Here is a 288,358-nt window from a genome sequence, read left to right as displayed (position 1 = left end):
GTAAATGTATTGATCTGACATATTGTATCTCATCAAGACTTATTTTGTAATTGATTTAAATATAATATCTTTAGTGAGCCAACCTAATGTTGAGGTCTTAGGTATTGTATAAATGATTGTAAGATCTTATTAAAGATCAGAAATTATGAGTGTGTGCAAATATTGAAGATCATTGAAGAGCGAAAATAAGAAGATCCTTGTGCAAATCATGTAGATATTATCTGAAGGTTGAAGGAAAGGTTATGAAGGTGTTTGGCACTCATGGTCAGAGCTTAAACTGGTACTGAATCCAATATTGCATATGCTATATTGAAGTAGTATATTGTTATTGGATTTAACCATCCAATTGTAGCTAGTGTGACTCCTATTTTGTGATTGAGCAATGAGCTCTAGGCGATTGGTCTTTTTGCGTGTGTAGAACCCATTTGTATACACTTACTATCTATAGTAGTATCATCTGATTGTGGGTAAGGTTTCCCACCATGGTTTTTCCCCTTACAGGGTTTCCATGTCAAAATCTTTATGTCATGTGTTGTGGATGTTGTTTCTCTTTTTGTTTCATACATTAATTTATACTGGTATTGCTATAACTATTAACCTGTTTTACCGACATTAAGTTTGTTTTACAGACACTAAGTTTTAAGTTGGAATAATTTGTTTTGGGTTATAATTTATTGACAAATGATTCAGCCCCCCCCTCTCAGTTGTCCTTCCCAGTTCCTAACAATTGGTATCAGAGCTAAGTCCTCTTTTTGCAGAAGCCTAGTAGCTTGAGGAGATCCTACGACAACAAATATTTTCAAGAAAGACAGTCCTAAACTTGATGGAACTAACTATGGTATATGGAAGATCAGAATGGAAATGCATTTGAACTACTTGGAAGATATATATGTGATGTTACAAAGAATGGCTATGCTGGTCCTACTCCGAATATCCCTCATCCATCGACATTGGCTAAAGACTTGGAGAATGATTGCAAACCAAGAGAAGAACTTCTAAGCACATTATTAGATCAGCAAATCATGAGATTATCAGATAGATCTACTACTAAACTATATGGGATAAACTAGAAACATTGAATGAAGGAGATACCATTGTCAAAATTGCAAAACTGGAATGTTACCGGGTTAGGTATGAAAATTTAAAAATGGAAGAAGATGAAAGAATTTATGCATTTATGGAAAGAGTTAATGAAATTATTTTAGGAATACAATGTTGTGGAGGATCTTTAAGTGAAGATGAAATTGTGTCTAAAGTTTTAAGAGCTTTGGCACGGGCTTACAAAATGAAATTAACTGCTATTAATGAGTTGAGAACAATACCTAATACATTAGTATCTAGAGATACCTTGGTTGGAAAACTTTGAGCATTTGATTTTGAAGAATTTGGTCATGTTGCTATTGTAGATAGGAATTTGGAAACCATCAAAGCAAATCAAAATTAAACTAGCTCAATCACGAAAACTAAATTGCAATGATAAGAAATCCTAAAAACATTCAATAGAGACATGAAAACAAGACATTCAAATGAAATGCAAACTATCACAAATGCGAATATCTCCTCCATAATTCTCCATTGTCCTTCTTTCTCCTTCAAATTGCTTTGTTTGTGGATCTCACCTACAAATGCCAAGGCATAGTATGAAAGCAAGATTGTTAAGATGGAATGGCAGCGTAAGGATACTAGAAGCATGATTGATTGATCAGATCCTTTGATTGAAGAAACTCATCCAATTTATAGACAAATTGGAGAGATGACAAGATTAGCATGAAGAGATTTGAAAGGAAATTTCAAATCAAGAATCACAAATATGACAAATTATGACAAAATTGACACTTTCTATGCAAGATTGAATGATTGACAAATTATGACAAAATTGACAAGGTTGCTATGCAAAATTGATTGATTGACAAATTATGACAAATTATGACAAGATTGACATGTCATTCCCATGAAATTAGGGGAAATATTAGAAAAATAGGAGAAAATAGAAAATTAGATGAATTGGAAATTAGGAAATTAGAAATTGATGAAAATTAGGTAAATTAATTAATAATTTTTCATTCATTAATTAATTTACAAAAAGAGAGAGGAATTAATTAGCCAATTAAATAAATATTTAATTGTGACAAGAAGACTTAGGATAAATAAATAAATTATTTAACCTAGAGGGAAAATGATAATCAAGATTAAATGAATAAATCATAAAATCCTAGAAGATGAATTAGAAATGCAAGCATGACAATTAGGTCTTGACAAAAGATAATTGATGTAGGGTCGATTTGATCATGATTTTGACCGACAAAGGACCAATGCTGATAAATGATTTGATTGATAAATTGACCAAGTTGATAGGCACCAATTGACGAGGAACAATGACTAATTGAACCAAATTGACATGATTGAAAAGGACAACGATTGATGACAAATCGATCGCAAAATGACAAGATTGACAAGTTGATAAGGATCAATGACAAATCGATTGCAAAATGACAAGATTGACAAGGACGAGGATCGACCAAAATCATGACTGGAGATTGTTATCGACAAGACCAAATTCGAAAGCGAGACAAATGAAGAATGTAGAAGAAGGACTCAATGCTTGCAAATGATAAAGACCAAGTGCACAACATAGAAGAAATGTTAATGTGATGTAAAAACCCTAAAATAAGGCAATACGCAAATGTTAAAGTATGACTCCGCAAGCATTGACCATTTTTAGATGTCTACATTTTGCCCCTCTTTGAGACAATGCGATTTTAAGCATTGTTTCAAAGAACAATAATGAAAATGCCCCAGAGAATGACAATGACATATACATGCCCCCTCGAGGAATTGGCCAGAAAAATCCAAAAAAGAGGCCAATTGATAGATAAGAATGACAGAAGACGATAGATTTGAATGGAGAACTAGACCGAATGGACTGCCAAGACTGATGGAAGAAATGTTAATAAGAAGAAATTAGATAGAGGATAGTGAGAGATGAAGGAAAACTTGCTTTCACAAATGCACATAAGTAGGTGAGAACCTTTATTTATTGTAGCAAAGTAGATGCAGAGCATCATGGCATTGAAGGCCAGAGCTGGAATGCAACCCCTTTTGCAAAAGATAGACACATCGCACACAAGGAATGAGTGAAGCATCCTAGGGTGCATACATCAAGGGTCAAGGTATTTGTGGTGTTCACAAAGCGAACATACTTATCACAGACACCCAATGATATAGTTGCCCCAATTTTTGACAAACATTCCACAAATAGCAAACACAACAAAAAATAAAAGGGACCATGAACCATCTCGGTCACTCTAACTCACTCAGTGACATCCTCGAGCAACATAGGAACATGATTGAAGCCAAAGATAAATCAATAAAAAGATAAGATGCACAAATTCAACCAAGTCAAACAAACATTGTGATCGTCATTGTCAAAAGTGAAAAATAGGAATGATCATGTTGTCTGCTTTCAGGGAATGCGGTACCCCGTCTAAGATAGGACACAGTCTGGTTTCGAGTATACCACACCCTGTATAAGACCCATGATAGTAGTGGCAAGGACAAATGATATTGATTGATTGTTATGACAATTTTGATCAATTTGAATGTCTGGTTTGATTGAAAAGTTCATCTGTGAATGCATGATTTGCAGTAAAGCACAGTGTGTGATTGAGAGTCATTGGATGTATGCTCAGCGATCTGTCTATGCACAAAGGGGATATTTTTTGTTTTGTTTTTTCTAGTTTTTACAAAAAAAAAAATTCATTTTTTCAGGACTTTATTTGACTTTTTAGGGATTATTTCAGGACATTTTTTTATTTTTTTGGATTATTCGAGGACTTTATTTGATTTTTTTGGATTTTTTCAGGACAGTTTTCAATTTTTTTAGATTTTTTTTTTGGGACATTATTTGAATACTTATGACTTTTATACTTGGCATCCAAATTGCTTAGAGGGGGAAAGGAATGCATGGATGGATATGAATGAATTGGAGTTCTTTTGGATGGATGAAATTTACTCAAGGATTTGTGCCTTTGCTGACCTTGCATAGAGGATGAAGGGATATAAGGACCTAAGATGGATGGAAAGTATGATGGGGAAGGTGTATGTTTTGATTTTGAAGGGATGTTGGATTTAGTAGGGTTACCCATGTCTTGAGGAATTTCACTGAAGCCATGACCCTTAATAATTTCTTTAACATGAAGGGATTCTTGCTTATGGAGATCTACTCCTTTGCCTTTATGAATATCTTGACTTGTAGGATACTCTTTTCTTTGGTAAGAAGACGCGAGTCCATTATGAGGTGGATATGATATGAGAGAAATAATGAGATCTTGAAGTGGATCGGATTGCACCAAAGTGGAAGAACCCATTATGCATGTCGAGGGTTTATGAACATCTTGCACTAACATGTTATAATCATGAACGAGATTAGGATCATGAGGGGGATTGGGATTGTGTAGTGGACATGGTTCAATGACAGGCTCTTCAAGAGATGGAATGGGAGAAATAATGGGATCATCAAAAGAAATGCAATATTGGAGTGTATATGGAACATTAAAACAAGGAGATGGAGGAACAAAAAGATCTTGTGGAGGATTTAAAGGAATAATTTGATCTTGACAAGGAGGAAGATCATTGGAATCCTCTTCAAAGGTGCTTTGCTCTTGTCTTTTAATGGGATCATCAGAAAGGATGGAAGGGATATCTTGATCTTTCTTAGGAAGTGGAATGTCAATGGGATTTGAAAGGAAATTGTGTTCTTGGATAGAATTGACAGGAATAAGTGAATCATTGCGAGTGTATGGGGAAATGGGATCTTGGTCAACAATTGGATGGGATGATAAGGTTTTGGGATCTTGATCTTTATTTTTTTTAAGACATGTTTCTTCATGCTCTAAATTATCCTCTTGACATGGGGTTGGACTTTGGATATGTATGGAGGATTCTGACAAAGGATCAATGATTTGGCACGAAGGGGATGGAATTTGAATGGGACTCTCTAAAAGAGAAGCATTTGACGGCATTAAATCTTGCATTTCCAAATGGTACAAGGGATTTGTATAAAGTTCTTGATACAGCTCTTGTTGTTGTGGTTGTGTCATGCCTTGACATTGACCCTATTGTTGTGCTTCTTGTGGTGAAATCATCGTTTGTAGCCTAGGTTGATATTGCAATTGAGGGTCTTGTTGATATTGCACAGACATCAATTGTGGTTGTGAAGTATGATAACTTGTTTTGCCTGGCACATATGGAGGCACATGTTGTTGTTGATGCTGATGAATCAAAATTTGCTAACTTTGTGCCAATTGTTGTTGTCTTGATGTAAATCCCATCATTTGCAAAAAACTTTGTTTGGGAGGTTTTTGTTGTTTCTCCTTGAGATGGGGTATGGCACTCACATTTACTTGTTGTGTTGTTTGTCCAATCCATTGTGGTGGTTGCAAGTTTGAATTGACTTGTAATGGTGCAAAAGACACTGCAACATGTTGTTGAATGTGATATTGTTGTTGTTGTGCATTACTTGTTTGCGCATTCAATTGTGCCTTTTGTGTATTTCTCAATTGTTGCAACACTTGTTGTTGGTGCCCACCACTATTTGTGGCTCTTTGTGTTGCCACTATCGAAGGATCTATCAAAATATTGTGCATAATGGGTACTTGAGTATTTGGCAAATATATTGAACTTAATGGGACATAGGAACTTTGCTGCATTGTGGAATTGTTTTGGACATTGGTAAGATCGGGCATTCCAGTCATAAAGCTTTCTTGCATCTTAGATTTTGATCCAATTTTATGCATGCGAGGAACCACTTCTTGTTGAGGGACAACTGTCAATATTTGGGTGGCCATCATTTGATCTTGTGTTACAGGTGTTGTATTAAATAATGGATTGTTTATTGTGTCGAATGGTGACTTTTGAGGAATAGTCACTGTCAACATTTTTGAAACACGTTTACTCATCAAGGTGTGTTGAGTTTCTTGTTGCACATTTTCTTCATTTGGATGTGGAGAGAAACTTAACAACTCACCACCTTGTTGTTTTTGCACATTGATTTTCTCACTTGAGGAGGTCACATTACTCATCATGTCAAGATATTTTTGTGGGAACATCTTAAAGACCTTGTTCATGAATTTATCCATCTTTTTTGTCAACTTCAGATCTTTAAGGAACATATCAACATCATCAGAAGCATCGGAATCTGATGAAGAATCTGGTAAAATATTTGGATTTGCTTCTTGTTGAATGCCTTGATCTGAACCAAATCCTTGTGAAAGAGTTTGTTCCTTATGTAACGTTTGAATTTCATGTTGCAGGTTTGGTTGATTCCAATCAAAAGGTGCATTTCCTCTTGGTGTTGGTGGAACACTCCCATATCCCAGTTTCATGGTTACAAACATTGGCTCATATAATGGAGGTGGTCCAAGTTGAACCATTCCATATGGTGATAATGATGTGTTTGACAAACCTTCAATTTGTAATGATTGACTAGGTTGCAACTATGAGTTTGATATGTCATCAATGGGTTGATATGTTGGTGTAGCTAGGAAATCGAAAATCATCACAAGCAATTCAATATTAGTCATAGCTCAATCACAAAAGCTCAAATGCAATGATCAATCCTAATTACATCCAATAGAGACATGAAAGCAAAACATTCAAGATTAAAAACTACGCAAACCAAATGCATATCTGAATATCTCCTTCATGCGGCTCCATTGTCCTTCTTTCTCCTTCAAATAGCTTTGTTGTGGATCTCACCTACTAGTGCATGATCATGATATGAAAGCAAGTAGACAAGATGATTGCTCAAGAATACTCGAAGTGTGGTTGATTCGACAAAGTGGTTATTAGATCGATAATGTGATTATTAGATTGAGATTGAAGAAATTCATCCAATTTATAGACAAATTGGAGAGATGATCAAATTAGCATGAAGAGATTCAAATGGAAATTGCAAATCAAGAATGTCAATTATGACAAATTATGACAAATTTGCACTTTCTATGCAAAATTGATTGATTGATAATTTATGACAAAATTATGACAAATTTCTATGTCAAAATTGATTGATTGTCAATTATGACAACTTATGACAAATTGAAATGTCATTCCCATGAAATTAGGAGGAAAATAGGAGGAAATTGAATTATAAATTACAAAAATTAGAAAAATGGAAATTAGGAATTTAGTGAATTAGAAAATGAGGAAATAGGAACTAGGAAATTAGAAAATGAGGAAATAGGAATTAGGAAATTAGAAAATGAGGAAATTAGGAAATTAGAAATGATGTGGAATTAGGTAAATCAATTAATAATTTGTCATTTATTAATTAATTCACAGAAAGAGGAATAATTAGTTAGCCAATTAAAATAAACATTTAATTGTGACACGAAGACCTAGGATAAATAAATAAATTATTTAACCTAGAGGGATAAATGACAAACAAGGTTAAATGAATAAAATCATGAAACCCTAAAAGATGAATTAGAAATTCAAGGATGACAATTAGGTCTTGATGTAAGATAATTGATGTCGATTCGATTATGATCATGATTCTGACTTGATAAATGATTTGATTAATAAATGCGCCAATTGATGAGGAACAATGACTAATTGATCCAAATTGACATGATTGAGAAGGATGACGATCGATGACAAATCGATTGCAAAATGACAAAATTGACAAGAGGACAAGGATCGATGACAAAATAGATTAGAAGATGACAAGATTAATGACAAATTGATCAAAAGACAAGAATCATTGACAATTATCGATCACATGATGACAAGATTGATAAGAGGACAAAACCCTAATTAGGATTGACGATGTCCAAAATGATGACAAATGAATACACACATAGATGCGATAGGATAAGATTGACCAAAATCATGACAAATATTGTTATCGACAAGACCAAATTTGAAAATGAGACAAATGAAGAATGCAGAAGAAGGACTTGATGCTCGCAAATGATAAAGACCAAGTGCGAATCATAGGAGAAATGTTAATGCGATGCAAAAACCTTAAAATAAGGCAATGCGCAAATGTTAAAGTATGATTCTGCAAGCATTGACCATTTTTAGACGTCTACATTTTGCCCCTCTTTGAGACAATGTGATTTTAAGTGTTGTTTCAAAGAACAATAATGAAAATGCCCTAGACAATGACAATGACATATGCATGCCCCCTTGAGGAATTGGCCGGAAAAATCCAGAAAAGAGGCCAAGTGATCGATAAGAATGACAGAAGACGATAGGTTCAAACGGACTGCCAAGACTGACGGAAGAAATGTTAGTAAGAAGAAATTAGACAGAGGACAGTTAGAGATGAAGGAAAACTTGCTTTCACATATGCACATAAGTAGGTGAGAACCTTTATTTGATATGGAAAAATGGATGCAGTGCAACATGGCAATGAAGGCCAGAGTGATAATGCAATCCCTTTGCGTAAGACAGACATGTTCATAGACAAGGAATAGGTCAAAAATCCTAAGACAAACTTGCCCCAAAATGTTATGAAACACTCCACAAATAGTAGAAAAAATAATAATAAAGGACTGTGAGCCATCTCGACCACTCTAAATCACTTAGTGACATCATCGAGCAACATAGGAACATGGTCGAAGCCAAAAATAAATCAATAAAAAGATAAGACTCGCAAATTCAAACAAGTCAAACAAACATTCTGATCATCATTGTCAAAAGTGGAAAACAAGAATGATCATGCTGTCTGGTTCCAGGGAATGCAGTACCCCATCTAAGATAGGACATAGTCTGGTTTGGAGTATACCACACCCTGTATAAGACCCATTACAATAGTGACAAGGACAAATGATATTGATGTTGAGTGATTGACATGACAATTTTGATCAGTTTGAATGCCTGGTTTGATTCAAAAGTTCATCTGTTAATGCGTGATTTCATTAAAGCACAATGTTGTGATTAATTGTTGTTAGATGCATACTCAGTGATCTGTCTATGCACAGAGGGATCATTTATTGCAAAATGCTTGTTTTTGGATTTTAATGTTTCGAATTTTTTTGTTCATTTTTTTTCAGGACTTTATTTGACTTTTTAGGGATTTTTTTAGGACATTATTTGATTTTTAGAGATTTTTTTTCAGGACATTTTTAAATTTTTTTGGATTATTTCAGGACATTTTTCAATTTTTTTGGATTTTTTTCAAGATATTATTTGATTTTTTTTTGGATTTTTTTCAAGACATTATTTGATTTTATTTATGATTTTGCCTCCAGTGTCTAGCGAGGCAAGGAATATGATAGGTGAATAAATAGGCTTTCTGAAATGTTGGTGGATAGATGGAAAACAAAGGCCTTTTATTATGGAGACAATATGGATGCAATTTTCAAGGGCTATTGCGTGATAGGACAAAAGACTGGATATGACAATGCAAAGCAGTGACATGGCATGAGGGACATGTCAAGAGGTTTTTGAAACCATGTTTAAATTTTGTGTCCTTATGTCAGATCAAGATCAAGGAATGAAAAAGAGTGTATGGATAGTGATAAGATATGGATAGGATAAGAAAGACCAAGAATGGATAAGGGACATGGACTGAAGGTCGGGATAGGATACGGGATAGTGGCAGAAAGTTGCAATAGGCTAGGGAATATGGATGAAAGGTTGTAATAAGAAAATGGATAAAGACCAAAAGCTATGATGGACTAAAAGTTGCAAACAAGATGCATGATGCTCATGAAGATCGTCAGCCTTGTCAAGATCAAAGGTGGAAAGAGGAAATGGACATGAGGGACAATAGGATAATGGATGAGTATGACATGGTATGATAGGATAATAGAACAATGAAGGAAAAAAGGATGTGGAGGAAACCTACCCCCAAGTGTGGTGTGCAAGAAGTTCATAAATTACGCATGATGCCTGTTTACTAGGTTTTCATCACGGTACTTGCCCAAGGCACCTGTTTGCCAGGTTTTCACCAGTGGATGAATTATTTTTTGCGTTACGTTTTTTTTCTTTTTTTTTTTATTTTCTCACTTTTTTTTTTTTTTTTGTATTTTTTACTTTTTCAATAGAAGATGGACAAATGATAGGGGATGGAAGAAGGACTCAAGCGTCTTTTTTTCTTTTTTTTTTTTTTTGTATTTTGACTTTTTCAATAGAAGATGGACAAATGATAGGGGATGGAAGAAGGACTCAAGCGTCTTTTTTTTTTTTATAGTAGCCTTGAAAAAAATGGACCATGACCTTTAAAAGGATGCTCAAAGACGTTGGTAGGATAAGGACATGGAAAATGAGATGAAACTAAGGCAAGGATTTATGCAAAGGATTGGATCAAAAGGATCGAAGGATGAAAAATATGCATTGGATAATGGATAGGGTATTGGAAGAACTGTGCTTGAGTGGATAGAAATGTTGGCAAGATTGACATTGGCACACACCTTGATGGGTGGTGGATTGATGGAGGAAAAATGGATCTCAGATTGTGAGATTTGGATGGAGGAATAGCTTGGGATTTTGGGACATAAAGGCCCAAAATGGATGAAGAAGGTGATGGAGGAACAAATTTGAGAGGTTTGGATGGAGGAATAGTAATCTTGGATGCCAAGTTGGATTTTTCTTTTTGTGATTCAAGAAGCTTCGTAGGGATCCACATGGTTTTTGATATTTCATGCTTTTTTGCTTCCTTGGAGTGCATTGCTTGCACAAGGGATTTAGGAACCCATATATATTTTGAATTTTGTTTTTGATTTTGCTCAGTGGGCCTTTGTGGCCTTTTGGATTTTTCCTTATAGATCATATTGTTCTTTGTTTTGACATGTCGATTATATTGGACATGTTGATCCTTGAATACATGTGGATTGCAAGACTTATGAATTTTATGCTTGGCATTCAAATTGCTTGGAGGGGGAAAGGAATGCATGGATGGATATGAATGAAATGGACTTCTTTTGGATTGGTGAAATTTACTCAAGGATGTGTGCCTTTCTTGACCTTGCATAGAGAATGAAGGAATATAAGGACCTAAGATGGATGGAAGGTATGATGGGGAAGGTGTATGTTTTGATTTTGATGGAGGGATACCAACGTCTTGACAGTGAGTTGTGTAGACATAACCCTTAAGATCTTCTTTAACATGAAGGGATTCTTGCTTATGGAGATCTACTCCTGTACCTTTATGAATATCTTGACTTGTAGGATACTCTTTTCTTTGGGAAGAAGACGCGAGTCCATTATGAGGTGGATATGATATGAGAGAAATAATGAGATCTTGAAGTGGATCGGATTGCACCAAAGTGGAAGAATCCATTATGCATGTCGAGGGTTCATGAACATCTTGCACTAACATGTTAGAATCATGAAGGGGATTAGGATCATGAAAGGGGCTAGGATTGTGTAGTGGACATGGTTCAATGACAGGCTCTTCAAGAGATGGAATGGGAGAAATAATGGGATCATCAAAAGAAATGCGCTCTTGGAGTGGATATTCTGGATTAGGACATGGAGATGGAGGAACAAGTGAATCTTGTGGAGGATTGAAAGGAATAATTTGATCTTGACAAGGAGGAAGATCATTGGAATCTTCTTTAAAGGTGCTTTGCTCTTGACTTTTAATGGGATCATCTGAAAAGATGGAAGGAATATCTTGATCTTTCTCAGGAAGTGGAATGCCAATGGGATTTGAAAAGACATTTTTTTTCATGAAATGGAAGGGGATCATTTGGGATTGGATGGACTGGGATATCTTGATCTTGCTCGAGGAATGGAGTGTCAATAGGGCTTTGGATAGGATGGACAAGAATAGGGGAATCATCGTGAGCATCTGGGAACATGGGGTCCTGGTCAACAATTGGATGGGATGATAAGGTTTCAGGATCTTGATCTTGATTTTCTTTAGGACTCATTTCTTCATGCTCTAAATTATCCTCTTGACATGGGGTTGGACTTTGGATATGCATGGAGGATTCTGACAAGGAATCAATGTTTTGGCATGGAGGAAATGCACTTTGAACATTTGTGATGGATTCTGGTAGGGAATCAATGCTTGAACATGAGGAAGAGGGACTTTGAATGGGGTCCTCTAAAACAAGTAATGACAATAAAGTGCATGGTGGCATTGGGTCTTGTATTTCTAAAACATGACAAGGATGTGCATCATGAATTGGATTATCTTGGCAATCAATTATGGATAGCCCTTGGGTAATTTCATCCTTGGGTGTATTGTTTGATGAGGACAATATAGAAGGTTCTTGTGAAACTTCTAGAGGTGTGGGGATAGATGCCACTGGAGAGTCAATTTTTTTATGGGGGGATGAGGCATTGCTAGACACAAGTGTATTATTTTGATCTTCTTCAAAGAACTCACTTGGTAGGTTCCTTAAGAGCCTTGCAATAAATCTACCTTTATTTCGAGGTTTTGACATAGTTGTATTTGGAATTTCAACTTTTTTGGCAAGGAGTTGGTTCTGATCTAATGTCATGTTTTGATATTGGACTTGGTTCAATTGTTCTGACATGTTTGAAACTTGGGTTGGTGTGTGCTGCAACCTTTGTTTTTGAATGTTTGGCTGTGGTTGTTGACATTGATATTCCACCATTGGTTGAACCATTTGTGGACATTGTATAGTTGGTTGGACATATTGTTGAAATTGGACCATTGGTTGTATTGGTTGTATATGTTGAACAATCGGTTGAACCATTGGTTGTATTCATTGAAAATATGATTGATAGTAAACACCTTCTTGTTCTTGTTGTGGAGGCACATAATGTTGAAATTGATGTTGTCTCTTTTCTTGAAATTGTTTCATCATCTCTATTTGGGAGAGGAGAGCTGGTATGTCTGATCGTTCAAGAAGAGATCTTACATCAATTGGCTCAATCTTTGGATTTTGACCTGGAAATTTTTGAAACATTTTGGACATTTGTGATCTATTCTTCTCAATGTTTTTCACTGTTTGTTCCAATATCTCCTCTTCTTGAGCTAGTTTCTCCTCTATTTTTTATATTTGGACATTTACATCATCATGATAAGTTTGATCAATATTGCCTTATTGTTGGGTTGGATATAATTGTGATTGCCTTGGCGGTTGATATGTCAAACTTTGTTGCATCATTGGTTCTTGGAACCTTGTTTCAATAGACATGTCACTATGCAAATGCAATATTTTTGGAATTTTTCAAGGATAATGTATGATATGCAACTAAATGCAAACTAAATAGATGAAAATGCAATCTATGGCAAGAGTGCAATCTATGTTTTTGGTTGTTTTTCAAAATTTTGACAAACTTTTTGGAATGCAAATCTAAGAAAGAGACCCTTAGGAAATTGAAATGATGTCTAGACCTCAAAGGACAAAAGGACAAAATGACAATGTTTCCCCTATATGCTTGGATACTAAGCTAGGTTTGACCAAATGATATTGATGACAAAAAGGCAAAAGTTTGACAAGGTCTAGACTTCCTAACAATGACTTAGGGTTGTATCAAAGATTTGCATTACTCAAGTATGACAAAACCTAGTTTTGGCACTGTCTGCAAAGGGACAATTACTATGCAAATGACCCTAATATGATATGATAATGACCTAAGCTTAATGAAGAAACCTAGGGTATGCAAATGCAAATGTATAACAATGTCAACCTAAGTTTGAATTATGAAATTGTATTACTCTAATGCAAGAGGACATATGCAAATGGATGACCCTTATTGATATGCAAAGGAGTATGACCTAAGTGAAACTTAACCTTGGTAATTGACAATGAATTTGCAAAATGCAAACTTAGGATGAACCTAAATCTAAGTGACATGAATGTTGAGACAAGATTTTGAAAAATGTTTGAAAACCATGTTTGAAGGTGTTTTGAACTTTGTTGAATGAAATACTCTTGTGTTTAACCTTGTTTTGAATCAATTTGTCCTGTTTTTGAAATGAGACACAACTCAACTTTTGACAAGCAAAGAAGACAAGATATTTCAACTTAGACTCAAGAAAATCATGCTCATTCACACATTTCTTATGGTAGGCAAGGACATTAGGTACTTGAGAGGTAGACTCATTATGGGATTCAAGGAGAATACATAGATGCTTGACCCCACGGGCTCCCCTCCATGACACTCACTTCTCAGGGCAGCCAAGCATTAGTCCCCATGGAAATCTCCCCATGGCGAACTTAGTATCTCTTCCAAGTATCTGAACTTGTCCTTCTTAAGCAACTAGAAGTATTTTTGGCCTCTAAATACAAGGTGTTTAGTAAGGATTTATGTTAAGCGTTACTCCTTGGTGTCATGCAAGTGTGATTGAGACATTAAGCCCACCAGGATACCAAACAAATGTAGTCGCGCAAGCATGATTTAGACCATGAGGCCCTACTTAGATGTTGATATGAGAAATAGTTCAAGGGTCATCACTTCCCAAGTAACTACAATTCCCACGTAACCCTTCCTTCAAAGCTTTCGCCCATTAGGTATTTGTTTATAGTGAGTTAGAATGCCAAGGTAGTCTAGCCATACTCACTTTGGGTCATTCCCTTCTCATGATTGTCACTTGCTTGCAAAAGCAAATGGTTAGGAAGGCAGACCCTCTAAAGGTGACACACAATCAAAAACATGAGCATGGTATCGAAGGTCTGGATTTCTGATCACCCTAAGAAGGATGAGAGCATACTCTCCTACTCCAATGTCAAACTCAACAATCAAAGAAAACATACATTCATTCCATCCTATTTAGAAATCATACTAGGTGCCTAAATATTAATTACAAACACAAAGTTTAGTTGTAATCCAAGGCAACTTGCAAAACCCAAGTTAGAAGTTTGATATGTTTAGTCTTTGACTATCGAACCTACATAAAATGTGTTAGTAGTTTCATTCGTTGTCTTTTCCATGCGTATGCCAAGATGCTACACAAAGAATTAGTACCATAAAACCAAAAAACAGAAATGGAATGCAAAACAAATCAATTTGCAAGTAAAAACACTACTTTTTTTACCTCTGTTTCTAGCATTACACAGGCGCAGAATGCATGACACAAGAGTAGAATGCATTACACAAGCGTAGAATGCATTACACAAGCACAGGATTGCCTACACAGGTGCAGGATGCATTACACAGGCGCGGGATTGCCTACACAGGCACAGAAGTACTCACACAGGTGCAAGATGCATTACACAGGCATAGGATTGCCTACATAGGTGTAGAAGTACTCACACAGGCGCAGGATGCATTACACAGGCGCAGGATTGCCTACATAGGTGCAGAATGCTTGACACAGGTGCAGAATTACTCACATAGGCACAGAAGTGTCCAGAAAGCTCTGGGTCACCCTGTTTCTTGAGTTTTTCACCTGCAAATCAACTCAAAACCACTTGAAAGCATGGTTAGGGGGTTAGTTCACATCGGTTTCACCAATTAATGTAGCTAGGAAATCGGAAATCATCACAAGCAATTCAATATTAGTCATAGCTCAATCACAAAAACTCAAATGCAATGATCAATCCTAATTACATCCAATAGAGACATGAAAGCAAAACATTCAAGATTAAAAACTAAGAAAACCAAATGCAGATCTGAATATCTCCTTCATGCGGCTCCATTGTCCTTCTTTCTCCTTCAAATAGCTTTGTTGTGGATCTCACCTACTAGTGCATGATCACGATATGAAAGCAAGTAGACAAGATGATTGCTCAAGAATACTCGAAGCGTGGTTGATTCGACAAAGTGGTTATTAGATCGATAATGTGATTATTAGATTGAGATTGAAGAAATTCATCCAATTTATAGACTAATTAGAGAGATGATCAAATTAGCATGAAGAGATTCAAATGGAAATTGCAAATCAAGAATGTCAATTATGACAAATTATGACAAATTTGCACTTTCTATGCAAAATTGATTGATTGATAATTTATGACAAAATTATGACAAATTTCTATGTCAAAATTGATTGATTGTCAATTATGACAACTTATGACAAATTGAAATGTCATTCCCATGAAATTAGGAGGAAAATAGGAGGAAATTGAATTAGAAATTAGGAAAATTAGAAAAATGGAAATTAGGAATTTAGTGAATTAGAAAATGAGGAAATAGGAATTAGGAAATTAGAAAATGAGGAAATTAGGAAATTAGAAATGATGTGGAATTAGGTAAATCAATTAATAATTTGTCATTTATTAATTAATTCACAGAAAGAGGAATAATTAGTTAGCCAATTAAATTAAACATTTAATCATGACACGAAGACCTAGGATAAATAAATAAATAATTTAACCTAGAGGGAGAAATGACAAACAGGGTTAAATGAATAAAATCATGAAACCCTAAGAGATGAATTAGAAATGCAAGGATGACAATTAGGTCTTGATGTAAGATAATTGATGTCGATTCGATTATGATCATGATTCTAACTTGGTAAATGATTTGATTAATAAATGTGCCAATTGAAGAGGAACAATGACTAATTGATCCAAATTGGCATGATTGAGAAGGACAATGATCGATGACAAATCGATCGCAAAATGACAAAATTGACAAGAGGACAAGGATCGATGACAAAATAGATCACAAGATGACAAGATTAATGACAAATTGATCAAAAGACAAGAATCATTGACAATTATCGATCGCATGATGACAAGATTGATAAGAGGACAAAACCCTAATTGGGATTGATGATGTCCAAAATGATGACAAATGAATACGCACATAGATGCGATAGGATAAGATTGACCAAAATCATGACAAATATTGTTATCGACAAGACCAAATTTGAAAATGAGACAAATGAAGAATGCAGAAGAAGGACTTGATGCTCGCAAATGATAAAGACCAAGTGCGAATCATAGGAGAAATGTTAATGCGACGTAAAAACCCTAAAATAAGGCAATGCACAAATGTTAAAGTATGATTCTGCAAGCATTGACCATTTTTAGACGTCTACAGTTGGTTCACCCATCTTCTTAGATTTTGACCTTGTTTCAACAGGCATGTCACTATGCAAATGAAATTTTTAAAGGATGATGTATGATATGCAACTAAATGCAAACTAAATAGATGAAAATGCAATCTATGGCAAGAATGCAACCTATGTTTTTGTTGTTTTTCAAGATTTTGGACAATGTTTTTGGAATGCAAACCTAAAAAAGAGACCCTTAGGAAATTGAAATGATGTCTAGACCTCAAAGGACAAAAGGACCAAGTGACAAAAGGACAAAATGACAATGTCTCCCCTATATGCTTGGATACTAAGCTAGGTTTGATGAAATGACATTGATGACAAAAGACAAAAGTTTGATAAGGTCTAGACTTCCTAACAATGACTTAGAGTTTATTCAAAGATTTGGATTACTCAAGTATGACAAAACCTAGTTTTTGAGACTACACACAAGAAAGCAATGATTATGACAATGACTTAGGATATGATATGAAAATGATCTAAGGATATGATATGACAATGCAATGATAAGGATATGCGAAGACCAATGACTTGGAATATGCGAAATGCAACCTATGCAACCTAAATGGAAATCTGTCTTGGATATGACAATGAAATGCAAACTTAGGGAAATGATCTTGGACCTAAGTGCAAAATGAGGACGCTTGCAATGAAAAGGACTAAAATGAAAGGAGATGACAATATGCCCTATGACCTAAATGGGACTATGCAAAACCTAGCCTAAAGTGACATGAATTTTGAAACAAAGACATTTAATGTGTTGATGACCATGTTCAAATGTTGGATGAATACTTAGAAAAACTTGGACCTTTGTTTGGATTGTGTTTTGAGTTGAATGTTGTTGATTTCAAAAATCCAAGTTGATTATGAGAACTTTTGAAAGTTTGTTTTTAATTTAACCTTTGACAATCATAGAAGACAAAATGTTTGTTTGACTTTGACTCAAAACAATCAAGCACATTTACAACAAATCCTATGGTTGGCAAGGGAAATATCTATTGAATCCCCTACTCAAAATACAACACTTAGCCAGATAGCTAGATGCTTGGTAGCACTGGCTCCCCCTTATAGTGCACTCACTTCTCGGGCATACCAAGCTTCGAGTTCAAGGGGCATCACTTCCCAAGAACTTGCTATCTCTAACTAGGGAGTACATGAGAGGTGTCTTCGACATGCATGTATCACAACACCTGAGCCAATAGATAGAAGGTTTTTGGAATCTAAACAAGAGCTTCTAGTAAGGGCATCTGTTCGGGTGGGTATTGATCCGGCGAATAAATCATCACAATACCATTCCAGCACCTATTGTCTACAACTTTTGTTGCATCCACAATTATTTAGAGTGGTTTGGAAGAGCTTGGTTTTAGCCCGTCACCACTTAGGGTCATTCCCTCTCACCAATGCCTATGCGAAGTGCCAGGCAAATCGGGAGGCAGACATAATTCTAAGGGTTAAAACATGCAATCAAACTAAAAGCAATCAAAGCATGCATGGTGTTCATTAATCTTTAGGAAACTAAATGTGCAACTACTTTAAAAATCACATGCAAGGTGTTTTAATAGAAGTCTTTGACTGTGTCCTGCATAAGATTTGTTAGTAGTTTCATTCTTAGTCTTCGTCACACGTAATTCCAAGGCGCTGCATAGAGAATCGGTACCAAAGAAAACTAGAATATAAGAACAGAATGCAAAACAAAGTAATTTGCAAGTAAACACAATTTATCAATCAAATCATTTATCAGCATTGGTCCTTTGTCAGTCAGAATCATGATCAAATCGACCCTACATCAATTATCTTTTGTCAAGACCTAATTGTCATCCTTGCATTTCTAATTCATCTTCTAGGATTTTATGATTTATTCATTTAATCTTGATTGTCATTTTCCCTCTAGGTTAAATAATTTATTTATTTATCCTAAGTCTTCTTGTCACAATTAAATATTTATTTAATTGGCTAATTAATCCCTCTCTCTTTTTGTAAATTAATTAATGAATGAAAAATTATTAATTAATTTACCTAATTTTCATCAATTTCTAATTTCCTAATTTCCAATTCATCTAATTTTCTATTTTCTCCTATTTTTCTAATATTTCCCCTAATTTCATGGGAATGACATGTCAATCTTGTTGTCATGCCCAAAATTTAGGGCAAAAACGGAATGATTTTTTTTTTTTTATAATACTAATTAATTAACAAGTTCGCTAACATGACATGCACTAATGTATTTGCCATATCTATATTCAAGCTAATTCTGATACAAACCAAGTATCAAAATTAATTAAATTTTATTTGCGGAAAACTAAATGATTTAATTTTATTTTCACAAGATACCTAGTCAATAGATTAATTAAATCAAACTCATTAAAAATAGAAGATGAAGATAAATTTAATCTCCAATAAGGCTATATAGTCTAAAAATCCATTTTTAAATCAATAATTATAATAATCGTCTAAAGTGTCATTTAATTTAGATAATTTAATTTACACGGGCAAAATTAATTATGAGTAGCTATTAATCGACTTTAGATAGCTAATTAAAAAATATTTTTCTAGCATCCATTCTAACCTCAAATGAAAGGTACTTAAATTATTCCCTTTTAAATCCAAAATTTAAAATTTAATGCTCTAATTAAATTAACTAGGGCATGATTAAGTATCTATCACACTAAATACATTTAAAAATACAAGATTAGGCTTTATTCTTTAAATTTTTTTTTTTTCAACTTCCTATTTGTATATCATATAGGGGTATTTAAACACTTGTATCTACATATAAAGACTTACCAAAATATATATATATATATATATATATATATATATATATATATATATATATATATATATATATATATATATATATATATATATATATATATATATATATATATATATATATATATATATATATATATATATTAGCCTTTTAAAAGGTTTTCCAACTTAATAGCAAATAAGCCCTTCAAACCCTAATTAGGGATTATTTTATTATAAAATGGCCCTAAGTTACTCTTTTATTTGATTTATTTATTACCCTAGCCCTACCCGAGTTAGGGTTTAATATATATATTTTTTATTAGCATTTTAATGCAAGGCCAAAACCCATCGGCGGCGGCCATGAAATTTTTGTAGGGTTTAAGGGAGTGATGGAGGCGCCGAGGGTGCCACTGTGTGTCCACACAGTGGCGGCACGGCACCACTGTGTGTCCACACAGTGGCGGCGCGGCACCACTGTGTGTCCACACAGTAGGAGCCGCTACAGCCCACACCACTATGTGTCCACACAGTAAGAGCCGTAGCGGCCCACACTGTGTGACCACATAGTGGAAGCCGCGGCCCACACTGTGTGTTCACATAGTGGAAGTTGCGATGCTGACCACTATGTGTACACACAGTGGGGTTCACGGCCATACAAAAAAAAACCTTTTTTTTTTTAAGTTAAAAAAATATTTATATATATATATATATATTGATATACATCCTCTTTTTTTTTATATATATATTTATATTTATTTATATTTATTTATATATATATATATATATATATTGATATACATCCTCTCTTTTTTTTATATATATTTAGATATATTTATATTTATTTATTTATATATATATATATATAAAAATAAATACAACACATTTTATTTCATATTTTTTATAAAAAAACAAACCTAGTTAAAATGAAATACATGTAAACTGCCTTAAAACTATATTTGTATGAACTTATAAATTACATGCGGCATTCATTTAAAATAAATAGGCTCTAGTATTTTAATTTAAATGAAGAGGATATAGATGGGAAAATGATTTGTTTTTTTAAAACTTCATTCTACTATATTGTTTTTATAGAAAACAGAAATAATTAGTTTAATCTTTTTTTGTTATAATTTATGCATGCAAATCCAACTTATGCCTTTTCTATTTAAATTTCATTTTGAATGCCTAAGAATAAAATAATTTTCCTACTAATCTATTCGTCATAGCACATCGAATAAACTTTATTTCTGAACTTAGGGAATCCTAATTTAGGAATACATTATTCTGTTCTACAAAAATACATTTACTGATTTTGAAATTTCTACTGTAACTAAATAGATTCTTTTTTTTTTTAAAATATAACAACATCTACCACTCAACTTTCTACAATTAAAATGAATACAATTTCACAGCTAAAGCAAAACACAGAATTAAATAAAATTGATTTTTCATATTACAATGACTATTGTGTGAAATTCAAAAGTAATTCTTTTCAAACAGAAAATAGAAATATATTTGGCTTTTTAGAACACTAAAGATATTCTGCAAAATTTACAAGATGTTTCTTTATTTAAACACAATAATAAATCTCATGTCTATATTTCAAATTTACAACTTGCCTCTCATTTCAACAAATGAGGGTATATTTCTCCTTTTTAAAACTAATAATTACAACTGCACATAAATTTCTGTAACAATAATTTCTGCAACCTTCACTTGTCCTATTCTTTACTCCCGACATCATGCATAATAATTCACAAATATGACCATGGAGTGCTCACCTCCTAGCCTAGGCTAACTGGTAGCCACCCCCGAGCTCGGAGAACCAAGCCCTAGATGGGTAACAAACATGCAAACACATAGAAGACAGAAACACACAGATTTCAAACATACTCCCAACTTGGCTACACTGCACCACACTTTGGTGATGACCTTTTCAAGGGTGGTAGTGGACCAATACCCTGAGGAGAACTGCAAGTATGGAAAACATGTAGCCACCTCATGGCACAACAAATACATCAAGAATTTCAACCTCTTATTCCTTATGCCCCCCAAGACATTCTAGCCTTATATCCCTCCTTATGACCCCCATTGCACAAACAGGCCATGCAGCAAGGGTCACACAAAAATCCCTTGTGATCATTCTCAAAACAAGAGTCTTTCACTCGAGGGTTGTCACTGCTACCACCCACAAGATCCTCCTCTCTCCCAAGAGTAAGAGGTCTTGAGAGAACTCCTAAAAACACAGACAAAACATAATGCAAAATACCAAATGAAATTCCTAAAAAGGACATACAAGAAAACAAATTTCTTACACCAACATTATTTCAAACACATGCAAATAAAAGAAGTCATTTTAAATAATAATGAAACCAACCTTAATCTGCCCAAAGGTACGATAATATTTGAGGAAGAGCTGCCCAAATCTACAGATCTTCTTTTTCTACCCTTAGCCAAATTTTCTATTCAAATCTATTCTATTCTTTTCAAAAACATTCTCTTGTCTCCAAAAATGGAGAGTGGGTGATTACCCTCAAATTTTCAAATTCTTGCTTAAGAAGCTCATTCTCTCAGTTCTCACAAGTTTCTAAAAACTAAAGAGGAAAGTAAGATAGAATGGGAAAGAGAACTCTCATTCGAATAGGAAAGTTTACAACTAGGTTCAAACTTCTAATTTCAATTTTCGCACAACTCAGAAAAGCCAAATTTTAGAATGTCAAAAAGGTCACTTAGGAGTAGAAACTTGCCTAAAATTACCCCTAACCCTTAGGTATACCTTATGGGCTTTAGGAAACCCTATTAAACTACCCCTAGGTGTTCATTTAACCCATTTTAAACCCCTCTGAAGTTTATTTTCGGGTCAAACATATGTTGACCTCTCCAAAGATTCTTTTCCGAAGGTATTTATGACATCACGTTACATTAATTGAAAAAGCTATAGTTGAACACTTTCCCACCAAGAGACAAAAATAAAACATTTAAACTTAAATCCACACATGTGTTAAGTGACACAAATAAAACACTTTTACAATTTAAAACATGAAATCGTCTCTTGTGGATTTTACACAATAACTTTAAATAACACTTAACACACATGCAGCATATACTGTTACAAATAAAATACAACACAAATGGGGTGTTGTCTCTCCAAATAGACAACCCCTGGCTGACGAACATACATAAGTCTAGGTTTGGTTGTCCGTAATTTTCCATGGTCACATGGTCAACTTCCTACGCATCTCAATTTACACATTAGTACTCTCAAATGTCCACATATAATATAATTTCAAAAGAATAACAATACACATCATTAGTTGCTTACAATTTACATCTGCATAGATTAAATACATCTCTTATCAAGCAATATCACATAAGCAATTTCATCCTAATTCACATAAACTTAACCATACATCATAGTTCTATTATCATAGTAAAGTCCTGCAAATTCAATAACAACATCTATCATCGCAATATCATCTTATCTAATAATCATGTAGTGTTCTATCTCATAAAGCATATAAGTAAATAATCAAAATATAGCAATGTTATCCAACTCCTGAAACCATATCAGTACTAAGTTTCAATGTGAATCAAAGTAAAGTATCCATGATAGTCAATATATAAAAATCACTGAAATGTCAGACTGAGTCGAGGTGAGGCCTCACACCCTCCCCCTCTAGGCATGAGCTTCCTCCTGGAGTTCATCAAAGAGGTGGGGGTACTCTGATCTCATACGTTCTACGTCCTCCCATGAAGTCATGACCTCATCATAACAATCCCACTTGAACCTAACTTGGTCCAACTCTCGACCTCGAAGGGCCAGTGTCCGACATGCCAAAATGCAAATGGGCTCCAAAGCTAGCTGCCCGTCCGACTCCACCTGCAAGGCATCCCAATCTAAAATGTGAGACTCATCGTAGAGATATTTTTTCAAAACTGATACATGAAACACTTCGTGGATGCGTGATAGGCTAGGTGGCAATGCTAAATGGTAGGCAACTGGGCCTATCCTCTCAAGAATCTCAAAAGGTCCTACAAAGCAAGGTGCGAGCTTAGAACCCTTTTCATAATGGATTGGAATCTTATGTGGTCACACTCTCAAGAAGACTCTGTCTCCAACCAAGTAGCTACGATCTATCCTCTTTGCATCAGCATATTTCTTTTGTCTATCCTGAGCCTCTCTAAGATGCTGCCTAATCAAATCCACCTGTTGTTCCATATCCCAAACTATCTCAAGACCAATAGCAACTCTGTCCTCTATACGATCCCAACTCAAGGGCATCCTGCAAGGCCTGCCGTATAATGCCTGATAGGGTGGCATCCCCAAAGAAATGTGATGCCCATTGTTATAGGCAAACTCCACTAAGGGAAGATACTCCTCCCACTGGGTCTGATGATCCATGACGTACATGCAAAGCATATCCTCTAACACCTGAATGACCCTCTCTGTCTGACCATCTATTTTCGAGTGATAGGCTGTACTGAAATTGAGCTTAGTGCCCATAGCTGCCTGTAATGACTTCCAAAAGGAAGAAGTGAAAAGAGAATCCCTGTCAAAAATAATCTTCCGGGGCATGCCATGAAGTCTAACAATGTCTCGCAAGAACACCTATGCTACTGCTGGAGCTGTGAAAGTAGTATGGATTGGTGAAAAGTGAGCTACTTTGGTCAACTTGTCAATTGTCACCAAGATAGCATCATGGCGACAAGAAGACATAGGAAGACCAATGATGAAATCCATGGATATAGTATCCCACTTCCACTCTGGTATAGCATGAGACTGGAGCAACCCACCTAGATGGCAGTGCTCCGCCTTTACTCTCTAACACTCGAGGCATCAAGCTACTATCTCAACAATGAGCTGCTGCATTCCTGGCCAATGATATAACTACCTCAAGTCAGCATGCAACTTTTTAACCCCAGGATGCCCTGCATAAGGAGCTCTATGAGCCTCCATGACAATGAACTCTCGCAACCCTCTGGAGGAAGGTACATAAATGCGCCCTCTCTGGCGTAACAGTCCATTGGACTCCAAAGAATAATCCACATATTTCCCTTCTAGAGTAACCTGAGATCGTATTACCTGACCAACCTCTGCATACCATCCATCCTCTAGCAAGTGTTGTAGTATACGGTCTCTCAAATCTATGCCCATAGATATGGTGTAAACCTTGTGACGTCTCCTACTCAAAGCATCTGCAACTATGTTTTCCTTTCCTTTGATGTAGTGAATGTCAAAATCATATTTGCACAAGAACTCCATCCATCTCCTCTGACATGCATTAAGGTTTGGCTGAGTGAAGATGTACTGAAGACTCTGATGATCTCAATGCAACTCGAAGTGATGACCTAAAAGGAAGGATCTCCACCTCACAAGTGCATGCACTATTGCTGTGAGCTCAAGGTCGTGAGTGGGATAATTAAGTTCATGAGTCTTAAGTTTCCTAGACTTGAAAGCTATGGCCCTACCATCCTGCATAAGTGTAGCATAGGAAATAGGAAATCATCACAAACATTATAAACATTAATCAATAGCTCAATCACAAAAACTCATTGCAATGATCTATCCTAAACAACACTCAATAGAGACATGAAACAAAAACATTCAAAAGCAAAGATTATGCAAACCATAGGCACGATTTGAATGCTCCTTCATGCAGCTCCATTGTTCTTCTTTCCTCTCCAAATGGTTTGGTTGTGGATCTCACCTACAAGCACACACACACAATTGAAAGCAAGTAGACGGGATTTTTTATCAAGAGTACTAGAAGCGTAAATTCGATAGTCTGATTACCAATTATTAATTAAGGGTTCAGGGATTTGATTGAAGAAAATTCATCCAATTTATAGAAGAATTGGAGAGACGACAAGATTAGCATGATTCAATTCAAATGGAAATTGCAAATCAATTATGTCAATTATGACAAATTATGACAAATTATGCACTTTCTATGCAAAATTTGTTGATTGATAATTTATGACAAATTATGACAACTTCTATGTCAAAATTGATTGATTGTTAATTATGACAAATTTATGACAAATTGACATGTCATTTCCATGAATTTTGGGAGAGAAATAGGAGGAAATTGAAATTAGGAATTAGAAAATTAAGAAATTAGGAAATTGATGGAAATTAGAAATTAGGTAAATTAATTAATAATTTGTCATTTATTAATTAATTCACAAAGAGGAATAATTAGCCAATTAAATGAACATTTAATTGCAACAAGAAGACTTAGGATAAATTATTAATCCTAGAGAGAGAAATGACACACAAGGTTAAATGATTAGCAATGCGAGAATGACAATTAGGTCTTGACAAAGGATAGTTGATATCGATTCGATCATGATTTTGAATTGATAAATGACCAGTGTGATAAATGATTTGATTGAGATTGGTTGACAAAAATCAATGACAAATTGACCAAATTGACATGATTGAAAAGGACAAGGATCGATGATGAATCGATCACAATATGACAAGATTGACAAGGACAAAGATCGACCAAAATCATGACTGAAGATTGTTGTCGACAAGACCAAATTTGAGAGCGAGATGAATGAAGAATGTAGAAGAATAAATCGATGCTCGCAAATGATAAAGACCAAATGCGTGACATAGGAGAAATGTTAATGCGATGCAAAAACCCTAAAATAAGGCAATTCGCAAATGTTAAAGTATGATCCAGCAAGCGTTGACCATTTTTAGGTGTCTACATTTTGCCCCTCTTTGAGACAATGCGATTCTAAGTGTTGTTTCAAAGAATAGTAATGAAAATGCCCCAGACAATGACAATGACATATGCATGCCCCCTCGAGGAATTGGCCGGAAATGTCGAGAAAAGAGGCCAATTGATCGATAAAAATGATAGGATCGAACAGACTGACAATCGGATACCGGATGCATGAAGGACAAGAAATTGAAGATGCAAAAGACCATGACCAACAGAAGATGGAGAGGGTGCACATCCATCTATGTACTGACAAAGAGCTATAAATGAGGCCAAGAGAGTGAAAATTGTTCATTTGCACTAGCCTAAGAAGAGGATTTGTTGCTCTGGAAAAGGACACTTGCAGAGAGATGGTGAACATTCAAATGGTAGATCACCTCGGAGAACGTGTATGCATGTACAAACGACCGGATGATGTGGGAGCAGCAATATGTATCTCAAAAACCCATGTTTTCAATTTCATGAATTTGACTTGCTTGCGGGACATTGCGGGGCCCACAGGGGATACAGAAACTAACTTCTGCACTTGGGTCAGAATAGATGAAAAACACCCTGAGGTGGACATGAAAATGAGGAAATGCAACCCGTAGGAGCAAACCCTAAAACTGACAAAATGTGCCCCAATTGTGATGCAGAGTCGACAGTATTTGTTGATCACGCGGGAGAACCGACCTGACTGCTTCATGTTACGACATAGACTCAGAAGCACGGACAGAGATATATTAGCAAGACTTGAGACATGGTAGGGATGAGGAGGATAGAGGGAGAACCCAATGACAGAGGCATGTGCTCCTTATGATAGACAGTGGACATTATGTAGTTTGACATTATATAGTCAGCTTGTGGGCCATACTTAGGACAAATAGTCCAATTTTGTACTCCGATATTATTTTGACATATGATATGATATGCATCGATATGATGGGATGCAATGTGTGATGACTAATGTTATTTTCCATGTATGGATGACTTATGCACTGTTGATGTATGAATTGTGGAACATGTATGGATATATTTTTTTTATGTGTTTTTGATGCATTGATAATATGAAATGGATAAAATGCTTGATGTAATGCAAATGTACTAACCAATGAATGCAGGATGCAGCATATGTATGGAGAAATCAGAGCACTAGACCAAACTGACTATCCGAACTGACGGAAGAAGTGTTAGTAAGAAGAAATGAGACAGAGGGAAATTAGTGAGGAAGAAAAACTTGCTTTCAGTAATGCACTTTGTAGGTGAGAACCTTTATTTTAATATAGCAAAATGGATGCGTAGCATCATGGCATTGAAGGCCAGAGCTGAAATGCAACCCCTTTTTGCAAATAGACAGACACATCACAGACAAATGACAATCACAATAAAAAAAAAAAGGACCATGAGCCATCCCGGTCACTCTAAATCACTCAGTGACATCATCGAGCAACATAGGAACATGATCGAAGATAAATCAATAAATGATAAGACTCACGAATTTCAACAAGTCAAACAAACATCTTGATCTTTATTGTCAAAAGTTGAAAGTGCTGATAGGACGATCATGCTGTCTGGTTTCAGGATATGTGATACCCTGTCTAAGACAGGACACAGTCTAGTTTCGAGTATACCACACCCTGTATAAGACCCATGATAGTGTGCCAAGGACGAATGATTTCGAGGTTGATTGATATGACAATCTGGATTAGCTTGAATGTTTGGTTTGATTGAAAGAGTTCATCTATTTACGCATGATTTCATTAAAGCACAGTGTTGGATTGCATGTTGTTGGATGGATGCTCAGTGATCTGTCTATGTACAAAAAGAGATCCTGTATTGCCAAATGCGTGTTTTTGGATTTTAAAATTTTTGAAATGTTTTTGTTCATTTTTTTCAGGACTTTTTTATGATTTTTATGGATTTTCATTTTTCAATTTTTAGATATTTTTTTCAGGACTTTTTTCAATTTTTTTGAAGATTTTTTTCAGGACATTTTGAAATGTTTTTGAGATTTTTTTTTTTTCAGGACATTTTTAAATGTTTTGGAGATTTTTTTTCAGGACATTTTTAAATGTTTTTGAGATTTTTTGAGGACATTTTTCAATTTTTTTGAATTTATTTCAAGACATTATTTGATTTTTAGAGATTTTTTTAGGACATTTTCAATTTTTTTAATTTTTTCCAGACATTATTTGATTTTTAAGATTTTGCCCCCAGTGTCTAGCAAGGCAAGGAATATGATAGGTGAATAAATAGGCTTGCTGAAATGATGGTGGATAGATGGAAGACAAAGGCCTTTTATCATGGAGACAATACGGATGCAATTTCCAAGGGCTATGGCGTGATGAGACAAGAGACTAGATATGGCAATGTAAAGCAGGAACATGGCATGAGGGACATGTCAAGAGGTTTTCGAAACCATGTTTAAATTTTGCGTCCTTATGTCAGATCAAGATCAGGGAATGAAACAGAGTGTATGGATAGTGATAAGATATGGATAGGATAACCAAGACTAAGAATGGATAAGGGACATGGACTGAAGGTTGGGATTGGCTAAGGGATAGTGGCAGAAAGTTGCAATAAGCTAGGGAATATGGATGAAAAGTTATAATAAGCAAATGGATAAAGACCGAAAGCTATGATGGACTAAAAGCTACAAACAAGATGCGTGATGCTCATGACGATCTTTAGCCCTGTCAAGATCAAAGGTGGAAAGGGAAACTGGACATGAGGAATGATAGGACAAGGAAGGGTAATGATAGGGGTTCGATAGGATAATGGAAGGGTAATAGGATATGAAGGAGTATGACATGGGTTCAATAGGATAATGGAACAATGAAGGACAAAAGGATATGATAGGATAAAACCTGCCCCCAAGTGTGGTGTGCAAGAAGTTCATAGATTACGCATGATTCCTGTTTGCCAGGTTTTCATCATGCTACTTGCCCAAGGCACCTGTTTGCCAGGTTTTCACCAGTGGACGAATTATTTTTTTGCTTTACTTTTTTTGTCTTTTTTTTTTTCACTTTTTATGACTTTTTGTATTTTGACTTTTTCAATAGAAGATGGACACATGATAGGGGATGGAAGAAGGACTCAAGTGTCTTTTTTTTTGGATAGTATCCTTGAAAAAAAATGGACCATGACCTTTAAAAGTATGCTCGCAGACGTTGGTAGGATAAGGACATTGAAAATGAGATGAAACTAAGGCAAGGATTTATGCAAAGGATTGGATCAAAGGGATCGAAGGATGGAAAATGTGCATTGGATAATGGATAGGGTATTGGAAGAACTGTGCTTGAGTGGATGGAAATGAGGGCAAGATCGACAGTGGCACACACCTTGAGGGGTGATGGACTGATGGAGGAAAGACGTATTTTGGATATTGAGCTTTTGATGGAGGAATAGCTATGGATTTTGGGACATAAGGGCCCAAAATGGATAAGGGAGGTGATGGAGGAATAGACTTGGAATATTTGGATGGAGGAATAGCAATTTTAGATGCCAAGTTAGATTTTTCTTTTTGTGCTTCAAGAAGCTACTTAGGGATCCACATGGTTTTTGATTTTTCATGCTTTTGTGGTTCCTTGGAGTGCATTGCTTGCACAAGGGATTTAGGAACCCATATATATTTTGACTTTTGTTTTTGATTTTGCTTAGTGGGCCTTTGTGGCCTTTTGGATATTTCTTTTTCTTTATAGATCATATTTTTCTTTGTTTTGACATGTCGATTATATTGGACATGTTGATCCTTGAATACATGTGGATTTCTAGACTTATGACTTTTATACTTGGCATCCAAATTGCTTGGAGGGGGAAAGGAATGCATGGTTGGATATGAATGAAATGGAGTTCTTTTGGATGGATGGAATTTACTCAAGGATGTGTGCCTTTGCTGACCTTGCATAGAGGACGAAGGGATATAAGGACCTAGGATGGATGGAAGGGATGATGGGGAAGGTGTATGTTTTTATTGTGATGGAGGGACACCAACGTCTTGAGAGTGAGTTGTGTAGACATGACCCTTAAGATATTCTTTAATATGGAGGGGTTCTTTCTCATGAAGGTCTACTCCTTTGCCTTTATGAATATCTTGACTTTTAGGATACTCTTTTCTTTGGGAAGAAGATGCGAGTCCATTATGAGGTGGATATGATATGAGAGAAATAATGAGATCTTGAAGTGGACCGGATTGCACCAAATTGGAAGAACCCATTATGCATGTCGAGGGTTCATGAACATCTTGCACTGACATGTTATAATCATGAGGGGGATTAGGATCATGAGGGGGACTAGGATTGTGAGGGGGACTAGGATTGTGTAGTGGACATGGTTCAATGACAGGCTCTTCGAGAGATGGAATGGGAGGAATAATGGGATCATCAAAAGAAATGTGATCTTGGAGTGTATATGGGGGATTAGGACAAGGAGATGGAGGAACAAAAGGATCTTGTGGAGGATTTAAAGGAATAATTTGATCTTGACATGGAGGAAGATCATTGGAATCCTCTTTAAAGGTTCTTTGCTCTTGACTTTCAATGGGATCATCCGAAAGGATGGAAGGAATATCTTGATCTTGTTTAGGAAGTGGAATGTCAATGGGATTTGAAAGGACATTGTGTTCATGAAATGGAAGGGGATCGTTTGGGATTGGATGAACTGGGATATCTTGATCTTGCTCGGGGAATGGAGTGTCAATAGGGCTTTGGATAGGATGGACAAGAATAGGGGAATCATCGTGAGTGTCTGGGAACGTGGGGTCCTGGTCAACAATTGGATGGGATGATAAGGTTTCAGGATCTTGATCTTGATTTTCTTGAGGACTCATTTCTTCGTGCTCTAAATTATCCTCTTGACATGGGGTTTGACTTTGGATATGCATGGAGGATTTTGGTGAGGTATCAATGCTTTGGTATGAAGGGGATGCACTTTGAACATTTGTGATGGATTTTGGCAAGGAATCACTACTTGAACATGAGGAAGAGGGACTTCGAATAGGGTCCTCTAAAACAGGTAATGGCAATAAAGTGCATGGTGGCATTGGATCTTGTATTTCTGAAACATGACAAGGATGTGCATCATGAATTGGATTATCTTGGCAATCAATTATGGATAGCCCTTGGGTAATTTCATCCTTGGGTGTATTGTTTGATGAGGACAATATAGAAGGTTCTTGCGAAACTTCTAAAGGTGTAGGGATAGATGCCACTGGAGAGTCAATTTGCTTGTGAGGGGATGAGGCATTGCTAGATATAAGTGTATTATTTTGATCTTCCTCAAAGAACTCACTTGGTAATTTCCTTAAGATCATCACAATAAAGCCACCTTTCTTTCGAGGTTTTGACATAGTTGTATCTAGAATTTGAACTTGTTTGGAAAGAATTTGGTTTGATGTCATGTTTTGATATTGGACTTGGTTCAATTGTTCTGACATGTTTGAAACTTGGGTTGGTGTGTGCTGCAACCTTTGTTTTTGAATGTTTGGTTGTTGTTGTTGACATTGATATGTTGATTGAACTTGTTGATATTCCACCATTGGTTGAACCATTTGTTGACATTGTATAGTTGGTTGGACATATTGTTGAAATTGGACCATTGGTTGCATTGGTTGAATATGTTGGACCATTGGTTGTATTGGTTGAAAATCAGATTGATAGTAAACACCTTCTTGTTCTTGTTGTGGAGGCACATAATGTTGAAATTGATGTTGTCTCCTTTCTTGAAATTGTTTCATCATCTCTATTTGGGAGAGGAGAGTTGGTATGTCTGATTGTTCAAGAAGAGATCTTACATCAATTGGCTCAACCTTTGGATTTTGACCTGGAAATTTTTGAAACACTTTGGACATTTGTGATCTATTCTTCTCAATGTTTTTCACCCTTTGTTCCAATATCTCTTCTTCTTGAGCTAGTTTCTCCTCTAGTTTTTGTATTTGGAGATTTGTTTCATCATACAAAGTTTGATCGATATTGCCTTGTTGTTGGGTTGGATATAATTGTGATTGCATTGTTGGTTGATATGTCAAACTTTGTTGCATCATTGGTGCTTAGAACCTTGTTTCCATAGACATGTCACTATGCAAATGCAATATTTTTGGAATTTTTCAAGGATAATGTATGATATGCAACTAAATGCAAACTAATTAGATGAAAATGCAATCTATGTTTTTGGTTTTTTTCCAAGATTTTGACAAAATTTTTGTAATGCAGATCTAAAAGAGACCCTTAGGAAATTGAAATGATGTCTAGACCTCAAAGGACAAAAGGATCAAGTGACAAAAGGACAAAATGACAATGTCTCCCCTACTATGCTTGGATACTAAGCTAGGTTTGACCAAATGATATTGATGACAAAAAGACAAAAGTTTGATAAGGTCTAGACTTCTTAACAATGACTTAGGGTTTATCAAAGATTTGCAATTACTCAAGTATGACAAAACCTAGCTTTTGAGACTATATGCAAAGGAACAATTACTATGCAAGTGACCCTAATATGATATGATAATGACCTAAGCTTAATGAAGAGACCTAGGGTATGCAAAAATGAATGTATGACAATGGTATTATTCTAATGCAAGAGGACACATGCAAATGGATGACCCTTATTGATATGCAAAGGAGTATGACTTAGGTGAAACCTAACCTTGGTACTTGACAATGAATTTTTGCAAAATGCAACCCTAGGATGAACCTAAATGTAAGTGACATGAATGTTGGGACAAGATTTTGAACAATGTTTGACAACCATGTTTGAAGGTGTTTTGAAGTTTGTTGGATGAAATGCTCTTGTGTTTAAACTTATGTTGGATCAATTTGTTTTGCTTTTGAAATGGGATGCAATTCAACTTTTGACAAGCAAAGAATACAAGATATTGCAACTTAGACTCAAGACAATCATGCTCATTCCCACATTTCTTATGGTAGGCAAAGACATTAGGTACTTGAGAGGTAGACTCATTATGGGATTCAAGGAGAATACATAGATGCTTGACCCCACGGGCTCCCCTCCATAGCACTCACTTCTTAGGGCAGCCAAGCATCAGTCCCCATGGAAATCTCCCCATGGCAAACTTAGTATCTCTTCCAAGTATCCGAATTTGTCCTTCTCAAGCAACTAGAAGGGTTTTTTTGGCCTCTAAAAACAAGGTGTTTAGTAAGGATTTCTGTTAAGCGTTACTCCTTGATGTCACGCAAGCGTGATTGAGACATTAAGCCCATCAAGATACCAAACAAATGTAGTCACGCAAGCATGATTTAGACCAAGAGGCCCTACTTAGATGTTGATATGAGAAAGAGTCCAAGGGTCATCACTTCCCAAGTAACTGCAATTCCCACGTAGCACTTCCTTCAAAGCTTTCGCTCATCGGGTATTTTTTTATAGTGAGTTAGAATGCCAAGGAATTGTAGCCATACTCACTTTGGGTCATTCCCTTTTCATAATTATCACTTGCTTGCAAAAGCAAAGTGGTCAGGAAGGCAGGCCCTCTAAAGGAGACAAACAATCAAAGACATGAGCATGGTATCGAAGATCTGGATTTCTGATCACCCTAAGAAGGATGAGAGCATACTCTCCTACTCCAATATCACACTCAACAATCAAAGCACAAACACGTTTATTCCAACCTATTTAGAAATCACTAAGTGCCTAATTAAAAATCACAAACACAAAGTTTGGTTGTTTCTCCAAGGCAACCTGCAAAACCCAAGTTAGAAGTTTGATTTGTTGTCTTTGACTATCGATTCTGCATAACACATGTTAGTAGTTTGATTTTTTGTCTTTGCCATGCATATGCCAAGATGCTGCACAGATAATTAGTACCAAAAACCAAAACACAGAAAATAGAATGCAAAAACAAGACAATTTTCAAGTAAAACACTGCATTTTTTACCTCTGTTCTGGACTTTACACAGGCACAGAAGTCATGACACAAGCGCAGAACCCATGACACAAGCACAAAATGTCTCTAACACAAGTGCAGAATGCATAACACAAGCGCAAGTTGTCTGACACAAGCGCAGAAGTCTCCAGAAAGCCTTGCACTGCCCTATTTTTGGGTTTTTTGGCCTGCAAATCAACTCAAAAGCACTCAAAGACACAATAAAGAGGTTAGATGGTTAGTGTTCACATCAAGTTCACCAATTAATGTAGCATAGGAAATAGGAAATCATCACAAACATTATAAACATTAATCAATAGCTCAATCACAAAAACTCATTGCAATGATCTATCCTAAACAACACTCAATAGAGACATGAAACAAAAACATTCAAAAGCAAAGACTATGCAAACCATAGGCACGATTTGAATGCTCCTTCATGTGGCTCCATTGTTCTTCTTTCCTCTCCAAATGGTTTGGTTGTGGATCAAACCTACAAGCACACACACACAATTGAAAGCAAGTAGACGGGATTTTTGATCAAGAGTACTAGAAGCGTAAATTCGATAGTCTGATTACCAATTATTAATTAAGGGTTCAGGGATTTGATTGAAGAAAATTCATCCAATTTATAGAAGAATTGGAGAGATGACAAGATTAGCATGATTCAATTCAAATGGAAATTTCAAATCAATTATGTCAATTATGACAAATTATGACAAATTATGCACTTTCTATGCAAAATTTGTTGATTGATAATTTATGACAAATTATGACAACTTCTATGTCAAAATTGATTGATTGTTAATTATGACAAATTTATGACAAATTGACATGTCATTTCCATGAATTTTGGGAGAGAAATAGGAGGAAATTGAAATTAGGAATTAGAAAATTAAGAAATTAGGAAATTGATGGAAATTAGAAATTAGGTAAATTAATTAATAATTTGTCATTTATTAATTAATTCACAACGAGGAATAATTAGCCAATTAAATGAACATTTAATTGCAACAAGAAGACTTAGGATAAATTATTAATCCTAGAGAGAGAAATGACACACAAGGTTAAATGATTAGCAATGCAAGAATGACAATTAGGTCTTGACAAAGGATAGTTGATATCGATTAGATCATGATTTTGAATTGATAAATGACCAGTGTGATAAATGATTTGATTGAGATTGGTTGACAAAAATCAATGACAAATTGACCAAATTGACATGATTGAAAAGGACAAGGATCGATGATGAATCGATCGCAATATGACAAGATTGACAAGGACAAAGATCGACCAAAATCATGACTGAAGATTGTTGTCGACAAGACCAAATTTGAGAGCGAGATGAATGAAGAATGTAGAAGAATAAATCGATGCTCGCAAATGATAAAGACCAAATGTGTGACATAGGAGAAATGTTAATGTGACGCAAAAACCCTAAAATAAGGCAATGCGCAAATGTTAAAGTATGATCCCGCAAGCGTTGACCATTTTTAGGTGTCTACAATAAGAACTGCTCCTAAACCCTCTAGTGAAGCATCTGTACAAACCATGAAGTCAGCTGTAGGATCTCATACAACAAGGATAGGAGTGCTAGTAAGTGCCTTCTTGAGTTTCTGAAAGGCCTTCTCGCACTTCTCTGTCCACTCAAATTTCTTCCCTTTACGCTGAAGAGAAGTAATAGGGTGTGTGACTCTGGAGAATCCCTTGACAAAATGTCAGTAATACCCTGCTAAGCCCATGAAAATCCTGACCTCTATCACACTGGTTGGTGCTAGCCAATCCATAATAGCCCTAATCTTTGATGGGTCAACTAAGATCCCATCATCGAAAATAACGTGCCCAAGGTACTTGACCTCTGACCGAAAGAAAGCACACTTCGACAAGCTGCCAAACAACTGGTTATCCCGCAAACACTACAATACTTGTTTCAGGTGCTCCTCATGCTCCTTCTCATTCCAAGAATATATCAGTATATCATCGAGAAACACAATAACAAAATGGTCCAGAAATGTATGGAACACCCCATTCATGAGGCTCATAAAAATTGTTGGGGCATTCGTAAGTCCGAATGGGACTACGGTGAACTCATAGTGACCATATCTAGTGCGAAATGCAGTCTTGTGGATATCACTCTCCACTATTCTCAGTTGACGGTATCCTGACTTCAGATCTATTTTGAAAAAGACTTTGGCATCCTGAAGCTAGTTGAATAAATCATCAATTCTGGGCAAAGTATATCGGTTCGTGATGGTTACTTTATTTAGCTGCTGATAATCCATACATAATCGGAGAGATCTGTCCTTCTTCTTAACGAAGATGACTGGTGCACCCCAAGGAGATATGCTAGGATGAATATGACCCTTCTCAAGGAGTTCCTCAAGCTGTATTTTGAGTTCATTTAGCTCATTTGTGGTCATCCTATAAGGTGCTCTGGAAACTGGCTCGGCTCCTAGTACTAGATCCATATGAAAATCAATCTCTCTATGGGGTGGCATTCCAGGTAACTCTGAAGGAAATACATCTGAATATCCCTTAAGGATAGGATGGTCATCAAGTGATGTTTCTTTTTCTTCCTCTTCTCCTCTGTCACTGATAGCGATAGCAAAAAGCTAACATCCCTTTTGCATGCTCTGCTTAAGCTGCATTGTGGAGATCATATGAAGAGACACGGGCCTCTGAATCCCGGTGATAACTATGGGCGAACCATGATCATCCTCACACTCAATCTTTTTCAAGCGGCAATCCATCTTGGCTCTGTGGGCATAAAGCCAATCCATGCCAAGTACGATTCCATAAGATCCTAGTGGGGTCACTCTAAGGTCTACTAAAGTGGTGGTCTTGCCAATCTGCAGCTGACATGCCCTAACCTCTGATTCCACTAACACCCTGTCTAGTTGCCACTAGCCCGCAATGCTCCACAACCAATGGAGATATAAAGGAGTCAGTAGCTCTTGAATCAAAAAAAATAGATACATTGTTACCTTTGATCATACCTATAGATTTGATAACCATGGCCTGATGCTCAGCCTGGCAGTTGTCAACCGCTACGAATACTCTATGGGACCTGCCCATATCACCAACTATCAACTCTGAAGCAACCATCTACTGATTCCCTACCACCTGACCCTGAGGGAAATCCCTCGCCATATGCCCCATGGCTCCACACGTAAAGCAAGCACCCCGTGCCTAGAACTAGGCGCCCTGAGGCCTAGAGAAAGCCTGACCTCCTGTCCTACTAGATCCACTATACCCATCCCTGGAGGACTGCTGAGTCCTCACCGGCTGTGTGTACTACCCCTATGCTCTCTAATCACATCTTTGTCCCTGAGTCAGCCACTGTTTGGGCTTGGAGTCATGCTGATACTATGGAGGCTTCTGCCTCTGGTTCTATGGTGTCTGTTGCAGATGAGGGGATTTGGAGAACCCCTGAGAATTTCAGTTGTTTCCTTTCCAATGTGGTTTCTGGAATCCATAAGTCTGAGGTACGGGATTTTGGTTCTAAAACCGATCCCTATTGTCCTATGGTTTGACCTAAATTTCCTTGGCAATCAGTGCCTTCTCCACAGCAACCCGAAGGCTCTCTAGAGCAGACATCCTAATAGGCCCAGCTATACTGGCATTTAACCCTTTGATGAAGTGGTTTACAAGAATTTTCTCATCCTTTAGATAATCTACATAGGGCAATAGATCAAAGAATTTGCTTTCATACTAGGTCACTAACAAGCCTTTTTGTTGGAGATTATGAAATTCATCTATAAGACACTGCCTGAAGTGCTCTAATAAGTACCTCTCACAGAACCTCTCTGTGAATATTTCCCAAGTGAGAGTATCAGGAACTAATCTGCATTTGTACTCTTCTTGTCTCCACCAAGTGGAGGTCGACCCTCTTAGTAGATGAACTACGACACGTGCTTTTAGGTTGCTCTCATAAGAATGCAACGCAAAGCACCTCTCAAGACTCAAAAGCCATGCCTTAGCCTCTACCCCATCGGTAGAACCTCCGAAGGATGGTGGCTGGAGGCGCATGACCTCCCTAATAAGATCCCCTAGATCTCGACGAGCTCTCTCAAAATAAACTGGTTCCACTGCCGGAGGTGGTTCTAGCATATGCATAGACTCTGGCTCATTTCCACCCTGACTCTCTACAGGAATAGGAGTTGGGCTCCTACTTCATTCTCTATCAACAGATCTATGACTCCCAGAGTCATGACTTCTAACCTGAGGGTTCTCTGCTGGGATCCTTTCTTGAACTATACCAATAAGATTCTGTATTGCTGCTAAGAGGTCTCGGTTAGGTTCATTTGGCTATTCAGGAGGTGCTCGTGGGTTCTCCTCTGGAACTAATGCCTCCCTCACTACTTCTTCGCATGCTATGCGCACATGTCTAGGACCCCATCTGCGCTTGTGAGCTTGTCGCGTTGTCGGAGGCATCCTAAGAGGAAAATAAGGAAAAATAATTAATTAATTTCTTTTAGAATAATATTAATTCAATTAAATTTAAATGTCTTATAAAATCAATTTAACATGAATAATTAAATAATCCAAGGTGAAATGTAAGTGGAGTAAGGTTCCTAGTGTGGAAACCTTGCTCTGATACCAAAATGTCATATTTAAGAAAAAAAAAAAAAAACCTAGTTAAAATGAAATACATGTAAACTACCTTAAAACTATATTTGTATGAACTTATAAATTACATGCAACATTCATTTAAAATAAATAGGCTCCAGTATTTTAATTTAAATGAAAAGGATATAGATGGGAAAATGATTTTTTTTTTAAAACTTCATTCTACTATATTGTTTTTATAGAAAACAGAAATAATTAGTTTAATCTTTTTTTGTTATAATTTATGCATGCAAATCTAACTTATGCCTTTTCTATTTAAATTTCATTTTCAATGCCTAAGAATAAAATAATTTTCCTACTAATCTATTCATCATAGCACATCGAATAAACTTTATTTCTAAACTTAGGGAATCCTAATTTAGGAATACATTATTTTGTTTTGCAAAAATACATTTACTGATTTTGAAATTTCTACTGTAACTAAATAGATTTTTTTATTTATTTAAAATCTAACATCTACCACTCAACTTTCTGCAATTAAAATGAATACAATTTCACACCTAAAGCAAAATACAGAATTAAATAAAATTGATTTTTCATATGACAATGACTATTGCATGAAATTCAAAAGTAATTCTTTTCAAACGAAAAATAGAAATATATCTGGCTTTTTACAACACTAAAGATATTCTGCAAAATTTATACGATGTTTCTTTATTTAAACACAATAACAAATCTCATGTCTATATTTCAAATTTACAACTTCCCTCTCATTTCAACAAATGAGGGTATATTTCTCCTTTTTAAAACTAATAATTACAACTGCACATAAATTTATGTAACAATAATTTCTGCATCCTTCACTTGTCCTATTCTTTACTACCGACATCCTGCATAATAATTCACAAATATGACCATGGAGTGCTCACCTCCCAACCTAGGCTAACTGGTAGCCACCCCTGAGCTCAGAGAACCAAGCCCTAGATGGGTAACAAACATGCAAACACATAGAAGATAGAAACACACAGATTTCAAACATACTCCCAACTTGGCTACACTGCACCACACTTTGGTGATGACCTTTTCAAGGGTGGTAGTGGACCAATACCCTGAGGAGAACTGCAAGTATGGAAAACATGTAGCCACCTCATGGCACAACAAATACATCAAGAATTTCAACCCCTTATTCCTTATGCCCCCCAAGGCATTCTAGCCTTATATCCCTCCTTATGACCCCCATTGTACAAATAGGCCATGCAGCAAGGGTCACACAAAAATCCCTTGTGATCGCTCTCAAAATGAGAGTCTCTCACTCGAGGGTTGTCACTGCTACCACCCACAAGACCCTCCTCTCTCCCAAGAGTAAGAGGTCTTGAGAAAAATCCCGAAAACATAGACAAAACATAATGCAAAATACCAAATGAAATTCCTACAAAGGACATACAAGAAAACAGATTTCTTACACCAACATACTTTCAAACACACGCAAAGAAAAGAAGTCATTTTAAAGAATAATGAAACCAACCTTAATCTGCCCAAAGGTAGGATAATATTTGAGGAAGAACTGTCCAAATCCACGGATCTTCTTTTTCTACCCTTAGCGAAATTTTCTATTCAAATCTATTCTATTCTTTTGTAAAAAATTCTCTTGTCTCCAAAAATGGAGAGTGGGTGATTACCCTCAAATTTTCAAATTCTTGCTTAAGAAGGTCATTCTCTCAGTTCTCACAAGTTTTTAAAAACAAAAGAGGAAAGTAAGATAGAATGGGAAAGAGAACTCTCATTCGAATAGGAAAGTTGACAACTAGGTTCAAACTTCTAATTTCAATTTTCGCACAACTCAAAAAAGTCAAATTTTAGAATGTCAAAAAGGTCACTTAGGAGTAGAAACTTGCCTAAAATTACCCCTAACCCTTAGGTATACCTTATGGGCTTTAGGAAACCCTATTAAACTACCCCTAGGTGTTCATTTAACCCATTTTAAACCCCTCTGAAGTTTATTTTCGGGTCAAACATATGTTGACCTCTCCAAAGATTCTTTTCCCAAGGTATTTATGACATCACATTACATTAATTGAAAAAGCTATAGTTGAACACTTTCCCACCAAGAGACAAAAATAAAACATTTAAGCTTAAATCCACACATGTGTCAAGTGACACAAATAAAACACTTTTACAATTTAAAACATGAAATCGTCTCTTGTGGATTTTACACAATAACTTTAAATAACACTTAACACACATGTAGCATATACTATTACAAATAAAATACAACACAAACGGGGTGTTGTCTCTCCAAATAGACAACCCCTAGCTTACGAACATACATAAGTCTAGGTTTGGTTGTTTGTAATTTTCCATGGTCACATGGTCAACTTCCTACGCATCTCAATTTACACATTAGTACTTTCAAATATCTACATATAATATAATTTCAAAAGAATAACAATACACATCATTACTTGCATACAATTTACATCTGCATAGATTAAATACATCTCTTATCAAGCAATATCACATAAGCAATTTCATCCTAATACACATAAATTTAACCATACATCATAGTTCTATTATCATAGTAAAGTCCTGCAAATTCAATAATGACATCTATCATCACAATATCATCTTATCTAATAATCATGTAGTGTTCTATCTCATAAAGCATATAAGTAAATCATCAAAATATAGCAATGTTATCCAAATCCTAAAACCATATCAGTACTAAGTTTCAATATGCATCAAAATAAAGTATCCATGATAGTCAATATATAAAAATCACTGAAATGTCAGACTGAGTCAAGGTGAGGCCTCACACTTGTCATAATTTGTCATAATTTGTCAATCAATCAATTTTGCATAGCAACCTTGTCAACTTTGTCATAATTTGTCAATCAATCAATCTCGCATAGAAAGTGTCAATTTTGTCATAATTTGTCATATTTGTGATTCTTGATTTGAAATTTCCTTTCAAATCTCTTCATGCTAATCTTGTCATTTCTCCAATTTGTTTATAAACTGGATGAGTTTCTTCAATCAAAGGATCCGATCAATCAATCATGCTTCTAGTATCCTTACGTTGCCATTCCATCTTAACAATCTTGCTTTCATACCATGCCTTGGTATTTGTAGTTGAGATCCACAAACAAAGCAATTTGAAGGAGAAAGAAGGACAATGGAGAATTATGGAGGAGATATTCGCATTTGTGATGGTTTGCATTTGATTTGAATGTCTTGTTTTCGTGTCTCTATTGAATGTTTTAGGATTGTTATCATTGCAATTTAGTTTTCGTGATTGTTATCATTGCATAAAGGTGTCACTTTTAAATAGACTGAGCAATGTCAATCAACATTTCAAACTCTCAAGGATTATCTGCTATCGCCACCTATTCTAATGCCTCCTATAGAAGGGAAGCCATTCATATTGTATATTTCTGCAACTGAAACAGCACTGGGAGTTCTCTTAGCCCAACAGGATGAGAAAGGCAAAGAACGGGCTATTTATTATATCAGTTGGACACTAGTGGGCTATGAGCTGAATTATTCAACAATTGAACGGGCATGTTTAGCAGTGGTCTTTGCAACACAGAAGCTTCGACACTATATGTTAAATCATCAGACATTGCTAGTTGCAAAAATTGATCCCTTGAAATACTTGCTTAGTAGGGCAGCTTTGACAGGTCGCCTAGCAAAGTGGGTTATGATCCTCAGTGAGTTTGATATTGAGTACATTGAGCGAAAGGCAATAAAAGAACAAATCATAGCGGATCAACTTGCCAAGGCTCCTATTTGTGATGATCATCCCATGTTGACAGATTTTCTAGATGAATCAGTCTTTGCTCTCACATCTTCTAATGAATGGAAGTTATATTTTGATGGATCCCATACCAAATTCGAGTCTGGCGCAGGTATATTGTTTGTCACCCCTCAAGGTGATGCTATTCCCAAATCCTATAGAATAACTTTCCATTGTACCAATAACGTCAATTGTAGAATATGAAGCTCTGGTCATAGGACTCTGAGTAGCGATCCATTGGAACATCACACATTTACAAGTCTATGGAGATTCCCAGTTAGTCATCCGTCAAGTGAATGATGACTACGAAACAAAAGATGAAAAGCTTATTCCTTACAAGCATATGGTGGATTTCTTCAAGACAAAATTTATGGCTATCCATTTCAGTCAAGTTCCAAGAATTCAAAACAAATCGGCAGATGCTATGGCAATGATTGCTTCCATGTTAAATATGCCCCACAATATGGACAGATGTGAATTTTTGGTCGAACAGTTGCTTGTCCCTTCTTTTGAAATTTTGACAGCAGATGTGATGTGTGTTCTTGTTGGTCCTAATTCCCTATGGTACAATGACATCTATCAATATTTGAAATCCCAAACCTTACCACCTAACCTTTCCTCTAACCAACGCCAAGCCTTCATCCACCAGACAGCCAAATATGTCATCATCGTAGACACCCTTTACCATCATTCCTTTGACCTCACCCTCCTCAAGTGTTTGGATTTTGACAAAGCACAAACGACTTTACGTGAGGTTCATGATGGTATATGTGGGGGCCATTTCAATGGTCTGAGCTTACCCAAAAAGTTGGTTCGTGCTGGGTATTATTGGCCCACTATGGAAAAGGATGTTCATAATTTTGTCAAGAAGTGATACAAATGCCAAATCCATGGAAATTACATTCATGTGCTAGCCTAAGAGCTTCATTCTATCATATCTTCATGGCCCTTTTCTCAATGGGGATTGGATCTTATTGGCAAGATTCACCCAACATCTGCAAATGGACACAAGTTTATCATTATAGCCACAGAGTACTTTACAAAATGGATCGAGGCTATTCCTATGACCTATATCACCGGTGTGCAAATTTCAAAATTCCTACTAAATTATATCATATGTAGATATGGGGTTCCCCTTGCAATAGTCACAGATAATGGCCAACCATTCAAGAACAAAGATGTCAAGGAACTCTGTGAAAAGTTTCACATCCAACACCGTTTCTCTAGTCCTTACTATCGATAGGGTAATGGTCAAGTTGAAGCATCAAATAAAACCATTATTAAGATCCTGAAAAAGGTTGTTAATGATGTTGGTCATGATTGGCATGTATAGTTGAATCTAGCACTGTGGGCTTATCACACTTCTATCCGCACACCTACTGGCGCAACACCTTATTCCTTGGTGTATGGTGTGGAAGCCATTTTACCCTTGGAAGTGGAGATTCCCTCTTTGCGTGTTTCCTTGCAACATTTGATTGATGATGAGATGCATAGAGTCTCTTGGTTGCATCAAATTGAGATGTTAGATGAGAAACATCAAACAACCCTGACACATTTGCAAGCATATCAAAACCGTCTCCGTCGCTCTTATAATAAGAAGGTCAAAGGGTGACACTTCGAAGTGGGAGATTTGGTTTTAAAGGCAAACCCAAAGAATACACAATCTACTGACATCATCAAAGGCAAGTTTGAACCTAATTGGGTTGGGCCTTTCATAGTTACTGCAGCCTATGGCTCAAGGGCATATCAACTTGCAACCCCAGATGGTGAACCTCTGTCTGATCCTGTAAATAGCATGCACCTTCACAAGTATTGGGCATACTTCTTTTGTCAGTAGTTCTTTAATATGATCCTAAAAAAATACAAAAAAATCAAATAATCAAATAAATCAAATAAAAAGTGAAAAAAAAAAAAAAAAAAGTAAAGAAAAATGATTCGCCCTCTAGTGAAAACCTGGCAAACAGGCGCTTTGGGCAAGTACCATGGTGAAAACCTGGCAAACAGGCGCCATGTGTAAAATATTATTGGTCCGTCATCTATCATGACCCCTAGCTATACTTTCTCTCTGCCGCTTTATCATGCTTATCCTTGTCCTGACCCAATGTTCTGTTCCAGGCCTGTGATTGGTCAACGTCATTGTCTTGCATACTCAGGTTTCCAGTCCTTGTGCATATGTTTTGGTCCAGGTCACTATATATGTCTTTCAAATGTTCATTGGGTGCATGCACCCCCCTTGTCATGATCAATTACTGGAGCTTTCAAGTTGAAAATGTCCTGAAATCATCATTAAAAATTGAAAAATGTCCTGAAATAATCATAAAAAATTGAAAAATGTCTTGAAATAATCCAAAAAAATCATATAATTTCCTAAAAAAAATACCTAAAAATCAAATAGTCTTGAAAAAAACCTTAAAAATAAAAAAAAATGTCCTAAAAAACTCCCTAAAAAGTCAAATAAAGTCCTGAAAAAACGAAAAAAAAAAATTGTAAAAACTTGAAAAAACAAAACAAAAAATATCCCCTTTGTGCATAGATAGATCGCTGAGCATACATCCAATGACTCTCAATTACACATTGTGCTTTACTGCAAATCATGCATTGACAGATGAACTTTTCAATCAAACCAGACATTCAAATTGATCAAAATTGTCATAACAATCAATCAATATCATTTGTCCTTGCCACTACTATCATGGGTCTTATATAGGGTGTGGTATACTTGAAACCAAACTATGTCCTGTCTTAGACGGGGTACCGCATTCCCTGAAACCAGACAGCATGATCATTCTTGTTTTTCACTTTTGACAATGACGATCACAATGTTTGTTTGACTTGGTTGAATTTGTGTGTCTTATCTTTTTATTGATTTATCTTTGGCTTAGATTGATTGACAAATTATGACAAATTATGACAAGATTGACATGTCATTCCAATGAAATAAGGGGAAATATTAGAAAAATAGGAGAAAATAAAAAATTAGATGAATTGGAAATTAGGAAATTAGAAATTGATGAAAATTAGGTAAATTAATTAATAATTTTTCATTCATTAATTAATTTACAAAAAGAGAGAGGAATTAATTAGCCAATTAAATAAATATTTAATTGTGACAAGAAGACTTAGGATAAATAAAAAAATTATTTAACCTAGAGGGAAAATGACAATCAAGATTAAATGAATAAATCATAAAATCCTAGAAGATGAATTAGAAATGCAAGGATGACAATTAGGTCTTGACAAAAGATAATTGATGTAGGGTCGATTTGATCATGATTCTGACTGACAAAGGACCAATGCTGATAAATGATTTGATTGATAAATTGACCAAGTTGATAGGCGCCAATTGACGAGGAACAATGACTAATTGATCCAAATTGACACAATTGAAAAGGACAACGATTGATGACAAGATTGACAAGTTGATAAGGATCAATGACAAATCGATTACAAAATGACGAGATTGACAAGGATGAGGATTGACCAAAATCATGACTTGAGATTGTTATCGACAAGACCAAATTCGAAAGTGAGACAAATGAAGAATGCAGAAGAAGGACTCGATGCTCGCAAATGATAAAGACCAAGTGTGCAACATAGAAGAAATGTTAATGCGACACAAAAACCCTAAAATAAGGCAATGCGCAAATGTTAAAGTATGACTCCGCAAGCATTGACCATTTTTAGATGTCTACAGCTACAATCAAAACTGATATAGCTTTCAAAGCATCATCATCATCATTTGACAAATCTAATTGGAAAGCACTTTATGCAAAAGAACTTGAAGATATGAGAAGGGAAAATGAAGAACTTGAAGCAATATTTGCAATGAAGATGCCTAAAGGTCCAACATGAAGTAAGTATGAGGGTAAAGAACCTTTCAAATATTTTAATTGCAATAAAGCTGGTCATATGGATTCTAGGTATCCTGATAGACATGCAAGACTAAGGGAGGAAGCAAAAAGAACATATAATCCTAACCCTGAATATCACAGATACAGATTTAAGAAAAACAGAGATAAGTCATGTTACTATGCAGATGAAGGTGTTACAGATGATTCAGATGAAGATCCAATAGATAGTGGATGGGCATGTGTTGCAATAAAAGAAGATCAACTGACACCTATTGTCAAAATGATGAATGGATCATAAATAGTGGATGCTCACATCATATGATAGGTGATAAAAGAAAATTCTTATCATTACTAGAAATTCATGGAGGTCTAGTAAGATTTGGAGATGACAAAGCTTGTTTAATCAAAGGAAGAGGCACTATATCTTTGGATAGTAAGCACAATACTGGCAATGTTTATTATGTGGAAGGTTTAAAGCATAATCTTTTGAGTGTTGGTCAGTTAGTGGAAAAAGGATTTCAATTACAATTCAAGAATGGAAAATGCAAAATCATGAACAAAACTAGATTGGAGATTGCAACCCGTAATCAGACTAAAGGTAATATCTTTCATTTGAATACCAGTTATAATATATGCTTGATTGCACACATTGATGAAAGTTGGTTATGGCATAAAAGAATCTGTCATGTGAATTTTGATTGCATTATAAAGATCAATTCAACTAAGGTAGTAAGGGATTTACCTAAGATTGTGAAACCTCATAATCTGGTATGTAAGGAATGTCAAATGGGAAAACAAGTTAGAACAATATTTAAGAGCATTTCTGAGAAATATAATAATATTCTTGATTTAATTCATACTAATTTATGTGGTCCAACAAGAACAAGAAGTCTTCAGGGTGATAGAGACTTTATGCTAATAATTGGTGATTATTCTAGAATGTATTGGGTTACTTTTCTCAGGGAGAAATTAAAAACTTTTGGAAGATTCAAGATATACAAGGCAATGGTAGAGAATAAAACCAACAAGAAAATCAAATGTCTAAGATCAGATCAAGGAGGAGAATTTATATTTAGGGAATTCAATTCATTATGTGAGGAGAATGGAATCAAAAGACAACTATCAGCACCCCGGACACCCCAGCAGAATGGATTTGTGGAAAGGAAGAACATAACTATACTAGATGCAACAAGAACCATGATGATGGAAGAATATCTACCTCATGTGTAGTGGAGAGAAGCAGTGAATACAACAGTTTAAACTTTCAATAGAGTTCACATCAAAAGTGAAACCGATAAGACCCCCTTATGAACTATGGTTTGGTCATACTCCTACTCTTAAATATTTTAGAATATTTGGAAGCAAATTCTATATTAGGAGAGATGAGTATATTGGAAAATTGATCCTAGAAGTGATGAAAGAATATTTCTTGGTTATTCAAGTAGAAGCAAGGCATATAGATGTTATAATAAAAGATTGCAAAAAATCATTGAGAGTACTAATTTGAAGATAGATGAACATTTTAGAGGAGGTTCAAGATCTGTAGAACCGGTAGTTGAAATGATTATAAATTAACTGACACTATAGATAGGATATTGGAAATCATCAAAGCAATATAAACATTAGCTTAGCTCAATCACGGAAACTAAAATGCAATGATAAGAATCCTAAAAACACTCAATAGAGATACTGAAAATAAGACATTTAAAACAAATGCAAACCATTGCGAACATGAATGTCTTCTCCAGAATTCTCCATTGTCCTTCTTTCTCCTTCAAATAGCTTTGTTTGTGGATCTCACCTACTAGTGCATAAGCATGATGTGAAAGCAAGATTGTCAAGACAATAGCTCAAGAATACTAGAAGCGTGATTGATTCAACCAGGGGCTTTGATTGAAGAAATTCATCCAATTTATAGACAAATTGGAGAAAAGACAAGATTAGCATGAGGAGATTTGAAAGGAAATTTCAAATCAAGAATGACAATTATGACAAATTATGACAAATTGACCCTTTCTATGCAAGATTGATTGATTGTCAATTATGACAAATTACTATGTCAAAATTGATTGATTGTCAATTATGACAAATTATGATAAATTTGCTATGTCATTCCCACGAAATTAGGAGAAATATAGGAGAAAATTAAAATTTAGATGAATTGGAAATTAGGAAATTAGAAATTGATGAAAATTAGAAAACTAGGAATTAGGAGAAATTAGTAAATTGGAAAATTAGGTAAATTAATTAATAATTTTTCATTCATTAATTAATTCACAAAGAGGGAGGAATTAGTTAGCCAATTAAATAAACATTTAATTGTGAAAAGAAGACTTAGGATAAATAAACTATTTAACCTAGAGGGAGAAATGATAAACAAGGTTAAATGAATAAATCATGAAACCCTAGAAGATGAATTAGAAATGCAAGGATGACAATTAGGTCTTGACAAAAGATAATTGATGTGAATTCGATCATGATTCCGACTTGATAAAAGTCCAATGCTGATAAATAATTTGATTGCTAAATGCACCAATTGATGAGGAACAATGACTAATTGATCCAAATTGACATGATTGAGAAGGACGACGATCGATGACAAATTGATCGCAAAATGACAAGATTGAAAATGACAATGATCGATGACAAATCGATTACAAAATGATGAGATTGAAAATGACAAGGATCGATGACAAATCGATCGCCAGATGACAAGATTGAAACTGACAAGGATCAATGACAAATCGATCGCCAGATGACAAGATTGAAAATGACAAGGATCGATGACAAAATGATCATCGGATGACAAGATTGAAAAGAGGACAAAACCTTAATTAGGATTGACGATGTCCAAAATGATGACAAATGAACACGTACATTGATGCGACAGGATAAGATCGACCAAAATCATGACTGAAGATTGTTATCAACAAGACCAAATTTGAAAGTGAGACAAATGAAGAATGCAGAAGAAGGACTCGATGCTCGCAAATGATAAAGACCAAGTGCGTAACATAGAAGAAATGTTAATGTGATGCAAAAACCCTAAAATAAGGCAATGCACTAATGTTAAAGTAAGACTATGCAAGTGTTGACCATTTTAGATGTCTACATTTTGCCCCTCTTTGAGACAATGCAATTCTAAGCATTGTTTCAAAGAACAATAATGAAAACGCCCCAGACAATAACAATGACATATGCATGCCCCCTTGAGGAATTGGCCGGAAACATCCAGAAAAGAGGCCAATTGATCGATAATAATGATAGAAAATGATAGGTTTGAACGGACTGCCAAGACTGATGGAAGAAATGTTAGTAAGAAGAAATTAGACAGAGGACAGTTAGAGATGAAGAAAAACTTGCTTTCACAAATGCACATAAGTAGGTGAGAACCTTTATTTAATGTAGCAAAATGGATGTAAAGCATCATGGCATTGAAGGCCAGAGCTAAAACGCAACCCTTTTTGCAAAAGATAGACACATCACACACAAGGAATGAGTGAAGCATCCTAGGGTGCATACATCAAGGGTCGAGGTATGTGTTGCGTTCACAAAGTGAATGTACTTATCACAGACACCCAATGATATAGCTGCCCTAGGTTGTAACAAACATTCCACAAACAACAATCACAACAAAAAAGAAAGCGGACCATGAACCATCCCGGTCACTCTAAATCACTCAGTGACATCATAGAGCAACATAGGAACATGATCAAAGCCAAAGATAAATCAATTAAAATATAAGACTCGCTAATTCCAACAAGTCAAACAAACATCTTGATCTTCATTGTCAAAAGTTGAAAGTGTTGATAGGACAATCATGTTGTCTAGTTGCAGGACATGCACTACCCCGTCTAAGACAAGACATAGTCTAGTTTCGAGTATACCACACCCTGTATAAGACTCATGATAATGGTGACAAGGTCAAATGATATTGTTGATGCTGATGTTTGATTGATAAGACAATTTTAATCAGTTTGAATGTCTGGTTTGATTGAAAAAGTTCATCTGTGAATACGTGATTTCATTAAAGTGTAGTGTTGTGATTGAGAGTCGTTGGAGGTATGCTCAGCGATCTGTCTATGCACAAAGGGGATTTTTTTGGCAAAATGCTTGTTTTTGGATTTTAATGTTTTTACAATTTTGTTTGTTCATTTTTTTCAGGACTGTATTTGACTTTGTTTCGGATTTTCTCAAGACATTTTTCGATTTTTATGATTTTTTCAGGACATTTTTCAATTTTTTTGGATTATTTCGGGACATTTTTCAATTTTTTTGGATTATTTCAGGACATTTTTCAATTTTTTTGGATTATTTTAGGATGTTATTTGATTTTTTAGGGATTTTGCCTCTAGTGTCTAGCAAGGCAAGGAATATGATAGGTGAATAAATAGGCTTTCTGAAATGATGGTGGATAGAGGGAAGACAAAGGCCTTTTATTATGGAGACAATGTAGATGCAATTTTCAAGGGCTATTGCATGATGTGACAAGAGACTGGATATGACAATGTAAAGCAAGAACATGGCATGAGGGACATGTCAAGAGGTTTTTGAAACCATGTTTAAATTTTGCGTCCTTATGTCAGATCAAGATCAAGGGATAGAAAGAGTGTATGGATAGTGATAAGATAAGCAAGACCAAGAATAGGCTAAGGGACATGGACTGAAGGTCGGGGTTGGCTAAGGGATAGTGGCAGAAAGTTGCAATAAAACATGGAATATGGATGAAAGGTTATAATAAGCAAATGGATAAAGACCAAAAGCTATGATGGACTAAAAGCTACAAACAAGATGCATGATGCTCATGAATATCCTCAGCCTTGTCAAGATCAAAGGTGGAAAGAGGAAATGGACATGAGGCATAATAGGATATGAAGGGTAATGACAGGGGTTTGATAGGATAGTGAAGGGCAATAAGATATGAAGGAGGAAACCTGCCCCCAAGTGTGGTGTGCAAGAAGTTCATAGATTACGCATGACGCCTGTTTGCCAGGTTTTCATCACGGTACTTTCCCAAGGCGCTTATTTGCCAGGTTTTCACCAGTGGACGATTTATTTTTGCTTTACTTTTTTTTTTCTTTTTTCAATTTTTTTCTCACTTTTTTTTTTTACTTTTTTTTGGATTTTGACTTTTTCAATAGAAGATGGACACATGATAGGGGATGGAAGAAGGACTCAAGCGTCTTATTGTTTGGGTAGTAGCCTTGAAAAAAAATGGACCATGACCTTTAAAAGTATGCTCAAAGACGTTGGTAGGATAAGGACATGGAAAATAATATGAAACTAAGGCAAGGATTTATGTAAAGGATTGGACCAGAGGGATGGAAGGATGGAAAATATGCATTGGATAATGGATAGGGTATTGGAAGAATTAGGCTTCAATGGATGGAAATGAAGGTAATATTGACATTGGCACACACCTTGAGGGGTGATGGACTGATGGAGGAAAGATGTATTTTGGATATTGAGATTTTGAGGAAGGAAAGGCTATGGATTTTGGGACATAAGGGCCCAAAACAGATGAAGAAGGTGGTGGAGGAATAGACTTGGAAGGTTTGGATGGAGGCATAACAATTTTGGATGCCAAGTTGGATGTTTCTTTAGGCTTTTGTGCTTCAAGGAGCCACTTAGGGATCCACATGGTTTTTGATTTTTCATGCTTTTGTCGTTCCTTGGAGTGCATTGCTTGCACAAGGGATTTAGGAACCCATATATATTTTGACTTTGCTTGATTTTTCTCAGTGGACCTTTGTGGCCTTTTGGATATATTTTTTTCTTTATAGATCATATTGTTCTTTGTTTTGACAGGTTGATTATATTGGACATGTTGATCCTTGAATACATGTGGATTGCTAGACTTATGACTTTTATACTTGGCATCCAAATTGCTTGGAGGGGAAAGGAATGCATGGATGGATATGAATGAAATGGACTTCTTTTGGATTGATGAAATTTACTCAGGGATGTGTGCCTTTGCTAACCTTGCATAGAGAATGAAGGAATATAAGGACCTAAGATGGATGGAAAGTATGATGGGGAAGGTGAATATTTTGATTTTGATGGAGGGATACCAACGTCTTGAGGAATTTCACTGAGGCCATGACCCTTAACATTTTCTTTAACATGAAGGGATTCTTGCTTATGGAGATCTACCCCTTTGCCTTTATGAATATCTTGACTTGTAGGATACTCTTTTCTTTGGGAAGAAGACACGAGTCCATTATGAGGTGGATATGATATGAGAGAAATAATGAGATCCTGAAGTGGATTGAATTGCACCAAAGTGGAAGAACCCATTATGCATGTCAAGGGTTCATGAACATCTTGCACTGACATGTTAGAATCATGAAGGGGATTAGGATCATGTAGTGGACATGGTTCAATGATTGGCTCTTCAAGAGATGGAATGGGAGAAATAATGGGATCATCAAAAGGAATGAGATCTTGGAGTGTATATGGAGCATTAAGACAAGGAGATGGAGGAACAAAAGGAATAATTTGATCTTGACAAGGAGGAAGATCATTGGAATCCTCTTTAAAGGTACTTTACTCTTGACTTTTAATTAGATCATCGGAAAGGATGGAAGGGATATCTTGATCTTTCTTTAGAAGTGGAATGTCAATGGGATTTGAAAGGAAATTGTGTTCATGAAATGGAAGGGGATCGTTTGGGATTGGATGGACTGGGATATCTTGATCTTGATTTTCTTTAGGACTCATTTCTTCATGCTCTAAATTATCCTCTTGACATGAGGTTGGACTTTGGATATGTATGGGGGATTTTGACAAGGGATCAATGTTTTGGCATGAAGGAAATGCAATTTGAACATTTGTAAGGTCAGACATTCTAGTCATAAAGCTTTCTTGCATCTTAGATTTGGATCCACTTTTAGGTATTTGAGGAATCACTTCTTGTTGAGGGACACCTGTCATCAACATTTGTGTGGCCATCATTTGATCTAGTGTTAAAGGTGTTGCATTAAACAATGGATTGTTTATTGTTTCGAATGTTGACTTTTGTGGAATAGTCACTGTCAATGCCTTTGAAGCACATTTACTCATCAAGGTAGGTTGAGTTTCTTGTTGCACATGTTCTTCATTTGGATGCAGAGAGAAACTTAATAGCTCACCGCCTTGTTGTTTTTGCACATTGATTTGCTCACTTGAGGAGGTCACATTACTCATCATGTCAAGATATTTTTGTGGGAACATCTTAAAGACCTTGTTCAAGAATTTATCCATCTTTTTTGTCAACTTTGGATCTTGAAGGAACATATCAACATCATCAGAAGCATCAGAATCTAATGAACAATCTAGTAAAATGTTTTGATTTGTTTCTTGTTGAATGCCTTGATCTGAACCAAATCCTTGTGAAAGAGTTTGTTCCTCATATAATGTTTGAGTTTGAATGTCATGTTGCAAGTTTGGTTGATTCCAATCGAAAGGTGCATTTCCTCTTGGTGTTGGTGGAACACTCCCATGTCCTAGTTTCATGGGTACAAACACTGGTTCATATAATGGAGGTGGTCCAAGTTGAACCATTCCATATGGTGGTAATGATGTGTTTGATAAACCTTCAATTTATACTATTTGACTAGTTTGAAACTGTGAATTTGATATGTTGTCAATGGGTTGATACGTTGGTTCGCCCATCTTTTTATATTTTGACCTTGTCTCAACAGGCATGTCACTATGTGAATGCAATATTTTTGGAATTTTTCAAGGATAATGTATGATATGCAACTAAATGCAAACTAGATAGATGAAAATGCAATCTATGGCAAGAATGCAACCTATGTTTTTGTTTGTTTTTCAAGATCTTGACAAACTTTTTGGAATGCAAATCTAAAAATAGACCCTTAGGAAATTGAAATGATGTCTAGACTTCAAACGACAAAAGGATTGAGTAACAAAAGGACAAAATGACAATGTCTCCCCTATATGCTTGGATACTAAGCTAGGTTTGACCAAATGACAATAATGACAAAAAAAGAAAAGGTTTGATAAGGTCTAGACTTCCTAATAATGATTTAGGGTTTATCAAAGATTTGGATTACTCAAGTATGACAAAACCTAGTTTTGACACTATATGCTAAGGGAAAATTACTATGCAAGTGATCCTAGTATGATATGATAATAACCTAAGCTTAATGAAGAAACCTAGGGTATGTGAATGTGACCTAATGTTATGAGGACAAGGATGCAAATGCAAATGGATGACCCTTATTGATATGTGAAAGGAGTATGACTCAGGTGAAAATCTAACCTTGGTACTTGACAATGAATTTGCAAAATGCAGACCTAGGATGAACCTAAATCTAAGTGACATGAATGTTGAGACAAGATTTTGAAAAATGTTTGACAACCATGTTTGAAGGTGTTTGAGCTTTGAAATATTCTTGTGTTTAACCTTGTTTTGAATCAATTTTGTCTTGGTTTTGAAATGAGAGACAACTCAACTTTTGACAAGTAAAGAAGACAAGATATTTTAACTTAGACTCAAGACAATCATGCTCATTCACACATTTCTTATGGTAGGCAAGGACAGTAGGTACTTGAGAGGTAGACTCATTATGAGATTCAAGGAGAATACATAGATACTTGACCCGACGGGCTCCCCTCCATGGCACTCACTTCTCAGGGAAGCCAAGCATCAGTCCCCATGGAAATCTTCCCATGGTGAACTTAGTATATCTTCCAAGTATTCGAGCTTTTCCTTCTCAAGAAACTAGAAGGATTTTTGGCCTCTAAATACAAAGTGTTCAGTAAGGATTTCTGTTAAGCGTTACTCCTTGGTGTCACGCAAGCGTGATTGAGACATTAAGCCCACCAAAATAACAAACAAATGTAGTCACACAAGCATGATTTAGACTGTGAGGTCCTACTTAGATGTTGATATGAGAAAGACTTCAAGGGTCATCACTTCCCAAGTAACTACAATTCCCACATAACCCTTCCTTCAAAGCTTTCATCCATCAGGTATTTATTTATAGTGAGTTAGAATGCCAGGGTACTCTGGCTATGCTCACTTTGGGTGTGTTGTCTTCAAAATCTAATTCCCTTTAACATCCTCAAATTAATATGGTTTAAACCTTGGTGTAGAAGAGATATCAAAGATAAGGAAATTCTCAAGACAACATATGACAAGGTTTGGATAGACCTTCTACACTTCGGGCTTCCTTGGAGCCAAGGTGGGTATACCTTTGTGAATTAAATTCACACTTTCAAACATAAACCCATAGCAAACCAGTCCAGAAAACCAGTGGATTTATTCACCTTGAAATCAACTAAAAATAAAGGATATAAATTGCACTTAATTTCAGTATTTTGATCAACAAAGCATGCAATAAACAACTTCCATTAATACCAGTGCCTTATCCAAGGTCACAGAGTCATCTAAACTCAAATAAAACTCCTTAAACAACACATCTTTATATTTCGCGTCGGTTTGGTTTCTATTAATCCTTATATATGCCTGACACATACAAGAATTCAAGCATTCCAAACTAAGCTATGGTCCTCAGAATTCGAAGTTCCTCCCAAAGAAATTACTGGTATGAGTGATCTCACATATTTAATTTCCCTCCTAAAGAGAAAAGCTAACAAGCACTTATACTAAAATTGCTTTGCAATTCCATTCAAACGGAACAACCCTGGATTATTCAGAATGAAAATAGTAAATAAAGTTAGGAACGAACTTGAAGACAACACAAAGCTTTACTCAAAACCGATGGCCTGTATATTGATATTCAGTTCAAGAAATATTAAAATAAATTATGATTCTCCATTAAACTTAGAAAAGCTGAGATAAATTTCTACAGTGTTTTCTTACAAAATTTTGTGATCCCTTTTCCTCTAGTCCTGGTATCCATTTATAACCACATGGATGCAGAAAGCTTCGGACCTTTTGAGGAGAGTTTGTTACAATCATTTCTTTTCAAAAGTTAAGAGGTTACAAGTTTTCCACAAAAAACAGTTACAAGCTCTTTTCAGCCTCTGCAGTCTGTTCAATAGGCTATTCGGTTGCAACCTCTTCTATCTTCTCAAGGGCGCTTTCCAACTGTTCCGGATCATGGGGGGCATACTTAATTTCCCACTCACTATATATCTCTTCTGTCAGCCATGAAAAATTAATCACATCATCTTTAATCTTAGTCAACCTTTTCCAAGAATTTCTCAGTTTATTGACTTCTGAATTAACAAAACCATAATGTGATTTAATTTTCTCTATTTCCTGTATTTTCACTACAAAGAAAGAAGTATCATCAAGATTAATGATGCCTTTAACCCTTTCTGACAATTTAGCTTCTATTTCCTTAAGCCATATTTGCTTATCTTTTAACTGATTCGGATTTACAAATATTCCTGGGAGCAACTCAAAAACTTGATCAGTGTATTCCTTCTTACACAAATTAACCTTTCTATCCACATTATCCACTTCTGCTGCCAATTTTAATAAGACTTTAGCGACATCAGAAGTGGATTTGATAATAGGATTGGCTCTTGCTTCATCACAGGATACACACATGAATTCTAGATCTTGCTCCCTAGGCCTCCATCTGTCAAAAATGGGTGTCAAAATGGCCTTATCTCTCCTCAGCTCATTCCGTATTTCCATAATTTTTCCCACATTTTTGTAAAGCAATGAGGCATTTATCCTATCTTCAAAACTGGAGATTGTGGCCCTTACCTTTTCCTCATATTTCCCTGCATAAAAAGCCTGAGCCTGTTTCAGGTTTTCTAGTTCTTGAGGAGTAATCTCAATCATTTGAGAGCTGGAAGGTGCTGGAGATGGTGGAAATTCAATGATAGGGCTAGTAGGCCAAGGTCTTGCAGGAGAAGAGGAAATCATCAGTGTTGAAGACTCACCTTGTTGGTGTTGTCCCATCAACTGGCTTTGCAGTTTAGCAATAATGCTATCTTTACCTCTCACCTCCTCCTTAGCACTGTTATAGGCCTTCAAAACTATTTCCAACTTAATTCGGAGGGCCTCGTTTTCTTTGGCTTCCTTCTCAGCCACTGCAACATTGAATTTTGCAGTTTCTAGCACGGTGCTAGCAGCCTCTACTACCCCTGTACTCTGTACTCTTTTCACCATCATTCCACCAAGGTAACTTGACCCTGAGGTGTCTTTGCCTTTCTTGCTCTCATTTCTCTTGAGAGACCACATAACTAGTGCAGCATTATCCTTATTGAAGGTAACTCCTTCCATGGGTTTGGTCTCTTTTCTTACTGCATCTAACACTAGGGCATCTGCAATATCCCACTTTGGTAAGATTAGCACTCCAGCTTGTGCTACCATATCCCTTCCCTGCTCAGGGGTGATGGCTTTGAATTCCTCCATCATCTCTTGTTTTATTTCTTCCTCCACTGAGGCTAGATCTTTATTGGGCTGCTCAGCCTTTCTTGTCTTACATCTAGCATTATATCTATCTATATGTTGTTTCCAAATGAATTGCATAAATGCTTCCGATGTGACAAAGTTGTCATCAGCTAAAAAGGCACTACTTGCCTTTTTTATGTCTGGATCCCACTCTTGTCCTTTGAGTTCAGTGGAGGTAATATCCATTTCAGCATCAATGGGCTCTTCTGGCATCCCTTCCTCCACTTCATCATAGGTATATGAAATTTACCCTAAGCTACCCAACTGCAAGAGGTGTTCAGCTGCTGCTTGTTCATCTCCTATATGGATAGGGGATTGGTATGGGGAATATAAGGGTGTATCTGATTGCACTTCCTTCCCCACGCTTTGCTTCTTTGGGTTGTCCTGGATGTCGATGACATCTTGTATCTTCCTCTTTCCTTTGGATGTAGAGGGCTCTCCTGTTGTAGGCACCAACACACTGTAACCTGATTTCTTATTCAATGTGTAATCTCCAGGAGGAATTGCTTTGCTAGAAGTTGACCTGCTTAGGATCAGTCTGGCCTTTTTAGGGTTGCTCTTAATCACAACTTCCCTCTTCTCCTTTAGTGTTTGCATCACATCTTCAAAGCAAACAATCAAAAATTTTATTTTTTCTTCCAACGAGAAGAAGCTAGACAATGGGTCATAGCTAGCATCAAACTAATGCACAAAATCCAAGTCTTTCTTATAAGCCACCCACTTTTCTTTCCTTAGTTCCTACTCATCTAGATCAAATTCATTTCTGATGAGGTCTTCAGGAAATTGGAATTGATGAGGCTTACCTCTGCATGCTACCTTCTTCCTAAACACACTGTTGAAGAAGTCCTCTGGATCAACACACCTGGAAACTGCAGTGGATAAATGATAAGGTTTGAGGAAATCCTCAAAGCAATTCTAGCCTCCTTTTGTTATTACGAATTCGTGGGCTACTGTAGCTGGAGGGAAAATAGTCCCTTTACCTCTACCTGTTAACTCCGCCTCTTGTAGGCCACCAATTTGCCTAAGGATCTCCGCTATTTGAGAGGGACCTGGTAAGGTAACAAAAATGGAGTACCCCTAAAACCAAAAACTCTAAAAACTATGGAGACTGGATATAAATAGATGTCGCCCCAGTTATGAACAATTTTGATGTTCTCTACGAATTCTTTTGGCCTTAAAAATTCCAGAAGAACCTTGGGGACTCTTGGGTTATTAGGGAAAAGGAGAGTCCTTATTTTGGATGCAAAATATTTATCAAACTTTAAGAAACTAGCATCCTCTCTGTCCCATGACAACACAATACTCCATAATTGTACTAGAATTTTTTCTCCTTCCTTCTCCTTGACTAGGTCTAGTCCACTGGTGAAGTAATCACCACCTTTGAAGAGAAAAAGGTGCATTAAGAGTGAATACCATCTGAAAGGTCTGTCCACCTTTCCATTCTTTATTCCTATCAACCCTCCATGGATAGCATCGGCAATGAAAGAGGCATAATCAAATGTGATGGCAAGAGAAGGATTCAAAATCTGGGCAATCATTAGCAAGTAATGATTGGGCATGTTTGCTTCAGCATCCTCTCCTAGAACTTGACAAAGTGCCCAATACATCCCTTTAGCCCTCAAGGTAAACATACTTAATGAGAAGGGCTCTTGCGTGTTAGGTCCCACAATTGTTAACCCTCCTATTTTCACAAAAAGTTCCTTGAGAGGCCCATTCCTAAGATGACTCCTTTGTGCACTGTAAACTTGGGCTAATGCTGTGAAATTTATAGGTTCCAGGAAATTTGTGAACTCGTTAAGTCCAAATGTTGTCCTAAATTCTTCAGCATTAATTTCCACAAGGGTTTTCCCATTTACATCCCAAATGCATCATGTGACTGGATCATAATTTAATGCCATTTGGGTTAACAGGTCTATATCCATGAATACCCCTGGGACTACTAACGTCCCAACATCTAGTTCCCAGATACTGTTTTGAGGAGCAAGAGAATTTCTCATTCCAAATCCAACTTTAAACAACCCCAACCCGGACAGCCCAACCTGTGGGTCTCTCAGCCAATTACCTTTGTCATACAATCCTTCTCCTATCTTCAGACAGGGAGCCCTGGGCACTAACTCTTTGGCTTTTGATGCCTGATTGGTTGATAACATCAACTGTTCTAAAAAATCATCACATACACTTCTTTCTAAATAATTAACCTTGCCGAAAAATTCCCTTTTAAGAGCCATTTTGAAAATGCAATGAAATGAATATCACTATTAAACAATTCCTGCAACAAAAGAATCATCTTACTTAGAACACCACACAAGAATTACTACAAAAATATGAGAGAACCTGATCTTTGCTTGAAGGAATTTTCTCTACAACTGAACCATCTCGCTCTGAATATGAAGAAGATAACTCTGCGTCTACTCCTTTGCAAAATCTTTTAAAAGATATCTTCACTTGGTAGTTAGGAAATCAAATATTTGTACTCAGGGCCTTAACTATAATATTGATTCCACGTGCTCCGGCCGTCCCTTCGAAATTGAATTTATACGAGAATTCATATTTTTCGCTCCAACGGGACACAACATTCCTGCAAGTGTTCCATTTTGCTATTTTGCAACTTCGCGAGGCATAACCATCAGGTAGCTTAGTCCTGCGAAATAGCGCCAACTATTCGATCAAAAGAAACTTGATCGAACATTAGATTAATTGACAGTTTTGGCCCTTTTCTGGGTCCCGCTTTTTATTGGCTACATAATACCACGTGGCATCAAATCATTGGCCTTGAAATTCTCTTTGCATTCTACTTGATACTGGCTGTGTGTCTCTTTTTTATACCGACGTTTCCACCTTGGTGGGCCCACACTTTCTTCTCTAGTCCAGGTCTTCTCTAGTCCAGGTCATCATCATGACACGTGGACGATTCTTGTTCATTCTCGCTATTTCTTGGGCATAAAGAGTGAGCACTTTACCCTTGCAAAATAGTGCGGACCGTTGGATCATCTCTGAAGTTGATCGACACTTAATCCTTTGAAAAGGCTCTCAGGAATGGTGGGCCCGCTGACTTGTCATGAATACCTAGCACCCAGTCACTGTCGGAGCTGACTTGTCACTCTGTCATTCGCCAGAAGGAAACCACGGGGGCCCCACTTTCATCTCAACAGCCCTATAGTCTAGGTCATCATCATGACACGTGGATGGTTCTTGTTCATTCTCGCTATTTCACGGGCATAAAGAGTGAGCACTTTACCCTTGCGAAATAGCGCAGACCATTGGATCATCTCTGAAGTTGATCGACACTTAATCCTTTGAAAAGGCTCTCAAGAATGGTGGGCCCGCTGACTTGTCACGAGCACCTGGAACCCAGTCACTGTCAGAGGTGACTTGTCACTCTGTCATTCGCTAGAAGGAAACCACGGGGGCCCCACTTTCATCTCAACAGCCCTATAGTCCAGGTCATCATCATGACACATGGACGGTTCTTGTTCATTCTCGCTATTTCATGGGCATAAAGAGTGAGCACTTTACCCTTGCGAAATAGCATGGACCATTGGATCATCTTTGAAGTTGATCGGCACTTAATCCTTTGAAAAGGCTCTCAGGAATGGTGGGCCCACTGATTTGTCACGAACACCTGGCACCCAGTCACTCTCTGAGCTGACTTGTCACTCTGTCATTCACCAGAAGGAAACCATGGGGGCCCCACTTTCGTCTCAATAGCCCTATAGTCTAGGTCATCATCATGACACATGGATGGTTCTTGTTCATTCTCGCTATTTCGTGGGCATAAAGAGTGAGCACTTTATCCTTGCAAAATAGCACGGATCGTTGGATCATCTCTGAAGTTGATTGGCACTTAATCCACTGAAAAGGCTCTCAGGAATGGTGGGCCCTCTGACTTGTCACAAACACCTGGCACCCAGTCACTGTCGGAGCTGACTTGTCACTCTATCATTCACTAGAAGGAAACCATGGGGGCCCCACTTTCGTCTCAACAGCCTTATAGTCTAGGTCATCATCATGACATGTGGACGGTTCTTGTTCATTCTCCCTATTTCACAGGCATAAAGAGTGAGCACTTTACCCTTGCGAAATAGCATGGACCGTTGGATCATCTCTGAAGTTGATCGGCACTTAATCCTTTGAAAAGGCTCTCAGGAATGGTGGGCCCGCTGACTTGTCACAAACACCTAGCACCCAGTCACTGTCAGAGCTGATTTGTCACCACGTCATTTGTCAATAGGAAAACACAGGGCTTTAATAAATTGTTAATAGTTGTACCTGCCAGGTCATCTCCATCTGCAACCTGACTCACCTCTGGGGCCCACCTTTCAGCTTTTAATCCTGACCCACTGACTGTTGTGGCCTGTGCCATGTGCCGCCATTTTACTCGCTTTCAACAACCAGCTAGACTATCTATGTGGCATGCCATGTGGTTTTTGCAACTTCGCGGGTTTTAAACTATGTGCAACTTCACCTAGCGAAATAGCGCGAGCCGTGAATTAATCCGCGAGATGCACACTGGTTACCGGGCTCGACAACTTTAGAAGAAAAATACACAAGGCATAAATTTTTCGATTTAATCAACATAATCTGCCTAGGAAAACAACAAGGGGGAACACATCCTACGACCCCGCGACCCATTACTTAAGTGAATAAAGTAATGACAGATTAGAAACCAGAGGGTTTAAAGAAAATAAGATAAGATCTAAAATCAAAAACCCTTAAACCCTTAAGGTCTAAAACAAAACTGAAGCACTTGGAACTACACCCTATTCGAAAATTTCAACAAACTATAGCCAATTATGGGAAAAGAAAAACCCAATTTTAATCAGTGATAACAGCGGCTCTGATTGGGGATGGTTGATTGCGAGATCAACACAAGAAAAATCAGACACTCTAGAGAAACAGACCAAACATAGACTAAAACTAGAAAAGCAGGAAAGAAAACAAAATATGTACAAACAAAGGACCTACCATGCATGGACATTAAGAGAAATAATGCTTCAGGAATTGTCCATGCACTGGAAATTCCTGCATCTCATCATCCATATTTTTTAAGAAATATGAATCCTTACCATTTAAGTCATAGACCACAAAAGGGCCAATCCATAGTGATTCAAATTTTTTATGCTTTCCTTTATCCTGTCCTTTTGTATTCCACTGAAGAACCATGTCATCAATTTGAAACTTCCTTAGTGATGTCCTTTTATCAAAAGATACCTTGACTGCAACTGGATCTTCTGATTTTTCTTATGGACAGAAGTCCTAAGCTCCTCCATTTCTACAGTTTGGATCATTCGGTTTTCCATTGGTGCAGATACCTCCATGTCCTCATTCTGCAAAAACTTATACACTAGAAGTAGGTTATTTACCGGCAGCCTGGCTTGGGTACCATAAACCAACTCAAAAGGTGACATTCCAATGAATTTTTTAACTGTTATTCTATCTGCCCACAGAGCTAACTTCAACTTTTGATCCCAAGATCTTTTATTCTCCTCTAGGATTTTCTTGATGATATTCAACATGATTTTGTTGCTAGATTCTGCTTGTCCATTCCCCTAAGGGTGATAAGGTGATGAGTATGACATAAGTATACCGTGACTACTGCAAAAACCTACAAATTCTTCTGATCTGAAACACATAGCATTATCCATTACCAATTTTGCAGGTGTTCCAAATCTAGTCACAATATTATCCATCAAGAAATCAATGACAATTTTACTAGTAGCTATCCATTTGGTGAAATAATCAGTGGCCACTATGATCCATCCATGGCCTCTCCCTGACTTCTCAACAATTTCTCCAATAAATTCAATGCCCCACTGGACAAAAGGAGCTTCTACTGAGACTGGATTTAGGGGTAAGGCTCCTTCATACTTAAGCTTGGAGGAGAATCTTTGACATGGATCACATCTTTGAACATATGCATGGGTATCTTTACATAAAGTGGGCCAATAATACCCAACCTGTATTATCTTACCAGCAGTAGTCTTAGCAGAATAGTGACCTCCACACACTCCATCATGCATTTCTATCAACACCTGTTTAGCTTGAAATTCATCCAAACACATTAGTAACTCTCCATCTCTTTTTCTCCAAAAAAGATCACCTTGAATGAGCACATATTTTTGAGACCTGAGTTTCAAAGTTCTTTTCTAATTGTATGTCATTTCTTCTAGGAATATGTCACCTCTCAATACTTGGATTATCTCTGTGTACCAGGGTTGCCTCTCAATACTAGTGACCAAAATATCTCTAACCTCAACATTGTGTATTTCTACATTCATGAGATTTGACTCAGTCATGAGCTTACCCAAGCCTAAACCTCTCACCAATTTAGTGATCTTTATCTCCAAGTTGAACTCCTGAATTCTATTAATCCATCTACATCTCTTCCCAGTAACCTCAGACTGAGACAAAATATCTTTAACTGCAGCGTGTGGGACATAGGCAATAATGTTTGCATTAACTAAATATGGCCTAAAAGCCTTAACAGCCTTAACTAGGGCATAAGCTTGTTTCTCCATGGTTTCATATTTTAGTTCTGCTGCTTGCAAAGATTTACTGTAGAAGGCTATAGGATGTTCATATCCTTCATTATCCTTTTGTAATAGTACTGCAGCCACCGTGTGATATGAAGCAAAAGAAAACAAAGAAAAAGGCTTACTATAATCAGGGGATTTCAACACTGGTGCCTCTTGGATTGCCTTCTTAATCTCATCAAAAGCTTTTGAAGCTTCTTGATCCCAATGAAACTTTGTGTCCTTCTTAAGCAATTTGACAATAGGCTTCACTATCTCTGCGAAGTTTGCAATGAATCTCCTAACAAAATTTACTTTTCCTAAAAAGGATTGGATACCTTTCACATTTTTAGGTTCAGACACCTTATTGATTGCTTCAATTCTCTCAAGGTCTATTCTTACCCATTCCTTGGAAACTATGTGTCCCAATAACTTTCCTTCAGTGACCCCAAAATGACATTTCTTGGGATTCAATGACACACCAAACTCCAGGGCTTTATCAAACACCTTCTCTAGATGTCCACAATGATCATCAACTTTCTTTGAGAAACAAGTTAGATCATCTTGGTAAACCACCATAATAATATTTATGAATTCTTTAAAAGCCACATCCATAGCTCTCTGAAATGTAGCTCCTACATTTTTTAATCCGAATGGCATTCTCACATATACATAGGTTCCCCATGGAGTAGTGAAAGCTATTTTAAACTATTCAGACTCCTTTACCAACACTTGATTGTATCCTGAGAAACCATCCATCATGGATAAAAGATCACAACCTATCACTCTTTGTAGCATTGCTTCCATATTTGGAGATGAGTAATTATCCTTTAGGGAAGCAACATTCAGATTCCTAAAATCTACACACAATCTGATGACTCCATTCTTCTTCCTTACTAGGACCAAATTGGAGACCCATGAAGAATGCCTTATTGGTTTGATAATCCCCCCTTCTCTCAATTTGGTCAATTCTTGTTGCATTTTAGTTTCTAATAAGGGGTTGATAGGTCTCTGTTTCTGTCTGAAAGGCTTAGCATCTAGAAGTAAAGGAACTTCATGCTGAAAAAGATCTTGTCTATACGCCTTTAGGTCTTTGTAAGACCAAGCAAAGACATGCTTATACCTTTTCAATAAAATGATAAGGTTAGTCCTAACATGAGGGGGTAATTTCTTTCCGATATATACCAGCTTAGGAAATGATTCTGTCCCCAGGTTTACCTCCTCCAACTCTTCTAACTTGGTGGTAGATTGCTGGTGTAAATGACTATCATTATAACTAAACATGCCCTCCAGCTCCACCAACCCTTTAGGTATCTCATTGGTCTCCAACTGGACAACATCATTTCCAAACACTGTCTCTCTATTATCTACCACTTCCACCAATGCATTGCAATCAATCTTTTGTCCATCATAATCATCAACACATTGGATAAACCTAAGAATGTAATCATCATCAGCAAAAACTTGCCAATTGTACACATTATCAGGGATAGCAGGCCTGGATTTTATTTCCACAGTGGAAATACCGATTAGTGTTGCATCATCATTTTTCAGAGCAACATTAGCTAGGAAATCTGCCATAATATTTTTGGTTCACTCTATCCAATTAATAGAAAATGCATCAAAATGCTCAATGACATCCCAAACAGCATGCTTATATTGCTTCAATCTATCATTCTTGGATGCATATTTAGATCTCACCTGAGAGACAACTAGCTCTGAATCCCCCATTACTTTCAACAGTTGAATCCCATGCTTTTTTGCAACCTCAAGTCCTAATAACAGGGCTTCATACTCTGCAGTATTATTTGTGCACTAGAATGCCAATAAGAATGAGTATTTAAAAGTTATACCTGACGGGGACACAAAAAGAACACCTGCTCCAGATCCTTCTTTGGAGCAAGCTCCATCAAAATACATCTGCCATAACCCATACTGCTGTGCTTGTAACTCGACTACAATTGGGTCAGTATTCTTCAATTGAGGTGAGATTGGTTGAAGTCTGAAGTTACCTAAATCTACATCAATCATACAATTAAGCATACTAGGGTCCACATTTTCAATTACTTTAGGAGCTCGCGGCTCTTTGTATAGTTTGACTTGGTTGCCACTAATAGGGATAGTAGCATAAGATAAGTCTAGTTGGACATTTACCCCTACTGCTGCAGCCCACTGTCTAGACAGTAACATACCATAATGGGATTTAGTATCAGTAACAATAACATCCATTTTGTAAGTGGCTTCAGGAAATGCTGCTATTTTTACTTCTACATCTCTCATTGTACCTATCACAGGAACTTCTCTATTATCCATGGCATAACATTTCCCATACACAGTGGTTACTGATAACCCTAATTCTTTCATAACACCATAGGGCATTACATTAGCAGCAGCCCCTGAGTCTATCATGCAGTTTTTAATCAACCGGTTATTGACTGACAAAGTAACATAAAAGGGATCTACCTGAGAAGGCTCCTGAGTGATGGTGGTTCCAACATAGACTTCTGGGGTTTGGAGCTCTTGATCCTTTCCGACTTTAGCCAAACCAATGGGTAATACTGTGTCACTATCAGATATACTAGAGAATAAAGACAAAGCTGCATCCTTATGTTCTTTAATCTTTAGCAATTCTATTAATGGAATAGTGACTTTCATTTGAGTTAAAGCTTGAGCCATATCAAATGTAGAATTATTACATTTTTCAGTATTAGCCTTAACTTTTTCTATTTTGAATTGGCTTACCTTTTTCACTGTCTCTGCTCTTGGTGCATCACCAACATTTTTGTCATCTATGCCTTTAGGTAAATCTTTAACTGGTTCATCTTTTCCTTGACTGATCTTGGGAATAGTAGAAGCATTGCTTGATCCCCCCTTTTTTATGACTTCTTTTACAAACATAGACCTTGGCTCACCCTGATCAGTATCTCTCTTGGTGCTTCTCAGATTATAGTTGTGTTTTGCTTTGGCAATTGCAGCCTTAGTGAGATTTCTAACTTCTTCCTCACTAGGCCTCCTAAGATGAACTTCTTCATCTTCAATTGTTACCACATTCAATGTAGAATGCCAACCTAAGGCTAACTGTCCTTGCACTAACCTTTCACTATCCAACACATCACTGTATTCACTTTGCATAGATTCCTCATCACTTTCTACAACAATTTCAAACATATTAATGTCAGGCTCTGCTTCTGGTCTCATAGATTCTTCCAAAGCTTGAGCCACTGCACACTGATGAGGAGAATGTGGTCCATCACAAGCAATACACCAAGGAGTATTTTCTATATTGTGAATAGTTTTCCCCTTCAAAGGATCCGGTGTGTCTTGACTTTGGGAAATTTTGGGCTTCTCAATCTGGGGTTTACCATCCTTCCAATTTGTATTATATGGCATATTATGTAATCTAGGAGGTCTATCTTGCCAGTTATAATGGGGCTTATCATTTTTGCTAATCTTGGCAGTCAAATCTTTCATAGCAGTAACCAATTTCTCCATTTTATCATCCTCTTTAGCAACTTTGCTAGGTTGCTATTTGGTTTCATGCCATAATCTACCATTTGTCCTTCTTCCTAATTTTCTAGATGCTTTTCTATTGCTTTCTACATTTATAGCAATTCTAAAAGCATCCCTCAAGTTATGAGGATTTTTATCTCTCAAAATATAAGCCATTTTTGAATCAAATGCATTGTAGTATGTGTTAAGACACATGTTATCATCTAGCTTCATCACTTGATACAACCTGTGCATAGCTTTCTAGAATCTGGCATTGAAATCAGTGACTATTTCATTTTCAGATTTTCTAATATTATTGAACTCATTCAGCATGAAACTTACATTAGTCTTGTCGCCATATTGTTCTTGAAAACAATTTTTAAAATCATCCCATGAACCTATGCTATTTACTGGAAGACCTCTATACCAATCTCTTGCATCATCAACCAAAGATTGAACAAACAACTTCATAATAACATCTTCATCTGCTATCTTATAATCATTTATTAAATCCCCAAAAGATTTCAGATGTTCCTTAGCACTAATTGCATTGTTCCTAGCAAACTTATGGAGTCTGTCTCTCAGCTCAGTAGGAACATGATTTGGATATCCTGGGATCCCATCAAAAAATAATTGCCTATATTGTTCTAGATTAATTGGCCTTCTTTGAAAAGGGGCAATAGCACTATTACTTCCCATGGTCATTTTAGCTTTTGGGATTGGAGATTGAGGTACTTGGGTGTACTGTTTATTCGAGGGTATTTGACTTACTGAGGTAGTATTAGCATGCACTGTAGGTTGAGTATTGACCTGAGGAATGGAAATGTGTTGGGGATTAGGCTTGCTAAGATCTTCCGATGGGAATGTAATAGGGGGAGCCTTTAAATAATTAATCTTTCTTTTAACTTCCTGATTCGCTGCTTCCAACTCAGCCTTTTCCAGTTCCAATTGGAGGTCTTCCTTTTCTTTCCTCATCCTTTCCATCTCTCTCTCATGTGCTAGAATCCTATGAGAAATCCCTTCTGCAGTTTTAGATTCTACTTCATCCTCTACCCATTTCTATTTTCCTTTGTCTAAATTAGCTTTAGGAAGCTGGGAGTCATTAAACACTTCTCTAATTGGCTGGGCTACTGACTTACAAGCTTGTCTAGTTTTAGGGATTAGGATTTCTCTAATCACAGGGCCTTCCTCATCGCTTTTTTCTTTTTCCTTAGCAAGCATTTCAAGATCAGCTATTTGTCTAAGAAGCTTGTCTCTTTCCATCAATTTGGCTTTTACTTCCTTCTCCTTATTTGCCTCCTTTTGGGCTCTTAAGGAGATTAAATGATGGACTCTTTTATTCAAATCCTCGATCTCTTGAGACATCTTATCTTCATCAGGGAAGTTTTCTTCAGAGTCAGATGCATTAATTTGATCTATGTCAATTAGACTAATGTTCCCATCTATTGTCCTAGGAACTGAGTGCCTAATTGCATTTGAACTAGTTCTATCTTTTGCAGAAACACTAGCATGAGATAGATCTTGATTTAAAATAGGTGCATCATCAATATTTCCAAATAATCCAGAATGAAAACCTAAGATATCATGCTCTGAATCTCTAAAAGATGAATTAGAATTTGCATAGAAAGGTTGATTAGGTATCTTACCAGTATTATTGCTTTTCTGCACCCACGCAGCATTTGATGGCTCATGCAACACAGATCTCTTCTGGCCTCTTCGTGACTATTCTGGCAAACCTTCTTGCAAGGTTTCACGAGGATGTTTCTTCATGAATGATCTCATGTTCTTGTTTCCTTGCATCTCGCTTGTCTTCTTTTTAAAAAAAAAAAATTTGTATCTCACAAGGACTGGTTCAATAGTAATAGAGTTGCCACCCACAAAATTATGGGAAAAATGAAAACAAACAGTCTTACCCACGAACACAACAAATTTCCTTACAAATCTTGACACAGATCAGTATTTATATCTTTATTATAACTCTCCCCAACAGAGTCGCCACTTTTGTTGTCTTCAAAATCTGATTCCCTTTAACATCCTCAAATTAATATGGTTTAAAGCTTGGTGCAGAAGAGATATCAAAGATAAGGAAATTCTCAAGACAACATATGACAAGGTTTGGATAGACCTTCTACACTTCGGGCTTCCTCGGAGCCCAGGTGGGTATACCTTTGTGAATTGAATTCACACTGTCAAACATAAACCCACAGCAAACCAGTCCAGAAAACTAGTGGATTTATTCACCTTGAAATCAATTGAAAACAAAGGATAGAAATTGTACTTAATTTCAGCATTTCGATCAACAAAGCATGCAATAAACAACTTCCATTAATACCAGTGCCTTATCCAAGGTCACAGAGTCATCTAAACTCAAATAAAACTCCTTAAACAACACATCTTTATATTTCTCGTCGGTTTGGTTTCTATTAATCCTTATATATGCCTGACACATACAAGAATTCAAGCATTCCAAACTAAGCTATGGTCCTCAAAATTCGAAGTTCCTCCCAAAGAAATTATTGGTATGAGTGATCTCGCATATTTAATTTCCCTCTTAAAGAGAAAAGCTAACAAGCACTTATACTAAAATTACTTTGCAATTCCATTCAAACGGAACAAGCCTAGATTATTCAGAATGAAAACAGTAAATAAAGTTATGAACGAACTTGAAGACAACACAAAGCTTTACTCAAAACCGATGGCTTGTATATTGATATTCAGTTCAAGAAATATTACAATAAATTCTGATTCTCCATTAAACTTAGAAAAGCTCAGATAAATTTCTGCAGCGTTTTCTTACAAAATTTTGTGATCCCTTTTCCTCTAGTCCTGGTATCCATTTATAACCACATGGATGCACAAAGCTTCGGACCTTTCGAGGGGAGTTTGTTACAATCATTTCTTTTCAAAAATTAAGAGGTTAAAAGTTTTCCGCAAAAAATAGTTACAAGCTCTTTTCAGCCTCTGCAGTCTGCTCAATAGGCTGTTCGGTTTCAACCTCTTCTGTCTTCTCAAGGGTGCTTTCCAACTATTCCGGATCATGGGGGGCATACTTAATTTCCCACTCACTATATATCTCTTCTGTCGGCAATGAAAAATTAATCACATCATCTTAAATCTTAGTCAACTTTTTCCAAGAATTTCTCAGTTTGTTGACTTCTGAAGTAAGAAAACCATAATGTGATTTAATTTTCTCTATTTCTTATATTGTCACAACAAAGAAAGAAGTATCATCAAGATTAATGATGCCTTTAACCCTTGCTGACAATTTAGCTTCTATTTCCTTAAGCCATATTTGCTTATCTTTTAACTGATCCAGATTTACAAAAATTCCTGGGAGCAACTCAAAAACTTGATGAGTGTATTCCTTCTTACACAAATTAACCTTTCTATCCACATTATCCACTTCTACTGCCAATTTTAATAAGACTTTAGCGACATTAAAAGTGGATTTGATAATAGGATTGGATCTTGCTTCATCACAGGATACACACATGAATTCTAGATCTTGCTCCCTAGGCCTCCATCTGTCAAAAATGGGTGTCAAAATGGCCTTATCTCTCCTCAGCTCATTCCATATTTCCATAATTTTTCCCACATTGTTGTAAAGCAATGAGGCATTTATCAGATCTGCAAAACTAGAGATTGTGGCCCTTACCTTTTCCTCATATTTCCTTGCATATAAAGCATGAGCCTGTTTCAGGTTTTCTAGTTCTTGAGGAGTAATATCAATCATTTGAGAGCTGGAAGGTGCTGGAGATGGTGGAAATTCAATGATAGGGCTAGTAGGCAGAGGTCTTGCAGGAGAAGAGGAAATCATCAGTGTTGAAGACTCACCTTGTTGGTGCTGTCCTATCAACTTGCTTTGTAGTTTAGCAATAATGCTATCTTTACCTCTCACCTCCTCCTTAGCACTGTTATAGGCCTTCAAAACTATTTCCAACTTAATTTGGAGGGCCTCCTTTTCTTTGGCTTCCTTCTCAGCCACTGCAACACTGAATTTTGCAGTTTCTAGCACAGTGCTAGCAGCCTCTACTACCCCTGTACTCTGTACTCTTTTTACCATCATTCCACCAAGGTAACTTGACCCTGAGGTGTCTTTGCCTTTCTTGCTCTCATTTCTCTTGAGAGACCACATAACTAGTGCAACATTATCCTTATTGAAGGTAACTCCTTCCATGGGTTTGGTCTCTTTTCTTACTGCATCTAACACTAGGGCATCTGCAATATCCCACTTTGGTAAGATTAGCACTCCAGCTTGTGCTACAATATCCCTTCCCTGCTCAGGGGTGATGGTTTTGAATTCCTCCATCATCTCTTGTTTTATTTCTTCCTCCACAGAGGCTGGATCTTTATTGGGCTGCTCAGCCTTTCTTGTCTTACATCTAGCATTATATCTATCTATATGTTGTTTCCAAATGAATTGCATAAATGCTTCCGATGTGACAAAGTTGTCATCAGCTAAAAAGGCACTACTTGCCTTTTTTATCTCTGGATCCCACTCTTTTCCTTTGAGTTCAGTGGAGGTAATATCCATTTCAGCATCAATGGGCTCTTCTGGCATCCCTTCCTCCACTTCATCATAGGTATATGAAATTTACCCTAAGCTACCCAACTACAAGAGGTGTTCAGCTGCTGCTTGTTCATCTCCTATATGGATAGGGGATTGGTATGGGGAATATAAGGGTGTATCTAATTGCACTTCCTTCCCCACCCTTTGCTTCTTTGGGTTGTCCTGGATGTCGATGACATCTTGTATCTTCCTCTTTCCTTTGGATGTAGAGGGCTCTCCTGTTGTAGGCACCAACACACTGTAACCTGATTTCTTATTCAATGTGTAATCTCCAGGAGGAATTGCTTTGCTAGAAGTTGACTTGCTTAGGATCAGTCTGGCCTTTTTAGGGTTGCTCTTAATCACAACTTCCCTCTTCTCCTTTAGTGTTTGCATCACATCTTCAAAGCAAACAATCAAAAAAAAAAAAATTTCTTCCAATGGGAAGAAGCTAGACAATGGGTCATAGCTAGCATCAAACTAATGCACAAAATCCAAGGCTTTCTTACAAGCCACCCACTTTTCTTTCCTTAGTTCCTACTCATCTAGATCAAATTCATTTCTGATGAGGTCTTCAGGAAATTGGAATTGATGAGGCTTACCTCTGCATGCTACCTTCTTCCTAAACACACCAGTGAAGAAGTCCTCTGGATCAACACACCTGGACACTGCAGTGGATAAATGATAAGGTTTGAGGAAATCCTCAACGCAATTCCAGCCTCCTTTTATTATTACGAACTCGTGGGCTACTATAGCTGCAGGGAAAATAGTCCCTTTACCTATGTCTGTTAACTCCGCCTCTTGTAGGCCACCAATTTGCCTAAGGATCTCCGCTATTCCCACTTTGAGAGGGACCTGGTAAGGTAACAAAAATGGAGTACCCCTGAAACCAAAAACTCTAAAAACTATGGAGACTGGATATAAATAGATGTCGCCCCAGTTATGAACAATTTTGATGTTCTCTACGAATTCTTTTGGCCTTAAAAATTCCAGAAGAACCTTGGGGACTCTTGGGTTATTAGGGAAAAGGAGAGTCCTTATTTTGGATGCAAAATATTTATCAAACTTTAAGAAACTAGCATCCTCTCTGTCCCATGACAACACAATACTCCATAACTGTACTAGCATTTTTTCTCCTTCCTTCTCATTGACCAGGTCTAGTCCACTGGCGAAGTAATCACCACCTTTGAAGAGAAAAAGCTGCATTAAGAGTGAATACCATCCGAAAGGTCTGTCCACCTTTCCATTCTTTATTCCTATCAACCCTCCATGGATAGCATCAGCAATGAAAGAGGCATAATCAAATGTGATGGCAAGAGAAGGATTCAAAATCTGGGCAATCATTAGGTAGTAATGATTGGGCATATTTGCTTCAGCATCCTCTCCTAGAACTTGACAAAGTGCCCAATACATCCCTTTAGCCCTCAGGGTAAACATACTTAATGAGAAGGGCTCTTGCGTGTTAGGTCCCACTACTGTTAACCCTCCTATTTTCACAAAAAGTTCCTTGAGAGGCCCATTCCTAAGATGACTCCTCTATGCACTGTAAACTTGGGCTAATGCTGTGAAATTTATAGGTTCCAGGAAATTTGTGAACTCATTAAGTCCAAATGCTGTCCTAAATTCTTTAGCATGAATTTCCACAAGGGTTTTCCCATTTACATCCCGGATGCATCTTGTGACTGGATCATAATTTAATGCCATTTGGGTTAACAGGTCTGTATCCATGAATACCCCTGGGACTAACTTCCCAACGTCTAGTTCCTAGATACTGTTTTGAGGAGCAGGAGAATTTCTCATTCCAAATCCAACTTTAAACAACCCCAACCCAGACAACCCAACCTGTGGGTCTCTCAGCCAATTCCCTTTGTCATACAATCCTTCTCCTATCTTCAGACGAGGAGCCCTGGACACTAACTCTTTGGCTTTTGATGTCTGATTGGTTGATAAAGTTAACTATTCTAAAAAATCATTACATACACTTCTTTCTAAATAATTAACCTTGCCAGAAAATTCCCTTTTAGGAGCCATTTTGAAAATGCAATGAAATGAATATCACTCTTAAACAATTCCTGCAACAAAAGAATTATCTTACTTAGAACACCACATAAGAATTGCTACAAAAATATGAGAGAACCTGATCTTTTCTTGAAGGAATTTTCTCTGCAACTGAACCGTCTTGCTCTGAATATGAAAAAGATAACACTGCATCTACTCCTCTGCAAAATCTTTTAAAAGATATCTTCACTTGGTAGTTAGGAAATCAAATATTTGTACTCAGGGCCTTAACTATAACATTGATTCCGCATGCTCCAACCGTCCCTTCAAAATTGAATTCATACGAGAATTCGTATTTTTCACTCCAACGGGTCACAAAATTCCTGCAAGTGTTCCATTTTGCTCTTTCGCAACTTCGCGAGGCATAACCATCGGGTAGCTTAGTCCTGCGAAATAGCGCCAACTATTCGATCAAAAGAAACTTGATCGAACATTAGATTAACTAACAGTTTTGGCCTTTTTCTGGGTCCCACTTTTTAATGGCTGCATAATACCACGTGGCGTCGAATCATTGACTTTGAAATTCTCTTTGCATTCTACTTGATACTGGTTGTGTGTCTCTTTTTTATACCGATGTTTCCACCTTGGCGGGCCCACACTTTCTTCTCTAGTCCAGGTCATCATCATGACACGTGGACGGTTCTTGTTCATTCTCACTATTTCGCAGGCATAAAGAGTGAGCACTTTACCCTTGTGAAATAGCGCAGACCGTTGGATCATCTCTGAAGTTGATCGGCACTTAATTCTTTGAAAAGGCTCTCAGGAATGGTGGGCCCGCTGACTTGTCACGAACACCTGGCACCCAGTCACTGTTAGAGCTGACTTGTCACTCTGTCATTCGCTAGAAGGAAACCATGAGGGCCCCACTTTCATCTCAACAGCCCTATAGTCCAGGTCATCATCATGACACGTGGACGGTTCTTGTTCATTCTCGCTATTTCATGGGCATAAAGAGTGAGCACTTTACCCTTGCGAAATAGCGCGGACCGTTGGATCATCTTTGAAGTTGATTGACACTTAATCCTTTGAAAAGGCTCTCAGGAATGGTGGGCCTGCTGACTTGTCATGAACACCTGGCACCCAGTCACTGTCAGAGCTGACTTGTCACTCTGTCATTCGCCAGAAGGAAACCACGAGGGTTCCACTTTCGTCTCAACAGCCCTATAGTCCAGGTCATCATCATGACACGTGGACGGTTCTTGTTCATTCTTGCTATTTCGCGGGCATAAAGAGTGAGCACTTTACCCTTGCGAAATAGCGCGGACCATTGGATCATCTCTAAAGTTGATCGGCACTTAATCCTTTGAAAAGGCTCTCAGGAATGGTGGGCCCGCTGACTTGTCACGAACACCTGGCACCCAGTCACTGTCGGAGCTGACTTGTCACTCTGTCATTCGCCAGAAGGAAACCACGGGGGCCCCACTTTCATCTCAATAGCCCTATAGTCCAGGTCATCATCATGACACATGGACGGTTCTTGTTCATTCTCGCTATTTCATGGGCATAAAGAGTGAGCACTTTACCCTTGCAAAATAGCGCAGACCGTTGGATCATCTCTGAAGTTGATCAGCACTTAATCCTTTGAAAAAGCTCTCAGGAATGGTGGGCCCGCTAACTTGTCACGAACACCTGGCACCCAGTCACTGTCAGAGCTGATTTGTCACCACGCCATTTGTCAATAGGAAAACACTGGGCTTCAATAAATTGTTAACAGCTGTACCTGCCAGGTCATCTCCATCTGCGACCTGACTCACCTCCGGGGCCCACCTTTCAGCTTTTAATCCTAACCCACTGACTGTTGTGACTTGTGCCATGTGCCGCCATTTTACTCGCTGTCAACAACCAGCTGGACTATCTATGTGTCATGCCATGTGGTTTTCGCAACTTCGCGGGTTTTAAACTACGCGCAACTTCACCTAGCGAAATAGCGCAAGCCATGGATTAATCCGCGAAATGCGCATTGGTTCCTGGGCCCGACAACTTTAGAAGAAAAATACGCAAGGCATAATTTTTTTGATTTAATCAACATAATCCACCTAGGGAAACAACAAGGGGGAACACATCCTACGACCCCGCGACCCATTACTTAAGTGAATAAAGTAACGACAGATTAGAAACCAGAGGGTTTAAAGCAAATAAGATAAGATCTAAAATCAAAAACCCTTAAACCCTTAAGGTCTAAAACAAAACTGAAGCACTTGGAAGTACACCCTATTCAAAAATTTCAACAAACTATAGCCAATTATGGGAAAAGAAAAACCCAATTTTAATCAGTGATAACAGGGTGATTCCCTTCTCACGATTGTCACTTGCTTGCAAAAGAAAGCAAATGGTCGGGAAGGCAGGCCCTCTAAAGGTAACAAACAATCTGAGCCATGAGAATGGTATGGAAGATCTGGATTTCTGATCACCCTAAGAAGGATGAGAGCATACTCTCCTACTCCAATGCCGAACTTAACAATCAAAGCAAACACATGTTCATTGCATCCTATTTAGCAATCACATTAGGTGCCTAGTTATGAATTACAAACACAAAGTTTAGTTGGAGTATAAGGCAACCTGCAAAATCACCAAGTCAAAAGTTTAATTTGTTTAGTCTTTGACTAGCGAACCTGCATAAAATGTGTTAGTAGTTTTATTTTTTGTCTTTGTCATGCGTAATGCCAAGGTGATGCATAGAGAATCAGTACCAAAGAAAAACCAAAAAGCAGAAACAGAATGCAAAACAAAGCAATTTGCAAGTAAAAACACTGCTTTTTTTACCTCTGTTTCTGGCCTTACACAGGCCCAAAATGTCTCACACAGGTGCATAATGTAGTAACATAGACACATAATGCAGTAAAATAGGTGCAGATCCCTTTGACATAGGTGCAGAAGTCCTTGACACAGGCATAGATTGCTTGACACAGGTGCATATTGCTCCTACATAGGCACAGAAGTTCTCAGAAAGCCCTGCATTACCCCGTTTCTTGGGTTTTTTACCTGCAAATCATCTCAAAAGCACTCAAAAGCATGGTTAGGAGGTTAGTTCATGTCAGGCTCACCAATTAATGTAGATAGGATATTGTAAATCATCAAAGCAATATAAACATTAGCTTAGCTCAATCACGGAAACTAAAATGCAATGATAAGAATCCTAAAAACACTCAATAGAGATACTGAAAATAAGACATTTAAAACAAATGCAAACCATTGCAAACATGCATGTCTTCTCCATAATTCTCCATTGTCCTTCTTTCTCCTTCAAATAGCTTTGTTTTTGGATCTCACCTACTAGTGCATAAGCATGATGTGAAAGCAAGATTGTCAAGACAATAGCTCAAGAATACTAGAAGCGTGATTGATTCAACCAGGGGCTTTGATTGAAGAAATTCATCCAATTTATAGACAAATTGGAGAAAAGACAAGATTAGCATGAGGATATTTGAAAGGAAATTTCAAATCAAGAATGACAATTATGACAAATTATGACAAATTGACCCTTTCTATGCAAGATTGATTGATTGTCAATTATGACAAATTACTATGTCAAAATTGATTGATTGTCAATTATGACAAATTATGACAAATTTGCTATGTCATTCCCATGAAATTAGGAGAAATATAGGAGAAAATTGAAATTTAAAAGAATTAGAAATTAGGAAATTAGAAATTGATGAAAATTAGAAAACTAGGAATTAGGAGAAATTAGTAAATTGGAAAATTAGGTAAATTAATTAATAATTTTTCATTCATTAATTAATTCACAAAGAGGGAGGAATTAGTTAGCCAATTAAATAAACATTTAATTGTGACAAGAAGACTTAGGATAAATAAACTATTTAACCTAGAGGGAGAAATGATAAATAAGGTTAAATGAATAAATCATGAAACCCTAGAAGATGAATTAGAAATGCAAGGATGACAATTAGGTCTTGACAAAAGATAATTGATGTCGATTCGATCATGATTCTGACTTGATAAAAGACCAATGCTGATAAATAATTTGATTGCTAAATGTGCCAATTGACGAGGAACAATGACTAATTGATCCAAATTGACGTGATTGAGAAGGACGATGATCGATGACAAATTGATCGCAAAATGACAAGATTGAAAATGACAACGATCGATGACAAATCGATCGCAAAATGATGAGATTGAAAATGACAATGATCGATGACAAATCGATTGCCAGATGACAAGATTGAAAATGACAAGGATCGATGACAAATTGATCGCCAAATGACAAGATTGAAAATGACAAGGATTGATGACAAATCGATCGCCAGATGACAAGATTGAAAAGAGGACAAAACCCTAATTAGGATTGACGATGTCCAAAATGATGACAAATGAACACGTACATTGATGCGACAGGATAAGATCGACCAAAATCATGACTAAATATTGTTATCAACAAGACCAAATTTGAAAGCGAGACAAATGAAGAATGCAGAAGAAGGACTCAATGCTCGCAAATGATAAAGACCAAGTGTGTAACATAGAAGAAATGTTAATGCGACACAAAAACCCTAAAATAAGGCAATGCACCAATGTTAAAGTATGACTCTGCAAGCGTTGACCATTTTTAGATGTCTATAGACACACATTGCACCGGTACAGAGTGAAGAACCAGTCTCACCAACATCATTAGAAAACTCAACTGTGATTGAAGAACAACAACCTGTAAGTGGAAATCAGAATAAACCCAAGTATGTAAGATTGAATCATTCAAAGAATCAGATAATTGGAAATATGAATCAAGGTGTTATGACTAGAGGAAGATTGACAAATGAAGATTTATGTTTAATTTCTCAAGTTGAGCCAGCATCAATTGTTGAAGCATGTCAAGATAAACTTTGGATAAAAGCAATGCAAGAAGAATTAGAACAGATTGAAAAGAATAATACTTGGACATTAGTTCCCTGACCTAAAGACAAAAATGTAATTGGAACTAAATGGGTATATAGAAATAAACTTAATGAGGATGGTGAAGTAATCATAAACAAAGAAAGATTAGTTTGTAAAGGTTATTCACAGAAAGAAGGAATTTATTATAATGAAACCTTTGCATCGGTAGCCAGAATTGAGGCAGTAAGACTATTTCTTGCATTTTCAGCTCACAAGAACTATAAATTTTATCAGATGGATGTAAAATGTGCATTTTTGAATGGAGATCTAGAAGAAGAAGTTTACATTGAACATCCTGATGGGTTTTCATTGATAGATGATAAGGATATGGTTTGTAGGTTAACAGAAGCTTTATATGGATTGAAGAAAGCTCCCAGAGCTTGGTATACTAGATTGGATAAATATCTTCTAAAGCTTGGATACACAAAAGGTAATGCTTACAGTAATTTGTATTACAAAGTTACCAATGATGACATTTTGGTTATTGAATTATTTGTGGATGATATCATTTTTGGAGGTGAAGAAGTGTTATGTAACGACTTTGCTAATAAGATGCAGGAAGAGTTTGAAATGTCTATGATTAGAGAGATAAAAAAATTTCTAGGTTTGCAGATTTCTCAAATAGATAAAGGTATATTCATATGTCAAACAAAATACTTGAAGGAACTCTTGAAGAAATCTGGTATGGAAAAATCCAAACTAGTAAGCACTCCTATGACTACAATAGATAAATTGACATTAAAGGATGATTCAACTCCTATAAATCTAACAAGATACAAATCTATGATTGGAGGATTACTACATTTGACACAAACCAGACCTGATATAATGAATACAGTATGTATTGTGTCTAGATTTTAAACAAATCCTAAATAAAATCATGAATCAACAGTAAAAAGGATTTTCCAGTACCTACAAGGCATAAAAAATATTGGTTTATGGTATCCTAAGGATGATAATTTTGATTTATGTGCATATGCAGATGCAAATTGGGCAAGAGATGTAGATGACAGAAAGAGTACCACTGGCAGTGCATTTTTTCTTGGCAAAAGATTAATTTCGTGGATCAATAAGAAGAAGACTTGCACATCATTGTCTACAGTAGAATTAGAATATGTTGCAGCAACAACTAATTATATTTAGGTGGGGATGACCCTTTGCTGAAATGGTGGGGCTTCTTGCCTGTAGTGCCTACAACCTAGGTTCAAACCCCATGGGTTTGTCTCTACTGTGTTAACAATGGAACATGATTTTCCATGGGGAGAACCTTGGAGAAATGGTGGGGCTTCTTGCTTGTAGAGCCTACATCCCTGGTTCAAACCATAAAAGTTTTTTTCCTTGTCATATTTCAAAATGACCTAATAAACTAACTTATATACCCTTTACAATGGAGCTGGGAGGAGTAGGAAGCAGCAATGGGAGAACTCAAAATTCAAATTCTTTGAAAGGTGGGAACTCTAGTTCCAATGGTGGGAGTGGCCAGAATGATGAAGTTATTGATCCTATGAGAGGGAAGGACAAGCCTCTGTATATTCTAAAGGTTGTTGACATTCTACAGACTGGTGGTACTCTACTAGAGAAGAAAGTGGGTTTTGGGTTTTCGGGGGAGAGGTCCAGCCCACGTGAAGAGACCTTGGAGAATGGAAAAGAATCTAGAAAATGGTCATCCCTTTTTGGAACAAAACCATCTAGTAAATCCTCTTTACCTCCTATCAAGAATATTTCTGATCCAACTAGCAGAAAGTTTTCTATCTCTATCCCTGATCTAGTTCTAGACCATAATTTAAACAACATGTTGAACTTCCTAGTAGGCAAATTTATGGGTTCACGTCCAAACATCAAAGTTGTTAGGGCTTACGTCAAACAAAAATGGGCTTTGAAGGGTAACGTTGAAATCTTAGCATTGCCTAAAGGTCTCCTTTCTTTTACTTTCTCATGTGAAGAAGATAAATTAAGGATACTTTGTGGTAGTCCTTGGATGGTAGGAAGGACAACCTTGGTCCTTCAGAAATGGCATCCAAATCTGAACATGAATGACTCTCTTTTGGCACAAGTTCCAGTTTGGGTAAAGTTACCAGGTCTACCTCTTGAATATTGGGCATAAAGCATCTTCTCAAGAATAGAAAGCTCCTTTGGTGAACTCCTCTCTATAGACCCAGTAATAGCATGAAAAAGGAGACTCACTCATGCTAGGTTTTGTGTAGGGATAGCACATGATGCAGATATGCCGAAATAGATAGATATAGTTTCAAAGTTGGGGACATGGAAACAACAAATAAAATATGAATCTATCCCCTTTGCCTGCTTCCATTGTAAGAAAGTAGGTGACTGGGAAAAATCATGTCCTATCAAGCCTAAAGGAGAGCTCAAGCAGACTAAACCCCCGGGTGAAAGTAAAAAGGTTCTAGAAAAAAAGGTATGGCAAGTTAAAAAATCAAAAAATAAGGAAGCTGACTTTGTTGACAACAACTATTTTGAACCCTTGGGGGAAAATAAGGAAGTGGTCTCCTCAACTTCCATCTCCAACCTTCCAATCCAAGAAGTATTGAGGAATGAGTCAACAAAAGTTAACAACCCCATGATAGAGCAGATCCAAATAAATGAATTGAAAGAGCAGACTGTATCTTCAAAAGACACAGCTGAAGTGGTAACTGATGATACTTTTGCTGGTAAAGAAATGCAAAATAAAGAGGAACAACCTAAGGAAGGGGAGATCACTGGCTCCCAAGAAGAAAATACTTACTCTTCCCCGCTTATGATCAATACTGAAATGCAAGAAGCCCAAAAATGTTCTATACTGGGTATGAACCTTTTAGATTCAGATCAAAATTTAAAAATAGTAAATAGTGCATCACATGATTCTAGATTCCCTAATTGGGGCAATGAAGATGAAATATCTAGACTCCTCAGTAATCCTGAAGTGGTTCTCGAGAAAGAAGCTGACTGGAAAATACCAAAATATAGGAACAAGAAAGGATCCACTCCCTCGGCTTCTCAATTAAGGAAATCCAACAGAATAGCTCAAGTCGATGTTGGGTACATTTTCTCTTCCCCAGGTCAACCTTCAAACCGCAAAGTCAGAGACAAGGAGGCCAGTAAGAACATTGCAGATGGGACTCAGAAGACTCTTAAGGAGTTAGGAATCGGTAAGTAACTATGAAGATTATCTCTTGGAATATTAGGGGACTTAATAATCCTCATAAACATGATATTATTAGGAATATGATAAGGGATAGTAAACCTAACGTTTTTCCAATTCAAGAGACCAAAATGAGTAGAGAAAAAGTTGAAACTCTAAAGTTTTAAAAAAATGGGAGTATCAGTGGTGGAAGCTCGGAAGGTGCTTCAGGAGGCATAACTACTATGTGGAATCTCAATAGTGTCAAAGGTCATGTTCTTATTCAAGAAAAAATTTTCTCTTGCATTAGATTTTAGAATTTAAAAGATGGAACTTCATGGGTCCTCACCAACATATATGCACCCAACACCTTGAAAGCTAGAAACTCCTTCTGGAAAAAACTTATAGAAACTAGGGACGGCTTCAAGAATTTTAGATGGTTGGTCATGGGAGACTTTAATACTCCTTTGAGAGAGGAGGAAAAATTTGGTGGAAGCCCCTCTTAGTTGGAAAGTAGGTTGGCCCTTATGGATTTCATAAATACGCAGGCTTTCAACGATGTGGAGATACAGGGATACAATTACACATGGACTAGAACTGGCAATGATCTTATCCAAGTTCGCCTTGACAGGGCTCTTATTTCTGATGACTAGTTTAGACATTATTTCTGCTCCCTGTCTGCCCACATCTAGGTTGGATATGATCATTTTCCCATCACTCTCTTTTCTGGTGCAATTAATAGAAGAAGACATTTTCTATGGACTCATCACCCTGATATTACTTGTAATATTCAAAATTCGTGGAATATCCAAGTTGAGGGCACTGCTATGTATAGAGTTGTGAAGAAACTCAAAAGTGTTAAGGACAATATAAGACTCTGGAATAAATCTAGCTTCGGGAACATTTTTGAGGCCAAAGGTAAAGTCCAGCATGACCTTAATAAAATACAGGTCCAAATTCAGAAGGATGGTTTCTCTACTGTGTCTATTGCTAAAGAGAATGAAACCCTTTAAAAATACCATGAAATCATTGCTAAAGAGGAAACTTTTTGGAAGCAGAGATCAAGATGCACTTGGCTAAAGGAAGGGGATGGGAATACAAGATTCTTTCATATGTCGACTATCAAACATAAAGCAACAAACAGGATTACTAAACTGGTAGTGGACAATGGGGAGCTGGTTAAGGAGGAAGAGATAAGGAATGAGGCCAAAAGGTACTTTTCGAATCTTCTAAGGAGGGATCACAAGTTGGATGCTGATGCTCATTCTTCTTTTCTTAAAAATATTTCTTGCCTCATTGATGAGCTGAATGAATGCCTCCCTTTCTTCCGTACCTTCGAACTTGGAAATCAAAAATGCTATTTTTTCTTTTGATGGTAACAAAATCTCCTGGTCCAGATGGCTTCCCCATGTTCTTCTTCCAAGATTTCTGGGACATTGTAGGGAAAGATGTTTCCAACAGGGTCAAGGAATTTTTTGGGGCTAGAAGACTTTTAAAAGAAATTAATGGCACTTTCATTACACTAATTCCCAAAATTCAATGTGTTGACTCCATGGACAAGTTCAGACCAATCAGCTTATGTAACTCTTTTTATAAGATTATCTCCAAGGTTCTTACCACCAGAATCCTGACTGTCCTTCCCTCTTTGATTAATCATTAGCAAAATGGTTTTGTCCCAGGAAGACAAATTCTTGATTCCATTATTACTATCCATGAGAATATTCATTCTCTTGTAAGGGGCAAGAAACAGGGTCTCATCCTCAAGCTTGATCTCTCTAAGGCATATGACCGAGTTGATTGGTCTTTTCTTGTGAATGTTCTTGTGGCTTATGGTTTCTCCACCAAATGTGTTGACCTTTTTAGTTAGCTTATTACCTCAGTCTCTTTTGTTGTTCTTGTCAATGGATCTCCATCCCCTTCTTCCAAGCATCTATAGGATTGAGGCAAGGGGATCCCATTTCCCCTATCCTCTTCATTATTATGGCTGAATGTTTTGGTAGGTCTATGGAAAGCATGGTGATGCAAGGATCTTTTAAGGGACTTCAACCTTCTTCAGCTAATCATTCTTGTTCTCACCAACAGTTTGTGGATGATACCATTGTCATGGGGGAATCAAGTATTTCAGAAGCTAGAACCCTAAAGGACACTCTTTGTAAGTTTTCCTCCACATCTGGCCAGCTCATTAATTGGGTCAAAAGAGAAGTTTTTTTCATTAATACACTAGAGAGAAGACAAAATAGAATCAACAAAATCTTGGAATGTTGGATTGTTGATCTTCTTGCCACTTATCTTGGCCTCCCTTGGGCATTGTACCTCCTGATTCTTTTTGGAGCTCACTGGTGGACAAATTTCATAAAAAGCTAGTAGGATGGAAAGGAGCCCTTTTAAGTCAAGCTGGAAAGCTTCAACTTCTAAAAGCTTCTCTTCAAAGCATACCTATCTATGCCCTTAGCCCTTTCAGAATTCCAGTAAAGTATGTTGATGCAATTGAGAAAATTCAAAGAAAATTTCTCTAGTCAGGGGTTGAGGAAAAGAAAAGAATGTCTCTTGTGGCTTGGGATCAGGTATACAGACTGAAAAGTAAAGGAGATTTGGGCCCGAGAAGAATCTGGACCCTAAATGGAGCTCTCTTGTCTAAATAGGTTTGGAGAATGTTCCACTCAGATAGTGAATGGTGTAAAACCTAGAGAAGTAAGTATTATCTTATGTCCTCTTCTCTTTCCTCTTTTATCAATTCTGACATTAGTATGAACGAGTCCCATATCTGGAATCATGCCTCTAAGTGTAGAGACAACATTGCTAAAGGGGTTATATGGAAAGTAGGCAATGGTAGGAAAATTAAATTCTGGGATGATCCCTGGCTTTTTGATAAATCTTTGATTGAAATCCTAGAATGGGCACCTTATGCCTCCTCCTGTATTAGAACGTTTGGTCCTTTAGTTGAAGGGTATTGGATAGGTAATAAATGGTAGAACATTGAAAGTATCTACCCAAACCTTATTAAGCTTTAAAACCATTTGTCATCGGTCTGGCTGATTAAAGAGGAAGACTCCCTCATTTGTAAATATGAACCTAAAGGTAATATTACTGTCTCTTTAATGTATGATGTTCTCTCCCCTACCCCTTCTGAAAATCCTTTCTGGTCTAAAGCTTGGATAAAGGGACTGATCCCTAAAATCAAATTTTTCTTTTGGACTATTCTTCAAAATAAAATCTTGACCCTAGATAATCTCAAGAGCAGAGGTTTTGCTTTCCCTAATAGATGTGCTCTGTGTCTTGAGGAGGAAGAGTCTGTGGACCATCTGGCCATCCACTGTTCCTATTCTTCTTCAATCTGGGAAAGATTTCTTAGGATTTTTTGCATTGATTAGGTGTTTCCTAACACTATCACTGATTTGTTCTACTCTTGGAATTATCATTGGTCTAACAACTTTTTGAGAACTCTGTGGCAGCTATCACTCCCTCACATTTTGTGGGGGTTATGGAAAGAAAGAAACAATCGTATTTTCAGGGACACTTCTCTTACTCAGGATATTGTTTTCTAGAAAATAAAATGGGCTATAGTGGAGAACATTAGGATCATTGGGGGTCCCTACTTTTCGTTCAACCCATTGGAATCTCACATTTTAAGTTCCTGGAGCTTGAAGAATGCTGACAATTCTGACCCCAAACAAAACAAAATATTAGAAGCAAGATGGCAAACTCCTCCTCATGGTTGGTTCAAAGTCAATTTCAATGGTGCTGCATGTTATCAGTGTTTAAGAAATGGGTTTTCTTTCCCCATGATTGGCTATTTTTGAAATTTTAAGTCAGGTATGCTTTTAACTTCTTGAAAGATGTGTTAGGTTTTTAAGGGTTAAGGGTTTTAGTTTTAAATTGCTCAAATGTCTAATCAAAACCCTCTGGTTTCTATTCCTGTGTTACTTTATTCATTTAAGTAATGGGTCTTGGGGTCATGTGAAGTGTCCCCCATTTGTTATCTACCTAGGCGGTCGTTAAATAATTGTAAAAAATCCATGCCTTATGTCTTTTTCCTTCTAATGTTGTCGGGTCCAGTAAGTGTCGTGCAACTTCCAGATGAATCTATGACTTTCACCATTTTGTTAGGTGAAGTTGCAAGTGTGTTAAGCTATGTGAAATAGTGAAAGGAAAAGCATGTTCAACTGTGTGCATTTGATTTGGTTTAACAAGACTCCATCTTGCTCAAGATCTAATGGCTGGCGTTGATTCACAGTCGAAACGAGTGAGTAAATTACCTTTCGCGAAATGGCGAAAGGGTTTGGTGGGACCCAGTAGTGAAGACTTTTCCACGGCTAAAAGGTGATCAAGTTCAAGAGAAATTAGTGGTTCGTGTTGTTTCGTGGCTAATAGATGCTCACGTGTTATGCCCTGCCAAACAACGAAAGGTTTTTGGCCCGGGCAAAAGAGGTTCATAAGAGACATAACAGATGTGCAGGTTCTCGAAGATCCAATGGTCTGCGTGTGTTCGCGGGAGAAAGATGCTTGAAAGATAGCTTTCGCAAAACAACAAAATGACATGGTGTTCCAAGCAAGCAGTCTAGCTGGTTGAGATGGCAAGTAAGATAATGACACATGGGCGAAAATAAAAATGGTCAATGAATCGGATTTAAGGATTAAAGGGTGGGTCCAAGAAGATGAGTCATGCTGCAGGATAAGAAGTGACCTGGCAGATACAGGTGGCAGGAAAAGGTGGATCCTGATGTTTTCTCTCAGCGAGTAAAAAGTTGACATGTTAGTTCAGGAATGACTAGACACCAGGTGGATAATGTCAAGTCAGATAACCTACGTCTATTGGATTCAAGTAGGTTGTTAAGCATCAAATAAATTTGATATAATCTAATGGTCTACATGTGTTCGCGAGGGTAAGATGCTTATGTTTTAAAGCCTACGAAATGGCGAAAGAAAAAGGTGGGCCCGAAGAACATGTAAAGCATAAAGGTAGAAGGGGATCAACTCTATTTTGATCCAAGGGTTCTCATCATTTCTATTGGGACTAATTAAATTGAGTCAAGTTTAGAGGCCCATTTCAAAAATTTTGCTCTGCATGTCAGAAAAGCACCTAAATGAGTCAGTTTGAATGGCCTAGTTTGCGAGAGGGCAAAGTGGAGCCAGTTGATTTTCAGAGGGTAAGGCTCGGGATTCATGTCCCACACCTTTCATTTGGTCTATTCAGTGATGTGAAACTTTCAGAATTCAATTTGGATAAGTTTATGAGTTACCCAGTTTAAGGGGTGAGCTAGAAGTGCATTTTAGGCACAAATACATATTTTATTGAGTAGCCTAGTTTGAGCGATTACATCTTTTCCTTGTTGATCATCATGGATAAATTCAAATTGGATTCAATTCTATGCATAAATGTGAGTCAGTCTGCAAAATTTCAAGTCTTGACGAATCTATTTGCTCAGTTTTCATAGCCAAATCCGTTTGCAGTTTGTGTGTTTTGGCAAGTCTCTATTTCGATAGCTAGTCAGAGCCATGTTTCGCATAAATGTAAAAGTTTCCTCAATAAGCATCATGCCATAATGTTTGTTCCGAGATAATGTCATTATAAATGATGAGCTACGTTTCAAATTTCAAGCCTTTATCAATTCGTTTGATCGGTTTTCAAAAGGGTTCATTTAGCTATCATTTTCAATTATCTGCACTTCCATTGTTATATCAATTAATGTAGCCATTTTTGTGAGCATGCCGTTTGCATCCTATTAGTCTGGTGATCAAACTGAGAATTCTAAGTTTTAATATGTACTTCAAGGTAGCTGTTTTTCAAATTTGAGGGCCTATAGATGTCGTTTGATATTTTTGAGAAAGGCATCATGTGTTGCCAAGACATTGACTTCATCAGGTCCGCAGTATTGACAAAGTCAGTTGGGCATTTTCAAAAATTATTATCTCTTTGGTCAGGACTCATCTTGAGAAACCGTATGGTAGATTTCATTCTTGCATATCAGAGTACACGCCTATCAGATGGAAAGATCCAGAAAGGTGTTTTGACTGACTTGAAAATTACGTCTTCGCGATTAAATGCGAAAATTGTGGCATAATTGTCTGAAGGTTGCAAAATGCAATTTTATGATCCGAAAATGATGCCCATCGTTTCTAGAGGTATGTTTGAGGTCCATGAAGCATTCTAGAGGCTAGTAGCTTGAAAATGAAATTTTTTTTAGTCAGACCCACTTTGGGGCTTGACCTGGCTCATGCTCGTGGATTGATTTTGTTGGTGACTTTGTTTAATAAAAGATTTTTCAGAGTATCTAAATGCGGGTTTTGATTATGAGGCATGTTATAAGATGTGATGATAAATGGTTTCTGAAGTGAATGGTTGTGTTATTCCTTTCTTGAGAAAGGGAGGCATGAAACTTCAGCAAATGAAACCCAAGCAAATGTAATTCTGCTGGTGGATGATAATTAAAATGAGGTTCCAAACAAATGCACTGTGGAAAGCGTTTTTTTTTTTTTTTTTTAAAACCTTCATGCAAATACATATGGAAATATCATCCCCTCTGTGAGGTGTATTGTGTGGCAGATTGGAGTGGAGTTAAAATTTTCTACAAGAAGATTCCAAGACAGCCATGGATGCCTATGATAGTAATGCATCAAAAGAAGCTTTAAAACATTGACAGCCATAAGATCTCAGTCCACATATCAATACATTGCTATGAACAGAGAGCAGCATGTTGAAAACAAACAATTGACAAAGGGCAACTTGCTCACGTTGTTAATGAAGGACTGTAGAAGATGCAAAGTAAATTCCAAACTTCACCTGCTATCCTCTCCTTCCTCACGTGCCCCCCATCTCCCTTAATGCTGGATGTGCAAGTGTGTTGGAAAGTCTATAGAGCATGCTAGACATGGTGATTAAGAAGAAAATGCAGCAAATTAAAATCAAAAAAGCCTTCAAACATATCAAGTTCCTCTCCCTGCTGGTGGCCTCCTCTCTACAACGATGCCCACATCCCTCCCTACTGTGCATAATTTGGGCAAGGGTAAAGTTGAAAGTTTTTTTCAAGCCAATGCAAACAACAAATGAAATTGGTCTTTCCTCCCCTGCTGCGTTGAAGTGGCAAATAATGGTTTTAAAACTAAAGCAAGGTAAATACTAGGAGCTTGTGTGGTGGTCTTCAAACTCCACACTATCATCTCCTCTTGCATGGTGTTTAGAATAGGCTGCAGAAACTCCCAAGCAAACACAAATACCAGATCTAGAGCAAATCTCCTCCTGTGTGGTAGTTGAAAAGCTCATGAAAAAATTTAAGGAAAATGCATTTGGCATATGTAAATTGCCATTCTTCCCCCTTGCATGGCCAAGTGAATGGAGTGGCAGTGTAGAAGACTGAGGAGAGGCATTGGAAGTTTTATACAAATGCATTGGCCGCCATTAAAACCTAGGGGAAATCCTTCAAGATGCTGCTATAGGCAAAAGCCTTTATCCCACATTGGCTGGGAAGTGGTTCTTTTTTGTATTTAAATGCAAAACCTTACTAATGTAATATGTCTAAGCCATAAAGGCTTTTGACGGATGGTGTCGTTGGGCACCCAAGGTGGGCCCATGCGTGTCTCGAGGTGATGGAGGAGGTGACTGAGCGCTGACCAGGTGGACCCCACATAGGCACGCTTCTCAAAGAACGTGATTTTGCAGGCCGGAGATGCACGTGAGTTACACCCTGTGAAGTTGCGAAAAAGGTAAAGGTCGAGCAAGTTCGATGGAGATCAATGACTCTCACTGTTTCGTGAAGGGAAGATGCACGCGAGTTACACCCTGCGAAGTTGTGCAAGCCAGGTGGCGCACAGGTGGCGGGTACAGTCAGATGTCCAGCAGGTGGGTCCCGGTGAGGTGGCGATGACGTGGACGACAAGTAAGCGGACACGTGGCAGAGTGATGAGGTGTCATCCCAGGTGGCAACTAGTGGACCCCATCAACCAATCAGAGGCCACCACGTGGCAAGGCGTCAAAGCACATTCAGAGCAAAAAATTAAAATTAAAATTAGTTTATGATATAGTTCTAACTATATGAATAATTCAAAAATTTAAATGGTGGTGCACATTGGGGAATTAATTCACCCAGGGCTCAATTTTTGGCCAAAGTATGAAGTGTTATATATTTTCGGAAAGCTCTCAGAATGAGGAATCTAATTATGAAGTTAATTTTGGAAAAGATCATATATTTTGAAAGAAGTTTGGTCGAGATTGAAATTCAGTTAGAGAGGAGACACTTCGCAATTCAATTGCAGATTTGATTTGGTTCTCTCTCCTTCTTATTCCCAATTCTTCTCAGTTGTAATGGTTCCAGAAATTTGGAAAATGCTCCAGATTTGATGGCTTCCACTTTCCGAATGTCATGACCCAAATTTGTAAATGATTTTGGTTTGTTTCAGGGTACAGAGAATTACAGTGTAGTGTTGTAAATGTGGTTTTAGTTGCAAGTCTTGCTTGTGTAAAACATGAGTAAATTCCTCACAGTATTGTCTCTAGGTATGTATTTCATTATCATGAATTGAATCCTCAAGGAGGATAAGATTTGTCAATTTCAAGGAAATTGTGTGATTGTTTATAGGTATCCTTCAAGGAAGGTTTTAAACTCTATAGTCTGTCATAAATGATGAAATATGTTTCCAGATCTGATAAAATTGTGAATGAATGAAATGATGCATTAATATAAGGTATTGATGCATGAATATCTTGTTTAAGGAAAATAAGCTTGCATCTATGATTCATATTTGTAGTTCTGTCTATGACTCTGTTGCCCAATGAACAAGGCACTGGTCTTGCAAGTTTGGGGATGTTTTTAGATATACATTTTAAAAGATAAATCTAATTTCCCTTCATGTTTAGGGGTGTTTGTGTTCCATTCCTTCCAAGCTCTGTTTCATCCTATTGTTTTTATAGATCTAGCCAATTTGTAATGTTTCCTAACCTGTTGAGCTTGTGAAATGATCTATCTACTTAGTGTTGATGCAGTTATGTGTCTGTAATTGTTGTATTTAGTGCATAAAAAGGGTGTCCCCCCCTAGGTCTAGCAGAACCTAAAGTGCAGGAGGATCAATTAGGGTCTTATGTTATGTTGTCCAAGCCCTGATGTGTTTTGTAGACTGAAATTGGCCATTTCATAGAAAGATTTGTAGGTGTTCTTGGGTTAACACTTTTGGTGAACAACAAAAATGGCGACTCTACTGAGGAAGTGTTGTAATAACTCATGTTGAATCGAATCCCAGAGTTGTGTCATATCCATTTGAGGAAAGAGTCATAAAACTACTATAAATTTGAAAGCATTTTTAGATCTGTAGTTATGTGCCTGGTAGTATTCTATGCCAAGTGTGGAAAACTTGTTGTCCTTTTATCTTTGTGTGAGTTCAGATCTGTTCATGTTCTACAAATGATTTTATAATTTCTCACAGTACTTAGTGGGGACTCTGAAAGATCTCTACACCAATGTTCATTGTGGTAAGAGTTTTAAAATATTTGGTGAACTTGCATCAAAGATTTAGTAGCTGCTTGGGGTTTTATGATTGTAGATCCCAAAGAATCTATTGAAGATATTTTCCTCTATGAAGGAGGTGGTGACTCTGTATGAAGATCAGTGTATAATGTTAGAAGATCTCAAAGAGATCTTACCGAATATCAGAGCAGCAATAGCAGCAACAAATTTACTCCAGGTATTCCTCAAAGTATTAATGAGACAATTCATGTTCCTTATGAGGTGAAAAAGTCACCGTTAAAAGGAAAAGAAATTTACAATTTACATACTTCATTGAAATAAGTTTTTAGTCAGAAATATGGTGAGAAGTGTGTATGATCTCAAAAATTAGTGACTACATATGTTTTGGAATGAATTTATGACACAATAAGATGCATGGTCAAAAAATAATGGTTCAGTGACTATTATAAAACCTGATGGATCCAGATGTAGTTCCTAGATCCATTAATCCTTTGTCAAATTTGAAAGAGATCAATATAGAAATTGAAAAATGTCTTCAAATGATCCAAGAGAGATTTGTCTGGTTGTTAAAAGGGAAAGTAGGGCTAAGAAGTAAAGGAGAATCATCATATGTCTTCTATGAAAGATTTTTAGCTGCATTGAATGAGCTTTCAACTGATAATAGACCCCCTGAGTTTGTTTTAATTGAGATATTCTTAGAGCTTTATGAGCCTAACTCAGTTAATTGGTCTACCGCCTTCAGAGAAGAATGTGTTGAATCTATTAAAAAATGGATAGATATGATTGAAGGTAAACAATCTGAAAATATACACAAGATTAAAAATAATGAAGGAGATGAGCCCTTGAGTGGATGTACCTCCTATGATGCTGAATGTGATTATTCTCAGCATGAAAGTTTAGATGTGTATTCAGAGCGAGAAGAAATTTGTGAGAACAATGATCATTCAATTAATCATGAGCCCATTGAGGTTTCAGATGCTAATGATGTAGATCACCTTGTTGTTGATTTCAATCCACAAGATGTTTGCAACCCCAGTTATGAAACTATGTTGCAACATGTAGCAACACATTATGAGCAGCGTGATAAAGGATATGATGCAGATGCAAGTTGTTGTGATGATGAAATAAATGTGCATAGAGACATGAGCACTACAGATCCAATACCTTTATCAGATTGGGACAATGTTTATAGCTCAGAGGATGAAGCCAAGGAAAATGAAAATGGAGGTTCACTAAGTAGTGAACAAATTTCAGAACTCTTAGCTGCTGATTTTCAGAGACATGGATTCAAAAATGTGCCTAATCTTTCTTACCCACTCGGTATATGTTTTGATTATGATGGTGTTTTTGAGGATGTAAAAAATGATACATATGATGTTGATTTTCTTCCTATGTTTGATAGACAAAATGATAATGCATATATGGTTGATAGGTATGATAATGAAGGTTCATATGTTGATATGAATTCTGGCTTTGATATGCATTATGAGGATCTTGCTGTTAAAAAGAATGACAGATTTGAAGTAGTTTTCTCAGATTTACAAGTGGGAAATGAACCATTAACAAGTGACAATCATGTATTTTCATGTGTGCAAAGTGCTGATAGAAATTGTGATCAGCAAGATGAATTGCAGTCATGTTATGAGGAAGTTTTCCTCTCTAGTTTGCAAGCCATCATTGTGGAAGAGTGTTTATCATTTGAGCAAACTAGCAATAGAGATGTGCCTGATGTTTTCAACTTTCAGAATAAGTTAGGCCACTTTTCATTTCAGTTGGGAAAGAGTGGTAAAGAGTATGGCACTCTTATGTCACCTGGTGATCAGCACGTTCAACATTCGTTTGGTTTTCAAGGATTTTATGATTATGAACATGTTGCTGATTATGTTTTGTGTGATCAGCTGATTAGAAATGGAAGTGTGATTGATCAGGAAGATAATAATGAAACTTTCAGCTTACCTCCAGTTTGTGGAAATCAAAATCATGTGTTTGACAGAGGTAAGAATTGATTTCAGTTTTGATGGCCCGGGGCCATTTATAAGTTGTATATTTTGTACAGTCGCTTTTCTTTCAGTTGTGTGGTTTTCAATAAAGTGCCTTGCTATTTGGGTAGAATAAGGAAGCCCTGTTTTTGAAATGAGAAGAATGATCCATTTTTGAGTGGTCTGCTTAACCAAAGATATCTGGATTCTTGTGTTCATCTTTCAATCAACCATCCCGAGTCAGAGCCACTATTGGAACTAATTAAATTGAGTCAAGTTTAGAGGCCCATTTCAAAAATTTTGCTCTGCATGTCAGAAAAGCACCTAAATGAGTCAGTTTGAATGGCCTAGTTTGCGAGAGGGCAAAGTGGAGCCAGTTGATTTTCAGAGGGTAAGGCTCAGAATTCATGTCCCACACCTTTCATTTGGCCTATTCAGTGATGTGCAACTTTCAGAATTCAATTTGGATAAGTTTATTAGGTACCCAGTTTGAGGGGTGAGCTGGAAGTGCATTTTAGGCACAAATGCAGATTTTATTGAGTAGCCTACTTTGAGCAATTACATATTTTGCCCTATTGTTCATCATGGATAAATTAAAAGTGGATTAAATTCTATGCATAAATGTGAGTCAGTCTGCAAAATTTCAAGTCTTGAAGAATCCATTTGCTCAGTTTTTATAGCCAAATCCATTTGCAGTTTGTGTGTTTTGGCAAGTCCCTATTTCGGTAGCTAGTCAGAGCCCTATTTCGCATAAGTGTAAAAGTTTCCTCAGTAAGCGTCATGCCATAATGTTTGTTTCGGGCTAATTTTAGTATAAATGATGAGCTACGTTTCAAATTTCAAGCCTTTATCAATTAGTTTGCTCGGTTTTCAAAAGGGTTCATTTAGCTATCATTTTCAGTTATCCACACTTCCATTGTTATATCAGTTAATGTAGCCATTTTTGTGAGCACGCCGTTTGCATCCTATCAGTCTGGTGATCGAACTAAGAATTCTAAGTTTTAATATGTACTTCAAGGTACTTGTGTTTCAAATTTGAGGGCCTATAGATGTCTGCTCCAATTATAATGGCATGCGAGGAGAAATCTAGCTAACATGTAAGGAAATTTAGTTTGCCAGGACATTGACTTCATCAGGTCCGCAGTGCTGACAAAGCTAGTTGGGCATTTTTGAAAATTAATATCTCTTTGCTCAGGACTTGTCTTGAGAAACCGTTTGGTAGATTTCATGCTTGCATATCATATTACACACCTGTCAGATGGCAAGATCCAGAAAGGTGTTTTGACCGACTTGAAAATTACGTCTTCGTGATTAAATGCGAAAATTGTGGCGTAATTGCCTGAAGGTTGCAAAATACAATTTTATGATCCGAAAATGATGCCCATCATTTCTAGAGGTATGTTTGAGGTCCATGAAGCATTCCAGAGGCCAATAGCTTGAAAATGAAAATTTTTTTAGTTAGACCCACTTTGGGGCCCGACCTGGCTCATGCTCGCGGATTGATTTTGTTGGCAACTTTGTTTAATAAAAGATTTTCAGAGTATCTAAATGTGGGTTTTGATTATGAGGCATGTTATAAGATGTGATGATGAATGGTGTGTGAAGTGAATGGTTGTGTTATTCCTTTCTTGAGAAAGGGACGCACGAAACTTCAGCATTAAACTTCAGCAAATGAAACCCAAGCAAATGTAATTCTGCTGGTGGAAGATAATTAAAATGAGGTTCCAAACAAATGCACTGTGGAAAGCGTTTTTTTTTTTTTTAAAAACACCTTCATGCAAATACATATGGAAATATCATCCCCTCTGTGAGGTGTATTGTCTGGTAGATTGGAGTGGAGTTAAAATTTTATACAAGAAGATTCCAAGATAGCCATAGATGCCTATGATAGTAATGCATCAAAAGAAGCTTTAAAACATTGACAACGATAAGACCTCAGTCCACATATCAATACATCACTATGAACAAAGAGCAGCATGTTGAAAACAAACAATTGACAAAGGGCAAATTGCTCATGTGGTTAATGAAGGACTGCAGAAGATGCAAAGTAAATTCCAAACTTCAGCTGCTATCCTCTCCTCCCTCATGTGCCCCCCATCTCCCTTAATGCTGGATGTGCAGGTATGTTGGAAATTTTGCAGAGCATGCTAGACATGGTGATTAAGAAGAAAATGCAGCAAATTAAAATAAAAAAAGCATTGAAACATATCAAGTTCCTCTCCCTGCTGGTGGCCTCCTCTCTGCAACGATGCCCACATCCCTCCCTACTGTGCATAATTTGGGCAAGGGTAAAGTTGAAATTTTTTTTCAAGCCAATGCAAACAGCAAATGAAATTGGTCTTTCCTCCCCTACTGCGTTGAAGTGGCAAATAATGGTTTTAAAACTAAAGCAAGGTAAATGCCAGCAGCTTGTGTGGTGGTCTTCAAACTCCACACTATCATCTCCTCTTGAGTGGTGTTTAGAATAGTTTGCAGAAACTCCCAAGCAAACACAATTACCAGATCCAGAGCAAATCTCCTCCTACATGGTAGTTGAAAAGCTCATGAAAAACTTTAAGGAAAATGCATTTGGCATATGTAAATTGCCATTCTTCCCCCTTGCATTGCAAAGTGAATGAAGTGGCAGTGTAGAAGACTGAGAGGCATTGGAAGTTTTATACAAATGTATTGGCTGCCATTAAAACCCAGGGGAAAACCTTCAAGATGCAGCTACAGGCAAAAGTCTTTATCCCACATTGGCTGGGAAGTGGTTCTTTTTTGTATTTAAATGCAAAACTTTACTAATGTAATATGTCTAAGCCATAAAGGCTTTTGACGGACGGTGCCATTGGGCACCCAAGGTGGGCCCACGCGCGAGCGTGGATCCTGAGGTAACGGAAGAGGTGACTGAGCGACAACCAGGTGGACCCCACGTAGGCACGCTTCTCGATGCAAATAGATGAAATTTTGCAGGAAAGGCTGGCTTAACCGGTGAGCAAGTTGCAGAGGATCCAATGAAGCATGTGATTTCGCAGGTCGGAGATGCACGTGAGTTACACCTTGCAAAGTTGCAAAAAAGGTAAAGGTCGAGCAAGTTCGATGGAGATCAACGGCTCGCGCTATTTCGCGAAGGGAAGATGTACATGAGTTACACCCTACGAAGTTGTGAAAGCCAGGTGGTGCACAGGTGGTGGGTACAGTCAGATGTCCAGCAGGCAGGTCCTGGTGAGGTTGTGATGACATGGCACAGAGGTGGCGATGACGTGGATGACAAGTAAGTGGACATGTGTTGGAGTGATGAGGTGTCATCCCAGGTGGCACCCAGTGGACCCCATCGACCAATTAGAGGCCACCATGTGGCAAGGCATCAGAGCACATTCAGAGCAAAAAATTAAAATTAAAATTAGTTTATGATATAGTTCTAACTATATGAATAATTCAAAAATTTAAATGATGGTGCACACTGGGGAATTAATTCGCCCATGGGTCAATTTTTGGCCAAAGTATGAAGTGTTATATATTTTTAGAAAGCTCTCAAAATGAGGAATCTGATTATGAAGTTAATTTTGGTGAAGATCAGATATTTTGGAAGAAGTTTGGTCGAGATTGAAATTCAATTAGAGAGGAGACACTTGGCAATTCAGTTGCAGATTTGATTTGGTTCCCTCTCCTTCTTATTCCCAATTCTTCTCAGTTGCAATGGTTCTAGAAATTTGGAAAATGCTCTAGATTTGATGGCTTCCACTTTCTAAATGTCATGACCTAAATTTGTAAATGCTTTTGGTTTGTTTCAGGGTACAGAGGATTGCAGTGCAGTGTTGTAAATGTGGTTTTAGTTGCAGGTCTTTCTTGTGTCAGGCATGAGTAAATTCCTCATAGTATTGTCTCTAGGTATGTATTTCATTATCATGAATTGAATCCTCAAGGAGGATAAGATTTGTCAATTTCAAGGAAATTGTGTGATTATTTATAGGTATCCTTCAAGGAAGGTTTTAAACTCTGTAGTCTGTCATAAATGATGAAATATGTTTCTAGATCTGATAAAATTGTGAATGAATCAAATAGTGCATTAATATAAGGTATTGATGCATGAATATCTTGTTTAAGGAAAATAAGCTTGCATCTATGATTCATATTTGTAGTTCTGTCTATGACTCTGTTGCCCGATGAACAAGGCACTGGTCTTGCAAGTTTGGGGATTTTTTCAGATATACATTTTAAAAGATAAATCTAATTTCCCTTCATGTTTAGGGGTGTTTGTGTTCCATTCTTTCCAAGCTCTGTTTCATCCTATTGTTTATATAGATCTAGCCAATCTGTAATGTTTTCTAACCTATTGAGCTTGTGAAATGATCTATCTACTTAGTGTTGATGCAGTTATGTGTCTATAATTGTTGTATTTAGTGCATAAAAAGGGTGTCCCCCCTAGGTCTAGTAGAACCTAAAGTGCAGGAGGATCAATTAGGGTCCTATGTTATGTTGTCCAAGCCCTGATGTGTTTTGTAGACTGAAATTGGCCATTTCATAGAAATATTTGTAGGTGTTCTTGGGTTATCAATGTATATGGTGAAAATGGATAACAATAATAACGAGATTGAAAGACTAAATGAATTCAATCACAAAACCCTAGCCTAACAACAACAAAGATCCACGATAACATATGAAGATTACCTAAGATAATGCAAATCAAACGAAATCACAAAGATTATACCATCACATGTCTAATAGGGTTTGGATCTCCATTCTTCCTATCTCCATTGATCTTGCTTGATATATTTGCTCTCAGATTTTATGTGCACAAGAGCTCAACAAAGAACGGAATGTGGTTGCAAGTAGGATTGTAGTGTAGTCAAGTCATTAAGATGATTCATTAGAATGCATAGAACCATTAGGGTTGATAATGAAGGAAGCATCCTCTTATATAGAAGACACTATATGAAATGGAGGGATAAGATTGAGAGGTGTAAAAGGAGGTCGGCTATGATTAGAGGGTAGGTAAAAGAAATAATAAAATAATGAAAGGGGTAGGTAGTGTATGAATTAAGAGATGAATGACATGTGTCATAAGTAGAAAAAGCTAATGAATTAATTAAATAAATAAAAATTTATTTAATTAATAGAAGAAGTGGGATCAATTTAATAAATAAGATATTTATTTAATTTAAAAAGTATTTATTTAAATGAGAACTAAGGCTAGAAGAGGATAAATGAATTAATTAAATAAATAAAGATTTATTTAATTAATAGAAGAATTAAGTCTAGATAATTAAATAAATAAAATATTTATTTAATTAGAATGAACAATTTTGGGTGTCTACATTTTGCCCCTGTTTGAGACAATGCGGCTTGTTGCGTTGTTTCAAAGAAGATAAGATGAACTAATACAGAGTTGCCCCAAGATGGGAATGATATGCCCCCTTGAGAGATTGGATGAAAATGTCTAAAAAGATCACAGACAATCTCTCGATAAGAAAGACGGGATAGAATGGATTGACCGGATAAAGTGACAGAGTCACGGGATAATGAAGGCTGACTCGGGAAATGGGGGCTAGGGCTAGGGTAGTCTATAAGATAGACCACGAGGGAAATACATCCTCATTGTCATCTACACCTCCAAGAGATCAGAGTGTAGAGCAAGAATAGAGCAGCAGCAGTCAACAGTGATGGCCTTTGTTCACAGATTCGATCGCGTTCACCGATTCTAGAGGCCAGCAGAGGCAAGAAAGCCAGTAAGTACCACAAAACCTCCTTGTACTTTGATGCATTTATTGTTGTCATTAATGCATGCTAGATAGGGCAATAAATACGCTTTAGGTTAGGGTCCAAAAAATGTCAAAAAACATCCAGGCACGTCTATGTTTGTGCCAGGCGTGTCTATGATGGAAAACACATCTCTGCAAAATGCGGCTACGTTTGTGATGTGTAGGCGCATCTATGCCAAAAAGGCACGTCTGTGTAGAGCTTAGGCACATCTGTGTCTTTCAGGCGCGTCTATGTAAAATAAGCGTGTTTATGCAGTCTTTAAGCGTGTTTGTGTCAGGAAAGTGCGTTTGTGTCCAAAAATGTGAATTTGTGTCTTCTAGGTCAAATCGGCAGTTCTGTGATGAACATATGTTGTTGATTGGATAAGCTGCTGAGAGGATACACTTAAGCAAATCCTCTAGGGAAGACTAGGATTGCAAATAGGGCTAGGATTGACAATTCTATGATAGAACATACGTTGCCAATTAGGAAACTACTCAAGAGGATTCACTCAAGCAGAGGCCCTAGGATAAGATAGATCAAGACACTTTGTGATGAATAGTGAGTACCAAGATATAGTACTTTGTGATGAACATGGAGTACTAAAATATGAGCAGCACTTTGTGATGAACAGGGAGTGCAAATGTGAGCAGCACTTTGTGATGAATAGGGAGTGCCAAACACGTAGTACTTTGTGATGAATAGGGAGTACCACTAGGATAGAAGCAACACTTTGTGATGAATAGTGAGTGTCACTATGATAGATAGAAACACTTTGTGATGAATAGTGAGTGTCACTAGGATAGATAGCAACACTATGTGATGAACAGTGAGTGTCACTAGGACTGACATGATTGATTTACTTGACTGTAGGAGTATTTGCCTATGTTGGAGTCACGGGAGAGATTCTCGTCGACGTAGAGATTGCAACCTGAGCTGACCTTCGAGGACCGAGCGGCTATTGAGGCTATGGGTCTGAGACATATTTTGTATGTGCCTGAGTTTCGAGCGAACATGGGACTACTGACTGCACTGGCAGAGAGATGGCACTCCGAGACTTGTACGTTTCATTTGCCGATGGGTGAGATGACAGTCACTCTAGAGGATGTATATAGGATCCTGAGGATACCGATCGATGGGGAGCTGATTCCCTATGATCAAGATGGAGATAGGGAGGCCTTGAGATGAGTGTTCCAAGACCCAGGACTGGAGATGAGGGCAAGGCATGTGGCTTGGGACACCATGACAGCTACAGGATTAGCGCTACTAGCAGTGATAGGAGGAGTGATCAGTGGGTTCTTGTGTCCTGATAGAGCAACATGAGGGTTGGCTGTGGGTTGGGGAGGTGCATTGGAGACACTGGTGACACAGCACACCAGATATGCCTAGGGACCATGTGTGCTAGCGCACCTGTATTATGAGCTACATTAGTTTGTGTACCATGGGTCAGTGGGATTGGGTTGCGGGGTCACATTGTTACAGGTGTGGGCCTATGAGCATCTGCTAGTGACGAGACCGATACATTTCAGGGGCAGAGGTCACAGACGCAGTTTTGTACACTTGTATGACATGATCTGTAGTTTTGTACACTTGTACGACATGTACACTTATGTTGTAGCACTGCAGAGGGAGGATGGAGAGGACAGGCAGGCTTGGGTGGTGAGGGGTCGTGGTGGATTACCGCTACAGGTGCCAGTAGCATAGGGTCCTAGATAGGTGCAGGTACAAGGATAGGGATAGATATAGGGATAGGCACCAGTACAAGCACAGGCACAGGGGCAGGCACCCATACAGGAGGAGCCATAGGTAGAGCCACAAGGGCTGAGGCAGAGGAGGATGAGCTAACGGAGCTGAGGGAGATCTGCCAGGGATAGGCAGATGAGATCCAGGAGCTTGAGAGAGAGAGAGGGATAGGCTTAGGAGGCAGCTCAAAGATACTAAGCGGGAGTGGGATCAGGCCATTCAGTGCTACATAGAGGCTGAGATAGCATTGAGGGCTAGGAGACAGGCGACAGAGGACACAGGGGCTAGATATGCCTATGTTTTGCGGGCAGGGGAGGAGATCGGTTACTAGTGGGATCTCTATTATGGTGCAGTGCCAGCTGATCAGCAGGTGAGGAGCTTCCATAGACCATCGTGGACAGCGACAGCTACGGGAGGGAGCTGGAGGAGATAGGCATCTAGTGGTGGGGTTATGGGTCCTCCACCACCACCAGATAGAGGAGACAGGAGGGATGATCCTGGGGCAGGTCCTTCGGGGGCTCAGATTCCATCGAGGCTAGGCAGCTTCAAGGGAGGGAGTTCATCATAGCCATAGAGGGCTCCCTATGTATCAGTATTGTACCATTTTGTATGATGATGTAGACACCTTCAGGTGATTGTAGCCATATGATTTTGACATCATTGAATCATGACACTTTATATATATATGAGATGATTCATCTTTGCGGCAGCTATATGCATGTGTACCTATGTGATGAGATATTCTTATGTGATGCTTATGATATGGACGCAAATATGTACATAATGAAATGCAATATTTTTGTTCTTTTATATTTTTATATGTGTATGCATGATGCAAATGTGAATGTATGTAATGCAGATGAATATGATAATGCAAATAACTATTTACATGATGAGAATATAAAATGTGCTAACATGTGTTGTGTGCAGGATGTGATGCAGTTGTGATATCTATATGTGTGTATGAAATGCTTATATGTGGTAATGCAGGTGCAACTAAATGAAATGCAAATGTTTTTGGCGTGTCATTATACTTAGTCATGTGATAGCAGGCTACGTGGACTCGAGAAGGATGATGGAAGTCAATCAAGAAAGGGGGATGAAAGATAGAAGATATGAAAGTGAAAGAGCTTCTTGTGCATTATCATCATTGAGCTTTATTATAGCAAGTTGGTTATGACAATCGAGGCATATGTTCGACCCAGAAAGTCATTGTACCTATTTGCATGGAGATAAGATAGTCACAAACAAGGAATGCCCCAGTTCACACTAGACTCACAGTGTCCTCATATCGTTGGACAAGTCATAGCATTACTAAGAGACAATCCACAGACAACAAATACAAATAGGTGACGATACCCCATTCTTGCCTTTCTAGTCAAAGACATCCTGGAGATAAAATCTCTAGTCAGAGACATCCCGGAAAAGCTAAAAGACATGTCACCAAAAAATAAAATAAAAATAACACCAAGACTCAACACCAACATCCACTATAGTCCTCAAGTTTAGTGTCTCTTGTCACTTGTATAAGTCTTATTTGATTATGGTCACAATGTTTACTTTCACAAAAAGGATAGATAGCACGGAACCATATGTTGTCTGAGTCTGTTGAAAGATTTGATTTTATTGAAGCCCATTGTTGCTGCTGTCTCATCTGAAACTGACTGAATCCATGAAACTGATACTTTATTGTGGATTGGCGATGCAAGATGCTGCTTTATTGTGGATTGTGCACGGATAGATTGAAGGAAGTTGGAAGAAACTATACTCCTCGAAACATGTGATGTTCTTAGTTCCACACCCATCACTAGACGTAGGATTTGCCTTAGCCATAGATAGGAGCTGATTTATTATGGATGGAAAGGGAAGTGAAAAGGGAGGTTTATTATGAATGGCTAACCAATCTTGGGTAGATCAATAACAAGCCATGATGGGAATGGGTAAGTTTATTATGAATGAATAGGTTGTGAGTGTGTGCAAAGTGAAGGGATCAAAGAGAATCCTGAAGGAGGGAGGAGCAATGTCTCTACACATGGCGCTAGTAACCCAGTTTTCACCATGGTTCTTGCCCAGGGTGCCATCAAAGTGGTTTTCACCGTTGGACGAAATGTTTTTCTTTACTTTTTTCGATTTTTCAATGTTTTTGTGTCACAAGGTGCTTGTTTGCCAGGTTTTCACCAAGTAACGATTTTTTTTGTTTTATAATTTTTTTGTTGTATTTTTTATATTTTTTGAATTTTTTTTGTATTTTTGAAATTTTTAATTTTTTTTGTATTTTTTGAATTAGGATATTCCAAAGAGCTATGTGTAGAACCTGTGAAGGTGCATGCTGTTGATAGGATCCTCCAAAGGTTCACCTTCTATAGTTGAGAGCTGATATGCCCTAGATCCATATGCTGCTGTAATGATGTAAGGACCAAGCCAATTTGGTTCGAACTTGCCCTTTTTCTCTCTATCTTGCTAAGTTTTGGGATTTTGTCTGAGAACTAAGTCCCCTACCTCAAATGTGTGAGGCTTAACCTTATGATTGTAATTGCAACATTCCTTGACTGAATGATGTGTATCTTGAGTGACTGTCTTCCTTGATGAAAAAACTGAGATAGAATTACTAGTGTGTGGACTACACAGGCCCGTATGCATGTCACCTAAAGAATTTTGGGCATCCCTGATAACAAAGTCCCTTGAGGAAGCTCCATTAAAGGTCCATGATGTATCGCCAGAAGGGAAAGGATGTGTGAAACAAGTGGATGATTGATGAAGGCTTATGATTGTGAAAAGAAATGAAAGTAGGATAGCATGATGGAGACTTAGGATCAACAAGTATGCTTTTTGGCTTGAAATTTTCAAACTTTTGCCCCTAGTTATTTTGATATTAGGGGAGATCATCTCTTGCTCTTTTTCTTCATAGAATTTTTAACATTGACTTTGATTTTTGCAGAGTCCAATAGCTTTTGATTTTGATTTGGACTGAAGGATTTTTCTTTATTTTTGACTTTTAGATTTTTCTTTTCAAATCTTAATTTTTTATCCCCAATGAGTAAGGGCTTTTGTAATTCTTGTTGATCCAAGTCTGGGAGAGGTCTGGAAATGGAATGAGTGGATGATATGGTAAAGCTATGTGAGTTCTCAAGAGGTTTGGTGATATGCTCAATAATTCTTCACAGGAACCACTGTTAGGACTATTGATATCAAGAGATGCTTGCACCACTAGAGGAGATTTGCATTTAGACTTAGTAGCCACAACACTAAGTGGTTCACACCCAATTCCTTGGTCTTGCATATTGCTTGTAGATTGTTCTTGTTGACAAAATGTGTTAGGAGATAGTGGGAGTTGATCAACATGAAAGATATACTCACCACATCCTAGGTCTTTAATCTTGAACTTTTCTTTTACCTCTGCTTGTTTTGATGTAAAAGCTTTCAAGGATTCTGGATCCACATATGCTAATGAAGGAATAGCCTCTCGATTGGTTGGAATTGTTATTTCTGATCTAGGTTGCAGATTGTTGCAATATATGAATGGATTAGGGTCAGCTTTGACGGTCACTTCAACTCCATTGTGTGGAAACTTGATACATCGATGATATGTAGATGGTACTACGCTCATCTCATGAATCCATGGACATCCTAGCAATATGTTGTATGTGAGATCAAGGTCTAGGACTTGACAAACCACATCCTTTGTAACTGGCCCAACTCTGAGAAGTAAAATGACTATACCCTTGGATGAACGCTCTTCATCATCATATGCTTTGATAGTAATTTTGTTTGTAGAATTCACAGCTTTGTCAGAATATCCCAATTGTTTAATAGTGCTCAAAGTACGAATGTTTAGACCTGCTCCTCCATCTATCAGGACTCGTTTTATTCAATGTTTGTGTATGAAGGCTTCAATGTGTAGTGGTGCATTATGTGGTTGGCTTACAGAGGCATCATCGGCTTTTGTGAATGTAAGGGAGTGTGGAATGGAAAGGTATCCCACCATGGTTTGAAACTGGTCCACGTTCAGATCAGTAGGGATAGGAGTGTCTCTCAAAATTTTGTCAAGAATAGCTTTATGTGCAGGGGATATGCGTAAGAGCTCAAGGATGGAGATGAGCGCGGGTGTCTTCCCTAACTGTTCTACAAGGTCATACTCAGGTTTGGTTGATTAAGAAGCGGTGTTTTTAGTTGGAGCACCTTGCAAAGTGATTTTACCTTGACGAGTTGTGACATGACATTCAGAGGTAGGTTCAAAAGAAGATCCAACACCTTTTAGGACAATCTTGGATCTTTGGGTAGAATTCTCAAGTGTTTTGTCCTTGATGATAATGGTAGAGACATAATTGTCCATCAAGATGTGATTGATAGTTGAATCATAGCTATAGGATGCTCTGGTATAGTTGGGTTGATCATCTATGGATTTAGCTTTTCCCTTGTCATGCTTTGGGAATGGTTCCTTAAACATCTCATGTTCTTGATTGGAGGAATGTCCTTCAATCTCAATGTCACCTCTATAATGAGATCTTGTATGATGTTCTTCAGTCGATGAAAATTTCCTGTCTTATGACCCTTTCTCTTATGAAATTCACAATATTCATCATCATTCCACCAATTTGGTTTGACCTTTGGCTCATATGGAGGAAAATCTGGAATAGTGATTACCTTGTTTGCCACTAGCTTTTTGAAAACTGAATCAAGTGGTTCTCCCAATGGGGTATACTTCCTTCGTGATTTAGAAGTTGTTTGAGTATTCACCTGATTTGATCTAGAAAAAACAAATTTGGGTTGCACTGTATTGGCATCAACAACACCATCATTGACTGTGTTCTTGTTTTTATTCCAAAATCTTGGCTTGTCTTTTCCTTTAAAGTCATCTTTGTTTTCCTTGAATATCTTAATAACTCCTTGTTAAATTAGGACCTTCTCTGTTGCTAAGCCTTTTTCAATGACATCCTTGAAGGTGGACAAACAAGCTTTCCTTAGATCATAGCCAATGTCTTTGTTAACATTTTGTGTGAACATCTCTACCATTTGTTTTTGTGGAATTTCACAAGAGCATCTGCTAGCTAGATTTCTCCATCTTTGTAAAAATGATGCAAAAGACTCTCCCTCTTTTTGCTTGGTGTTGCACAAAGTAGTGACTGATATGTCTGTCTCTATGTTGTAGGAGAAATGTTGAATAAATGCCTCTGCTAAGTCACCCCATGACTTAATTCTAGGTGGAAGTTGGGAGAACCATTCCATAGCTTGATCGCCTAGGCTCTATGGGAATAATCTCATCAAATATGTCTCTTCTGCTGCTACCTCAATGCAAGCTGTGAAAAATTGTCTTATGTGTGCCTTAGGATCCCCTTTTCCTCTATAGTTATCAAATTTAGGTGTCACAAAGTGTGTAGGAAATGGAGGCATTGGAATACTCTTGTCAAATGGATAAGGACATATGTCTCTCATTGTGTATGTTGGCTTTGGTGTATTTATGTCCTCCATTTTCTTTTGTAAGTCCATGATTTGTTGCTCCAAATTTCTCTTAGGTGGAGATCGACTTCTTAGACCATACCCTATGCTTGAGGTGCCAATTGTAGGAGGAGCATGTTGCATATATGGATGATATTGATCATACACATGTTCATATGGAGGAGGTATATAATGATACTGCGTATATGGACCACTTGGTATAGATTCATGTTGAGGAATGCCATATCTATTTTGTCCATGTATACCATACTCTACAGGCATGTCATGTTCTAATCTGTTGCCCCCAAATTTGACATGGGGTTTCCTTGTGTCCAAATTTTGAGCATGCCTTTGAATATCCAATTGCTTTGGTGGTTGATCCTTAGCGTTGATATGTGATTGAGCATATTTCTCTACATAAGACTTCCATAATGGTCTGCGAAGGTGAGTATCATATGCTTGACCATGTGTGTATGGGACCTCTGGTTTTTTAAACAAAGATGATGGTGATTCAGGCACCATATGTGGTCTTCTATTGCCTCCACTATTAGGCCTCCTTTGATCCATGTTGAGGTGAGTTTGTTGCAAAGGTCGATTTTCCATTATTTGAGACATGTCAAAATCATGAGGTATCTTGGCTCCACTTTGTGCCATCATTTGTAAGAAGTATTTTCTATCCCTCCTCATTATTTCCTCAACCAATCGTTTGAAATGGGGATTCATAATGGATTCTTCCACATCTATTGAATGTACTGAAAAGTTGTCCATATCATCATTGTGTGTATCATTGTTGTTTGTAGTGTCCATGTTCTCAACATTTGGAATGTTTCTATAGGCATCCATGTCAGGTAATGTAGTATGATCAGTATTGAAAAAGACATCATTGTCATACTCATAGACACTCATGTTTGCGGACTCTTGAGCCTCTTTAGTTTCTCTCCTAGATTTTTGAAGACGGGTTTCAACCATGATAGGTATTGATCGAGATGTGTGAGACTAGATGAAAATGGAAAAAGTATGGAAGACTAAGAGTTGGATGGAATGTAAATGAATCTGAGGTGTACTTGCAATGTCCAAAGTGTAAGACCAAGTATGTATGTAGTAGAGTAGGTGTGACTTCCAAAGAGAGGATAGTTTCTCTTGATGAGGTAAGTTGGCCTTGACTCTAAGTAAGACCAAATGAGACCCAAAGGTGAGAGACCTTGATGAGGGGCCACTTAGCAAAGTGTTGTTGTATGTAGTGTGCTGACAAAGTATAGTGGGGACAAGCAAGTGACCTTTTGACTCAAGTTTAGACAAATGTGAATGTAATGTAAGGTGTAAAGCAATGATGGATTTTGTGAGACCCAAAGACAGGTTGAATGCTAAATGAAACCCTAGAGAAATGACCTAGGAAGCTCAAGAATTCTGAAACTGATTGCTCTTGTTTGCTGGACTGTAAAATTTTTCCAATTCTAAACGCAGATGCACCTGTATACTTCACAGATGCGATTTCCTGACACAGACGTGGTTCTGTTTAACATAGACACACTTATGATATTTTTGTAAAATGCACTGTTGATTCTAGAAACACAGACACGTTTCTGCTCTTCACGGATGCGGTTACACAACACAGATGCTATTATGTCAGACACAGACGCGTTTCTATAAAATTTGTGCAATTTTTTCCAATCTGTGAAGTCATTTTTGTTGTGACCAAATCTGACTATTTGACTATTTTTCGTGACAAGAGGACACAATGTTGATGAAGACCCAATGTTTGCAAGTGGCTAGACTCAAAATGACTCCAAGAAAAGTGTGTTGTTTGATGTAAAAATGTTTTGCATACACTTGAAGACACAAAAGACACAATGTTTTGCTGTTTGGTCTTGAATGTTTTGAATATTTAAAATAAGTCAAGCATAATTCTTATGGCTGGCCAAGACAATAGTTGTTGATCCCACATGGGGTTTTACCCCCGAGGCTACACTATTTAGAGTGGATACTTAGATGCTTGACCTCACTAGCTCCACCCTCGACACTCACTTCTTGGGTCAGCCAAGCATCAGTCCCCACGAAAACTCCCCATGGTGAACTTTGTATCTCTACTAAGAACCGTATGTGTGTGGGCTGCTACCAGAGGTCCGACCTCCTGCCCCAACAACTAGAAGGATTTGGGCCTATAAAACAAAAAGGTGCTAGTAAGGGCATCCGCTCATGTGGCCATACATGCGACACTTTCAGTTCTATAAATATAGAAAGCTCCCAGCCAGTAGGGGTTACGCCCTACAACTGATCAAATAAATTTGATCAAATGAGTTAATGGGGAGACATAGTGTCGGTATGAACTAATCAGCACACATTATCCATAGTTTTCACCATGAATACAGTTGTTTATAGTGGTTCGAAAGAGGTGGGTTTTCCTCGCTACCACTTGGGTCGTTCTCTTCTCACTAGTAGTCCTATTGACCACACGGGAAGATAGGCCCTCTAAAGATTAAACAAAAAGAGCCTATTGCTCAAGACACAAAAGACAATTATTTAATTTTAAAGCACCAATTGAAGTGTTTTCTAGTCTATGAAAACAAGGCACACAATAAAAATCCAAAAACCCTTGCCAAGGACCTGCAATAAAGATTTATTAGTAGTTTTGATTGTTTGAAAAGATTTATTAGTACTTTGGATTGTTTGAAATAATAACCCCTTCTTGCAAACACACAAGTTACATAAATTTTAGATCCAAAAAACTTCGTGAAATAGGGGCCTTCAACTAAATGATTTTGCTTTCAAGACAAGCTGCACCAATTTTGTTAGCTAGATCTGAAAATGTTAGCTCAAAATAAACCAAATCCGAAACCTTAAATGCAAAACCAAAAACTAAATCAATAACTCAAAATTGGAAACCAGTGCACACAGACATGATTACCTTAGACACAGATGTGACTTTGTGATGCAGATGCGGTTTTGTGAGACACAGACGCAGCTACAGAACCCAAACGCAACTTCTGGACACAGACGCGTCTAAAAACACCACAGACGTGACTTATGAACACAAACGCAGTTTCCAAAATCTACAAAATAAAATTTTGTTGATAACATAGACACGATTATAGATGTCACAGACACGCCAGAAAATCAAAAATGCGATCCGAAAGTACGTAGATGCGAAAATATAAAAATGCTATCAAAAATGTCAGATCTGCAACTTCAAAACACAAAATCTGCAATAAGGATGTTAAATACAAAAAAGGACAAGAGTCCCATCGGGCGTGCCAAAATGAATATGGTGAAAATGGATAACAATAATAACGATATTGAAAGACTAAATGAATTCAACCACAAAACCCTAGCCTAACAACAACAAAGATCCACCATAACATATGAAGATTACCTAAGACAATGCAAATCAAATGAAATCACAAAGATTATACCATCACATGTCCAATAGGGTTTGGATCTCCATTCTTCCTATCTCCATTGATCTTTCTTGATATATTTGCTCTCAGATTTTATGTGCACAAGAGCTCAACAAAGAACGGAATGTGGTTGCAAGTAGGATCGTAGTGTAGTCAAGTCATTAAGATGATTCATTAGAATGCATAGAACCATTAGGGTTGATAATGAAGGAAGCATCCTCTTATATAGAAGACACTATATGAAATGGAGGGATAAGATTGAGAGGTGTAAAAGGAGGTCAGCTATGATTAGAGGGTAGGTAAAAGAAATAATAAAATAATGAAAGGGGTAGTTAGTGTATGAATTAAGAGATGAATGACATGTGTCATAAGTAGAAAAAGCTAATGAATTAATTAAATAAATAAAGATTTATTTAATTAATAGAAGAAGTGGGATCAATTAAATAAATAAGATATTTATTTAATTTAAAAAGTATTTATTTAAATGAGAACTAAGGCTAGAAGAGGATAAATGAATTAATTAAATAAATAAAGATTTATTTAATTAATAGAAGAATTAAGATTAGATAATTAAATAAATAAAATATTTATTTAATTAGACTAGACAATTTTGGGTGTCTACAATCACTTTTGGTGAACAACAATTTTGTGGCTACAAATCAGATGAATATTAAGGCCTGCAAAATGGCGAAAGAGAAAAAGAGGTTCTTCTCGGCATGACATGGAGTGATAGCTGTTACTTCTTGTAAAGTTAATGGTGATGTGTCGATTGACACATAGTTTCAAAAGGTGATTAAGGGCCCACCAAGGTGTAACCGACAATTATGCAGGAAATAAGACACGTGGTTGACTCTGAACTAAACCCGAAGAGTTTCCCAGAGGTAATGGTCTAGTGCCATGTGGCATTTGTTAACCAGTAAATAAGTGGGGTAAGTAATGAAGGTCTCACTTAAAAGATTTTCATCTCAAGACTAATCCAATGCTTCTCATTTTTTCATGGCCCAAAGGTGTAAGTGGATTAGCCTCTGCAAAATAGTGAAAAACCATTAGCTGTCAAGATGAGGCGTGGTTAGTGAAAAAGTTGACAGCCTTGGTAAGGGTTAAAGGCTGGGCGGTTAGAGTTCCATCTAATGCTTGGCGTAGTTTCGCAAAAGAAAAGTGCTTGGGGGATAAAGCTTGCGAAATGGCGAAAAGGAGGTAGGGACCGATGCAAAAGCAGAGAGGATAAAATAGTGTAAAGACCGATCAAGTTTCATTTGATCGGATGGCCGGTGTGATTTCATTTAGCAAAATTGCTAGAATGTTATGCTCTGCGAAATGGTGAAAGAGCGAAAAGGAAAATACACAGGCATGTTATGACCCATTGGAGCGAAATTTTTGAATTCTTCTATGAATTCAATTATGAAGGGATGACCGAAGCATGCGGTATCAATGTCGCAGTTAAGAGCCCGACTACCATATATGATTTTGCATCAATTGAATGAAGGTATCATTTTGAAGAGTAGTTGTAGAGAAGCACTTGCAGAGAAAATTTGTTCGGTTGCAGAGCAGATTTCTTCAAGCAAAAAATAGGTTCTCTTATACTCTTGTTTGGCAATTACTTAATAGTGTGTTTTAATTGGGGTCTTGATTTATCACAGAACAATTGGGGTTAGTAATTAAATTTCTTGCATAGTTTTTTAAGATGTCACCTAAAAGAGAATACTCAGGATAGGTTAATTACCAGGAAAGGGCTATCTATGATGATTTCCTTGAATAGTTGACATTGTCAACTAATGTGGTAGAAAAGCTAAAAGAACTAGTGCCAAGAGCTCCTCACCTGAAATTAGGAGAGGGATTATATGATAATGGTAACTGGCTAAGAGACCCTCAAATTGGGTTTTCTGTGTTGGGATTACTTAAGGTTGGATTTGGCATGAGAAACTCCCCAACCCAAATGAACAGTATCTAGGAGTTGGATGTAGGCCAATTGGTGGTCCTCAGAGTGTTCATGGATGTGGATCTCCTAACTCAAATTGCACACAACTATGACCCAATCACAAGAAGTGTTAAGGATATAAGTGGGAAAACCCTCATTGAAATAAATAATGAGGAGTTCAGAAATGCTTTTGGGCTTTGAGTTTACCAATTTTCTAGAGCCTATTAATTTTAAATCACTAGCTCAAGTTTACAGTGTGCAGAGGAATCACCTTAGAAATGGGCCTCTTAAAGAATTCTTTGTGAAGATAGGCGGGTTAAAAGTTGTAGGACCCAACACCGAGGAGCCTTTTTCTTTAAATTTGTTTACCCTTAGGGCCAAAGGATTATATTGGTCACTCTGCTAAATTCTAGGAGAAGATGCTAAGGCACATATGCCAACTCATTACATGCTAATGATTGCTCAAATTTTGAACCCCTCTTTGGCAGTGACCTTTGATTATGCTTCCTTTATCACTGATGCTATCCATGAAGGACTCATAGGAATAAAGAATAGGAAAGTGGATAGACCTTTTGGATGGTACTCCCTCCTCATGCATTTATTTTTATTCAAAGGTGGTGACTATTTTGTAGGTGGAATGGATATTGTGAAAGAGAAGAATGGAGAGAAGATGCCAGTGCAGTTATGGAGTACAGTGTTGTCATGGGATAGAGAAGATGCAAGCTTCTTGAAGTTTGATAAATATTTTGCATCTAAGATTAGGACTCTTATCTATGTAGAAAATCCAAGAGTTCCTAAGGTTCTTTTGGAATTTATCAGGCCAAAAGAATTTGCTGAGAATGTTAAAATTGTCCACAATTGGGGTGATATCTACTTATACCCTGTCTCCATAGTTTTCAGAGTATATGGCTTCAATAGCACTCCATTTTTGTTGCCCTATCAGGTCCCTCTTAAAGTGGGAATTGCAGAGATCCTTAGGCAGATTGGTGGTGTGCAAGAGGCGGAGTTAACAGGCAGAGGTAAAGGGACCATTTTCCCTATAGTTACCATAGCACACCAATTTGTGATAATTAAAGGAGGTTGGAAGTGTTTTGAAGATTTCCTTCAACCATATCATTTGTCAACTGCAACATCTCGATGTGGTGACCCTAAAGATTTCTTCAACGACATGTTCAGAAAGAGAGCAATATGCAGAGGTAGACCCCACCAATTCCAGTTTCCTAAAGACCTCATTAGGAATGAGTTTGATTTAGATGAGCAAGAGTTGAGGAAGAAAAAGTGGGTGGCCTACAAAAAGGCTTTAGACTTTGTACACCAATTCGACACTAGCTATGACCCTTTGTCTAGCTTTCACCCTTTTGAAGAGAAGATAAAGCTCCTAATTCTTTGTTTTGAGGATGTGATGCAAACATTGAAAGAAAAGAGGGAGGTTGTAATTTAGAACAACCCTGAGAAAGAAAGACTGGTTCTAAATAGGTTTGCATCTACCAGAGCAATCCCTCCTAGTGATTACTATTGGTATTTTGGTATGGTTTTGTCATTGATGTCAACACCTACTGAAAACTAGCACTTTGGAGATCCAACAACATTCACCCGCAAGCAAGTAACTATTGCACAGTTACTAGTATATGGTTCACCGATAGGATATAATGAACACCGGCACTTGGAATGATATGGAAGACACTTCACAATGTCAAAGACATCATGTGGATACTTTGTTTTGAAGAATTAATCATTGGTATATTCATATTTACATATTTGCTTTTACCGGCAAATAGGTCCAAGGTTATCTAGGGTTACACTAGCAAGTTTATCTTTTCCAGATCAGCATGACACACTATGGAGATGATTTACTATTGATATAAATGGATTAAGCTGACATGTTTAATTGGTTATTGCATCGGATATTATATTGTTTGTAAAATAATTTTATTGTAATATCTTGTAGAGCCGAACTACTAAAATTGGTCTTAGGTTATGGTATAAATGTAAGATCTTATTTGTAAGATCAAGTGTGGAATGCGAAGAAGAGTTGTGTGAAGGTATATGCGAAATTAAGCAGAGGTATACACAAAGACATTAGTTGAAGATGAAGCTAGGTTTTTGTAGAAGCATATCAGCATTACACTGGTACTGAATCTAGCATATAAAGATGCTATTTTGTGCAGTGCATTCTTATTGGATTTAGCCATCCAATTGTAGTCAGTGTGACTCCCATTTTATGATTGAGCAGTGAGCTCTAAGCTGTTGGCCATTTTGCATGTGCAGACTCCATTTATGTGCACTTACTATCTATAGTAGTATCATCTGATTGTGGGTAAGGTTTCCCACCATGGTTTTTCCCCTTATAGGGTTTCCACGTACAAATATTGGTGTTATGTTTTGTGGATGACTTTATGTTTATGTTTCATGCATTAATCCTTACCAGTATAGCAATTTACTATTAACACTATCTACCAGCATACTTAACTGGTTTACTGGTATTAAGCATTAAGTTGGTTAAGCAGTTTTTCGTTTGAATTTATTAGACACCTGATTCACCCTCCCCCCTCTCAGTTGTCTCTAGGACCTAACTGTAGCATCGGAATTAGGAATCATCACAAACAAGATAAACATAATAGCTCAATCACACATTCATTGCAATGATCTAATCCTAAGCACACTCAATAGAGATATGAAAACAAAGCATTCAAAATGAAAGATTATGCAAACCAAATGTAGAATTGAATGCTCCTTCCATGCGGCTCCATTGTTCTTCTTTCCTCTTCAATGGATTTGTGGATCTCACCTACAAGTGCACATACAATTGAAAGCAAGATGGATATTAATGAAAAGCTCAAGAGTACTAGAAGCATAAGTTCGATAGTTTGATTAAGGATTCCGATTCAAGATTAGCTTTGATTGAAAATCATCCAATTTATAGAAGAATTGGATAATTGACAAGATTAGCATGATGCAATTCAAATGGAAATTGCAAATCAATATGACAAATTATGACAAATTATGCACTTTCCATGCACAATTTGATTGATTGATAATTGATGACAAATTATGACACATTCTATGTCAAGATTGATTGATTATCAATTATGACAATTTATGACAAATTGAAATGTCATTCCCATGGAATTAGGAGATGAAATAGGAGGGAAAAGAAATTAGAAAATAAGAAAATTAGAAAATATTGAAATTGATGACAATTAGGAATTAGAAATTGAGGGAAAAATAGGAAATTAGGAACTAGAAGAAATTAGGTAAATTAAGTAATAATTTGTCATTTATTAATTAATTTACAAGAGGAAGAATAATTAGCCAATTAAATAAAGATTTAATTGTAACTTAGGATTAATAAATAATTTAGTAACCCTAGAAGAAGAAATGACAAATTAGGTTAAATGAATAAATCATAAAACCCTAGAAGACGAATTAGGTCTTGAAAGATAATTGACTTGATTTGATTTGATTTTGGATTGATAAATGACCAATGTGATAAACGATTTGACTGAAAAATGCGCCAATTGACGAGGAACAATGACAAATTGATCCAAATTGACATAATTGAGATAGACAACGATCGATAGCAAAATTAATCACAAAATGACAAGATCGACAAGAGGACAAGAATTGACGACAAAATAGATTGCAAGACGACAAGATTGAAAATGACCACGATCAACGACAAATTGATCGCAAAATGATAAGATCGAACAATGACAACGATCGATGACAAATCGATCGTTAAAATGACAAGATTGAAGGATTGATGATAAATCGACAAGATTAATAAGAGGACAACGATCAATGACAAATTGATCGCAAGATTGATAGGATTGAAAAGAGGACAAAACCCTAATTAGGATTGATGATGTCCAAAATGATGACAAATAAGCATGCACATTGATGCAATAGGATACGATTGATCAAAATCATGATTGAAGATTGTTGTCAACAAGACCAAATTCAAGAGTGAGATAAAGGAAGAATGTAGAAGAATGACTCGATGCTCGCAAATGATAAAAACCAAGTGCGTGAAATAGGAGAAATGTTAATGCGACGCAAAAACCTAAAATGAGGCAATGCACAAATGTTAAAGTATGATCCCGCAAGCGTTGACCATTTTTAGGTGTCTACATTTTGCCCCTCTTTGAGACAATGCGATTCTGAGCGTTGTTTCAAAGAACAATAATGAAAATGCCCCGGACGCTGACAATGACATATGAAAATGCCCCAGACAATAACAATGACATATGCATGCCCCCTCGAGGAATTGGCCAGAAATGTCGAGAAAAGAGGCCAATTGATCGATAAAAATGATAGAAAATGATAGGAGCAAACAGACTGACAATAATGATAGAAGAAATGTTAGTAAGCAGAAATCAAACAGAGGATAGATAGAGATGAAGGAAAAACTTGCTTTCAGTAATGCACTTTGTAGGTGAGAACCTTTATTTTTATGTAGCAAAATGGATGCGTAGCATCATGGCATTGAAGGCCACAGCTGAAATGCAACCCTTTTTGCAAAAGACAGACACATCACAGACAAACGACAATCACAATCAAAAAAGAAAAAGACCATGAGCCATCTCGATCACTCTAAATCACTCAGTGACATCATCGAGCAACATAGGAACATGACCGAAGCCAAAGATAAATCAATAAAAAGATAAGATGCACAAATTCAAGCAAATCAGACAAACATCTTGATCTTCATTGTCAAAAGTTGAAAGCGCTGATAGGACAATCATGCTGTCTGGTTTTAGGACATGCGGTATCCCGTCTAAGACAGGACATAGTCTGGTTTCGAGTATACCACACCGTATATAAGACCCATGATATTAGGAACAAGGAAAATGATTTTGATACTGATATTCGATTGAGATGACAATTCTGATCAGTTTGAATGTTTGGTTTTGATTGAAAAAGTTCATCTGTTCATGCATGATTTTATTAAAGCACAGTGTTTGATTGCGAGTCGTTGGAGGAATGCTCAGTGATCTGTCTAATGCACAAAAGGAATAATGTTATTGCAAAATGTTTGTTTTTTGTTTTTATTGTTTTGAAATGTTTTTGTGTTCATTTTTTTCAGGACTTTATTTGATTTTTAGGGATTTTCATTTTTTCAATTTTTTAGATAGTTTTTAGGACTTTATTTGATTTTTTTGAAATTTTTTTTAGGACATTATTCGATTTTTTTTTTGATTATTTCAGGACATTTTTAAATTTTTTGAGACTTTTTTCAGGACATTTTTCAATTTTTATGAATTTTTTCAGGACATTTTTCAATTTTTTATGAATTTTTTTTAGGACATTTTTCAATTTTTTATGAGATTTTGTCCCCAATGTCTAGCAAGGAAAGGAATATGACAGGTGAATAAATAGGCTTACTGAAATGATGGTGGATAGAGGGAAGACAAAGGCCTTTTATCATGGAGACAATACAGATGCAATTTCCAAGGGCTATGGCGTGATGGGACAAGAGACTGGAGATGACAATGTATAGCAGTGACATGGCATGAGGGACATGTCAAGAGGTTTTTTGAAAAATATGTTTTGCATTTCACGTCCTTATGTCAGACCAAGATCAAGGGACAAAAAGAGTGTATGGATAGCGATAAGATGTGGATAGGATAAGCAAGACCAAGAATGGATACGGGATAGTGGCAGAAAGTTGCAATAAGCTAGGGAATGTGGATGAAGAGTTGTAATAAGCAAATGGATAAATGACCAAAAGTTATGATGGACTAAAAGCAGCAAATAAGATGCATTATGCTCATGAAGATCTTTAGCCTTGTCAAGATCAAAGGTGGAAAGAGGAAATGGACATGAGGGACAATAGGATATGAAGGGTAATGATAGAGGTTCGATAGGATAACGAAGGGAAATACGATATGAAGGAGGAAATCTGCCCCCCAAGTTTGGTGTGCAAGAAGTTCATTGATTACGCATGACGCCTGTTTGCCAGGTTTTCATCATGGTACTTGCCCAAGGCACCTGTTTGCCAGGTTTTCACCAGTGGACGAATTATTTTTCTTTATTTTTCTTTTTTCTTTTGAGCTTTTTCAATAGAAGATGGACATATGATAGGGGATGGAAGAAGGACTCAAGCGTCTTTTTTTTTGGATAGTAGCCTTGAAAAAAAAATGGACCATGACCTTTAAAAGTATGCTCAAAGACGTTGGTAGGATAAGGACATGGAAAATGAGATGAAACTAAGGCAAGGATTTATGCAAAGGATTGGACCAGAGGGATAGAAGGATGGAAAATATGCATTGGATAATGGATAGGGTATTGGAAGAATTGGCCGTGAGTGGATGGAAATGTTGGCAAGATCGACATTGGCACACACCTTGAGGGGTGATGGACTGAAGGAGGACAAATGTATTTTGGATATTGAGATTTTGATGAAGGAAAGGCTATGAATTTTGGGACATAAGGGCCCAAAATGGATAAAGAAGGTGATGGAGGAATAGACTTGGAAGGTTTGGATGGAGGAATAGCAATTTTGGATGCCAAGTTGGATGTTTCTTTTTGTGCTTCAAGGAGCCGCTTGGGGATCCACATAGTTTTTGATTTTTCATGCTTTTGTGGTTCCTTAGAGTGAATTGCTTGCACAAGGGATTTAGGAACCCATATAGATTTTGACTTTGCTTTATTTTTCTCAGTGGGCCTTTATGGCCATTTGGATTTTTCCTTTTCTTTATAGATCAAATTTTTCTTTGTTTTGACATGTTGATTAGATTGGACATGTTGATCCTTGAATACATGTGGATTGCTAGACTTATGACTTTTATACTTGGCATCCAAATTTCTTGGAAGAGGGAATGAATGTCGGTGTGGATGGGAATGATATGGAGGCATGTGGGATGGATGGAAGATTCTCCAAGATGTGTGCCTTTGCTGATGTTGCATAAGAGATGGAGGGATATAGGGACCTAGAATGGATGGAAGCGATGATGGGGAAGGTGGACATTTGGATTTTGACTTTGAAGGGATACCAATGCCTTGAGTGTGAGCTTTGTAGCCATGACCATTAGTATATTCATTGATATAAAGGGGTTCTTTCTCATGAAGGTCTACTCCTTTGCCTTTATGAATATCTTGACTTGTAGGATACTCTTTTCTTTGGGAAGAAGATGTGAGTCCATTATGAGGTGGATATGATATGAGAGAAATAATGAGATCTTGAAGTGGGTCGGATTGCACCAAAGTGGAAGAACCCATTATGCATGTCGAGGGTTCATGAACATCTTGCATTGACACGTTAGAATCATGAGGTGGATTAGGATCATGAGGGGGACTAGGATTGTGTAGTGGACATGGTTCAATGACAGGCTCTTCAAGAGATGGAATGGGAGAAATAATGGGATCATCAAAAGAAATGCGCTCTTGGAGTGTATATGGAGCATTAGGACAAGGAAATGGAGGAACAAAAGGATCTTGTGGAGGATCTGAAGGAATAATTTGATCTTGACAAGGAGGAATATCATTGGAATCCTCTTTAAAGGTGTTTTGCTCTTGACTTTCAATGGGATCATCATAAAGGATGGAAAGGATATCTGGAATGTCAATGGGATTTGAAAGGACATTGTGTTCATGAAATGGAAGGGGATCGTTTGGGATGGGATGGACTGGGATATCTTGATCTTGCTCGGGGAATGGAGTGTCAATAGGACTTTGGATAGGATGGACAAGAATAGGGTAATCATCGTGAGTGTCTGGGAAGATGAGATCCTAGTCAACAATTGGATGGGATGATAAGGTTTCAGGATCTTGATCTTGATCTATTTCAAGACATGTTTCTTCATGCTCTAAATTATCCTCTTGACATGGGGTTGGACTTTGGATATGCATGGAGGATTCTGGCAAGGGCTCAATATTTTGGCATGAAGGAAATGCACTTTGAACATTTGTGATGGATTTTGGCAAGGAATCAATGCTTGAACATGAGGAAGAGGGACTTCGGATGGGGTCCTCTAAAACAGGTAATGGCAATAAAGTGCATGGTGGCATTGGGTCTTGTATTTCTGAAACATGACAAGGATGTGCATCATGAATTGGATTATCTTGGCAATCAATTATGGATAACTCTTGGATAATTGCATCCTTGGATGTATTGTTTGATGAGGACAATATGGAAGGTTCTTGTGAAACTTCTAGAGGTGTAGGGATAGATGCCACTGGAGAGTCAATTTGTTTGTAAGGGGATGAGGCATTGCTAGACATGGTTGTATTATCTTGATCTTCCTCAATAAACTCACTTGGTAATTTCCTTAAGAGCATTGCAATAAAGCCACCTTTCTTTCGAGGTTTTGACATAGTTGTATTTGGAATTTGAACTTGTTTGGCAAGGAGTTGGTTCTGGTCTGATGTCATGTTTTGATATTGGACTTGGTTCAATTGTTCTGACATGTTTGAAACTTGGGTTTGTGTGTGCTGCAACCTTTGTTTTTGAATGTTTGGTTGTTGTTGTTGACATTGATATGTTGATTGAACTTGTTGATATTCCACCATTGGTTGAACTATTTGTGGACATTGTATAGTTGGTCGGACATATTGTTGAAATTGAACCATTGGTTGTATTGGTTGCATATGTTGGACAATTGGTTGAGCCATTGGTTGTATTGGTTGAAAATTGGATTGATAGTAAACACCTTCTTGTTCTTGTTGTGGAGGCACATAATGTTGTTGTTGATGTTGTCTCCTTTCTTGAAATTGTTTCATCATCTCTATTTGGGAGAGGAGAGCTGGTATGTCTGAGCGTTCAAGAAGAGATCTTACATCAATTGGCTCAATATTTGGATTTCGACCTGGAAGTTTTCGAAACATTTTGGACATTTGTGATCTATTCTTCACAATGTTTTTCACTTTTTGTTCCAAAATCTCATTTTCTTGAGCTAGTTTCTCCTCTAGTTTTTGTATTTGGAGACTTGTTTGATCATAAAAAGTTTGATCGATATTGCCTTGTTGTTGGGTTGGATAGAATTGTGATTGCATTGTCGGTTGATATGTCAAACTTTGTTGCATCATTGGCACTTGGAACCTTGTTTCAATAGACATGTCACTATGCAAATGCAATATTTTTGGAATTTTTCAAGGACAATATATGATATGCAACTAAATGCAAACTAAATGAATGAAAATGTAATCTATGGCAAGAATGCAATCTATGTTTTTGGTTGTTTTTCAAGATTTTGACAAACTTTTTGGAATGCAATTCTAAGAAATGAGACCCTTAGGAAATTGAAATGATGTCTAGACCTCAAAGGACAAAAGGACAAAATGACAATGTCTCCCCTATATGCTTGGATACTAAGCTAGGTTTGACCAAATGACATTGATGACAAAAAGAGAAAAGGTTTGATAAGGTCTAGACCTCCTAACAATGACTTAGGGTTTATCAAAGATTTGGATTACTCAAGTATGACAAAACCTAATTTTTGGGACTATATGCGAAGGGACAATTAATATGCAAATGACCCTAATATGATATGATAAGGACCTAAGCTTAATGAAGAGACCTAGGGTAAGCAATGTATGACAATGATATGACTTTAATGCAAGAGGACATATGCAAATGGATGACTTTTATTGATATGCAAAAGAAGTATGACTTAGGTGAAACCTAACCTTGGTAATTGACAATGACTTTTGCAAAATGCAACCTAGGATGAACCTAAATGTAAGTGACATGCTTCTTGAGACAAGATCTTGAAAAATATTTGACAACCATGTTTGAAGCTGTTCTGAACTTTGTTGAACCTTTGTTGGATGAATGTCTCTTGTGTTTAATCTTATGTTGGATCAATTTGTTTTGCTCTTTGAAATGGGATGCAATTCAACTTTTGACAAGCAAAGAATACAAGATATTGCAACTTAGACTCAAGACAATCATGCTCATTTCCACATTTCTTATGGTAGGCAAAGACATTAGGTACTTGAGAGGTAGACTCATTATGAGATTCAAGGAGAATACATAGATGCTTGACCCCACGGGCTCCCCTCCACGGCACTCACTTCTCAGGGCAGCCAAGCATCAGTCCCCATGGAAATCTCCCCATGGCGAACTTAGTATCTCTTCCAAGTATCCGAATTTGTCCTTCTCAAGAAACTAGAAGGGTTTTTAGCCTCTAAAAACAAGGTGTTTAGTAAGGATTTCTGTTAAGCGTTACTCCTTGATGTCATGCAAGCATGATTGAGACATTAAGCCCATCAAGATACCAAACAAATGTAGTCGTGCAAGCACGATTTAGACCAAGGGGCCCTACTTAGATGTTGATATGAGAAAGAGTTCAAGGGTCATCACTTCCCAAGTAACTGCAATTCCCACGTAACACTTCCTTCAAAGCTTTCGCTCATCGGGTATTTTTTTATAGTGAGTTAGAATGCCAAGGTATTCTAGTCGTACTCACTTTGGGTCGTTCCCTTCTCATGATTATCACTTGCTTGTAAAAGCAAAGTGGTTGGGAAGGCAGGCCCTCTAAGGGTGACAAACAATCAACAACACAAGCATGGTATCGAAGATTTGGATTTCTGATCACCCTATGAAGGATGAGAGCATACTCTCCTACTCCAATGTCACACTTAACAGTCAAAGCAAACAAATGTTCATTCCCACCTATTTATAAATCACTAAGTGCCTAATTAAAAATCTCACACACATAGTTTGGTTGTTTCTCCAAGGCAACCTGCAAAAACCCAAGTTAGGAGTTTCATTGGTTGTCTTTGACCATCGATTCTACATAACACATGTTAGTAGTTTGATTTGTAGTCTTTTCCATGCGTATGCCAAGATTCTGCACAAATAATTAGTACCAAAATCCAAAGCACAGAAAACAGAATGCAAAAACACCAAAAATTTCAAGTCGGGTTCACCAATTAATGTAGCATCGGAATTAGGAATCATCACAAACAAGATAAACATAATAGCTCAATCACACATTCATTGCAGTGATCTAATCCTAAGCACACTCAATAGAGATATGAAAACAAAGCATTCAAACTGAAAGATTATGCAAACCAAATGCAGAATTGAATGCTCCTTCCATGCGGCTCCATTGTTCTTCTTTCCTCTTCAATGGATTTGTGGATCTCACCTACAAGTGCACATACAATTGAAAGAAAGATGGATATTGATGAAAAGCTCAAGAGTACTAGAAGCATAAGTTCGATAGTTTGATTAAGGATTCAGATTCAAGATTAGCTTTGATTGAAAATCATCCAATTTATAGAAGAATTGGATAAATGACAAGATTAGCATGATGCAATTCAAATGGAAATTGCAAATCAATATGACAAATTATGACAAATTATGCACTTTCCATGCACAATTTGATTGATTTATAATTGATGACAAATTATGACACATTCTATGTCAAGATTGATTGATTATCAATTATGACAATTTATGACAAATTGAAATGTCATTCCCATGGAATTAGGAGATGAAATAGGAGGGAAAAGAAATTAGAAAATAAGAAACTTAGAAAATATTGAAATTGACGACAATTAGGAATTAGAAATTGATGGAAAAATAGGAAATTAGGAACTAGAAGAAATTAGGTAAATTAAGTAATAATTTGTCATTTATTAATTAATTTACAAGAGGAAGAATAATTAGCCAATTAAATAAAGCTTTAATTGTAACTTAGCATTAATAAATAATTTAGTAACCCTAGAAGAAGAAATGACAAATTAGGTTAAATGAATAAATCATAAAACCCTAGAAGACGAATTAGGTCTTGAAAGATAATTGACTCGATTTGATTTGATTTTGGATTGATAAATGACCAATGTGATAAACGATTTGACTAAAAAATGTGCCAATTGACGAGGAACAATGACAAATTGATCCGAATTGACATAATTGAGACAGACAATGATCGATAGCAAAATTAATCACAAAATGACAAGATCGACAAGAGGACAAGAATCGACGACAAAATAGATTGCAAGATGACAAGATTGAAAATGACCACGATCAACGACAAATTGATCGCAAAATGACAAGATCGAACAATGACAACGATCGATGACAAATTGATCGTTAAAATGACAAGATTGAAGGATTGATGATAAATCGACAAGATTAATAAGAGGACAACGATCAATGACAAATTGATCGCAAGATTGACAGGATTGAAAAGAGGACAAAACCCTAATTAGGATTGATGATGTCCAAAATGATGACAAATAAGCATGCACATTGATGCAATAGGATACGATTGATCAAAATCATGATTGAAGATTGTTGTCGACAAGACCAAATTCAAGAGTGAGATAAAGGAAGAATGTAGAAGAATGACTCGATGCTCGCAAATGATAAAAACCAAGTGCGTGAAATAGGAGAAATGTTAATGCGACACAAAAACCTAAAATGAGGCAATGCGCAAATGTTAAAGTATGATCCCGCAAGCGTTGACCATTTTTAGGTGTCTACATTTTGCCCCTCTTTGAGACAATGCGATTCTGAGCGTTGTTTCAAAGAACAATAATGAAAATGCCCCGGACACTGACAATGACATATGAAAATGCCCCAGACAATAACAATGACATATGCATGCCCCCTCGAGGAATTGGCCGGAAATGTCGAGAAAAGAGGCCAATTGATCGATAAAAATGATAGAAAATGATAGGAGCAAACAGACTGACAATAATGACAGAAGAAATGTTAGTAAGCAGAAATCAGACAGAGGATAGATAGAGATGAAGGATGTATTTTTATGTATTTTTGATGTATTTATGAAATGAAATGGATAACTATTTGACATAATATGTGATGCTTGATGCAATGCAAATGTACTAACCAATGGATGCAGGACGCAATATGTATGTTTGGAGATCGGAGCACTAGACCGAACTGACTATCCGACCGGACGGAAGAAGTGTTAGTAAGAAGAAATGAATGAGACAAAGGACAGTTGAGGAAAAACTTGCTTTCAGTAATGCACTTTGTAGGTGAGAACCTTTATTTTTATGTAGCAAAATGGATGCGTAGCATCATGGCATGGAAGGCCAGAGCTGAAATGCAACCCTTTTTGCAAAAGACAGACACATCACAGACAAACGACAATCACAATCAAAAAAGAAAGAGACCATGAGCCATCCCGGTCACTCTAAATCACTTAGGGACATCATCGAGCAACATAGGAACATGATCGAAGATAAATCAAGAAAAAGATAAGATGCGCAAATTCAAACAAATCAAACAAACATCTTGATCTTCATTGTCAAAAGTTGAAAGTGCTGATAGGACGATCATGCTGTCTGGTTTCAGGAAATGCGGTACCCCGTCTAAGACAAGACATAGTCTGGTTTCGAGTATACCACACCCTGTATAAGACCCATGATAATAGGAACAAGGACAAATGATTTGGATACTGATATTCGATTGAGATGACAATTGTGATCAGGTTGAATGTTTGGTTTTAATTTAAAAAGTTCATCTGGTTAAGCATGATTTCATTAAAGCGCAGTGTTGAATTGATTGTCGTTGGATGTATGCTCGGTGATCTGTCTTATGCACAGGGGGGTTATTTATGTTTTTTTTGCTTTTCAGGACATTATTTGATTTTTAGAATTATTTCAGGACATTTTTCAATTTTTTTTTTGAATTTTTTTTTTTCAGGACATTTTTAAATGTTTTTGGAAGATTTTTTTTGGGACATTTTTCAATTTTTATGATTTGTTCAGGACATTTTTCAATTTTTTTGTTTTATTTCAGGACATTTTTTGATTTTTAAGACTTTTTTCAGGACATTTTTCGATTTTTAAGACTTTTTTAAGGACATTGTTGGATTTAAATGCTCCAGTGATTGATCATGACGAGGGGAAGGCACCCAATGCGCACTTGAAAGACACATAGACTGGGACCAAAACATATGTGCAAGAAACTAGAGTAGGCAAGACAGTGATGTTGACCAATAACAGGCCTAGAATAGAACATTTGGTCGAGACGAAGATAAGCATGATAAACCAGCCGAGAAAGAACATAGCTAGAAGTCATGATAGATGGCGAAGCAATAATCTCATTACTCATGGTGCCTGATTGCCAGGTTTTCACCATGGTACTTGCCCAAAGCGCCTGTTTGTCAGGTTTTCACTAGAGGGTGAATCATTTTTTTTTTACTCTTTGCTTTTTTTCTCTTTTTTTCTTTTTTTTTTTTTTTTGCGTTTTTTTGATTTTTTGCATTTTTTTTGTATTTTTTTCAGGATCATATTTGAAGAAGTGCTGATAAAAAATTATGCCCAGTACTTGCAAAGATGCATGCTATTGATAGGATCAGACAGGGGTTCACCTTCTAGAGTCGCAAGCTGATATGCCCCCGAGCCATAGGCTGCAGTTACTATGAAAGGCCCAACCCAATTAGGTTCAAACTTGCCCTTGATGATGTCAGTAGACTGTGCATTCTTGGGATTTTCCTTTAAAACTAGATCTCCCACTTTGAAGTGTCACCCTTTGACCTTCTTATTATAAGAGCGATGAAGACAGTTTTGATATGCTTGCAAATGTGTCAAAGCTATTTGACGCTTTTCATCTAACATTTCAAGCTGATGCAACCGAGAGACTCTGTGTGTCTCATCATCAATCAGGTGTTGCAAGGAGACTCGCAAGGAAGGAATCTCGACTTCCAAAGGTAAAATGGCTTCCACACCATACACCAAGGAATAAGGTGTTGCGCCAGTAGGTGTGCGGATAGAAGTGCGATAGGCCCATAGTGCTGGATTTAACTGTACATGCCAATCTTGACCAGCATCATTGACAACCTTCTTTAGGATCTTGATAATGGTCTTATTTGATGCTTCAGCTTGACCATTCCCCTATGGATAGTATGGACTGGAAAAACGGTGTTGAATATGAAACTTGTCACAGAGTTCTTTAACATCTTTATTCTTAAAAGGTCGACCATTATCTGTGACTATGGCAAGGGGAACCCCATATCTGCATATGATATAGTTCAACAAGAATTTTGAAATTTGGACACCAGCGATATAAGTCATGGGGATAGCCTCGATCCATTTGGTAAAATATTCTGTAGCTGTAATAATGAACTTGTGTCCATTTGCAGATGTTGGGTGAATCTTGCCGATAAGATCCAATCCCCACTGAGAAAAGGGCCATGGAGATATGACAGAATGAAGCTCTTGGGCTGGTGCATGAATATAATTTCCATGGATCTGGCACTTGTAGCACTTTTTAACAAAATCATGAACATCTTTTTCCAAAGTGGGCCAATAATACCCAGCACGAATCAACTTTTTGGCTAAGCTTAGACCATTGAAATGGCCCCCACATATACCATCATGAACCTCGTGTAAAGCCGTTTGTGCTTTGTCAGAATCCAAACACCTGAGGAGGGTATGGTCAAAGGAATGGTGGTAAAGGGTGTCAGCGATGATGACATATTTGGCTGCTTGTCGGATAAAGGCTCGGCATTGGTTAGCGGAAAGGTTAGGTGGTACGGTTTGGGATTTCAAATACTGATATACGTCATTGTACCATGGGGAGTTGGGACCAACAAGAACACACATCACATCAGCTGTCGGAATGTCAAAAGAGGGAACCAGCAATTGTTCGACCAAGAATTCACAGTTGTCCATATTATGAGGCATATTCAACATGGAAGCGATTGTAGCCATCGCATCTGCCGACTTGTTTTGCATTCGTGGCACTTGACTAAAATGGATAGCTGTGAATTTTGTCTTGAAGAAATCTACCATGTGCTTATAAGGAATAAGTTTCTCATCTTTTGTTTCATAGTCATCATTCACTTGTCGGATGACTCATTGAGAATCTCCATAGACTTGCAAATGTGTGATGTTCCAATGGACTGCGACTCAAAGTCCTGTGACCAGTGCTTCATACTCTGCAATGTTATTGGTACAGTGGAAAGTTATTCTATAGGACTTGGGAATAGCGTCACCTTGAGGGGTGACAAATAGGATACCTGCTCCAGACCCGAACTTAGTATGGGACCCATCAAAGTATAACTTCCATTCATTAGAGGATGTGAAAGCAAAGACTGATTCATCTGGGAAATCGGTCAACATGGGATGATCGTCAGAAATAGGAGCATCTGCAAGTTGATCTGCTATAATTTGTCCTTTTATCGCCTTTCGCTCCATATACTCAATGTCAAATTCATTGAGAATCATGACCCATTTTGCTAGGCGACCTGTCAAAGCTGCTCGGCTAAGCAAATATTTTAAGGGATCAATTTTTGCAACCAACAATGTTTGGTGGCTTAGCATATAATGTCGGAGCTTTTCTGTTGCAAATACCACTGCTAAGCATGCCCTTTCAATAGTTGAGTAATTTAGCTCATAGCCTACCAGTGTCTGGCTGATATAATAAATAGCTCTTTCTTTTCCATTCCCATCTTGTTGAGCCAAGAGAACTCCTAATGCTATTTCAGTTGCAGAGATATATAGTAAAAATGGCTTGCCATCGATAGGAGGCATTAGAATAGGCGGTGACAGCAAATAGTCTTTGAGAGCTTGAAAGGCTGATTGGCATTGCTCAGTCCATTTAAAAGCGACACCTTTGTGCAATAGATGCTAGAATGGATGACATTTGTCGACCAACTGAGCTATGAAGCGACGAATTGATTGGAGCTTTCCTTGTAGACTTCTTAATTGCCGGAGGTTTGAAGGTGGAGGCATATCCATTATTGCTTTGACCTTGGCGGGGTCGACCTCAATGCCTCGGTGAGAAACAATATATCTGAGTAATTTGCCAGTTGTAACACCAAAGACACACTTCTTTGGATTGAGTCTGAGTTTGTAGGTCTCCATTCTATCAAAGATTGGGCCCAGGATGGCTAGATGACTATTTCAAAGTATGCATGAAATCATGAAAAATTGTCGTCATTGCTCTTTGATATGTTGCACCTGCATTTTTGAGACCGAAGGGCATCACATTCCAGCAATAGGTGCCCCAAGCACATGTGAATGCGGTCTTATGTTGATCTTCAGGTGCAATGCGGATTTGGTTGTAGCCGGAGAAACCATCCATTAGTGAAAGCATCTCATATCCAGCCGTCATATCCACTATGATGTCTATGTTGGGCAATGGAAAATCATCCTTAGGGCATGCTTTATTCAGGTCCCTAAAATCTGTGCAGATTCTGATGCCCCCAGTTACTTTGCTAACTGGTACTAAATTTGAAATCCAATCTGCATAATCAATGGGTCTGATGGAGCCCACATCTAGCAATTTTTTTAGCTCCACTTTAACCAAAAGAGCCACTTGAGGATGCATCTTTCTAAGTTTTTTTTTGACAGGCTTCACACCTGCTTTCAATGGCAAATGATGAAGAACTAACTTAGGATCGAGGCCAGGCATATCTGCATAGGACCACGCAAAACTGATCTTCTTCTCCAGAAAGAAATTGACAAAATCTATTTTTTCTTGTTTTGATAGAGAAGCAACAAAATGAATGACCTTAGGGTTGTCAGGTGTTCCCAGATTGATTTCCTCGGTCATCTCCACAAGCAGTGTTGATTTATCCTGAATTGATAGGGGTACGTCCACTCTTCCACCTTTGGGTGCCTTAGAAAGGTTTTCACCCGCAGGTACGTCTTTTATTTTTACTTTTGTATGATCAGAGAGTGCCTTACGGTTTTCACCCAAAGATCTATTCTTTTGATTTTTTTCTTTTTCTTGTTCTTTTTCATGACTGGAAGAGGGAGTTGACTCCCCAAAATATGCTGTTGAATCCAGGTCAATAACAAATCCTGCCTTATGATCGCCCTGTGGTATGCCTTCCCGTAGTCCCAGGAATTCGGCAATTGCCTCATCATTTTGAAAATAGTCCAATGTGAGCGGTTCTTGTTGGTCATATTGGATAAGTTGGGGATATATGAGGGGCATGTCATCATCAGTTGTAAGGATAGAGAGGGCTGACATGGTAAAAATGTGAACATCTATGGTGTCACTATCCGAACTGCTTGTGTCAGATTCGGAGCTTGGATCCCACCATGGTTTTTCCCCTTATAGGGTTTCCACGTACAAATATTGGTGTTATGTTTTGTGGATGACTTTATGTTTATGTTTCATGCATTAATCCTTACCAGTATAGCAATTTACTATTAACACTATCTACCAGCATACTTAACTGGTTTACTGGTATTAAGCATTAAGTTGGTTAAGCAGTTTTTGGTTTGAATTTATTAGACACCTGATTCACCCTCCCCCCTCTCAGTTGTCTCTAGGACCTAACAATTGGTATCAGAGCATAGTCCTCTTTTGTAGAAGTTTACCAACTTGAGGAGATCCAATGTCTACTAATTATTTCAGGAAGGACAGTCCTAAACTTGATGGAACCAACTATGGAATATGGAAGATCGGGATGGAGACACATCTGAATTGCACTGGTAAAGACATCTGGGAAGTAACTAAGAATGGTTATACTACTACTGTAGCTGGTTAGACTGCTCCAACTACCTTAGTTAAAGATGAAGAGAATGATTGCAAAACCCTTTGTCTAGCTTTCACCCTTTTGAAGAGAAGATAAAGTTCCTAATTCTTTATTTTGAGGATGTGATGCAAACATTGAAAGAAAAGAGGGAGGTTGTAATTAAGAACAACCCTGAGAAAGAAAGATTGGTTCTAAATAGGTTTGCATCTGCCAGAGCAATCCCTCCTAGTGATTACTGTTGGTATTTTGGTATGGTTTTGTCATTGATGTCAACACCTACTGAAAACTAGCACTTTAGAGATCTAGCAACATTCACTGGCAAGCAAGTAACTATTGCACAGTTACTGGTATATGGTTCATCAGTAGGATATAATGATCACTAAAACTTGGAATGATATGGAAGACACTTGGCAATTTTGAAGACATCGTGTGGACACTTTGTTTTGAATAATTAATCATTGCTATATTCATATTTACATATTTGCTTTTACCAGGAAATAGGTCTAGGGTTATCTACAGTTATACCGACAGATTTATCTTTTCCAGATCAGCATGGCACGCTATGGAGATGATTTATTATTGATATAAATGCATTAAGCTAACATGTTTAATCAGTTATTGCATTAGATATTATATTGTTTGTAAAATAATTTTATTGTATTATCTTGTAGAGCTGAACTACTAAAATTGGTCTTAGGTTATGGTATAAATGTACGATCTTATTTGTAAGATCAAGTGTGGAGTGCGAAGAAGAGTTGTGTGAAGGTATATGTGAGATTAAGCAAAGGTATACATGAAGACATCATTTGAAGGTGAAGCTAGGTTTTTGTAAAAGCATATTAGTATTACACTGGTATTGAATCTAGCATATAAAGATGCTATTTTGTGCAGTACATTCTTATTGGATTTAGCCATTCAACTATAGTCAGTGTGACTCCCATTTTGTGATTGAGCAGTGAGCTCTAGGTTGTTGGCCTTTCTACATGTGCAAACCCTATTTCTGTACACTTACTATCTGCAGTAGTATCATCTAATTGTGGGTAAGGTTTCCCACCATGGCTTTTCCCCTTACAGGGTTTCCACATACAAATATTGGTGTTATGTGTTGTGGATGACTTTATGTTTATGTTTCATGCATTAATCCTTACCGGTATAGCAATTTATTGTTAACACTGTCTACCAACATACTTAACTGGTTTACCGGTATTAACCATTAAGTTGGTTAAGCAATTTTTGGTTTGAATTTATTAGACAACTGATTCACCCCCCCCTCGTAGTTGTCTCTGGGACCTAACAATTGGTATCAAAGCATAGTCCTCTTTTGTAGAAGTTTAACAACTTGAGGAGATCCAATGTCTACTAATTATTTCAAGAAGGATAGTCCTAAACTTGATGGAACCAACTATGGGATATGGAAGATCAGGATGGAGACACATCTGAATTGCATTGGTAAAGACATCTAGGAAGTAACTAAGAATGGTTATACTGCTGCTGTACCTAGTCAGACTACTCCAAATACCTTAGCTAAAGATGAAGAGAATGATTGCAAAACCCTTTGTCTAGCTTTCACCCTTTTCAAGAGAAGATAAAGTTCCTAATTCTTTATTTTGAGGATGTGATGCAAATATTGAAAGAAAAGAGGGAGGTTGTAATTAAGAACAACCCTAAGAAAGAAAGACTGGTTCTAAATAGGTCTGCATCTGCCAGAGCAATCCCTCTTGGTGATTACTATTGGTATTTTGGTATGGTTTTGTCATTGATGTCAACACCTACTGAAAACTAGCACAGTTACTGGTATATGGTTCACCGATAGGATATAATGATCACCGACACTTGGAATGATATGGAAGACACGTGGCAATGTTGAAGACATCGTGTGGACACTTTGTTTTGAAGAATTAATTATTGGTATATTCATATTTACATTTTTTTTTTACCGGTAAATAGGTCCAGGGTTATCTAGGGTTACACAGATAGGTTTATCTTTTCCAAATTAGCATGGCATGCTATGGAGATGATTTATTATTGATATAAATGCATTAAGCCAACATGTTTAATCAGTTATTGCATCGGATATTATATTGTTTGTGTAGATAAGGAAATTGAAAATCATGAAAACAATAGCGATTAGGACAACCACAAAACCTAAAGCTGCTATGAAAGCAATCCTAATCCAATCCATGAAGACATAAAGACAAGATATTCAAATCAAATGAAATCAAAGCAAAATGACGTAGATATCTCCTTCATGTGGCTCCATTGTTCTTCTTTCACCTTCAAATCTGATGTGGATCTCACCTACAAGTGCAAAATGCAAGTGGAAAGCAAGTTGTTGAGAGATGAAATTCGCAGCATAAGGTTACTCGAAAATGTGATTGATTCCTCTTTCATTGAAGAAAATCATCCAATTTATAGACAAATTGGAGAGAGGACAAGATTAGCATGAAGAGATTTGAAAGGAAATTCAAATCAAGAATGGCAAAATTATGACAAATGTGTGACACTTTCTATGCAAGGTGTATGACAAATTATGCACAAATTATGACAAGTTGCTATGCAAGATGTATGACAAATTATGAAAAGATTGAAACACCATTCCCATGAAAAAAGGGAAGAGAGAAAATAGCCTCCATGATTGCAACAAATGGAAGCATAAACATAGGAGAAAATGAGGGAATGAAATTAGGGGAAATATTAGAAAAATTAAAGAAAGTAGGAGAAATAGAAATTTGGAATTAGGAGAAATTAGCAAATTAGAAAATTGAGGAAAAAGATGAAATAGAAATTAGGTGAATTAATTAATAGGTTTTCATCCATTAATTAATTCATGAAAGAGACCTAGGACTAAATAAATAGATTTATTTAACCCACAAAGAAGAAGAAAAGGATTAAATGAACAAATCATAAAACCCTAGAAATAAGAGGACAAGGAATTAGGTCAAGACAACAAGAAATTAATGTAGGTTCAATCATGATTCTAATTGACAAAGGAGAAATGTTGATAAATGATTGAGATTGGTTGACAAAAATCAATGACAAATTCACCAAGATTGACAAGAAGATCAAATTGATAGGCACCAATTGATGAGGAACAATGACTAATTGATCCAAATTGACATGATTGAAAAGGACAAGGATCGATGATGAATCGATCACAAAATGACAAGATTGACAAGGACAAGGATCGATGACGAATCGATCGCAAAATGACAAGGCTGACAAGGACAAGGATCAATGATGAATCGATCGCAAAATGACGAGATTGACAATTTGATAATCGCAAATGATTACTAACAAGCTAAAGATGATTGAAAGATTGACAAGAGGAAAAAACCCTAATTCTATCATTGATTAGGATTGACGATGTCCAAAATGATGATAAATGAGCACGCACCATGATGCGACAGGATAATATTGACCAAAATCATGACTGAAGATTGCTATCGACAAGACCTAATTCGAAAGCGATAAAAATGACGAATGTAGAAGGACTCGATTCTCGCAAATAATAAAGACCAAGTGCGCAACATAGAAGAAATGTTTATGCGATGCAAGAACCCTAAAATAAGGCAATGTGCAAATGTTAAAGTATGACTCCACAAGCGTTGACCATTTTCAGACGTCTACATTTTTCCCCTCTTTGAGACAATGCAATTCTAAGCGTTGTTTCAAAGAACAATAATGAAAATTCCCTAGACAATAACAATGACATATGCATGCCCTCTCGAGGAATTAGCCGGAAAAATCCAGAAAAGAGGCCAAGTGATCGATAAGAATGATAGAAGATGATAGGTTCAAACGGATCAAAAATTGAAGGTCGGATGCACAAAGGACAAGCACTGGAAGGTGCAAAAGACCATGACCATCATAAGATGGAGAGCATGCACATCCATCTAGGTGCTAACAAAGATCTATATAGGAGACAAGGAAAAGGATAAGAGTTCATTTGCACTGGCCAAAGTGGAGTTGTTGCTCAGGAAAAAGGACCTTTGCAGAGAGATGGCGAACATTCTAATGGTAGATCACCTTGGGGAATGTGTATGCATCTACAGACGACTGGACGACATGGGAGCAACGGTATGTAGCTCAAAAACCCATATGTTCAATTTCATGAATTTTCCTTGATTGCGGGACATTGCGGGGCCCACAGGGGAGGGAAAAATGAAGATCTGCATCTATGTGGGCACATTTTGTGCCTGTGTAGGGATGTTATGTGATGATGACATATTTGGTAGTTTGGTGTATGAAGGCTCAGTGTTGGTTAGAGGAAAGGTTAGGTGGTAAGGTTTGGGATTTCCAATACCGATAGATGTCATTGTACCACGGGGAATTAGGACCAACAAGAACACACATCACATCTGCTATCAAAATTTCAAAAGAAGGCATCAGCAACTGTTCAACCAAAAATTCACATCTGTCCATATTGTGGGGCATATTTAACATGGAAGCAATAGTTGCCATAGCATCTGCGGACTTGTTTTGAATTCTTGGAACTTGACTAAAATGGATATCAATAAATTTTGTCTTGAAGAAATCCACCATATGCTTGTAGGGAAGAAGCTTTTCATCTTTTGTTTCATAGTGATCATTCACTTGACAGATGACTAACTGGGAATCTCCATAGACTTGCAAATGTGTAATGTTCCATTGGATTGCTATTCTAAGTCCTGTGACCAAAGCTTTGTATTCTGCAATATTTTTGGTGCAATGGAAAGTGATCCTATATGACTTTGGGATAGCATCTCCTTGAGGAGTGACAAACAATATACCTACTCTTGAGCCATACTTTGTGTGAGATCCATCAAAGTATAATTGCCATTCCTTAGAAGAAGTAAGATCAAATACTGATTCATCAGGGAAATCTGTCAACATTGGATGATCATCATGAATAGGTGCCTCTGCAAGTTGATCTGCTATGATTTGTCCTTTTATTGCCTTTCTCTCAATGTACTCAATATCAAACTCACTTAAGATCATAACCCACTTTGCCAGGTGACCTGTCAAAGCTACCCTGCTAGGCAAGTATTTCAAGGGATCAATTTTTGTAACTAGCAATGTCTGATGATTTAACATATAGTGTCAAAGCTTCTGTGTTGCAAATACCACTGCTAAACATGCCCATTCAATAGTTGAATAATTTAGTTCATAGCCCACTAGTGTCTGACTGATATAATAAATAGCCCGTTCTTTGCCTTTCTTATCTTGTTGGGCTAAGAGAGCTCCCAGTGTCATTTTAGTTGCAAAGATATACAATATGAATAGCTTCCCTGCTATAGGAGGCATTAGAATAGGTGGCGACGTCAGATAATCCTTGAGAGTTTTAAATACTGATTGACATTGCTCAATCCATTTAAAAGTGACACCTTTATGCAATAAATGTTGGAAGGGATGACATTTGTCTACCAAGTGAGCTATAAACTGGCGGATTGACTGTAACTTCCCTTGTAGACTTCTTAGTTGACAGAGATTGGAAGGAGGAGGCATATCCATTATTGCTTTAACTTTTTCTGGGTCTACTTCTATGCCTCTATGAGAAACAATGTACCCTAATAATTTTTCGGCTGTGACACCGAAGACACATTTCTTTGGGTTGAGTTTGAGCTTGTAGGTTTCCATTCGATCAAAGATTGGGCCAAGGATGGCGAGGTGACTATCTCTTGTGACGGATTTGCATAATAGGTCATCAACATAGTCTTCCACCAAAGTATGCATAAAATCATGGAAAATTGTTGTCATAGCTCTTTGATATGTTGCTCCAGCATTTTTAAGGCCAAAGGGCATCACATTCCAGTAGTAGGTACCCCAAGCACATGTGAATGCAATCTTATGTTGATCTTTTGGAGCAATGTGAATTTGATTATATCTGGAAAAACCATCCATCAATGATAGCATCTCATATCCGGTAGTCATGTCAACTATGATGTCTATATTCGACAATGGAAAGTCATCTTTAGGGCATTCTTTATTGAGATCCCTAAAATCCGTATAGATTATGATGCCCCCAGTTACTTTTCTAACTGGTACCAAATTTGAAATCCAATCTGCATAATCAATTGGTCTGATAAAGCCCACATCTAATAATTTTTTGAGTTCTACTTTGACTAAGAGAGTCACCTGGGGATGCATCTTTTGAGTTTTTGTTTGATGGGCTTGGCATCTGGTTTAAATGGCAAGTGATGAAGGACTAATTCTGGATCAAGGTTGGGCATATCTGCATAAGACCATGCAAAACTGATCTTCTTCTCGAGAAAGAAATTGACAAAATCTATCTTTTCTTATTTTGATAGAGAAGTAGTGAAATGAATGACCTTAGGGTTGTTAGGTGTACCCAAATTTATCTCTTCGGTCATTTCCACAAGCAATGTTGATTTATCTTGACTTGATGAGGGTATGTCCAATCTTCCACCTTTGGGCACCTCAGAGAGGTTTTCACCCGCAGGTACGTCTTTTATTTTTACTTTTCCATGATTAGAGAGTGCCTTACAATTTTCACTCAAAGACCCATTCTTTTGATTTTTTACTTTTTCTTTTTCTTTTTCATTTTTATGACTAGAAGATGGAGTTGACTCCCCAAAATATGTTGTGGAATCTAAATCAATAGAAAACCCTGCCTTATGATCACCTTGTGGTATGCCTTCCCATAGTCCAAGGAATTCTGCAATTGCTTCATCATTTTGAAAACAATCCAATTTGAGTGGTTCTTGTTGGTCATGTTGGATAAGCTGTGGATAGACAAGGGGCATGTCATCATTGGTTTCAGGGAGAGTTATGGCTGAGATGGTTAGGATAAAAATGTTCGTGGTATCACTGTCTGAACTGCTTGTATCTGATTTGGAGCTTGGGTCCCAGAATGACTCTATCCAAGCATTAGGACACATTTTGGGAGGGGGAGTTATTTCATGTTTGTCTTCCATGGGCAAATCATCAGGGTCAAGGAAAACATTTTCAAGGGCATAGTAGCTAGAAGAAAAGGAACTCCACTCCCATTCATTGGAATCAATTTTAGGTTGGATATCCTCAGGTGTTGTTTCATCATTAGAGTCATGCCCCTTTCCACATGTGGTCACTTTGGTAGATGAGGTTTCAATTTGCAATGGTACAAAACCTAACCCTAAAGTTGGATGTCGCATCTTAGGTATAATAGGTTCTAGTCTTCCTTTCTTGTCAGGGCCCAAACCACTATAGCCATCATATCCCTTTTTCTGCATTATAGTAAACCCTTTTCCATACTACTCCACTGGCAATTTGACAGGTGGTGTATCAGTTTGATCCTTATAAAGCCAATCTATTACATCATCATCCAAAGTTTCCTTGTTAAGTTCACCCCATTTTGTAAATATAGTGGGGGGCTGATATTGAATGACTGTCTTAGGTTCCTTTTGCAACAAATGTGGTTTGCCATGTGATTTTGGAGATATTGGTAAATTCCCAATGAGGAATGTTTGAGCCATTGAATACTCTCCACATCCTTGGTCATGTATCTTCAATTTTCCTTTGACAACATCTAACAACTTATTAGGATCCATAGAATTATGTGAGTGGGCCTCTCTATTGACTAGGACTTGTTGCTGCAGGGAATCCTTTAGATTAGCACAAAATTGAAATGGATTACGATCTCCTGGAGTTGTTATCTCAGTCCCATTGTAAGGATATTTTAAACACTGATGATAAGTAGATGGAACTGCTTTCATTGCATGGATCCACGGACGGCTAAGAATCATATTGTAAGGGAGATCGAGGTCTAGGACCTACAGGAAAGTGTTTTCTATCACTGGACCTACTGTAATAGGCAATGAAATTACCCCTTTAGATGGGCACTTAGCATCATCATATGCTTTGATTGTTATTCTTCTAGAAGAATTAATGTCATTTTCTATATAACCAAGACCAATGACTACTCTCAAGGTATAGATGTTAAGACCTGCTCCGCCATCTATCAAGACTCATCGGATCTTGCAATTATGGACAAAGACTTCAAGATGTAAAGGATCATTATGAGGGAGCTTATCAGGGGAAATATCGTTATCAGAAAAGGCAATGTGTTTTGAAACAATGAGATGTCCAATTCAAGCTTGAAACTGGTCAACATCAATGTCTATCGGGATGGTGGACTCAGTTAAAGCTTTATCTAGGACTGCGTGATGCATAGGGGACATTTTCAACAACAAAAGAATTGTTATTTGTGCAGGTGTCTTTCCCAGATGATCTAGGAGATTATATTGACTCGTAGGAGTTGATTTGGGAGGAATTGCAGGAGCTCCTTTCAAGACTATTTTGGACCGACAAATGGTGACTGCACAAGAAGGACCTTGTCCCTTTATTCTTATGGTGGAAACATACTCATTTGATGCTCGAAAATAATTGATGACATTGTTATAACCAGTATTTGCATAATTAAGATTCACTTTTTGGGTAGAGTTTGAAGAAGATGCTTTGCCCTTGTCATGATCAAGCAAAGGAGTTTTGAAAATTATATGATCAGTGTTAGAGGTTGCGTTGGGTGGGTCTACCTCAATTACTCCTTGATCTAACAAGTCTTGAATCATATGTTTCAATTGAAAACATGATGCAGTTTTATATCCTTTTGACCGATGGTATTCACAATATGCATTATCATTCCACCAATGTGGCTTGACCAATGGTTCTTCCTTGACCTCTGGTAACTTGATTAAATTTGCTTGTATCAATTGTTTCATTACTGATTCAATAGGCTCTCCCAATGGCATAAACTGTCGAGGAGGCCCATCCCTTGATTTGAAAGGTTTTCATTGTTGGTTTTGTTGCTGACCTTGTTGTTGATTATACTGTTGGTATTGTGGCTGTTGAATAACATTGCTTGCTTGTGTCTGATTTTGTTGCATAGCTGACATATTTGGAGCACTCAATTTCTTTATCATGAACTTGGGTTGATTTGCATTCACTGCTCTTGTGTCGACAACTCCATCATTAGTGACATTCTTGTTTTTGTACCAAAATCTATTTTTGTCCCCTGAATTGTTTGTGTTGTCATTGTCTTTGTTGAGTTTAATGAGTCCCTTAGCTACAAGAGCATTTTCAATGTTCATCCCTTCCTTAATGAGCTTCTCAATGGTACTAGGACTTTTTTGTTTGAGCTCATACATCATTTCTGGGACCAAATTTTGAATAAATAAGTTCACTTGTTGTTCTTCAGGTATATCTAGGGAAGAATGACTATACAAGCTTTTCCATCTTTGTAAGAAAGTCACTAATGGTTCACCTTGCTTTTTCTTTGTGTTGCATAAATCTAACATGGTCACTTCATTGTCAATGTTGAATGCGAAGTGAGATATAAACTTTTGAGCCAATTCTGGCCATGTCTTTATGTTCCCTAGAAAATGTGAATACCAATCCATGGCTTGTCCTGTGAGACTTCATGTGAATAAGCACATCAAATATGTTTCCTCATAGCTCACTTCAGTACATGCTATGAAAAATGCTTGAATATGGTCTTTTGGATTGCCTTTCCCTTTATATTTCTCAAAATTAGGTGCCTCAAAATGCTTAGGAAAGGGAGGCATGTACAAGCTCTTGTCAAATGGATTAGGACATAAATCTTGATCTGTGTATAATTTCTTTGTCCCTTTGGTTTGCAATGTGTCGATTTGTCGTTGCAACTTCTCAAGCTATTGTGCAATTGTGTCAGATAGCAAAGATTTTGGAAGTTCATCATTCATTCTTGGGTGTACTCTTTGTCGATACATTATGCTCTCCATTGGCTGTTGATGCTCTAAAATTGTTGTCTTTGGTATCTCTAGCATATAAAGTTCTTGATACAGCTCTTGTTGCTATGGTTGTGCCATGCCTTGACATTGACCCTTTTACTGTGCTTCTTGTGATGGGATCATCATTTGTATCCTGGTTGATATTGCAATTGAGGGTGTTGTTGATATTACATGGACATTAGTTGTGGTTTTGATGTATGATAACTTGTTTTTCCTGGCACATATTGAGGCACATGTTGTTGTTGATGCCGATGAATCAGAATTTTCTGACTTTGTGCCAATTGTTGTTGTCCTGATGTAAATCCCATCATTTGCAAAAAACTTTGTTTGGGAGGTTTTTGTTGTTTCTCCTTTAGATGGGGTATGGCACTTGCATTGACTTGTTGTGTTTTTTGTCCAATCCATTGTCATGGTTGCAAGTTTGAATTGACTTGTAATGGTGCAGAAGACACTGCAACTTGTTGTTGAATGCAATATTGTTGTTGTTGTGCATTGCTTGTTTGCACATTTGATTGTGCCTTTTGTGCATTCCTCAATTGTTGCAACACTTGTTGTTGGTGCACACCACTATTTGTGGCTCTTTGTGTTGCCACTATCGAAGGATCTATCACAATATTTTGCATAATGGGTACTTGAGTATTTGGTAACCATATTGAACTTGATGGGACATATGAACTTTGTTGCATTGTAGGATTGTTTTGAACATTTGTAAGATTAGGCATTCCAGTCGTAAAGCTTTTTTGCATCTTAGATTTGGATCCACTTTTAGGTATTCAAGGAATCACTTCTTGTTGAGGGACACCTGTCAACATTTGTGTGGCCATCATTTGATCTTGTGTTAAAGGTGTTGCATTAAACAATGGATTGTTTATTATTTCGAATGTTGACTTTTGTGGAATAGTCACTGTCAAAGTTTTTGAAGCACGCTTACTCAACAACATGTGTTGAGGTTCTTGTTGCACATTTTCTTCATTTGGATGTGGAGAGAAACTTAACAGATCACCGCCTTTTTGTTTTTGCACATTAGTTTGCTCATTTGAGGAGGTCACATTACTCATCATATCAAGATAGTTTTGTGGAAACATCTTAAAGACCTTGTTCAAGAGTTTATCCATCCTTTTTGTCACCTTCGGATCTTTAAGGAGCATATCAACATCATCAGAAGCATCGAAATCTGATGAAGAATTTGGTAATACATTTGGATTTATTTCTTGTTGAATGCCTTGATATGAACCAAATCCTTGTGAAAGATTTTGTTCCTCATGTATTGTTTGAGTTTGAATTTCATGTTGCAGGTTCAGTTGATTCCAGTCAAAAGGTGCATTTTCCCTTGGCATTGGTGGAACACTCCCATATCCCAGTTTCATGGGTACAAACACTGGCTCATATAATGTAGGTGGTCCAAGTTGAACCATTCCATATTGTGGTAATGATGTGTTTGACGAACCTTCAATTTGTAATGTTTTACTAGGTTGAAACTATGAGTTTGATATGTTGTCAATGGGTTGATATGTTGGTTCGCCCATCTTCTTAGATTTTGACCTTGTTTCAATAGGCATGTCACTATGCAAATGCAATATTTTTGGGATTATTTTTATTTTAAAAGGATGATGTATGATATGCAACGAAATGCAACCTAAATAGATGAAAATGCAATCTATGGCAAGAATGCAACCTATGTTTTTGTTGTTTGTCAAGATTTGGACAAACTTTTTGGAATGCAAACCTAAAGACTCAACCTTGGGAAGTTGAAATGAAGCCAAGACCTTAAAGGACAAAGGACCAAATGACAATAGGACAAATTGACAATGTCTCACCTATATGCTTGGATACTAAGCTAGGTTTGACAAAAATGATATTAATGAAAGGACAAATTTTAGACAAGGTCAAGACTCCCTAACAACAACTTAGGGTATCATCCAAAGTTTTGATTTTTCAAGTTTGACAAACCAAATTTTCTAGACTAAATGAAAGAAGGCAATGATTATGACAATGACTTGGGATATGACATGAAAATTATCTAAGGATATGATATGACAAGATTAAGCCAAGACAAGATGACAATACAATGATAAGGATATGTGAAGCCTAATGACTTGGAATATGCAAAATGCAACCTAGGCAAGACCTAATTTTGGCATGACAAGGATAATGCATGAATGTCACCTAAATGGAAATCTAGCTTGGATATGACAATGAAATGCAAACTTGGGGAAGTGATTTTGAACCTAAGTGCAAAATGAGGATGCCTGCAATGAAAAGGACTAAAATGAAGGGAGATGACAATATGCCCTAGGACCTAAGTTGGACTATGCAAAACCTAGCCTAAAGTGACATGAATTTTGAAACAAAGATATTCAATGTTTTGACAAGCCATGTTCAAATGTTGGATGAATACTTGGACAAATTTGGACTTTTGTTTGGATTTTGTTTTGAATTGAAGTTTGTTGATTTTGAAAACCCAAGTTGATTATGAGCACTTTTGAAAGTTTATTTTTGATTTAACCTTTGACAATCACAGAAGACAAAATGTTTGTTTGACTTTGACTCAAGACTATCAAGCACATTCACAACAAATCCTATGGCTGGCAAGGGAAATATCTGTTGAATCCTCTAACCATTAAATACAACACTCAGCCAGATAGCTAGACGCTTGGTAGCACTAGCTCCCCCTTACAGTGCACTCACTTCTCAGGCATACCAAGCTTCGAGTTCAAGGGGCATCACTTCCCTAGAACTTTCTATCTCTAACTAAGGAGTACATGAGAGGTGTCTTTAGCATGCGCATATCACAATGCCTGAGCCAACAGATAGAAGGATTTGGCATCTAAAAACAAGAGATTCTAGTAAGGGCATTCGTTCGGGTGGGTATTGATCTGGTGAATAAATCATCGCAATACCATTCCAGCACCCGTTGTCTACAACTTTTGTTGCATCCACAGTTATTTAGAGTGGTTCAAAAGAGCTTGGCTTTAGCCCGTCACCACTTTGGGTTGTTCCCTCTCACCAATGCCTGTGTGAAGTGCCAGGCAAATTGGGAGGTAGGCCCAGTTCTAAGGGTTAAAACATGCAATCAAATTAAAAATAGACAAAGCATGCATGGTGTTCATTAACCTTTAAGAAATGAAATGTGTAACTACTTTAAAAATCACAAGCAAGATGTTTTAATGAGAGCCTTTGACAATGTCCTGCATAAGATTCATTAGTAGTTGCATTTTTAGTCTTCGTCACAAGTAACACCAAGATGCTGCACAGAGAATTAGTACCAAAGAAAAACTAGAATGCAAGAAATAGAATGAAAACAAACAAATTTGCAAGTAAAAATAACTAATTTCACCTCTGTTTCTAGCCTTGCACAGGCGCAAAATGCCTCAACACAGGTGCATAAAACTTCAACACAAGCGTAGAATTATTAACACAAGCACATAAGTGTCTAGAGAGCTTTGAGTCACCCTGTTTCTTGAGTTTTTCACCTACAAATAGCTCAAAAGCACTCAAAACATGGTTAAGGGGTTAGTTCACGTCAGGTTCACCAGAAAATGTAGATCAGGAAATTGAAAATCATCAAAACAATAGCAATTAGGACAACCACAAAACCTAAAGCTGCTATAAAAGCAATCCTAATCTAATCAATGAAGACATAAAGACAAGATATTCAAATCAAATGAAATTGAAGCAAACCGACGTAGATATCTCCTTCATGTGGCTCCATTGTTCTTCTTTCACCTTCAAATTTGATGTGGATCTCACCTACAAGTGCAAAATGCAAATGGAAAGCAAGTTGTTGAGAGATGAAATTCGCAGCATAAGGCTACTCAAAAATATGATTGATTCCTCTTTCATTGAAGAAAATCATCCAATTTATAGACAAGTTGGAGAGAGGACAAGATTAGCATGAAGAGATATAAATGAAAATTCAAATCAAGAACGGCAAAATTATGACAAATGTGTGACACTTTCTATGCAAGGTGTATGACATATTATGCACAAATTACAACAAGTTTCTATGCAAGATGTATGACAAATTATGACAAGATTGAAATGTCATTCCCATGACAAAAGGGAAGAGAGAAAATAGCCTCCATGATTGCAACAAATGAAAGCATAAACATAGGAGAAAATGAGGGAATGAAATTAGGGGAAATATTAGAAAAATTAAAGAAAATAGGAGAAATAGAAATTAGCAAATTAGAAAATTGAGGAAAAAGATGAAAATAGAAATTAGGTGAATTAATTAATAGGTTTTCATCCATTAATTAATTCATGAAAGAGACCTAGGACTAAATAAATAGATTTATTTAACCCACAAAGAAGAAGAAAAGGATTAAATGAACAAATCATAAAACCCTAGAAATAAGAGGACAAGGAATTAGGTCAAGACAACAAGAAATTAATGTAGGTTTGATCATGATTCTAATTGACAAAGGACCAATGTTGATAAATGATTGAGATTGGTTGACAAAAATCAATGACAAACTGACCAGGATTGACAAGGAGATCAAATTGATGGGCGCTAATTGATGAGGAACAATGACTAATCGATGCAAATCGACATGATTGAAAAGGACAAGGATCGATGACGAATCGATCACAAAATGACAAGATTGACAAGGACAAGGATCAATGACGAATCGATCGAAAAATGACAAGGCTGACAAGGACAAGGATCAATGACGAATCGATCACAAAATGACCAAATTGACAAGTTGATAATCGCAAATGATTACTAACAAGCTAAAGATGATTGAAAGATTGACAAGAGGACAAAACCCTAATTCTATCATCGATTAGGATTGACGATGTCGAAAATGATGATAAATGAGCACGCACCATGATGCGATAGGATAAGATCGACCAAAATCATGACTGAAGATTGCTATCGACAAGACCTAATTCGAAAATGATAAAAATGAGGAATGCAAAAGAAAGACTTGATGCTCACAAATGATAAAGACCAAGTGCACAACATAGAAGAAATGTTAATGCGACGCAAGAACCCTAAAATAAGGCAATGTGCAAATGTTAAAGTATGATTCCACAAGCGTTGACCATTTTTAGACGTCTACAGTTTGTAAAATAGTTTTATTGTAATATATTGTAGAGCCGACCTACTAAAATTGGTCTTAGGTTATGGTATAAATGTAAGATCAAGTGTGGAATGCGAAGAAGAGTTGTGTGAAGGTATATGCGAGATTAAGCAGAGGTATACATGAAGACATCATTTGAAGGTGAAGCTAGGTTTTTGTAGAAGCATATCAGCATTACACTAGTACTGAATCCATCATATAAAGATGCTATTTTGTGTAGTACATTCTTATTGGATTTAGCCATCCAACTGTAGTCAGTGTGACTCCCAATTTGTGATTGAGTAGTGAGCTCTAGGCTGTTGGTCTTTCTGCATGTGCAAACCCTATTTATGTACACTTACTATCTGCAGTAGTATCATCTGATTGTGGGTAAGGTTTCCCACCATGGTTTTTCCTCTTACAGGGTTTCCACATACAAATATTGGTGTTATGTGTTGTGGATGAATTTATGTCTATGTTTCATGCATTAATCCTTACTGGTGTAGCAATTTACTGTTAACACTGTCTACCAGCATACTTCACTGGTTTACCGGTATTAAGCATTAAGTTGGTTAAGCAGTTTTTGGTTTGAGTTTATTAGACAAATAATTCACCCCCACCCCTCACCCCTCTCAGTTGTCTCCAGGACCTAACAATTGATATCAGAGCATAGTCCTCTTTTGCAGAAGTTTAACAACTTGAGGAGATCCAATGTCTACTAATTATTTCAGGAAGGGCAGTCCTAAACTTGATGGAACCAACTATGGGATATGGAAGATGAGGATGGAGACACATCTGAATTGCATTGGTAAAGACATCTAGGAAGTAACTAAGAATGGTTATACTGCTGTTGTAGCTGGTCAGACTACTCCAACTACCCTAGCTAAAGATGAAGAGAATGATTGCAAAGCAAGAGAAGCACTTTTGAGCGCATTATCAGATCAACAAATCATGGGATTATCAGATAGGTCTACTGCTAAAGCTATTTGGGATCATTTGGAAACACTAAATGAAGGAGATTCCATAGTCAATATTGCAAAACTTGGAAGCTTCTGAGTCAGGTATGAACATCTAAAAATGGAAGAAGATGAAAGGATTTCTTCTTTTATGGAAAGAGTATATGAAATTGTTTTGGGTATTAAATGTTGTGGAGGAACTTTGAGTGAGGATGAAATTGTTTGAAAAATCTTAAGAGGTTTTCCACCGACATATAAAATGAAGGTTAATACTATAAATGAGTTGAGAACAATGCCTAATACATCAGTAACTAGGGATACATTGATTGGAAAACTTTCAGCCTTTGAAATTGAGGAATTTGGTCATGTTGCTACTATAAAGAAAGATTTGGCCTTGAAAGAATCAACATCATCTGCTCCATCATTTGACAAATTAGAATAGAAATCCTTTTATGCAAGAGAACTTGAAGAAACTAGGAAGGAGAATGAAGAGTTTCAAGAACTTGAAGCACTATTTGCAAAGAAAATGCTAAAAGGTCCAGTTGGAAGTAAGTATGAAGGTAAAGCACCCTTTAAATATTTCAACTGTAATAAGATTGGTCATATGGCTTCAAGATGCCCTGATAGACATGCTAGACTAAGAGAAGAAGCTAGAAGAAAATACAAGCCTAATCCTGAATATCAGAGATATAGATTTAAGAAGAACAAAGAAAAACCTTGTTACATTGCTGATGAAGGTGTGACTGATGATTCTTATGAGGATCCAACAAATAATGGATGGGTTTTTGTTGCTATAACAGAAGATCAACGAGCACCTACTGCTCAACCAGTAGAACAAGCCCTAGCAGCCAAAGTTGAAGTAAAGGATGAATGGATCATTGACTCAGGATGCTCACATCATATGATAGGAGAAAAAGGTAAATTCTTGAACTTTCAAGAATACAATGGAGGTTTAGTAAGATTTGGAGATGACAAAGCCTAATCAATCAAAGGTAAGGGTTCAATATCTCTTGATGGTAAGAATAACACTGACAATGTCTACTATGTTGAAGGATTAAAGCATAATCTTTTAAGTGTTGGTCAATTAGTTGAGAAGGGATTTTAGTTACAATTTAAAAATGGAAAATGCAAAATCATGAATAGAACTGGTTTGGAAATTGCAACCGGTAATCAGACTAGAGGTAATATCTTTCATTTCAATAATAGTGAAAAGACATGCTTGATTTTACATATAGATAAAAGTTGGTTATGGAATAAGAGACTATGTCATGTAAACTTTGATTGCATGGTAAAAATCAGTACTTCTAAGGCAGTTAGAGATCTACCTAAAATTGTGAAACCTTAGAATACAATTTGTAAGGAATGTCAATTTGGAAAACAAGTTAGAGATAGTTTCAAAAGTATTCCAGAAAAATCCAATAATGCTCTTGATTTGATTCACACTGATTTATGTGGTCTAGATAGAACTAAAATCTTACAAGGTGATAGATATTTCATGCTAATTATTGATGATTATTCTAGAATGTGTTGGGTTACTTTTCTTAGAGAAAAATCAGAAGCACTTGGAAAGTTCAAACTATTCAAAGCAATGGTTGAGAATGAAATTGGTAAGAAAATCAAATGTCTAAGATCAAATCAAGGAGGAGAATTCACATCTAAGGACTTTAATACATTCTGTGAAGTGAATGGAATCAAAAGACAATTATCAACACCTCGGACACCACAGCAAAATGGAGTTGTTGAAAGGAAAAACATAACTATCTTGGATGCAGCAAGAAGTATGTTATCAAAAGCAAATCTACAACATGTGTATTGGAGAGAAGTAGTTAGCATTGCTGTCTATACATTCAACAAAGTTCACATCAAAGGTGAAACCGATAAGACCCCTCATGAACTATGGTTTGGTAATACTCCTACTCTTAAGTATTTCAAAATTTTTGGGAGTAAATGCTATATTAGAAGAGATGAGTATATTGGCAAATTTGATCCTAGAAGTGATGAAGGAATATTTCTTGGTTATTCATCTAAGAGAAAGGCATATAGTTGTTTTAATAAGAGATTGTAGAAAATTGTTGAGAGTACAAATGTAAAGATTGATGAACAATTTAGAGGAACTTCAAGGTATATAGACTCTGAACCGGCAACAAAAATTGTGACAAATGAACCTACACTAAATCCACTAGTATAGAATGAAGATCCAGTTACCCCGGTATCATTAGAGGATTCCATAGTAATTGAAGAACAACAACAAACTAAGACACCCTGATATGTAAGATTAAATCACTCTGAAGATCAGATAATTAGAAACAAATTTAAAGGAGTTATGACAAGAGGAAGACTGGAAAATGAAGAGGTATGTCTTATTTTTGAAATTGAACCATCATCTATCAATGAGGCATGTGAAGATAAATTTTGGATTAAAGCTATGGAAGAAGAATTAGGACAAATTGAGAAAAATAATACTTGGACATTAGTTCCCCGGCCTAAAGATAAAAATGTAATTGGAAACAAATGGGTATTTAGAAACAAACTTAATGAAGATGGTAAGGTTGTTAGAAATAAAGCAAGACTAGTGTGTAAGGGATATTCTCAGAAAGAAGGAGTTGATTACAATGAAACCTTTGCACCGGTAGCCAGAATTGAGGCAGTCAGATTATTCTTGGCTTTTGCAGCTCACAAGGACTACAAAGTTTATCAAATGGATATTAAATGTGCATTTTTAAATGGAGATCTTGAAGAGGAAGTCCATATTGAACAGCCTGATGGATTTTCTTTGACAGATGACAATGATATGGTTTGCAGATTAAGAAAATCTCTGTATGGATTGAAACAAGCCCCAAGAGCTTGGTATGCAAGGTTGGATAAGTATCTTTTGAAGATTGGTTTTACTAAAGGAAATGTAGATAGTAATTTATATTACAAAATAACTAATGATGACATCTTGATTATTGAAGTATTTTTTGATGATATAATCTTTGGAGGAGAAGATGGATTATGTAAGGAATTTTCTATTAAAATGCAGCAGGAATTTGAAATGTCTATGTTTGGAGAAATAAAATTCTTTTTAGGATTGCAGATTTCATAGACTGATAAAGGTATATTTTTGAGTCAATCCAGGTACTTGAAAGAATTACTAAAGAAATTTGGGATGGAGAACTCTAAACCAGTAAGCACACCTATGACTACAAATGACAAATTATCTCAAAGGGATGAATCTACACCTATTAATCCAACTAGATACAAATCTATGATAGGAGGTTTACTGTATTTGACACAAACTAGGCTTGACATTATGAATGCAGTATGTATTGTTTCTAGTTTTCAAAGTAATCCTAGGGAAAATCATGAATCAGCAGTAAAAAGGATTTTCCGGTACCTACAAGTGCTGCAAATCTTGGATTAGGGTATCCTAGAGATAAAATTTTTGACCTATGTACATACACAGATGCAAATTGGGCAAGAGACATGGATGATAGAAAAAGCACCACTGGAGGAGCATTCTTTCTTAGAAAAAGATTAGTTTCTTGGTTGAGTAAGAGATAGAGTTGTACATCTTTATCAATAGTAGAATTAGAATATGTTGCAACAACAACTAACTATACACAGGTACTATGGCTTAAGCAAATGTTGAAAGACATAAAGGTAAAATGCAAGGAACCTATTATTATATATTGTGATAACATTGCAGCAATTGATATATCTAAGAATCCGGTATTACATTCTAAAACAAAACATGTTTCTATCAAACTGAATTTTCTAAGAGAAAAAGTTGAAGAAAAGGAGATAAAACTGGTTTATGTGAATACTAAAGAACAACTTGCAGATATTTTCACAAAACCTTTGCCTAAGGAAACTTTTGAATATCTTAGAGATTAGTTTGGAGTCATACCACCACCATTAGAGACATAGATAGTTGATTATTGTCATCAATCGGTAGAATTGAAAGACAAATCTTTTACTCCGGTCTTTGATGAGGAAGCTACTTCTCAAGGGGAGTAGTTGGTATATTGAATTGATTGGTATTTTGTATGAACTTGAATTTTGTAGCTTTGGCATTTGATGTAAAAGGGGGAGAGATATCTATGGAAAAACACATTATCTTTTGAAGGAAGTTTGGTATTAAAAATTAATCTTTGGATAAACACATGTTGCTCCCAGGGGGAGAAATTGTTGTTTAAAGGAGATTGTTGGTTTTTGGTATTTGGCATTTTTGTTTTGGCACTTTGATGGTTTTTCCATCTTGTGTTGCCATCAATGCCAAAGGGGGAGATTGTTGGTATTTTGGTATGGTTTTGTCATTGATGTCAACACCTACTGAAAACTAGCACTTTGGAGATCCAGCAACATTCACTGGCAAGCAAGTAACTATTGCACAGTTACTGGTATATGGTTCACCGGTAGGATATAATGATCACCATGTCGTGCCCAAACTTTAGGGCACAAAAACGGAACAACAAATTTTTTTTGATGTCATGAACTTGCTATAAATCCTAATATTAAAGTTTTGTCTTATCTATGATGTAACTATATTTACTTCCAAGGTTGGAGAAATTAACCAACTCGAGCGAGCGACTTGTTGGGAGGGGATTAATTAGCCTCAAGGATTTAGTCAGCTAGCTCAATTACCTAAGGCAAGCTGTCGCTAATTAAATCAAGGGATATTTGATTATCTTAAGGTATTATATCGTCCCCAATCCATATAAGGATATTGCTACTAATTAATTGATGCACATGCGAAATCATTATATACATCCAACTGATGAGGGTTCGAATTTCTACAATGTCATTTGCCCACTAAAATTCCGACAATAAACTAGGGCCAATTCTAATCTTCCCTAAATCCCCTGATTTGGTCGATTAATTTTCAATCCGACCAAAAGTCGGTCTCAAGGGCTTAAGGTTCATAAATTTACAAATTCCTCCTTTTTAAATTTTTCCTTACGTCCAATTACATGGGGGGGGGTAAGTCCATTGATTAATTAAATATATTGCTGGATTAAACGTGTAGTTTTTCCAACTATAATAGTCCTTTATTATTAACCCCCTTGAATTAATTGAAATTTAAATTTCTAAGGAATTGGGAACTTATAATCGTTCAATTATTAAATTAACCCCATATTTATATATATTAAAATCAGAAGTCTAAAATCCCATAATAATTCAATTATTAAAATCAGGGTTTAAATTTCCATGATATTTCCATTATAAACTTAACCCCAAATTATATACTAAAATCTAACTTTAAAATTTCAATTTATATTCCTTATATATATATAAAATCACAGTATAAATTCTTATTTACTAACCCTCATTATAAATTAAAAAATCAAATTATAATACACCAATCTAAATCTCCCAAAATATATATATATATATATATATATATATATATTATTATTATTATTATTATTAAGATGCTAACCCTAACCCGAAATTGGGTTAGGGTTGCATTTTTTATATATATTACTCTTATTTTATTTTATTCATCATTTCATACCCTAACCCGAAATGGGTTAGGGTTTATTAAACCCCTTTATTTTATTGTTTGTCCCCCCCTTTGTTGTTTTTGGTTTGGAGATCGCAGGTACGGCGGAGCTAGGGCACGGCGGAGGGTTTCGTAGAGGGGGAAATGAGGGGAGGAGGCGGCGCGGGGCTCTCCCGGTCGCCACTGTGTTTATACACAGTGACGGCAGTGCCGTCCACTGTGTATAAGCACAGTGGCGGCCGCAGACCGTCCACTGTGCTTACACACAGTGGCGGCACCCTCTGTGCCGTCCACTGTGGGTAAGCACAGTGGCGCGGCCCGAGCGCCGCCCACTGTGTTTACACACAGTGGCTCGGCCTTGCCGTGCCATCCACTGTGGGTAAACACAGTGGCGCGGCCCGAGAGCCGTCCACTGTGTTTACACACAGTGGTTCGGCCAACAATGTTATTACAAGATTTTTTTTTTGTTATTCATTTAAATATATTCGTGGGTTGATAAAAACATGTTATAAGATGTGATTTTTTTGAATATATCAATTATATATATATATATATATATATATATTTGTATATATATGTTTAAATACACATATATCCATTGTTATGATCAGATCATAACATAAATGTCTTTGTTGGTTTTGTTCTACAGACATCTACAGGGTATGTTTTTCAGATGCAGATATATATATATATATATATATACAAAGTTTATTCTGCAATTCTTTTGTATGTTTGAAACAGAGATGCACAAGTCCAAAATGCATCCTTTATTTTGTTGTTACAGGGGTATGCACATACAGGGAGCTTATACATATATATATTCTATATCTATATAGGTATATATTTTCAATATATATACCTATATACATATAGAGATATATATGACTAAATGTTGAAGTAATAGGGTTAAAAACCCTTATATTGATCTGAGGTTTTTAACCATCTACATTCCGTTTTTAGTCTTCTAACAGCATTTAGAATAGATCTATTTATTTCTTTCTTTTATTTAAACTTTCTACAGCAATAAAGCAATACTGGTTCTCCTTTCTTTCTAATAGACATAAAATAACAGAATATAAAACTAAGCAAGTAAATAATAACCCTACTGCATTTCTTCTTTTTTTCTTTCTTTAACATTTGCAGTAAATAAAACTAGTAAATATTGAATAAGAACTCCTAATGCATCCTTTTTTTTTTTGTTTTCTCTTCTTTAATATTGCAGTAAATAACATGTTACAAACCAGATTTAAATGTAGACTACAACAAACACAATAGTCATCAAATATAATAAAAGTCACATTTACATTGTTTTTCCAGAATGATAGTTACAATAACCCAAATATGAAAATGGGTAAATAGTCTAACAGTCCCCTTTTTTCTCTAATCTTTTACACAGAAAATATTAATTACATTTATTTAAACAGAAACATAATCATTTTAAGTCCTATATTTACATCTGCACTTTCTCTTCTTTTTTTTTTTTTTGCTACAAATCATAAGGTTACATTTCTTTCTTCTTTTCTGCATTTAGATAAAAATCAGAAATCTGAAATAGAAGTCTGCAACACAAAATCTGCAACTCCTAGTCTTTTTCCCCAAGCCACCTGCAAGTAAAGTTTTAGGACTGTGACCATGGGATGCTCACCTCCCAGCCTAGGCTTACCAGAAGCCACCCCCGAGCTAGGAGAATCAAGACCTAGACGGGTTACAACCAAGCAATACAACATAACAATAGGGCAAACACACAACACATACACTTTCCCATCCCAAGCTACACTATCACCACATTTGTGGAGATCAATCTATGGGTGGAAGTGGACCAAGTACCGTTGGGGAGACTGCAGCCAAAAATATAACACAAGCCACCTCATGGCAACACAAAATACTCAACAGAATTCATCCCAACCACCTTATGCCCCCCAAAGGATCAAAGCCATTTCTCTCCCCTTATGACCCCCAAATGCATACACAAGGCTATGCAGCAAGGGTCACAAAGGACACCCTTGAGATCACTCTCCTTAAGGAGAGCCTCTCACCCAAGGCTGTCATGCTTCTTCCACCCCAAGATCATCCTACTCTCCCAAGAGTAGAAGATCTTGGACACTCCCAAAACAAGAACACAAAACAGAAAAACATAGAAATGAAACTACACATTATTTTCTTCAACAACAATTTACATACATACTTTCTTTACAAGCATTTCTTTCCTTGACAAAACAACATAACTAACATAAACAACAAAACCAAGAGGAGATTACAACCAACCTTATTCTGCCAATAGGTATGCTAAACTTAGTTGGAGATGAGCTGCCCAATCCACACAACTTTCTGCAATCCTTGGCCCCCAAATTCCTCTAATTCCTAAAACTGGTTTTCTCTTTTATTTTCCCAAGTTTTTCCAAAAATCTCCAAGAATGGAGAGTGGGTCATTAGCTCACTAAGCTTCCATTCTTAGCCTAAGAAGGCCTCTCTCACTCCTTCCAACCTCTTGGATAGAGTGAGTGATCTCCCATTGGGTTGGTCTTCCCTAGGTCTTACACACTCCCTAACCTAGGTGCCTAGAGAAGGGAAATGGAATGGGGAAGAGGGATTACTATCTCCAAGAAGGTTCTCCTTCCAAGGATGGCACTCCTATAGATGGAATTCGTCCATCTTGGGAAAACCACTTTTTTGGGTGGTTAAACAAGTCCTAAGGGAAAGACACATGGCCAATTTTGGCCTTCACCCATAGGTACCCCATGAGGCCCAATAGAAAAGCTCTAAAATTGACTCTAGGAGTTGATTTGACCTTCAGAAAGTCCACCTGAAGTTAACCTACGGGTCAACTCTGAGTTGACCTTCCTTGTGGCTCTCTAACCTAGGTTTCTTGGTTCCTTCAAGGATAATTAGGGGATATAACCATTAACAAAAATAAAACTTTCAAAAAGGTGACATGACAATTGCCAACACAACATACTACATAGGTGTCAAGTGACACTACAAAATAATTCCACATCACAATAACCACATGGCAATTGTCCCTTAAACAATTTAATCAATCCAATAAATACAAATTACACTCATGCAACATTTTACATTTACGAATAAAATACAGTACATACGGGGTGTTGTCTCTCCAAATAGACAACCCCTGGTTTTACTAACGCACATTGGCCTAGGCTTGATTCTCCCTAATATTTCCATGGTCACATGGATATTTTCCTGCACATCTCAATTTAAACATTAGTACTTCCCAAATAGCCTCATATAATATATAAAATCACATAATCAGAATACAATACATTCATTCTACAAAGACTTGACATTATGAAATATAATTTGTCACAATTCAAAGCAATTTCCTCATAATCCTCAAAATTTGATCCATCTACAATATATGCAAACATTTTCCAAACAGTATATCAAATCCTGAAATTCAGATAATAACCTGCATCATCACAACATTACCCTAATCTAGAATCATATAATATTCTATAATCCACAAGGCATAGAAATGAAGCATCCACATATATCAATGTTACCAAAATCGCGGAATCATGAAAAGTTCTATATCCATAGTGTGTCCAAACTAGTATCCCAAAATAGTTCCAAAATGAAAATAACTGAAGAGATAGGATGGGTTGGGGTAGGGCCTTACACACCAGCACTTGGAATGATATGGCATACACTTGAAAATGTCGAAGACATCATGTGGACACTTTGTTTTGAAGAATTAATCATTGGTATATTCATATTTACATATTTTCTTTTACCAGCAAATAGGTCCAGGGTTATCTAGGGTTACACCGGCAGGTTTATCTTTTCCAGATTAGCATGGCACGCTGTGGAGATGATTTATTATTGATATAAATGCATTAAGCCGACATGTTTAATCGATTATTGCATCAGATATTATATTGTTTGTAAAATAATTTTATTGTAATATCTTGTAGAGCTGACCTACTAAAATTGGTCTTAGGTTATGGTATAAATGTAAGATCTTATTTGTAATATGAAGTGTGGAGTGCAAAGAAGAGTTGTGTGAAGGTATATGCAAGATTAAGCAGAGGTATACATGAAGACATCATTTGAAGGTGAATCTAGGTTTTTGTAGAAGCATATCAGCATTACACCAGTACTGAATCCAGCATATAAAGATGCTATTTTGTGCAGTACATTCTTATTGGATTTAGCCATCCAACTGTAGTCACTGTGACTCCCATTTTGTGATTGAGCAGTGAGCTCTAGGCTGTTGGCCTTTTTGCATGTGCAAACCCCATTTGTGTACACTTACTATCTGTAGTAGTATCATCTGATTGTGGGTAAGGTTTCCCACCGTGGTTTTTCCTCTTATAGGGTTTCCACGTACAAATATTGGTGTTATGTGTTGTGGATGACTTTATGTTTATGTTTCATGCATTAATCCTTACCGGTATAGAAATTTACTGTTAACACTGTCTACCGGCATACTTAACTGGTTTACCGGTATTAAGCATTAAGTTGGTTAAGCAATTTTTGGTTTGAATTTATTAGACAACTGATTCAAACCCCCCCCCTTCTCAGTTGTCTCTGGGAACTAACAATTACATGTTCCATAAGAAGTCCAACTACAGTGTGTTGATGCCTACAATAGGGGAGCCCTCTACCTCAAAAGGGAAGAGGAAGATACAGGATGTCATTGACATTCAAGATAGCCCAAAGAAACAAAGAGTGGAAAAGAAGTACAATCTGATGAACCTTTGTACTCTCCATCTCAATCCCCTATTCATATAGGAGATGAACAAGTAGTAGCTGAGCAACTATTATAGTTAGGCAGCCTTGGAGAGATAGCATACACATATGATGAAGTGGAAGAGGGAATGCCAGAAGAGCCCCTTACTGCTGAAATGAACATCACTACTAATGAGTTCAAAGGCCAGAGTGGGATCCTGAGATCAAGCAAGCCAGTGAAGATTTCTTGGCTGATAAAAATTTTGTCACATCAGGAGCTTTCATGCAATTTGTGTGGAAGCTGAACATTGATAAATTTAATGCTAGGTGTGAAAAGAGGAAAGTTGAGCAGGTCCACAGGGATCCAGCTGTGGTGGAGGAAGAGATAAAGCAAGAAATGGTTGATGAGTTTAAGACCATCACTCTTGAGTAGGGAAGAGACATGGTAGCACAGGTTGGGGTACTCATTCTCCCCGAATGGGACATAGCAGATGCCTTGGTTTTAGAGGGAGTCACTTTCAACAAAGATAATGTTGCACTGATCATGTGGTCTATTAAAAGAGATAAAAATAAGAGGAATAAGGACACCCCAGGGTCAAGTTACCTTGGAGGAATGATAGTGAAAAGAGTGCAGAGCATAGGGGTAGTGGAAGCTGCTAGCATTATGCTAGAGACTGCAAAGTTTAGTGTTATAGTAGCAGAAAGGGAGGCTAAGGAAAAGGTAGATCTCCAAGTTAAGTTGGAGACAGTTCTAAAAGCTCACAACAATGCCAAGGAAGAGGTAAGAGGTAAAGATAGCATCATCGCCAAGCTACAAAGCTAGTTGGCAGGACAATACCATCAAGGTGAGTCCTCAACACTGATGATCTCCTCTTCTCTTGCAAGACCTCCACCTACTAGCCCCATTATTGAGTTCCCACCATCTCCAGCACCTTCTAGCTCTTAGTTGATCGAGATCACTCCCCATGAGTTGGAGAATTTAAAACAGGCTCAAGCCTTATATGCAAAGAAATATGAAGAGAGGGTAAAGGCTACAATTTTAAGTTTTGCTGACACTATAGGGTCTTCATTAATGAATAACAATATGAGTAATATTTTGGAAATGTGGAATGAATTAAATGGGGACAAGGCTATATTAATGCCTATTTTTGATAAATGGAGACCCAGAGAGCAGGATATAGAACTGATTTGTGTATCCTATGATGAGGCAGGGGCTAACCCTATTATTAAATCTACAAATGATATGACAAAGGATTTAGTAAAATTGGCAGAAGGAGTAGATAATGTAGATAGAAAGATCAACTTGTACAAGAAAGAGTACACTGATCAAGTTTTTGAATTACTCCCAGGAGGTTTTGTCAGCCCAAACCAATTAAAGGACAAACAAATATGGCTTAAGGAGTTGGAAGCCAAATTGTCACTGAGAATAAAAGGAATTTTTAAATTAGAGGATGCCTCCATATTTGTTAAAACAATTGAAGAGATTGAGAATATCAAATCTCATTATGGTTTCCTGAATTCAGACGTCAATAAAATGAGGAATTCTTGGAAAAGATTAGCCAAGACAAAAGCAAAAGTAATTAACTTCTCATGGCCTGCTGAGGAGGTGTATCAAGAATGGACAAGAAAATATGTCGTGCTTGATGTGGAGTAGTTAGAAAATGTTGCAACAGAACAACAAGAGGAAGAAGCCGCGGATGTTGAAAGAGACTTGTAACCGCATTTGTAAAAGGTTTTGTAACTTCTTCTTGAGAAGTAATGATTGTAACAAACTCACCTAGGAAATTTTGAAGCTATGTGTGCATCCATATTGTTATAAATGTATACTAGGACTAGTAGAAAAGATGATCGCAAGGAATTGTAAGAAAACGCTGCAAAAATTTATCTGAGCTTTTCCAAGTTCTAAAGGAGAATATTCGAAGGTTTTTTGTAATCCTTTTTTGAAGAAAATATCAATATACAAACCATTGGTTTTGAGTTTAAACTTTGTGTTGTCTTCAAATATGTTTGCAAGTGTTTATTGTTTCATTCAGAGTAATCTAGGGTTATTTCGTTTGAATAGGGGTTGTAAGGCAACTTTTAGTAGATATGTTTCTTAGCTTTTCTCTTCAGGAGGGGAATTAAATACGCAAGAATCATTTCTACCAGTAAATTCTTTGCAGGACACTTTGAATTTTGATGAACATAGTTTAGTTTGATATGAATAAATTCTTATGTGTGTCAGGCATGTATAAGGATCTGCAAAAGCCAAACTGATGGAATATGTAGAGATATTTGATTGTGGAAGTATTGTTTGAACTTAGATGACTCTATGACCTTGGATAAGGCACTGGTGTAGATCAAGGTTGTCTATTACATATCTTGTAGGTAAATACTGAACATGAGTACAATTTCATTCCTTTGTTTCAGTTAATTTTAGGTGATTAGATCCACTTTTTTTTTCTGGACTGGTTTGCTGTGGATTTATCTTTTAAAAATGTGAATTTAGTTCACAAAGGTATACCCACCTAAACTTTTAATAAGTTCAAAGTGTAGAAGGTTAATCAAACCTTGTCATATGTTGTCCTGAAGGTTTCCTTCTCTTTAATATCTCTTTTGCATAGAGAGTTATCATACCATCATAAGGATTTTAAAGTGAATCAGATTTTGAGAACAACAATGCAAAAGGTAATTCGGGCCCTACGGGATGTGGAGTTATTCTTAGAGATGATAAAGGTATATGCAAGGAAATGATTGCTATTCCAATAGGAAGCCAAACAAACCACAAGGCAGAAGCAATGGTAGCACTCCAAGGTATTCTCCTTGCAAAAAGATGGAATTGCCCCTACCTATGGATTGAAGAGGATTCTAACAACATCATCAAATTCCTCAAGGGGACCTCTAATCCCTCATTGTCTATCAATAACATTATAAAGGCTGCTAGAGACCTCATTAACACTTTTGAGAAAAGTTTCATATCTTATAACTACAGTGAAGCTAATGGTTTTGCTGACTGGGCAACCAATTGTTAGGACCAATATAGAAAGCTAATGTACTAAGAGGGGAGGGGTGAATCAGTACTCCAAAACTTTTCTTGAATAATAACTTTACTATTATGCACCCACAACTTCACTACTGCAATAATAAAGAGTGCTCGGTTAGAGCTACATATTAGCTATTTCTGATAGCTTACCCTGTTAGGAGTAACAAGATCTATTAGATCTACCTTGCTAAAGGATTTTACAACACTTCATCTAAATGTTGCACCTGGTTAGAGGCTTTACAATTTATAGACTTGATTAGAGTCTTTTACCTTGTTAAAGGTTTCTCTTACAACTTCACAATATTACAATGAAATCATTACAAATATCTGCAACTTTAAATCTGAAATGTTATAGCAGATTCTATGTGCTCAGAATAGATTACCTTTCTTGTAGCATACCTCGGTAACCCATATAGTAACTTGGTAAACCCTTCTGTTTACTCTGTTCTTTGACTGTTCTCTGAAAACTTTCTCGGTGACCTCTCTGTCTCTGTAACAGTCTTCTTACACTCATGCACACACCTTTAACTCATGCTGTATAAATAGATCTCTTAAGACAGTGATCTAATTCATTTCTTCGATCTTACAAACATGATTCCTCGAATGAATAACTATACAAAATATTTCATTGGTTAGGTTGATCTCAAAATCATACACAATCTTCTAGTGCAATTTCCAATGTGATAACCGTTAGATGTGCCTCAATCTTGTAACACATTTTCATATGCATGTCCAGGTTCAATGTATCTGGTAACACGTTTCACTCGATGTATATCAACTCGGTGTGTCATCTTTGCTGCTCGGTAGACATAAAAAGATACTCGGTAGACAGCTCGGCATATACTGCGTTCTGTGATTGCTTTCTTCTATAACCGACTAGACTGTGCATACTGAATTCTCTGTGTATACCGATTACATGATTCGGTAGTGTTAACCGTCTAGAGTATATAGTATGACTTTGAATATAAAAACTAATGGCAACTTGATAAGTAGTAACAATCTCCCCTTTTAACATTAGTTGATATGTTTGACAAAAACTACTTTCAAAGTCATAACTCAAAAATCTATATACTTTGTAAAATGACTATACTTGGCAGTATATATAATAGTCAATGAAATAGTATATTCAGATATACTCCCCTTATCATTATATTGTACATAACTCTAATTTTGCATGCTTGGTTCTGTGCTTGTGTGCTTTGCTTACTATCCTTGGATACTCTGCATACTCTGCTCAGTATACTCCCCCTGTATACAATACTCTGAATACTATATCAAAACTATATCACCAAAACTATATCACTCCCCAGATATATCGTATCACACTCAAGACTATCATATTACTCCCCCTTTTTGACAAACATCAAAAACTTAATTTCCATTTGGGGGTGGTAACTATTCAAAAATAGATTTATACTTTGTCTTGGCTTCGGTGAGTGTGATAGAGAGTGCATCCTTGGCACTTTCCATTAAATAATTTTGTGCTTGAATATCAGCCAATAGTGATACTAAGCCATCTAAAGTGCTTCCCTCTTGTGTAGTGGATAGGCGTGTGGCTCGGTTAATCTGTTCTTGGACGGATGAAAGATGAGGAAGGAATAATGTCTAGAGTGTCATTATATCCATCCCGATCTTGTGTTCTTCATTTCTTAGTTCCAATTGTTGAGCCATGAGCTGTTGAAGCTTGGTATAAAAATTTTGAACTGAATTGGCCTCTGGGGTCAACTTATTTGAGAGATCGGTGATCTCTTTCTCAATTGCATTAGTTTTATTCTTAATGTCTTTAATGAAGATAGAAAATGTACAGAGTTTCTGAAATAAATAAAGAATGTGCTTGAGTTGAGGGGACAACTCAGCAATGAATTTGACAAGTTTGACTTTGCCAATAGCTAAAGCTTTCTGTACCTCTTCTATCATTTTTGCAGTAAGCTCCTTGTCTTTGAGCTTGCTGAAATACTCAAATGCATCAACTCCAGATGTTTCTATTTGATTAAGGAGTTCATCCAATTGAATGTGGATGGCTGAATCGGTTGACACTGTAGCTATAGGTAGCATATCTGATAGCAGTGTCTTCACCTTCTAAAGTACTTTATTCTTCTTTTGTATGGCCATCTGTTTTTCTTGTTCAGCCTTTGCTTTGCATAGTTCACCGAAATCAATGAGTGCTTGCCCCTTTAATTTTGATATATCGACATTGGGCAACACTATCGGTTTAGATAAATCAACTTTGAAACTATGCTTTTTCACCTTCATCTCTTTACCTTTGGTCGGTTGGACCAAGACAATAGCTTGAGAGGCTTGCTGACCCTCAGTAGGTTGCTCGGTAGAGGCAACACTTTGGTTGGTTCTTGTAGCCACTATGGTGTCTCGGTACTGGGTGTCTCAGCTACAACATTTTCAGTGCTCGAAGGTGCTTGAGAAGTCTGGTCTAGAGTAGTATCTTCTCCTATTGTAGACTTGTGACCTTCAGTGCCTTATGCTATATCCTGAGGAGCTTCAGTAGAGACAGGTTGATTGATCAATGGATAAGGCTGAACTTGTTCTAAAACAGATTCACTAGATACATTTTTTGCATATGTAGTGCCTTCTATCATTTCTTGCTCTGGTTCCTCTGTATCCATGACATCTTCATCTATTTGAATAGTGTCAACCAGGTCTTATTTGGTAACATCAGGACCATGCTCGGTGACATCAGGATTGTGCTCGGTGACATCAATGATTTCAACTGTAGATTGTTCAGCGACATCCTTGATTTTGAAGATTTCCTGCCATTTTTCTTTTGTCTCATTTTCTATGTCAATATATATCCCATTCATTAGTTTTAAGGCTCTTTGTTTGACAAGAAACTTTAAATTGTAGGTTGTCAACTATTCCTTTATTTCTATTACTGACATATCAGGAAATAGATGGACTAGACTTCTTTCTCTGATTTGTTTCTCTAAGTCCATTGCATACTTCCACCTATTATCAATATGCAAGTAAAGTTCATTTGGAAGTGACTTTACTAGTTCCAATGGAGCTAACTGGAACTTTAGAAGTGTGCAGATGACAGCTTCTTCAATTTATCTCTTCTCATCATTATTTCTAGTTTCATACTTGACATATCTAAATGAACCAAATCCGCCATATTCTTTCAGATTGGCACAAAAGTTTTCAACACTATGTATATTTACCTTCTTGCTCTTGACAATCTGGAATTTGTTGGCATCCTCAGATTCTGTATCACTATACTCTTTTGCCAAAATGAGTCTCCGAGTAGATTTCTTGTATGTCTTTGTTACCTTGGGAGCAGTAACACTCTTTTGTTTCTTGCTCGGTGATGCTATAGATGCTCTTGTATTAGGTCTCTTTGTTGGAGGAGTCGGTAGGGCCTTTGAAGTGTCCTGTTTCTTTTTTTTTAACACTTTACCATTAGGCAATTCAGTGCTCAGTGTTATAGCTACTTCTTGAGCTTCTGATTCCTCTTCAGTGATGGCAAGAGTGCCTTTGATAGGTGTAGAGGAAGAATCTTCTCCAAATTTCTCCATTAAAACCTTTATCATCTTTGTTGCTTTTCTTGTATCTTTTGGTACTACAATGCTCATTTTCACTTTTCCCTTCACTTCATCATAGGTGTAGACACCTAAAAATGGTCAACGCTTGCGGGATCATACTTTAACATTTGTGCATTGCCTCATTTTAGGTTTTTGCATCGCATTAACATTTTCTCCTATGTCACGCACTTGGTCTTTATCATTTGCGAGCATCGAGTCCTTCTTCTTCATCTGTCTCGCTTTCAAATTTGGTCTTGTCGGCAACAATCTTCAGTCATGATTTTGGTCAATCTTTGTCCTTGTCAATCTTGTCATATTGCGATCGATTCGTCATCGATCCTTGTCCTTTTCAATCATGTCAATTTGGTCAATTTGTCATTGATTTTTGTCAACCAATCTCAATCAAATCATTTATCAATCCAAAATCATGATCGAATCGATATCAACTATCCTTTGTCAAGACCTAATTGTCATCTTTGCATTGCTAATTCATCTTCTAGGGTTTCATGATTTAATCATTTAACCTTGTTTGTCATTTCTCCCTTTAGGATTAATAAATTATTTATTTATCCTAAGTTTTCTTGTCACAATTAAATGTTCATTTAATTGGCTAATTATTCCTCTTTGTGAATTAAATAATAAATGATAAATTATTAATTAATTTACCTAATTTCTAATTTCCATCAATTTCTTAATTTCTAAATTCTTAATTCTCTATTTTCTTAATTTTCTAACTCCTAATTTCAATTTCCTCCTATTTCTCTCCTAAATTCATGGAAATGACAGAAATTTGTCATAATTTGTCATAATTGACAATCAATCAATCCTTGCATAGAAATTTGTCCTAAATTGTCATAAATCTTTGCATAGCAATTTGTCATAAATTGTCATAAATCCTTGCATAGCAATTTGTCATACACATGTCATAATTTTGCTATTCTTGATTTGAATTTCCATTCGAATCTCTTCATGCTAATTTGAATCATTTCTCCAATTTGTCTATAAATTGGATGAATTTCTTCACTCAAATCCCTTGATTCTTGACCCCTAATCAGACTATTGAATTTCTAATCACTTTGTCAAATCACGCTTCTAGTATTCTTGTGTCAATGTCAATCTTGCTTTCTCAATTAGGTTTATGCACTTGAAGGTGAGATCTACAACAAAACTATTTGGAGAAGAAAGAAGAGCAATGGAGCTGCATGAAGGGAACATCTGGTTTGCATAATCTTTTTACATGTTTTATCTTTATGTCTCTATTGAATGTGTTTAGGATAGATCATTGCAATGACTTCTTGTGATTGAGCTAATGATTAGTATGTTTATCTTATTTGTGATGATTTCCTATTTCCTAACGTACAATAGGTTCCATACCTTAGCTCGGTAGCATGCCTTGTTAATGTAAGAAATGCATCAATTTGCTGTTGTGTGATGTCAAAGTCAATCTCGTAACCCATAGGTGGCAAATATTGAGTTCTTGGTTCCACAACATTCACATAACAGTAATCAATGTCTACCTCAAAGAATATGTCATCTTTATATTTCTCCACTAGCTGGGGTGGAATTCGGTACCTGTTGTGCATTTTTTCTTGAAATTTACTGAAGTTATCATTCATTATATCATTGAAATTATCACCTAGCTTCTTTATGAAGTCATTAATTTGATGGATGATTGGTTGGTGTAGCTCCCAAACTACTTTACCGACTGATGGAAAGAATTTTTCAAAGTAGAAAAACATGCATACAAGAAGTGAACCAAACTTTAGTGTATTTGCCGAGTTGTTCTTCTTTGGCTTCCTTATTTTGTTCAGATTCTCAAATAGGATCTTCAGTAACACTTCACATAAGTCAACTTTCATTCCCTTTTTCATAATTTTATAAGCTATTTCAACTGCTACATAGGGTACACTATTTTCCCTTGTTGATTGGAAGAAACAGTAACCAATTACTCTAATGGCAAACTTAAGTTCTGCATCAGTGACATTGTTCAGTTTTAGTCCTCTGTAATCAGATTCTACTCCGGTTAAACTGATCAATTCCTTTTGTGATACCATCTTTTGAGCTCGTGCATGATCATATATAGGGTAACCAGTGATCACATGAATGATTTCCTTGCTGATTTTAAATGGTTGCTCTTCTAGCCACATGAAATCATCATGAACTCTGCTGAGAACAAACTTGACCCATTGGGGCTTGAACACATGAGGGTAGGTTAGGGCTTCAGTTAATCCTTTGATTTTTATGTGTTCATACTTGTTGTTTAATACACCATCACTACATAGTTCATCATAGGTGTCTCTTATTTCAACATGACCGAGTTCTTCAACATGACATTTGGTGTAGAATCTCACATCTTTGACTAACAAGACTCGATCTGGGATGAGTGAAAAGGTGGTTTTTTCATCTGGTTCGGAGGTGACTTTAGGAGTCAAAGAGTATTTTAGTGAGGGCTTCTCTACATTCTTGAAAACTATGGGATCCTAGATCTTGGGTGCCATTTAAGATTTCAGGTAAAAACTAGTAAAGAGTCCTTTGGGTTTCAGAATTTCAAACGATAGACACTTCACACTCAATAGATAATGGCAACAAGATAAGATCGAAAAAGTAGCTTAACAGTGTGATGAGATTTGATGTAAATACCTTGGATTCTCTTTGAATGAGGTTTGATCACCTTGATTCACTCTGCTCTGCTCTTTCGAAAACTTGGTAAGTGTAAATGACCACGAAAATGCTTTTAAGTACACAAAATACCTTCTCAAGCTCCGTGCGGGTTAGGTTAAAAACATTAAATTTACTCTCCCTTTTTTTTGTTTTAACCGAGTAACCAAATTTCCTTCATTTACCAACTTGACAGGATTCCTGTATACATTGACTTGACAGGTTTCCTATAAAGTACTTTTGATAGAATTTCAAACTTACTAATGCATCTTAACTATGCAGATTTTGAATTTAGTACATAATAGTATAGGAACTGTTGTGATTTTAACCTTCAGAGAATGCAGTCACTTAATACCTTTACTGATCAATTTGGAATAGGTGCACCTAACTCAGTAGGTAAGGTGCTTTCTTCATTTGACACAATTTCCTTCTTTTTCCAAATCATCTGTAATTTTCCTTTTATTTCTTCAGTGTCTTTTCTAGGTTGATCTCTGCAATCTCTAGCCAAGTGTCCAACTTTGTGACAATGAAAACATGCCATACCAAGATTTCTCCATGATCTTCGGTTGTTCATTCCAAACCTTATAAAACAGTTAGCACTAATATGTCCATATCTTCCACAACATTCACACCATATCCTTGTATTGTAATCCCATGGTACTGCTGCATATTGTCAGTAGGGATCTGTGTGAGTTCGGTAACCTCTAATGTTTGCTCGGTGTGCAGACCACATGTAGTTCTTTTGCTTAAACCAACACTTCTCAGTACTATGTCCATATCTATTGCAGTTTCTACAAAACCCTTTGTATTTTGCCTTCTGATAATTGTTAACAGACTTTGTCATACATTGATTAGATGTGTGACCATATTTATTGCAATTGTAACAATAACCATTGGACTTAGTGACATTTGGTTGCTTACCTTTTTTGATTTGGCACATGTTGGCAGTATGACCTTGATTTCCATAGTAGTTGCAAATAGACTTCTTTCTTTTGATGTTATTCCTGTTTCCAGCTTGCTTTGATGATTCTCCTCTCTCGGTAGTATGAATTCCTTTCTTGGTAGAGTCTTTTCCTTTGTAACTGAGTCCTACATCTTTGTTGGGTCTTCTTGTATTCAATTGCTCATCAAACATCTTTGATGCTTCATAACTCTTCTTTAGTGTTTCTTTGTATTTCTTCTCTATTTCAAGTTCATTGTTCAACCTTGATATTTCAAGTTTCAATGCTTGATTTTCATCATTCTTCAGAATTGCTTCATGATGTGCATAACCTAGTTGATCTGTCATATTTTGTTGAATCCCAGTCAACCTTATGATTTCATCATTTTTATCAGATACTAAGACTTCAAGTTGTTGTTTCTCTCTTTCTAGATCTCTTGTTTTATCCTCAGTTGTTCTTAATGCATCTAGATTTTTAGTCATTTGTGTGCTGAAATGTTCATGTTCTCTTTTCATTACTTTTAGTTGATTAGCCAATGCTTTGTTCTTTTCTTTCAATACCCCAATCATTTCTTTAGTTTCTTCAGATATACTATTCTTAGATGATGTCTCAATTTGTTCCACTAACTCTTGAGAGTCCTACAAATCATCAGATAATCTTCTTCTTACTTTCAGAGATTTTTGCATTTGCCTTTGCATGTTTGCAATCACTTGATTAGCATGATCCAACTCTTCTTGCAGATACAACAATCCTCTGAGATTGTTTGTAGCCTTCCATTGATAAGATCTTTCTCTTTAGGTAGTTAAACCCTTTTCCAAGATTAAAGTTCTGATACCAATTGTTAGGCCCAATATGGTTAGCTAATGTATTGAGAGGGGAGGGGTGAATCAATACTCCAAAACTTTTCTTGAATAATAACTTTACTGTTATGCATAAACAAAATAGTGCAGTAACATAAAATAAAGTTAAAACAAATAGATAACAATCATACATGATTCACTCCATAACACATATATTTTGGTTACGCAGAAACTCTTGGTTAGAGAGAAAAATTGGGGTAGGGATGGCACCCACAACTTCACTACTGCAATAATAAAGAGTGCATAGTTAGAGCTACATATTAGCTATTTCTGATAGCTTACCTTGTTAGGAGTAACAAGATCTATTAGATCTACCTTGCTAAAGGATTTTACAACACTTCATCTAAATATTGTACTTGGTTAGAGGCTTTACAATTTATAGACTTGATTAGAGTCTTTTACCCTATTAAAGGTTTCTCTTACAACTTCACAATATTACAATAAAATCATTACAAATATCTGTAACTTTACATCTAGAATTTTATAGTAGATTCTATGTGCTCAGAATAGATTATCTTGCTTGTAGCATACCTTGGTAACCCATATAGTAACTCAGTAAACCCTTCTATTTACTCTGTTCTTTGACTGTTCTCTGAAAACCTTCTCAGTGACCTCTATGTCTCTGTAATAGTCTTCTTACACTCATGCACACACCTTTAACTCATGTTGTATAAATAGATCTCTTAAGACGGTGACCTAATTCATTGTTTCGATCTTACAAACATGATTCCTTGAATGAATAACTATACAAAATATTTCATTGGTTAGATTGATCTCAAAATCATACACAATCTTCTAGTGCAATTTCCAATGTGATAATAGTTAGATGTGCCTTGATCTTGTAACACGTTTTCATATGCATGTCTAGGTTCAATGTATCTGGTAACATGTTTCACTTAGTGTATATCAACTCGGTGTGTCATCTTTGCTGCTCGGTAGACATAAAAAGATACTTGGTAGACAACTCGGTGTATACTACATTCTGTGACTGCTTTCTTCTATAACCGACTAGACCGTGCATACCAATTTCTCTGTGTATACTGACTGCATGATTTGCTAGTGTTAACCGACTAGAGTATATAGTATGACTTTGAATATAAAAACTAATGGCAACTTGATAAGTACTAACACCAATGTGGCAGTCAATCAAGATGAAATGATTACATGGGAGGGAGAACAAGGCCTCCAAGAGGATGTCAGATTAATCATCTTTAAGGATCGATAAAATAGCACCCCAAAGATCATTAATGGACAAAATAATAATGAAATATATTAAAAGGAGTGATTCGAGCTATTATAATATTGCCAGTACCAGAATCTAGATTCTGGAAACTAATAGTGGAATCCAGATTCTGGAAACTATTAGCAGAATCCAGATTCTGGAAACTATCAGCGTTGGCGAAGGGAAGTCAATAGTAGATTATGTGGAGGATTTGACCAAAACTATTGATAGAGCCGAAAATATAAGAGACTCCTTCAATCCCAGATTTGAGCAAAATGAGAAAGACTTGATTGAGAGGAAAGCAAATGCCAATGCTATGGATCAAACAATGGAAAAAACTATCAGTAAAGTCAGCAAAATTGAGGAAAGCCTTAAAATTATTACAGAGCAAAACTTAAACATTCTGAAGGCCTCTATTGGCAATACCAAAACCCTCATCAGCAATTTAGGGGAGGAGAAGGATACCCAGGAAATTGCTGAAGACACAAGAGATGTTCAAGGACCCAAAACAAGAACCAGAGGTAAAAAGAAGGAGAAGAAGCCAAATAAGGACCTGGATGAACTTAAAGTTGTTGCGGCCAATTATGACTAGCTAGTGTTTAAGGCGAAGGACCTCCTGAAGGCTTTATAATTGTGCAATGTTTTCCCTAGTTTCTTCTATTTTGTTGTTTCTTTCTTCTATTGTCCTTTCTATTTACTAGCTTTATTGCCAACCATTTTGATAGTTGTTCTTTCATGGTCTGGAAACTCTTTGATGACCTATTTTAAACTCCTTTATTAAAGGTTTCGGGTCCTTAAAACCTATTTTTCCTATTAATCAGAACTAATTGTACTTAGGTATTATGGATCAAGAAACCGTTGAAGGATATAAAGGTAAAATACGAAGAACCGATAATTATTTACTGTGATAATTCAGTAGCGATTGATATATCAAAGAATCCGGTATTTCACTCTAAGACAAAGAATGTTTCTATGAAGTACAATTTTTTGAAAGAGAATGTTGAAGCAAATGAAGTGAGATTGGTTTATGTGAATACTAAAGAGAAAATTGTAGATATCTTTACAAAGCCTTTGCCTAAGGAAACATTTGAATATCTCAGAGAGTAGCTTGGGGTAATTTCCCCACTGGCAGAAACTTGAATGATGAAGATTGGCATCAAACCGATACGAACTAACATAAAAATCTTTTTCCGGTTTTGATGAAGGAGAGATACTACTCAGGGGGAGTAGTTAGTTGTATGTTAAGCTCTATTTTGATTCTTAACTTCTTTGACATTTGATGTCAAAGGGGGAGAGATACCTATGGAAAAACATTGTACTTTGGGGAGAGATGCATTTTTTGGTTTTGGTTTTGGTTTCAATTTTTGATACAAAACTTTGTATTGATCTATTTTGGGAGATTGTTGGTTTGTTGGTTTTTGGCATTATGTTTTTGGCACTTAAATGTTTTTTCCATCTAGTGTTGCCATCAATGCCAAAGGAGGAGATTGTTGATATTATGGATGAATTCATCATGTGTTGCATTGGTTTTGTCATTGATGTCAACACTTATCTTATTGGAGGTCTACATTGTTGATTTGGCACTCTATTTATATTGGTTTATTGTTGAACTGACACATTATGGTCTCAGCATGGATATTGGCTTATACACAATCACCGGTATATGCTTCACTGATAGGTTATATGGTTCACCGAAAGTGATGATGAATTGTTATCATCTGGAGATCATTTTGTTATGTCGAAGACATGGATTGGATGTTTGGTTTTGGTGTTTTTCTTATTGGTCTAATCAGGTTCACATATTTTCCTTTACCGACAGATAGGTCTAGGTTATGGACCAGTACATGATATCTATTCTAGATCAGCATGACACATTTAGGAAATAGTTTATTGATTGGATAATGTGTAAATGTATTGAGCTGACATATTGTATCACATCAAGACTTATTTTGTAATTGATTTAAATGCAATATCTTTAGTGAGCCGACCTAATGTTTATTAGGTCCTTGAGACAACTGAGAGGGGGGGGGGGGGGTGAATCAGTTGTCAAATAAATCAAACCAAAAACACCTTAACCAACTTAATGGTTAATGTCGGTAGATAGTTTTAACAGTTAATTGCTATACCGGTAAGGATTAGTGCATGAAACATAAAGACAAAGTCATCCACAACACATAACACCAATATTTGTACGTGGAAACCCTGTAAGGGGAAAAACCATGGTGGGAAACCTTACCCACAATCAGATGATACTACTATAGATAGTAGGTGTACATAAATGGGGTTTGCACATGCAAAAAGGCCAAGCACCTAGAGCTCACTGCTCAATCATAGAATGGGAGTCACACTAACTACTGTTGGATGGTTAAATCCAATAAGAATGTACGACACAAAATAGAATCTTCATATGCTAGATTTAGTACCAGTGTAGTTCTGATTGTCTTCACAAAAAACCCTCCTTCAATCTTCAAATGATGTCTGCATGTATAGCTCTATTTATTCTTGCATATACCTTCACACAATCCTTTTTCGCATTCCCTATTTGATCTTACAAATAAGATCTTACATTTATACCATAACCTAAGACCAATTTTAGTAGGTCGGCTCTACAAGATATTATAATAAAATTTATTAACAAACAATACAATAACTGATGCAATAACCAATTGAACATTTCATCTTAATGCATTTACAACAATAATTAATCATCTCCATAGCGTTCCATGCTGATCTGGAAAAGATAAACCTGCCGGTGTAACCTTGGACCTAATTGTAAGTAACAACAAATATGTAAATATAAATATACCAATAAACAAATCTCCAAAACAAAGTGTCCACACAATGTCTTCGACATAACCAAGTGTTTTCTATATCATTCCAAGTGTCAGTGATCATTATATCTTGCCAGTGTACCAGATACAGGTGACTGTGCATGAGTTGCTTGCCAGTGAATGTTGTTGATTCTCCAAAGTGCTAGAGTTGATAAGTGTTTAGTAGGTATTGACATCAATGAAAAAACCATATTAAAATACCAACAATCTCCCCCTTTGGTATTGATGGCAACACAAGATGGAAAAACCATCAAAGTGCCAAAATAGAAATGCCAAATACCAAAAACCAACAATCTCCAAAAAGATCATAACCATAAATCAAAATACAGATACAGAGAGTAATAATCTCTCCCAAACAACAATCTCTCCCCTGGGAGCAACATGTGTTTTTCTTGTGTTTTTCCATACCAATCTCTCCCCCTTTAACATCAAATGCCAAAGTTACAACAAAACATCTTACCAATCCAAGTTCATATACAAAATACCAATCAATTCAATATACCAACTACTCCCCCTAAGAAGTAGCTTCCCATCAAGGCTGGAAAAAATTTCTCCTTTAATTCTATCGGTTGATGACAATCATCAACTTCTTAAGTCTCTACTGGTGGGGGTATGACCCCAAGCTGATCTCTAAGATATTCAAAAGTCTCCTTATACAAAGGTTTAGTGAAAATATCTACAATCTGCTCTTTAGTACTCACATAAACCAGTTTTATCTCCTTTGCTCCAACATTTTCCCTTAGAAAATTTAGTTTGATAGAAACATGTTTGGTTTTAGAATGTAATACCGGATTCTTAGATATATCAATTGCTGCAGTGTTATCACAATAGATAGTAATAGGTTCCTTGCATTTTACCTTTATGTCTTTCAACATTTGTTTAAGCCATAGTACCTGTGTATAGTTAGTTGTTGCTGCAACATATTCTGATTGTGTTGTTGATAAAGATATACAACTTTGTTTCTTACTCAACCAAGAAACTAATCTGTTTCCAAGAAAGAATGCTCTGTCAGTGGTGCTTTTTCTATCATCCACATCTCCTACCCAATTTGCATCTGTGTATGCACATAATTCAAAGTTTTCATCTCTAGGATACCATAATCCAAGATTTATAGTACCTTGTAAGTACCAGAAAATCCTTTTTACTGCTGATTCATGATTTTTTCTAGGATTACTTTGAAATCTTGAAACAATACATACTGCATTCATAATATTAGGTCTAGTTTGTGTCAAATACAGTAAATCTCCTATCATAGATTTGTATCTAGTTGGATTAACAGGTGTAGATTCATCCCTTAGTGATAATTTGTCATTTGTTGTCATAGGTGTTCTTACTAGTTTAGAGTTATCCATCCCAAATTTCTTTATTAACTCTTTTAAGTATTTGGATTGTTTCAATCCATACAAGGCTTTTCTTAACCTGCAAACCATATTATTGTCATCTGTTAAAGAAAATCCATCAGGTTGTTCAATGTAAACTTCCTCTTCAAGATCTCCATTTAAAAATGCACATTTAATATCCATTTGATAAACTTTGTAGTTCTTGTATGCTGCAAAAGCCAAAAATAATTTGACTGCCTCAATTCTAGCTATCGGTGCAAAGGTTTCATTGTAATCAACTCCTTCCTTGTGAGAATATCCCTTACACACTAGTCTTTCTTTATTTCTGACAACCTTACCATCTTCATTAAGTTTGTTCCCGAAAACCTATTTGGTTCCAATTACATTTTTATCTTTAGGTCGGGGAACTAATGTCCAATTGTTGTTTTTCTCAATTTGTTCTAATTCTTCTTCCATAGCTTTAATCCAAAATTTATCTTCACATGCCTCATTAACAGATGATGGTTCAATTTGAGAAATAAGACATACCTCTTCATTTGTCAATCTTCCTCTTGTCATAACTCCTTTAAACTTGTTTCCAATTATCTGATCTTCAGAATGATTCAGTCTTACATACTGGGGTGTCTTTATTTGCTATTATTCCTCAATTACTGTGGAATCCTCAGATGATACCAGGGTAACTGGATCTTCATTCTGTACCGGTGGATTCAGTATAGGTTCATTTGTCAAAATTTCTGTTGCCGGTTCAGAGTCTATATACCTTGAAGTTCCTCTAAATTGTTCATCAATCTTTACATTTGTACTCTCAAAAATTTTCTGCAATCTTTTATTCAAACATCTATATGCCTTGCTCTTAGATGAAAAACCAAGAAATATTCCTTCATCACTTCTAGGATCAAATTTTCCAATATACTCATCTCTTTTGATATAAAATTTACTTCCAAAAATTATGAAATACTTAAGAGTAGGAGTATTACCAAACCATAGTTCATGAGGGGTCTTACCGGTTTCACCTTTGATGTGAAATTTGTTGAATGTATAGACCGTTGTACTGACTGCCTCTCTCCAATAGACATGTGGTAGGTTTTCTTCTGATAACATACTTGTTGCATCCAAGATAGTTATGTTTTTCCTTTCAACAACTACATTCTATTGTGGTGTCCGAGGTGCTGATAGCTGTCTTTTGATTCCATTTACTTCACAGAATGTATTAAACTCCTAAGATGTAAATTCTCCTCTTTGATATGATCTTAGACATTTGATTTTCTTACTAGTTTCATTTTCTACAATTACTTTGAACAGTTTGAACTTTCCAAGTGCTTCTGATTTTTCTCTGAGAAAAGTAACCCCACATTCTAGAATAGTCATCAATGATTAGCATGAAATATCTATCACCTTGCAAGCTTTTAGTTCTAGCTAGACCACATAAATCAGTGTGAATCAAATCAAGAGCATTATTTGATTTTTTTGGAATACTTTTGAAACTAGCTCTAACTTGTTTTCCAAATTGACATTCCTTACATACTGTATTCTAAGGTTTGACAATTTTAGGTAAATCTCTAACTGCCTTAGTAGTACTGATCTTCACCATGCAATCAAAGTTTACACGACAGAGTCTCTTATGCCATAACCAACTTTCATCTATATGTGTAATTAAGCATGTCTTTTTGCTGTTATTCAAATGAAAGATATTACCTCTAGTCTGATTACCTTTTGCAATTTCCAAACTAGTTCTATTCATGATTTTGCATTTTCCATTTTTGAATTGTAACTAAAATCCTTTCTCAAATCTTTTCTCAACTAATTGACCAACACTCAAAATATTATGCTTTAATCCTTCAACATAGTAAACATTGTCAGTGTTATGCTTACCATCAAGAGATATTGTACCCTTACCTTTGATCAAACAAGCTTTGTCATCTCCAAATCTCACTAAGCCTCCATTGTATTCTTGAAAGTTCAAGAATTTACCTTTGTCTCCTATCATATGATGTGAGCATCCTGAATCAATGATCCATTCATCTTTTACTTCAACTTTAGCTGCCAAGGCCTGTTCTACTAGTTGAGCAGTAAGTGTCGGTTGATCTTTTTTTATAGCAACAAAAACCCATCCATTGTCTATTGGATCCTCATCAGAATCATCAGTCACACCTTCATCAGAAATGTAACAAGATTTGTCTTTATTCTTCCTAAATCTGTATCTCTGATATTCAGGGTTAGACTTGTATGTTCTTCTAGCTTCTTCTCTTAGTATAGCATGTCTATCAAGGCATCTTGAAGCCATATGACCAATTTTATTACAGTTAAAACATTTAAAGGGTGCTTTACCTTCATACTTACTTCCAACTGGACCTTTAGGCATTTTCCTTACAAATAGTGCTTCAAGTTCTTCAAGTTCTTCATTTTCTTTCCTGCTTTCTTCAAGTTCTCTTCCATAAAAGGATTTCCAATCAGATTTGTCAAATGATGGAGCAGATGATGTTGATGCTTTAAAGGCCAAATCTATTTTTATAGTAGAAATGGGACCAAATTCTTCAATTTCAAAAGATGAAAGTTTCCAAATTAATGTATCCCTAGTTAATGTATCCCTAGTAACTGATGTATTAGTCATTGTTCTTAACTCATCTATAGTAGTGACTTTTATTTTATATGCCAGTGGCGATCCTCTTAAAACTTTTGAAACAATTTCATCTTCACTTCAGGTTCCTCCACATCATTTAATACCCAAAAACAATTTCATTTACTCTTTCCATAAAAGCAAAAATCCTTTCATCTTCTTCCATTTTCAGATGTTCATACTTGACTCGAAAGCTTTCAAGTTTTGCAATTTTAACTATGGAATCTCCTTCATTTAGTGTTTCCAAATGATCCCAAATAACTTTAGCAGTAGACCTATCTGATAGTCCCATGATTTGTTGATCTGATAATGCACTCAAAAGTGCTTCTCTTGCTTTGCAATCATTTTCCTCATCTTTAGTCAGTGAGCTGACTTTGAGTAGGAGAAGTATAACCATTCTTTGTAACATCCCAGATGTCTTTTCCAATGCAATTTAGATGTGTCTCCATTCTAATCTTCAATATGCCATAGTTGGTTCCATCAAGTTTAGGACTGTCCTTCAAAAAATAATTAGTAGACATTGGATCTCCTCAAGCTGTTAAACTTTTGCAAAAGAGGACTAAGCTCTGATACCAATTGTTAGGTCTCAGAGACAACTGAGAGGGGGGGTGTATCAGTTGTCAAATAAATTAAAACCAAATGAAACTTAACCAACTTAATGCTTAATACCGGTAAACCAATTTAATATGTCGGTAGATAGTTTTAATAGTTAATTGCTATACCGGTAAGGATTAGTGCATGAAACATAAAGAAAAAGTCATCCACAACACATAACACCAATATTTGTACGTGGAAACCCTATAAGGGGAAAAACCACAGTGGGAAACCTTACCCATAATTAGATGATACTACTACAGATAGTAAGTGTATATAAATGGGGTCTGCACATGCAAAAAGGCCAAGTGCCTAAATCTCATTGCTCAATCACAAAATGGGAGTCACACTGACTACAGTTGGATGGTTAAATCCAATAAGAATGTACTGCACAAAATAGCATCTTCATATGCTAGATTCAGTACCGGTGTAGTTCTGATTGTCTTCACAAAAAACCCTCTTTCAATCTTCAAATGATGTCTGCATGTATAGCTATGTTTATTCTTGCATATACCTTCACACAATCCTTTTTTGCATTCCCTATTTGATCTTACAAATAAGGTCTTACATCTATACCATAACCTAAGACCAATTTTAGTAGGTCGGCTCTACAAGATAATATAATAAAAACATTTTACAAACAATACAATTTCCGATGCAATAACCAATTGAACATGTCAGCTTAATGCATTTACAATAATAATTAATCATCTCCATAGCATGCCATGCTAATCTGGAAAAGATAAACCTACCGGTGTAACCCTGGACCTATTTGCTGGTAACAACAAATATGTAAATATGAATATACCAATAAACAAATCTTCAAAACAAAGTGTCCACACAATGTCTTCGATATAACCAAGTGTTTTCCATATCATTCCAAGTGTCAGTGATCATTATATCTTGCTAGTGTACCAGATACCGGTGACTGTGCATGAGTCACTTGCTTGCCGGTGAATGTTGTTGATTCTCCAAAGTGCTAGAGTTGACAAGTGTTTAGTAGGTGTTGACATCAATGACAAAACCATACCAAAATACCAACAATGTTGAGGTCTTAGGTTTTGTATAAATGATTGTAAGATCTTATTCAAGATCAAACATTTTGAGTGTGTGAATATTGAAGATCATTGAAGAGCCAAAATAAGCAGATCCTTGTGTGAATCACGCAAATATTATCTAAAGGTTGAAGGAATGGTTATGAAGGTGTTTGACACTCATGGTCAGAGCTTAAACTGGTACTGAATCCAGGATTGCAGATGCTATATTGAAGCAATACATTGTTATTGGATTTAACCATCCAATTGTAGTCAATGTGACTCCTATTTTGTGATTGAGCAGTGAGCTCTAGGTGGTTGGCCTTTCTACATGTGCATACCCCATTTGTATACACTTACTATCTGTAGTAGTATCATCTGATTGTGGGTAAGGTTTCCCATTGTGGTTTTTCCCCTTGTAGGGTTTCCATGTCAAAATATTTATGTCATGTGTTGTGGATGTTGTTTCTCTTTCTGTTTCCTACATTAAGTTATATTGGAACTGCCATAACTATTAATCTATTTTACCGACATTAAGTTTATTTTATCGGCACTAATTTTTAAGTTGGAATAATTTGATTTGCGTTATAATTTATTGACAACTGATTCACCCCCCCTCCTCTCAGTTGTCCTTCCCGATTCTTAATAATAGAGAGATTTCTAACTAGCTTGTAGAATCCAAAGAAGCCTTAGGTGAGTTAAGGGTCAAGTATAAAGCTTCATTGGCTAAGAGAAGAGAGTTGGTTGAATAGTTGTATGAAAGTAGTGAAAACAGCGATAGTTCTGATACTTAATATAAGTACAAATCCAATAGCCAACAAGATGAGAGGGGGGCGGGGGGGCGGGGGTGAATCATACAAACTTAATCTTCCATAAAAACATCAGATTCAACCTTGGTAACATATACTTCAGTAATATAACTCAAAAGCATATAAACATCATAAACCTCATAACACCAGATTTAATGTGGAAACCCAAATAGAGAAAAACCACTGTGGGATTTCGGACCCACTAAGAAATATACTCTTCTAGAGTATGCTTGGTTAAAAGAAAATCCTATTAAAGATTACAAACACATTGCTAGATGTGACCCGGTTAAGGGATTTCTTTCAGATCTGTTAAGATCTTCACCTTGTTAGAAGTGACCTTGTTAAAGGATTTCAAACACTCAATCAAAATGTCACCTTGCTAGAGGGTTTTACAAATAAGACTATTAAGTCCACTCGGTTAAGAGATTTTTTGTCACTTTCACAAAATAACAGTAATAAAATCTATCTGCAACTTCACATCTAAAATGCTAAAGCAGATTCTTATTTGCTCAATACAATTTAGACATAGAACTAAACTTGTCCATCTGTTGGGCTTCTGTACTCTGTTATTCAAATGGGTCTTCAAGCTTCCCTGCTCGGTAATCACTATGTAGCATCCATGTGCATACATTTGCCCGCATACATTGTTTATCAATAGTTCCCTATTTATAAACAATTAGCTAACTGCTTAATCTCCTTGATCACATTTCCCATGATCAATCATAGCCATCAAATCGTCAATCTTCTTTGGGTTCAATGCATCTTTCAATTTAAAAAATGTTTTACCTCGCCTTGGAACTTGCATACATTTCTTGGAACTTGTGCTAGGGTATTGCAGTTCAATCTGAGCTATAGATCTTCATGTCGACTTTCCTTTGCCATAGATTCATTAACAAACTTCATGCACAACATACCAATCATTAAATCAGTTCCAGCTCATTAGCTTCCTTTGTTAAATAACGCATGTAAACATTTAATGCATTCTGTTATAGCTTGGTAACAACTTGGTGAATACTAAAATTCACTCTGTAGACATTCTGTCTTCATTAACCGATAGCGATAACCTTAGGGTTTACCGACTAGGTTCCTTAGGGTTTACCGACTAGGTTCTTTGCTTAGTAACATAGTATAGTATTAACCTTACAATTTACAACATATTTATGATGTCAAAACAATCTAAACATCATGATCTCATCATTGTCTAACTCGGTAATAGTTGCCCATTGAATACCTTATTCATCCCCTTATTCATCATAAACTTTTCATGTCTTTTACCAACATCTTTATACTTTTCAAATCATACTTCTCAAGATATGGCAACATCATACTAAATTAGAAAATCAATTTCTTGATATCAATGATAAAATAATAATATCAAGATAGTAAACATCCTTAATCAGTTATATCCATAATCATCAACAACCTTCTCAATATTCTTATTGAAATGCCAACAATCTTCCATTGTTTGTTATAATGCCAAATGCTAACAAACAGTTCATCTGAAGAAGCTAACTTTGATGCATTGGCTAATGAGGTGGAAAATGTGAATGATGATAAGTCAAATCTGAGGAGAGAGATGGATGCCCTAACTATCAGGATGAGTCAAGAGCTGGAAGCCAGGAGGACTGTTGAAGACAAGATCAGAGAGAAGGATCATCAGATCTCTAAACTAAATCAAGAGATTGGTACTCTACATGCACATATTCATGAGGAAAAAGAAGAAAAAGAAGAAATAAAAGTTGATCTGGACATGGCTATATCCCTTAGAGAGAGTCTTATGAAAAAGGTTGAAGATCTTACTAAGGAGTTGGCTGATGCTAATGAGATCTTAGCTAAATACAACAAGAGCTCTACTATGCTTGATGAGAAGATTTAGTCACAAAGGCAAAATGGAGACACACATGGCTTGGGATACACTACCTTTGATAAAGGAGAGCCTTACAGTACTAAAGACATAATGCACGAAGGCAAATATGCACCTAAGACAAAGAAGAAAATCGGTAAGAAACTCTACAAACCAGTATGCTTTAATTGTCATAAGGCAGGTCATACTGCTAATATTTATAGAAGAAGATCTATTTCTTTTGATGGTTGTAGGTCTAATACTTATGAAGGATATAAGCCTAGAAATTTTGATGGCTATTGTTACACTTGCAACAAGTATGGGCATAGAGCTATTAAGTGTGGGTCTAGAGAAAACATTCAGAGACCTTACATGAATCAAAGACCTAATGGTGAATGGCCAAGATCTTTTAATAACCAGAGAAATCCTACTTGGCAAAGACCTTATGTGAACTAGTCTAGTCCTTATGAGATGGAGTATAGACAGAATGTGACTTATTCAATTTGTCACAACTTTGGACATGTTGCTATGAATTGCCAAAGAAGAACTAGTAGAGGATATGTTGGACCCTAGAGAGCATCTGGAATGGCTTGTTTTCATTTTCACAAACTAGGACAACTTGCAAAGTTTTACAAAACAAGAATGAACCATCTGGTTAATCAGTCTGCTGACCTAAAAGGTAAGAAGAAGGTTTATGTGGAGAAAACCAGAGAAGAAATGAACAAGATCTAGAGAAAGAAAATTGAGGAGAAACCATCAGAAGATTCTAATTCTTCACCTAGTGTGGAGAACCCCTCACCGGTAAACTAAGCTAGTTATAAATCTTAGGGGGAGCTTATTGTCAAATCCATTTTCAGACCCCCTAAAGGACTGTGCGGTATGTTAAATCTGCATATTCAGATGTAATTTGATGATGGGTAATGATGTTGAGTTGAAACTAGTAAGTTTGATGTGATATGAAAACCAGTAGTGAGTTTTAGGGTTGAATGGTGTTTAGGGTTTTTTTAATTGGGTATAGCATTTAATGTAGTTTGTAAAAGGTAAATAAAAGGATGTTTTTTTAGTTTCATTTGTTACCTTGCATTTTTTAGAACATATGGAGAGAGACTGAGGCAGAGAAGAGCTTTTGATTACTACATTGGTGAAGATTAACAATGGATTGAGAAGATTTGTGGATTTGTGAATCGATGAAGTGCATTCAAACTGGAAAGTGCGAAAACCCTAGCTATGAAGGAGGAAAAGGTATTTATCCAAAATTTGTATCTGTATTTGATATTTTGAGATGAATACACCATACTTTGTTCATATTACTAAAAGGCCTCGACTAGAATTCAAGAGGAATCCACTCAAGTCAATTGAAACCGATCCCACTAGAGCCCTATCTAGTGTTCTTTATGGTGTGTTGCATGTTGAAGATGTTCGATCCTACATTCATTACAAACTAGAAGATTTGGGAATGCTTGCAATCTTCAACCAATTCTGAATAATGTGTGACAAACAAGGTGTTTTGAAGGATCAATTATTAAGAGTTGTTGACAAGGTTTTTCACCATGCATTGAATTTTCTTGATGAATTCGAAGAAGACCATATCAAGTATTGATGTCGTGGAAATGGGGACAAGGCAACAACAAAGTTCAATGTTAATATATTAGTTTCAACCATAAAACCAAAAAAAAGAACTAAAAACCATTCCAAACACATCAAAAGAGATTTCAAAAATCATGAAAGAAGTTTAACAAAACAAAAAAAAGGAGAAGAGTCTCCCTAAGATGCTTCCATGATGCCTTATGATGCTTCTCCCTTGTTTCTCCCCTCTCAAAGTCCCAAATGAGTGTACCTCTCAACTTTTAGCACTAGCCATGGATGCCATATGGAGATTCAAGATGGTCGGATATGATTAAAAAATATGCTATGCAAGTGTATATAGTGATGCTATGAGAAATCTCTATGCTAATACCAGTATAGTAACAATACTCTAATCCTTCCTTCTTTGCTTGAGGAGAAGGGTTCTATTTATAGAAGAAATGGGGAAATAAAAGGTTAAGATTGAGCAATCTTAACAAGGGTTAGGATTAAAATATATTCAATCCATGTGAGACTTTCAACCCAATCCCATGTTGACAAGTGTCACCATGAGGAGGCTTGAGAGGAGAGATAAGGAGCATTAAATTCTTGAGGGGACATGATGGTTACCCTAGACAGTTTTGATTAGGGTTGAGTTAGTGGATAAAGCTTTTATCCAAGGGTAATACTTTTATCCAATGGATAAAATATTGTGCAAGAGTTTAAAGGGATAACCATGGTCAAAGAATTAAAGGGATGGTTGAGTTAGAGAGAAAGTCTCTAACCAAGGGTTGAGTTTGAGTTAACCATAAATGCTTATTGAAGACTTTGGAGGTTTTGGAGAAGTGACACAAAGCCTTTAATGGTTTGTGAAGACTTTGCATGTTTTTGAGAAGTGACCTTTTTCTTAAGGAATGTGCAAATTATTAGGAGGGGGATTAGGCTAATTAGGAGTTAGAAGAATCTAGAAGGGGTTAGAAGAATATAGAAGGAGGTTAGTGAGCAAGTGGATTTTGTAGGAGAATGAAAGTGGGATGATTTTTAGGATTTTTAAATAAATATAAATTTATTAATGTGTGCAAGTGAATTTTGGATTTATTTAAATAAATCTTAATTTATTTAAATGAGAAAATGGGGATAAAGCATTAAATGCTTGAAGACATTGAGGGAAACCATTAAAGGTTTAAGAAGACTCTAGAAAGAAGCCATCAAAGGTTTTAAAGACCTTAAGGAAAACCATTAAAGGTTTGAGAACACTCTAGAAGGAAGCCATTAAGTTTACAGACTTTAAGGAAAACCATTAAAGGCTTGAGAAGACTTTAAGGTAAGCCATTAAAGGTTTCAAGTGGGTGAGGATAAATATGATTTTAAATAAATAATTTATTTATTTAAAATAGTGGCGCAACTTGCATTTTCTAAAAAGTGCAAGTGGGTGGAGGATAAAGGTGATTTAAATAAATTTGTGTTTATTTAAATGTGAGAGAGGGATTTTGGGGATTTAAATAAATATTAATTTATTTAAATGTGAAAGAAGATTTAATTAAACAAATATGATTTATTTATTTAATTAATGGTCTGAATTTGGTTAAGCGAATTAAATCAAATAAATTTGATAATTTATTTAATTAATGGGAGAAGAGGGTTAAGATGAATTAATTAAATATTAATTTAATTAATTGTTTATCAATGGTTAAATAATCAAATAAATACTAAGCATTCATTTAATTAAGTAGACATATTTGGGTGTCTACATTTTCCCCTCTTTGAGATGGTGTGGTTTATTGCATCATTTCAAAGAAAAGCAAGTAAGCATAGTATGTGCTCTAGCAAGCACCAAGTTGGTGGTTAGGTATGCCTCCTTGAGAGATGGGACAAAATTTTAAAAAATTGGATGATCTCTCAAAAAATTTAAGAAAACTAGGCATGGATAGAATGGAGGATTTGGGAATGAAGGAGGAGAAGGGAAAGCCAGTGAGCACCCTTAGGTCATGCAGGAGATATAGTGCCAATGTAGTGTTGTGCTTTTGATTGATATTGTAAAATTGATCAAAATTGGTTGAAATTTCTGGTGCAATCTGTTGAATTGCCTCGGTTTAGTCAAAGTGTGACAACTTTTGTTAGTTGTTCACTTGGACAAGATAAAGTCTAAGTAAGTGAGTCAAATTGACCTGATGAGACTTAGATAATTGATGTAATTGCCTGATGAAGTCAAGGTATTTGAAGAAAAATACTCATTGAGACTTAGACAATTGATGTAATTATCTATTTTGATTGTGTTTGATTGGTTGATCAATTGATAGTGTTTGCGTTGTAGGTTGTGTGTGGCATTTGTTGGACTTAGTGTACCAATTGAGACTAGGCAATTGATGTAAATGCCTATTGTAGTCTAGGTGTGTGTGAGTCAATGTACCTATTGGCATTTTGAATATGTTGATATGGTTTTGTCATTGATATCAACACTTTTCATCTCTTGTCAACACTTATCAGCACTTGGAGATTTTGGTTCTGTTCACCGACAAGTCAGAGACTTATGCACAGTCACTGGTATTTGGTTCACCAACAAATTATATTGTTCACCGACACTTGGAATGACTTGGAGACTACTTGGTTATGTCAAAGACATTATTCATTAACTTTATTTTGTTGAATTAGTTAATTGTTTATTTAGGTTTACATATTTGTTGTTACCAGCAAATAGGTCTATGATAAGCACTGGTAGACATATCTATTCCAGATCAACACGACATGTTATGGAGATGATTTATTATTATTGTAAATGCATTGAACTGACATCATGTATCAAATATTGATTTACTTGTAATTGATTTTATTATAATATCTTTTAGTGAGTTGACCTATTCAATTGGTCTTACGTTATGGTATAAATGTAAGATCTCATTTGTGAGATTGAAGTGAGAATGTGATAAGGATTGTAGCAAGGTATATGCAAAAATAAGCAGAGCTATACACATAGACATCATTTGAAGGTTGAAGGAAGGATTTTGTGAAGGCAATCAGAACTAAACCGGTACTGAATCCAACATATGAAGATGCTATTTTGAGCATTACATTATCATTGGATTTAACCATCCAATTGTAGTCAGTGTGACTCTCATTTTGCGATTGAGCAGTGAGCTCTAGGCAGTTGACCTTTCTTCATGTGTAGAATCCATAATATACACACATATTATCTACAGTAGTATCATTTGATTGTGGGTAAGGCTTCCAACCATGGTTTTTCCCCTTATAGGGTTTCCACATACAAATAATTTTGTTATGTGTTGTGGATGTTATTATCTTTCTATTTCATGCATTAATCTTTACCAGTATTGCAATTAACTATTAAGACTGTCTACTGACATAAAGTTTGGTTTACCGGTATTAAGCATTAAGTTTTGGTTAAGTTAATTTTCATTGAATTTATTGGAAAACCGATTCACCCCCCCACCCACCTCTCAGTTGTCTCTAGGACCTAACAATTGGTATCAGAGCCTAGTCCTCTTTTTGTAGAAGTTTAACAGCTTGAGGAGATTTAATGTCTTCTAATTATTTCAGGAAGGATAGTCCGAAACTTGATGGAACTAACTATGGCATATGGAAGATCAGAATGGAGACACATTTTAATTGCATTGGAAAGGATATATGGGATGTTACAAAGAATGGCTATACTGCTCCTACTCAATGTCAACCTATTCCACCTAACTTGGCTAAAGATGAGGAAAATTATTGCAAAGCAAGAGAGGCACTTTTGAGTGCATTGACAGATCAGCAAGTCATGGGATTGTCAGATAGATCTACTGCTAAAGATATTTGGGACAAATTGGAAACATTGAATGAAGGAGATTCCACAGTCAAAATTGCAAAACTGGAATGCTTCCGGATTAGGTATGAAAGTCTGAAAATAGAAGAAGATGAAAGAATTTCTGCTTTTATGGAAAAAGTAAATTAAATTGTTTTGGGTATACAATGTTGTGGAGGAACCTTAAGTGAAGATGAGATTGTTTCTAAAGTTTTAAGAGCTTTGCCACCAGAATATAAAATGAAAGTTACTACTATAAATGAATTAAGAACAATACCTAATGCATTAGTATCTAGAGACACTTTGGTTGGAAAACTTTTATCTTTTGAGCTTGAGGAATTTGATCATGTTACTACTATCAAGATAGATCTAGCTTTTAAGGCATCATCATCAACTGCAGCATTATCATCATCATCTGATAAATCTGATTGGAAAGCCTTCTATAAAAGAGAACTTGAAGAAAGAAGGAGAGAAAATGAAGAACTTGAAGAAATTGTTACTACTTATCAAGTTGCCATTAGTTTTTATATTCAAAGCCATACTATATATTCTAGTTGGTTAGCACTACCGAATCATGCAGTTCGTATAACAGAGAAGTTGGTATGCACAGTCTAGTCAATTATAGAAGAAAGTAGTCATAGAACACAGTACACACTGAGTTGTCTATCGAGTATCTTTTTATGGCTACTGAGCAGTAAAGATGACACACCGAGTTGATATTCATCGAGTGAAATGTGTTACCAGATACATTAAACCTAGACATGCATATGAAAACGTGTTACAAGATTGAGCCACATCTAACCATTATTACATTGGAAATTACACTAGAAGATTGTGTATGATTATGAGGTCAATCTAACCAATGAAATATTTTGTTTAGTTATTCATTCGAGGAATGTTGTTTGTAAGATCGAAGCAATGAATTGGATCACCGTTTTAAGAGATCTATTTATATAGCATGAGTGAAGTGTATGCATGCATGAAAGGAGACTATTACAGAGACACAAAGGTCACCGAGAAGGTTTTCAGAGAACAGTCAAAGAATAGAGTAAACAGAAGGGTTTACCGAGTTACTATATGGGTTACCAAGGTATGCTATAAGCAAGGTAATCTATTATGAGCACATAGAATCTGCTATAACATTTCAGATGTAAAGTTGCAGATATTTGTAATAATTTTATTGTAATATTGTGAAGTTGAAAGAGAAACCTTTAACAGGGTAAAAGACTCTAATCAAGTCTATAAATTGTAAAGCCTCTAACTAGGTGCACCATTCAGAATAAATGCTGTAAAATACTTTAGCAAGGTAGATCTAATAGATCTTGTTACTCCTAATAGGGTATACTATCAGAAATAGCTAAATGTAGCTCTAACTGAGCATTCTTTATTACTGCAATAGTGAAGTTGTGGGTGCCATCCCCACCACAGTTTTTCTCTCTAACCAAGAGTTTCTACGTAACCAAAATATATGTGTTATGGAGTGAATCATGTATGATTATTATCTATTTGTTTTAACTTTATTTTATGTTACTACACTATTTTGTTTATGCATAACAGTAAAGTTATTATTCAAGAAAATTTTTGGAGTACTAATTCACCCCTCCCCTCTTAGTACATTAGATTTCCATATTGGGCCTAACAATTGGTATCAGAACTTGAATTTTGGAAAAGGGTTTAACTACCTAAAGAGAAAGATCTTATGAATGGAAGGCTATAGATAATCTCAGAGGATTGTGTATCTATAAGAAGAGTTGGATCATGCTAATCAAGTGATTGCAGACATGCAAAGGCAAATGCAAAAATCTCTCAAAGTAAGAAGAAGATTATCTGATGACTTGCAGGATTCTCAAGAGTTAGTGGAACAAATTGAGACATCATCTGAGAATAGTATATCTGAAGAAATTGAAGAGATGATTGGAGTATTGAAAGAAAAGAACAAAGCATTGGCTGATCAAATAAAAGCAATGAAAAGAGAACATGAACATTTCAGCACATAAATGACTAAAAATCTAGATGCATTGAGGATAGTTGAGGATAAAGCAAGAGATCTACAGAGAGAGAAAAAACAACTAGAAGTCTTAGTATCTGATAAGAATGATGAAATCACAAGGTTGACTAGGATTCAACAAAATATGATAGATCAACTAGGTTATGCACATCATGAAGTGATTCTGAAGAATGATGAAAATCAAGCATTGAGAATTGAAGTATCTAGGTTGACCAATGAACTAGAAACAGAGAAGAAATCCAAAGAAACATTGAAGAAGAGTTATGAAGCATCAAAGATGTTGGATGAGCAACTGAATATAAGAAGACCCAACAAAGATGCAGGACTCGGTTCCAAAGGAAAATAATCTACCGAGAAAGGAATTCATACTACCAAGAGAGGAGAATAATCAAAGCAAGTTGGAAACAGGAATAAAATCAAAAGAAAGAAGCCTATTTGATACTACTGTGGAAATCAAGGTCACACTACCAACATATGCCAGATCAGAAAAGGTAAGCAACTAAATATCACTAAGTCCAATGGTTTTTTTTACAATTGCAATAAATATGGTCACACATCTAATCAATATAGGACAAAGTCTATCAAAAACTATCAGAAGACAAAATTCAAAGGGTTTTGTAGAAACTACAATAGATATGGACATAGTACCAAGAAGTGCTGGTCTAAACAAAAGAACTGCATGTGGTCTGCACACTGAGAAAACACGAGAGGTTACCGAACTCACACAAATCCTTACCGACAATATGCAGCAGTACCATGGGATTACAATACAAGGATATGGTGTGAATGTTGTGGAAGATATGGACATATAAGTGCCAATTATTTTATAAGGTTTGGAATGAACAACCAAAGATCATGGAGAAATCTTGGTATGGCATGTTTTCATTGTCACAAAATTGGACACTTGGCTGGAGATTGCAAAGATCAACCTAGAGGAGACACTAAAGAGATAAATTAAAATTTTAAGATGATTTGGAAAAAGAAGGAAATCATGTCAGATGAAGAAATCACCTTACCTACCAAGTTAGGTGCACCTATTCCAAACTAATCAAAAAAGGTATGAAGGGACTGCATTCTCTGAAGGTTAAAATCTTAACAGTTCCTATTCTAGTATGTACTAAATTCAAAATCTGCATAGTCAAGATGCATTAGTAAGTTTGAAATTCTATCAAAAGTACTTTACAGGAAACCTGTCAAGTCAGTGTATACAGGAAACCTGTCAAGTCGGTAAATGAAGGAAATTTGGTTACTCGGTTAAAATGAAAGAAAGGAGAGTAAATCGGTTAAAGGTGAACCGAGTGCATTTAATGTTTTTGACCTAACCCGCACAGAGCCCAATAAGGTATTTTGTGTACTTAAAAGCATTTTCATGGTCATTTTCATTCACCAAGTTTTCAAAAGAGCATAGTAGAGTGAATCAAGGTGATCAAACCGCATTCAGAGCGAATCCAAGGTATTTACATCAAATCTCATCACACTATTAAGCTAGTTTACCGATCTTGTCAATTGCTATTATCTATCGAGTGTGAAACATCTGTCGTTTGTAAACTGTCAAACCCTAAGGATAGTTTGTTAGTTTATCTAAAATTTACAAATGGCACCCAAGATCCAAGAATGTGGAGAAGCCCTCTCTGATATACTCTTTGACTCCTAAAGTCGCCTCTGAACTGGATCATAAAACTGCCTTTTCACTCATCCCGGATTGAGTCTTGTTAGTTGAAGATGTTAGATTCTTCACCAAATGTCATGTTGAAGAACTCGGTCATCTTGAGATAAGAGATACTTATGATGAATTATGTACCGATGGTGTATTAAACAACAAGTATGAGCATATCAAAATCAAGGGATTAACTGAAGCTCTAACCTATCCTCATGTGTTCAAACCCCAATGGGTTAAGTTTGTTTTGAGCAGAGTTCATGATGATTTCAAGTGGCTAGAGGAGCAACCATTCAAAATCACCAAGGAAATCATTCATGTGATCACCGAGTATCCTATCTATGATTATGCACAAGCATAGAAGATGATATCATAGAAGGAGTTAATCAGTTTAATTGGAGTAGAATCTTATTATAGAGGATTAAAACTGAACAATGTCACTGATGCAAAACTTAAGTTTGCCATTAGAGTAATTGGTTACTATTTCTTCCAATCAGCAAGGGAAAATAGTGTACCCTGTGCAGTAGTTGACTTAGCCTATAAAATTGTGAAAAAGGGAATGAAAGTTGACTTATGTGAAGTGTTATTGAAGAACTTGTTTGAGAACCTAAACACAATAAGGAAGCCGAAGAAGAACAACTCGGCAAATACACTGAAGTTTGATTCACTTCTTGTATGCATGTTTTTCTACTTTGAGAAATTCTTTCCATCAGTCGGTAAAGTAGTTTGGGAGCTACACCGACCAATCACCCATCAAATTAATGACTTTGTCAAGAAGTTGGGAGATAATTTTAATGATATAATGGATGACTACTTCAGCAAATTTCAAGAGAAGATGCACAACAGGTATCAGATTCCACCCCAGCTGGTAGAGAAATATAAGGATGATATATGCTTTGAGGTAGACACCGATTACTGTTATGTGAATGTTGTGGAACCAAGGACTCAATCTTTACCACCAATGGGTTACGAGATTGACTATGATATCACACAATAGCAAATTGATGCCTATCTTTCATTACCAAGGCATGCCACCGAGCTGAGATATGGAACTTATGAAGAAGTTAAGGAAAAAGTAAAAATGAGCATTGTAGTACCCAAAGCTACAAGAAAGGCTACAAAGATGATAAAGGTTTTAACGAAGAAATTTGGAGAAGAATCTTCCTCCACACCTATCAAAGGCACTCTTGCCATTACCAAAGAGGAATCAAAAGCTCAAGAGGTAGCAATAACATTGAGCACTAAATTGCCTAAGGGTAAAGTGTTGAAAAGAAAGAAACTGGACACTTCAAAGGCCCTACCGACTCCACCTCCAACAAAGAGACCTAATACAAGAGCATCAGCTGCATCATCGAGTAAGAAACAAAAGAATGTTACTACTCCCAAGGTAACCAAGACCTACAAGAAATCTACTCAGAGACTCATTCTGGCAAAAGAGTCTAGTGATACAGAATCTGAGGATGCCAACAAATTCCAAATTGTCAAAAGCAAGAAGGTAAATATACATAGTGTTGAAAACTTTTGTGCCAATCTAAAAGAATATGGTGGATTTGGAGGATTTAGATTTGTCAAGTATGAGACTAGGAATAATGATGAGAAGAGACAAATTGAAGAAGCTATCATCTGCACACTTCTAAAGTTTTGGCTCGCTCCATTAGAACTAGTAAAGTCACTTCCAAATGAACTTTACTTGCATATTGATAATAGGTGGAAATATGCAATGGGCTCAGAGAAACAAATTAGAGAAAGAAGTCTAGTCCATCTATTTCTTGATATGTCTATAGCAGAAATAAAGGAACATTTGACAACCTACAATTCAAAATTTCTTGTCAAATAGAGAGCCTTAAAACTGATGAATGGGCTATATATTGACATAGAGAATGAGACAAAAGCAAAATGGCAGGAAATCTTCAAAATAAAAGATGTCGGTGAACAATCTAAAGTTGAAATTGTTGATGTCACCGAGCATGATCCTGATGTCATCGAGCAAGGTCCTGATGCTACCAAGGAAGACCCAGGTGACACTATTCAAATTGATGAAGATGTCATGGATGCAGAAGCACCAAAGTAGGAGATGATAGAAGGCACCACATATACAAAACTTTTATCTAGTGAATCTATTTTAGAACAAGTTCAGCCTTACCCACTGGTCAAGCCACCTATCTCTAATGAAGCTCCTAAGGATACAACACAAGGCACCAAAGGTCACTAGTCTGAAGCAGCAAAAGGTACAACTCAAAAAAAGACCTCTCAAGCACTGTCAAGCACTGAAAATGTTGCAGCTGAGACACCCAGTACCAAGACACTAAAGGACACCACAACGGCTACAGGAACCGACCAAAGTGTTGCCTCTACTGAGCAACCTACCGAGGGTCAGCAAGCCTGACAAGCTATTGTCTTGGTACAACCAACCAAAGGTAAAGAGAAGAAGGTGAAAAAGCATAGTTTTAAAGTTGATTTGACTAAACCGATAGTGTTGCCCAATGTGGATATTTCAAAATTAAAGGGGCAAGCACTTATTGATTTTGGTGAACTATGCAAAGAAAAGGCTGAACAAGAAAAACAAATGGCCATTCAAAAGAAGAATAAAGTACTTCAGAAGGTAAAGACACTACTAACAGATATGCTACCTTCAGCAACAGTGTCAACTGATGCAGCCATCCACATTCAACTGGATGAACTCCTAAATCAAATAGAAACTTCTGGAGTTGATGCATCTGAGTATTTGAGCAAGCTAAAAGACAAAGAGCTTACTGCAAAAATGATAGAAGAGGTACAAAAAGCTCTAGCTATTGGGAAAGTCAAGCTTGTCAAATTCATTGCTGAGTTGTCCCCTCAACTCAAGAATATTCTTTATTTATTTCAAAAACTTTGTACATTTTCCTTATTCATTAAAGATATCAAAAATAAAACTGATGCAATTGAGAAAGAGATCATCGATCTCTCAAATAAGTTGACCACAAAGCCCAATTTTGTTCAGAATTTTTATACCAAGCTTCAATAGCTCATGGCTCAATAGTTAGAACTAAAAAATAAGAACATAAGATCAGGATGGATATAATGACACTCCAGACATTATTCCTCCCTTATCTTTCATCAGTTCAAGAACAGATTAACCAAGCTACATGCCTATCTACTACAAAAGAGGGAAGCACTCTTGATGGCTTAATATCCCTATTGGCTGATATTGAAGCACAAAATTCTTTAATGGAAAGTGTCAAAGATGCACTCTTAGTCGCTCTTACCAACGCCTAGAAAAATTATAAATCTATTTTTGATCAGTTACTGCCCCTGGATGGAAATTAAGTTTTTGATGTTTGTTAAAAAGGGGGAGTGATACTATATTGATACTATATAGGGAGAGTAATATACATACAGTTTTGATATAATATTAAGAGTATAGTATATAGGGGAGTATACCGAGTAGCATATTCAGAGCAAGCAGAGCACAAGCACAGAATCGAGCATGCAAAATTAGAGTTATGTACAATATAATGATAAGGGGAGTATATCTGAATATACTATTTCATTGACTCTTGTATATATTGTCAACTATAGTCATTTTGCAAAGTATATAGATTTTTGAGTTATGACTTTGAAAGTAGTTTTTATATTCAAAGTCATACTATATATTCTAGTTAGTTAGCACTATTGAATCATGCAGTCGGTATAACAGAGAAGTCGTTATGCATAGTCTAGTCAGTTACAGAAGAAAACAGTCACAGAATGCAGTACACACCGAGCTGTCTACTGAGTATCTTTTTATGGCTACCGAGCAATAAAGATGACACACCAAGTTGATATTCACCGAGTGAAACGTGTTACCAGATACATTGAACTTGGACAGGCATTTGAAAATGTGTTACAAGATTGGGGCACATCTAACTGTTATTACATTGGAAATTACACTAGAAGATTGTGTATGATTACGAGGTCAATCTAACCAATGAAATATTTTGTTTAGTTATTCATTCGAGGAATCTTGTTTGTAAGATCGAAGCAATGAATTGGATCACTATTTTAAGAGATCTATTTATACAACATGAGTGAAGTGTATGCATGCATGAAAGAAGACAGTTACAGAGACATAGAGGTCAGAGAGAAGGTTTTCAGAGAACAGTTGAAGAACAGAGTAAACAGAAAGGTTTACCGAGTTACTATATGGGTTACTGAGGTATGCTATAAGCAAGGCAATCTATTCTGAGCACATAGAATCTGCTATAACATTTCAGATGTAAAGTTGCAGATATTTGTAATAATTTTATTGTAATATTGTGAAGTTGAAAGAGAAACCTTTAACAGGGTAAAAGACTCTAATCAAGTCTATAAATTGTAAAGCCTCTAACCAGGTGCAGCATTCAGAATAAATGTTGTAAAATCTTTTAGCAAGGTAGATCTAATAGATCTTGTTACTCCTAACAAGGTATGCTATCAGAAATAGCTAAATATAGCTCTAACAGAGCATTCTTTATTATTGCAGTAGTGAAGTTGTGGGTGCCATCCCCATCGTAGTTTTTCTCTCTAACCAAGAGTTTCTATGTAACCAAAATATATGTGTTATGGAGTGAATCATGTATGATTGTTATCTATTTGTTTTAACTTTATTTTATGTTACTGCACTATTCTGTTTATGCATAACAGTAAAGTTATTATTCAAGAAAATTTTTGGAGTACTGATTCACCCCTCCCCTCTTAGTACATTAGCTTTCCATATTGGGCCTAACTAATCATCAACTGTAGCATTATCATCATTATCTGATAAATCTGATTGGAAAGCCTTCTATGCAAGAGAACTTGAAGAAAGAAGGAGAGAAAATGAAGAACTTTAAGAACTATTTGCAAGGAAAATGCCTAAAGGTCCAATTGGAAGTAACTATGAAGGTAAAGCACCCTTTAAATGTTTTAACTATAATAAGATTGATCATATGGGATCTAGATGTCCTAATAGACATGCAAGATTAAGAGAAGAAGCTAAAAGAACATATAAGCCTAACCTTGACTATCAGAAATGCAAGTTTAAGAAGAATAGAGACAAATCTTGTTATTATGCTGATGAAGGAGTTACTGATGATTCTAATGAGGATCCAGTAGATAATGGATGGGATTTTGTTGCTATAACTAAAGATCAACCGACACCTACTGTTCAACTAGTAGAGTAGGCCCTGACAGCTAAAGTTGAAGATAAGGATGAATGGATTATTGATTCAGGATGTTCACATCATATGACTGGAGATAAGAGTAAATTATTAAACTTTCAAGATTACAATGGAGGTCTAGTAAGATATGGAGATGATAAAGCTTGTTTGATCAAAGGAAAAGGCACTATATCTTTTGATGGTAAATACAATACTGATAATGTTTACTATGTTGAAGGTCTGAAGCATAATCTTTTGAGTGTTGATCAATTAGTTGAGAAAGGAATTTAGTTACAATTCAAAATGGTAAATGCAAAATATTAAACATAACTGGTTTGGAAATTGCAACTGGTAATCAGACTAAAGGAAATATCTTTCATTTGAACAATAATGAGAAAGCATGTTTGATTGCACATATTGATAAAAGTTGGTTATGGCATAAGAGAATTTTTCATGTAAATTTTGATTGCATTGTGAAAATTAGTACTACTAAGGAAATTAGAGACTTACCTAAGATTGTTAAACCTCACAATCCAGTATGTAAGGAATGTCAATTTGGAAAGCAAGTTAGAGAAACTTTCAAGAGTATTCTGGAGAAGTCTAATAATGTTCTTGACTTAATTCATACTGATTTATGTGGTCCATCAAGAACTAGAAGTATACAAGGAGATAGATATTTTATGCCAATCATTGATGACTATTCTAGAATGTGTTGGGTTACTTTTCTCAGAGAGAAATATGAAGCATTTGGGAAATTCAAACTATTCAAGGTAATGGTAGAAAATAAAACCGGCAAGAAAATCAAATGTTTGAGATCAGATCAAGAAGGTGAATTCACATCTAAGGAATTTAATACATTCTGTGAAGTGAATGGGATCAGAAGATACTTATCAGCACCCCAGACACCCCAGCAGAATGGAGTTGTGGAAAGGAAAAACATAACTATCTTCGATGCAGCCAGAAGTATGATATCAAAAGAAAATCTACCTCATATATACTTGAGAGAAGCAGTCAATACAATTGTTTATACATTCAAAAGAGTTCACATCAGAGGTGAAACCGGTAAGACCCCACATGAACTATGGTTTGGTAATACTCCTACTCTTAAATATTTCAGAATATTTGAAGTAAATTCTATATTAGAGGAGATGAGTATATTGCAAAATTTGATCCTAGAAGTGACAAAGGAATATTTATTGGTTATTCATCTAAGAGCAAAGCATATAGCTATTTTAATAAGAGATTGCAAAAATTTGTTGCGAGTGCAAATGTGAAGATTGATGAACAGTTTAGAGGAAATTCAATGTACACAGACTCTGAACCGGTAATAGAGATAATCACAAATGAACCTATTATGAATACACCGATACAGAATAGTGATCCAGTTACACCGACATCATCTGGAGATTCAATAGTCACTGAAGAACATCATCAAGTAAAAAACACCCTGGTATGTAAGATTGAATCATTTTGAAGATCAGATAATTGGAAACAAATTTCAAGGAGTTATGACTAGAGGAAGATTGACAAATGAAGAGGTAAGTCTTATTTCTCAAATTGAACCTGCATCAATTAATGAGGCATGTGAAGATAAATATTGGATTAAAGCTATGGAAGATGAATTGGAACAAATTGAAAGGAATAACACTTGGTCATTAGTTCCCCGGCCTAAAGACAAAAATGTAGTTGAAACTAAATGGGTTTTTCAGAAATAAACTTAATGAAGATGGTATGGTAATTGGAAACAAAGCAAGATTAGTGTTTAAGGGATATTCTCAAAAAGAAGGAATTAATTACAATGAAACCTTTGCACCGGTAGCTAGAATTGAGGTAGTCAGACTTTTATTGGGTTTTGCAGCACACAAGAACTATAAAGTATATCAAATGAATGGTAAATGTGCATTTATGAATGGAGATCTTGAAAAAGAAGTTTACATTGAGAAACATGATGGATTTTCTTTGACAGATAACAAAGACATGGTTTGTATGTTAAGGAAAGCTTTATATGGATTAAAACAAGCTCCTAGAGCTTGGTATGCTAGACTAGACAAATACCTTTTGAAGCTTGGTTATACTAAAGGTAATGTTGATAGCAATCTATACTACAAAGTGACTAATGATGGCATCTTGGTTATTGAAGTTTTTGTTGATGATATAATCTTTGGAGGAGAAGATGAATTGTGTAAAGACTTTTCTAACAAAATGCAACAAGAATTTGAAATGTCTATGATTGGAGAGATAAAATTATTTTTAGGATTGCATATTTCACAAACTAATAAAGGTATATTCCTATGTCAATCTAAGTACTTAAAAGAATTACTAAGTAAATTTGGCATGGAAAATTGTAAACCAATAAGCACACCTATGACTACAACTGATAAATTATCTTTGAAGGATGAATCTACACTTGTTAATCCGACTAGATACAAGTCTATGATAGGAGGTTTACTATATTTGACACAAACAAGACCTAATATTATGAATGCAGTATGTATTGTTTCAAGATTTCAGAGTAATCCTAAAGAAAATCATGAATCAGTAGTGAAAAAGATTTTCTGATACCTACAAGGCACTACAAATCTTGGTTTATGGTATACTAGATATGAAAATTTTGACTTATGTGCATACATAGATGCTAATTGAGCAAGAGATGTGGATGACAGAAAAAGAACCACCGACGGAGCATTTTTTCTTGGTAGCAGACTAATTTCATGGTTGAGCAAGAAATAGAGTTGTACAAGTCTATCAACAATAGAATCAAAATATGTTGCAGCAGCAACTAATTGTACACAGGTATTATGGATCAAGAAAATGTTGAAGGACATAAAGGTAAAATGCAAGGAACCTATAACTATTTACTATGATAATACAACAACAATCGATATATCAAAGAACCCAGTACTTCATTCTAAAACTAAACATGTTTCTAACAAACTGAACTTTCTAAAGGAGAATGTTGAAGCAAAAGAAGTGAAATTGGTTTATGTGAATACTAAAGAGCAGATTGCAGATATTTTTACAAATCCTTTGCCTAAGGAAACTTTTGAATATCTCAGAGAGCAACTTGGAGTCCTACCCCCACCAGTAGAGATTTAGACAATTGATGTTTGTCATCAACCAACCTAATTAATAAAGAAATCTTTTATTTCAGCTTTGATGAGGAGAGCTACTTCTCAGGGGGAGTAGTTGGTATAATAAGTTGGTATTTTGTATTTGGTTCTGTATTGCTTTGGCATTTGATGTCAAAGGGGGAGGGATTGATATGGAAAAACACATTATATTTTTCTTTTAGGAGAGATTATTCCCAAGGGGAGAGATATTATGCATTTTTGATTTCTGGTTAATTATCTCTTTGGGAGATTGTTGGTTTTTGGTTTTTGGCATTTCTGTTTTGGCACTTTGATGATTTTTCAATCTTGTGTTGCCATCAATGCCAAAGGGGGAGATTGTTGGCATTTTGGATATGTTGATATGGTTTTGTCATTGATGTCAACACTTGTCATTGCTTGTCAACACTTATCAACACTTGGAGATTTTGGTTATGTTCATCAGCAAGTTAGAGACTTATGCACAGTCATCAGTATTTGGTTCATCGGCAGATTATATTGTTCATCGGCACTTGGAATGATTTGGAGACTACTTGGTTATGTCAAAGACATTATTCAATCACTTTGTTTTGGAAATTTGGTTAATTGTTTATTCGGGTTTGCATATTTTTTCTGTTACCAGCAACTATGTCCAGGATAAGCACTGACATACATATCTATTCTAGATCAGCACAACATGTTATGGAGATAATTTATTATTATTGTAAATGCATTGAGCCGACATCATGTATCGGATATTGATTACTTGTAATTGATTTTATTGTAATATCTTTTAGTGTGCCGACCTATTCAATTGCTCTTAGGTTATGGTATAAATGTAAGATCTCATTTGTGAGATTGAAGTGAGAATGCGAAAAGGATTGCAACAAGGTATATGCGAAAATAAGCAGAGCTATACACGTAGACATCATTTGAAGGTTGAAGGAAGGATTTTGTGAAGGCAATCAGAACTAAACCGGTACTGAATCTAGCATATGAAGATGCTATTTTGAGCAGTACATTATCATTGGATTTAACCATCCAATTGTTGTCAGTGTGACTCATTTTATGATGGAGCAGTGTGCTCTAGGCAACTGGCCTTTCTACATGTGCAAAATCCATATTGTACACACATACTATCTGCAGTAGTATCATTTGATTGTGGGTAAGGCTTCCCACTGTGGTTTTTCCCCTTATAGGGTTTCCATGTACAAATAATTGTGTTATGTGTTGTGGATGTTATTGTCTTTCTATTTCATGCATTAATCTTTACCGATACTGCAATTAACTATTAAGACTATCTACCGACATAAAGTTTAGTTTATTGTATTAAGCATTAAGTTCTAGTTAAGTTAATTTTGGTTGAATTTATTGGACAACTAATTCACCCCCCCCCCCTCTCAGTTGTCTCTGGGACCTAATAGTACCTGTGTAGACATAGTAACTTGCTTTGCATATAGGATGACCTAGGTAACATAGGTTATGCAGCCCCTTCATTTAGAGATGGACAATGATGAATGTGTCTTGATTGGTTTGATGGGACATGATGTAGGGTATGTGATGTCGATGATTGAGATGGGTAGGGTGAGGTGGGGAAGTCAATTTTAGATAGAAGGTATGGAGGACCTAGGACACATTCTTGTGGAAGAGGATCAAAATAGAGTTATCCGTTGACATGAATGGGCTGATTATCATTGTACTCAGTCATGATTTTAGGGATAGTCCTTCACACGTGGCTTTCTCATAGCAACCCTATTCTTTGCAAATGCATGCATACAAAATATTTACAATGTATGAATGAATAAATGTATGAGTGGTATGTTGTAAGGCCTTCCCTAAACAAAGCTTTAATTAACTTAGTTGACCATGTTTGACCCTATTAATAAATGCTATATAATTCAATAGAATGGACGGTGTTAGATAGATAGATTGGTAAGAAAAGTAATTGAACCAAGTTATAGAGTTATTTCACCTTGTGGTGTACATTTTGATGTGTTATAAATTTGAAATCCTAAAAGATCCACTGATTGGATAATCTTGAACTAACGTATGTCAGGTATATCTGGATTTGCAGAACTTTATTATGATGTTGGAAATATGATGCATGTCTTATAAATGAATGAAATTATGAGGATTATGATAATGGCTTATGTGGATAAATTGGATATATGAGATATTGTTTTGTTAATGTCAATTGTATGCAGAGTGTTTGATGTGTATTCTTATTCATGTGCTTAATATTTTATGAGGATATTTGGAAGTACTAATGTGTAGTTGAGATGCACAGGAAAATTATCCATGTGACCATGGAAACATTATGGAGAACCAAACCTAGACCTATGTATGTTCATAAAACCAGTGTTTGTCTAATTGGAGAGACAACACCCTGTTTGTATTGCATTTTATTTTGTGAAAGTAAATGTGCATGTGTGTTAGATTGAATTTATTTATTTGTGTAAATCCGACAAGAGACAAAATTTCATGTGTAACTTTGCATAAGTATTTTATTGTGCCACTTGACACATGTGTGGATTTATGTCTTGATTTTTGAATTGTCTCTTGGAGGGAGTTGTTTAACCCTAGCTTTTTCAAATAATTTAATATGGTTCTTTTCTTGCCATGGGTAGAGAATCTTTGGGGTGGTCAACTTAGGTTTAACCCGAAAGTTAACTTCAAAGGGGTTTAAAAGGGGTTAAATGGACACCTAGGGGTAGTTTAAAAGTGTTTCCTAGAGCCCATAAGGTATACCTAAGGGTTACGAGTAATTTAGGCATGTGAAAACTCCCATGTGACTGTTTAGTCACCCTAAAAAGTGAATTTTCTAAGATGTGCGAAAATTGAATTTAGAAGGCAACATCTAGGTTAGTTAACTTTCCGTTTTAATGAGAGATCTCTTTTGAGCTTTTTCAAAATTTTTCCTTTTTCAATTTTAGAAACATGTGAGAACTCTCACTAAGGGTCTTCTTAGGCAAGAATGTGAGATTTTGCAGGCAATCACCCACTCTCCATTTTTGGAGACAATGCGGTTTTGAAAAGAAAAAAGATTTGGTGTAGGAAATTTGGTCTAAGGGTAGAGAAACAAGGTTTGTGGATTTGGGCTGCTCATCCTCAACTAGACTATCATACCCTTGGGGTAGTTTGAAGGTTGGTTTATCTCCTCCCTGTGTTAATTCATGTTGCATGATTATGTTGAAAGATCGTTTGTGTGGAAAAAGTTGTTCTCTTGCATTTTTTTCTTTTGGAAAATTATTATGCATTTTGTATTTTTAATTCTTATGAAATCTATGATTTGGGAGTAACCAAAGCCTCCTACTATTAGGAGAGAGGATGGTCTTATGGGTGGTAGAAGTTTGACAGCGCTCGAGTGAGAGGCTCTCGTTGTGAGAGTGTTCTCAAGGGATATTTATGTGACCCTTGCTGCATTGCATGTTTATGCATTTGGGGGTCATAAGGAGGGAAATAAGGCTTGAATGCCTTGGGGGGGCATAAGGATGTGGGGGTTATTATACAAGTATGATATATTTTTGGGAGCCATGAGGTGGCTTTGTGTTTTACCATACTTGCAATCTCCTCAGGGTACTTGGTCCACTACCACCCTTGTAAAGACACCATATAGTGTGGTGCAATGTAGCCTGGGATGGGAATATGTTTGTGAATGTTTTCCCTTGTCTATTGTGTTTGCATGTGTGTAACCTATCTAGGGCTTGGTTCTCCAAGCTCGGGGGTGGCTACTAGTTAGCCTAGGTTGGGAGGTGAGCACTCCATGGTCATAGTATATGATTTATTTGCAAGTTTCTTGGAAAGAAAGAGGAAAAAGACAAGTTAGAAGTTACTGGGCTTTGTTCCTGAGTTGCAGAAAAGAAATAAGGAAAAAGGGATGCTATGTTTTCAGTTTGAAGGAATGTAAATAAAGTTGCATGTTGTATTTACTTTTTGAAGGAAATGCGACTATTTTATTTGAAGTCCTCATTTAATAGAAATGAGGGACTAGTTGGATATTTCACCCATTTTGTAATATTAACTATATTGTATGCCAAATATGTCTAAATAAATGCATTATTTCTATTAATTTATTATTGCATAGATGAAAAGATTTAGTTGGGTTTTAAATTGTATTGTTCTTAAAAGTTTAATGATTGTATGCATGTCTCCTTGAAATTAAGTGTTTAGTTATTTCCTCATGCATATCTCTAAGTTTAATTAAAATAATCTAGTTGCTGAAGATATCTTATCAAACTCTGTCATTTTATAGTTGTTGATTAGATTCATAGAACTCTATCAATCATTTACCTATTTGTAGTGTTATCATTGTTTAAAAATGGGTTTTCCTTTCCCATAATTGGCTATGATTTTGAAATTTTGAATTTGACATGCTAGCAATTGCTTCAGCTCTGTGTTAGGTCTTAAGGGTTTAGGGTTTTTAATTTTAAAATTTCTCAATGTGTTATAAAAAACCCTCTGGTTTCTATTTCTTCATTATTTTATCCACTTAAGTAATGGGTCTCAGGTTCATCAAAAGTGTCCCCCCTTGTCATTTGCCTAGGCGGTCATTTGAATTAATCCTAAAATTTTATGCCTTATATATTTCCCCAATAATGTTGTCGGGCCCAGTAAGTAGTTCGCATCTCTCAGGAAGATATATGGTTTTCGCTATTTCACCAGGCGAAGTTGCGCATGGTTTAAGACCCACGAAATGGCGAAAAGGATTTGCGTTCAAAATGGCGATTTTGGTAAGGTTTAAAGAGGTGTCATCTTGTCCAAGATCCAATGGCTGGCGTTGTTTCACAACCTAAACTTGTAAGCGAAATACCTTTCATGAAATGGTGAAATCATTTGGTGGGACCCTGCATGCGAGGATTTTCTAAGTGACTAAAAGGCAATCAAGTCCCATTTGATCCGATGGTTTGTGCTATTTCATAGGATGAAAATGCTCGACAGTTATCTTTCACGAAATGGCAAAATGATGTGGCACTCCAAGTAGACAGTCCAACTGGTCTAGAAAGTGAGTGAGATGGTTGCACGTGGCAGAGACTACAATAGTCAGTGAGGCGGGTTCGAAGGGTTAAGAGAAGGTGGGTCCCAGAGGTGAGTCATGTCATGGGATAAGAGGTGACCTGGCAGATGTAGGTGGTAAAAATTAATTGGAACCTAGTGTTTTCTCTTAGCAAATGAAAGACTGACATGTCAGCTCTGAAAGTGACTAGATGCCAGGTGTTTGTGGTTGAGTCAGAGGGCCCACGTCTGCTAGAGTCTGTTCAGATGGTTAAGCACCGAGTAAGTAGAAAATAATCCAACGGCCCGCATGAATTCGCAAGGGTAAGATGCTCGTGCTTTATACTCTGTGAAATGGTGAAAAGGTTTTTCATCCCCAAAGGTAGATAAAACATAAGGTTAAAAGAGGATCGACTTTGTTTTGATCCAACGGTCGGTGCTATTTCACGGTTGCAAGATGCTTGAAGGATACGCTTCATGAAATAGAGAAAGTAATAGAGGTTCATCCAGTGTAAGGCTAGATGGTGACGTGTCGGTGGACACGTGGTTTCAGAAGAAGCTAAGGGCCCACCAAGGTGTAACCCATGGTAAAAGGGAGAGACAAGTGGCCAACGTGGAACTAGGCTTGAACAATTTTCTAAAACCAATGGTTGAGTGCCACGTGGTAATCAATAACCAATAAAAGGCGGCATTAGCAAAGCAGGCATAAAGGGCTTCCCTTAAAGGATGGTCATCTCTAATTTGATCCAACACTTGACATTGTTTTGCAAGCCAAAGTTGACAAATGTTTAGGCTTCACGAAATAGCAAAAGACCGCTAGCAGTTAAGGTAAAGACATGGTTAGTATAGATGTCTATGATCTCGGTGAGAATTAAAGGCCGACCAGTTAGAGTTCTATCTAATGTCTGGCATTGTTTCATGAAGGAGAAGTGCTCAAAAGATAAAGTCTGCAAAATGGTGAAAAGGAGGTGGGGCCCAGTGCGAAGGTAAGATAGTTAAGTCAGTATAATGGCCGATCAAGTTTATTTTGATCGGACGGTTGGCGTGATTTTGCTTATCGAAATTGCCTGAAGGTTATGCTTCGCGAAATAGCAAAAAAGTGAAAGGAAAGAATTGCAGGAACATTGTGGCCCGTTGGAGTGAAAAATATGAATTGTCTCATTAATTCAATTCTAAAGGGACGACCGAAGCATGCGGAATCAATGTTGTAGTTAAGACCCTGGGTACCATATATGATCTCCTATTGATTGAGTAAGGGTATCATTCAGAAGAATTGTTGCATAAGAGAAGATACAAAGCTTTTTTCTTTAGATATAGAGCGAGTCAATTCAATTGTAGGGAAGATTCATTCAAGCTAAATTTAGGTTTTCCTGTATTCCTGTGTGGTAATTGCTTTATAGTGTTTTAATTAAGGTCTTGATTCATCGCTGAACCATTTTGGGGTAGTTTTTTTATTGCTTGCATTTTCAAATGGAACCTAAGAGGGAGTTTTTCGGGAAGGCTAATTATCAGGAGAGGGCCATTTGTGATGCTTTTCTTGAGCAGTTGATGTTGTCAAATAACCAAGCCTCAAAAGTAAAAGAGCTTGTGTCTAGAGCTCCAAATTTGAAGATAGGAGAAGGGCTATATGACAAGGGCAATAGGTTGAGAGATCCATAAGTCAAATTGTCTGGGTTGGGGTTATTCAAGGTTGGATTTGGAATGAGGAATTCTCTGGCCCCACAAAATAGCATCTGGGAGTTAGATGTAGGAAAGTTGGTAGTTCCAGGGGTATTCATGGACATAGATCTATTGACTCAAATTGCACACAATTATGTTCCAGATACCAGAAGCATTAGGGATATAAATGGAAAAGCCCTTATTGAAATTAATACTGAAGAGTTTTGGGCTCAATGAGTTTACAAATTTTTTGGAACCCATAAACTTTAAATCATTAGCTCAAATATACAGTGCACAGAGAAATCACCTTAGGGGTGGGCCTCTTAAGGAACTTTTTGTGAAGATAGGTGAGTTGACAGTTGTAGGACCCAACACAGAAGAGCCCTTCTCATTAAATTTGTTCACCCTCAGGGCTAATGGAATGTATTTCTCACTCTGCCAAGTTTTGGGAGAAGATGCTGAAGCAAATATGCCCAATCATTACTTGCTAATGATTGCTCAAATTTTAAATCCTTCCCTTGTAGTAACATTTGATTATGCTTCTTTCATTGCTGATGCTATCCATGCAGGTTTAGTAGGAATAAAGAATGGAAAGGTGGATAGGCCTTTTAGATGGTACTCACTCTTGATGCATTTGTTTTTGTTCAAAGGAGGTGATTACTTTGCCAGTGGACTAGACCTTATCAAAGAGAAGGAAGGAGAAAAGATGCCAGTGCAACTATGGAGTACTATCTTGTCATGGGATAGAGAGGATGCCAGTTTCTTGAAGTTTCATTAATATTTTGCATCCAAGCTCAAGACTCTCCTCTACTCAGAGAACCCAAGAATCCCCAAGGTTCTTTCGGAATTCATTAGACCAAAAGAATTTGCAGAGAGAATAAAGGTTGTTCACAATTGGGGTGACATTTATCTGTACCTAGTCTCAACTATTTTAAGAGTTTTTGGTTTCAAAGGCACTCCATTCTTGTTGCCATATTAGGTCCCTCTCAAAGTGGGAATTGTAGAAGTCCTTAGATAGATTGGTGATGTACAAGAGGTAGAGTTGACATGCAGGGGTAAAGGGACTATTTTCCCTATGGTTACCATAGCCCATCAATTTATAATAACCAAGGGGGGTTGGAATTGTTTTGAAGACTTTCTCAAACCCTATCATTTGTCAACTGCAATATCCAGATGTGCAGATCCAGAAGACTTCTTCAATGGCATATTCAGAAAGAGGGCAATGTGTAGAGGAAGATCCCATCAATTTCAGTTTCTTGAAGACCTCATTAGAAATCAATTTGATTTGGATGAGCATGAACTGAGAAAAGAGAAATGGGTGGCTTATAAGGAAGCCTTAGACTTTGTGCATTAGTTTGATGCCACCAATGACCCATTGTCTAGTTTTTTCCCTCTGGAGGAGAAAATCAAGTTTCTAATTGTTTGCTTTGAGGATGTGATGCAGACCCTGAAGTAGAACAGGGAAGTTGTGATTAAAAGCAACCTTGAGAAGGAAAGAATGATTCTAAGTAGGTCTGCCTCCACCAAAGCAATCCCTCCTAGTAACTATACCCTGCACATGAAATCTAGTTATAGTGTGTTGATGCCTACAATAGGGGAGCCCTCTACCTCCAAAGAAAAGATGAAGATACAAGATGTGATCAACATCCAAGAGAGCCCTAAAAAGTAGAGAGTAGGAAAATAAGTACAATCTGATACACCTTTGTACTCTCCATCCCAATCCCCTATCCACATAGGAGATGAGCAAGCAGTAGCTGAGCAACTTTTACAAATGGGCAGTTTAGGGGAAATTGCCTACACATATGATGAGGTAGAGGAAGGAATGCCAGAAGAACCCCTTGCTACTGAAATGAATTTTACTACCACTAAACTTAAAGGCTAGGAGTTGGATCCTTAGATAAAGTAAGCCAGTGATGACTTCTTGGCTGACAACAATTTTGTCACTTCAGGAGCATTTATGCAGTTTGTATGGAAACAAAACATAGATAAATACAATGCAAGATGCGAGAAAAGAAAAGGTGAGCAGCTTAGCAAAGATCCAACTCTGGTAGAGGAAGAAATAAAATAGGAAATGATGGAAGAATTTAAAACCATCACTCTTGAGCAAGGAAGAGATATGGTGGCACAAGCTGGAGTGCTTATTCTCCCTAAGTGGGATATAGCAGATGCCCTAGTTCTAGAGGTAGTGAGGAAAGAGACTAAGCCCATGGAGGGAATCACTTTCAACAAAGGATAATGTTGCACTTGTCATGTGGTCTCTTAAGAGAGATGAAAATAAGAAAAGCAAAGATACCCAAGGGTCAAGCTACCTTGGTGGAATGATATTAAAGAGAGTGCATAGCACAGGGGTGGTAGAAGCTACTAGTACTATGTTAGAGACTTCAAAATTCAGTGTTGCAGTAGCAGAAAATGATGCGAAGGAGAAAGTAGACCTCTAAGTCAAGTTGGAGACAATTCTAAAGGCCTATAACAATCTTAAGGAAGAGGTAAGAGGTAGAGATAGCATCATTGCTAAGCTGCAAAGCCAGTTGACAGGATAGTACCATCAAGGTAAGTCTTCAACACTGATGATCTCCTCTTCTCCTACAAGACCTCCACCTAACAATCCTATCATTGAGTTCCCACCATCTCCAGCACCCTCCACCTCCCAAATGATTGAGATTACTCCTCAAGAGCTAGAGAATCTGAAACAAGCTCAGGCCCTGTATGCCAAGAAATATGAGGATAAAGTAAGAGCTACTATTTGAAGTTTTGCGGATACAATGAGTGCCTCATTGCTATACAATAATATAAGCAAGATTCTGGAAATGAGGAATGAGCTCAATGGAGATAAAGCCATTCTGACACCTATTTTTGACAAATGGAACCCTAGAGAGCAGGACTTGGAGTTTATTTGTGCATCTTATGATGAAGCAGGGGCCAATCCTATCATCAAATCCACTTGTGATACCACCAAGGATCTAATGAAATTAGCAAAAGGGGTGGATAATGCTGATATGAAAATTAATTTGTACAAAAAGTAGTATATTGATCAAGTTTTTGAGTTGCTCCCAGGAGTTTTTGCCAGCCCAGATCAACTGAAAGACAAACAAGTGTGGATCAAGGAATTAGGGGCCAAATTGTCAGCCAGGATTAAAGGAACTATTGATCTAGATGATGGTTCCTTCTTTGTTGTGACAATTTAGGAGATAGAGAAAATCAAGTCTCATTATGGTTTTCTTAATTCAGAAGTCAACAAAATGAGAAATTCCTGGAAAAGGTTGACCAAGGCTAAGACAAAAGAGATTGATTTCACGTGGCCAATTGATGATGTGTACAATGAATGGACAATGAAATATGCCATCTAGGATGTAGAGTAGTTAGAGGGTGCTCCTGAACAGTTAGAAGAGGTTGCAACCGAACAGCAAGTAGAAGAAGCTGCAAAGGTTGAAAAGGACTTGTAACCATTTTGCAAAAGGTTTTGTAACTTCTTCTTGAGAAGCAACAATTGTAAAAAATTCTCCTAGGAAAGTCCGAAGCTATGTGCATCCATATTGTTATAAATGGATACCAAGATTAAGAGAAAAATGATCGCAAAGAATTGTAAGAAAATGTTTTAAAAATTTATCTGAGCTTTTCTAAGTTTAATGGAGAATATTCAAAAGTCTTTGTAATACTTTCTTGAAAATATATCAATATACAGACCATCGGTTTTGAGTAAAACTTTGTGTTGTCTTTGAATGTGCTTGCAGTTGTTTATTGATTCATTCTGAATAATCCAGGGTTATTTTGTTTGAATGGGGATTGTAAGGCAATTTTCAGTAGATGTGCTCACTAGCTTTTCTCTTTAGGAGGGAAATTAAATATGTAGGGATCGCTTCTACCAGTAAATTCTTCATAGGATATTTTGAATCTTGATGAGCATAGTTTGATTCAGTGTGCATAAATTCTCATGTATGTCAGGCATATATAAGGATTAACAGAAGCTGAGCCAATGGGATGTGTAGAGATATTTTGTTTGGGGAGTATTGTTTGAATTTTGATGACTCTGTGACCTTGGATAAGGCACTGGTATAAATCAAGGTTTTCTATTGCATGTTTTGTAGATCAAAATACTAAATATGAGTATAATTTTCATTCCTTTGTTTCAATTGGTTTCAAGGTGATTAGATCCACTAGTTTTCTGGACTGGTTTGCTATGGATTTATCTTTTGAAAGTGTGAATTTAGTTCACAAAGGTATACTCGTCTGGACTCTAAGTAAGTCCAAAGTGTAGAAGGTTAAATCAAACCTTGTCATATGTTGTCCTAAGAGTTTCCTTCCCTTTACTATCTCTTCTACACAAAGTTTAAATCATTTTATTATAAGGATGTTGAGGTGAATCAGATTTTGAAGACAACAAAAGTGGCGACTCTGCTGGGGAGAGTCACATTAAGGATCCAGACGCAGATTTGTGCTTAAGTTTGTAGAGTAAATCATTGTGTTTGTGGATTTCCTGCATATTATTCTAAATGCTTGTTTTCATAATTCCCATATTCCTATGGGTGGCGACTCTGTCATATTGGAACCAGTCCTTGTGAATTGTAAATAATTTTAAAAGAAGACAAGCGTAATGCAAGGAGGAAAAAACACCAGATCATTCATGAAGAAGCATCCTCATGAAACTTTGCAAGAAGGTTTACTAGAGCAGTCACGAAGAGGTCAGAAGAGATCTGTGCTACATGAGCCATCAAATGCTGCTTGGGTACAAAAGAAAAATAATACTGGTAAGATGCCTGATCGACCTATTTATGCACAGTCTAATTCATCTTCCAGAGATTCGGAACATGATATATTAGGTTTCCATTCAGGATTGTTTGGAAATATTGATAATGCTCATGTTTTAAATAAAGATTTGTCCCATGTTAGTGTTTCTGCAAGAGATAGGAAAAGTTCAAATGCAATTAGACACTTTGTGCCTAGAACAATAGATGGAAACATTAGTTTAATTGACATAGACCAAGTCAATATGTCAGATTCTGAGGAAAATTTCCCTGATGAAGATAAAGTGTCCCAAGAAATTGATGATCTGAACAAAAGAGTTCACCATCTAATTTCCCTAAGAGCCCAAAAGGAAGCAAATAGGGAGAAAGAGGTCAAAGCTAAATTAATGGAGAGAGATAGGCTTCTTAGGTAGATAGCTGATCTTGAGGTACTGGCCAAAGAAAGAGAAAAGAGTGATGAAGAAGGCCTTGTGATCAGAGAAATCCTGATCCCTAAAGCCAAGCAAGCATATAGGTCAGTAGTTCAACCTAACAAGGAATTATTTAGTGATTCTCAACTTCTTAGGACTAATGTGGATAAAGGAAAATGGAAATGGGTCGATGATGGAACTGGATCTAAAACTGCAGAGGAGATTTCTCATAGGTTGTCATCACATGAGAAAGAAATGGAAAGAATGAGGAAAGAAAAGGAGGATCTCCAAATGGAACTAGAGAAAGTTGAATTAGAAGCAGCAAATCAAGAAGTAAAAAGAAAAATTAGTTACTTAAAGGCTCCCCCTATTACATTTCCATCAGAAGATCTCAATAAGCCTGATCCTCAACATATTTCCCTTCCCCCTGTTAGAATTCAACCTGCAATACCAGCTAATGTAGCATCAGTGAGTCAAATCCTTGTGAATGATCATCACACCAAAATATCTCAATCTCCAATTCCAAAAATTAGAATGAACATGGGAAATAGTAATGCTATTACCCCTTTTCAAAGGAGACCAATCAATTTAGAACAATATAGACAATTGTTCTTTGATGGGATCCCAGGATATCCCAATCATGTTCCTACTGAGTTAAGAGATAGACTCCATAAATTTGCTGGGAATAATGCCATTAGCACTAAGGAACATATGAAATCTTTTGGGGATTTAATAAATGATTATGAGATAGTGGATGAAGATGTCATCATGAAACTGTTTGTTCAATCCCTAGTTGATGATGCAAGGGATTGGCTCAGAGGTCTTCCAGTTAATAGCATAGGGTCATGGGAGGATTTTAAAAATTATTTCCAAGAGCAGTGTATGTTAGGAAATAGGAAATCATCACAAACAAGTAATATGAATAATAGCTCAATCACAAATGCATTCTTTGCAATGATCTATCCTAAACAACAATCAATAGAGACATGAAATAAAAACATTCAAAAGCAAAGATTATGCAAACCAAAGATGTGATTTGAATGCTCCTTCATGCAGCTCCATTGTTCTTCTTTCCTCTTCAAATGGTTTGGTTGTGGATCTCACCTACAAGTGCACACACACAATTGAAAGCAAGTAGACAAGATTTTTGATCAAGAGTACTAGAAGTGTAAATTCGATAGTCTGATTACCAATTATTAGCCTTGATTGATGAAGATCATCCAATTTATAAAAGAATTGGAGAGATGACAAGATTAGCATGATTCAATTTCAAATGGAAATTGCAAATCAATTATGTCAATTATGACAAATTATGACAAATTATGCACTTTCTATGCAAAATTTGTTGATTGATAATTTATGACAAATTATGACAACTTCTATGTCAAAATTGATTGATTGTCAATTATGACAAATTTATGACAAATTGACATGTCATTTCCATGAATTTAGGAGAGAAATAGGAGGAAATTGAAATTAGGAATTAGAAAATAGAAAAATTAGAGAATTAAGAATTTAGGAATTAAGAAATTGATAGAAAATTAGAAATTAGGTAAATTAATTAATAATTTATCATTTATTAATTAATTCACAAAGAGGAATAATTAGCCAATTAAATGAACATTTAATTGCAATGAGAAGACTTAGGACAAATAAATAATTTATTAATCCTAAAGGAAGAAATGACAAACCAGGTTAAATGATTAAAACACGAAACCCTAGAAGACAAATTAGGTCTTGATGAAAGATAATTGACTCGATCATGATTTGATTTCGGATTGATAAATGACCAATGTGATAAATGATTTGATTAAGAAAATGCGCCAATTGACGACGAACAATGACAAATTGATCCAAATTGACATATTTGAGACAGACAATGATCGATGACAAATCGATCGCAAAATGACAAGATCGAACAAGATGACAAGAGTTGATGATAAATAGATTGCAAAATGACAAGATTGAAAATGACCACGATCAATGACGAATCGATCGCAAAATGACAAGATCGAACATGACAACGACCAATGACAAATCGATCGTTAAACGACAAGATTGATAAGAGGACAACGATCGATGACAAATCAATCGCAAGATTGACAGGAGGACAAAACCCTAATTAGGATTGACGATGTCCAAAATGATGACAAATAAGCACGCACATTGATGTAATAGGATAAGATCGATTAAAATCATGACTGGATAGTGTTGTCGACAAGACCAAATTCGAGAGCGAGATAAATGAAGAATGTAGAAGAATGACTCGATGTTCGCAAATGATAAAAACCAAGTACGAATCATAGGAGAAATGTTAATGCGATGCAAAAACCTAAAATGAGGCAATGCGCAAATGTTAAAGTATGACTCCGCAAGCGTTGACCATTTTTAGGTGTCTACATTTTGCCCCTCTTTGAGACAATGTGATTTTAAGCATTGTTTCAAAGAACAATAATGAAAATGCCCCAGACAATAATCATGACATATGCATGCCCCCTCGAGGAATTGGTCGGAAACATGCAGAAAATAGGCCAATTGATCGATAAAAAGGATAGGATCGAACGGACTGACAATCGGATACCGGATGCATGAAGGACAAGCAATTGAAGATGCAAAAGACCGAGACCAACATAAGATGAAGAGAGTGCACGTCCATCTACGCACTGACAAAGATCTATAAATGAGGCCAAGAGAGTGAAAAAGTGCTCATTTGCACTAGCCAAGTAGGAGAATTTGTTGCTCTGGACAAGAACACTTGCAGAGAGATGGCGAACATTCCAATGGTGGATCACCTCGGGGAACGTGTACACACATTCAAATGATCGGACAATGCAGGAGCAGTGGTATGGATCGCAAATACCCAATGTTTTCAATTTCATGAATCTTGAGTGCTTGCGGGACATTGCGGCGCCCACAGGGGATGCAGAAAAGGACTCCTGCGCTTGTGTAGGGCGAATCCTGTGCTTGTGTAGGGTCTTCTGCACTTGTGTAGGGAGACACAGGTGCAGGTTACCTTACATAGGCGCAATTGTGCAATGCAAACCCTAATTTTGGTCAAAATGACATGCCAATGATCCAAAAAAAGGGGACAAGGGTAGAATAGGTCAAATTAGATGAAAAACACCCTGATTAGACATGAAAATGAGGAAATGCAACCCGTAGGAGCAAACCCTAATACTGACAAAATTTGCCCCAATTGTGATGCAGAGTCGACAGTATCCGTTGATCACACAGGAAAACCGACCAGATTGCTTTATGCTATGACATAGACTCAGGAGCACAGAGAGAGATACTTTAGCAGGACTGGGGATATACTATGTCACATTCATGCCCGAATTAGGGCAAACATAGGATTGCTTACCACATTGGCAGAGCGATGGCATTCAGAGACTTCCTCATTCCATCTGGCAACTAGAGAGGCGACGGTGACACTGGAGGATGTATGGCGTATCCTCCGCATTCTGATTCATGGAGAGATGATAGAGTATGACCCAGTGACAGGGAGAGACGCACTGTGCAGATTGTTTGAGTGTGACGTAGATGAGTTGGATATCGTCGAGAGGGAGATTGGCTGGGAGACTATGGCATCAGAGTATGATCGACGATACGTGGTGATAGCAGTGGTGATAGCATGTCTACTAGTAGGAGACAGATGAGGACATGGATTCCCTATTGGATGGGGAAGAGTGCTAGAGCAGATGGCGACAGAGGGGACAGTGTACGCATGGGGACCATGTGTACTGGCTATGCTGTATTTTCAGTTGCATCAGATAGCATATCAAGGAGTTCAAACTTTGAGCTATGGAGTCACATTGCTACAGGTATGGGCATTTGAGCACATAGCCATATGTCAACCGATTACAAATAGACAGGTAGTACCACACTGACCATATGTGTATTGCTATGGGGGAGCATTGAGACAGGGTCCTTTTGGATACATACTATATTGGCGACATGAGCTAGACAGATTGAGAGAGTTCATATGGAGGCCATATCATGATTGCTCGGGATGGTCAGATGACAATGAGGAGTTACCATATTGTAGATAGGAGAGGTACCTGATTGGGCGACCAGTGAATCGCCATAGAGTGATTGAGTTGTACCTGCCAGAGAGAGTTAGACAACAGTTTGGAGAGAGGCAAGATGTACCCAGGAGGACTGCACACTTTGCCCGATCTCACAGAGAGACGAGTCAGTGGGGGAGTATGATTCAGCCACACACAGCATATGCGGACTTCTCATAGCTACAACAGAGACAGTGGGATTGGAGATTAGATGTGGCAGACGCCGGGACGACAGATGAGTATGAGAGATGGTTTGCACGACGACGACCAGTGCCATTGACAGATCTGGACATTCCAGTACCGAGGCGACAGGAGGACTTCCCACTCATAGGAGAGGAGGAGGGAGATGATGAGGACAAGGAGGATGAGGACGGGGATGAGGATGATGGAGGGGATGAGGACAGAGATGAGGATGGTGGGGATGATGAGGACAGAGATGAGGATGGGGAGCAGGAGGCATTACAGGACATACCCATAGAGCCAGAGACAGCTAGGACAGAGGAGATGGAGATATTCAGGGCTACCATAGCGAGTCAGTAGGATCACATTGAGACTTTAGAGAGAGAGCATGATCAATTCAGAGTGGAGATCGCTAGACTCACAGCGGCTCGAGATGCAGCGATGGCTCAGGCACAGCGAGAGGAACAGAGAGTCACAGAGTATATTGGGTCGATTCGGAATGCCAGTGTATGGGAGCTAGGACAAATGTTGGTAGAGACTGGAGAGGAGATATGCCATTGGAGGACACTATATGAGAGTGCAGTTCCACCAGAGCAAAGAGCACCTTCATATCGGGCACGATCGAGGACAGAGAGCAGGGCACACTCTCAGAGGGCATTGAGCAGCATGGGGGTGAGTGGACCTATGAGACCACCACAGCCAGGACCAGGAGGGACATCATCTGCAAGACCTTGCAAGGATGAGGAGGATAGAGGGAGCACCCAGTGACAAAGGCACGTGCTCCTTAGACAGACAATGGACATTATGTATTTTGACATTTTGTAGTCAGCCTGCGGGCCATACTTAGGACAGACAGTCCGATTTTATACTCCGATATTATTGTGACATATGATATGATATGCATCGGTATGATGAGATGCAAATGACTTATGTGATTTTCCCTGTATGGATGACTTATGCACTATTTATGTACCTTTGTGGAATATGTATGGATGTATATATTTTTTTGCTTATGCATTTTTTATGCATTTATAATATGAAATGGATAAGATGCTTGATATGATGCGAATGTAATGCAAATGTACTAACCGAATGGATGTAGGATGCAGCATATGTGTGCGGGGAAATTGGAGCACTAAACCGAACTAACTATCCGAACTGACGGAAGAAATGTTAGTAAGAAGAAAATGAGACAGAAGACAGTTAAAGATGAAGAAAATTTGCTTTCAGTAATGCACTTTGTAGGTGAGAACCTTTATTTTGATATAGCAAAATGGATGCGTAGCATCATGGCATTAAAGGCCAGAGCTGAAATGTAACCCTTTTTGCAAAAGACAGACACATCACAGACAAACAACAATCACAATCAAAAAGAAAAGGACCATGATCCATCCCGGTCACTCTAAATCACTCAGTGACATCATCGAGCAACATAAGAACATGATCAAAGCCAAAGATAAATCAGTAAAAAGATAAGATGCACAAATTCCAACAAATCAAACAAACATCTTGATCTTCGTTGTCAAAAGTTGAAAGTGCGGATAGGACGATCATGCTGTCTGGTTTCAGGGAATGCGGTACCCCGTCTAAGACAGGACACAGTCTGGTTTCGAGTATACCACACCCTGTATAAGACTCATGATAGTGTACCAAGGACGAATGATTTTGATGGTTGATTGATATGACAATTCGGATCAGTTTGAATGTTTGGTTTGAGTAAAAAGTTCATCTGTTAATGCATGATTTCATTAAAGCACAGCGTTGGATTGCAAGTTGTTGGATGGATGCGTAGGGATCTGTCTATGCACAAAGAGAGATCCTTTATTGCAAAATGCTTGTTTTTGGATTTTAATGTTTTTGAAATGTTTTTGTGTTCATTTTTTTAGGACTTTTTATGATTTTTAGGGATTTTCATTTTTTCAATTTTTAGATACTGTTTTCAGGACTTTTTTCAATTTTTTTTAGGGAGTTTTTTCAGGACATTATATGATTTTTTTTTTTTTTTTTTAATTTTTTCAGGATGTTTTTAAATGTTTTTGGAAGATTTTTTCAGGACATTTTAAAATTTTTATGAGATTTTTTTCAGGACATTTTTAAATGCAAAAGTTCCAGTGATCGATCATGACAAGGGAACGCACCCAATGTGCATCGGAAAGACATACATAGACCGAGACCAAAACATATGGACAAAGAACTAGGGTATGTAAGACAATGATGTTGACCAATAACGAGCCTGGAATAGGACATCGGGTCAAGACAAAGATAGACATGAGAAACCGGCCGAGAAAAAAAGCATAGCTTAGAGGTCATGATAGATGACGGAGCAACGATCTCATTTTACACATGGCGCCTGTTTGCCAGGTTTTCACCAAGGTACTTGTCCCAAGCGCCTGTTTGCCAGGTTTTCACTAGAGGGCGAATCATTTTTCTTTGCTCTTTTTTTTCTTTTTTTTTTTTTTTCATTTTTTTGTATTTTTCATTTTTTTCATTTTTTTGTATTGTTCTCTTTTTTGATTTTTTTTTTTCTTTCTTTTTTTCAATTTTTTTGTATTTTTTCAAGATCATATTTGAAGAAGTATTGATAGAAAATTATGCCCAGTACTTGCGAAGATGCATGCTGTTTATAGGACCGGACAAAGGTTCACCTTCCGAGGTAGCAAGCTGATATGCCCCCAAGCCATATGCTATAGTTACTATGAAAGGACCAACCCAATTAGTTTCAAATTTACCTTTGATGATGTTAGTAGACTGTGCATTCTTAGGGTTTGCCTTTAAAACCAGGTCTCCCACTTCGAAGTGTCGCCCTTTGACCTTCTTATTATAAGAGCGACGGAGATGGTTTTGATATGCTTGCAAATGTGTCAGAGCTGTCTGACGTTTCTCATCCAACATCTCAAGCTGATGCAACCGAGAGACTCTGTGTGTCTCGTCATCAATCAGATGTTGCAAGGAAACACGCAAGGAAGGAATCTCCACCTCCAAAGGTAAAATAGCTTCCACACCATACACCAAGGAATAAGGTGTTGCACCAGTAGGTGTGTGGATAGAAGTGCGATAAGCCCATAGTGCTGGATTCAGCTGTACATGCCAATCTCGACCAGCATCATTGACAACCTTTTTCAGGATCTTGATATTTGATGCTTCAGCTTGACCATTCCCCTGTGGATAGTATGGACTGAAGAAATGGTGTTGGATATGAAACTTTGCACAAAGCTCTTTAACATCTTTATTCTTGAAAGGACGACCATTATCAGTGACTATGGCAAGGGGAACCCCATACCGGCATATGATATAATTCAGCAAGAATTTTGAAATTTGGACACCTGTGATATAGGTCATGGGGATAGCCTCAATCCATTTTGTAAAATACTCTGTGGCTGTAATGATGAATTTGTGTCCATTTGCAGAGGTCGGGTGAATCTTGCCAATAAGATCCAATCCCCATTGAGAAAAAGGCCACGGAGATATGACAGAATGAAGCTCTTGGGCTGGTGCATGAATGTAGTTTCCATGAATCTGGCATTTGAAGCACTTCTTAACAAAATCATGAACATCTTTTTCTAGAGTGGGCCAATAATACCCAACATGAATCAACTTTTTAGCTAAGCTTAGACCATTGAAATGGCCCCCACATATACCATCGTGAACCTCGTGTAAAGCCATTTGTGCTTCATCAGAATCCAAACACCTGAGGAGGGTATGGTCAAAGGAACGGCGGTAAAGGGTGTCGGCGATGATGAAATATTTGGCTGTCTGTCGGATAAAGGCTCGGCGTTGGTTAGCGGAAAGGTTGGGTGGTAAGGTTTGGGATTTTAAATATTGATAGACGTCATTGTACCATGGGGAGTTGGGACCAACAAGAATGCACATCACATCTGCTGTCGGAATGTCAAAAGAAGGAACCAGCAATTGTTCAACTAAAAATTCACATTTGTCCATATTGCTTGGCATATTCAACATGGAAGCAATCGTAGCCATTGCATCTGCGGACTTATTTTGCATTCTTGGAACTTGATTGAAATGGATAGCTGTGAACTTGGTCTTGAAGAAATCTACCATATGCTTATAGGGAATAAGCTTTTCATCTTTTGTTTCGTAGTCATCATTCACTTGTTGGATGACTAATTGAGAATCTCCATAGACTTGCAAATGCTTGACATTCTAGTGGACTGCTACTCGGAGTCCTGTAACCAATGCTTCATACTCTGCAATGATATTGGTGCAGGGGAAAGTTATTCTGTAAGACTTTGGAATAGCATCACCTTGAGGGGTGACAAACAAGATGCCTGCTCCGGACCCGAACTTGGTATGGGACCCATCAAAGTATAACTTCCATTCATTAGATGATGTGAAAGCAAAGACTGATTCATCTGGAAAATCGGTCAACATGGGATGATCATTAGAAATAGGAGCCTCTGCAAGTTGATCTACTATGACTTGTCCTTTTATGGCCTTTCGCTCCATATACTCAATGTCAAATTCACTGAGAATCATGACCCATTTTGCTAGGTGACCTGTCAAAGCTGCTTGGCTAAGCAAATATTTTAAGGGATCAATTTTTGCAAGCAACAATGTTCAGTGGCTTAGCATATAATGTCAGAGTTTCTGCGTTGCAAACACCACTGCTAAGCATGCCCTTTCAATAGTTGAATAATTTAGCTCATAGCCTACCAGTGTCCGACTGATATAGTAAATAGCTCGCTCTGTGCCGTTTTCATCTTGTTGGGCCAAGAGAACTCCTAATGCAGTTTTAGTTGCAGAAATATACAATAAAAATGGCTTTCTGTCTATCGGAGGCATTAGAATAGGTGGCGACAACAAATATTCTTTAAGAGCTTGAAAGGCTGATTGACATTGCTCAGTCCATTTGAAAGTGACACCTTTATGCAATAGATGCTGGAATGGATGACATTTGTCAGCCAACTGAGCTATGAAGCGGCGGATTGACTGGAGCTTTCCTTGCAGACTTCTTAATTGCCGGAGATTTGAAGGTGGAGGCATATCGATTATTGCTTTGACTTTGGCAGGGTCGACCTCAATGCCTTGGTGAGAAATAATGTATCCTAGTAATTTGCCAGCTGTGACACCAAATACACACTTCTTTGGATTGAGCTTGAGTTTGTAGGTCTCCATTCGGTCAAAGATTGGGCCCAGGATGGCCAGATGACTATCTCTAGTGACAAATTTACATAACAAGTCATCAACATAGTCCTCCATCAGAGTGTGCATGAAATCATGAAAAAATGTCGTCATTTCTCTTTGATATGTTGCACCTACATTTTTAAGACCGAAGGGCATCACATTCCAACAATAGGTACCCCAAGCTTAGGTGAATGTTGTCTTATGCTGATCTTCAGGAGCAATGCGAATTTGGTTATAGCTAGAGAAACCATCCATTAATGAAAGCATTTCATATCCAGCTGTCATGTCCACTATGATGTCTATGTTTGGCAATGGAAAATCATCTTTAGGGCATGCTTTATTGAGATCCCTAAAATCTGTGCAGATTCTGATGCCCCCAGTTACTTTGCTAACTAGCACTAAATTTGAAATCCAGTCTGCATAATCAATGGGTCTGATGAAGCCCACATCTAGCAATTTTTTTAATTCCACTTTGACCAAAAGAGCCACCTAAGGATGCATCTTTCTAAGTTTCTGTTTGATAGGCTTGGCATCCGCTTTTAGTGGCAAATGATGAAGAACCAATTCTGGATCAAGGCCAGGCATATCTGCATAGGACCATGCAAAGCTGATCTTCTTCTCAAGAAAGAAATTGACAAAATCTATTTTTTCCTGTTGTGAGAGGGAAGCAGCAAAATGAATGACCTTAGGGTTGTCAGGTGTACCCAAATTGATTTCCTCGGTCATTTCCACAAGTAATGTTGATTTGTCCTGACTTGATAGGGGTATGTCCACTCTTCCACCTTTGGGCGCCTCAGAGAGGTTTTCACCCGCAGGTACATCTTTTCTTTTTACTTTTGTATGATCAGAGAGTGCCTTACGGTTTTCACCCGAAGATCTATTCTTTTGATTTTTTACTATTTCTTTTCTTTTTTCATTTTGATGTCTGGAAGAGGGAGTTGACTCCCCAAAATATGCCGTGGAATCTAGGTCAATAGCAAATCCTGCCTTGTGATCCCCTTGTGGTATGCCTTCCCATAGTCCAAGGAATTCTGCAATTGCTTCGTCATTTTGAAAATAGTCTAATGTGAGCGGTTCTTGTTGGTCATGTTGGATAAGCTGGGGATAGATGAGGGGCATGTCATCATCAGTTGTAAGGAGAGAAAGGGCTGATATGGTAAAGATATGAACATCTGTAGTGTCACTATTTGAACTGCTTGTATCGGATTCGGAGCTTGGATCCCAAAATGTCTCTATCCAAGCGTGAGGACAGGTTTTAGGAAGAGGAGTTATTTCATGTTTGTCTTCCATAGGCAAATTATCAGGGTCAATGAAAATATTATCGAGGGCATAGGAACTAGAAGAAAAATAACTCCACTCCCAATCATTAGAATCAATTTCGGGTCGGGGATCCTCAGGTGTTATTTCATCATCAGAATCATGCCCTTTTCTACATGTGGGCATTTTGGTAGATGTGGATCCAATTCGCAATGGTACAAAACCTAACCCTAAAGTTGGAGGTCATCTCTTGGGTATGATAGGTTCTAGCCTTCCATTGTTGTTCAGGCCTAAGCCACTGCAACCATCATATCCTTTCTTTTGCAGCATAGTAAATCCTTTGCCATATCGTTCCACTGGCAACCTGACAAGTGGGGTCTCAGTTGGATCTTTATAAAGCCAATCTATGACATCATCATCTACAGTTTCTTTGTCAAGTTCTCCCCATCTTGTAAATGTAGTAGGAGGCTGATATTGAATAATGACCTTAGGTTCCTTTTGCAATAAATGTGGTTTGCCATATGATTTTGGAGATATTGGCAAATTCCCAATGAGGAATGTCTGATCCATTGAATATTCTCCACATCGTTGGTCTTGTATCTTCAATTTTCCTTTGACAGCCTCTAACAATTGATTAGGATCCACATAGCTATGTGATTTGGACTCTTTGTTGACTGGGACTTGCTGCTGAGGGGTATCCTTTAGAGTAGCACAAAATTGAAATGGATTAGGATCTCCAGGAATTGTTATCTCAGTTCCATTGTAAGGATATTTCAAACATTGATGATAGGTGGATGGAACTGCTTTCATTGCATGAATGCATGGACGGCCAAGGATCATATTATAAGGGAGATCAAGGTCGAGGACTTGCAGGAAAGTGTTTTCTGTCACTGGACCAACTCTAATAGGCAATGTAATTATCCCTTTGGATGGGCGCTCAGCGTCATCATATGCTTTGATTGTTATTCTTTTAGAAGCATCAATGTCATTTTCTGTATACCCAAGGCCAATAACCACTCTCAAAATACAAATATTAAGACCTGCTCTGCCATCTATCAAGACTCATCGGATTTTGCAGTTATGAACAAAGACTTCAAGGTGTAAAGGATCATTGTGAGGGAGCTTGTTGGGTGAGATATCATTGTCAGAAAATGCGACATTTTGGGAAACGGCTAAATGTCCAATCCGGGCTTGAAACTGGTCAACATCAATATTTGTCGGAATAGTGGACTCAACTAAAGCTTTATCCAGGACTGCATGATGCATGGGAGACATTTTCAATAACTCAAGGATTGATATTTGTGCAGGTGTCTTTCCTAGGTGATCCAAAAGATTATACTGACTTGCAGGAGTTGGCTTGGGAGGAGCTACAAGAGCTCCTTTCAGGACTATCTTGGATCGACGAGTGGTGACCGCACAAGAAGGATCTTGTCCCTTTATTCTCAGGGTAGAAACATACTCAGTTGATGTGTGAAAACAATTAATGACATTATTATAACCAGAACTTGCATAATTGGCCGTTTGGGCAGAGTTGGAAGAAGATGCTTTACCCTTGTCATGATCAAGCAAAGGAGTTTTGAAAATAGTATGATCAGTGTTAGAGGTCGGATGGGGTGGATCTACCTTAATTACTCCTTGCTCTAATAAATCTTGAATCATGTGTTTCAATTGGAAACAGGATGCAGTTTTGTGTCCTTTAGACCAATGATATTCACAGTACGCATTATCATTCCACCAATGCGGTTTTACTGCTAGTTCTGCCTTGATATCTGGTAGCTTAATAAATTTTGCTTGTATCAATTGTCTCATTACTGATTCAATAGGCTCTCCCAATGGCGTAAATTGTCGAGGAGGCCCATCCCACGATCAGAAGGGTTTGCGCTGCTGGTTTTGTTGTTGGCCTTGTTGTTGAGTATATTGTTGAGTATGCTGTTGTTGAGCATGTTGTTGGTATTGCGGCTGTTGAGTAACATTGCTCACTAGTGCTTGATTTTGTTCCATAGTTGACATATTAGGAACACTCAATTTCTTGATCGTGAATGGGGATTGATTTGCATTCACCGCTCTTGCATCAACAACTCCATCATTAGTGACATTCTTGTTCTTATACCAAAATCTGTTTCTATCCCCCGAATAATTGGTATTGTCATTGTCTTTATTGAGCTTGATAATTCCTTTAGCTACCAGAGCTATTTCAATGCTCATTCCCTTCTTAATAAGTTTCTCTATAGTACTGGGACTTTTCAACTTTAGCTCATACATCATTTCTGGGACCAAATTCTAGATAAACAGATTCACTTGTTGTTCTTCGGGTATATCAAGAGAAGAACGACTATACAAGCTTCACCATCATTGCAAGAAAGTCACTAATGATTCACCTCACTTTTGCTTGGTATTGCATAAATCGGACATGGTCACATCATTGTCGATGTTAAACAGAAAATGAGATAAAAACTTTTGAGCCAATTCAGACCAAGTCTTTATATTTCCTGGCAAATGTGAATACCAATCCATAGCTTGTCCCATGAGACTTCGTGCAAATAAGCACATTAAATACGTCTCTTCATAGCTTACCTCAGTACATGCCACGAAAAATGCTCGAATGTGATCTTTTGGATTGCCATTCCCTTTATATTTCTCAAAATTAGGTGCCTCAAAATGCTTAGGGAATGGAGGCATGTGTACACTCTTGTCAAATGGATTAGGACATAAATCTTGATCTGTATACAACTTCTTTGTTCCTTTAGTTTCTAATGCATCAACTTTTCTTTGCAACTTCTCAAGTTGTTGTGCGATTGTATCAGAATTTAGAGGTCCATCATTAATCCCAGTTGGTATCCTTTGTCGATACATCGCATTTCTGATCGGTTGTTGATACTCTGAAATGGCCATTTTTGGTGTTTCTGGCATATAAAGTTCTTGATACATCGCTTGTTGCTGCGGTTGTGCTATGCCTTGATATTGACCTTATTGTTGTGCTTCTTGGAGCCTAGGTTGATATTGCAATTGAGTAGGTTGTTGATATTGCATAGGCGCCAATTGCGGTTGTAAAGTAGGATAGCTTGCTTGCCTTGGCACATATTGTGGCACATGTTGGTGTTGAGGCTGACGGATCGGAACTTGTTGACTTTGTGCCAATTGTCATCGTGGTGTATATCCCATCATTTGTAAAAAACTTTGTTTAGGCACTTTTCGTTGCTTCTCCTTAGGATGGGGTATAGCACTTGCACTAACTTGTTGTGTTGTTTGTCCAATCCATTGTGATGGTTGCAAGTTTGCATTAACTTGTAATGGTGCCGAAGGTGCTGCAATTTGTTGTCGAATGTGAAATTGTTGTTGTTGCACATTACTTGTTTGCACATTCGATTGTACCTTTTGTATATTACTCAATTGTTGCAACAATTGTTGTTGGTGCAAACCACTATCTGTAGCTCTTTGTGTTGCCATTATTGAAGGATTTGTCGCAATAGTATTCGGCAAAGATATTGAACTTAACGGGACATAAGAACTTTGTTACATCGTGGAATTATTTTGGACATTGGTGACATTACGCATTCCAGTTGTGAAGCTTTCCTGCATCTTAGATTTTGGTCCCACTTTATGCATGTAAGGAACCACTTCTTGTTGAGGGACAACTATGAATACTTGCATGTTCTTCATTTGATCTTGCGTTACAGGTGTTGTGTTGAATAGTGGATTATTTATCATTTCAAATGGTGACTTTTGAGGAATAGTCACTGTCAATGCCTTTGAAGCACGTTTACTCATCAAGGTAGGTTGAGTTGCTTGTTGTGCATCTTCTTCATTTGGATGCAGGGAAAAACTTAACAACTCACCACATTGTTGTTCTTGCACATTGATTTGGTCACTTGAAGATGTCACATTACTCATCATGTTAAGATACTTTTGTGGAAACATCTTAAAGACTTTGTTCAAGAACTTATCCATCTTTTTTGTTATCTTCAGATCTTGAAGGAACATGTCAACATCATCAGAAGTATTGGAATCGGATGAGGAATCTGGTTGGACATTTGGATTCATTTCTTGGTGAAAGCCTTGATCTGAACTAAATCCTTGTGAGAGGGTTTGTTCTTCATATAATGTTTGATTTTGAATGTCATGTTGCAGGTGTGGTTGATTCAAATTGAAAGGCGCACTTCCTCTTGGAGTTGGTGGAACACTCCCATGTCCTGGTTTCATAGGTACAAACACTGGTTCATATAATGGAGGTGGCCCAAGTTGAACCGTTCCATATGGTGGTAGAGATGTGTTTGATGAACCTTCAATTTGTACTATTTGACTGGTTTGAAACTGCGAATTTGCTATGTTGTCCATGGGTTGATACATTGGTTCGCCCATCTTTTTAAATTTTGATCTTGTCTCAACAGGCATGTCACTTGTGCAAATGCAATGTTTTTGGAATTTTCAAATATAATGTATGATATGCAACTAAATGCAAACTATATAGACGAGCATGCAATCTATGTTTTTGGTTGTTTTTGAAGATTTTGACAAACTTTTGAAATGCAAATCTAAGAGAGGGACCCTTAGGAAATTGGAATGATACCTAGACCTTAAAGGACAAAAGGATGTAAGTGACAAAAGGACAAATGACAAAGTCTCCCCTATATGCTTGGATACTAAGCTAGGTTTGACCAAATGATATTGATGACAAAAGGACAAAAGATTTGATAAGGTCTAGACTTCTTAACAATGACTTAGGGTTTATCAAAGATTAGGATTACTCAAGTATGACAAAACCTAATTTTGGCACTATATGCAAAGGGAAATTACTATGCAAGTGACCTTAATATGATATGATAATGACCTAAGCTTAATGAAGAGACCTAGGGTATGCAAATATGAATGAATGACAATGATATGACTTTGATGCAAGAGGACATATGCAAATGGATGACTCTTATTGATATGCAAAGGAATATGACTTAGGTGAAACCTAACCTTGGTACTTGACAATGACTTTTGCAAAATGCAACCTAGGATGAACTTAAATGTAAGTGACATGAATGTTGAGACAAGATTTTGAACAATATTTGACAACCATGTTTGAAGATGAATTCTGAATCTTGATAAACTTTTGTTGGATGAATGTCTCTTGTGTTTAAACTTATGTTGGATCAATTTGTTTTTCTTTTTGAAATGGGATGCAATTCAACTTTTGACAAGCAAAGAATACAAGATATTGCAACTTAGACTCAATACAATCATGCTCATTCCCACATTTCTTATGGTAGGCAAGGACATTAGGTACTTTAGAGGTAGACTCATTATGGGATTCAAGGAGAATACATAGATGCTTGACCCCACGGGATCCCCTCCATGGCACTCACTTCTCAGGGCAGCCAAGCATCAGTCCCCATAGAAATCTCCCCATGGCGAACTTAGTATCTCTTCCAAGTATCCGAATTTGTCCTTCTCAAGCAACTAGAAGGGTTTTTTGGCCTCTAAAAACAAGGTGTTTAGTAAGGATTTCTGTTAAGCATTACTCCTTGATGTCACGTAAGCGTGATTGAGACATTAAGCCCATCAAGATACCAAACAAATGTAGTCGTGCAAGCACAATTTAGACCAAGAGGCCCTACTTAGATGTTGATATGAGAAAGAGTTCAAGGGTCATCACTTCCCAAGTAACTGCAATTCCCACATAATACTTCCTTCAAAGCTTTCACTCATCGGGTATTTTTTATAGTGAGTTAGAATGCCAAGGAATTCTAGCCGTACTCACTTTGGGTCATTCCCTTCTCACGATTATCACTTGCTTGCAAAAGCAAAGTGGTCAGGAAGGCAGGCCCTCTAAAGGAGACACACAATCAAAGACACGAGCATGGTATCGAAGATTTGGATTTCTGATCACCCTAAGAAGGATGAGAGCATACTCTCCTACTCCAATTTCACACTCAACAATAAAAGCACAAACACGTTTATTCCAACCTATTTAGAAATCACTAAGTGCCTAATTAAAAATCACAAACACAAAAGTTTAGTTGTTTCTCCAAGGCAACCTGCAAAACCCAAGTTAGGAGTTTGATTTGTTGTCTTTGACTATCAATTCTGCATAACACATGTTAGTAGTTTGATTTATTGTATTTTCCATGCATATGCCAAGATTATGCACAGATAATTAGTACCAAAATCCAAAGCACAGAAAACAGATTGCAAAAACTAAACAAATTTCAAATAAAACACTGCATTTTTACCCCTATTCTGGACTTTACACAGGCGCAGAACCCATGACACAGGCGTAGAATGTAGGACACAAGCACAAAATGTCTTCAACACAGGCGCAGAATGCTCAACATAGGCACAGGATGCAAGACACAGGCGTAGAAGTCTCCAGAAAACCCTGCACGACCTTGTTTTTGGGTTTTTTGGCCTACAAATCAACTTGAGAGCACTCAAAACACCATAAAGAGGTTAGAAGGTTAGTGTTCATGTTGGGTTCACCAATTAATGTATGTTAGGAAATAGGAAATCATCACAAACAAGTAATATGAATAATAGCTCAATCACAAATGCATTCTTTGCAATGATCTATCCTAAACAACACTCAATAGAAACATGAAATAAAAACATTCAAAAGCAAAGATTATGCAAACCAAAGATGTGATTTGAATGCTCCTTCATGCGGCTCCATTGTTCTTCTTTCCTCTTCAAATGGTTTGGTTGTGGATCTCACCTACAAGTGCACACACACAATTGAAAGCAAGTAGACAAGATTTTTGATCAAGAGTACTAGAAGTGTAAATTCGATAGTCTGATTACCAATTATTAGCCTTGATTGATGAAGATCATCCAATTTATAAAAGAATTGGAGAGATGACAAGATTAGCATGATTCAATTCAAATGGAAATTGCAAATCAATTATGTCAATTATGACAAATTATGACAAATTATGCACTTTCTATGCAAAATTTGTTGATTGATAATTTATGACAAATTATGACAACTTCTATGTCAAAATTGATTGATTGTCAATTATGACAAATTTATGACAAATTGACATGTCATTTCCATGAATTTAGGAGAGAAATAGGAGGAAATTGAAATTAGGAATTAGAAAATAGAAAAATTAGAGAATTAAGAATTTAGGAATTAAGAAATTGATAGAAAATTAGAAATTAGGTAAATTAATTAATAATTTATCATTTATTAATTAATTCACAAAGAGGAATAATTAGCCAATTAAATGAACATTTAATTGCAATGAGAAGACTTAGGACAAATAAATAATTTATTAATCCTCAAGGAAGAAATGACAAACCAGCTTAAATGATTAAATCACGAAACCCTAGAAGACAAATTAGGTCTTGATGAAAGATAATTGACTTCATGATTAGATTTTGGATTGATAAATGACCAATGTGATAAATGATTTGATTAAGAAAATGCGCCAATTGACGAGGAACAATGACAAATTGATCCAAATTGACATATTTGAGACGGACAACGATCGATGACAAATCGATCATAAAATGACAAGATCAAACAGGATGACAAGAGTTGATGATAAATAGATTGCAAAATGACAGGATTGAAAATGACCACGATCAATGACGAATCGATCGCAAAATGACAAGATCGAACATGACAACGCCCAATGACAAATCGATCGTTAAACGACAAGATTGATAAGAGGACAATGATCGATGATAAATTGATTGCAAGATTGACAGGAGGACAAAACCCTAATTAGGATTGACGATGTCCAAAATGATGACAAATAAGCAGGCACATTGATGCAATAGGATAAGATCGATTAAAATCATGACTGGATAGTGTTGTCGACAAGACCAAATTTGAGAGCGAGATAAATGAAGAATGTAGAAGAATGACTCGATGTTCGCAAATGATAAAAACCAAGTACGAATCATAGGAGAAATGTTAATGCGATGCAAAAACCTAAAATGAGGCAATGTGCAAATGTTAAAGTATGACTCCGCAAGCATTGACCATTTTTAGGTGTCTACAAGCAGTATGGTGACAAGACTAATGTGAGCTTCATGCTCAATGAATTCAATAATATCAGAAAGTCTGATAATGAAATGGTCACTGATTTTAATGCTCGACTCCAAAAGGCCATGCACAGATTGTATCAAGTGATGAGGTTAGATGATAACATGTGTTTAAATACTTATTACAATGCATTTGATTCTAAGATGGCTTATATCCTAAGAGATAAGAATCCACATAACTTGAGAGATGCTTTTAGAATTGCCATTAATGTAGAAAGTAATAGAAAAGCATCCAGGAAGTTAGGAAGAAGAACAGATGGTAGATTATGGCAGGAAACAAAATAGCAACCTAATAAAGTTGCTAAGGAGGATGATAAGATAGAGAAATTGGTTATTGCAATGAAGTATTTTACTGCCAAGGTAAACAAAAATGACAAACCTCATTATAATTGGCAAGATAGACCCCCTAGATTGCATGACATGCCATACAATACCAACTGGAAAGATGGAAAACCCCAAAATGAGAAGCCCAAGATTGCCCAAAATCAGGACACTCCAGATCCCTTGAAAGGGAAAACTATCCATAATATAGAAAATACTCCATGAGACAAGAGGCTGGGCTTGACATCAATATGTTTGAAACCATCATAGAAAGTGATGAGGAGTCTGTGCAAAGTGAATACAGCGATGTGCTAGAAAATGAGAGGTTTGTTCAAGGACAATTAACCTTAGATTGGTATCCTACATTGAATGTGGTAACAATTGAGGATGAAGAGGTTCATCTTAGAAGGGCTAGTGAGGAAGAAGTCAAAAATATCACTAAAGCTGCCATTGCCAAAGCAAAATACAACTATAAAAAAGAAGCACCAAGAAGGACACCGATCAGGGTGAACCTGGTTCCATGTTCATAAAAGAGACCACCCAAAAGGGGGCAACAGGTAGTGCTACTACTGTTCCTAAGGCTGGTCAAGAAAAGAAGGAATAGGTCAAGGATGTACCCAAGAGTATAGATATTGGTGATGTACAAGGAGCTACCATGGTGAAAAAAGTAAGTTAGCTCAAGACAGAAAGAGTTAGAGCTAGTATTGAAACAAGAAATAGTTCTACATTTGACATGGCTCAAGCTCTTACTTAGATGAAGGTCACTATCCCATTAGTAGAACTACTGAAGATTAAAAAACATAGGGATGTAGCCTTGTCTCTATTTTCTAGTATATCTGATAGTGACACAGTCTTACCCACCGGTTCAACTAGAATTGGAAAGAATCAAGAGTTCCAAACCCCAGTGGTCTATGTTGGGACCACTATCACTCAAGAGCCTTCATAGGTAGACCCTTTCTATGTTACTTTGTTAGTAAATAACTGGTTGATTAAAAACTACATGATAGATTCAGGAGCTACTGCTAATGTAATGCCCTATGGTGTTGTGAAAGAATTAGGATTGTCTATAACCACTGTGTATGGGAAATGCTATGCCATGGATAACAAGGAAGTACCTGTGATAGGTACAATGAAAGATGTTGAAGTAAAGATAGCAGCATTCCTTGAGGCAACCTATAAAATGGATGTTATTGTTACTGATACCAAACCCCATTATAGTATGTTACTTTCCAAGCAGTGGGCAGCAGCAGTAGGAGGAAATGTTCAACTGGACTTATCCTATGCCACCATTCCAATCAATGGAAATTAGGTCAAATTATACAGAGAGCCAAGAGCTCCTAGGGTAATTGAAAATGTAAACCCTAATATGCTCAATTGTATGATTGATGTAGATCTTGACAACTTTAGACTTCAACCAATTTTACCCCAATTGAAGAATACTAACCCCATTGTAGTCGAATTAGAAGAACAACAGTATGGTTTATGGCAGATGAATTTTGATGGAGCTTGCTCTAAAGAAGGATCTAGAACAGGGGATCTTTTTGTATCCCCATTAGGTATAACTTTCAAGTATTCATTCTTATTGGCCTTCCAATACACAAATAACATTGCAGAGTATGAAGCTCTATTGCTGGGGCTTGAAGTTGCAAAGAAGCATGGAATCTAGCTATTGATAGTGTTAGGGGATTTAGAATTGGTTGTATCTCAAGTGAGAGCCAAATATGCATCCAAGAATGATAGATTAAAGAGATATAAGCATGCGGTTCAAGATGTTATTGAGCATTTCAGTGCATTTTCTATTAATTGGATAGAGCAGTCAAAGAATATTATGGCAGATTTCTTAGCTAATGTTGCCTTGAAGAACGATGATGCAACATTAACTTGTATTTCCACTATGGAAATAAAATCTAGGCTTGTTATTCCTGACAATGTGTACAATTGGCAAGTTTTTGCTGATGATGAAGACATTCTTAGGTTCATCAAATGTGTTGATGATTATGATGGATAGAAGATTGATTGCAATGCACTAGTGGAGGTGGTTGATAATAGAGAAACAGTGTTTGGAAATGAGTTGGTCCAATTGGAAACAAATGAAATACCTAAAGGGTTGGTAGAGCTAGAAAGCATGTTCAGTTATATTGACAGTCACTTACATTAGTAGTCTACCACCAAGTTGGAAGAGCTAGAGGAGGTAAACCTGGGGACTGAATCATCCCCTAAGTTAGTATAAATTGGAAAGAAATTACCCCCTCATGTTGAGATTAACCTTATTAATTTATTGAAGAAGTATAAACATGTTTTTGCTTGGTCTTATGAGGACCTAAAGGCATATAGACAAGATCTTTTTCAGCATGAAGTTCCTCTACTTCCAGATGCTAAGCCTTTTAGATAGAAACAAAGACCCATTAATCCCCTATTGGAAACTAAAATGCAGCAAGATTTGACCAAATTGAGAGAAGGGGGGATTATCAAACCAATAAGGCATTCTTCATGGGTCTCCAATCTAGTCCCAATAAGAAAGAAGAATGGGGACATTAGATTGTGTGTAGATTTCAGAAATCTAAATGTTGCTTCTTTGAAGGACAACTACTCTTCTCCCAATACGGAAGCTATGTTGCAAAGGGTAACAGGTTGTGATCTTTTTTCCATGATGGATGGTTTTTCAGGATACAATCAAGTGTTGGTGAAGGAATCTAAATAGTTCAAAATTGCTTTCACTACTTCATGGGGGACATATGTCTATGTGAGAATGCCATTCGGATTGAAGAATGTTGGAGCTACATTTCAGAGAGCAATGGATGTAGCTTTCAAGGAGTTCATTAATGTTATCATGGTGGTCTATCAAGATGACCTAACCTATTTGTCCAAAAGGGCTAAAGATCATTGTGGACATCTGGAAAAGGTATTCAGTAAAGCCTTGGAATTTGGTGTTTCACTAAATCCCAAAAAATGTCATTTTGGAGTTACTGAAGGAAAACTATTGGGACATATTGTTTCCAAGGAAGGGGTAAGGATAGACCCTGAAAGAATTGAGGTAATAAATAAGGTGTCTAAACCTAAGAATATAAAAGATATTCAATCCTTTCTAGGCAAAGTGAATTTTGTTAGGAGTTTCATTGCAAACTTTGCAGAGATAGTGAAGCCTATTGTCAAGTTGCTCAAGAAGGATACCAAATTTTGTTGGGATCAAGAAGCCTCAAAGGCTTTTGTTGAGATTAAGAAAGCCATTCAGGAAGGACCAGTGCTGAAATCTCCTGATTACAGTAAGCCTTTTTCTTTGTTTTCCTTTGCTTCATATCATACAATAGCTGCAATGTTATTACAAAAGGATAATGAGGGATATGAACATCCCATAGCCTTCTACAACAAGTCTTTGCAAGCAGCAGAACTAAAATATGAGACCATGGAGAAACAAGCTTGTGCTTTGGTTAAAGTTGTCAAGGCTTTTAGGCCATATCTGGTGAATGCAAATATCATTGCCTATGTCCCACATGTTGTAGTTAAGGATATTCTGTCCCAGTTTGAAGTTACCAGGAAAAGATGTAGATGTATTAATAGAATCCAAGAATTTGACTTGAAGATAAAGATTACCAAATTGGTAAGAGGTCTAGGTCTGGCTAAGCTCATGACTAAGTCTAATCTTATTAATGTTGAAATCAAAGATACTTCAGTCACTAGTATTGAAAGACAACCTTGGTACTTAGAGGTAGTCAGATTCCTAAGAGATGCTGCATTCTCAGAAGGAATTACACATAATCAAAAAAGAACTCTGAAACTCAAGTCCCAAAAATATGTGCTCATTCAATGTGATCTATTCTGGAGAAAAAGAGATGGAGAATTACTAATGTGTTTGGATGAATTCCAGGCTAAACGAGTATTGACTGAAATGCATGATGGAGTGTGTGGGGGCCACTACTCTGCTAAGACCACTGCTGGTAAGATAATTCAGGTAGGATACTATTGGCCTACCTTGTTCAAAGATACTCATGCATATGTTTGGAAATGTGACCCCTGTCAAAAATTTTCGTCCAAGCTAAAATATGAAGGAACCTTGCCCCTAGATCTAGTCACAGTGGAAGCCCCTTTTGTCCAGTGGGGAATTGATTTTATTGGAGAGATTGTTGAGAGGTCAGGAAGAGGTCATAGATGGATCATAGTAGCCACTGAATATTTCACTAAATGGATAGAATCTATTCCTACAAGAAGAGCTACAAGTAAGGTTGTCATTGATTTCCTAATGGATAATGTTGTAACCAGATCTGGAATACCTGCAAAATTGGTGATTGATAATGCCATGTGTTTCAGGTCAGAAGAGTTTAAAGGCTTTTGTACCAGTCATGGAATACTCATGTCTTACTCTTCACCTTATCACCCTCAGGGGAATGGACAAGCAGAATCCAACAATAAAAGCCTTTTGACTATCATCAAGAAAATCCTGGAAGAAAATAAAAGATTTGGGATCAAAAATTGAAGTTAGCTTTGTGGGTGGATAGAATAATAGTTAAAAAGGCCATTGGAATGTCCCCTTTTGAACTGGTTTATGGTGCTCAGGTCAGATTGCCAGTGAACAACCTTCTTCCAGTTTACAAGTTCTTGCAAAATGAGGATATGGAGCTATCTGAACCTATGGAAGATAGAATGATCCAAATTGTGGAGGTGGAAGAGCTTGGAGCTTTAGCTCACAAAAGAAATCAGAAGATCCAATTGTAGTCCAAATACCTTTTTGATAAAAGGACATCATTAAGGAAGTTTCAAATTGATAACATGGTTCTTCAGTGGAATGAAAAAGGACAAGACAAGGGAAAACATAAAAAAATTGAATCATTATGGACTGGCCCTTTTGTGGTCTATTACTTAAATGGTAAGGATTCATATTTTGTGAAGAATATGAATGATGAAGTATAGGAATTTCCAGTGCATGAACAATTCCTGAAATATTATTTCTCTTGATGTCCATGCACAATAGGTCCTTGTTTGTACATATTTTGTTTCTTCCCTATTTTTCTGTTTGGGTCTGTGTTTTGGTCTGTTTCTCCAGAGTTTCTAAGTTTTCTCGCATTGATCTTGCAATCAACCATCCCCAGTCAGAGCCGCTGTTATCATTGTTTAAAAATGGGTTTTCCTTTCCCATAATTGGCTATGATTTTGAAATTTTAAATTAGACATGCTAGCAATTGGTTCAGCTCTGTGTTAGGTCTTAAGGGTTTAGGGTTTTTAGTTTTAAAATTGCTTAATGTGTTATCAAAAACCCTATAGTTTCTATTTCCTTGTTACTTTATCCACTTAAGTAATGGGTCTCAGGTTTGGCGAAAGTGTCCCCCCTTGTCATTTGCCTAAGCGGTCATTTGAATTAATCCTAAAATTTTACGCCATATATATTTCCCCCATAATGTTGTCGGGCCCAGTAAGTGGTGCGCATCTCTCAGGAAGATCTATGGTTTTCGCTATTTTGCTAGGCGAAGTTGCGCATGGTTTAAGACCCGCAAAATGGCAAAAAGGCTTTGCATTCAAAATAGCGACTTTGGTAAGGTTTAAAGAGGTCTCATCTTGTCCAAGATCCAACGGCTGGTGTTGTTTTGCAGCCTGAACTTGCAAGTGAAATACCTTTCGCGAAATGGCAAAATCATTTGGTGGGACACTGTATGTGAGGATTTTCTAAGTGACTAAAAGGCAATCAAGTCCCATTTGATCTGAAGGTTTGCGTTGTTTCACAAGATGAAAATGCTTGACAATTATCTTTCACGAAATGGTGAAATGATGTGGCACTCGAAGTAGACAGTCCAACTGGTCTAGAAAGTGAGTGAGATGGTTGCACATGGCAAAGACTACAATAGTTAGCGAGGTGGATCCGAAGGGTTAAGAGAAGGTGGGTCCCAGAGGTGAGTCATGCCGTGGGATAAGAGGTGACCTGGCAGATGCAGGTGGTAAAAATTAATTAGAACCCAGCATTTTCTCTTGAAAAATGAAAGACTGACATGTCAGCTCTGAAAGTGACTAGATGCCAGGTGTTTGCGGTTGAGTCAGAGGGCCCACATCTGTCAGAGTCTATTTAGCTGGTTAAGCACCGAGCAAGTAGAAAATAATCAAACGATCCATGTGAATTTGCAAGGGTAAGATGCTCGTGCTTTATACTCTACGAAATGGTGAAAAGGTTTTTCGTCCCCAAATGCAGATAAAACATAGGGTTAAAAGAGGATCAACTTTGTTTTGATCCAATGGCCGGTGCTATTTCGCGGTTGCAAGATGCTTGAAGGATATGCTTTACGAAATAGCAAAAGTAATAGAGGTTCATCCAGGTGTAAGGCTAGATGGTGATGTGTTAGTGGACACATGGTTTCAGAAGAAGCTAAAGGCCCACCAAGGTGTAACTGACAGTAAAAGGGAGAGACACGTGGCCAACGTGGAACTAGGCAGGAACGGTTTTCTAAAACCAATGGTTGAGTGCCACGTGGTAATCAATAACCAGTAAAAGGTAGCGTCAGCAAAGAAGGCATAAATAGCTTCCCTTAAAGGATGGTCATCTCCAATCTGATCCAATGCTTCGCATTGTTTTGCAGCCTGATGTTGATAGATGTTTAAGCTTCATGAAATAGTGAAAGACTGCTAGCAGTTAAGGTAAAGATGTAGTTAGTACAGATGTCTGCAATCCCAGTGAGAATTAAAGGCCGACCAGTTAGAGTTCCATCTAACGTCTGGCGCTATTTTGCAAAGGAGAAGTGCTCGAAAGATAAAGTCTGTGAAATGGCGAAAAGGAGGTGGGGCCCAGTGCGAAGGTAAGACTGTTAAGTCAGTATAATGGCCGATCAAGTTTCTTTTGATCAGACGATTGGCGTGATTTCACTTATAGAAATTGCCTGAAGGTTATGCTTCGTGAAACAACAAAAAAGTGAAAGGAAAGAATTGCAAGAACGTTGTGGCCCATTGGAGCAAAAAATATGAATTCTCTCATGAAATCAATTCTGAAGGGACGGTCGAAGCATGCGGAATCAATGTTGCAGTTAAGACCCTAGGTACCATATATGATCTCTTGTCGATTGAGTAAGGGTATCATTCAGAAGAATTGTTACAGAAGAGAAGACATAGAGCTTTTGTCTTTAGATATAGAGCGAGTCAATTCAGTTGCAGGGAAGATTCCTTTGAGATAAAATTAGGTTTTCTTGTACTCCTGTGTGGTAATTGCTTTATAGTGTTTTAATTAAGGTCTTGATTCATCGCTTAACCATTTTGGGGTAGTTTTTTGATTGCTTGCATTTTCAAATGGTACCTAGGAGAGAGTTTTTTGGGAAGGTTAATTATCAGGAGAGGGCCATTTGTGATTCTTTTCTTGAGCAGTTGACATTGTCAACTAACCAGGCCTCAAAAGTAAAAGAGCTAGTGCCTAGAGCTCCTCCTTTGAAGATAGGAGAAGGGCTATATGACAAGGGCAATTGGTTGAGAGATCCGCAAGTCGAATTGTCTGGGTTGGGGTTATTCAAGGTTGGATTTGGAATGAGGAATTCTCTGGCCCCACAAAATAGCATATGGGAGTTAGATGTAGGAAAGTTGGTAGTTCTAGGGGTATTCATGGACATGGATCTATTGACTCAAATTGCACACAATTATGATCCAGTTACCAGAAGCATTAGGGATATAAATGGAAAAGCCCTTATTGAAATTAATACTAAAGAGTTCAGAAGTGCCTTTGGGCTCAATGAGTTTACAAATTTTTTGGAACCCATAAACTTTAAATCATTAGCTCAAATATACAGTGCATAGAGAAATAACCTTAGGAGTGGGCCTCTTAAGAAATATGTTGTGAAGATAGGTGGGTTGACAGTTGTAGGACCCAACACAGAAGAGCCCTTCTCATTAAATTTGTTCACACTTAGGGCTAAGGGAATGTATTGGTCACTCTACCAAGTTTTGGGAGAAGATGTTGAAGCAAATATGCCCAATCATTACTTGCTAATGATTGCTCAGATTTTGAATCCTTCCCTTGTAGTAACATTTGATTATGCTTCTTTCATTGCTGATGCTATCCATGGAGGGTTAGTAGGAATAAAGAATGGAAAGGTGGATAGGCCTTTTAGATGGTACTCACTCCTGATGCATCTGTTTCTGTTCAAAGGAGGTGATTACTTTACCAGTGGACTGGACCTTATCAATGAGAAGGAAGGAGAAAAGATGCTAGTGCAACTATGGAGTATGGTCTTGTCATGGGATAGATAGGATGCTAATTTCTTGAAGTTTGATAAATAGTTTGCATCCAAGATCAGGACTCTCCTCTGCTCAGAGAACCCAAGAATCTCCAAGGTTCTCTTGGAATTCATTAGACCAAAAGAATTTGCAGAAAGCATAAAGATTGTTCACAATTGGGGTGAAATTTATCTATACCTAGTCTCAACTATTTTTAGAGTTTTTGGTTTCAAAGGCACTCCATTCATGTTGCCATATCAGGTCCCTCTCAAAGTGGAAATTGTAGAAGTCCTCAGACAGATTGGTGGTGTACAAGAGGCAGAGTTGATAGGCAAGGGTAAAGGGACTATTTTCCCTATGGTTACCATAGCCCATCAATTTATAATAACCAAGGGGGGTTGGAATTATTTTGAAGAGTTTCTCAAACCCTATCATTTGTCAACTGCAATATCTAGATGTGTAGATCCAGAAGACTTCTTCAATGGTATATTCAGAATGAGGGCAATGTGCAGAGGAAGATCCCATCAATTTCAGTTTCCTTAAGACCTCATTAGAAATGAGTTTGATTTGGATGAGTAGGAACTGAGAAAAGAGAAATGGGTGGCTTATAAGGAAGCCTTAGACTTTGTGCATTAGTTTGATGCCAGCTATGACCCATTGTCTAGCTTTTTCCCTTTGGAGTAGAAAATAAAGTTTCTAATTGTTTGTTTTGAGGATGTGATGCAGACCCTGAAAGAGAAGAGGGAAGTTGTGATGAAAAGAAACCTTGAGAAGGAAAGAATGATTCTAAGTAGGTCTACCTCCACCAAAGCAATCCCTCCTGGTGACTATACCCTACACAAGAAATCTAGTTATAGTGTGTTGATGCCTACAATAGGAGAGCCCTTTACCTCCAAAGGAAAGTGGAAGATACAAGATGTTATTGACATCCAAGAGAGCCCTAAAAAGTAGAGAGTAGGAAAATAAGTACAATCTGATACACCTCTGTACTCTCCATCCCAATCCCCTATCCACACAGGAGATGAGCAAGCAGCAGTTGAGCAACTTTTACAGTTGGGCAGTTTAGGGGAAATTGCCTATACATATGATGAGGTAGAGGAAGGAATGCTAGAAGAACCCCTTGCTACTGAAATTAATATTACTACCACTGAACTTAAAGGCTAGGAGTTGGATCCTGAGATAAAGCAAGCCAGTGATGACTTCCTGGCTGACAACAATTTTGTCACTTCAGGAGCATTTATGTAGTTTGTATGGAAACAAAACATAGATAAATACAATGCAAGATGCGAGAAAAGAAAACGTGAGTAGGTTAGAAAAGATCCAGCTCTGGTAGAGGAAGAAATAAAATAGGAAATGATGGAAGAATTTAAAACCATCACTCCTGAGCAAGGAAGAGATATGGTGGCACAAGTTGGAGTGTTTATTCTCCCTAAATGGGATATAGCAGATGCCCTGGTTCTAGAGGCAGTGAGGAAAGAGACTAAGCCCATGGAGGGAATCACTTTCAGCAAGGATAATGTTGTACTCATCATGTGGTCTCTTAAGAGAGATGAAAATAAGAAAAGCAAAGATACCCAAGGGTCAAGCGACCTTGGTGGAATGATAGTAAACAGAGTGCAGAGCACAGGGGTGGTAGAAGCTACTAGTACTATGTTAGAGACTACTCCAGCACCCTCCAGCTCCCAGATGATTGAGATTACTCCTCAAGAGCTAGAGAATCTGAAACAAGCTTAGGCCTTGTATGCCAAGAAATATGAGGATAAAGTAAGAGCTACTATTTCAAGTTTTGCAGATACATTGAGTGCCTCATTGCTATATAATAATATAAGCAAGATTCTAGAAATGAGGAATGAACTCAATGGAGATAAAGCCATTCTGACACCTATTTTTGACAAATGGAGGCCTAGAGAGCAAGACTTGGAGTTTATTTGTGCATCTTATGATGAAGCAGGGGCCAATCCTATCATCAAATCCACTTGTGATACCACCAAGGATCTAGTGAAATTAGCAAAAGGGGTGGATAATGCTAATAGGAAAAATAATTTGTACAAAAAGGAGTATACTGATTTGGTTTTTGAGTTGCTGCCAGGAGTTTTTGCCAGCCTAGATCAACTGAAAGACAAACAAGTGTGGCTCAAGGAATTAGAGGTCAAATTGTCAGCTAGGATTAAAGGAATTATTGATCTAGATGATGCTTCCTTCTTTTTTGTGACAATTCAGGAGATAGAGAAAATCAAGTCTCATTATCGTTTTCTCAATTCAGAAGTCAACAAAATGAGAAATTCCTGGAAAAGGTTGACCAAGGCTAAGACAAAAGTGATTGATTTCACGTGGCCAACTGATGATGTGTACAATGAATGGACAATGAAATATGCCATCTAGGATGTAGAGTAGTTAGAGGGCACTCCTGAACAGTTAGAAGAGGTTGCAACGGAACAACAAGTAGAAGAAGTTGCAGAGGTCAAAAAGGACTTGTAACCATTTTGCAAAAGGTTTTGTAACTTCTTCTTGAGAAGCAACAATTGTAACAAATTCTCCTAGGAAAGTTTGAAGCTATGTGCATCCGTATTTTTATAAATGGATACCAGGATTAAGAGAAAAATGATCGCAAAGAATTGTAAGAAAACGCTGCAAAAATTTATCTGAGCTTTTCTAAGTTTAATAGAGAATATTCAAAAGTCTTTGTAATACTTTCTTGAAAATATATCAATATACAGACCATCGGTTTTAAGTAAAACTTTGTGTCATCTTCAAATGTGCTTGTAGTTGTTTATTGATTCATTATGAATAATCCAAGGTTATTTTGTTTGAATGGGGATTGCAAGACAATTTTCAGTAGATGTGCTCGCTAGCTTTTCTCTTTAGTTGGGAAATTAAATATGCAGGGATCGCCTCTACCAGTAAATTCTCCATAGGATATTTTGAATCTTGATGAGAATAATTTGATTCAATGTGCATAAATTCTCATGTATGTTAGGCATATATAGGGATTAACAGAAGCCGAGCCAATGGGATGTGTAGAGATATTCTGTTTGGGGAGTAGTGTTTGAATTTTGATGACTCTGTGACCTTGGATAAGGCACTGGTATAAATAAAGGTTTTCTATTGCATGTTTTGTAGATCAAAATACTAAATATGAGTATAATTTTCATTCCTTTGTTTCAGTTGGTTTCAAGGTGATTAGATCCACTGGTTTTCTAGACTGGTTTGCTATGGATTTATCTTTTGAAAGTGTGATTTTAGTTCACAAAGGTATACCTGCCTAGACTCTGAGTATGTTCGAAGTGTAGAAGGTTAAATCAAACCTTGTCATATGTTGTCCTAAGAGTTTCCTTCCCTTTACTATCTCTTCTGCATAGAGTTTAAATCATTTTATTATAAAGATGTTGAGGTGAATCAGATTTTGAAGACAACATGTAGAATATAAAATATGAAGTTTAAAAGCCTATCCAATTTAATTAATATCTTTTTATTTAGATGTTGTTTAAATATTGAATTATGTCATTTGTTTAAATAATTTATCTCCGATTATAGCAACTGGAATTTAACACAAAACAAATATATAAATGAATAACTACTTATTTACATTAAATATTAATACATAAAAGATAAATGGAAACTCTGGAATTTTAAGGAAATAAAAAAAAATGGGTTGCTGTAATATGATAAAAGTATATATATATATATATATATATTCTAATAATAATTAAATATAAATGACATTGCATCCTATCATAGCATTCTGGGCTAAGTTAATCTATTTAACCCCATGTTCTTTTTGTCAAAATATGCATATACTTGAAAGGGGGTTTATACATCTTATTCCTGAAAATGAAATATATAACTATTAAATGTTGATGACAGTTAATATTTTACTAATCTAAATTGCTGCATATTATATTAAAAAAAAAGAGATATGGTACAAATATATATATTTATATATCTACATTTAATTATATTCTTAATTAATATATATATATATATTAATTAAATTTATAAACAAATCCCCTTAGGGAGGTAGCAGAGGGTGGCGGTGGAGGAAGCCATGGCTCCCTCACCCGCCACCAAGGGAGTATCCCTCCCTACGGCACCGTAGTGAGCGGACGTCCGCTCACTGTGGGCCATCCGCAGTGGGCAGGGTGAAACCTGCCACTGCAGGCGGTCCACAGTGGCGGCATGGCCGCTACTGTGGTGACCACAAGGGTTTTCCCTTCCCCCAACACCTCTAACTACCCTAAAACGCTCTACCAATACCTTCTCTCGGCCCTGTGTGTTCCACTACCCACCTGCAAAAAAAAAAGATAAAAAAATAATAAACCCTAGCCCAGGTACGACTAATGTAAGCATGAAGAAAAGAGAGACTTTGAAAAGTAGGACATTTTAATAATATATATATTATTCTATTAGGGTTTTGCATGGATGATTTTAAATATGGAAACATATTTATTTTTATATATAAGTTTATATTTATATATATATATAGTTTAAAAGTACGAATGGATAGGGTAGATCTTAGATTTAAGATTTCCATTTAGTGTTATAAAATAAAGAGGTAAGGGTTTTAGTATCTACTTAATATATTTTAGATAAGATGTTGGGACATTTATATTTAGAAAATAAATAATGTTTCTATATATGTGTGTTTTGAATAAAAAGGAGATATATAGTTTAAACACATGAATGTATAAAATTGTCTATAATGTAATTGTAAATTGCATAGTTTAAAACATGATTGTATAAATTGTCTATAATGTTAGATTAAATATTTTATTAAGTGTTTATATTTTACATATGTTTCAAAATAAACATATGGGTATATTAAAAAAAAAATGTGTTGTTTCAAAATTATATTATTATTGGAGTTAATCATTTAGGAAAGTTATTCTGTTGGTAGTTATTTGACTATAGGGAATAATATTAGACCAACTAAATATAGGTTTTAGAGATTAAACCTTATAGAACGATTTTTGTTATGGATTTAATTGACCCTTTAGTCGATTTAGTATAAACTACATTTTAATTATGTTAAAATAAAATATAGACATTTATAAACTAAGTGCTAGGACTAATTTAATTAGTTCCTAAAATCAATGAATGGTTTTATGTTGGAGATTAATTTATATCTTCGTCAATTATTTTAGAGAGTTTTGATTAAATCAATCTATTGACTCAATTTGATGAGATAATAAAATTAATTCATTTAGTATTCCGCATTTAAATTAAATTATTAAGAAAGGGTGTTTTAACAGGATGATGGGAACTTGATATTTATAAAATAATTGATATCGAACCAAGTAAATTTATTAATGACTATTTAGTAAAATTGGATCTAATTAAGTACTAATAGACGCAAATGAAATGATAGGGACATTTGAGTGAATTTAATATTACTCTTATAAATTTTATTCGTTCCAATTGATAATAGGAATTATCACAATTATTATGTTAGTATTTAATATCAATTAATAATTCATTTGGAACATCTTGTTAAGACGTCTCAACTAATTAAGCAATGGTTGTATGTAATTTTAGTGTTTAAAAAAATAAAATTGTTGGTTGTGTTTTGCCCTAAAGTTTGGGCATGACATTTTGGTATCAGAGCCCTAGGTTCATACACTGGTGAACATGGGCTACATTCATAACTTAGTAGAAACCAAACCATGGCTTGAAGTATAACACCTAGGTGAAAACTTGTGAAATAACAAAGTGAAACATAAGTGAAATTTCTTGTAAATCAATAGATAAACATATATCAATTCAAGGGGTTCCAAGGGTCACTAAAAGCCCTGAAATTTGAACTTATTAGTCATAATGCTTATAGCATAATGAAACCCCAAGGGCTGCAAAATTTTCAATTATTATATAAAGTATTTTCAGTGTTTAATAAATGAAATTTAGATCATTAGTACTATAAGATTACCATTCAATTGAAACCCAAACGCAATAATTGCCCTAATCAAACCAAGTATGAGGAGTTAACTATACAATAAAATACCTCTGATGGTAACTAAAAGAATGCCCTCCATTGAGATATGTTCTTGACATGGCAAGTCAAGCAAGATAGTTAGACCTAGTATTAAGGCACAATAAAACAAGATAAATAAGATCGAGATAGTTCAAGTTAAGTTTTTAAGCTATGTGAAATTTTGATGGTTAAAAGGATCAAGGCCATCATAGGAGACATATATGAAGAAGAGTTAAAGGGAACTCTTGCAAATCTCAGAAAGAAGCATTAACCTATCCTAATGACTAGGTACCTTAAGAATGAGGTCATGCTAGATTTCTTATTAAGAGCATTTGTTAGACAATTTTTTTTTGTAGTGATGCAGTGAAGCTAGAGTTGGGATAACCCTGAAGATTAGAACTAAAATGATGAATGGCAAACTCCATGATCAGAAAACCCTAGTAATACTATAAATGAGTTAAAATAAGGAGAAAGGAGGCATGAACTTCTTGGGTTAAAACATGTAATTACAATAAACCCTAAGTTCATCTGTGGTTATATAATTGGGGAAACAAGCAAGTAAAACCTCAACTAGTTCCTTATGGGAAGATAATCTTGGAGAAAGTAAATAATGGAAGAGTAGAGTTGATTTGGGAATCGTACAAAAATCCCCATTGAAGTGCAAGGAGTGTAAAAGTATTAGGATCTTATAATCTAGGAATAAGTGACTAATACTCGTTCAGAAAACTAAGGAGAAAAGTGCAACCCAATCATGGTTAGTCGCTAGGTACAAAACAATATGTAACACAATTTAACTACTAGGTACAATTAAAGAAGCTTGCAAATGATGGCACTCAAGTGTGAAATTATGTGAGAATATTAAGTATGGATGAAGCAACATGTGGATGGAAATGGCTTATGGAAAGATTGTATAACAATAATATAATACTAAAGTTTTAATGAGAATTAGTTGGCAGTATAAAATATTTTATGAGAACATTGATAAGGAGCCGAACTATGTGGTTAGCTAAGGGAGAACTTGGAAATTATGGGAGTCTTAAGACATTGGTAATTATTGGACATCCTTATGTTATACCGTAATTGGGTAGCTGGATATTAGGATGGTAAGATGATTTATTTAGATTGATGAGATCGAAGGTTGTGATATGCCGGAAATGGGCTAGTAAGTAAATATAAATAAGTAATATGGAACGGGACAACTCCCCTTTTACTAAATTTTAAAATAAAAGGATGCATGTTGGTCACTTCTTTGGGTGCACACCCCCTTGATTTCACAGTTGCATAAGTGAAGTAGGAGAGAATAAGACCACTCTTCAAGTTGTTTGAAATATGTCATGAAATGTGTGGGTAGAGATTGTTGTCAACTGTTATCGATCTTACTTGACAATAATTCCACCCCAAATGGCTCTTAACCATAAGTGTTAGTAATTTGGCAACAAGCTCCTACCTAATGAAAGCAAGTGAATGTTAGAAGTGAAACTATAAGGAACTGGCATAAGGTGCTAAGAAAACAAATGATGTCCCTAGTAAAATTATATGATTACATTATACAAATCCTAAGTGGTTCTAAGTAAACAAGTGTCAATTTTGTACTGAACTATCAACCGTGTGTGTAAGACATGAAAGTGTCGATTCTTGAGCTGGGTGAACTCACAATACTGGTTCCCACTTTTTGACCAACTTTGACACTTAGATGAATATTTTGAAAAAAACCTTCACTTTCTAACACCTATAACTTTTAAACTATTAATAATTTGTAGATGATATAAACTAGTGATTTTTAACATCTTGTTTGTAGATTCTAAATATATTTTTTGCAAATTTGTTTGAATAAAATTTTATTGATTTTTCCATCTCCCTCAAAAAGTAGTTGTTTACAACAAACAACATTTTTTAAGAGTGATGTGTATCCCGAAACACATAATTTTTTTTTCTATAAATGATAAAAACTTAATTCTTTTGAATTTTGGTTTGTAACATCAATACCCAGGGCATGCACTTGGTTTGATAGTGATATGTTGAATATTTTTTATTTTATTAACTTTTGAAGTTCGACTAATTATAATTTGGATATAGGTGTACGTTTGAACACATAACTTGTTCTATATATATCAAAATTCAATTTTCTTTTTTTCTTTAGAAAGAAAACACCAATACCTAGTGCATAGATATTTTTCAGAATTTTTTTGAATTAGTTTACTATTTTTCCCAATACATTGAACAAATAAGTTCATGTTTAGTGAAAAACCTACATTCATAAGAAATAAAACAAAAATATATTAATGAAATTAAATATATTAAAAGTTATGCTATTTGGAAAGCTTATAATAAGGACTAAATACTTTTTAAAAAAAAACTTTTAAATGAATTAATTTGACCCCCCAAAAGCTAATGTAAAATTGGTTTTATATCAACATTTGATAGATGCAAAGGAGACTCCATTGCAAGTATGATTTAGAAGTAGAGAGGTTCTATCCAAGAAATTTTGATCTAAGAGCCTTTGATTTAACTCTCTTCAATTAATTACTTCAAATGGGACCTCTTAAAGCTTAAATCATTATATTTAAAAAAAAAATGTATGATTTCAGCAAAAATCGGGATGTGCCAAAAAGTGGGAACCAACTTTGTGAGTTCACCCAGCTACCACGTAACATTGAACCAAGGTTTAGCATATTAAGATAAGTAATGGAAGTCCAAGAAGAAGGGACGAAGAATGGTAGAGTTAGTGCAATCACCTGTTGGATATAAATTATGAATGTTAATAACCCTAAATAGATAACGGATTATGTCAGAAAGTGTGGCTTGTGATAGCAATCACATGAAGGTTAAAAAGGAACATGATCTATTAAACGATTGCAATCCCATGTATATAAGATATGTCATAAATAATAAAGGAATATAGATAATCTAAGAATCTCAAGAGTCTAATAATCACTTCCTAACACACTCAAGACATGTGATCTTGGGTGATGTGTTGCGGTTACTCCCTATAGCATGGCTAGAATGGTCATCTTGTTTCGAGTTTGATTCGCCATTATTTTTTGTTATCTTTGAATAGCATTTTGTGACCTAGGGGCTAGTAAATTTTGTTTATTTATTTTATTTTTTATGATGAAAGGACCACTAAATTTATGTTTCTTTTTATTTGAGCTATGGCACTTGCCACGTTTCTAGTTTTAATATCTTTCAATTGCTGACATTTTTCTTCTTTTTATTGGACTTGGTAGAAGTAACTTGTATTTTTATCTTGTAAAGTGTCAAGTGGTCATTTTGAGGTTTGATATAACTAGCTCTAGTGACATGATTTGTGCAATATATATCATGTTCGTTGAACCACTGATAGTGTGTCAAGGAAGGATACCACAAGGAGTGAAATTAGGCACAAAGAATTAACAAAGAATATATTTTATTAAATCAAGATAAAGGAAGATCCTTCTAAATAAAATTAATTGAGAGTAATCTGAAAGAGAAAAATTTAAAATAATAGTGTGATCTAGACCTAACGAATTGTGAAAGTAATGATTGTCGACTGGTAAATTTAGCATGTGTATGGAGATGATTGTGTGGATGATATCTAAAATAAGTTTTAATAATTTCCATCACTCCCTTGGAATGGGATTGTTATGTACCTTAATGTTTGGGAATTGTGAATAATGTACCCTATGAAACTTAAACCTTGGAGCCTAGAAATATAAAAACATTTTAATCCCTAGTGGTAGAAAACTACCCTATATAAAGGGCAGAATTGAAGAACCTAAAGTTGATTATGCCTTGTCACCTAAGAAAGTTGGAAGAAATTATACACTGAGGACAGTTTAACAAATATTTTATTAACACCCTAATGAGGTACCTTGTGTCACGGGGCTAGACCGACCTGCTGCCCAAACAAGCTTTTTCCTTCCAAAGGAGGTCCAACCTCATGCGGCACTGGCAAACCTTACTCACGACTTCCATTGCGGACAAGTCCTTTCTTGTTTCCAGACTACGCCATACCTTTTCAAGTGTCCACCACCTGACCACATTAACACGCACCCATGCAGAATAGAAGTGCATGCCAACCCTCTCACAAGTTTCTATCATCTTGATGCTCCTAGCACTCCCTTCAATTCCTTGACTCTACTCTAGCACTGTCTTGTCGCACCATCCTTGCACCCCTGGTACAAGCTTACAGGTCTCTTCGATGCCTTCGTCTTCTTGAGTCCCCCATAAGACTCTGACTACTAGCACTAACCCATACGGAACTCCTTAAGTCCTCCGGCTCCAACTCTGCACACTCCCTGAGCATGCCTAGCACTCCCACAGCACTGGCGCCCCATGTTGGCCTCCCTCAGCTCCTCTGAACCCTCAAGCACCAAACATATCTCATGGGACGACTAGACTCCCTAAGATAGCTTCCTGTTTGTCCATCTCCACACAATGAACACAACACTGGGGCAATAGATAGCTTTATTGTTATGAAGAGACGGCCCCTAGCTCGATCTACAAACAATTCCAACTCTGTCACTGGTCACTATCCTGAATACTTCCCAAGCATCCGATTACAAGTTCCTACCCCTAGATCAACGTCCACTCTTGAAACACTAGTACAAATACCACTGCACCTCACCCCTGGCGATAGCTTCTCATATAGACTCCTGATCCATGAAGACCCTGTCTCCTTCAAAACTCAACCTGGTGCACCACTGACTCTCTCATGAGCCCGTGACGGCTTACCCAGTACACAACTCAGAACCCCTTCCTGAATGAGGACTCTAAGTCACACTGCTTTGGGCCCCTAGCCTATGCCTACATGGCTTCACTGGTGAACCCGGTTCCCTGTACATCCTATGCACAATAACCAGCCCCATGCAAACACTCAGTCTAAGCCTCTTAGACTGACAAAAAACCTTGCACTCCTACTTGGGCACCAAGCTCTTCGCTCGATGATCCAAACCAATATCCTTGGTCGCTGAACTCACCTTCAACTCGACTGTGCTCCCAGAACAACTTACCTATGGACCATGTCCTCTTTTCGGTCATGCAACTCATCCATCTTTGTCACCCTCTTGGACTCGCCTCATGGCTCGGCTCCACATGAGCACACTTTCGGAACCCAGTCCCGACTGCCACGTTTGACCCCCACTCTAGGGCCTTGAGATCCTGGATCTCAATGCAAATCCCACTTTAGGTAACCTAGGTGCGTGCCCGGCACATCACCCCACTTGTTCCACAAGACACATGGACTTTTGGCTCTGCAACTCAACCCACATAGCTTGCCCAACTCTCAAGCTCCAACATTCCAATATAGATAGCCCATTGCATGGCCATCCCCCTTACAAGATCTTGGGTACTCCATTTCCCCAACCGGGACAATCTATTGCATGATCATCCTTCTCACAAGAGCCTAGGTACTCCACTTCCCTAGTCCTCGGGTCATCGATAACTCCCCGGGAGTCATCTCCAACATTGGCTCAGTTACTCTGCTTCACTGACATAGGGACCATGAGAATGCATCCATCAGTAAACCTCACCATCCAATGATAAGGCGGGGTTACTCTACTTCACCCCTAATGTCCATGTAGGACCTCTATCTCCTTGAGACTAGAGGGTAGGGTTACTCTTCTTCACCCCTTGGAGGAGGTGTCTACCGCAGACCACCTTGGTGCACTCCTGGCACTCGGCTATTCTTTCAACTGACCCCCACATATAAGTTTTCCGTCCAATTCTCACACAACTGTAGCTTGGCATTAACCCTTTGTCAATCACCACAACTTCCACCTGTTGAGAATAACAAGGGACTTACAACCCCAGAAGCCTACTGATCTCCCCGAGATAGTAGCCCCTTACATCCTCCCCCACTTAAAATAGGCGACGTCCTCGGCGCCGGACCATTCGACCCGAGTCTCATCCTTCGCAACATTAGGACCTGTTAAGAGTGAACTTCGGATTCATTGTGCCCTGCACTTGTATCGTTTCTGTCCCTGAAATACTTGATACTTGCCAGCATACCCCATACTAGACTTTCACTTGCATGAATCCCATCCATGGCTAACTCACTTCGGCAACCCCCTGAGTCCAACTCACTGCCTCCGCACTGATCTTGTGAAGACACACTCTTGCCTCCAACCGATCTCTTCTGCTAGTCCCTGACTCAACAAAATATTGCAAGAACCTAGTCCTTGACTTCCACTGAGATGACTGTCCTTGTTTGAACATCTGTGAAACAACTTTGTGATATTCGGTTGCACCATGCCCCATACCGGCTTCTACATCTCCAAGACTCCACCGTTTGCACCGCAACATGATAGAACACCACAAACCATTCTCACCTCTCAACTCAGCCACTAGTACCATCCTCGATGACACCCTTGTCTTCCAACTTTCACTGCTCCCGGATCCCATCCTAGCATCCACTAAAAGACACGCCTGCTACCAACCCTGCTGTGCAAGCCCCTGGTATCTGGCCCCCTTGAAGACACATACTCCATTGACCAAAACACCCAACTGACTTCCCAAGTCGCACATTCAACCTTCAGCTCTCAACTTCCTTTCTGTAGTGCCATCCTGATTGCCTATTGACTGACCTCGGTATGCCCTGCGTCTTATCCTGTCCCCAACAACTCAACCAAAGAACAACAACCAACATACTCCCATTGATGCACCTCTAGCTTCACATGATCCTCCTAGTACTTGTCAACCACTTCCACCTCCATGGTGTACTCTCGCAAACCCACACCTCATGAGTCTACCTTGGTGCACTTCCCTGAAGACACCCATCTTGCATTGCATGCCACACATTCGATCTTGTCTACTTCAATCTGCTATACTACTTTGTCTGACTGATGTACTGTCCATGGAATGCTCTGCGCCCTCGGTGCTGCAACCCAAAGAAACTACCAACGTCATTCAGCTGACCAACCTCTTGTGCATAATTCCTCTGCAATCCACATCCAATGTGGGCAAGGTACTCACTCCTTCCCTTGACTTTTTCTGTGACGGTCCCATCTTTGGTTCCCAACCTTCAGAATTAACTCACCACAATTTCATACCTCAGATCATGTCCCAGACACAATCCTACATCTTAGGTGCACTTCCCTGAAGACACCCAACTCTTGCATTACATCCTACACATTCAGTGAACTTGCTTCCATCCATTGTGCCACTTTGTCTGACTGACGCACTGTCCACGGAATGCCCTGCGCCCTCGGTGCTGCAACCCAAAGAAACCACCAACATTTGTAACCTAAACAAAGTAGGACTCCTAGAAAATTCAATATGTGTAACCTTGATTATGGGAGTTGATGTGTGTTATTGATATAATTTGGATGGCATATTAATGTAAGTTGTTGAAAGATATAACATTGTAAAATGCCTACCTAAGATCGAAGGGAAATGTAATAAAAATACTAAGAATTTAACCTTGTGAAGATAGTAAGTTAATTACAATAATAAGTTGATTTTGGTATTTTCATCCTTGTAGTAGGCAAGATAAGATTTTGAGTAACGTATTGAAATTGTGGGAAATGTTATGTCCCTACTTCGTAATTCTACTCATGCGACTTCCAGGAGTAAGTCGAACTCTAGGGGAGGAGGATGTAAGGCCTTCTCCAAACCAAGCTTTGATTAACTTAGTTGACCATGTTTGACCGTATTAATAAATGCTATATAATTCAATAGAATGGATGGTGTTAGACAGATAGATTGGTGAGAAAAGTAATTGAACCAAGTTATAGAGTTATTTCACCTTGTGGTGTACATTTGATGTGTTATGAATTTGAAATCCTAAAAGATCCACTGGTTGGATAATCTTGAACTAACATATGTCAGCTATATCTAGATTTGCATAACTTTATTATGATGTTGGAAATATGATGCATGTCTTATAAATGAATGAAATTATGAGGATTATGATAATGGCTTATGTGGATAAATTGGATATATGAGATATTCTTTTGTTAATGTCAATTGTATGCAGAGTGTTTGATGTGTATTCTTATTCATGTGCTTAATATTTTATTAGGATATTTGGAAGTACTAATGTGTAGTTGAGATGTGCAGGAAAATTATCCATGTGACCATGGAAACATTATGGAGAACCAAACCTAGACCTATGTATGTTCGTAAAACCAGTGTTTGTCTATTTGGAGAGACAACACCCCGTTTGTATCACATTTTATTTTGTGAAAGTAAATGTGCATGTGTGTTAGATTGAATTTATTTATTTGTGTAAATCCGACAAGAGACAAAATTTCATGTGTAATTTTGTATAAGTATTTTATTGTGCTACTTGACACATGTGTGGATTTATGTCTTGATTTTTGAATTGTCTCTTGGAGGGAGTTGTTTAACCATAGCGTTTTCAAATAATTTAATGTGGTTCTATTATTGCCATGGGTAGAGAATCTTTGGGGTGGTCAACTTAGGTTTGACCCGAAAGTTAACTTCAAAGGGGTTTAAAAGGGTTAAATGGACATCTAGGGGTAGTTTAAAAGTGTTTCCTAGAGCCCATAAGGTATACCTAAGGGTTACGAGTAATTTTAGGCATGTGACAACTCCTATGTGACTGTTTAGTCACCCTAAAAAGTGAATTTTCTAAGATGTGCAAAAATTGAAATTAGAAGGCAACATCTAGGTTAGTTAACTTTCCTTTTTAATGAGAGATCTCTTTTGAGGTTTATTGGACTTTTTCCTTTTTCAATTTTAGAAACATGTGAGAACTCTCACTGAGGTCTTCTCAGGCAAGAATGTGAGATTTTGCGTGCAATCACCCACTCTCCATTTTTGGAGACAATGCGATTTTGAAAAGAAAAAAGATTTGGTGTAGGAAATTTGGGCTAAGGGTAGAGAAACAAGGTTTGTGGATTTGGGCTGCTCATCCTCAGCTAGACTATCATACCCTTGGGGCAGTTTCAAGGTTGGTTTATCTCCTCCCTATGTTAATTCATGTTGCATGATTATGTTGAAAGATCGTTTATGTGGAAAAAGTTGTTCTCTTGCATTTTTTTTTCTTTTGGAAAATTATTATGCATTTTATATTTTTAATTCTTGTATGAAATCTGTGTTTTGGGAGTAACCAAGGCCTCCTACTCTTGAGAGAGAGGATGATCTTGTGGATGGTAGAAGTTTGATAGCCCTTGAGTGAGACGCTCTCGTTGTGAGAGTGTTCTCAAGGGATATTTATGTTACCCTTGCTGCATGGCATGTTTATGCATTTGGGGGTCATAAGGAGGGAAATAAGGCTTGAATGCCTTGGGGGGTCATAAGGATGTGGGAGATATTATACTTGTGATACATTTTTGGTTGCCATGAGGTGGCTTTGTGATTTAGCATACTTCCAGTCTCCTCAAGGTACTTGGTCCACTACCACCCTTGTAAAGACATCACATAGTGTGGTGCAATGTAGCCTGGGATGGGAATATGTTTGTGAATGTTTTCCCTTGTCTATTGTGTTTGCATGCATGTAACATGTCTAGGGCTTGGTTCTCCAAGCTCGGTGGTTGCTACTAGTTAGCCTAGGTTGGGAGGTGAGCACTCCATGTTCATAGTATATGATTTATTTGCAAGTTTCTTGGAAAGAAAGAGGAAAAAAACAAGTTAGAAGTTACTGGGTTTTGTTCCTGAGTTGCAGAAAAGAAATAAGGAAAAAGGGATGCTATATTTTCAGTTTGCATGAATGTAAATAAAGTTGCATGTGTATTTACTTTTGAAAGGAAATGCGACTATTTTATTTAAAGTCCTCATTTAATAGAAATGAGGGACTAGTTGGATATTTCACCCATTTTGTAATATTAACTATATTGTATGCCAAATATGTCTAAATAAATGCATTATTTCTGTTAATTTATTATTGCATAGATGAAAAGATTCAGTTGGGTTTTAGCTTGTATTGTTCTTAAAAGTTTAATGATTGTATGCATGTCTCCTTGAAATTAAATGTTTAGTTATTTCCTCATGCATATCTCTAAGTTTAATTAAAATAATCTAGTTGCTGAAGATATCTTATCAAACTCTGTCATTTTATAGTTGTTGATTAGATTCATAGAACTCTGTCAATCATTTACCTATTTGTAGAATATTAAATCTGAAGTTTAAAAGCCTATCTAGTTTAATTAATATCTTTTTATTTAGATGTTGTTTAAATATTGAATTCTGTCATTTGTTTAAATAATTTATCTCCGATTATAGCAATTGGAATTTAACATAAAAAAAAATATAAATGAATAACTACTTATTTACATTAAATATTAATACATAAAAGTTAATGGGAACTCTGGAATTTTAAGGAAATAAGAAAAAATGGGTTACTATAATATGATAAAAGTATATATATATATATATATATATATATATATATATATATATTCTAATATTAATTAAATATAAATGACATTGCATCCTATCATAGCATTCTGGGCTAAGTTAATCTATTTAACCCCATGTTCTTTTTGTCAAAATATGCATATACTTGAAAGGGGGTTTATACATCTTATTCCTGAAAATGAAATATACAACTATTAAATGTTGATGAGAGTTAATATTTTACTAATCTAAATTGCTGCATATTATATTTTAAAAAAAAGAGATATGGTACAAATAAATCTATATACCTAATCATATATATATATATAAATCTACATTTAATTATATTCTTAATTAATATATATATATATATAATTTGTAAACAAATCCCCTTAGGGAGGTAGCGGAGGGTGGTGGTGGAGGAAGCCACAACTCCCTCACCCACCACCAAGGGAGTATCCCTCCCTATGGCACCGCAGTGAGCGGACGTCCGCTCACTGTGGGCCATCCGCAGTGGGCAGGGTGAAACCCGCCACTGCGGGTGGTCCACAGTGGTAGCATGGGCGCTACTGTGGCGGCCGCAAGGGGTTTCCCTTCTCCCAAAACCTCCACCTCCCCTAAAATGCTCTGCCAATACCTTCTCTCGGCCCTGCGTGTTCCACCGCCCACTTGCAATAAAGAAAAGATAAGAAAATAATAAACCCTAGCCTGGGTAGGACTAGGGTAAGCATGAAGAAAAGAGAGACTTTGAAAAGTAGGACATTTTAATAATATATATATTATTCTGTTAGGGTTTTGCATGGATGATTTTAAATATGGAAACATATTTATTTTTATATATAAGTTTATATATATATATATATATATATATATATATATATATATATATATATATATATATATATATATATATATATATATATATATATATATATATAGTTTAAAAGTACGAATGGATAGGGTAGATCTTAGATTTAAGATTTCAATTTAGTGTTATAAAATAAAGAGATAAGGGTTTCAGTATCTACTTAATATATTTTAGATAAGATGTTGGGACATTTATATTTAGAAAATAAATAATGTTTCTATATATATGTGTTTTGAATAAAAAGGAGATATATAGTTTAAACACATGAATGTATAAAATTGTCTATAATGTTAGATTAAATATTTTATTAAGTGTTTATATTTTACATATGTTTCAAAATAAACATATGGGTATATTTAAAAAAAAATGTGTTGTTTTAATATTATATTATTATTGGAGTTAATCATTTAGGAAAGTTATTTTGTTGGTAGTTATTTGACTATAGGGAATAATTTCAGACCAACTAAATATAGGTTTTAGAGATTAAACCTTATAGAACGATTTTCGTTATGGATTTAATCGACCCTTTAGTCGATTTAGTATAAACTACATTTTAATTATGTTAAAATAAAATATAGACATTTATAAACTAAGTGCCAGGACTAATTTAATTAGTTCCTAAAATCAATTAATGGTTTTCTGTTGGAGATTAATTTATATCTTCGTCAATTATTTTAGAGAGTTTTTGATTAAATCAATCTATTGACTCAATTTGATGAGATAATAAAATTAATTCATTTAGCATTCCGCATTTAAATTAAATAATTAAGAAGTGGTGTTTTAACAGGATGATGGGAACTTGATATTTATAAAATAATTGATATCGAACCAAGTAAATTTATTAATGACTATTTAGTAAAATTGGATCTAATTAAGTACTAATAGACACAACTGAAATGATAGGGAATTTTGAGTGAATTTAATATTACCCTTATAAATTTTATTCGTTCCACTTGATATTAGGAATTATCATAATTATTATGTTAGTATTTAATATCAATTAATAATTCATTTGGAACATCTTGTTAAGACATCTCAACTACTTAAGCAATGGTTGTATGTAATTTTAGTGTTAAAAAAATAATTTGTTTGTTGTGTTTTGCCCTAAAGTTTGGGCATGACATATGCAATGAAATGCAATATAAACAAATGAGATGAAATGATGATCCATGACTTATTCATAATTCTTTATTTCCTCATCGAGCATAGTAGTACCGATCTTGATCGAGGTATCAAAAACAAATTTTGAGTGTTTCACCTATAAGCAAGCATCACAGACAAGGAAAGTTCCCCTCCATTTTGGTTCATATACAAATGGTCGAGGTATATGTTGTAGTTAGTAAGCCATAGTGATCCATGATATTATTTTTGCATAGGATCTTATAGCTTAGTGAACTTCCCATGTAGACACCATTAGTACATGCCCTAGAACTTTATTAGAACAATATACATATAGAAAACAAAGAAAAAAATATATCATGATCCATCCCAGCCACTCTAATCACTTGTGGATATCCTGGAGTAGTGTAGGAACCTAATATAAATGTAAAAAATTTGACCAAGTGCCTATTAGCCAAACATAATTTTCTTGTCAAAGAAATATGGTACCATTTCTTGTTTGCAAGGAAGGATGCATCCTTGTTAAGATGGTTGTGCTCAGATGTTTGATTTGTTGGTTGATTTGATAGGTAGTCATCATTTGAGCAGCTCAAAATGTTGTTTTGTGTCTTTTGCAATGTTTATGTATAGGGAACAATTTTTTTGCAATGTTTTTTATTATTTTGGATGTTTTTGTCATGTTTTTCCATTTTTGAATGTTGTGAATGCTTTTTGTGTTTTGTTTAGGACATTTTTCAAATGTTTTTGGTATTTTCTAAGATTTTATGAATGTTTTTTGTATTATTTCAGGACGTTTTGAATGAGTAACTCAACAAATCACAAGCATGGACAATCCACTCCCATCAGGTATGTGTTGAGAAGAATACATGATCAATTTATGTGGCTTGATTGACCACATAAACTTACAAAGGAAGCTATTCATGTTGTCACCAGACTATGTGAAACCGGTGAAGTTCCTGTGCTGAGGTCAATCCTGAAGGATTATGTAACTAAATTGACAAAGTCTAAATGGGATGGACGTGCTATGACAATAAATGAAATTCAAGACCCTAAGGTGAAATACGCATCTATGGTGATCGATTACAGGGTTTATCATTCTAGCAGAAAAAATACTATTCCCAAAGCTGCAATTCATACTAGCTACCAGATGTTGAAGGACAATACAGACTGTGATCTTTCAGAAGCCTTGAGAACCAAGTTGGTACTGAACCTTGAATCAATTAAGAAGGGTAAAAGGCAAAAATTCAAGTTTGGACAATTGATCATAGTTTTTTTTTCTAGTTCCAGAACTTGTTTCCTGGTATCGGTGATATACTATGGTCAAAAGGTACACTGACAATGTTACAAATCAAGAACATCAAGATGATCGGTAATGAATTTGATAAGGTCATTTGGGGATACTTTAAAGGTTTTCAGAAGAGAATGCACAAAAGAGAGAGGATACCAGAATAAGTTGTATTGAGGTATGAAGATTCTATCTATTTAATGGTTGATACTGACACTTGTTAGATGGAGGTAGTAGAACCTAGGAGATCATGGGTGATGTTGATGGGTTATGAAGTTGAAGTTGGTTTACTGATTTCTTATGTTGATCATCTTCTATCTACACTGGTAGATCCTAATGTAACAAAGTTTGGAACATATAAGGAGAAATCCATTGAGGTGCATTCTGAGCTTGCCAGATCAGTCATTGCAAAGAAAGTCATAAAAGAGGTGGAAGAATTTATTGTTTCACAAGGATTTACTAAAGAGGTGATTGCTGAGGCTAGAGCTAAATTTGAAGCAAAGAAGGCTATTGAATCCTCTAGTGCCCCAGCCAGTACCAGTACTGGTAGACAAAAAAGATGTACAACTGCCAAAGAGAAACCATCTAAAATTCAATTCAAGAGGAAGGGGAAAGAAATCAATCCCCCTACACCTAAAGAACCAGTAGTTACCGGTAAGAGGAAGAAGGAGCAAGCAAAGAGAGCTGTAGATGAAGAAGAAATAGATTCTAAAGGAGAAAATAAAGATATGAGATCCATTGGTAAGAAATCAAAGGTTGTTGGAGCATCTACTTTAAAATCAGTTAATAAATTGGTAACTAAACTTGCTCCCTTTGAAAAATTAATGTTACACATTAAGGAGTATGGTAAATTAGCTAGTTTGAATAAACTTTATGACAAATTTAGTGAAGAAGAGAAAAGGCAAATTGATGATGCAGTAGTTTTGTCAATGAATAAGTTCACTAAAGCTCTAATTGAATTGCAAGGGAAAATACCAAATTATTTGTACAGTAAATTAGATGCAAGATGGCAAGCTATAATAAAACAAGATAGGGAAATTAGTGAATTTGTTCTTGTAAGTTTACAACTGGAAGCCTCAAAGGAGGAAATGCAAAATATCTTTTTTAATTCAAAACCATTCTTTAGATCAAAGAAAAGGCTTACAAGATTACTTGTTGGAGAATCCTAGTCGATACAAGTTGAGACTAAGGAGATTTTGAAGAATTTTTTAGGACTTATTTATGAAGAAGAGGAACCAGAGAGATTAAAGGAAGAAGATATCCCTAGCAATGTGAATATTGATGAAATCATCCGGATGAGATTTTTTTTGCTGACACAACAATTGATACACACACTGAGCAAGAAACGATCATTATTCATGATGATGAGATAGTATTACCGGTAGTGAATCTAACCAGTACAGGTAAAAAAGATACAGAGAAGGTACAACAACAAAATGAAGAAATTACTGAGCCACTAGTGAATGAGCAAACAAAAAATGTACAACCTACTAAGCAACTAGACAAGAAAGAAGCACAAGTACCACAGGTAGTTACACAAATAGATGATGTGAAAACCATTACACCACCGATGAAGGACAAGGAGAAGGAAGAGGAGAAAGATGAAGAGAAAGCAAAGGAGTATGAGAAGAACGTAGAGAAATAGAAGGAGGAAGAAAAAAAAAAGGAAGAGCAAGAACACAAAGTGACCTCCTGTTCACTTACATCAAAGAAGATAATTGATGAAGATGAGGAAGATGATACTGTGAGCATACAAGGACCAATAAATATGGATATATTGAGTCCTACTGAGCTGATGGATATTGCATCTTCCATGCAATCTAAGGCAAAAAAGAAGATTATGAAGGCTTAGAGAAAAGAAGCACAAACTATTCAAAGTGCAATAAATATACTTTCCATTATATTACTAGAGACTGATATTGATAATCTTCCTACACCTATTGACAAACTGGAACTTTTGGTTACATTAGCAGGTGAGCAGATGAAGAGCCTAGAAGAAGTTGCAATCAATAATGCTGAGAAGGAATATGAGAAGAGAAGGATTGCAATTTTGATCAAGGAAATTCATAGAGATAGGGTAGGTCTTAGTCATGACAATATGGATCAAATAAAAGATGCACTAAAGACCGGAGGTAAAATACTATCTCCAATTTGTAATTTTTCATTATTTCTTGGTGACATAGAGAAGAAGATTAAGGCAGAACAACATGCAATAAAGGTTATGAGTGAATCATTTGATCCTCTAAATGATTCAGCTACAATTTTTGGTTGTTTTATTATAAGTGTACAACATAAGTTGAGGTCATATGAGGTAGAAAAGGTTAAGAGGACTGCAACTCTATAGGAGTTACAGACAAATATAGTTCCCAAGTTGCAAATTTTGCAGAGAGGCTACAAGGAAACAAAGATAATATTGCTGACATCGGAGATGAGCACTCTATATGCCATGGAGGAACTTGCATACTAGATCTAGACACACATTGAGATCACATCCTCTCTTTTAGCAACATGGGATAATGACTTGCAGGCTTTGAAGATTAATTTTGATGATATTTTTTCAAAAATGTAACATGTAATCTGTTGACTCTTATACTCTTTGCATCAGTAATACAAATTTTGTTCTATTGTATTCATTTTGTTTCACATGTATTTGCTTACCTTTGTCACTGTTGTCAAAGGGGGAGTAGTATTGGTCAGTTAAAATTTTGTAATAGCATGTAATTGCTAAGGGCAAGTTTTGAGTTTTTGAGTCATGAGTCATAATTTTTGTAATTTGACACTTAGACAAATGTTTTTCCTAAGTGTTGCTATCAATGCCAAAGGGTGAGATTGTTGGCTTGATGATGATTGATGAAAGTCTTGTGTTGTCATTGATTTCAACCATGTTTTGTTAGTCATCTAAGTCATTTAGTCTAACCGGTAAAGCCTAGCTGGTAGAGGAAGCAATTGAATAGTGAACCAGTAAACAGTTACAAAGCTATGTTCAAGTGATTGGTACGGAAGATCGATGAAGAATTAAGTGTTACGATTTGGAAAGAATGTTTATGACATTGATAGGAGTCTATGACTAGAACTGCATTGACAAATTTAACTATATGAGTGAGTTATGTTGTTCTGAGTAGTCAGTCTTGAAGAACAATTAACCGGTTGAGCAAAGTTACATAGATCGGTAAACCGATAGACTTAATGTTTAATTTTTGAGTTAAGTTGTTTGTGGCCGACATGAGTAAAGCGTAATGTGAAAGATTGACTAGATACAATGTACCTAACAAATTGTTCCAAGGGTTCTTAGCCGACTTAGCAGAGTTGTTTATAACAAAGAGTATATTGTGTGATGATGTATGAGATATGAAATCTATAGTGTGTTAGGTCCCAGAGGCAACTGAGAGGGGGGGTGAATCAGTTGTCCAATAAATACAAACCAAAACTAACTTAACCAAACTTAATGTTTAATGCCGGTAAACCAAACTTTAATGTTGGTAGATAGTTTAACAATTAATTGCAGTACCTGTAAAGTTTAATGCATGAAACAGAAAGACAAATAACATACAAAACACATAACACAATTATTTGTACGTGGAAACCTTGTAAGGGGAAAAACCATGGTGGGAAACCTTACCCACAATCAGATGATACTATTGCAGATAGTATGTGTGTACAATATGGAGTATGCACATGCAAAAAGGCCAACTACCTAGAACTCACTGCTCAATCACAAAATGGGAGTCACACTAACTACAATTGGATGGTTAAATCCAATGATAATGCACTACTTAGAATAACATCTTTATATGTTGGATTCAGTATTGGTTAAGCTCTAATATGTCTTCTTCAAACCTTCCTTCAATCTTGAATGATGTTTGCATGTATGACTCTTCTTATATTTGCATATACCATATTACAATCCTTTTCCACACTCTATGACACAATCTCATAAATGAGATCTTACATATATACCAAAACCTAAGACCAAATGAGTAGGTCGGCTCACTAAGATATTACAATAAAATCAATTACAAATGAATCAATATCTGATGCATCATGTCGGCTCAATGCATTTACAATAATAACAAATCATCTTTGTGACATGTCATGATGATCTGGAATAGATATGCTTGCCAGTCCATAACCTAGACCTATTTTTTGATAACAACAAATATGCAAACTCAAATAAACTAATGAACAAATCACTAAAACCAAGTGTCCAAACAATGTCTTTGACATAACCAAGTAATCTCCAAGTCATTCCAAGTGCCGGTGAACAAGATAACTTGTCAATGAACCAGATATCGGTGATTGTGCATAAGTCACTGAACATGCCAGTGAACATAACCAAAGATCTCTAATTGCTGATATGTGTTGACAAGTGTTGACAAGTGTTCGCATCAATGACAAAACCATATCAACATATCCAAAATACCAACAATCTCACCCTTTGGCATTGATGGCAACACAAGATGGAAAAACCATCAAAGTGCCAAAAGAGATTTGCCAAAAACCAAAAACCAAAAATCTCCAAAAGAGACCATTAACCAAAAATTTCTAAAAACAATAAACCAATAATATCTCCCTAAAATGAAAATCTCTCCCTCAAAGGATAATGTGTTTTTCCATAAAAAACCTCTCCCCCTTTGACATCAAATGCCAAAGTAATACAAAAACCAGATTTATAGAGCTCATACAAAATACCAACTGATTAAAAAATACCAACTACTCCCCCTGAGAAGTAGCTCTCCTCATCAAAGCCAAAAAAGAAGATTTCTCTATTAATTCTATCGGTTGATAACAATCATCAACTGTCTAAGTTTCTACCTATGAGGGTATAACTCCAAGATGCTCTCTGAGATATTCAAAAGTTTCTTTAGGCAAAGGTTATTAAAGATATCTGCAATCTGCTCTTTAGTATTCACATAAACCAATTTCACTTCTTTTGCTTCAACATTCTCTTTTAGAAAATTGAATTTGATAGAAACATGTTTAGTCTTGGAGTGAAATACTGGATTCTTTGATATATCAATTGCTGCGATATTATCACAGTAAATAGCTATAGGTTCCTTGCATTTTACCATTATGTCCTTCAACATTTTCTTTATCTATAATACCTGTGTGCAATTAGTTGTTGCTGCAACATATTCTGATTTTGCTATTGATAAAGATGTGCAACTTTGTTTCTTTCTCAACCAATAAATTAATCTGCTACCAAGAAAAAATGCTCCACTGGTGGTGCTTTTTCTATCATCTACATCTCTTGCCCAATTTGCATCTGTGTATGCACATAAATCAAAGTTTTCATCTCTAGGATACCATAAACCAAGATTTGTAGTTCATTGTAGATACTAGAAAAACCTTTCCACTACTGATTCATGATTTTCTTTAGGATTACTCTAAAATCTTCAAACAATACGTACTACATTCATAATATCAGGTCTTGTTTGTGTCAAATACAATAAACCTCCTATCATAGACTTGTACCTAGTCAGATTAATAGGTGTTGATTCATCCTTCAAAGATAATTTATCAGTTGTAGTCATAGATCTACTTACCGGTTTAGAGTTTTCCATGCCGAATTTCTTTAGTAATTCCTTCAAGTACTTAGACTGATTTCAGAATATACCTTTATCAGTCTGTGAGATCTGCAATCCTAAAAATAATTTTATCTCTCCAATCATAGACATTTCAAATTCTTCCTACATCTTTTTAGAAAAGTCTTTACATAATCCATCTTCTCCTCCAAAGATTATATCATCAACAAAAACTTCAATAACCAATATATCATCATTAGTCACTTTGTAATATAGATTGTTGTCAGTATTACCTTTAGTAAAACCAATCTTCAAAAGATATTTGTCCAATCTAGCATACCAAGCTCTAGGAGCTTGCTTCAATCCATATAAAGCTTTCCTTAACCTGCAAACCATATCTTTGTCATTTGTCAAAGAAAATCCATCAGGTTGTTCAATGTAAACTTCTTCTTCAAGATCACCATTAAGAAATGCACATTTAACATCCATTTGATATACTTTATAGTTCTTGTGTGCTGCAAAAGCTAAGAATAATCTAACTGCCTCAATTCTAGCTACCGGTGCAAAGGTTTCATTATAATCAATTCCTTCCTTTTGTGAATAACCCTTACACACTAATATTGCTTTATTTTTTATTACCTTACCATCTTCATTAAGTTTATTTCTAAATACCCATTTAGTTCCAATTATATTTTTGTCTTTAGGCTGGAGAACTAATGTCCATGTGTTGTTCTTTTCAATTTGTTCCAATTCATCTTCCATAACTTTAATCCAGTGTTTATCTTCACATGCCTCATTAATTGATGCTGGTTCAATTTGAGAAATAAGACATACCTCTTCATTTTCCAGTCTTCCTCTAGTCATAACTCCTTGATACTTGTTTCCAATTATCTAATTTTTAGAGTGATTCAATCTTACATACCAGGGTGTTTTTACTTGTTGTTGTTCCTCAGTCATTGTGGAATCCTCAGATGATGTCGGTGTGACTAGATCAACATTCTATACTGGTGTGCTTATAGTAGGTTCATTTGTGATTATCTCAACTACCAGTTCAAAGTCTATAGACCTTCTAAACTGTTCATCAATCTTCACATTTGCACTCTCAATGATTTTCTGCAATCTCTTATCAAAACATCTATATGCCTTACTCTTAGATGAATAACCAACAAATATTCCTTCATCACTTCTAGGATCAAACTTGCCAATATACTCATGTCTTCTAATGTAGCATTTACTTCCAAACATTCTGAAATATTTAAGAGTAGGAGTATTACCAAACCATAGTTCATGAGTGGTCTTACCGGTTTCACCTTTGATGTGAACTCTATTGAATAGGTAAATTATTGTATTGACTGCTTCTCTCCAATACACATGAGGTAGGTTTGCTTCTGATATCATGCTTCTGACTGCATCTAGAATAGTTATGTTCTTTCTTTCCACAACTACATTTTGCTGGGGTATCTGAGGTGCTGATAACTGTCTTTTAATTTCATTCACTTCATAGAATGTATTAAATTCCTTAGATATGAATTCACCTCCTTGATCTGATCTCAAACATTTGATTTTCTTAATAGTCTCACTCTCTACCATCACATTGAATAGTTTGAATTTCCCAAAATCTTATGAATTTTCCCTGAGAAAAGTAACCCAACACATTCTAGAATAGTCATCAATGATTAGCATAAAGTATCTATCTCCTTGTAAACTTCTAGTTCCTGCTGGACCACATAAATCAGTGTGAATTAAATCAAGAACATTATTGGATTTCTCTGGAATACTCTTAAAAGATGTTCTAACTTGCTTTCCAAATTGACATTCCTTACATATTGGATTGTGAGGCTTAACAATCTTAGGTAAATCCCTTACTACTTTAGTTGTACTGATCTTCACAATGCAATCAAAATTTACATGACACGGTCTCTTATGCCATAAACAACTTTCATCAATATGTGCAATCAAGCATGCTTTCTCATAGTTATTCAAATGAAAGATATTACCTCTAGTCTGATTACCTGTTACAATTTCCAAACCAGTTCTGTTCATGATTTTGCATTTACGATTCTTGAATTGTAAGTAAAATCCTTTTTCAACTAATTCACCAACACTCAAAAGATTATGCTCCAAACCTTCATCATAGTAAACATTATTAGTATTATGCTTACCATCAAAAGATATAGTGCCTTTTCCTCTGATCAAACAAGCTTTATCTTACTAGACCTCCATTGTATTCCTAAAAGGTTAAGAATTTTCTCTTATCACTAGTCATATGATGTGAACATCCTGAATCAATGATCCATTTATCCTTATCTTCAATTTTAGCTACCAGGGCCTGCTCTACCGGTTGAATAGTAGGTGTCAGTTTATCTTCTATTATAGAAACAAAAACCCATCCATTGTCTGATGGTTCCTCATCAAAATCATCAATGACTCTTTCATCAACATAGTAACAAGATTTGTCTCTATTCTTCTTAAATCTGTATCTCTGATATTCAGGGTTAGGCTTATATGTTCTTTTAGCTTCTTCTTTCAATCTTGCATGTCTATCAGGACACCTAGAATCCATATGACCAATCTTATTGCAGTTAAAATATTTAAAGGGTGCTTTCCCTTCATACTTACTTCCAACTGGACCTTTAGGCATTTTCCTTGCAAATAGTGCTTTAAGTTCTTCTAGTTCTTCATTATCTCTCCTTCTTTCTTCAAGTTCTCCTACATAAAAGGCTTTCCAATCAGATTTATCAAATGATGATGATGATGCTACAGATGATGTTGATTCCTTGAAAGCTAAATCTGTCTTTATAGTAGCAACAAGACCAAATTCCTCAAGTTCAAAGGCTGATAGTTTTCCAACCAAAGTGTCTTTAGATACTAATGTATTAGGCATTGTTATCAATTCATTTATAGCAGTAAATTTAATTTTGTATGTCAGTGGCAATTCTCTTAAAACTTTAGAAACAATTTCATCTTCACTTAAGGTTCCCCCACAACATTGTATACCCAAAACAATTTCATTTACTCTTTCCATAAAAGCGGAAATTCTTTCATCTTCTTCCATTTTCAAATTTTCATACCTGACCCAGAAGCATTCAAGTTTTGCAATTTTGACCATGGTATCACCTTGATTCAATGTTTCCAATTTATCCCAAATAGCTTTAGTAGTAGATCTATATAATAATCCCATGATTTGTTGATCTGATAATGTGCTCAAAAGTGCTTCTCTAGCTTTGTAGTCATTTTCCTCATCTTTAGCCAAGGTTGGTGGAATAGGTTGACCTTGAGTAGGAGAAACATAACCATTCTTTGTAAAATCCCATATGTCCTTTCCAATGCAATTCAGATGTGTCTCCATCTTGATTTTCCATATGCCATAGTTGGTTCCATCAAGCTTCGGATTGTCCTTCCTAAAATAGTTAGAAGGCATTGGATCTCCTCAAGCTGTTAGAAATCTGCAAAAAGAGGACTAGGCTCTGATACCAATTGTTAGGTCTCGGAGGCAACTGAGAGGGGGGGGGGGTGAATCACTTGTCAAATAAATACATACCAAAAATAACTTAACCAAACTTAATGTTTAATATCGGTAAACCAAACTTTAATGCTGGTAGACAGTTTAACAATTAATTGCAGTACCTATAAAGTTTAATGCATGAAACAGAAAGACAAATAACATACACAACACATAACATAGTTATTTGTACGTGGAAACCTTGTAAAGGGAAAAATCACAGTGGGAAAGCTTACCCACAATCAGATGATACTACTACAGATAGTATGTGTGTACAATATAGAGTCTACACATGCAGAAAGGCCAACTGCCTAGAGCTCGTAGCTCAATCACAAAATGGGAGTCACACTAACTACAATTGGATGGTTAAATCCAATTATAATGTACTTCTTATAATAGCATCGTCATATGCTGGATTCGGTACCAATTAAGCTCTGATATGTCTTCTTCAAACCTTCCTTCAATCTTGAATGATGTCTATGTGTATGGCTCTGCTTATATTCGCATATACCTTATTACAATCATTTTCCACACTCTACCACACAATCTCATAAATGAGATCTTACATATATACCAAAACCTAAGACCAAATGAGTAGGTTGGCTCACTAAGATATTACAATAAAATCAATTACAAATGAATCAATATCGGATGCATCATGTCAGCTCAATGCATTTACAATAATAAAAAATCATCTTCATGATGTGTCGTGCTGATTTGGAATAGATATGCTTGTCGGTCCATAACCTAGACCTATTTGTTGGTAACAACAAATATGCAAACCCAAATAAACCAATGAACAAATCATTAAAACCAAGTGTCCAAATGATGTCTTCGACATAACCAAGTAATCTCCAAGTCATTCCAAGAGCCAGTGAACAAGATAACCTGTTGATGAACCATATACCGGTGACTGTGCATAAGTCACTGAACATGCCGGTGAAAATAACCAAAGATCTCCAAGTGCTGATAAGTGTTGACAAGTGGTGACAAGTGTTGACATCAATGACAAAACCATATCAACATATCCAAAATACCAACATAGTGTGAATTTGATTGTGCAGTGAAAGAAGAAGCTCTGTATTGATGTTTAGTCAGTGTTAGAAGTAGATCTGAAGCGGATCTAATTAGGTATAGAGGTGCTAACATTAGATCAATCACTTGTTGTTCCCTGACAATTGCAGCAAGATAAAATCAACAAGGTCACTCCTAACAGGGTGTTGTAGGATGCTCACAGGTCCAAAGGTTAAATCCATTAATAGGGTCACACATTAATGTGTGATGTTTAAATCCCATTACTAGGTATCTCCTAAAGGGGCTAGTCCTAATAGGCCTTATTTTAATAGCTCCTAATTGGGATAAGACACTCCTAACTAGGTGTGCTCCTAATAGAGTATTTGTAAAACCTTAACCAGTTAGATCCCTTTTCTGTAGATAGTTGATCTTGTGGGTACTAATTACCACCATGGTTTTTCCCATTTGAGTTTCCATTTGAAAAACATTTTGTTATGAGTTGTGTGCTTTATTGGGTGTTAGCTTATGTGGTTATTTTCCTTGCATGCTTGTTGATTTTCAAATTGATAAAAGTGGTGATCAGATTTGTGTTGTTCTTTTTGCTTGCACTGATTCACCCCCCCTTTCAGTGCCTTATAAGTTTATCACCCCCCCTCTCAATTGTCTGCCCCATTTCAGAGCTATTTCATTAGACTGCACCTATTCGAGCGAATCTGATCATACCAGTATCCCTCTAGCACTAGAGGCATGGTGAGTTTTCCAAAAAAAATTCTCATTTTTTGCCTGATTTTGAATTTTTCCAAATTTTATGAAAGAGAAACTTTTTATAACTGTTTTGCATAAGTATGTCAATTTTTTTGTATTCCTCATTGTTGTTTTGCATGAGTCTTTAACATTTTGCATGTGTATATGTGTATCGCATAAGTTGCTAATTGTGTCGCATGTGACTATGAATTTTGCATAAGTTCTTTTCTTGTCACATAAGTCATAAACATATCACAAGCATGTTAAATGTTTCACATCAGTCATAAACATTTTGCAAAAGACAATTATTTTGCATTCGTTTCTTTTTTCAAAGAAATATATTGCTTAGTTAATATTTTGACTTGTACGGCTTCTGTTGATTGACATATTTAACTTTTTTTTACAGGAGATGACTTGTGTTCTTGGTACTAGGAAGAATAGGCCTAATGGGCTCACATTATGGACTCAAATGCTTCCTGAGGAGATTGCATTGATTCATCATGTGGGTTTATACCATGTTCACCATCTTCCTAAGGTTAAAACCAACATGGGCTTGATCATAGCATCAGTGAAGAGATAGTACTTAGAGATGTAAACATTTCATCTTCCTACAGGTGAGACATCTATCACCCTTGAGAATTTCTAGTGGATTCTTCATATTGCGATCCATGGGGAGATGGTGATATACGAACACAAAGTGGGTGTTGGAGCATTGTGTGAGATTTTTGAGTGTGAGGAGTGGGATCTACATATGAGTGGCCATTATAAGTGTTGGGTGAATATTTTGTCACCAGCATAGCAATGAAAAAATAAGTATTTCACACACAACTATGTTGAGACAAATTATCTCCTCTCATCAAGGGGAGGTTCCCTTGTAGAATTTGGGTATTTCAACAACTTTAAAAGTAAATTCAGGGGTAATCTTAGGGCATATAATTCTCTTTTCTCAGAATTAATGTATATCCCTTTACTTGATGAAACTTCTTACAAAATAACCAACTAATGAAACTTGCATACAATGACTAAACTATATCTCTAAAATCGCATAAGCACAAAGTCTTATGTGAATAAAACCTAACTTTCAAATAAATTACAACTATAACTAATATAACTTGCAACTCAAACTCTTAGATATATATATATATATATATATATATATATATATATATATATATATATATATATATATATATATATATATATATATATATATATATATGAAACTTTCAATAATCTAAAGTAACCAGAAATAGTACATCCTAAATATGAAAATAGATGAAAGTCTATTTGCTACAATTTAGATGCTCCCTTAATTACATGAACAAAAATTGCACCAATATCAAGGAATTAAAGAACATATATAACCAAAGAACATAGGAACATTAAGTCATATAAACAATCTTTGACCCAACACAAAGTTTGGAATCAAAAGGAATTTCTTTCTGTATTTGCTTGATTGAATCTTCACAACAAAAATCTCAAAGTCTTAGTTGAGGAAACAATTCGACTGAGTTTTTGCTTAGCATATCAAAGATAAATATTAACAAATGAGGTTCCTCCTTTTACAGGAAAGGAGTGGAGAAAAATGTGGGCACAGTTGACTAATTCAACTACAGAGTCCCACTTGACTACAACTATTGCATAAAATAAAAATACATCTGGAAGAAAATTTGTAGTAAGAAAAGATGCAACTACATGAAAACTACATAGTGTCAATGACACTTTATTCTTTATTTTCCCCCCTCATTGATTTTTTGGAATTCCTCAAATCTTGCTAGTGTAGCTTGTATCTCACATTTGTTTGGCCCTGAAGTTGCATTATAAATGGCATGAACACAAGATCAGGAATCTCTGACTTGTACATAAACCCTTTTAGCTTTCTTCAAAACTGATGCAAGATCATCTAGGTTGACTTGAATTTAAATCAACTTATCAAATGATGCTAGAGAAAATTTATCATCTACCAACTAGTCGATCATGGTGAGGAATTCTTATTTAATGGTCTCGCTAGATAAAACCTTTTGTTTTGTATCAAATATCTGGCAAGATAATTCTGATATCCCTACTAAAATATTTTTCATAGCATCAACACATGCTTTCTTATCTTGATTCAGATCTTTTACTAGCATTTTCATTAGCTCATCCTTGCATGCCAGTATTGATCGAGTTCGGATGTACTCACCTGGAGTCAATACTATGTTGTTATCAACAAGGATGTCTACTCTATATTCTCTCATTTTATCCCAAAGCCCTAAATCTTTCTCAAGTTCTGTTATTTCTTGGGATAATAAAGATTGTACATCCTGATATCGTACTTGTGCATTCTAAAAATATCTCAAAAGCTTGACTGTAGAGTCAATGAGATGTGACCCTTCTGACTTCAAAATATCGATCCATTCTTCCATTAATCTGCCCCTTGTACCCAATTGTTCTACTTTTTGAAGTGCTTTTGTATTAATTGAAGAAACTATTAGTTCAACCTCTTGTGATGACTACGTAATTTGATGAATAACACTAGTTAGATGTTCACATTTATGTTTCTATTCAATCTTCTCATCCCTTTCCTGATCTAGTCTATGCATGAGAGAATTGAAAGCAGTTTGAGAGTCTTTCTTAACACTCTCATGTGTTTCTACACCAAGTTCCATAGTCTGCATAGCATAATCCACATGTTGAATGTTGTCCTTGTCTTTATATGAAGATGGCACCAAGATGTCAGCGTATTTCCTTTTTCTTACTAGATCAACCAAAATTCTAGACACGGTCTTGGGCTTCTTGGTGACTTTCTTCTTGATAGGACCTAATTGATCAAAATCAAAATCATCTGGTGAGATTACCTTCTTTTTTATTTTGGGTTCTACAATATCCAACAATGGAGGAAGATTTGATTTTGTTGTTGGAGTTGTGGTACCGGTTTGCGCAGTCACATATACTTGTATTGTGTCTTGGCTTGTAGTTGCAACAACTTGGGATACTAGCACAAGGGCAGTTGTATCGACAACATTAGGAACTTGAGAAGAAGATGATGTTGCCACAATAGTCAAAACCAATGGTGGAGATTCTATAGTAACAAAATTTGAAACAAGTGGTAGAGCTTCTATAGTAACAATGCCTAAAGAAAGCTCATCATTGCCTATTGCTCTTGAGAAATTTGTTCCATTGCTTCTATAAAGTCTAAGATTGAAGATTCAATTATAGACATAGCTACATCATCAAAACATGGAAGGCTGGACAAAGTCACAAATTCTTCATCATCTTCTCCAACATTTACGCCTTCATCATCCTACTCCTGATCTTCCATCAAAATCAGACAATAAAATGAATGGTTGCCTGAGTTGAAGCAAGAACCTATGTTGTTGTAGAAATGGTAGTAGCTAATGGTGGAAGTAATTCCCCTACATCTTGCATTTATTCTTCATGTGGTATTTCTCCTTCTTCTTTCCCTTTTTTTTGTTCTTGTAAAGTCAGGTCCTTAGAGACATCCTTTTGTGCAGCTTGAGATGAGGATTCTCCTTTTTTTGGCCCTTTGATAGTGAGCTTGTATCTAGAACTTTTTACCCTTTGACCTAGGAGATGAAATTGGTGGTAGCTCATGTGGGTTCTGTCTATTATTGGTTCTCATTTCTGATGTCTTACCCACAAGACCTTCATCATCCCGCTCCTCACCAGGACTTGTAGGGAGTTATTTCATCCTTATACCTTTCTTTAGAAGCAATGCATTGGTATTTTCCATGATGGGGGCAAATAATGGATTTGTTTTCCTTCTGTGACCACTAAATAAGAGGAAGAGGAGTATTAGCAATGTTGTTCTTGAAAAAATGGAGATCCACAACATCATTAGTAATATCCTCCCATGTATCTAGAATTTTTTCAAAATTCAAGTTTTCAATCTACTCAAGTGTGAGGCAACCGAAATCAAGTTTCCTCACATCTTCATCATCTCTACAATATTCCCAAACATCCTCTAGTGAATGTACATGTACATAACTCCTATGGATCTTATTCTTCATTCCACAAAAACCAAAGTTTTTGTAGGCTTTGAATCTTCTCATTGTCACCCACTGCATTTTCTCCTCCATGTTCTTGGCATTAGGAGTGGTTAGTACTGAATACTTGCCAATAGACTGGGAATACTCGAGACCAGTCTTGTGTGAAGAAGATTGTCTCTCATGTACATAAACTAACTGACGACATAGCTCCATTATAACAATCTTATTAGATGGATACCTTGGTAGCATAAAATGTTTGCCTGTGAAGCAACCTACACAGATGTATGTGAATATAGGAAATTCCAAGAAGACGCATCCATACTACAAACTTAGTTATATTTTGCATCATAAAGTCTCTTTGTCTACAACTCTTTGTTAAATAAGAACTTCCATACAACAAAGTGGACATCATTGACCCTTCAAAAGTGACTTCTCCAATAAGAAATGGTCAACTGAGAGTAATAATCCCATACTAGAGTTTGCCTTTTGTCACCTTTTATAGATAGTCCTAGAAATTGCCTCATGGAGGCACCTGCATACACAAGGTAGGAAGTCATATAGAATTTCAAGGTGGTTCTAACTTCCTTAAGTTGTTTGCAATTCGAATCACTGATTTTCTCACCCTAGTCTATCTTGTCATTTCCTTTCCTGATGATATTCATATACCAACACATCCATGTTTGAAAGTAGTGAGAATCTGGAAGCCCTTTTATCCATGATAACAAGTTAACAATATCATTATGCTCCTTAGTGAAATCACTCATATGAAAGAGCTTTGTGCAACGTGATGTTGTGGAGTTTCTAGCAATTTGCAAGAAAACATTAATGATTGTTTTCTTATACTTATCTTCATTTTCCTCATACAATTTATGAGAACTTGTCGGAGTGATATCCACAGCCTCTTCTGTATAATAACCTTTGAAAATACTATTAAAGAATTCACTATCAAGATGGATGACTACATTCCCATCTGCATCTTTGATCTATCTAGTAGTAGGATCAAAGCATTTTGTTGTCACTAATACAAAGTCAGGATCATGAGCTGCTACTGGGAAATATGCATACTTGTGGAGCTCACTAGCTATGAGGTGGGCCATCCTCGAGGTGGCCTCCAAAAATGTGTTAAAAAAATCCTCCATATAAACATGCCCTATTTCAGTGTCCCAGATCTGGTCCACATTAGATTTAACAGATCTTTTTGGGAACATGTTCAAGTACTTATCATACTTGTGCTTCATTTTCTTTCATGTTGACTTGCTAGGAGAGGGCTTAGATATTTTCCAAAGGCTGCATTTTAGCACCAAGGATCAGTATTAAGAAAATAAAAATCATTAGAGTTACATTCTTTGTTGATTAGAATGAAAACCAAAAGACAAAAATGCCTTAGGATGAAAAACAATAGGAAAATCAGCAAGTCGGGTTTTAAAACTCGACCTGCACTAAGGAAGTTCAATACTACATGTCGGGTTTTAAAACCTGACTTGCACTAAGGAAGTTTAATACTACATGTCGGGTTTTAAAAACTAATGTGCAGGATAAAACAAATGAATCGACATGTCAGGTTTTAAAACCTGACATGTCAAGGGCATGACATGATTGGCAAGTCTAGATTTAAAACCCGACCTGTACTAGGGTAGAACAAAAGCTGCAAGTCTAGAAATTAATCCTGACCTGCACATGGGGGTAGGTCAATTTGTAGGTCAAGATTTATTTCCCGACTTGCATATTCATGCAAATAAAAAGGCATGCTAGGTTTTAAAACCTGACATTCTCTTTAGGGTAGGTCATATGGCATGTCGGGTTTTAAAATCCAACATGAAAATTCTGATAGGATAACGATTGGCAGGTCAGGATTCAAAACCCGACTTGCCCAAAGGGTGGATCAACTCGTGGGTGAGGATTTGAATCCCGACCTACAAGCTATGAAAAACAAACAAGGGGCAAGTCCAAGGTTGCATGACGGGATTAAAAACCCAAAGGTGACTATGCTTAAGTAAATGGTATGTCGGGGTTGATCTTCCGACATGCCATTTCAAAAGAAAAAACAAACAAAAACAATGAGAAGAAAAGAAAAGAACCAAGAAAAGAACCCTAACCTGAAAGAAAAAGAAACAAAATGACATCAAAACTTAAAAACCCTAGCCATAGAGAAAACATGAAAGAAAAACAATAGATACTTACAAAAAATTGGTCGAGAATCGATGAAATCCAAAGAAAATTATAAGCAAAGAAACTCCACGCACTTGCCCAAACAAAACTTACACTTGTAGAGCTCAAGAGGATGAATTACTGATTTTAAAATGTTGATTAAAACCTAAAAATGTGTTTAAAAAAGTAATTAGAAGTGCATTTAATACAATTATGTTAGTGAACAGATTTGCTCTTTGTTTTTAAATGATTAATTTTAACTCTGTGACCTTCTTTTAAGAACAAATGATTCACTGAATAGTTGGGTAAGTGTTTGTTCGAATCACTTCCCTCTGAATTTTTGCCTAGGTACAACTCCCTATCTAGGTTTTTCACAAAATGGAGATTTTGTTTTTACTTATATCTAAATGAAAAGCTTTTAACCAGAAAGCATATCAGGCTGCCTATTTCATTCTTGGATGAAAAGCTATAACTTTCCTCATATCTCATAAATAATGGAAACTATTTTCTTAATTTTCAAAGTATGTAACCACAACAACTGAAACAAAGTTCAATACACTTCTTCCAAATAAAGACGAATAGATTCAAGGAAAATAAATCCACTCGCAAACATGAATCTTTTCCACAGTAAACAATACATTCAAAGGAAAGAACATCAGAGGAATAATGAAAAACTGCAATGAAATGATCAAATACTGTTACTTGATCGGATGAACATATGCAAAGACATGTTATCTATTCGGATTCAAAATGCACAGATCTTTCTTCTCCCCAAAAACAATATGATCAGATTTCATATATATATCTTTATGTAATCAAAGACACAATGATACAACTACCAATCTTTTTCCACGACAGATCTCAACCATCTAATTCTTCCTTTGATTAAGAATAGATAAAATCAAAACAAACACTTAGTCAAAAATTTTCAAAATCAGTTACTAAAATCTAACCCTTCTACCATCTAATTTACTTAATTTATAGTCTAAATGGGGGAGGTCTCCCTGAAAACTTGACCACTCCCCGATAAAACAGTTATGAAACGAACAGAAAGTATTTTGGGACGGTTGTCCTGAATTTTTTGCATAACTATGAAAAATGTTTTAAAAATAAAGAAAACTAGCCAATAGTGGATGCATTATGTCATATTTCATCATCATCCTCTTCTCCATCTTCGCGAGTGTCATGAGCAGCTATGAGTTCCTAGATCATTGATTGGCTTGGGACTTTCATTACATTAAGTTTTGCCTTTGCCACCTCTTTATTCCACTTGTGTTGCACCATCTTCTCTGAGTGCTTCGGCAGTTGATCATTCCCAATGAAAACCATAGATTTGATCCTAGCCACTTTGGTTATATCCTCCCATGTGAAACTACTCCTAACACTGATCTTCTCCATGTTCAATCGGAAAGACTTGACTGCTTCTTCTATACTTGACCCGTAGATTCCTAGCTCCCAGTCATGATCGAGATTGACCACTTTATTATCCTTGACTATACTACTCTACAAATCCTAGAGTTCATAGACAGAGGTTTTTGCATCCGTAATTACTGACTAAAAGGTGAGCACTCACCACATGATAGTTTTCTTTAACACAAAATGTTGGCATTCATTAGATACTAGCATAATCGAATGTTCTGTCAGAAATCTAGTAGTTCCATACTCTTCAATTTTGGTAAATAGAGGCAGGACATTTTGCCATTTGTGCTCTTCTTTCTCCCATGGTACAAGCTAATTTTGAATTTCAGAAATCAGGCTCTGTACTTCATCACACAACTTTCAGGGGTCGGTAATGTATTTTTCACCATCTTTGATTACTTGTTCAATCCACTTTTCAATCGCTTCAGCGATGCTCTTAGCCCGTTGAACTTGGTACATCAACTTCCTGTTTTCCAGAGAAGTTGGGTCAAAATTATCGGTGGCATGGGATATTGGAATTGCTCCAAGGCAATCGATGCTATCGATGAACTGAGCCAAAACACTTATGTGTCTTTTAAGTTCTCTTTTCTCTCGTCCATCCTTCTCTGATCGGGTAAGCATTTTCTTCGCTGACACTTGAAAAAAATGGTTATCTGTATCCCTGCTCATCTTTCCGAACTCTACTTTTGTGATTTCAAAATCATCAGAACCAACCTCTTTGTTCTCATCTTTTGGTTTGTAAGAGGTGATTTTTGTCGTCCATTTACTAGTTTCCTCATCATTGTTCAGGTGAGCAGTGGTCTTGAACCTCTTTGGCTTTGGATTCTTCTCAGAGTACTTGGCAACCATATCCTAAATTGGAATGGTCACAGGAAGAAAGCTCCTTTTCTTGTTCATTGAGGTTGTTAACCATTTAGGAGTCATAGCAGAATGACAAGTTCCTTCAATCATTTTTGGGGGTGGCATCATAGCCACAGTCACCGTCCAGGAGTCTAGAGCACAAGCAACTTCACCATCCAAATCTTCAATTTCAAAGATTTGAGCTTCAAGCATGACATCTTTTACTCCCATATCCTTGACCTAGTCCATCCTCCTTTAGGCGACACTACGTGATCAAGTATGTCGAGGGGTACTGAAATCCAGAGTTGGGCTAGATTTGCGTCTAGGCAAAGCTGACTTGATTTCCTTACCTGCACAAATAGGAGCACTATTAGAAGGACGTTTTGGTGAAGACATACTTCTCATAGAAAGGGACTTGGCGCCTGGCTTCATTGCTTTCTTTTTAACCACCCATGCCACAATTCTGTCTAGAGCTCGTTCGGTTCTCAATTGTATGTCATCATTTTCCTCCTCATCCCAATTAATTTAGGGCATTTCAGTCTTTCCATGGGCTAAATACCCTGGTTCAAACAGTTTAAGATAATCTTCTTGAAGCCCTTTAATATCTAACCTTATTTGCAAAGAAATAACCTGTTCCAGCACCAATCTCATGTTTTCTCTTTTGAAGACTTCAAGTTCATCTGAACAGTCTTCCTAGAAATCTTCTAACTATAGCATGGGAAGATAAGGCATTAAGCCAAGGCTCTGAGAAAATCTTTTATTGTCAAACCCTTTTCTTTCAGCATACAGAGAGAAATTAAAATTTCTAAGGTCTTCTCCTATACTTTGTGCATCAGACATTGAATTACAGGATAACACTAACAATTGTATTGGAAAATGACCTTCCCACTTGTCCTTAGGCTGTTCCTTCTTGACCATGGAAGTCAGTTGTCTGCATATTTATGCTAGGACAAAACAATTAGAACAGAAATGCGAAAGCTTGGAGGGTTCCTCTTCAAAGCCTCCTACTTGTATATAGCGAAAGCATGGGAATTGGATGTAAAAGATTTTGAACTTCTTAATCCAGGACTATGCATCATCTGAAATCTGCTTGACTTTTGTACCCCTTAGTTCATGGCACATATCGCCCAGGAATGCATTGTGTACCCTTTTGAAATCTTGTAGGGCATTGTCCTTTTGTAGCATTGGATAAAACTCATACACCGGGACATCTTCTTTAGTGGGCTGCTTGGGTATACCCGTTAACTCTTTAACACAAGCTAGACAATATAAAAGATATGAGGACATGAAGAAGTTTTGTTGAAATTTCTTGGCTAGACTCAACTGTTCTCTCATCGAATCAGCAATTAACTCCGCCCAATCCAAATATTGTTTTCCTTCCAGAACTAATTGCACATAGCAATATATCTAATCATCAAAGCTATAAGCTTCGACAGAACCTCTGGCTCGATGCAAAAAAAGCATTAAATCATGGATATGTGGCAACATGTGGTTCTTGTTAGGATTTTTAGGTAGTCTAGAACCACCTCTCTGAGGGACCTTCAACCAAAACTTTGCCACATTATTCCTGTGTCCGGCTCTATCTGCATTGAACTCACTAGTTGACTAGGTAGGGGAGAAATTAGAAAACTGGTAATCCGGTATCTTGAACACTGAAGCAATCACCTCACGGTTAATGGCAAGAAGGGTTACGCCATTATCCCTTTTAATAGTTTCAAATACAGGGTCATATCTGGGAATACACTCCTGAACCAACTCTGGACAAGGAATTGCTGGAGGAAAGGCTGCGGCTTCTAAAAGTCCACTACTCAAAATCTCTATACAAAAAGACTTATCAACACCCTTGAACACCCTTTCTTTCAAATCTTCAAGGTTGTCACCCTTTAAGTCAGTATCACTAACTATGGCTTATGTGGACGCCAAGCTAAAAATGTTTCCGAACAAGTGCAGGTGGACTTCATGATTTCAAAAACAAGAAACCTAAATTTGATTGTAGTGAAACCTTCTGTATGAGAGAAAATGCAAGGGAAAACACTGGAGAAAATAAGGAAAGACTCACCTTCACAGTTGTATAATCGGACGACGGCTAGCAGCGAGAAAGACTCCTATCTAGGGATAATATAAACAAAAATCCAGTAGCAAGTAGCAAATGCAGAACACAAATGATTTTCATACCTTATTGAGAAAGGTATTGATACAGACACATTAAGTGCAATGATTTCATAATTTCATTCCAAACATGGCAAATTGATAGATTAGACCCCGCACACATGCATTGAATTCATGGCGGCATACTTTATGAAACTGCCAGTTCCCAAAATGTTCACTTACTTCGAAAAAGCCAAAGAATGACATCACTTTACAATATGGTTCTGCCTCTCCGTATTTAGCAATAAATGCACTTCTCAAAACATTAGAAACTGTGGGACCCACCAACATTAAACCCTTATGAACACCTTGAACCAACTTCTTGAGTGTTCAAGTAGTTCAAAATGTATGCCACATCAAACTATTGACCATTTTGTTGTGCTGAACACATTGAATGATTTGAACCCTTTGAACTCAGTTCAACAAGTTCAACACAAATGTTATATCACCGAATAGGAAAAACTTTAGTAAAGAGCCGCTGCATAAACTTAGAGAAAACGTTAGTACGAAAAAACTTTTCTAAACATCTTGGAACCTATTGAACCTAAATGAACATCTTGAACCTAGTTCAGAACTGTTCGACGTGTTCAAGGAGTACAATGAATTGTCTGAACTTGACTTAAATGACTAGAAAAAGGATTTGAGGCCACATTAAGGACTTGAACCAAGGTAATATGGCATGAACTAGGACTCCAACATAAGAAGGGAAAGATGACCCACTCTCGTCATGAAGAATAAATGACGCGGTAACATTGGCTCTGACTAGGGATTGTATTTTTCAAAGGAAAATGCAAAGAACTCACAGACTCTAGTTTCGCAAAACATAAAACAAAGGGGAAAGGATTAAGGGCACAACCAAAAATACCTAGACTACTATGTACAAGTGACTCAAACCTAGGATTTACAATTTATAGAGCTTGAGATCTTGCCCATTGTAGGTATAAGGCATGATCGTTCTGTCAGCAAAGCTGAGTCTAAATGCATTTTGTCCTATTGCTTCGCAAATTCTAAAAGGGCCTTCTGTTGTTCACCAAAAGTGATAACCCAAGACACCTGCAAATCTATCTATGAGATAGCTGATCTCAATCAATGAAACACCTTAGGGCTTGGACAACATAACATAGGATCCTAATGATCCTCCTACACTTCAGGTTCTACTAGACCTAGGGGGGACACCCTTTTGATGCACTAAATACAACAATCACAAACATAGGACTTCATCAACAATGAGCAAACAAACCATTCCAAAAGCTCACCAAATTAGGAACACATTACAGATTGGCTAGATCTGTATAAATCATAAATGAAAATAGAGCTTGGAATGAGAAGAACACACCCCTAAACATAAAGGGAAATAGATTTATCTTTTAAATTGTTGTTCTGAGACCATTCCCAAATCCGTCAAAGACCAGTGCCTTATTCATTGGGCGGCAGAGTCACACACATAACTACAAATATAAATCATAGATGCAAGTTGTTTTTCCTTACAACATATCCGTGCACTAATACCTTGTACTAATGCATTACTCAATCCATTCATAAAATTATCAGATCTGAGACACATTCCATTGTTTATGACTAATTATAGAATTTAAACTCTTCATTGAAAAATGCCTACAAACAATCATACAATCTCCTTGAGATGACAAATTATAAGCCTCCTTGAGGATTCAATTCATAACAATTAAATGCATACACAGAGTCAATATCATGGGAAGTTACTCATGCCTGACACAAGCAAGACCTGCAACTAAAATCACATTTACAACAATGCATTGCAATCCTCTGTACCCTGAAACAAACCAAAAGCATTTACAAATTTGGATCTTGACATTCAGAAAGTGGAAGCCATCAAATCTGGAGCATTTTCCAAATTTTTGGAACCCTTACAACTGAGAAGAATTGGGAATAAAAGGGAGAGGGAACCAAATCAAATCTGCAACTGAATTGCCAAGTGTCTCCTTTCTAACTGAATTTTCTTCCCATGGAAACTACCTCCAAAATATCCAACATTTATCAAAATTAACCTCATAATCAGATTCCTCACTCTGAGAGATTTCCAGCGATATATAATACTTTATATTTTGGCCAAAATTTAGATCCTAGGCGAATTAATTCCCATTTGTGCTCAGTCATTTAAATATTTTGAGTTTTAATATAGTCAGAACTATATCATTTATTCATTTTAATTTTGATTTTTTGCCTCCATTTGGTCTTGATGCTTTTGCCACGTGGTGGCCTTCGATTGGTCGATGGGGTTGACCGGATGCCACCTAAGATGACACCTCATCACTGCCACATCATCTGCTTTGTCACTGCCACTTGGCCACCACGTGTACACCACCTCAGCGCCATGTCATCGCCACTAGACTGCCACCTATCATGACACGTGGACGGCTCTCGTTCACTTTCGCTATTTCGCAAGGTGTAACTCGCGTGCATCTTCCTTTTGTGAAATAGTGCGCACCGTCGATCCATCTCGAACTTGCTCACTCGTTAAGCCGGCCTTCCTCTGCAAAATTTTGCCTATCTACCTCGAGAAGCGTGCCTACGTGGGGTCCACCTAGTCATCGCTCAATCATCTCCTCCATCGCCTCGGGATGCGTTCTCGTGGGTGGGCCCGCCTTGGGCACCATAGGCACCATCTGTGAAAAGCCTTTATGGCTTAGACATATTATTACTGTGCATTTTTGGTTATAAAGATTAAAAAATACCACTTCCCAGCCAATGTGGGATTAAAACATTAAGCCTGGGACTGTGTATTTTTTAAGATTTCTGATTGTTCTTCAATGGCGTTTTGCATTTAAGGTTTTGAAACCTTCAAACTCCAACGCCCAAACATCACCGTGAGGGAGGAGCTAGCAAATATTGTGGATTTATTGCACTTGCTTGAAAGCTTCTACATTTCTTGAAGGTTTCAAAACTGCCCATTGCATTGGCTGAAGCTTCTATTTGCTGCTAATTGCATTAAATTGAAGGTTTTGAATGCCATTAAACCTCCTTCTGCAATCACCCACCTCACAAAAGCTCACACACCTGCCAAAAGCTCATGGCAAGGAGGAGAAGACTGCCAATTTACAATTTGTTGAAGTTCCCTTGGTGCTGCTCACACGTGGGAGGGAGAGTGCTGGTATGCAATTGCAATTTCATTAAGTTTAAGGTTTATTAAACCATTCCCAGATGCCACGGTTTGTGCATTTGTTTGAAACTTTGAATGCCCTTTACTTATGCATGTAGAGAGGAGGAAATTTGCATTTGGTTTGAAATTTTTACATTTCCTTACATGCCACGCTGCCACTTCTTTGCTTTGGCTAGGTTTTTACATGTTGTATGGGAGATTTGGCATCAAATCTGCCATATTGCATTTGCTTGATGATTTCAATTTATTTTCCCAAATTTGCTCTCTACATAGCAAGGAAGACTAAGGAAAGGAGATCCACACCACACTTGCAATCAAAGAGCACACATGAAGACCCACGTACCACACTCCAACTACCATAATGCCATTGCATGGAGTTTTTGATGTTTCAAACATCTATTCCAAGACCATCAGCTTCCATTGCATAAGTTTAAAAAAAAAAAAAAAGATTGGAATCTCTAATACACCACTGTAGAACATTCAACCTTGAGTAAGGCAATAGCATTAATCACTTCCTCGATTATGTCTAGAAGTTGAAATTCCATGAAATGAAAACCATTCTGTCACAAAATTAATGCGCAGGCATGAGCCAAGTTGGGCCCCAAAGTGGGTCCGACTAAAATTTTTTTTGTTTTCATGCAACTAACCCCTGGAATGCTTCACGGACCTCAAACACACCTCTGGAATCGATCGGCACCATTTTCGCATCATAAAATTGCATTTTACATCCTTCAGGCAATTACGCCACAATTTTCGCATTTAATCACCAAGATGTAATTTTCAAACATTTCAAAACACCTTTCTGGAGCTCGCCATCTGATAGGAATGTACTTTGATATACAAGGATGACATCTACCAAATGGTTTCTCAAGATGAGTCCCGAGCGAAGAGATATCAATTTCCGAAAACGGCCAACTGGCTTTGTCGACACTGCAGACCTGATGAAGTGAATGTTCTGACAACACATGATGCCTTTCTCAAAAATATCAAACGACCTCCATGGGTCCTCAAATTTGAAACATAGGTACCTTAAATTACATATTAAATCTTTGAATTCTTAGTTTGATCACCAGACTAACAGGATGCAAATGGTGCGCTCACCAAAATAGCTACATTAACTGATATAACACTAGAGTGGATAATTGAATTTTATGGCAAAATGAGCTCTTTTGAAAACCGATCAAACGGATTGGTAGAGCCTTGAAATTTGAAACATAGCTCACCATTTATACCAAAATTATCCTGGAACAAACATTCTGACATGACGCTCACTAGGACATTTTTACACTTGTGCAAACATCACAAACTACAAACGGATTGAGCTTTGAAAACTGAGCAAACGGATTCATAAAGACTTGAAATTTTGCATGTTGACTCACATTTATGCATAAAATTCAATCCATTTTGAAAATCTTCATGATAATAAACATTGCAAAAGATATAAACACCCAAAGTAGGCTACTTAATAAAATTTGCACTTTTGCCTAGAATGCACTTTCAGCTCACCCCTTGAAATGGGTACCTCATAAACTTATCCAAATTGAATTCTGAAAGTTTCACATCACTAAATAGGCCAAATGAAAGGTGTGGGACATGAATCCCAAGCCTTACCCTCTGAAAATCAACCGGCTCCATTTTACCCCCTTGCTAACTAGGCCATTCAAACTGACTTATTTTAATCATTTGGAAATGCAGGGCAAAATTTTGAAATGGGCCTATTTAAACTTGACTCAGTTTTAAATACTCCCAATAGTGGCTCTGACTGGGGATGGTTGATTGCAAGATCAACACAAGAATCCAGATATCTTTGGTTAAACAGACCACCCAAAAGACGGGTCATTCTTCTCTCAATTCTTCTCTTCTCAAAATAGGGCTTCCTTATTCTACCCAAACAACAAGGCACTTTATTGAAAACCACACAACAGAAAGCAAAGCGACTGTACAAAATATACAACTTATAAATGGCCCCGGGCCATCAAAACTGAAATCAATTCTTACCTCTATCAAACACATGATTTTCATTTCCACAAACTGGAGGTAAGTTGAGATCATCATTCCAATTTTCTCGATCAAAAATACTTCCATTTCCAATCAGCTGATCACATAAAACATAATCAGCAACATGTTCATAATCATGATATCTCTGAAAATCAAACACATGCTGAAAGGATTGATCACTAGGTGACATAAGAGTGCCATACTCTTTACCATTCTTTCCCAGCTGAAATGAAAAGTAGTCTAACTCATTCTGAAAGTTGAAAACATCAAGCGCATCTATATTACTAGTTTGCTCAAATGATGAACACTCCTCCACAATGATGGCTTGCAAACTAGAGAGGAAAAATTCCTCATAACATGACTGCAATTCGTCTTGCTGATCACAAAAACTATCAGCATTTTGCACACATGAAAGTACATGATTTTTACTTGCCAATGGTTCATTTCCTGCTTGCAAATCTGAGAAAAACACCCTAGATCTATCATGTCTTCTAAAAGGTAGATCCTCATAATGCATATCAAAGCCAGAATTCATATCAACATATGAACCTTCGTTATCATACCTATCAACCATATATGCATTATCATTTTGTCTATCAAACAAAGGAAGAGAATCAACATCATATGTATCATTTTTTACACCCTCAAAAACATCATCAAAATCAAAACATATACTGAGTGGGTATGAAAGATTGGGCACATTTTTGAATCCACATCTCTGAAAATCAGCAGCTAAGAGTTTTGAAATTTGCTCACTACTTAGTGAACTTCCTTCATTTTCATTTTCCTTGGCTTCATCCTCTGAGCTATAAACATTATCCCAATCTGATAAACAATTTGTTGAAGTTCCCTTGGTGCTGCTCACACGTGGGAGGGAGAGTGCTGGTATGCAACTGCAATTTCATTAAGTTTAAGGTTTATTAAACCTTTCCCAGCTGCCATGGTCTGTGCATTTGTTTGAAACTTTGAATGCCCTTTACTTATGCATGTAGAGAGGAGGAAATTTGCATTTGTTTTGAAATTTTTACATTTCCTTACATGCCACGCTGCCACTTCTTTGCTTTGGCTGGGTTTTTACATGTTGTATGGGAGATTTGGCATCAAATCTGCCATATTGCATTTGCTTGATGATTTCAATTTATTTTCCCAAATTTGCTCTCTACATAGCAAGGAAGACTAAGGAAAGGAGATCCACACCACACTTGCAATCAAAGAGCACACATGAAGACCCACGTACCACACTCCAGCTACCATAATGCCATTGCATGGAGTTTTTGATGTTTCAAACATCTATTCCAAGACCATCGGCTTCCATTGCATAAGTTTTTTTTATTTTTTAAAAAGATTGGAATCTCTAATACACCACTGTAGAACATTCAACCTTGAGTAAGGCAATAGCATTAATCACTTCCTCGATTATGTCTAGAAGTTGAAATTCCATGAAATGAAAACCATTCTGTCACAAAATTAATGCGCAGGCATGAGCTAAGTCGGGCCCCAAAGTGGGTCCGACTAAAAAAATTTTTGTTTTCATGCAACTGACCCTTGGAATGCTTCACGGACCTCAAACACACCTCTAGAATCAATCGACACCATTTTCGGATCATAAAATTGCATTTTACATCCTTCAGGCAATTACGCCACAATTTTCGCATTTAATCGCGAAGATGTAATTTTCAAACCTATCAAAACACCTTTCTGGAGCTCGCCATCTAATAGGAATGTACTTTGATATACAAGTATGACATCTACCAAACGGTTTCTCAAGACGAGTCCTGAGCAAATTTTGTGCTAACATGAGATTTATCATGTGGAAGAAGTCTTGCCAGACCAAAATCTGCTATTTTTGCCTGAAATTTGTCATCAAGTAATATATTGCTTGATTGAATATCACAATGATATAAATCTAAATCTAATTCATTCTATTCCAAATAGAAGAGGCAATCCAAGAAGTTGATTTTCAAGAACACAAAAACATACAGCAAATAGAGAAATGAATCATGAGTCCATAAATAGACCTCCCCTCTGCCCGAGCATCAACGACACCCAAATCTATAAAGCTTGGGACAATCTGACTATCAATTGCCTTTGTCCCAAGCATACTTCCTTGTGTAAAAATTAGATGAAACTGTCCACATGATTTCCTCGCTCACGAGAGAACTCCAATCTAGCTTTGTCGACACTGCGGACCTGATGAAGTCAATGTTCTGGCAACACATGATGCCTTTCTCAAAAATATCAAACGACCTGCGTGGGTCCTCAAATTTGAAACATAGGTACCTTAAAGTACATATTAAATCTTTGAATTCTCAATTTGATCACCAGACTGACAGGATGCAAATGGTGCGCTCACCAAAACAGCTACATTAACTGATATAACACTGGAGTGCGAATAACTGAATTTTATGGCAAAATGAGCTCTTTTGAAAACCGATCAAACGGATTGGTAGAGCCTTGAAATTTGAAACGTAGCTCACCATTTATACCAACATTATACTGGAACAAACATTCTGACATGATGCTCACCAGGACATTTTTACACTTGTGCAAACATCACAAACTACAAACGGATTGAGCTTTGAAAACTGAGCAAACGGATTCATAAGGACTTGAAATTTTGCATGTTGACTCACATTTATGCATAATATTCAATCCATTTTGAAAATATTCATGATAATAAACATTGAAAAAGATATAAACACCCAAAGTAGGCTACTTAATAAAATTTGCACTTGTGCCTAGAATGCACTTTCAGCTCACCCCTTGAAATGGGTACCTCATAAACTTATCCAAATTGAATTTTGAAAGTTGCACATCACTGAATAGGCCAAATGAAAGGTGTGGGACATGAATCCTGAGCCTTACCCTCTGAAAATCAACCGGTTCCATTTTACCCCCTTGCTAACTAGGCCATTCAAACTAACTTATTTTAATCATTTGGAAATGCAGGGCAAAATTTTGAAATGGGCCTATTTAAACTTGACTCAGTTTTAAATACTCCCAACACCTTCCACAATGAATCAAACTTACCGTGAGTAGATTTGGACTCTCTCCTTTTGTCCCATAGTAGCACCTCATCTCCTACTAGGAAACCTCTTGGTCTAGCTCGCATGTCAAAAATTCTTTTTACTCGACTCTGATGTTCTGAAATCCTATCCACCATCAATTCTCTCTCTTCTTCTAACTTTGTCAGATACATGATTCTTTTCTCCAAATCATTTTGAAAGAAGGAATCTTCCACTACTATTTTCAGCTTGGTTGCTGATAACTCCAGTGGCAAAGAAAGTTTCACTCCTACGCCATACACAAGTTCAAAAGGTGCCATTACAATGGCCCTCTTGGGTGTGGTTTTGTCCACCCATAAAGCCTCATATACCTTCTTATGCCAATTCCTAGCACTCTCGTCAACTAGCTTCTTCATGATGACTATCAAATTCTTGTTGCTAGATTCGGCCAAACCATTGCCCTGTGGAAAATAATCAGAAGAATGTGAGAGGGAAATCTGATGATCATAGAAAAACAAAGTCAACTCTTGGGAGGAGAAATATGATGCATTATCTATCACAATTTTCTGGGGTACTCCAAAAGGAACTAGGATGTAATCCATGAGAAAACTACACACAATCTTTGAGTTAGCGTTTTTGGTGGGAATGGCCTCTACCCACTTAGTAAAGTAGTGAGTTGCTATCAAAATATACATGCGACCTGCACTGGAATGAGGGTTTATTGGGCCTACGAAATCAATGCTCCACTATGTCAAAGGTTCATCTATCACTACAGGCCTTAGAGGCAGTGCCGCTAAATGTGGCTTCCCAGAAAACAATTGACATTTTTTGCATTCTTTTACATGAATATAGGCATCTCGAAACATGTCGGGCCAATAAAAGCAATTTCTCAGAATTTTGAAAGCAGTAACTGTAGCGTCGTAAATTGTACGCACTCGCTAGGGTGGTACAATTTCGCACCTAGTTTAGCACCCGCCTTAGTGCATTTTGCATTCTGCATTGCATTTCTCCTTAAGCACTTAATTAATCAAATTAATTAGGTCTAAGGCCCTATTTCATCATTTTCTACATCATAAAGTTGGGCCCTTTTACTAAAGTGTGCCCTTCGCATTTTATTCTTCCAATACACCACTTAATCAAAAACCCTAATCAAGTCCTATTTCGAACTTGGGGGCTTGGTTTCGGGGTCTAAACATCTCGAAATCACCTGTAACTTCGGGATTCTCTCTAAAATCATCATATCCGACGGCCCTGAAAATTTGGTGAAAAGTTGTCGGGACCATGGCGCCCGTGCAACATGGTCCCGGACATTTTTCCCGAAATTTTGGGAGCACGATCCAATCATAAAATAAAGCTTAACCCCAAGAAATTGGCGGGAGATTCAATCTCTAGGTCGGCCAAAATACGAATTTACGACCTAGGGTTTCATACATAAAAGCTCTCTTTCCTCATTTGAAGGGGATGGGATTTTGTTTCCAGGAACTTCATATGCAGCGAAAGAGCAGATCTTTGAGGACTTCAACAACATTCTACATCATTTTATCAAGCATCTATCAAATTCATTCATCCACTTAGGGCTTGGAAGACATTGAAGAACAATAGGAGATTACCGACTGAAGATTGGCTTGTACTCCTCCCTTGAGGGTTGGGTATGATTTCGTATTGTTTTCATGTCTTTGCATAAGCTTTGATACATCATTTATTCATGCTTTAGATCACATTGCATCTTGATTTAGAGCATTTACATTATCATTTACAAGCAATTAGGGTTTACTTTCTAGGTTGCTCTAGTTTGCTTTCTTGCATTTTGGACCTTGCACACACACTAGGTCTGCACACACAATACATTTTACAAAACAACTTGGCTATTCATGGAGGTGGAAATCACCGAAGCGGGGGTTTGACTAAGGCAAAACCCTATATAGCCGCGCCTCCCCCTTTTCAGATATTATTGCAGGTTTCAGGATTCGGACGACGCCGCGGGACACAGATCCGGAGAGAGAAGGCTGAGACAGAACCCTGTGTGAAGTTGCAGCTCAGAAGACCGGGACAGGGGCGCTGGGTGCCCTGGTCCTGCCAGGACAGGGGCGCTGGGCGCCCTGGTCCCTAGGACAGAGGCGCTGGGCGCCCTGGTCCTCCGGACAGACAGCTTTCCGACAACTTTCCGACAGTGTTTCAGGGTGCAGAACAGTGGTTTTCGGTGCAGTTTTCAGGACAGTGGTGCCCGCGCCCCCGTCCCCAACATTTTCAGTCCGATTTCGACTCCGGGTACATATCTGCATTCTTATTTTATCCTTACACTTACAGCTGTTCATTGTTTAATCTCAATTCTGCAATCTTGTTATTAGTTCATACTTGCATTTTGAGATTAGGGTTTGAACTTGCATTACTTGATCTTACAATTTCAACAAGGGAATAGAAATCCTAATAGATATCCCGTGGCTCTCTCTTTCACCAAAAGAAGTAGCTAATTGTGCGATATCTCTAGGCTCTTTCGTATTCCGTAATGTGTGTCAAAAGGTAGGATTAGGGCATGATTAACCTAGTCTCGCTTTTTCCCCTACACATTTTGGTGAACCCGACGTGAATCTATCATTGCTTCCTCTTGCATTGCATGTGTTAGATCTAGATCTAGATTTAGTGTGTTTTCATTTCATTTCATTAAAAAGAAAAAAAAAAGAGAGAGAACTTGTGTTTCTTTGCATTGTGTGTTTAAATTTTATGCAACCTTTTCAAAATGTCAAATTTTTATTTGCAAAATGTTCATGCATTTGATGATTATTATGAGTATAGCCAAGATGAACTAGATGAAGCTTTAGATGAGTTTTTAAACCCTAAGGATGCTAAACCTTCATTTTACCAAAAACTCATAAACCTTGTTACTATGCCATTTAGGTGTGATGAGAAAGATAAGTCGAATGATTCCTCTCAAGGATACATTCCTATCCACTCTTCCCCTGAATCTAGTAACATGGTTGTTTTCAATAATCCCCTCTATGAGGAGATGTCTCCTTTTGAATCAAAAGACAAACCTTTTAATCGATATGATCATGCTTTGTTGGATGATGCTCTTGATGACTTTGTGGCTTTGTCGAAACCTTTAAACAAAAACAAGACCTCTAAATTGGTTAACATGATAAATTTGAATGAATATAACAAACCTCTCTTTGAAGTCCAAGGTGCTTATCCTTCTCCCACCTTTCAAATTCCTAAGACTCCTCTCCTTACTGTCCAAGGGAGGTATGATCATGATTCCTTTTGTACTCCGAATAAACCAATCATCACCGTACAAGGAAGAAAACCTATAAGTCCTTACAATTATGCTAAGCAAATAACTAGAGAGAGTTATCATGCGGT

This window comes from Cryptomeria japonica, chromosome 8 (genome assembly GCF_030272615.1).
Source record: "Cryptomeria japonica chromosome 8, Sugi_1.0, whole genome shotgun sequence".
Classification (NCBI taxonomy): domain Eukaryota; kingdom Viridiplantae; phylum Streptophyta; class Pinopsida; order Cupressales; family Cupressaceae; genus Cryptomeria; species Cryptomeria japonica.
The sequence above is the reverse complement of the archived record's forward strand: the minus strand, read 5'-3'. Positions refer to the sequence as shown.